This window comes from Geotrypetes seraphini, chromosome 4, assembly GCF_902459505.1.
Source record: "Geotrypetes seraphini chromosome 4, aGeoSer1.1, whole genome shotgun sequence".
Lineage (NCBI taxonomy): Eukaryota > Metazoa > Chordata > Amphibia > Gymnophiona > Dermophiidae > Geotrypetes > Geotrypetes seraphini.
Genome location: NC_047087.1, coordinates 123,814,477 through 124,102,834, shown reverse-complemented (window position 1 = coordinate 124,102,834; position 288,358 = coordinate 123,814,477). Strand labels below are relative to the sequence as shown.

The following is a 288,358-nucleotide window of genomic DNA, read 5'->3' as shown; positions in this document are numbered from 1 at the left end:
ACTGTAATGTTTAAGTTGATTGCTGCTGATCCTTTATGGAGTTGGTTACATGTGGATATGAGCCTGGGAAATATTACACTGGCACTTTTTAATGTATATGCACCTAATTCGAATCAATTGGAATTTTTTAAATCTCTACAACAATTGATACTACAACTGGCTGCCTCTAATTTAGTTGTGGCAGGGGATTTTAACGCTGTTATGGATCCTTTATTGGATAAAAAACCTAGTAGGCTTATGAAGTCATTAGGATTAGATAATCTGGTATAGAATTGTGATTTGAAAGATATATGGCGAATACTTCATTTTGATGATCAGGAATTTTCTTTTTGTTCCCATGTTCACAAATATTTTTCAAGAATAGATTATATATTTATTTCAAATCAATTTGTTCAACAGGTAACACAAGCCTCCAGAAATCCAATTATTTTGTCTGATCATGGGGGGGGGGGGGGTGTGGATTGAATTTAAAATAGTTGATCAAGATAATAGTAGATGTGTATGGATATTTGATAATACACTGCTTGCGGAACTGACTTTTATTGATGAAGTTCAGTCAAAAATAAATGATTATTTCCAATTTAACAATATAGAAGATATCTCCATGGAAACTTTATGGGATGCTTTCAAGGCAACCATAAGAGGTCAAATTATTTCATTTTCAGCATATATTAAGAAACAAGTTAAAAGACAATTTTCCAGTTTGGAACAAGACATTAAGTTATTAGAATCTAAATTGGTTGATAAATGGGAATACTCTACATTACAGGCTCTCTTAAAAATTAAAGGTAAATATAATGAGATTTCTTCCAAATTGATAAGAAAAGACTTATTTTCTCAACAAACTTTGTATTATAGAAATTCAAATAAGGCGGGAAGATTATTGACAAATTATCTAAAAGCAAAAAAACCCAAAAATAATAGCAGTAAATGATGATAAAGGTAATACCTATTCTCAAATTGGACCGATTTTATAACAATTTTTAAATTTTTATAAAGTCCTGTATTCTTCTGAGCCTTATTTAGATAAAGAAAAGGATGGTTTAGAATTTTTAAAATTAATTAAGGGACCAAAAATTCCTGAGCATATAAAAAAGTTTAGAAAAGCCAATATCACTAAAAGAGTTGCAATCCCTTAGAGTTGGATCCGCTCCAGGTGGAGATGGTTTCACAATAGAGTTTTATAAATAATTTCAAAATACCCTATTACCATATTTGTTAAATTTATATCAGGTTCAACTAACTAAAGGTTGCATTATAGGTACTATGGCAGAATCATTAACTATAGTTTCACCAAAGCCAAATAAAGATCCCACATTGGTTTCAAACTACAGACCTATTTCTTTAATCAATGTAGATGGAAAACTTTTAGCTAAGACTTTGGCTTTGCACTTGGCTAAGGCTCTCCCCTATATTATTGGTATGCACCAGACAAGGTTTGTTGCTCAGAGACATTCTTCTAATAACACCAGGTTGGCTTTACATATGTTAAATTTATCAAAAGCCATGAATGATCCGGCCTTTTCTGTGTCCTTGGATGCAGAAAAGGCCTTTGATCGAGTTAAGTGGACCTTCATGTATCAAGCATTGGAATGGTTTGGTATAGGTTCAGGATTTATACAAATGATTCAAACATTGTATAGCTCCCCTGTTGCTAGATTGTATATTAATAATAATTTCTCAGAGCATTTTAGTCTGCAGAGGGGGGTTAGACAAGATTGTCCCTTATCTCCTTTGCTTTTTGATATTGTATTAGAACCCTTGTTGTTAGCTATTCAGCAAGCGAAGGAGATACAGGGCATTCCTTATTCAGATTGGGACTATAAGGTTTCTGCTTATGCAGACGATATACTGCTTCATTTGAGAAATCCGGAAATAACCATTCCAAGCATACTAGAATTGATAGAAAAATTTGGAAAATTTTCAGGGTACAAGATAAATTGGAGTAAATCAGAAGTTCTTCCACTTAATGTGCATTGTACAAAAGGTTTGTTTGATTCATTCCCCTTTCTATGGCAGGAGGATGGAATAAAATATTTAGGTATTTGGATAAAAAATACGCTGGAAGACACAATGAAAGTGAATGAAATTTTTTTATTATAGAAAGTAACAGAAATGTGTGAGCAATGGAATCCTTTACATCTTTCCTGGTGGGGGAGAGTCCAAACTATCAAAATGATGATTTTGCCTGTGGTTTATTATCAAATGGTTATGTTGCCGTTTTTTTTTTTCAAGAGTCCTTAAATAGTGTTCTTACAAAATTTGTTTGGCTGGGTAAAATTCCTAGAGTTGCTTTAGTATCTCTACAAAAGCCGATTGCAGAGGAAGGGATAAATTTTCCCAATTTTTATAGGTATCATCAATCCTATATTATGCACCAGGGTATCTATTGGGTCTTCCCAGAGCTTATTGAGAATATCCCAGATTGGTTATGGTTGGAATAGCGCCTCATGTTTCCTCTGCAATTATGCCATGTTCTCAGTATCAAAATGCCTAGGTTGTATAAAGAAAACAGAATATTAGTGGATACATGGAAAAACATTCGCAAAATCGGCGCCTCGGAAACCGAGCGCGCTTCAATTTGCGCATGCTCAAGGCCTGAGAGTTCACGTCGAACATGAACTCTCAAGGCCCAGCACAGGAAGCAGATCTTCAGGCACCGGCACCACGCACAGGACATGCTGGTGCCGGTGCCGCTGTGGAGGCTACAGCAAAGTAAGAAGAGGGTTCGAGTGGGTTGGGGGGACCTCAGGTCGCGGCGGGGGGGTGCCCGATGGCAGCGGGGGGGTGCGGATCGTGGGGGGGAGGGTGCAGGTTCACGGGGAGGCTTCGGGGGGAGCAATGCCGGTTCTCGGGGGGGAGGGGGGGGAGCAGCGCTGCTGGCCTCGGGGGGTGGGGGGTGGGAACCTATCAAAGCGAGTTTCCATTATTTCCTATGGGGAAACTCGCTTTGTTAAACGAGCATTTTGGATTACAAGCATGCTCCTGGAACGGATTATGCTCGTAATCCAAGGTACCACTGTATATGGCTAAACTCCAAGATTCAAATTGGCGGATTAAAGTCATCTGGAAGTATTGGATGATTGCAGGAATACGTGTATTAGAAGATGTTATTTCTAATGGTAAGCTGCTTGATTTTTCACAGTTGCAACATAAATATGACCTCAAATGACAAAGTTTTAGATGGATGCAACTGAAGCAGGCCATTCAGGTGGGGCTCCCTGAGTGGAAAAATCTTAATAATCAATATAGTTTGGAGTTCTTATGCTTTCAGGTGGACTTCCTGGGACACCAGGCCGCCCAGTGGTATAAATTGATAGCTGGATTTATTAAGAAGAAACCAAAGACTAGTCTGAGGGACATTTGGAGCATTGAGATTAAGCATCAAATTACTGTGTCTCAAAGGCCACGAATTTAGACTTGGAGGATGAGATGTACAGTGTCTGCATCTATGAGACAAACTTGTTTTTCTTTTTTGTTGCATAGAGCATTATGGACCCCTGTTTGGTTCCAAAAGTTGGATAGCTCTAAGTCTAAAAGATGTTGGCATTGTCATCTTGAAGCAGGGACTTTAGACCATTTATTGTTCTATTGTCCATTTATTATGGCTTTTTGGGAATCAATTTGAGGCCAAATTAATTGTTTATTAGAAAACCCGGTGGCATTGACCTATGATACTATACTATTTGGTGTGTCAAATGAGAGCAAAGAGTCAGATATCTTTGAATAATAATAAGCTTTTACTTATAATGACAGGGGTTGCCATACAACATATTACTTGTAACTGGAAGAACTGGAGTAGACTGAATTATAATTTTTGGTGGAACTCATTGTGTCATATATATAAAATGGAAAGAGTAATAGCTACACAGCAGGGGTATTTAAGAAATTCAAGAAATTTAAGAAATTTAAGATGTGTGGGATCCGTTAACAAAATATTGTAATGAATAGATGACATTTTTTCCCTTAAATTTATAAGTTCAATATTCAGGGTGGGGGAGGGATAATTTTTAGTATATCATATAAAAATATTTGTTATGACAGGGTGGGAAGGGAGGGAGTTAAGATTATATGATTTGTATTATTGCTGAATATTAAGTGATATATTTAATGTTAAAATGTTTTAACTTATTGTCACACTTATTGTAAGTTTGAAAATGAATAAAGATTTTTTTAAAATGACAAATAACAATCACCACTTTTCAAATTGACAAATATAAATAAAACAAAAGGTGGAAAATAAGATAATACCATTTTATTGGACGTGTACATTTTTCAATTAGCTTTCAGATGCCAAAACCACCAGGCGGAAGAGCAAATGGCTAAAAATGTAAAAAAAGGAAACAAAATTTTTTTCTGATATATTAGTGAAAAGAGGAAGATGAAGAATGGAATTGCAAAACTAACAGATGTTAAGAACCGATATGTGGAGAGAGTGATGAGGAAAAAGCAAACAGCTAAACAAATGCTTCTGTTCTGTGTTTACAGAAGAAAATCCTGAGATTGGACTGAGATTGTCTGACAAAGTTACACAGGAAAATGAAGTAGATTCTGCACTGTTCATAGAGGAAAGTGTTTATGAACAACTTGAAAAATTGAAGGTGGAGAAAGCGATGGGACCGGAAGGGATCCCAGGATACTGAGGGAACTCAGAGAGGTTCTGGCGGGTCCTATTAAAGACTTGTTCAACAAATCTCTGGAGATGGGAGTGGTTCCTGGGGATTGGAGAAGAGCGGATGTGGTCCCTATTCACAAAAGTGGTCGCAGAGATGAAGTGGGAAACTACAGGTCAGTAAGCCTCACTTCGGTTGTTGGAAAAATAATGGAAGTGTTACTGAAAGAAAGGATAGTGAACTTCCTAGAATCTAATGGGTTACAGGATCCAAGACGACATGGTTTTACTAAAGGTAAATTATACCAAACAAACATGATTTAATCTTTTGATTCGGTGACCAGAGAATTGGATCAAGGACATTTGCTAGATTTAATTTACTTAGATTTCAGCAAAGCCTTTAACACGGTTCCTCATAGGAGGCTCTTGAACAAACTTGACGGGCTGAAGTTAGGACCCAAAATGGTAAACTGGATTAGAAACTGGATGATGAACAGATGCCAGAGAGTGGTGATTAATTAAATTTGCATGGCAGAAGGAAATGTGAGTAGTGGAATCCCTCAGGGTTCGGTGCTGAGTGACTTTGCTGAAGTGACATTGCTGAAGTGTTAGAAGGAAAGATTTGCCTTTTTGCTGATGATACCAAGATTTGTAACAGGGTAGACACCAAGGAGGGACTAGAAAACATGAAAAAGGATCTGCAAAAGTTAGAGAAATGGTCTAATATCTGGCAACTAAAATTCAATGCAAAGAAATGCAGAGTAATGCATTTGGGGATTAGTAATCAGAAGGAGCTGTATGTGCTGGGAGGTGAGAGGCAGATATGCACGGATGAGGAGAGGGACCTTGGGGCGATAGTGTCCAAAGATCTAAAGGCAAAGAAACAGTGTGACAAGACGGTGGCTGTTACCAGAAGGATGCTAGGCTGTATAAAGAGAGGCGTAACCAGTAGAAGAAATAAGGTGTTGATGCCTCTGTACAGGTCGTTGGTGAGGCCCCACTTGGAGTATTGTGTTCAGTTTTGGAGACCAAATCTGGCAAAGGACATAAGAAGACTTGAAGTGGTCCAGAGAAGGGCAATGAAAATGGTAGGAGGTTTGCACCAAAGACATATGAGAGTCTGGAAGCCTTGAATATGTATACCCTAAATGAAAAGAGGAGAGGGGAGATAAGATTCAGCCATTCAAATACTTGAAAGGTATTAACATCGAACAAAATCTTTTCCAGAGAAAGGAAAATGGTAAAACCAGAGGACGTAATTTGTTTGATAAGGGGTGGTAGACTCAAGAGTAATGTAAGGAAATTCTTCTTTATGGAGAGGGTGGTTGATGCCTGAGGTAGGTGGTGGAGAGGAAAATGGTGACAGAGTTCAAAAAAGCATGGGATGAATACAGAAGATCTCAAATCTGAAAATAATGGTATATATTGAAAAACTAAGGCTAGTACTGGGCAGACTTGCATAGTCTGTGTCCTTATGCCATTTGGTTGAGGATTGGCTGGGGAAGGCTTTGACAGCTTGGATGGGCTGGAATGAGTTTTGACGGAGACTTCAGTAGATGGCTAAGCACAGTACCAGGCAGATCTTTGGGTTTTGGCCCAGAAATAGCTAAGAAGAAGGAAATTTTTAAATTAAATTAGTAATTGAAGGAGAGGGTAAGGTTGGGCAGACTGGATGAACCATTTGCGATTTTATCTGCTGACATCTACTATGTTACTATGTTCAGGTCGGTATGGTACACTGCAGTTATGGTACCCTGTCCCGACCTGAGGAAGGAGATTTTGGTCTCCGAATGTTAGTTAAAAATATATTAAAATTAGTCTAATAAAGATTACCTTATTTCCATTTTCTATTTATAAATGTTTATCAATACAACTACAATAATATTTTATCCTAAAGAATTTTTTAAAAACATTTTTTCTAACTGTTGTCTCTGGTTTCTGCTTTCCTTATTTTCTCTTCACTCTCTTCCTTCCATATGGCATCTACCCTCTTTCTTTATCCCTTCCATAAACTGTCTACCCTCTTCCCCTTCCATTCAACCTGTGCTTCCTCTCTCCTTTTTACATGATTAATTCCAGCTTCACCCCTCTGTCCATTTTTATCTCTCCTTCATTTGTCTCACCCCTCCTCCCAAACTCTAGCATGTCTCTCCTCTCTTTTCCTTCCTTACCCCCACCCTACCTTATGATCTGGCATTTCTGTCTCCATCCCTTCCATCTCTCCCTCATTTCTTCCTTCCCCCAATGGTTTGACATCTCTCTCCTCTCTTTTCTTTCCCTCTGGTCTGGTATTTCAATCTTTCCTTCCATCTCTCTCTCTCTCCCACCCCATTCTATGGCCTGTCATGTCTGTCTCTTTACCTCCCCTTCCCCCCATGGTTTCATCTGTCTCCTTCTTTTCCATATCTCCTCCCACTTCCATGCACTAGCATCTCTCTCCTTACCCTTCTCTTCTTTTTTCTTCCCTTCCCCCACTCTTGGTCTGGCATCCCTGTCTCTTTCCATCTCTCCCTCCCTTCTTCCTTCATGCTCTGGCATCTCTCGCCTCTGCTTCCCTTCCCTTCCTCCTCCATGGTCTGGCATCTCTTTCTCCTCACTCTTCCCTTTTCTTTTCTGTTCCAGCCCACGACCCATGATCTGGCATCTCTGTTTCTTTCCCTTCCATCTCTCTTCTCTGCTTCCCTTCCCCAAGGTCTTGGCATCTCTCCTATCCCTTCCCTGGTGGTCCCCAATCAGGGCCTTCAGCCCCTCACACTCCATCCTAAGATGCATTGGGAGGGGAAGCTCCATCATTTGCAGCAGGCAGCCTTGTAGGCAGGAGGGATTGCACTTCCTTCCTGCCATTTTCTCATCCGAAGGTACAAAGGGTCCGGGGATGTGGGAGGGGGGCCCAGTAATGCTGGGGGAATGTGTGTGTGTGTGGAGGGGGGCAGAGATGTCAGGAGATGTCGAGGGATGTCCAAGATGTCAGGGGGATGTAGGGGATGTTGAAGGAAGTCCGGGGATGTCAGAGGGATGTCAGGGGGAGGGGTGGAGGGCTTCATGGCTCTGCTGATCCTGGCAGGGAGAATCCCCATCAACTGAGCCACCAGGAATCTACAAAACTGGCTCAGCTGATGGGAATTCCTCTGCTGCAATCAGACAAGGTAGTTGGTGGGTACATCTACAAAACTTGCTTTTGTGCATTTTTCACATGGATGTTTTTATTTTTGAAAATGGGCATAAAAGGTAGACGTCCTAAAGACCAAAATTTATACCTAGCTCATTTTCAAAAATAAAAGGTAGACATTTGGCAGGTTTGAAAATGGACATTTTTCCTATTAGGTTTGTGGACATCTTGCACAAATGTCCAACCTCAGGCACACTATCGAATATGTCCCTGCCATGTGTATATCATTCCCTGTCCTAGTACCAGCACATCTTTTAAATTAAAGTGTGGGTATACTTTAACTTTGAACACTACCCCTGCTACTTTCCTCCACAAACCCCCCTCCCCCTGATGGCCAACAATATCATCTTCCACAAACCCAACCCTACTTTCCTCCACAAACCCCTCTTCCCTGATGAGTAGCTGGCATTAGGTTTTTTGTCCTCCCCACCTGATCCAATCATTGATGGTGCTACTATCCATCTCCCTCCCCCCAATGTCCAAGGTTTCAGTATTCACAAATACCTCTCCCCCCAGATGACTAATTCTACCATCTTCCACAAACCCAACCATCCCTCGATGAAAGCTGCTACTTTCCTCCACAGAGCCCTCTTCCCGATGACCAGTGCTACCATTTTCTCCCCGCCCAGTTGGCATTAGGCTTACTGTTCTGGTGATCAATGAAGACATCAATGCTCTGTGTCGTGCCAGAGTGGAGCCTTGAGCTTCTGCACATGCTCAAGGCTTGCTGGCTCCTGCCCTTTCTGAGAATCCCAGAGAGGGCAGGAGCCGGCAGGCCTTGAGTATGTGCAGAAGTTCAAGGCTCCGCTTCAGCACGGCATTGAACATTGATGTCAGCTTCTTTGATCACAGGAATAGTAAGCCTAATGATAGCTGAGCGGGAGGAGGACGGTATCACTGGTCATTGGGGAAGAGGGGCTTGTGGAGGAAAATAGCACCTTTCATCAAGCGAGGCTTGGGTTTGTGCAAGATGGTAGTATTAGTCATCGGGGGCAGGGGGTTTTGGAGGACATACTCCAGACATTGGGAGAGGGGGACAGCAGTGCCACTGATGATCAGATGGGGTGGAGAGAACATAAGCGACAGTCAAAGGTTGGGAACTCAAATATAAACTGAGACCCCCATTTTTGGGCCCAAAAATCTCAATTTATATTTGAGTATATACAGTATACGAGGGTTCTTCATAAAGTTTCTGCACTTTCATATTTTCATGGGCTTAACCAAAAACATTCTTTTCTGATGCATTAAGAAGTTAGTAGGACGCTAGGAAAAATATATCGCAAAACAGGGTGATTATGTGGAAAAATGTTTAGAAAAATAAAAGTGTGGAAGATCCCTCATATATAATGTAAAGTACCTGCTTAAGACTGATCCTGGCAAGAAGGGATTATAAGTATTCTGTGATATCTAAGTCTGCATTTTTGCATTACCAAAGCAAGACTGTTCAGAGAGAGAAATTGAAAAACAGGTTGGTTTAGTGAATTTCTTTCAGGTTTAATCTCAATGCATCCATAGACTCGCAAGTTGCACCCATAGAGAAATGAGCACTACCAACATATAAAGAGAATGGAATATAACCAGGTCTACCTCAGTCTGTCCCTTTGATGTCATGCTTGTTGGCAGCCTTAAAGTTTCCTAATGGCTTAAAGTAGGTTGGCAGCCCTGTAGGCATAAAAGGACACACTTAGTGCCCATAGCAACCAACCTCAATGCAGATTCGACCTTCAACCAGACAAGCTTTTGTTTAAAGAGCACCTGCTTAGAGTAATAAACCTGTTTGTTTAATGGATCAGAAAAAACATCCAGTGAACAAATGGAGAATGATTTGCTTAGCAGCTAAGCTTTTCTGCACACTTCATGCCAGTGCTATAAAGAATGAAAACAAAGATATGGTGAAATAAAAAGGCTTTTTGAAAATATTCCACAATCTGATCACTCAGCAGCAATGTATTAATGAGCAGTGCAGTCAAATCATTATATAAAAAAGCCTCATAGCTAAGGGCGTAATGTGGCAATATTACCCAGGAAGCTTCTTCCTGGGAGATTGGGCATCAAAATGGCAGATGACGTTTGATGTGAGCAAGTGCAAAGGGATGCATGTGGGAAAGAGGAAGGAACCTAAACAACAGCTATGTGATGCAGGGTTCCACGTTAGAAGTCATCGCCCAGGAAAAGGATCTAGGAATCATCATTAAGAATATGTTGAAATTCACTGCTTAGTGTGTGATGGTGGCTTAGAAAGCAAATAGAATGTTAGGAATTAACAAGAAAGGAATGGAAAACAGAGATGAAAATATTAAAATTTATTCAATTTTCTATCCTGTTCTCCCAGGGAAGCTCAGAATGGTTTACATGAATTTATTCAGGGACTCAAGCATTTTTCCCTGACTGTCCCAGCAGGCTCGCTTAGTAACTTATGCTAAGCAATTAAATGAAATTTGTAATAAAATTTTTTTAAAATAAAACTTGATCTATCTAATGTATCTGGGGTAATGGGGGGGGGGGGGATTAGCTGACTTGCCAAGGGTCACAAGGAGCAGTGTGGGTTTGAGACCACAACCTCAGGGTGCTGAGGCTGTAGCTTTATCCACTGCCCACGCTCTCCCCACCTCTGCCCTTATATTGCTCTATGGCAGGGGTAGGCAATTCCGGTCCTCGAGAGCCGGAGCCAGGTCAGGTTTTCAGGATATCCACCATGAATATGAATGAGATGGATTTGCATGCATTGCCTCCTTGAGATGCAAATCTATCTCATGCATATTTATTGTGGATATCCTGAAAACCTGACCTGGCTCTGGCTCTTGAGGACTGGAATTGCCTACCCCTGCTCCATGGTGTGGCCGCACCTTGAATACTGTGTGCAATTCTAGTCGCCATATCTAAAAAAAGATATAGCGAAATTAGAAAAGGTATAAAGAAGGGCAACGAAAGTGATAAAAAGGATGCGACGACTTCTCTATGAGGAAAGGCTAAAGCGGCTAGGGCTTTTCAGCTTGGAGAAGAGATGGCTCAGGGGTGATATGATAGAGGTCTATAAAATACTGAGTGGAGTGGAAAGGGTAGATCTGAATCACTTGTTTACTTTTTCCAAAAATATTAGAACTAAGGGGCATGTGATTTAAAAGAAACCAGAGAAAATATGTCTTCACACAATGTGTAATTAAACTCTAGAATTCGTTGCCGGAGAATGTGGTGAAATCTGTTAGCTTGGTGGGGTTTAAAAAAAAGTTTGGATAATTTCCTAAATGAGAAATCCATAGGCCATTATTGAGATGACTTGAGGAAATCCACTGCAGAGGAGGTAGTAAGAGAGAATGACAACAGATATGGGTACTTTGCAAGTTGGCAGAGTAGGACATAAACGCAGCTTCAAAAAAAGTGGGTTTTCAGCCTGGACTTGAAAACTACCAGAGACAGGGCATGATGCACTGAGTCAGGCATACAGCGCAACAAGGTAGAAGGGATGGAGTCAGGAGTTGGCAATAACGGATAATGGTACCATCAAGAGAGACTCACCTGATAAATGGAGTTACCAGAGTGGAGTAAAAGGAGTGTCAAGAGAGGAGAGATACCAAGGAGCTGCAGAATGAAAACACTTATAGCTACAGTATACAAGTTTGAACTTTATGTGGAAACAAACAGAGCTAGAGAAGCGACTTGAGGAGAGGGATAACGTGAGCATAATGACACTGTAGAATGTGAAGCATACAGCAGAATTCTGAACAGATTGAAGGGAAGAGACTCGTGAGAAGATGCAGTAATCCTGGTATGAGGTGGTGAGAGCATGGATGAGGGTCTTGGCAGTGTGCTCAGAAAGGAAAGACCAGATTTTAGCAATGTTGTAGAGAAAGAAACAAGTTTTGTTGGTCTGTGGATATGTGAAAAGAAGAAAAGAAATGAATCAAAGATAACTCTGAGGTTGTGAGCTGATGAGAAAGGGAGGATGAGAGTGTTATCCACCAAAATGGAGAACGGAGGAAGGGGGAGAGGCAGGTTTAGGAGAAAAGATAAGGAGTTCAATCTTGGAAATATTTAATTTTAGATGACAGCCAGATATAGTGATGTCAGACAAGCAGGCTGATACTCAGGTCTGGATTTCTAGAGAAATTTCAGGCTTAGAGAGGTAGATTTGCGAGTTGTCAGCATCGAGGTGGTACTGGAAGCCATGGAAAGAGATTAGGGCACCAAGGAAAGAAGTGTAGATGGAGAAAAGAAGAGGTCCTAGGGTAGAGTGCTGAGGTACATGGTGAAGGAGGATCCTCCAGAGCTTAAGCTAAAAGTGCAACAGGAAAGATAGGAAGTAGAGAATGACACGGTGACAAAATTCATCACCGTTCCCGTCCCCGTGGATAACCGCAGGAAATAATCACATGTCATTTTCTAGTGTCTTTCAACCTCAGTCCTTCTACACCAGCATTCTTCAAAGCAAAGCTTGTGGGTCAGTGGTTGTGGCCATTCATACTCTGATTCTTCCCACTCTCTTTAAAGAATGACATAAAGATGGTTTCCCGCGGTTAGCCGCGGGGAGGAGAACGGTGATGAATTTTGTCACCGTGTCATTCTCTAATAGGAAGCAAACCATGAGATAACAGAGCTCTGAAACCCAAACGAGGATAGAGTATCTATGAGTGAGCTACAGTGTCAAAGGCCACAGATAGATCTAGGAGGTTGAGGACAGAGTAGAGGTCTTTGGACTTGGCTAGGAGGAGGTCATTGGAGACTCAAAAAAAGGCAGTCTCCATAGAATGAAAAGGGAGAAAGCCTGACTGAAGTGGGACGAGGATAGTCAAGATGAAAGAAAGTCAAAACAACAGTGGTGAACCGCACATTCAAGTACTTTGGATAAGAAGGGGAAGAGGGAGATGAGATGATAATTGGAGGGGCAAGTAGGGTCTAGTGAGGGTTTTTTAAGATGCGGTGAAACTACAGCATGTTTGAAGGTGTCAGGCACAGTCACAGTGGAGAATGATAGGTTGAGGATATGGCAGATGGAGGGGATGACAATAGGAGAGATGGTGATCAGTAGACGGTGGGGATGGGATCAGAGGAACAGGTAGTGAGTTTGGAGAAAGAGAGAAAATGTGCAGTTTCATCTTCAATTGGAGAGAAGGAAGAAAAGGAGGGGACAACGGACAGAGAGTCAGCAGGGCAGATGGAAGGAGGGAGAGGCAGAGGCAATTTGATTGAGAACTCAAGGCTAATCATATGTCTTGTCATGCAAGTATTTAGTCATAGTTTGGGGAGAAAGGGAAAGAGGAGTCGGAAGTGAGGGCACTTTGAGTAGAGAGGTGAGAATGGCAAAGAGACGGCTAGGATTGAATCCATGAGAATCAGATAAGCGTGCAAAGTCGTCTTTTTTTGCAAGCGAAAGGATGGATTGGAAAGAAGTCAGCATGAATCTGAAGTTCATGACATCAGCATGAGAGCATGAAATCATGAGAGAGTTAATTCTGCAGTTAATCACCCCTGGAAGTTTTTTTTTTTTCATGTTCTGAATAGCTTAACTTTTACGCTCTCAGACCCTGCCTCTACAGCATCATTGCATGCTGACAATCTTGCTTTATACTTACATTCTAAGATTTCTGCACTGCATGTGACTTTCTTCTCTCAGGGAGCTCTAACTCTGTTCAAGTTAGATTGTAAGCTCTTCTGAGCAGGGACCGTCTATTAAATGGCAAAATGTACAGTGCTGCATATGCCTTTTTTATGGAGCTATATAAGTGATAAATAGTAGTAGTAGTAATAGTTTTCTCTCCTTCCATCTTAAGCCCTACAGTGAGTCAGAGAGATTCACTCTCCCACTCTTGGTTACCTTTTTAACCAGATGACTATGTCTGAAGTCAAGAAAGTACCTGGGATGTCTTAGGGAGAGGAGGAGATAGTGGCTGCTGCGGATGGCTGGATGGGCCATTTGACCTTTATCTGCTGTCATGTTTCTTTGGCTGTTTTCTCTTTCTTTCTAAGCTTGTAATGTCCACCAAGACTACTAAATGCCCCTTGACCCCATTCCATCACTCATATTGGCTCAGCATCCCCATATTCATGATCTTCTCCCACTGGTATTTATAGTTTTTAATAATAACTTGTTATCTAGGAACGACCTTGGGTCTGGAAACAGATGGGACCACCAAAGTGACATGAAGAGAGGGGTCATGCGAGGGTAGCAACGTTGGTGGAAAATAAGTCATGCTGCAGAAGTTTGAACAGATTGAAGGGGAGAGAGTTGGTGTAGTGGGAGACCTGTGAGAAGCAAGTTGCAATAATGTAAGCATGAGGTCATGGAGAATATCAATAAGGGCTCTGGTAGTGTGTTCAGAAAGGAAGTGACATGTTTTGATGATTTTATAAAGAGAGAAATGGCAGGTTTTAGCAGTCTGTTGGATATGTGCAGAGAAAGAGAGACAGGAGTCAGCAATGATTTCAGGATTATTTTTTTGTGATAACTGAGGTTGTACTGATTGTGTTTTTATTAGTATTGCTTAGGTGTTTTTAGTATCAATTGTATTTTATTGTATTGTAAATCATGTGATGTTATGCGATTATTAGTGATTATGTCAATTAAAATAAATCAAGCAAAATTAAAACAGTCACCTACAGAGTTGAACCCCTCCCTAATGTTCGCCACTACAGGTTGGCAGTATATGATGCTTTTAGTCCTGTGAGATTTATTTTGGACCCATGGCAGCAGGAGATGATGTCAGACTGAACACATTTCCTGCTACCAACTGCTAGGGAAGTGCATGGTGGGTAGGGGGATTAGAGCAGCTGCTAAGCCACAGGTGGTGCTTCGGTGTGGAATGCGGACTGCCCTGGTGCTCCTTACTGTGTGATAAATGGAACCAGCTGCTCTGTTCACGATTCTCTCCCCAGTCTTGGTTCGGGGCGTGATGATCTTAAAGTCACATACCTCAGGTGCAAACATTAGGTCCTGGCATGCCTAGGTTTGGATATCTCAGTTTGCATGGTCCGTGACTTGGTTCTCATGCGTTCAACCCCAGTGATTAGCACTGTTTTTTTTTTACCCAAGAAAGTTTATTCTTGAGTCAGAAATGCAATAAAATTAATTTATGGCACTGTGCCAGTGTAAAAGTCTGGTGCTGTACCAGTGTACTGTGACAATTGACAGTAATTTCACTCTATCAATTCCAAAATACATACAGAAATGCAACTACATTAAGTATGTTCAGCTGGATCTTCAGAATGCCAGCAAAGTAATGTAATTTCAACTGGCTGAGCTCATCATTGATCCTTATTCTGCAGTAAATAGCTTTTTTTTTCAGTTTCAAACAAAGCACTTTTTCTTCTTTTTTAAAAAATATTTTTTTCAAGAGAATCAGTAATAACTCTTATTTTCTACTATATATCATAATGATATAATGTTTGTTACTTAGCTTTGCAACGGCACCTCATCCGACGAGATATCCCTTTCACTCACTTTCATCATGGTTGAGGTGAGTCAAGAAAATGACACGCATCTAGCGTTGTTCTGTCCATCCGTTAGTTGCAACGCTAGTCAAGAGTATACCGGTGTAATGCCAGACCTAGGGTTTCTGGGTTCAAGGGTTCACCCTGAAATAGATCTGAATCCAGCACCCAGAAATCCCAGCTCCAGGACCACATTGGCATACCACCACAGACTAGTACTAATCTTAGAACAGAACTGTGAATTCACTTCACTTGAAACTCAGGCGTTAAATGTCCAACATTAGAAAAATCAGAATTAAGCACTTCAGAATATAATGCCTCTCCTTATTTTGAGGAGAAAGAGCTAATTCTTTCATTTAAATGTTATTTACACGATGTGCTAATTTTTGTGCATAGTTTTACTTCTGTTTTAGTTCACGTTTTGTGGACTAAAAACCTTATTAAATCATGAGTAAAGTCTAGCTCGCAAACAGGTGTCCTAAGCTTAGCATATCTTATTACACTGACCTTTCAGAAATCCTGTCTAGCTATATAATACTGAATAAAAAAATGACTTAGAAACATAGACTTGTTACAAGTAGTACCAGATACACTTCTCCCTCCGTATTCGTGGTTTCAGCATTCGTGGTTTCTATTATTCATGGTTTTTTAGCTTGCTGGCTCCTCCCCCCAAATTACATCAGCTTGCATAGAAAAATTGCTGATTCCAAGCGTTTACAGAGAAAATCGCTGATTCGCAGCACTTTCTTCACTGTGTTTTGCCTCTCCTTCAGGAACATGCCAGATCTCCCACCATGGGGTCCTTTTATGAAGCCGCGCTAGCGAGGTTAGCGCGTCGGACATTTCATCACGCACTATCCCCCGCGGCCAGCTAAAAAACTAATGCCTGCTCAATGCAGGCGTTAGCGGCTAGCGCAGCAGGCGGTTTAATGTGCGGTATTATGCGCGTTAATCCCCTACCGCAGCTTGATAAAAGGACCTCCATGTTATTCACGGTTTCACCATATTCACGATGGTTTTTAATAGAAAACAGCAATTAACGTATAAAAAAGTTATTCACATTTTTTTTAGTATTTGCGGTTCTGTTAATCCCCTATCACAGCGAATATGGAGGGAGAAGTGTAGTAGATGGGCTGTTCTTCCATGATAGGACCTGAAAATGTGTTTCTGCTGTATGCTTTCCTCCACATTGGGTCGGGCAGGAGGGAATCCACACATGCACGGATGTCCTGCCTGACAAGAACAGGCAGCAGGGGGTGGAACTGTGGCATAATTGGGGGCAGGACTAGGGTGGGATTGGGGGGCGGGACTGGGACATGATGGGGCGGGGTGGAACTGGGTGGGTGTGGGGGGTGGGTCTAGGGGGGGGTCCAGATTTTCCAAACAGAAAATCTGATAACCCTACCCAAGACTCCTTCAACTTTGAGCAGGCATGGAAAAGGGAATGGGATTTGATATACTGCCTTTTGTGGTTACAATCAAAGCAGTTTACATATTATATACAAGTACTTATTTTGTATTAGGGCAATGGAGGGTTAAGTGTCTTGCCCAGAGTCACAAGGAGCAGCTGAACCCAGTTCCTCAGGTCAATGCACTAACCTATTCTTCCACTCCTTGGAGCTCAGAACAATTTCTGTGGTTGCACCCTGTTAATGCTGGCTCTGACTGTGATTTACAAGAAACTACCAAATGGTGATGGCTCTATTGCAAGCAACATTTTACTGTGATTACACAGCCTGGAGAGTATCACAATCTTTTGCTTCTCTTAATTTTATCTTTCATTGACATTAGGGTCCTTTTACTAAGCTGTGTTAGGTGTTAACATGAGCTTAATGCAGCAAAAAATGTATGGGGTATGTATGCAATAGTTTTTGAATGTGTGTGTGGCAACCATGCAGTAAATATTCAAAAAAACAAATTGAGGTGGCATGTCAGGCATGGAAAGTGGTTATTTCTGTGCTAACCAGTTAGTGGATCTACATAATAATAATAATAACAACTTTATTCTTGTATACCGCCCAACCATGAGTTCCGGGTGGTTAACAATCAAGAAGGACTGTACAATCAGTGAAACTTACAAGTTAAGACAATAATCATGATACAAACTTATCAAACAAATAGGTTTTCAATAACTTTCTAAAGGCATGATATGATTGAGTTTGAGGAATCAAAGAACCAACCAGGAATTAATTTTCCCTAACTGATAAGCAAAAGTCTTATCTAAAAATCTTTTATAACGAGAAGCTTTTACAGATGGAAACATAAACATATAGATATTGTGAGTATTTTTATCCGACTTGTATAATTTAAATTGGGAGGATAGGTATCCTGGAGTTAGGCCAAAAAGAGCTTCCGGAGGTTGTGATAGGCCAGAGCACACTACAGGGTTTCAAGGAAGGTTTAGATAGGTTCCTAAAGGATGAGGGGATTGAGGGTTAAAGATAGATGTAGAGATAGGTTACAGAAATGGTCAGGAACCACTTCACAGGTCACAGACCTGATGGGCCGCCGCGGGAGCGGACCGCTGGGCGTGATGGACCTATGGTCTGACCCAGTGGTGGCAACTTCTTATGTTCTTATGTTCTAAATGCAGCCAAATTTAAAGAAAATTCGCACTTCAAAAGGCAACTAATGTAGTTGCCGATAAAAGGGACTGACATGGTCATATTTTTTTAACCCAAAAATCAAGAGCACTGCAGTGTTCTGTATTACTCGAATATGATTTAGAATTTTCTTATAAGATGCCAAGTAGATGATATTACAATAGTCAAGAGCAGATAGAATTAGGGACTGAATTATTAATCTAAAAGAAACAAGATCAAAATATTTTTTAATAGTTCGAAGTTTCCAGAGGGTCATAAAGCATTTTTTTATCATAAGATCAGTATGATCTTCTAACGTTAAATAGCGATCTAAAGCCACTCCTAAGATATTAATTGAGGTGCCAATATCAAAATTCTGATCCTTAATTTGAAGTTTTTTTTCATCTGCAATGCTCTCGTTTGGACTTGCAAGAAAAAATTTAGGGCTCCTTTTACAAAGGTACACTATCGTTTTTAGAGCACGCACCGGATTAGCACACGCTATAGTGCACGCTATCTGAAAAACTACCACCTGCTCAAGAGGAGGCAGTAGCGGCTAGCGCGCATGGTAATTTAGAGCACATTATTCTGTGCGTTAAGGCCCTAACGCAGCTTTGTAAAAGTAGCCCTTAGTTTTTTCTGAATTAAGCTTAAGTTTAAATCTGAACATCCAATGTTCTATCTGCACTAGAACAGCAATCTGGTCTTTTATGTCCTCTGAAAAAGCTGACATTGGCAAGAGTATGGTAATATCGTCTGCAGAAATAAAAAATGTTTCCTTACTACCTAGAAAATAGGTAATGTTAAGTGCTCCTATGGAAATTTTTATAAATGGCCCCATGCTAAAGACAGCATTAGTGCACAGCCATTAATAAAATAAATTAAAAAAAAGACTTTTGTGGCTGCAGTAAAAATAGAAACATGACGGCAGATAAAGGCCAAATGGCCCATCTAGGCTGCCCATCCACAAAAGCCATTATCTCTTTCTCTCTCAGAGATCCCATGTGCCTATCCTAGGCCCTCTTGAATTCAGACACATTCTCTGTTTCCACCACCTCTTCCGGGAGACTGTTTCACGCATCTACCACCCTTTCCATAAAAAAGTATTTCCTCAGATTACTCCAGAGCCTATCACCTCTTAACTTCATCCTATGTCCTCTCATTGCAGAGTTTCTCGACTCATGCACATTTATATTACATAGGTATTTAAATGTCTCTATCATATCTCCCCTCTCCTGGGCCGGTTGGGTCCATGTGCCTAAGGCCCCGCCCACAGGAGGGACCTAAGACAATGGGGCCGATTCCGGTTGGCCCATGCGCCTCAAGCCCCACCTGTGGGCGGGATTTGAGCCGCCTGGGCCAATCGGACCCTAAGGCCAGTCATTCCGGAGATGGCTGGCCTGTTGGATAGACGGGTTTGGCACCCGTCCGTCCGACCAACTATTTTTAAGTTACGAGGAAGAGGGGTGGGGGTGTCATGGGTCGGTGGAGGGGGCGATTGGGGGTTTGGGGGGGTGGTCGTGGGGGGGTTGCGTCGAGGGCAGGAGGGCCTGGGATCCCTCCTGCCCATATTTTAGTGGGGGGAGGGGGATTGGAGATCACCGGACTAGGAGGGCTTGGGCTCCCTCCTGGCCCCATCGGACTTGGCGGGGGGGGTTGGGAATCGTGGGGCAAGAGGGCTTGGGTTCCAACTTGCCCCAAATGTAGTCGGGGTTTCAGGGTGCCGCCAGGGCAAGAGGACTTGGGCTCCCTCTTGCCCCGAACGTAGTCAGGGGTTCGGGGTGCCGCGGGCCAGGAGGGCTTGGGCTACCTCCTGCCCGGATCGTTGTAGGCGGGATTCTGTAACTGGTGTTGTTTTTGACAGACACCGGTTACAGAATCCAGCTTTTAGGTGAAGGACTGGCTCCTCCTTCGCCTAAAAGCCCTTGTTTTGGGCGTTTGGGACTTAGGCTTTTTGTAGGTTGATTATATGGTGTAAGTTTAGACGTAGTGGTGGTCTGGGCTTTTAAACAGCTGAATGTAGAGGCAGGCCATTATCAAAAAAATCCTCCTTTTGGACGTTTTTTTTGATAATGGACATTTTCCCTGCTTCTACTTTCAACGTTTAAGACCTTAGGCTAAAAGGGCACTTAGACGTTTTGTTTTTTTTATGCCCCTCCACGTATCTTATCAGAATAAGAATTTTCTTTTTCTTTTTTTTGCCTAAAAGAATTTATTGGGTCAAAAGAAGGGTTGGTAGCCATGCCTAATGTTGTATGACTTGCCATCCAGCTTTAGGTAGGGCTATCTAATGCCGCCGCCACTCAAATATAAGTTTACTTATTACTACTGAGAATTATTTCCTTTCCTGATCTCCCATATTGTGGACTAAATAAGAATGAAACTCTTTTTTCCTATTTTTTATTTTGTTACCTGGATTTGTTTGATTTGTATCAAGTGGTGAATGTATTACATGCATGTAAAATTAAAATTCAATAAATAAATAATATACATATATTTAAAAAAGGTCCTTCACCAGCCCAGCGTGTCAGTGTCAGCTTTTGGAGCATCAGGTTGTAAGTGCAATGTCGGTTTGGGGCAGGGAGAAGAGGATAGGAGTACCTAAGATGGAGGCCTCCTCTGTACTTTTCTTTTGTTGCAGTCCACACCCCTCTGAAGCAACTTCCTGTTTCCGCTTGGGTGGATCACAGCAAAGGAATGGTGCAGAGGAGGCTGCAGGCAGCAAGAGGAAGGAGATGGTGGCACATGGATGGCAGGAAGGGAAAGAGATGGGGCATGGATGGAGGGAAGGGGAAGAGAAGGAAGAGATAGGACACATGGATGGAGGGAAATGGAAGAGGGGGAAGAGATAGGATACATGGATGGAGGGAAAGGGAAGAGATGGTGCACATGGATGGAGGAAAGGGGAGATGGATGCAGAAAAATTGAAAAAAATGAATATGAAAATCAGTGCCAAATATGTATGTAGTGCAAAAAGTGAAGGAGAGGAAAGAAACAGCAAATGCATAAGGAGGCCTTGGAAACAGAGTTAAGAGCACAGATGGAACAAGATGATCAGAAAAATAAAATCACCAGATAATAAAGGTAGGAAAACGGTTTTTATTTTTAATTTAGGATTTGAAATGTGTCATCTTTGAAAATTTACATCTGTTGTTTTTATATTTTGGAATGTTCAGGAATAAATGCATTTCTTTCTATTTCTCTTGTGATGTACTGTTTGCAGAGTCTGGCATATTAGGGCTTTGTTTGTGTACAATAGTACTTTTACCCCTTCTACAAAACCGCGCTAATGATTTTTAGAGCAGAGAGACGCACTGAATGGCCTGCACTGCTCCCAATACTCATTGAATTCCTATGAGCGTTGGGAGCAGCGCGGGCCATTCAGCGTGGCTCCCTGCGCTAAAAAACACTAGCATGGTTTGTAGAAGAGGGGGTTAGTTTGTAGGTTTGTATTTAAAAAGGTTTTTTTTTTCTGTTTTCTGCATGTGACTGGGCCAGTTATTTTGGTAAGGATGACAAATGACACTCACATACTTCAAATTTCTAACCTTGGTCTATATTCGAGACAACCTTTTTTCCTCCTTTTTTGGTTTATATTCGACTCAGTTTATATTTGAGTATATATGGTTTTTTGATCCCACAAGTGAAAAATAGTCTTAACATCAATTTTTCACCAAGAAGAAGGGTTACATTTGAAAGCTAATCTAAAAATGCTCTACTTTCATTTATTTTAATTTCTACATATTAATTTTTTGCCCTAAACTCAGAAGCATATTATAAATAGTTTCTTTTGCATTATATTTCACTAAAATTCACTGTGGTTCTGTTTTCCTTAGGCATTATGCCAATATATTTTGCTTTTCAGCAATAAACCTGAATAAGATATTGGGTGAATTTGGCTAACCTTGAAGATTCTATTGGAATCAAAGAATATTACAGTTATAAGGAACCTGGGGATAGTGTGGCACCAGAAGGCTTTAAAGAAAGCAAATTTATCACTTAAATAGAACAGTGAAAAAATCTTAAGACACAAAACTGTAAACTGGTTAGTCTGACATCAATTTTTTTTTCTTTCTGTTTTGGGCCCTCTTTTATCAAGCCGTGTTAAGGTTTTTTTATTGACGGCCATTGCGGTAAAAGCTCAGACGCTCAAAGAATTCCTATGAGCGTTGGAGCTTTTACCACAGTGGCCGGCGATAAAAAAAACTCTAAAGCAGCTTGATAAAAGGGGGCCTTGGTCATGCTGCAGACCGATTCATATCCCCAGTGGATATAGGTATTAGGTAGGTAGGACAGGAGAAAGTCATAGGTATCCAGAAACATGCCTAGGGCTTAGGACCTGCCAAGTCTCCCAGCCACTTGAGAATGGGATATGGAAGACCTGGTTGGCAGAACTTTTAAACTAGGTCTGTATCCCTAGCACCAGTCATGCAATAGGCCCTTTTTTCCCTCTTGAAGGTCCAATCTCTAGGGCCAACTTACCATTAGGTAGGCTAGGCAGTCACCTATAACAGCTTCAAAGGAGAAGAAAGGATGACAAAGAGCAGCTAAAACAGTAGTGTAACCCCTGTAGGGTTAAAAACATTTTTCTGAGGCTAAGAGGGCTCTGGTCTCATGAAGAGATTAATTGCTGCAGAATTCTGAGAAATTTATTGCACAGACATTCATGTGCCTGCCGGTTGCCCTGGTAACCAGGGTAAACATTCTGGTGGCTGCTGTTACCTGGGTGTGTCAGTTAAGAGCTAGCTTAAGATAAGATAGGAATCTGCTGAGGGAACTGACACTGGTGGAGAAATGTTATTGGCAAGAAACAACAATGAAGGTGACCAATTGGTGCTCAATCTCCTTTATTTTGCGATAAGACTTGACACGATTGTGTTTTGACCCAAATGGGCCTGCCTCAGGAGTCTTGTTATCTAATTGAGACAGAAATGATCTGAAGATTCACATTCCCACATTGCTCATTGAGTTAAGAGATTTCATAAAACCAAGAAAAACATCTCATAATAAAACCCTAAGCGGCGCATGCGCACTCTTATCGGCATGCTTCCATGATCCGTAGGTCTGTGGACGGCAAGAGTGCACATGTGCACTTACTATGGCCCCATGCGCAGCAGAGAAATTTTAAAACACGACACTCCCTGCTCTCCAGCAATGGCATTTTCTGCACGGCGGTTTCCCCAGATTTAAAAAGAGACTACGGCGGTGGAGATAATAGGAGAAGTGGAAGAAGTCAGCTGTTTGCAACAGCCCCACACTCGCGGTCTCGCTAGCTCCCTTGCTGGGGTTTTTCGCGGTGGCGGCTCCTCTTGCGTCCGGCCCTGTGTCCGGGGCTTCTCCGGGGGCTGGCTCCCATGGAGATGTTGTTTTTCTGTTTGGGGCTGCAGCGGCGGCTTCTCTCGGGAGCCACACCAGCATCGGAGACCTCTCTGATGTCACAATGGCAGAGACAAGGCTTCCGACAGAGGGGTAGCATTTTCGTGGGAGCCGGCCTTCGGAGAGGCTTGGGACGCGGGGACGGATGTGGGAGGGGCTGCCGCCGCGATGGGCTTTGGTGGGGGAGCCAGCCAGACCACGAGTGTGGGGCCGTTGTAAGCGCGGATTGGTCGAGGAGCCGCCGCTGCCCAAGGCTTTGAAATTGCTCTCCCACCTTATTCACTTCGGGATGATGATGTCACTCCCTCCCTGGCTCTGCTTATGCCCAGGTTCAAAAGCAGGAGAGGCGGTCAGCTTGCACTCCCTCTCTCTCTCGCTCCTAAATCGTGGATGGGCTCAAGAGTTACATTACACAGCTTTCATCGCCCTGAGCACCCCCAAATTTTTTTTTTCCTTTCTGCTTCCTAGATCGAGACTGTGCAATACGTTTTTCTAAAGAGTCCATATTGTCTCTCCAATTAAATGTTAACATTTCACATCTAGCACTAGTTAATCTAACGGGCTTAATCACTAGTTCATGACTACCCTTTTTGTCCTTCAAACATATCCCTTCTGGGTGTATTCTGGAGGTCTACTTCTACCTGCTCTGGGCTTCTTTGGCTTTTCTAGAAATGTTATTGCCTTCAGAACACAAAGATCCAGAATTCAGACTGAGGAGTCAAGGATTCCAGTAGTACCTGCAACTAGAAGCAAGCTGGTCAACGCACAGGAGATAATGTTTTTATTTGTGTGCACACAGCTTTTGGGGCATTTAATGTTCCTTTTTACTAGTCTAGGATTGTTAATACCTACATATGATTTTAAACATTGAACAATTTTAAATAGGTTGTTTTAAATAATTTTGAATTTAAAAATTTTCAGTTGTTTTAATTGTATTTATTCTAGTTCTGTAAGCTGGATCTAGTTAGGGTTATTTAAGACAAAAATATATGAAATTTATAAAAACAAATTCTTGTTGTATTGTCATTTATTTTTGATATATGATATTGTAAGATGTTGTCATCCTATTCTTACTTGTCCAGCAACTGTAGCTTGCTGTGTTTTCTATTCCCTTTCCCTATTTATTTGTACGCCTATCCCCCCCTTCAATTCCTCCCTAGACAATGGCAGAGTTCTTCTACAATAAGATTCAGAAAATTCACCTTGAACTCTCAACTGAGCTGCTTCCCCTCCCCTCCCTCCATCTGCCCCTTCTACTAACCTCCCCTCAACACCTGCCACTCTCTCCTCTTTCTCTGAGATCACTGAGGAGAAAACCACACATCTTTTCTCATCCTCCAAATCCACTACCTGCTCTTCCGATCCGATTCCCACTCACTTACTCTATGCTATCTCACCCTCTGTCATCTCTCCTATCTATCACATTCTCAACCTATTGCTCTCCATTGCAACTGTCTCTGATGCCTTTAAACATGCCGTTGTCACACCCTCCTCAATAAACCCTCACTGGTCTCCCACATATCCCTCCATCTATCACCCCATCTCCCTTTTCCCCTTCTTTCCAAGTTACTTGAACATGCTGTTCACCGCCGTTACCTGGCTTTCCTCTCATCCCATGCTATTCTGGATCTGCTTCAGTCAGGCTTTCGCCCGCTCTATTCCATGGAAACTGCTCTTACTAAAGTTGCCAATGACCTGTTCTTGGCCAGATCCAAAGGCCTCTACTCTATCCTCATTCTTCTCAATCTGTCTGCCACCTTTGATACTGTTGATCATCACCTACTCCTTGATATGCTGTCCTTGTTGGGATTCCAGGGTTCTGCCTTCTCCTGGTTTTCTTTCTATCTCTCCCATCGCACCTTCAGTGTATGCAATGGTGGTTCCTCCTCCACAGCCTTCCTGCTATCTATTGGTGTACCTCAAAGCTCTGTCCTGGGATCGCTCCTTTTCTCAATCTACACTTGCTCACTTGGAGCGCTGATCTCCTCCCACAGCTTCCAGTATCACCTCTATGCTGATGACTCACAGATCTACCTCTTTGTGCCAAATATCTCTACTGAAACCCAGACCAGAGTCTCAGCCTATCTGTCCGACATTGCCACCTGGATAACTCGCCGCCATCTAAAATTGAATATGGCTAAAATAGAGCTCCTCATCTTCCCGCCTAAACCCACCTCTCCGCTTCCCTCGTTCTCAGTCTCTGTAGACAATACTCATCTATCCTGTTTTGTCTGCTTGCAATCTTGGGGTCATCTTTGACTCCTCTCTCTCTTTAACCGCCCAGATACGACATATTGCTAAAACTTGCTGTTTCTTCCTCTATAATATTACCAAAATCCGACTCTTCCTCTCTGAGTACACTGCCAAAACACGTATCCACGCCCTCATCACCACGCACTTAGATTACTGCAATTTGCTACTCTCAGGCTTTCCACTTAGCCATCTCGCTCCCCTCCAAGCTGTCCAGAATTCAGCTGCACAATTCAAATTCCAGGAGAGCCGCTATATTCATGTTACCCCTCTCCTAAAGTCACTTCATTGGCTTCCCATCCATTTCAGACTACAATTCAAACTCCTTTTACTGACCTCCAAGTGCCCTCACTCAGCTGCCCCTCACTATCTCTCTTCACTTATCTCCCCCTATAATATCCCCGTGAGCTCTGCTCAGCTGGTAAGTCCCTCCTATCTGTGCCTTTCTGTTCATCTGCCAACTTTCTGCCTTGCTGCGCCATATGCTTGGAACCAGAGGTGCCCGAATCCCTACGGCGGGCTCTGCTTCTGGCAGTGTTCAAGGTCCAGTTAAAAGCCCACTTCTTTGAGAGTGCTTTCAACTCCTAACTCCTTTCACCTTGGGTTCTGCATCCCCAAACTTATATTTCGTATCTATCTATCCAAGTTAGATTGTAAGCTCATTCAAGCAGGGACCTTCTATAAATGTCAAAATATAGATCGCTGTATACTCCTTTCAGTGCTATATAAGTGATAAGTAGTAGTAGTTTTTTAATTTTTAATTTTATTTAGTAGTAGTAGTAAGTACCCATATTCCTCGAAGTGAAGTACCGTCCGAGATACTGGCCTGTTTAGCGACTACAGAACTGTGGGTGGAGTAAGGTGGGGCTTCTGCTCTGAAAGGTGTGGTTACAGTAGGTTCAGATAGCTCCACTAATTCCATGAACCAGGTACTTTGTACCTGCATGGAGAGTGGCAATTTTTCAAATAGTTTACTTATTAAGGATGTAGGCAGGAAAAATCCTCAATTCAGGTCATATTTGGTTTAAGTAATCACTCAGTTCATTTGTGGATGTTAAATCAGTTGCCTCTATGTCATTCATTTTTATTGAAGTCAATAGGGCAAGGAGTTTTCCTAGATGAAGGTGGAATCAGTGGCGTAGTAAGGGGGCAATCCGCCCCGGGTGCCATGCTGGTGGGGGTGCTGGCACCCCCTCCTCCTCTCTGCCGCGTCTTTTCCCCCTCCTCCCCTCACCACGCACATGTCCCCCTTCCTTCCCCGACCATGAGCAACAACTTCAATGTGCTCCTCGGGATTGCATCATCTCTCCCGCCAATGTCACTTCCGGGCTGTGCGTAGGAAGTGATGTCAGAGGGAGAGCTGATGGGTCGCAAGGAGCACATTGAAGTTCTTGTTACTCCCGGCGGTGACAACTAGAGGTGGAAGGGACAGGGGATGCACACGTGACAGGGGAGATTGGAGAAAAGCATGGGCGTCTCTCATGCTCACTAAGCCATTGGGTGGACTATCATCCTTATTCAATGATACTTGCTGTCATCTGTAACGGAAGCAGTATCACTACATCAAGAGTGACATGAAAACCCCCAACACCAGCAGCACCAGCATGAAGACTCCAAGGCACTGGGAGAAAGGTAAACATAGAAACATAAAGTGACAGCAGATAAAGAATATATGACCTACCCAGTGAATCCAGACCATCGATCTTCTGTGCTTCTCCCATGCTTTCTTGAATCATACAGGCTTCCCCTCTCCAACTCCATTGAGAGGCTGTTCCTCTCATCTACCATCCTTTCTCTAAAAATTATTTCCTTAGACTACTATCCCCTTTCACTTTTATCCTTTAACCTCTTGTTCCCTTTCATCTGAAATAAGCCAGTGGCCTTTGCATCTGTACCACAGAGGTATTAAAGCTGTCTCTTTCCTCTCTCATCTTTCTTTCAAAGGATATACGGAACATTGTGATCTTTAAATCTGTCCCCATACATTTTATGACAAAGGTATTGATCATTGAAGGGGGATAGACTCAAAAGTAATCTTTACGGAAAGGGTGGTAGATGTGTGGAATGACCTCCTGGAGGAGGTGGTGGAGATGAAGAAAGCATGGGACAGGCATGCAAGATCTCTTATGAGGAGGAGGAGGAGATAGCAGATTATATGGATTGGCAGACTGGATGGACCATATGGTCTTTATTTGCTGTCATTTTCTATGTTTCTATTTTAGCAGACACCCTTTGAACTGACGCCATCCATCTTTTTGAAGGTGTGGTCTCCAGAACTGTGCACAGTATTCTAAATGAGGTATCACTAGAAATTTATTCAAAGGCATTATTGCCTCTTTTTTCTTGCTAGTCATTCTTCTCCTTAATCACCCAAGGATCCTTTTGGATTTTACTGTAACCTTTTCTACATATTTGGCTATCTTAGTATCATCAATAGCAATTACACTGGCTAGATTACCCTCCCCCCCAAAAAAAAAGAGTCCCAGGATCCAAATTGGTTGGAAGGCTCTAGAATATTGGAAGAGGACCACAATAGAAAAAATATAAGTTGAATAGTCATAATACACCTAAAAAGGCCAACAAATTATCAAGAACAGCTGGAAGACTCCGATAAAAATGATGAAGGACAAGTTAGCAGGATTATTGGCATAAAGATCCTAAAGAGGACCAACACAGAATATAAATAGCCTGTTTGGGCACCAAAAAACCTGGGCACAGAGCAAAGCAACAGATAGAAACATAGAATATGACGGCAGAAAAGGGCCTTCGGCCCAACAAGTCTGCCCACTCAAATAACCCTTCTCCCTTAGTTCTTCTTTGAAGTGAACCCACATGTTGATCCCATTTGTTCTTAAAGTCAGTCACGTTATTGGCCTCAACTACCTGAAGTGGAAGATTATTCCAACGGTCAACCACCCTTTCGGTGAAGAAGTACTTCCTAGTGTCTGGGGAATATTTTTATGGGAAACTGAGCCCATTTGAGAAGCAAGAAGGAACATAAGAATTGCCGCTGCTGGGTCAGACCAGTGGTCCATCGCGCCCAACAGTCAGTTCAAGCGGTGGCCCCTAGGTCAAAGACCAGTGCCCTAACCAAGACCAGCCTCACCTGTGTACATTCCGGTTCAGCAGAAACTTATCTAGCTTTGTCTTAAATCCCTGGAGGGTGTTTTCCCCTATAACAGACTCCGGAAGAGCATTCCAGTTCTCCACCACTCTCTGGGTGAGGAACTTCCTTACGTTTGTACAGAATCTATCCCCTTTTAACTTTAGAGAGAGAATCTGTTTGTCCCCATACACAAGTTTGCCTGGGAAAACATGATAGCAAAAGTCTACTTTCAGTTACACTGCAAAAAAAAAATATATAAATAAGTAAAATAAAATGAAAGGATTCAGTGCTTCTTTTTTAAAAGTAAGATTGGAATGCAACCCAAAGGTTCATCTGTGCTGTTTTCATGTCACTAAGGAACTAAGTAATATTGACCAAATCTAAACACAGCTTCTGAGACAATAGGATTAAAAAATGTGAAATCAATAAATAAAGAGATAGTGGCATAATGACAGAGTGGCCTAGTGGTTAGAGCTGCTGGTTCCCAGAGGTTGACAGTTTTATCCCAGTGCTGCTCCTTGTGAATCTGGGCAAGTCACTTAGGGCCCCTTTTATAACGCCATGGTAGTGATGCTGCCTTGGTAAATGCACCAAAGCCCTTAGCAATTGAAAGGAATTCAGTGGATTTATTGCAGCAGTATCACTACCTTGGCTTTGTAAAAGCGGCCCTTAACCCTCCATTGCTCTAGGTACTACAGTTAGCTTGTGAGCCTGCCAGAAGAGATAGGGAAAATACTTAAGAGTACTTGATTACTACTCAATGTGTTGCTAAACTACTTTGGGCAAATCTCTTCATGAAAAGGCAGTTAATAAATCAAATAAAAAGCAGTGGGAGAGTGATATGAAGCCCCTCCCAAATCAAAGAAAGGCCGTAACATGACACAACACTATCTAGAAAAAGCCAAGGCACTGAGAGAGAGGCATTGGCTTTAAGACTCAAAGGCAATGAGGACAAAACGTTTGAGCATTAGTGGATAGGTAAGGGGAAAGTTATTCCACAAGATTTGACTGTTAGGGGTTTAGTAGAGAGGACAGAATTATAGCTGGCATCTATATTCAAGGTCTCTTGAGATAAGTGGCGTGCAGTCAGGGCCATCAGGGGGTTCACCCCACCCCCTAAAGGCCCCAAGGGTACTGCTCTGAATTTGATTGGTTGAGCAGGCATCAGGCAGATGCTGCTCAGCCATTGAAATTCAGATCAGTACTGTCGGGGCCTTCAGCGGGGTTTGGAAAATCCCCAGCCCAAGAGCCCTGCTTTTTTTTGTTTGTTTACTTTTTGTTTGATGCAGTTTGACTGGTTGAGCAGGCTGCCTACTCAACAAATCAAACTGTATCAAGCAAAAAGAAAACCCCAACCAAACAACAACGCAGGGCTGTAGTGCTGGGGATTCACTGAATCCCCTGTAAGCCCTCCCCGCACACCACTGCTTGAAATAACTACATGCACAAACCCCCACATTCTATATATGGTACCCAAATTTGAGTCCATTGCCAAGATGCACACACAACTCAATTGCTTAATGAGCAATCAATTATCATGAATTGTGTACTAACAACCAATTATTGACATTTATGTGCAAAAATTAGGTATTGTGTGTGCATCTATATTGCTTGGCTCCCAACTCCCAGAGCATGTCACCCAAAAGGGAACATGGCCATGGAAGGGGCATGTGTGTGTCATGAGTATTCTGAAAAATTGTGCAAATTGTTACGGCATACTGGCTCAGCATGCTCATCTTGGGCCCCAGCATTTATATCTGGTTTCAGCAGGTGGTAGTCTGGTGCCCAAAGTTAGGGCATAGGAAACGATGCTAAGCATAATTCTATAAAAGACGCTTGTCATTTATAGAATTGCACTGATCTTTTCTTGCCCATTTTTGAGCATGATTTATAGAATGCCCACCCCCCAATGTGTTCACCTAGGAGGAAATGTTATCTGGAGAGAACTTGATAATTATTGGCTGGGAAGTATGGGAACTACAGGAGTCATTTTCCTTTCTGTACTGTGAAGGGAAGAAGACCACAAGGCACAGCAAAAAGGGTAAAACAGCATAGAAACATAGAATATGATGGCAAATAAAGGTCAAATGGCCCATCCAGTCTGCCCATCCACAGCATCCACTATCTCCTCCTCTCCCTAAGACATCCCATGTGCCTGTCCCACACTTTCTTGAATTTGCCTCCACCATCTCTATCGGGAGCCTATTCCACGCATCTACTATTCTTTCTGTAAAAAAGTATTTTCTTAGGTTACTCCTGAGCAGGGGTCCCCAAAGTCCCTCCTTGAGGGCCGAATCCAGTCAGGTTTTCAGGATTTCCCCAATGAATATTCATTGAAAGTAGTGCATGCACATAGATCTCATGCATATTCATTGGGGAAATCCTGAAAACCCGACTGGATTCGGCCCTCAAGGAGGGACTTTGGTGACCCCTGCTCCTGAGCCTATTACCTTTTAACTTCATCCTATGCCATCTCATAACAGAGCTTCCTTTCAAATAAAAGAGACTTGCCTCAAGTGCATTTATGCCATGTAGGTATTTAAACATATCTATCATATCTTCCCTCTCTCGCTTTGCCTCCAAAGTATACATACTGAGATCTTTAAGTCTGTCCCCATACACCCTATGACAAACACCGCCAACCATTTTAGTAGTCTTCCTCTGGACTGACTCCATTCTGTTTATATCTTTTTGATGGTACGGTATCCAGGAATTGTATACAATATTCTAAATAATGTCTCACCAGAGTCTTATATAAGGGCATCAAGACCTTCTTCTTCCTAATGGCCATACCTCTCCTTCCTTCTAGCTTTTGCCGACAACTTTTTAATCTGTTTGACCACCTTAAGATAATCACATACTATCACTCGCAGGTCCCGCTCCTCTTTCATGCACAAAAGTTCTTCACCCCCTAAAATGAACTGTTTCCCTTGGGTGTATGCAGCCCAAATGCATGACCTTGCATTTCTTTTTTGTTTCCAATTATCTTTATTAACAATTGCAAAGGGAACATACAACCAGGATCAGAGTAAGCATAAAAAAAGATCAGCCAGAAAAACAGCACGTGAAACCTAGAACAGGAAAAAGTGCACCGTACAAGAACCCAATGGGAGTATGCCCATCACAATTGACATTTTGAAATAGCAAATTTCCCCAAACAAACCCACCCTTACCTCAAGCATGCGGCTTCAAATCCCAATAAACAAACAACAAACACTCCACAAGCGTATCTCCAGACAGCCTACCACCCAAATACGCACACCCACACACACACACCAATGCAGCCACCCTGTGGAAAAGCAAAAATAAAAAGAGCAAAAGAGAGAGCCATAGCCCCACCAAGAAGAAATATCAGGGTAGGGACTCTGTATCCACTGGCTCCAAGCCGGAACAAACATTTAACACCCGTTTCCACAAGGCTTGATAGCAGCGGAGGACCAGAGTCCCAGACCTAGGGATGCGTTGAAGCTCATACCGCCCCCCACCTCAGCAAAACGCGCTAGCCACTGCGGAAAAGAGGCCACTGAGTCAGCCACCCGACCTTGCATTTCTTAGTATTACATCTTAGTTGCCAAATTTCAGCACCAGCAACAGGGGAATGAAGATGTAAGGTACTAAGAAAGATTTAAAGCAGGAATACTGACTTCAGCATGTACAAAGCTACTGATTGCAGAGAATGTTAATCAATGGCATGGTTGGTTGGATCAAAATAGTGGATCACTTGAGTCATGTGTCAGATAGCTCAAAAAGGGTGCACCAGAAGCTTTATTCCAGGAACATCAACGTGAAGCAGCAACAGTGTAGTAAGGGTGCTGTCTTGGCGAGGGCACTGGCAGTTCTCCTCTTCCCCGTGATGTGAGGGTTTTTCATTGCCCCTCCCCCCATATACCTCTTCAAATCTATGCTTTGTCCATCTTTCTGATGCCACTTCCTGTTCAAGGGACCAGGAAGTGAAGTCAGAGGAAAAGTTCAGCCAGCACCAATAGTTGGTAGGACATGCTGCCAGTGAAGATTTGAAGAGGTACAAGAGGGAATGCAATGCAGTGAGGTGAGGCAATGCTAAGGGATGCACAGTGCAGCTATGCTGGGTACCTCCGTCCCATGCATAAATGTCCCATGCACTGTGAAGCAGGCAGACAGGCAGCATACCTCTTCAAGTAAAAGCCAATATATTTGATTATTTAGCTACAACCATCGTCTTTAATATTATGCCCTTGACATGTTTTTCAAGCCTTTCATTTACTTTTTGTGCTGTAGTAACATGCTGTAGTAACATTTAAAGCTCACTAATATTTTGCCAATGCATAGATAAATTCTGTATGCATATTTCAGTATTGAAAATACATTTTATAAAGTTTTAGGTACTGCTTAGTGTTATATCTTGAAAATATGTAACTAAAATGAGTCATTTTGCTATATTAGCACACCAGAAATTCTTAAAGAAATTTAGGTTTGTTTTTTTTGTTTAAGAACGAACCCTTTAGTTAGGGTCAATGGAAGGCTGTCCCCCCCAAACGGAGAATTTGATAGTTAAACATAATTACTGCATTATTATAATCATCCCGACAGTGCCCTTCAATAATGAACAAAACACTGCAGTGGAATCAGGAGAGTAGAAGGACAGTAGCATTTAAAGTGGCATGAACAGCCCTAGACACTAACACTAAAGACAGAAAACATTGTATTTTTCCTTTCTTTTTGGGGACAAAAGGAAACAAGAATGACAAAACAGCTGATCATGTCAGACAGAGCTGGAGTGGTACTAGCAACACAGCTGTAGGGAGCGGTAAGGACAAGGAGGCTTATGTCTCTTTTTCTGTTTCAAAACCACTTACAAAATGGCTTAAATCTCTAGTAGTAAGATATTCAAGAAGCAAATCCACCCAGTATCCAAAAACACAGTGCTTCTCAATCGAAAAGATAATAAATAAATATATTATTTGAACTTGTTTCTATGTCATTAATAATGCAATCCTCCACTAATTCTTCTTATCGAGGTAATTATTGTATGTTCAGAAAATCCATATAAATAACTCAATTGGCTTTCATAACTCTGTTGGCATTTAGTAGGAGTAAGACCTCAGTGGCTACACTTGAACACAGTATTTCATTCCAGTTCAAGTTGCCCGTAGCTAGCCTCCTCATTGGTCAGTCCTCCACTGCATCCAAAATATAATTTCTTATCAAATATTTTTTAATTTTAACTCTTGTATATATCAATAGTGAAGTAGTTCACTTTGCTTTTATATTTAAACGCTGTTCTAGGGCTCCGACATGAATTCACGTTTCGCACAAGCAGCTGTTTCAAGGAGCATATCCATTAAAAGAGACCCGCCAGGAAGCATGATTGTTTCTCTCTTGCTCAACTTCCAGCTCTCAAGTTTATTTAAAAAAATTTTATACCGCTTATTCAAATTTCTAAGCGGTGTACAACAATAATAAAAAGAAATATATTTAAAAGGAACAAAACAATTGGAATTAAAAAAATATACAAACCATGTTGGGTTAGTAGACACATACAAAAACATATATACTAACTGCACACAATTGGGAAAGAAGGATGGAACTACAATATTTGAGAAAAGGCAGACTTAGGGAAGAAACAATAGGTAAGGGTAGAGGCTGTAGTTGATTTAGTCCTGAAAAGGACAGTTTTATCCAAAAGCATCTTCAAATAGGAATGTTTTTAGTTTTTCTTTAAATTGCCAAGTATGGCTCTCATCCATCACCTGAATGTGGGTCAGCAGGGAGTGGTGAATGTAATGTTTTGACCAGTTCCGATGTTGCTGCTGAAATTTACACTATTGCTATCTGCTCTGGTTATAACTGCAGCTGATTATATAGGATGGAGTTCACCAACCTACTAAAATTTGTCCTGGAGAGCATTTGGTAATTGGGGCCAACAGATGCAACAACCTCTTAAAACCCACATTCTCAACCTTTTGTAGGAGTTGGTCCTCTAGAGCAGTGTTCTTCAGCCACCAGTCCATGGACCAGTGCCGGTCCACAGAAATTTCCTGCCGGTCTACATGGCCAGCACCTGCATCAGGCCCAAAACAGTATTCTTCAACCGCCGGTCCACGGTGCGATCGATGCGGCATTATCTTCAAGCCATCTCCCTCTTCCTAACTGATTCAGTGCACAAAGCCACGGGCAGCGACTCCTACAGGCATCCTGCGCCTGAACCGGAAGCCTTTTCTCTGATGTTGCAACGTCAGATGAGGCAAGGGACGTGCAAGGTGCAATTAGAACTATTATGGGGGCAGGGTCTGGCCCACAACTTAGCCCAGCGTTCTTCAACCGCCGGTCCACAGACCGATGCCGGTCCACAGAATAATTCTTTTCTTTCTGCTGGTCCATGTATGTAAAAAAATTGAAAAACACTGCTCTAGAGCAGGGGTGTCAAAGTCCCTCGAAGGCCGCAATCCAGTTGGGTTTTCAGGATTTCCTCAATGAATTTGCATGAGATCTATTAGCATACAATGAAAGCAGTGCACACAAATAGATCTCATGCATATTCATTGGTTTACCATTATTAAATGGCTATGGGATTTGTAAATCTTACTCAATTGCTCTCATACATTAAAACATTATTTTATAAACCATAGAGAGCACCTTAACAATTGCTACATATTTAATCATTTAAAATTTATTTCTCAAGTATAATTTCACCCACAACTAACACAAATTTATATAAACCTCACTAGCACCATTAATTAATCACATAAATATTTCTAATAAATATATCTAATAAATAAATGTGAACCCTTCCCCTCCAATAAAAGTCCATGTCAAACTTTCATCATTGTCCATATACTGAATTTCAATGTCTTCAAATACTTTACAAGCTTTTCTTTATCCTCGGTTTATTTGTCCATTAGATTGTTACTCCATACTCCATACAACAATGTTCTTCATGATTGAACCACTGTGCCCAACACCAGACTGTGTTTCGCCCATCGGCGGCGTCAGGGGCTGAATAGTTCCCAGCTTCAATTAGATTCTGTATTCTATAATATAAATTTCACTATCCTAATACAAACAAACCTGTTCTCATTCCCATTTATCATACATAAACAGCATAATCTCAATTAAAAGTTCATACCTTCTCATTCATTATACAATGTATGTAAGCCTCACACCGTTGGGAGCATTCCAAACCATGATCTCTCTCCACCCAATGCAAAACTGGAACTGAAAGCTTCATGGGATATCTTAGGCCCAGTTCACTTATAACCGTTGTAACCAGCTGTCAATCATTATAGTGAATGCCATTCTACTTCTTTATTTAAACCATAAGGTTCTACAGTACCCCAAGAATATATCAATCTTTGTTCTTTCTTTAATAAAATGTCTGAAACATTCCCTCCACGTTCTAACTGAACAGTGATCAATACTATAAACCTTAAATCATTCACTTTATGTGTTTGCATTACCCAATGATTCACTAATGGGAGATCCATTTTCTCCAGCCGTAAATTACTTACATGCTGGTCCATACGTTGTTTAATTTTTCTCCTTGTTTGCCCGAGATACATAGTCCACATGGGCATAGTCCACAAGAGCATTGTTGTATGGAGTAACAATCTAATGGACAAATAAACCGAGGATAAAGAAAAGCTTGTAAAGTATTTGAAGACATTGAAATTCAGTGACCCTGGGCAAGTTACTTAATCCTCCACTGCCCCAGGGACTGTGAGCCCCCCAGCACAGATAGGGAAATTCTTGAGTACCTGATTGTAAACAGCTTAATACACCTTGTTCAAGTGGTATATCAAATCCCAATCCAATAGAGGGAACCAGTCAATTGGTCTTCCAGAGTTGCACTAGAAACTTTGTATTCTCATCTTAAATCTCTCTTTAGCTTATTTGGTAGACTACAGAAGATCATAATTGTCAATTGTCCTCTTTTCTTCTGCACCGGTGCTGTTGCTGGCCTTAAATTTCTTAACTAGTCTCCCTTCATTGTTTCCATTCCTACCCCTCCCAAACTAGATTGAGAGCTCCGTAGAGCAGGGACCATCTCCTATATCTGTCTGTACACACAGCATTACATAAGCCCAGTAGTGGATGACAAGTGGCTGTCTGTCTTTTCCCCCTGGTTTCCTTCCCTTTTTTTTGGAACAAAGTGTAATTTTTTAAAAAATTCATTTGTCTGTGTTCCTAAAGATAAAGGGCTTTCTGACTCAGACAGCCATTATTGCTGTCAATTATATCTACTAAGCAGACTCAAAGCAGGTTAGGAGCCTTCAGCTACTGCCAGTCCAAGCAAGCTAGGTAAAAAAAAAAGCTTGAAATAGTTAAATCACTTTTTCTTTTCCAATAAATCCATCTGAAGGCAGGATCCACAAAGGTCAACAAAAGGGGAATAAATACCGTTCTGGGAGTGATTTAATTTTACCGGGTGATGCTTGGGACAATAGCAGGCTATTTGTGTGCAGTAGCTCCAGTAAAAGGGAGAGGGACTGTGCCTGGTGCCTGATCAGAAGAGCAAATCGGTAGGCACAACTGTTCCTCCTCCTATCAAACCCCCTGCAATAACCTCCCCCTCCCCAACAAACAAACCTCTTTTCCCCTGCCCATGATCAGCTGAACTGGCAAGGGAGAAACGCCCTAATCAGTTGAGCTTGCACAAAGCTATGATCAGTTGAGTTGGTGACTCAGCTGATCGCAGCTCTTCTCCCCATTGGCTCAGCTAATTGTGACTCCCGCGCAAGGGGAATGTTCCCTTTTGTGCGTCACAAGGAGAGCTTATTTAGAAGTATGAAAGTTATTGTGGGGGGCGGGGGGAAGACAGAAAGCTGGTTTACTTATGGTGTCCAATACCCTTGAACTATATATGCTAATCCCTCTTCAGGAAAAAAAAATTCCTAGTTCTCCAAAGTAGCCCAGGGAACCTGCCAAAGCTGTAACAGAGTCCAACTTAAATTGTGGACAGCCATAGTCAATTGGGGGAGGGGGAAGAAAACAGGCCCTCTGTTCCACCCCCCACCCCCTTCGATAGTCTCCTTGACCTGGATCCTATCTTATCCAGACACCCTCCTTCCACTTACTTCTGGCCTAGTATGTAATTCAATTCCTCAGCAGCATCACCACCACCAACACAGAGGATAAAATTAATTTTAAGGACTCTCTAGGCAGCACTCTTCTATCTCCTTTTAGAGGGCTTCCTGTTGCTATGGAAACTCTGCAAGGGCAAAGCATAGAGATCCAGATTATGGCTTTACAGCAGAGGCACTGATATTCTAGCATATATCACAATTTGTCACTGAAGGAACTTGCTTCATTACATAGTGGCCTCTCCTGGTCCTAGGTTCTGTGTGGGAAGTTAAAAGAAGTGAGCACACATTTACTTCCTATAGTCATTGACAGCATGCTGCTGCCATCATCACAACCAAAACAAGATTCGCTGATTGCTTTGAAAAACTACATAGACAGACTTCCTACTCCCCTTCAGCCCTTCCATCTCTGAGGGACACCAAAGAACAACCACCAGACAAATTCAGGTTAAAACAATAAGGCCTTATGGAACTCTTAGTGATCTGCTAACTGGCAGAAGTTATAATAATATTTGGACTTAATACAGACATTAAACTGATTTCTTAAACCCAGAATATTTCTAATTATTATTATTTTTTTATTTGATAAGACAGATCAAAAGGACTTCCTTAAATCTGCTTCGAGTGAGATAGCAGCGTAAACTTCATACACTCAAATTTAATGAAGAGAGAGCATCAATTAGACAACACTGTCACAAATAAAACTACCTCACATTTTTCAAAGCAATCACATCTTCAGGAGAGGTGATACAGCCAGTTAGGAGAAGAAAAAGCCAGAAATGGAGAATGCCAGGCAAGTAGAGTGATTAAGGGTTCTCTAATGTGTTTGCCTAGAGTCCCATATAGTGTTAAAACAATCTGGTAGTAGGTTGTACAGATTCTCCATCTAGCCCAAAAGACAAAGAAGGGACCATCTTCAACTCATGGTTCATATTCTATGTCTGATTTCCACCTATAAAGTTTATATCTTCCTCCAAAGCCATACTATGAAATATGTTGATGGAAGGATAATAAATGAATATTTTTGAGAGGATAATATCAGTTCAGTACACAAAGGAGATGGTATACTGTTAACCAACACCAGTCAATCCACTCAAATAAATTAGTCTTCAGACCCTCAGAAATACCACCATCCACTCCATTGTAGTTTCAATAGTGGTTGGATTTACACATTAGATCCTCACCGGGTCACTTATAATCTATTGTGAAGATAGAACTTTACTCTGACTATTTTGCCAACAATCTTCTTATAAAGCTAATACTTAGCTGAGGTGGTGCATTCAAAGGGATCTATCACCAACATGTTTCACCCTATACTGGGTTTCATCAGGGCTACGATCCCTCTAAGTTTGAATTGGTTACCCACAACACGACCACTTAAAATTCATGAGTGATCGTGTTGTGGGTAACCAATTCAAACTTAGAGGGATCGTAGCCCTGATGAAACCCAGTATAGGGTGAAACATGTTGGTGATAGATCCCTTTGAATGCACCACCTCAGCTAAGTATTAGCTTTATAAGAAGATTGTTGGCAAAATAGTCAGAGTAAAGTTCTATCTTCACAATAGATTATAAGTGACCCGGTGAGGATCTAATGTGTAAATCCAACCACTATTGAAACTACAATGGAGTGAGGGTCTGAAGACTAATTTATTTGAGTGGATTGACTGGTGTTGGTTAACAGTATACCATCTCCTTTGTGTATTGAACTGATTTCCATCTATGTCAGAAGCCAAGATTCTGACATCAGATGGAAATTGCAACCCCAGTCCTATATTTTTCAAAGGTCTAGTCCACATTATGAGAGGTTATATCTTAATCATATTTAATCTTTTTAATAATAATAATAATTTCTTAAAGTTCCTGTAAACCAAGCCGAGCTCTATCTTTATGGAGAGGATGCGGTATATAAACTTAAGGTTTAGTTTAGTTTAGTCTTTGAGACAGTCATGCGTAGTGTAAATCATTCATTTGCAAGACATCTATAACCAGTCTCATTTTAAAAAAAACCCCTCTTCAATCAAAGAAAAAGGAAAAGCAGGGAACCCTTCCTTTCCCTCATAAGAAAGTAATACATGGCCAGCTCTTCAGTGTACAGCCTCACACAGCAAGCCAAATTTTGGAAATAAGTGCTTAATTCCTCAAAGGATCAATGTTATCCTGACTGAGGAAAAGAATTTTGGCTTCAAAAGTTAGTCCACAATTAAATCATTTATTAAATGTTTGCAATTAGTTAGCAATGTTCAAAGTATGTGCAAAGTCTCAAAGAAGGCCTGGTGGTTAATTGGATCTGGATTTGATGATGTCTTTTGATTGACTGGGATCAAGCACACTACAAAGTTGTTCTAATGTACTTGCAACATGGGCATCAGCACTTAAAGTCTGACCTGCCTATTACTGCAGTGTTGCAGGAGAGTCTCTAGTATATGACTAGTCACTAGGCCTAGTACAAAAATATTAAGTGCTCTTGGTGAATCTTCAGGTTTATCCCCTTAACTACTTGCATTCTGTAATTCGCTGATTGTCCAGTTTTATTCTGTAACTCGCTTTATTCTGCAATTCGCCTATTGTCCAGCTCTATTCTAAAATTTGCAGATTGTCCAGCTTTATTCCTTGGGTTGCATACAAGAGATCTATACTACATATTTAAGATTCATATTTTCCTTTTATCTATTTCTTATATAATAAGTTGTATCCTCACTTCTTGCATTGTCCAGCCTTCTTCAATGTGAACTGCCTAGAAGTCTTTCGACTGTGGCGGTATAGAAGAATAAAGTTATTATTATTATTAACCAACTTTCAGGGTCTTAGGATACTCCTGAGATCGATACTAGTTTTACAGCTCAACTAACACTAGAACAATATGTAAAAACTCATAATTGAACATCGTAAACCCTCTTATTCTCTTCCCATCCACAACTTCTATTTCCTTCAATTTGCATCCTTTCAGCAGCTTCCGAAGCTCCAACTTGTTTTTACTAATCATGTCCTCCGATACAAAGCCTCATGTGCATGTAGATATCTAGGAATTGCTATTTAAAATAAGTTAACCAGTTAACTCATTCTGACTGGGCCCCGAGGGAATATTCAGCAAAATTTACTCAGATAACTGCAACTGAATATTAACCCCCGACCATTAATGAGGGTAATTTTTCCATCTCTAAATATCATAGAATACTTCATTAAAGTGCTGCGTGCATCTGGTAGCGCTATAGAAATAATTAATAGTAGTAGTAGGTACCATATTATTTAGTGGAATTGATTTCATTATTAGTAGGAAGTACCAGGTCATATTGGACGGAAGCAATTCTATCTTCAATTTCCCTCTCCAAAGACAATGAGATAATTTGTTCAGTGGAAGCCATCCTTCTTTTATCAGGCTCCTTTAGGCCCTCTCTTACTAAGCCGTGGTAAAGGTTTCTACCGTGGCTCAAAGCACTAAATGCTCCATTGCTCAAAGAATTCCTATAACCGTTGCAGAATTTAGTGCCCCAGGCCACAGTAGAAGCCCTACCACAGCTTATTAAAAGGGTCTTAATTTGGAATGATCTCAATATACTGTTTTTAGAAAACTTTTAAAGACATTCTTGTTTAAAATTTTTATTTTGAAGTTTATCATCTTCAATTGTTGATGCTCTATTTGAATATTTGTCATTACATTATGTTTAACTGGGTTTGTTCCCAGTAACAGAAATATATTGTTATCCGCCATGAACTTGTATGGGCTTTGGCAGAATATAAGTCAGAATGTAATGTTGAAGCTGGCCATTGTGTGGGCAGTCCAGCTAAGGGACAAATATCGGCACTTATTTGGTTAAGTACAGGCTGCCTGCATGTACCCAGCTGAGGTCTGACATTTAGACTAATTTCAGCAGTGGCAATGTGTTTTTAAAAAAAGAGTTGAATGTTATTGGTTGAATATTAGCCCCCTAGTTTTGGAAATTTCTGCTGGGTAATGGAACTGCTCCCATTTACAGCCAAATACACCTATTATTCGGTTCATAGTCTTAAGCGCACACCGACAATTCAGCGCAAGACTTCAGCGTGCCGCAGGAAAACCTTCTTTTAAAGGGCTCCGACAGGGGGGGGGGTGTTGGTGGGGAACCCCCCCCCACACTTTACTTAATAGGGATTGCGCTGGCGTTGGGGGGGGGTTGTAACCCCACATTATACTGGAAACTTAACTTTTTCCCTATTTTTTAGGGAAAAAGTTGTTTACAGTATAATGTGTGTGTGTGGGGGGGTTACACCCACCACACCCCCCAACACGGCAGCACGATCCCTATTAAGTAGAGTGGGGGTTCCCCCATCCCCATCGGAGCCCTTTAAAAGAAGGTTTTCCTGCGGCGCGCTGAAGTCTTGCACTGAATTGTCAGCACGCTTTTGTCCTGTCACCTATTATTCAAGCACATGTTCCACTAGGAGTGGTCACAAGCAATTTTTCTTGTTGGTTTATACATTTTGAAGATAAGCAGTAGTATTAGTCCAAGGTCTTTAAATGCTTAATACCACCATAATGGAATTAAGCCAGTGGTCCCGGCAATTTCAATGCTTTCCACAAATCCAAATATAGCTGTAGCTGACAGTGGCCATCGTCTTATGGCCTATGATAAGAGTGTTGGAGAAGAGCCACTAAAAGATGTACGGCTCTTTCCTTCATAGCTGTGATGTAGCAAGTGGGGAGCCAGTAAAAGGTGTAGGGCTCTTCCCTTCTTAGCTGTAGCAATTGCTCTCAGTAGCTCGTGAAGCCTTTTCCCTCCTTTTAGAAACATTTTATAAGATACAAAGAAATTAAAGGTGATACACTCAGTATGTAATACTAGAGGTTAGTTGTGGTTGATGGTGTTTTTGTATTAACCACATTGATATTGCTCCAAAGCAGCCCTGTGGTGTGAAACATAGCCATAATCGGGTGTTTTTATGACTTTCTACAATAAAGGTTTTTAATTGACCTCCATTGTACCTGCTTCAATATCCACTCGATGGGAGTCCCAGTCACTCAGATCAGGCTATCTGCAATAAATATGCACAAGATTGACTTGCATGTACTGCTTCCTTTGCATGCAAATTTCTAATGCATATTTAGTGTGAATATCCAGAAAACCTGACTGGCTGGGGCTCTCCCAGAACAGGTTTGGGAATCACTGACCTCAGTGAATGTATTACAACTTACCGTATTTTCGCGGATATAACGCGCGCGTTATACGTGATTTTACGTACCGCGCATACCCCTCGCGCGTTATATGCCTGAGCGCGGTATACAAAAGTTTTTAAACATAGTTCCCACCCCGCCCGACGCCCGATTCACCCCCCCAGCAGGACCGCTCGCACCCCCACCCCGAACGACCGCTCGCACGCGCTCCCACCCGCACCCGCATCCACGATCGGAGCAAGAGGGAGCCCAAGCCCTCTTGCCCGGCCGACTCCCCGACGTCCGATACATCCCCCCCCGGCAGGACCACTCGCACCCTCACCCCGAAGGACCGCCGACTCCCCAACAATATCGGGCCAGGAGGGAGCCCAAACCCTCCTGGCCACGGCGACCCCCTAACCCCACCCCGCACTACATTACGGGCAGGAGGGATCCCAGGCCCTCCTGCCCTCGACGCAAACCCCCTCCCCCCAACGACCGCCCCCCCCAAGAACCTCCGCCCGTCCCTCAGCCGACCCGCGACCCCCCTGGCCGACCCCCACGACACCCCCACCCGCCTTCCCCGTACTTTGTGTAGTTGGGCCAGAAGGGAGCCCAAACCCTCCTGGCCACGGCGACCCCCTAACCCCACCCCGCACTACATTACGGGCAGGAGGGATCCCAGGCCCTCCTGCCCTCGACGCAAACCCCCCTCCCTCCAACGACCGCCCCCCCCCCAAGAACCTCCGACCGACCCGCGACCCCCCTGGCCGACCCCCCCACCCCCCTTCCCCGTACCTTTGGAAGTTGGCCGGACAGACGGGAGCCAAACCCGCCTGTCCGGCAGGCAGCCAACGAAGGAATGAGGCCGGATTGGCCCATCCGTCTTAAAGCTCCGCCTACTGGTGGGGCCTAAGGCGCGTGGGCCAATCAGAATAGGCCCTGGAGCCTTAGGTCCCACCTGGGGGCGCGGCCTGAGGCACATGGGCCAAACCCGACCATGTGTCTCAGGCCGCGCCTCCAGGTGGGACCTAAGGCTCCAGGGCCTATTCTGATTGGCCCACGCGCCTTAGGCCCCACCAGTAGGCGGAGCTTTAGGACGGATGGGCCAATCCGGCCTCATTCCTTCGTTGGCTGCCTGCCGGACAGGCGGGTTTGGCTCCCGTCTGTCCGGCCAACTTCCAAAGGTACGGGGGAGGGGGGGGGGGGGGTTGCCAGGGGGGGTCGCGGGTCGGTCGGAGGTTCTTGGGGGGGGCGGTCGTTGGAGGGAGGGGGGTTTGCGTCGAGGGCAGGAGGGCCTGGGATCCCTCCTGCCCGTAATGTAGTGCGGGGTGGGGTTAGGGGGTCGCCGTGGCCAGGAGGGTTTGGGCTCCCTTCTGGCCCAACTACACAAAGTACGGGGAAGGCGGGTGGGGGTGTCGTGGGGGTCGGCCAGGGGGGTCGCGGGTCGGCTGGGGGACGGGCGGAGGTTCTTGGGGGGGGGCGGTCGTTGGGGGGAGGGGGTTTGCGTCGAGGGCAGGAGGGCCTGGGCTCCCTCCTGCCCGTAATGTAGTGCGGGGTGGGGTTAGGGGGTCGCCGTGGCCAGGAGGATTTGGGCTCCCTCCTGGCCCAATATTGTCGGGGAGTCGGCGGTCCTTCGGGGGGGGGGTGCGAGTGGTCCTGCCGAGGGGGGAGAAGAATCGGACGTCGAGGGGGGGCATCAGGCTTTCAGGATGGGGACAGGACTTCAAGGGGGGACAGGCAGATCTTCAAGGGGGACAGGCAGACCTTCAAGGGGGACAGGACTTCAAGGGGGGACAGGCAGACCTTCAAGGGGGGACAGGCAGACCTTCAAGGGGGGACAGGACTTCAAGGGGGACAGGCACGGAGAGGCGGGGCAGTGCACCGAAAGTCAGGGCGGGTGAACGGTGAGTCGGGGCAACCAGAGGAGAGTCGGGGCAGTGCACCGAAAGTCAGGGTGAGTCGGGGCAACCAGATGAGAGTCGGGGAGGGCAAAAGGAGAGTCGGGGTGGCCAGAGGAGAGTCGGGGAGAGCGAAAGGAGAGTCGGGGTGGCCAGAGGAGAGTCGGGCAGCATGCGCGTTATATGCCTGAGCGCGGTATAGAAAAGTTTTTGTACATATCATCGTGATTTCTGCGCGCTATACCCCTGTGCGCGTTTTACAATGGTGCGCGTTATATCCGCGAAAATACGGTAGTTTGTTAGATTGATGCACGCCCAGTGGCATAGTAAGAGGGAGCAGACTGCCCCGGCTGCTGTCTTAGTTGGGGCACCAGCACCTCTCCACCACCCTCCTTTCCCCTTTTAAATCTTTGCCAGCATGAGCAACTTCTCTGCCCTTCTGCTTACAGCGACCTGACTCCCCTCTGAAATCACTTCTGGGTCACAAGGCCAGGAAGTGACATCAGAGGGAAAGCCAACACTGGTGAAGATTTAAAGAGGTATGGGGGAAGGGACAGCAGTGTATGTGACTTCCTACCCTCACTACACCACTGTACACACCATTCTGACATTTTACCATATTTGAAAACCAAAAGTTTTCCCCCTTGTCTAATAGCTTTTGAGCACTGCTTCTGCAACATTCCAAGTCAGCCCAAGGACTAGAAGCCAGACTGAGAAATTGAACATGGATCATCTTTATGGCAGCATGCATCCAGTTCACGAGGCTTGAAGAGTGTTTTGTTAATCATATAGCAATTCACTAATGAGCTTATTTTTGACATTTGGTATCAGAATTTCCTCCATTTATGTCATTTCCTAATCCAATGCTTCTCAAACTAGTCTTAGGGGCACACCCAGCCAGTCAGGTTTTCTATATATCCACAACAAATATGCATGAAATAGATTTTCATACTTAAGGCAACAGTGCTTGCAAATCTGTCATACTACTACTATTTATCATTTCTACAGTGCTGTACATTTAACATCCAATAGACAGTCCCTGCTCTGAAGAGCTTACTACCTACTTTGGGCAGACAGGACATCTCAGGATCAGGAAGTTTCTGACAGAAGGAATAATACAATGGGTATAGGCATCTGACAGTGATTGAAGCTGCTTTCAACTTTTAACGCCCAAAAAAGTGGGCTTTTAGCTTAGATTTGAATACTGCTAGAGATGGAGCATGCTTAGTAATTGTGGATATCCTAAAATCCTGACGAGGCACACATACTCAAAGAACTGGGTTGAGAAGCACTGCCCTAACCCATCCAAATCCTTAGTACCATGCACATTCAAAGATTTTTATGCCAAACTATGTAAACCAGGGCTGCCCAAGTCCGGTCCTCGAGATCTACTGGCAGGCCAGGTTTTCAGGATATCCACAATGAATACGCATGATAGAGAGTTGCATATCAAGAAGGCAGTGCAGGCAAATCTTTCTCATGCATATTCATTGTGGATATCCTGAAAACCTGGCCTGCCAGTAGATCTCAAGGACCAGACTTGGGCAGCCCTGATGTACACAATCTTCAGTGACTAAAAGGTGAGACTCTACTCCAGTGGTCTCAAACTCGTGACCTGCCAGGTACTATTTTGAGGCCCTCGGTATGTGCCTCAAAATAGTCAAAAACTATCTAAACTTCACTTTCTGCATGTTGCACTTCTTTCAGCTGTGTATAGCTGAAATTATCAGAAGCCATTAAGGAAAGATTTATAAACTATAACAAGTTTTACCTCATGCAAAGTTGTCATTTCTTTAATAAGACATTAACTATTTTTTTTCTGTGGCCATCCAAATACCTACATATCCAAATTGTGGCCCTGCAAAGGGTTTGAGTTTGAGACCGCTGCTCTAATTCTGTGCCTATTCTGACCTGGAAAAGGCTTGTGTTCATACCAACCCATTATGAAATCGTGTTTCTCTACCAAATATTAAATTTCTGATGCAAGGAAATCCAAGCTGATAGAACCTCCAGCCCTATCTCTGGTACTAACTAGAACACTATTGAGCACCATATTCCTGCAGTTACTAATTATTTTCATTTTGGCTCAGCAAGGTTTATGCCCTATAAGATTTCAATATAATATTCAGACTTTGGCTCAGAGGTTAAAGTCCATTGAAAAATACTTTTTGCCTAGACTAAAACTAGCTTCAATAAAATCAGGTTTTTAAAAAAACCAGGTATATGGCCTTTAAGGAAAAACGTTTTTTTTCCAGTTTGCCTCTGTTTAACCGCAGACGCATATTGCATAAATGTTATGGATTAGGAATTTGTGGACTGGCAGAGAAACCTTGGTTCACTAAATGTGAATTTTATATAAAGTTTTATTGTGTTTGTTTTCATGCCTAGTATTATCATGTATTTTATGCTAAGTTTTGTCTTTTTATGATCATTTTGCTATTGTGGTCCATTTTAGAACAAGAGTATTCTAGATAAAGAGGAATATAATACCTATTTCATAAATAAAAGTTAAAATTCATATTAGGTAATTTAGTATCGGTCTGCATCATTCCCTCCTTTGAAATTCAAAGAGTCCTATTAAATGTGTATGTTTTTGCCAAAGGATCTTGCACAATAGTTAAAACAAGGAAATGTAGGAAGGAAAAAAAGGTTATAAATAAAACCAAGGTGGTTTGGAAAATTGCAAAATTTGCCCATTATATTGCACTTAGTTTCCCAGAGAACCTTGGCATTGTTTATATCAAATAACCTATGACAACATATTTAAGGATTAAAATGCAAAACTGATGCTTTTATGGAGCCAGAACCTTTGGCCTTCATAAGAATGCCTCTGCAAGATATCTATACTGGTAAACAACTAGATAGGACCTTCATAGATGTCACCTGCAAAGAATTCATGCTCAATGCCTTTATTAACATCCTGAAAAATCAGAAGCAACAGCCAAGTCTGAACAATGCTACCCTAATTTGCCCTCTTATGAAACTAAGTCTTTTTCAAGTGACCCAACCGTACCACATTGCCAGAATTGTGCAAACAGCAATCTTATGACTAGCCTTAAGGGGGGGGGGGAATCAAATGAGGAACAGTCCCATGTTCCCTCAAATAGATCAATCTTCTTTCTGCCTATGTGAGAGAGAGCCCACTTTACTTGGGGTAGTTAGAAACAGTTGAGAGAGTTAGGATGAAAATGCACACCAGGAGTTATGCTTCTTAGGGAAAGGAGGAGAAAGTAGATGCTGTGGATGGGCCATTTGGCCTTTTTTTATATTTCTGTTTCTATCAAGAAACCATGGTGCAAGTATGTGGGATCTCTTAGAGAGAAGAGGAGATAGTGGATGCTATGGATGGGCCATTATCTGCCATCATATTTCTGTTTCTTACTCCTTTCCTACTCATAGCATGCAGAGTTTAACCATACAGCCTCCAGTCTGCCATAAGTGTGCACATTGTTTCACAAGTATTTAGAGATCAGTGAAACCAAGTGATCCCTGGTATGTCAACCCTATGGATTCTGTGCTGTTAGTTCAGTTGAACCTCCCTAGAACAAATCACAAGGGCCTATGCCAAACCTATGACTCTTCAAAACACGCATTCTAGAACACAACTAGAAACATCCTAAGATATTTACTTTAACCAGAAAGCTAGAGTAGGATCCTTAGAATTAGGAGGCAATCTCCATGGACTTAAGATTTTGAAGCCTAATGTGATGCAAACATTTAATAGGTCAAACACTGATATTTTCCTATCAAAGCTACACAAAACATCTCAAACCTGTCCTGGGGGACCCCCAGCCAGCCAGGTTATCAGGAGATCCTTAATGAATATGTATGCAAATCTGTTATGAATATTCATTGTGGATATCCTGAAAACCTGACTGGCTGGGGGTCCTAGTAGCCATATTGGTTATCAGCCTACAAAGATTCAAAAGAAATTTCATGAGGTAAAGCTGTTTACCACATCTTTGATGATAAAAATGTATGTCGAGTCCAGTTCTGTCTAGAATCGATATAACTAGAAATCTACACTATTACACAAACCATCTTCCATTGATGCATCTTTCTAGGCTGGTATTGTGTATAGTTGAAGGCCTTTTGGGACATTCTACATAAGTACTGTACTCGTATGTATTTTCCTGAGTAGATAAATTTTCCCAAACAGTTAATACTGCCAGCAGCAATGACCAATTAAAAGCTGTGGTAATACACAGGTTCAGAGCTAATTTCTTCGTGTGGTGTTCAGATTTAGTTATGAATACTCAAACACATTATAGCTTTTGTCAGAAGGTACCATGCAGCCCCGCCCATCTATAACGAGAACATCTTATAAGAAAAACAGAATAAGGCATAGCAAGCCATACATTTCTGTAACATTTATTTCAATTTTTTTTTTTTTATTTAGGCCAGAGCCAATATAAAGGCATTTGTTTTTACAATACTTTATCACAAAGGTCCTGTACTGCACTCAGTCTGAGTGCACAGCACAAGCTATAGAACTTCAACTTACATACAGCATGCTGGCTATTTCTTTTTCATCCTTCAACTAGTCAGATTACAGTTTTATGAACATTTTGGTTTGAGGCATGCAGGTGCAAATAAAGATTCATGTTGCCAGCAACTGGTCGCCCTACTACTGTGCTTAGAGTTGCACAAATTCAGTCTTTATGCATACTGATTTACTGAGGTACGTGAACAGGTCATCTTCAAAGAGGTTCATCCCCTTCTCAGGGACTCCAGTCTAGTGCAGCCTCCACCCCACAGAACAGTCTTTGCTGGTGGTTTGACATCTTGCCCATTATTATTAGACAAAATATATGGCTAACACTTCAAGCATAGTTACTACATGCCAGTTCAGAGAATTTTAGGCAAGAACTAGATATGAGCATAAAGTCAAGAAACCTGGTGACTCCCATTTGATTCACTCTTCCTTTTGCAACTTCAAGCAAGTGGCTCAATAGGGCTATGCCCCAGATACCCTGTTGTACATCTCATACAGAGATAGAACACTTAATGCTGCATAAAGATTAAATAAAAAAGGCCATCGTTTTATATTTGTATAAACTGAAAACTTGGCCGGCAAACTCAGAACATGCAGTGTATCAACCCAACATTTTAATTCAATTGTTAGGAGACATTCATCACAAGCTAAAATTTTTATAGGATGGCATGCTCCAGCAACACTTGCTGTGGGGAGTACAGAAGTAGCAGGTTACTCTAGTAACCTCAACGACAAACATATCAGGAACAAATTCCCACCTTCACCCTAAAACAGGGCTTTTCAATAGTGACCTCAACATGTAATTGGGGTTTCAGGATATCCATGGTGAATACACATGAGAACTTCACAAGTTTAGAAGGCCCAATACATGCAAATTTCTCAAGCTCAACCACTGGAGGCTTTTGGCCATTAGGAGACACTAATATTCTGTACTTTTTGTCAGTTGTGTTGACTACCTGGAGATGCTTATGACTTGTGTATTTATTTCTTCACTTCACCGATGTTAACATTTTTTGTATGCATCATTACAGGCCTGTTTTGAAACATGATGTTTTACACAAAGGTTTACAGATTTTGTGTTTTGCCATTAATTGGAACAAAAATTTTAGAATCCATAAAATAAAGATTTACAAATTTGATATTCTGAAAACCAAACAGGCTATGGGAGTCACCAGGCTAAGTCAGGAGAACCATGTCCTAAAGCATTGTACTGCAGAGCAGAAAGCCCTGACAGGAAACACCATAGTCCATTCTATTTTTATTCTATATACAACTGTCAGCAGCAATACAGGGAATTCTCTACCCTACACAGCATGCACACATCACCACCTCCTCAGGAGGAGTGCACATCATTCTATTGCACTTTTATGAAGGGGGAAACAACAAAAAAAAAAAGTTAAAGTAGCAATGCCTCTTACTTGGTGCAAATTATATTTTGTATGTAGAGCCATTGCTTTCTCTAAACATGGTGAATAATCTAAAACTCAGATCCACTATAATTACCCAAACTAAGAAAAATATGCCTCCTCCCACCAACTGGATGCCTCTTCCCACAATAAAAATCCAACACCCTACTTGCTCCAAGATTTTAACGGCTGCCTATGCACAACCCTGCCAGAATGCTTTTTGAAATCTTGATAACAGCTAAATTCAGTATATATATATATATATATATATATATATATATATAAATAACACGCTAAACCTTGGAAAACAAATTGTTCTCTATGGAATGCATGCTTTATTACATAAATTTATGGGCTACTTACAAGTACCAAACTCCCTTCCTCCCCTCAAAGAAAAATCTTCTAAATGAAAGGTCCTAAAATCTCTGCTACTCCCCAAAGATTTGGTTACATGCAGTAAACAGGGGTGCGATAAGAGGCAAACTGGTTGCAGTGCATTACTGAACTATCTCAAACAGAATGAACTGTCAGCGTAGCAAGGGTCAGTGCTTCTATCAGCCCAACGCAATCCTGAGCACAAAGGGCTTAGAGTTACTTTACCCAAGACCACTTCCCTCACTCCTTTTTTAAAAAAAGGAAATCAAGGGGCAGTTTAGAGGCAACAAAATTATGGTACTATGTCTGAAGGAGTAAAAGTTGCCCATGTTTTGCAATGCCTTCGTTGAACTTTACTTGCCAAAATTACTTGCACCTATAAACAAGCACAAGCAATTCAGGGTTGAAAATGCTTTACTATTCCCCTTACCCACCCGTATATCTGATTTTTGGCCATTCATCACCCAGTGTGTCACTAAACCTCTCCTACCCCCTTCCCTTTATGTATTAGCAGGAGTCAGGCAGTAAAATAAACTAGAATAAAAAAAAAAAAATAATAATAAAAAGACTATTCATACAGTCAGGCCAAACTGAAATGTGTTGTCGGTAAAACAACTATTAAAACAACATTCATCCCAATTAATGAAGCAACACAGCTGTGGGTGTTTTATAAACATAAATACACAACCAAAACAAAAAAGCATACAGTTATAATCCAACTTTATTTGTAAAAATCCAGATATAAAATGTATCTTTCAGTTTCTTTCCTTTTACAAAACAAAAAGGCACATAAAAATGTTACTCCCATAGACTGAAGTGCTGGACACACTGTCCATGTTCCAGCAGACCTCCCCATGCTGCTTTTGCTCTTTCGTTCCAGGCCAGGATTTTGAGCTCATAGGCTAAAGTACACAGAGGGGAAATAGGAGGGAGGAGTGTTGTGTGAAATGTTGAGACGTACAGCAGCCTTCAATAATAAGTTTCCCTTTCCACCCAACCTGCAAAGGAAGGAGACATTTAAGATTAAACATGACACGCATACACATTCCAAAGGCCTTATATATTTTCACTAAAGTATGACAAGCTTGGAGACATTTTCTTTGGAAACTTTGGGGTTTCATATTTAATTATTGGGAATTGGAAAAGTAAATGTAGCCATGCTATGTACAAAACTGAACTTTATAGCAGTGGTGACCACACATATTTAACACTACTGAATATATAGATATAATAATGCTGAATATATATTAAATACTGGTGCTTAAATTAATCTGCTAACAACAGTCTCTGAAAGTTGACCATTGAACATTTGTCTTTAAAAAAAAAAAAATGGCAGGGAAAGCCGGTTTAACAGATTGTGGTTGTAGCATTCTGCACATAGCATATGCAGACTTGTTTACTTAAATATGAAAACCAAGAATGACAGGATTTAAGAGGAAAAGGCTAGCACCAAAGCATATGTTCAGTTACTTCTTTCAGAGCTTTAAAAGGAATATGGCATCAATTTTCATTCTTTGGAAGCATCTGCATGAAATATCTAAAGCTATCAGTTTTAGAAAGGACTCCCATTCCCCTGCAACATCTTGGTCCATGTCTATTATATAAAAATGTATGAATTAGTAGGGTTGGGAGGGAGGGTTTAAATATTATGATTTAAGTTAAATTGATAGAGAATCAAGTGATATTGTATAAGCTTAAATGTTATTTTATGATACACTTGTTGTAAGATGTAAAATGAATAAAGAATTAAAAAAAAAAGTATCTTAAACCAGAAAGCACAGTTACTTACCGTAACAGGTGTTATCCAGGGACAGCAGGCATATATTCTCACATGTGGGTGACGTCATCTACGGAGCCCCGATGCGGAAGCATTTTCAAGCAAACTTGATTGAAGATTTAAGTTTGCTCTGCTGCTCCACGCATGCGTGCCTTCCTGCTCCACTAGGGGGTGCATCCCCTCGTGGTCTCCAGTTCACTTAATTAGCAAAGAAGCCAACCTCGGGGAGTTGGGCGGGTTGTGAGAATATATGCCTGCTGTCCCTGGATAACACCTGTTACGGTAAGTAACTGTGCTTTATCCCAGGACAAGCAGGCATGATATTCTCACATGTGGGTGACCTCCAAGCTGACTGAAAAGGGATGGAGGGAAGTTGGCAATTTAAGCAAATAGATTTCGTAAAACCGATTGGCCGAACCGGCCATCGCTCCTGGACAGAGAGTCCAGACAGTAGTGGGAGGTGAAGGTATGAACCGAAGACCACGTGGCAGCCTTGCAGATTTCCTCAATAGGTGTGGACCTGAGGAACGCTACGGAGGCTGTTACTCGATCATGCAGCGTGAGACCAGCCTGAGCGTAGCAGAAAGAGATGCAGTCGGCCAACCAGTTGGACAAGGTGCGCTTGGAGACTGGGTGACCTAACCGGTTTGAGTCGAAGGACAAAAACAATTGTGGGACTTTCCGGTGTGACTGAGTACGTTGGAAGTAAAAGGCCAACGCTCTCTTACAGTCAAGAGTATGGAGCGCCACCTCTCCGGGGTGAGAGTGGGGCTTGGGAAAAAACACAGGTAAGACAATGGACTGATTGAGGTGAAAACCAGATACTACTTTAGGCAAGAACTTTGGATGGGTGCGGAGTACCACCTTGTCGTGATGGAATACCGTGAAGGGTGGGTCCGCTACCAGAGCCTGTAACTCACTAACCCGCCGAGCAGAAGTGAGCGCAAGCAGGAAAATTACCTTCCAAGTGAGGAATTTTGGATGGCATTTGTCTAGGGGCTCAAATGGAGGTTTCATTAGTTGAGCCAGAACCACGTTGAGGTCCCAAACCACCGGAGGGGGTTTGAGAGGAGGGTGGACATTCAGAAGACCCTTCATGAAGCGAGAGACTAAGGGATGGAGCGAGAGGGCTTTCCCTTCCAGGGGCTGATGAAAGGCCGCAATCGCACTGAGGTGTACTCGAATGGAGTTGGTCTTTAGGCCGGAATGAGATAATTGAAGTAAATAGTCAAGGACCAGAGGGATGGGGACCGACACCGGGTCCTGGCTGTGGAAGGAGCACCAGGTTGAGAATCTGGTCCACTTTTGGGAGTAGCAGGTTCTCGTCGAGGTCTTTCTAGAGGCCTCCAATATCTCCTTGACTGATTGAGACACGGGGAGAGAAGTCAGGGGAGAGAAACCAAGCATTCAGATGAAGAGATTGAAGATTGGGATGTAACAGTGAACCCTGACCCTGTGATAGTAGAGAGGGAAACAGAGGCAGAGGCAGTGAATCTCTGACACTGAGTTGAAGTAGAAGGGAAAACCAAGGCTGGCGTGGCCAGCGAGGAGCAATCAGGATCAGGGTGGTTTGTACTGTTTTCAGGTGGACAAGCGTCCGCAGTATCAGAGGAAACAGCGGGAACGCGTATAGGAACCTTCCCTCCCAGTCGAGTAGGAAGGCGTCGGCCTCGAGCCGGTCCGGGGAGTACATCCGGGAGCAGAAGAGAGGCAGCTTGTGGTTGTAGGGGGATGCGAATAGATCTATTTGAGGCGTCCCCCACCTTTCGAACACCTGTCGTAGGATCTGAGAGTGCAGTGACCACTTGTGTGGCTGGAGGAGGCGGCTAAGTCTGTCCGCCAGACAGTTTTGTTCTCCTTGTATGTACACCGCTCGAAGGAAGGTGTTGTTGGAGATTGCCCATTTCCAGAGGCACAGGGCTTCCTGGCAAAGGGACCAAGACCCTGTTCCCCCTTGTTTATTTACGTAGTACATTGCTACCTGGTTGTCGGTTCAGATGAGAACCACTCGGTCGTGGAGCAGATGTTGAAAAGCTACAGCTGCGAGATAGATGGCCCGAAGCTCTAGCACGTTGATGTGGCAGCGACGGTCTTCTGCTGACCACATCCCTTGAGTGCGTAGGCCGTCCAGATGGGCTCCCCAAGCGTACTCCGACGAGTCCGTGGTGAATATCTTGCTGTGGGGTGGGGTGAGGAAGAGCAAACCTTTGGAAAGATTTGAAAAGTCGGCCCACCAGCGGAGCGATCGTTGCAAAGAAGGCGTCACTGTCACGGGACGGTCGATCGGGTCCCGGTCTTGACGCCATTGAGAGGCCAGGGTCCATTGAGGAATTCTCAGATGGAGGCGGGCGAAGGGTGTGACGTGGACGGTGGAGGCCATGTGGCCCAGAAGAGTCATCATCTGCCGAGCTGATACCGAGGTCAGCAGGGAAAACCTTCGACTCAGGCTTACTAACACCTCTAGAAGCGGAGGGGGGAGGAAGGAAAGGAGGTGAACAGTGTCCAGCGTGGCCCCGATGAACTGTAGGGACTGGGAGGGGCGTAGTTGGGATTTTGGGAAGTTTATCTCGAACCCCAGACTTTGTAGGTAGGTAATAGTCTGTTGGGTCGCTGAGATAACCGCTTCCCTGGACGGGGCTTTGATCAGCCAGTCGTCCAGGTAGGGGAATACCTGGAGGCCCTGGGAGCGTAAAGTTGCTGCGACCACCACGAGGCACTTAGTGAAGACCCGAGGTGACGATGCTAGGCCGAAGGGAAGGACACGGTATTGTAGGTGCCAGTCCCCTACCTGAAAACGCAAGAACTTGCGGTGAGCGGGGTGCACTGGGACATGTGTGTAAGCCTCCTTCAGATCGAGGGAGCAGAGCCAGTCGCCCTCGTCGATCAGGGGGTAGAGGGTCGGTAGGGAGAGCATCCAAAATTTTTCTCGTATCAGAAATTTGTTGAGGCGTCTCAAGTCTAGTATTGGGCGTAAGCCTCCCGTTTTTTTCGGTACCAGGAAGTAACCGGAGTAGAAGCCCTTCCCCCGTTGGTCGGGGGAACCTCCTCCACTGCTCTCAGGCGAAGCAGGTCTCGAGCTTTGGAGAGGAGTAGGGGTAGCTGCGTCCGGTTGGGAGGGCAATTCCTTGGGGGGTTTTCCGGAGGAATGGTCCGAAAGTTGAGAGAGTATCCTGATGAGATCACGCCAAGGACCCATGCGTCCGACGTGACTTGTTCCCAGCGAGGGTAAAAGGCTTTGAGGCGACCCCCGATGGGAAGGAGGCCTGGGACTATGGCGGAGGGGGCCCGCCCCCTTCCGCGTATCCCGTCAAAAGGACGGGGATGGTTTGGTAGTCGCAGGCGGTTGGGACTTGGGCATGGCCCGGTGGTGGGCTTGCGGACGCCTGGGTGGAGGCCGCGAGAAGGCAGGAGTGGATTTTTGTGGGTAGCGGCGCGGAGGGGCCCTATACGGCCTGGACGCGGGCGGTTTGGGCTTTTGTCGGACGAGGGAGGAAAACGAGCGTTCGTGTTCGGAGAGGCGTTTTGTAGCCGCCTCGATAGTGTCATCGAACAGTTCTTTTCCCACGCAGGGGAGGTTAGTCAACCGGTCCTGTAAGTTGGGGTCCATGTCGACCAGGCGTAGCCAAGCTAGTCGGCGCATGGCGATAGCAAAAGCTGCCTTTCTGGAGGAGAGTTCGAAGCCATCGTAGGCCGCGTGGAATAGATGGAGGCGTAGGTTGGAGAGGGATTCCAAAAGTAGGCTAAAGGCTCCTTGGCGGGAGGACGGTAGGTCAGTCTCAAAGGCTCTCAGTAGTCCAATGAGGTGTTTGAGGTAGGATGTGAAGGTGAAAGTGTAGCTTTGCACCCTAGAGGCCATCATCGCATTTTGATATAGTCTCCTGCCGAACTTGTCTAGGGTTCGGCCTTCTCGGCCTGGGGGGACCACCGCTGAGACCCGGGAGGGGTGAGCCTTTTTTAAGGAGGATTCTACTAACAGCGACTGGTGGGAGAGCTGCGGTTGTTCAAATCCCGGAAAGGGTACTGTACAGTACTTGGCCTCCATTTTGGAGGGCACGGCTGTGACCATATAGGGGGTCTCCAGGTTCCTGAAGAGAGCCTGTTGGAGTATCGGGTTAGGCGGTAAGCGAAGGGACTCTCTGGGTAGTGATGGCATATCCAGTTCCGCTAGGTACTCTTTAGAGTATCTGGAGTCGGACTGGAGGTCTAAATTCAAAGCGTGGCCCATGTCCTGGACAAAGCGTGAGAAGGATGGTCGGGATGTTCCCGAGGCCCCGTGGGGGGGTCGGTGAACGAGACCTCCGTCGGGTGGAGAAGGAAGGGGAGGCTTCCCTCGAGTAGCGAGGTTCCTGCTCCGATCCAAGCTCCGAGACCGGGGAAGTACTGTGAAAGTGTTCCGGGGTCGTGGATCTCCGACGTCTCGAGGAGCCCCTCGGAGACGATGCCGGGGTTCGGGGTACCGATCGATGTCGAATCGGTGACCTCGACCCGGACTCCCTTGGTGAAAGCCCGAAACCTCGGATCGGAGCCCCGGTCCGAGGGGGAGTTCGGAGGATGTGTGGGTTGGAGAGTGATAACTCTGCCACCTTCAGCGGTCCCGTACGAGGTGTAGGTGAACGGCCTCGTAGAGTGGGGGAACCCCGGGCCTTCTTAGAGGTTCGAGGTTTCTGTTGGTTTAGCCCGACGTTTTGCCCTGTGGCGATCTGTGGAGGGAGAGCGCCTCGGGTGCCTTGGCGAGGAGTCCGAGGAGGATGAGATGCGGCGAAGTTTGCGCACTTTTCCCCGAGGTGGCTCGACGCGAGGCTCAGGCTGGTCTGGCACATGCGGGGTCGAGGTCGAGGCAGAGGCCGGTTGTAGATGGGCCATTGCAGCGGACAGCTCCGACGAGATCATTGCTCGGAGTAAGTCCTGGAAGACGGGCACGGACAGCATCGAAGGCATGTCCCCTGCCTCGGTGCACTCCACCGGGGGCGACCTCGTATCAGAGTATTCCCGTGTGGTGGAGGCACGGCCCGAAGGCTTGGAGGGCTTCGTCGGGGCTGTAAGCATGGGACTTCCGCCATGCGTCGCCGGTTTCTTCGCTGGTACAGAACCTGAAGAGGGGACTTACCCGGAGCCGAGGCTTTCTGTTGTCCCGAGGACTTCGGGGTCGAGTCTCGAGGCGATGCCGAGGTGTTCGGGGCCAAGGTCAAGGCCGGGGCCGAGGCCGGGGCCAACCTCGAGGCCGAGGTAGAAGGTTGGTCTGGGGCGAAAAGATCCGCCATGCGGGCTTTCCTTCGGCAGAGGGCCCGGTTCTGGAAAGTAGCACACTGGGGACAGGAGTCGGTTGGATGAGCGGCCCCCAGGCAGAGGATGCACCGACGATGCGAGTCTGTGATGGAAAGAAGCCGCTCGCACCGGGTGCACTTTTTAAAGCCGGTCAAAGGCCGGGACATAGAATCGAAAGTGGCCGCGGCTCGAGTAGCCACGCGGCCACGGGGACCCTGAAGCCTCCGGGTCGGTCAAACGAAGCAGGAATCAAGTTGAAGAAGAAAAAATTTTGCGCACAGCGACTTAAACGATGAAAAACAAGAAAAATTGCGGTGCTAGAAGGCAGTTGGGGCAGAGCCTGAAAAAACACGACTTCTAGGCTCAGCGGAAAATTTTGAACTGGAGACCACGAGGGGATGCACCCCCTAGTGGAGCAGGAAGGCACGCATGCGTGGAGCAGCAGAGCAAACTTAAATCTTCAATCAAGTTTGCTTGAAAATGCTTCCGCATCGGGGCTCCGTAGATGACGTCACCCACATGTGAGAATATCATGCCTGCTTGTCCTGGGATAATAAGATATCTTCCATTCCACTTGTAGGATTTAACCAAATTGAAGGTCTAACCTCTAAATTCCAGTTGCAAGTCAGATTGTCTGGCCATCATCAAGAGGCCACATACACAACTTAAGAGCAACTGACCGAGGGTTCCTCCTAGCCATCTCTATAGTACAGCCCATCCTCTCAGCAGGACTTAACAGTAAATTCCTCAAGGGAAATCACCTCTCCTTGAGATGCAAAGATTAGCTACTTCAAAGATTTCTTTAGTAGGGGGGTGGGAATAGGTAGTGGGAAAAAAGCTCAGCTTACCACCAGGACTACGTCTGATAATCAACTTTCGGATTTCATCATACACGAAAATTAGTAGGGAGTATGGAAAGGCACAGAACCACCAAGACGGCCTGTAGAAGGGGGAAAGAAAACTGCGTTAGATGCACACATGAAACAGCAGATGCATAATTATCTAGGAGCTGAATTATGAAGAGGTACAGCTAGACTGACATGACTTAACAATACTCAATTACATTACTTTGCATGTTCTCATGCAAGCAACAATAGGCAGCATTCATGTGCTGCAGTGCAAGTGCTCTCCTTCAAAGGTAAGATGTAACTCTTTAAATGGTTAAAGATGTAAAGGATAACTAACCTAAGGGCAGCCCAGTCTGTTCCAACAAATGGAGACACCTAGTATTTGTCACAGGCTGACTTGGGCAGGCCCCCAACTCCTTAAAGCAGGGGTAGGGAACTCCGGTCCTCGAGAGCCGTATTCCAGTCGGGTTTTCAGGATTTCCCCAATGAATATGCATGAGATCTATTTGCATGCACTGCTTTCAATGCATATTCATCGGGGAAATCCTGAAAACCCACCTGGAATACAGCTCTCGAGGACCGGAGTTCCCTACCCCTGCCTTAAAGTAATGCAGAAAATATTCTAAAGGTAACTGGGATATTAAACAGTTAAAAATTACTTGCTGTTTAACAAACAGCTAAATGATTAAATATCTTTTGTACAAAGACATGAAAGGGAGATAATTTGGCAAAGACATGGTTTTTAAACTGAGCTGAGACAGTTAAATGTTTCACATTAACCGCCTAGAAGTCGCAAGATTGTTGGCGGTATATAAGAATAAAGTTATTATTATTATTATCAGCTGTCCAATTATTCAAGAGTATCCCAGAATGCCCAAGAAGATGACAATATCTGCCTGAAGATGGTATGGGAATTAAGTGCTGTATTCAAAACAAATGCTGTTTGTATTTTAGCATATGTTAGAAAAACAACTTCTCTGATTTGGGGGAAGGGGGACAGGAGTAATGGCAAGTTTCCTCCAATAAAAGAGGTGAATACATATCCCAATCCTGTATGTTTGTCCAGTACTTACTTAAGAGGGTACATCCTAAGAGCCACATCCATTCCAGGACAGTATGAGAGAAAGGCGGCAAGGGCAGTCTCTTCAAAGAGGCCAAAGATCAAGATCTTGTTCCTACATGGAAAAGATGAATTTCATTCATGAATAGCAGTGACCCAGCACAGCACTGTCTCAGTCACTATATTGTGCAATACCGTTTAAATCATCTTTAAAAAGAAACACCAAACTCCCATCAATCCTGGGCTCAAATAATGGAACAAATGTCGGAGTCTGGCTTCAATGCACACAGTTATGCAAGTTTGTGATGCTCAGCTCAGATGATGGGAAAAGTAATCATTTTTTACTTAGTAATTTCCTCTTTATATTTTCAGCTCATTTGAAATCAGAGCTAGAATCCAGCAGTACACATTCATCTGCTCCTATTTTATATCTATCTTCTCTCAACTCAGGCCATTGGAGCTGACTTTCACCCAGGATCCATACAGTCATGGACCTTCAATCCAAGCACTAAGTCCTGATTCTCTAAACGTGGGTCTCGATTACAGGCAGCGGTAGGCATCCTATCACCACTTGGCAGATATTCGGCACATATGTATTTTGAAAAAATTCTCCCAAGGAAGGACACCTATACAATAGGCATTTGTTGCGGGTCTGGGGAGACACGTAGGGATACTTTAAGCTCAACAAAGCAGGGTGTGGTTTTGCCTAGAAGTGGCCTTGGGTGAATTTAAGCATCCTTTGCATCTTCCTAGAGCTGCAACAGATGCCTGCAAAATGCTGACCTAAATTTCAAACGGAAAAGTAGACACAGCTAGCTGAGCTGATCACAGCATGGGAATCCCTGATCAGCTGAGCTGCCAGGACTCTCCAAAACCGTGGCTTTGGGGAGTCCTGCTGGCTTAGCTGATCAGAGGAGGAATACCCCTGCTGTAATCAGCTGAGCCGGCTGTAGCATAGGACCCGCGGGATTCCTACCCCTGCCCCTCCCTCCTGCTGGCAAGCCCGTCTCTTCAAAATGGTGGATATTCCCCTTCCCGATGCATCCTGGGATGCACCTGGGCGGGGCCTAAGGCCCTGATTGGCCCAGATACCTAAGAGCCCTCCCATAGGATAGGCCTTAGGGACCTGGGCCAATCAGGGCCTTAGGCCTCCTTCCTGGTGAATCCAGGGGTGCACCGGGAAGGGGAAGGCCTGACATTTTGAAGAGGGGCCTGCCAGCAGGAGGGACTGGGCACCCCTCTTACTGGTCTTCTTCTAAAGGTATAAAGGTATGGGGAGAGTCAGGTGGGGTGTTGGGGGATCGAGGGGGTCCGGTGGCAGGAGGAAGTGGACATCTCTCCTGCTGTATGTGTGTGTATGCACATCAGGTAGGAGAGGTAGGCATACCTCCTGCCAATCTTGGGGGTGGGTGGTCCTTTGCTGCAGCTGGCTCAGCTGATCATGGCAGGGGTATTTCCCCCTGCATCTTCGGGGAGTCCTGCTGGCTCAGCTGATGGCAAGGGATCCCTCGGCAAAGATAGGTGGCGGAAGAGCCTATCTTTGCGATCAGGCAGGCATGATTCTCTAACCAGAGCTGATTGACATTGGCGCCGTTAGAAGAATTGGGGGTGGGGAGGGGAAGGCAGGGCAGGTAAGGTGTCTGTTCTTTAAGACAGACACGATGATACATAGGATGTTAGTGCTGCCGCTTCTTAGGCAAATCGCTGAGATCAGCGCCCTATACAGAATCAAGCCTCAAGTGTTCTCATTAGAATTCAGTCTCCTTCCCCCTACTGCAGCTGTCTAAGTTGTAGTGACTTGGGCAACAGGAAACTGAGTTAGGAATCTAAACACAGACCCTTGTGCATGAAGTACACACACTGGTGCCACTGAAGTAGTTTTGAGTGTGTAAACACTCAAACTTAAAAATGTTGTTCCATGACGTGGTAGAGGTGGTGGTAAAGTAGGGCAGTTTCTTTCAAACACAGGTAGATTCTGCAAGCTTGTTTGATTATGCAGGAAATACTAACTTCATTCCTTGCTGGAAGACAGAGTTTCTTCTGGTCTTGCAAATAATCAAGTCAGCCCATTGTACCACCACGATACTGACAAAGAAGGACGTATGGCAAGTGAATTCCACTATTTTTCTCTGTTCATAGGTCTAAAGAACAGGAAGGAAGGCACTGAAGATCATTTATAATTTTAACATCTTTTACAAGCTAATCAATATGGAGGACAATATCTTAACAGTTTAGGCAGATTATCTATGCACCAGATAATCATATGTGACAATCATGAGTTCTGTATGCCAACATGTTAATGAGTCTACAACCGGATAACTATACTTTAATTTACAGTTTATTAAGCTGAATTTATTAGTCAAGTTCTTTCCTGTGTTTAAATGATGGAACCAAGTTATAGTCAGACCATACAACAACACAGATAAACTTGTCAATGTAATAATCCTAATCTATTTCAGTTTAGTTACAAATCACAAAAACAACTTCCAACTAGCTACTCGGCCAATGTGGTGACATGTTGCTTTATTTACTGAAAACCAATTTGCTCACTGAATGCTGGATATTTATGCAGCTTGGACATTTTCCCTTTGTATACTGGGCACATGTAGGTATTTGTGCAAATTTTTAGTAAAAAATACAAATACACAAGGGTAAGCTATTTCTTCTACCACAGCTGTTGCAGACTTCAGGTATATGGAAATAATGCTCCTGCTTTTATATACAGAACTTAATGTGTTCTCCCTTTTTCATAATATATTAGTTGTACACACGCACACACACAGAGCTTGAGTTTCTTACCCATTGCTGTCCATAGCTATCCTCCACATCATTTGTCCATCGATCATCCCATTTGACTCTTATCCCCAGTAGAGTCCAAGGGAGGAATCCATTCTCCGCTAGAATCACGAAGTAGGTGAAGAAGCCACCAAGTGCTTGAATCATACCTGCACAACAAAAAGGAGAAATTAGGTTTTTACCTGCTAATTTTCTTTCTGCTAGCCTCTAGACTGGTACAGTTCTTTACTGATGGGTTATCTCTCACTATGACCAGCAGGTGGAGACCAACACCCAAACTATTGGTTATAATATATTAGCTGAGGCTCCCCCTCCTAACTCCGTCTGCCGAACAGCCAAGCAGAAGCAGGAAAAATATTAACACGTAACAGTAATAACACTCCAAACAGGAGTATAAAATAACACTGTTGGAAAATGTATAGAACTAGAATCCTGCAGTGAAAATGTCCCCACAGCTCACCAGCTGAGCCATAGCTGCTGTTCTTGTATCTCCCCGAGTGGAATGAGCCTTGAAAAATTCCAGGAAAAGGCTTTTTTTCTGAAGAAGATATGCGGAAGCAATAGTCTCCTTAATCCACCGAGCAATGGTAGCCTTAGAAGCGTCATCCCTCTTACGAGGACCCATTAAGAGGACAAAAAGATGATCAGATTTCTTGAACTCTTGAGTCCGCTGCACATAAAAGTGAAGGACCCGACAGACATCCAATTTACACAACTGTTTCTGCTCTGAAGATTCCTCCTGAGAACCCAACACCGGGAGGACCACTGACTGATTGACATGAAAATGAGAGACCACTTTTGGCAGAAAGGAAGGAACAGGCCACAAGACAACCCGCTCCTTAGAAAAAAACTCCAGATAGAATGTTTAGCATTATAAAGAGAACTTGAGTTTATCAAAACTAACTATATCTGAATTTTGAAAGACAGAGATCTTTTCCCCATCTGTGATCAACTATTAAAAGGAAGGGTGGGGGGGTTGGTGGAGGGGGTTTGATTGCAATTTTGTATTGTCTTGGGAATGCTGTCGTTTCATTTGTTCCATTTATTGTACTTCTGTTTATGCAATGATGGTATCCCTTTTTGCTGTATACTTAATAAAAATTTTCGAAAAAACAAAAACAAAACACAAAAAAAACTCCAGGAAGGGAAACCTACAAGAGAAAGCCTGCAGCTCAGAAATACATCTAGCAGATGTAATGGCTACCAAAAAGACCGTCTTAAGAGTAAGGTCCTTCAACGAGCAAGCACCCAAATGCTCAAAAGGTGGGTGTACCAGCACGGACAAGACCAGATTAAAATCCAAAGAAGGAACAGAATGTCGCACAGGAGGCTTTAGCAATTTGGCCGCCAGCAAAAAACAAATGACATTAGGAATGGCAGTTTGACGCCGACCTCTTAACTAGGCTGACAAGGCCACAAGCTGAACTCTAAGGGAAGATCAAGCCGACCCCTGTCTAGGCCATCCTGCATGAACTCCAAGATGTTAGGCAAGGAAGCGTGAAAAGAGACCACCCCACACGATGCCTCAAATATATGCCATAAGCCCGAGAGGTGGAAAATCTCTGGGACCTCAAGAGAGTTGAGATCGCTTTATCTGAATAGCCTTTCAAGAGCCAAGCTGTAAGACAAAAGGTACCCAAATTGAACATTGGAATTGGGCCCCGAGTCAGAAGGACGGTCAAGGGAGGCAGAGGTAGAGGATCCACCACAAGATGCCTCACCAGTTCCGCATATCACAGACGCCTGGGCCAATCCGGGGTCATCAGGATCACAAGGCCTGGATGTCAAACAATGCGAAGAACTCTGCCCACTTATGGCCACGGAGAGAACACATACAAGAGACCCTCTGTTGGCCATGGTTGAACCAAAGCATCCAGCCCCTTGGCTTGACTGTCTCTGAAAAGACAAAAGAAGCGGGGTGTTTTGGCGTTGACACTCGGGGCCATCAGGTCCATGAGGGACTGCCCCCAAGTCTGCACTATTAACTTAAGACACCACTTTCCGGGATCTAGCAAGTGACGACTTAGGAAGTCCGCCTGAACATTCTCCATTCCTGCTATGTGAGAGGCCGAGATGTCCTGAAGATGACTCTGCCCAGACCATAAGCAGAGCTGCCTCCAGAGCTGAGCTTCTTGTGCCCTCCTGACGATTGACATAGGCCACTGCCATGGCATTGTCCAAAAGAACGTGGACTGACTTGCCCGTCAAGAAGGATTGGAAGGCTAACGGCGCCAAATGGTTGGCTCTGGTCTCCAGAACATTGATCAACCAGGACGCCTCCTCCGTGGACCAGGTGCCCTGAGCTGAGTGACCTAGACACTGAGCTCACCAACCAAGGAGACTGGCATCTGTGAGAAGCACTATCCACTTTGACTGATCCTGACTCACCCCTTGGACTAGAGAGGTCTGGAACCACCAACGAATATGGCAGCGAGCCAAACCCCTCAGAAGAACAGCATGAACCAGAATGTGCCTCTGCGGTGACCACCTCCGAAGCAGAGAGTACTGAAGAGGACTTATGTGGGCCTGAGCCTATCTCACCACGTCTAGAGAAGCCACCATCGACTCCAAGACTTGGAGGAAATCCTGCGCCCGAGGACACCAGGACGCCATAAGGAGGTGAATCTGAGCCTGAAATTTGCTTACCTGGGTCACTGGGAGGAAGATCTTCCCCAAGGAGATGTCGAACTGAACCCCAAGGTACTCCAGGGGCTGAGAGGGGGCCAACTGACTCTTGGAAAGGTTGATAAACCATCCCAGTGACTGCAGGAACTCCACCACTTGAGTCGTGACCCGGGCTCTCTCCTGGAACGACTTTGCTTGAATCAACCAGTCGTCCAGATAAGGGTGAACCAGAATGCCCTCTTTGCACAAAGCTGCCACCACGACCACCATAACTTTGGTGAACGTCTTTGGAACCGTGGCCAGACCAAAAGGAATAGCACCACACTAAGAGTGGCGACCCAAGATCGCAAAGCGAAGGAAGCGCTGATGGGAGGCCCGAATACTTCCCCGGCTGAACAGCCAGAATAACAGACCACAGTGTCTCCATGCGAAAAGATAGAACTCTGAGAGCCTTGCTGACTCCTTTCAAGTCTAAGATGGGCTGAAAGGTCTATTTGCATGCACTGCTTTCAATGCAGGCATTGGGAAGCAAGAGGAGCAAAGGGGAACAGAATTGTAATTCAATGGGGCCAACCCATAGAGGACATCAAGGGTGTGTCCCCCCCCAACCCCCAAGACCTCCGGGGTGGAAGCAAAATCTCCGGTTGCAGTAATAAATCCAAACATGTAAAATAAGGGAAAAATACCTTGGCAACCCCATTGAACTCCCTGCCACAGCAGGGGACCCAGCAAACAACCTGCCGCCTGTGTCACCATACAGGGGCAAGGTCACTTGAGGCTAAACAAAAATGGAGGTGCTTCCCACCAAAAATGGAGCTGAACCGACAAAGAAAAAAGAAGCTCCATAGACCTGCAGTGGCTAAGAGGCCTAAACCGCCCTAGCCACTAAAGCAGGCAAGCCAGCATCAGCTGTAAAGGAAGTCCCCAGCTGCTTCGCGGTAAGGGAATCCTTTCTGCTTGACTGTTGGTGGCTGGGGGAAGCCCAGGCTTCCCCTGCAGACAGCTGCTGGCCACGAGGCACTTGCGAAGGGAATCCCTGGCTGCCGGCACCCAATGCCAATGAAGATTCCCCTTCGCAGCAGCCTTCCTCGCTCGAACAGGCTGGCCGCAAGTGCCTCGCGGCTGGATTAAAATGAACACTTTTTCCATTGCAAAAGTGTTCATTGCTCCAGACACGACCTAGCTAGAGAAAAAAGTGCCAGTTAGCAGAAAGACAGTAAAATACAGTAAATTTAAAGGGAAAGAGCCCTTTAGACCGGCACAACCTCAGGATTTTTTTTTTTGGTTCAGAACAGACTCCACAGCTCTCAAAGCCTGACCAGGATTGGTGGCCAGGCTGCCAGATAAGGCACCACTACAAAAATGTGGGGAGGTGGAGGAGGGGGACGACGACTCAGAACGACACCAAATAGGTTTAACACCCCCAAGGTTGGATGGATCCCCAAACAGAACACGTCCAAGCTCCGTACGGCACTAAAAGGGGAACCAGGAATCCTAAACAAATCCCAACAGCCCTAACAAGGGGAGCCAAAATAGTCTTACTGCTCTGCTGGAGACTGAGAAAAGACAGGGTTAGGAGGGGAAGCCTCAACTAATATAATCAAAAGTTTTTGTCTCAGTCTCCACCTGCTGATCATAGTGAGATATAACTCATCCATAAAGAACTGTACCGGTCTTGAAAACGCTACAGAAGCTGATGACACAAGGGGAGGGGCGTAGAGGATGAGAGGAAGAAAAATTGGCAGCAAGGGGGAAGAGGGATGAGAGGAAATAAAGATGCTGGTACAGATGGAGGAGTGTGAGACATGCATGATGAGGGGAGAGGATGAAATTGCACATAATGGAGGGGAGGAAGGGGGAGATGGTGCATGGAGGGGGATAGAGTTTTGACACAGGACAAAAAGGGAGAAAGGTGTTGGACATAGGGGTGGATGAGAGGGAGGGATAAGATACACAGGAGGTAGAGGGGATAAGTTGGATCCAGGAGTAGAATGGAGTGATGGCGAGATGCCTGGAAATAGGAGGGAAGAGTGGAAGCAATGAACAGCATTGCATTTGATTTCAGCGCTATATAAGTGATAAGTAGTCATAGTAGAAATGCTGGACCATGGTGGAGAGTGCAACAGGAAATAGCTAGAGGGATGTCAGACTATTAGTGTGGAGAGGGAAGGAAGAGAGATGCTGGGCCATGGCGGAGAGTACAGCAGGGAATAGGTAGAAGGATGTCAGGCTAATGAGGGTGGGGAGGAAAGGAAGAGAGATGCTGGGCTATAAGGGTGAAGAAAGGAAGAGGGATGTCAGGCTATGAGGGTGGGGAGGGAAGGAAGAGAGATGCTGGGGTATAAGGGTGGTGGAAGGAAGATACTGAGAATGGTAGAACCCTGAGAGGGAGGAGAGGGTGGCAAGGAAATGGATGAGAGAATAGATTATAAAAGAGGGTAGAAATATGGTCATGGATGTATATTGAAGATGAAAGGGTATGGAGGGTTAAGGAAGGAATGAGCTGTGGAATGGGAGACAAAATGGAAATTTAATAGGTAGCTGAAAAATGAAAAAGAGGAGAAGGATAAGAGGCAGAAAAGAGCTAAAAAGGAATGATCATAAGAACATAAGAATAGCCTTACTGGGTTAGACCAATGGTCCATCAAGCCCAGTAGCCTGTTCTCATGGTGGCCAATCCAGGTCACTAGTACCTGGCCAAAACCAAAAAAGTAGCAACATTCCATGCTACCGATCCAGGGCAAGCAGTGGCTTCCCTCATGTCTTTCTCAATAAGAGACCATGGACTTTCCTCCAGGAAACTGTCCAAACCTTTCTTAAAACCAGCTACACTATCTGCTCTTACCACAACCTCTGGCAATGCGTTCAAGAGTTAACTATTCTCTGAGTGGGAAAAAATATTTCCTCCTATTGGTTAAAACTATTTCCCTGTAACTTCATAGAGTGTGTCCCCTAGTCTTTGTAATTTTTAACGGAGTGAAAAATTGATCCACTTTGTTAATATGTCTGAGGCTGGTGTAGTGTGTGAATAGCCATGAGAGAGTAGAAAGGACAAATGGATAGCAGCCACCTGAAGGAGAATTAGCAGACATAAAAGCAGAAAAAAAACGGGAACAAACATGATGGAAAATAAAAACATCCAGACAACAGAAGAAAACCATTTTATTTTAAATGTTTTAAATGGAATATGAATAATTAGCAAAAATATTGTTTAAGTTTTGACAAATAAACTTGCAGAATTTTTTTGGCACAGAATTGCTCCAGGAGTAAACCTTCACATGAATAAAAGACAGAGGCCAATATAATAAGCAGTGCCGATACGCAGGCTGTGCTCATATTTTTTGTGCGAAAAATCTTATGAAAGGTACGGCCTTTTGAATGTAACATGTGCAATTGTGTGCTCTTGTTCTCAAACTGTTATTTTAAATTTGCTCACATACCATTCCCATAATAAACCTATCATAGGCGTTTACAATCTTTATGAAACACACAGCATTAGCCACTTCCCCTCAGTGAAGACAAAAACCCCAAAGACTTTTTTCTAAATTATGCTAGCAGAGCAATCTACCGACATACTAGCAATGCTATTCCACTTCACACCAGGTGGATGCTGAATGCTAGATATTGAATATTAAAATGTTATGTTACCATTCAAATTATTTATTGGAATTTATTAACTGCCTTTATGAAGAAATTCACCTAAACTGTATCTGCTGTACACTGCCTTAACATAAAGCTTACAGTTTTGTTAACAGCATAACACTAAAATGATCAAATAAGCATAAAATAAAGTCAATGCGATAAACTCGGAAACAGCAAATTGAAACTTAATAGGACTACCATGAAACAGTAGCAGAAAAACACATTTAACAGCACTGCAGAAAAAGCATTTACTTACCATAACAGGTGTTATCCAGAGACAGCAGGCAGATATTCTCACATGTAGGTGACATCGTCCACTGAGCACGGTAGGGATAGTGAAAAGTGCACTGGCACTTTAAGAAATCCAAAGCTTTCAGACTACCTGCTACTGTGCGAGTTCTTTCCTGCCCGACGAGGGCTCATGGTACCTCAGTTCTGTAAACGAGCTTAAGAAACCAACTAGGGGAGGTGGGAGGGATGCAAGAGTATCTGCCTGCTGTCTCCGGATAATACCTGTTTACGGTAAGTTACTGTGCTTTATCCTAGGACAAGCAGGCAGCATATTCTCACATGTGGGACTCCTAGCTAAATATAATGGGATGGAGAGAGTTGGTCATTAGAAGAAAATAAATTCTGTAAAACTGCTTGGCCAAAATGATCATCTCTTCTGGAAAAGGATTCTAGACAGTAGTAGGATGCAATATATGAATTGAGGACCAAGTGGCTGTATTACAAATTTTGTCAATGAGAGTGGAACGTAAGAAGCCACTGAGGATGCCATCGCACAAACCTTATGTGCTGTAACACGTCCCTCAAGGTGCAACCTAGCCTGAGTATAGTAGAAGGAAATACAGGCCACCAACCAAGTAGAAATAGTTCTCTTGGTAACAGGACATCAGAGTCTGTTGGGATCCAAGGAGATGAACAGTTGAAGTGTAGACTATTAAACAAGATGAAATTGATGGGTTTAGGCGAGAAGCTAACTGCATGGGTCAGAGGGTGGTGGTCAACGGCACCCTCTCTGACACATCGGAGGTGACTAGCAGAGTACCGCAGGGCTCAGTCCTGGGACCATCCCTTTTCAACATATTCATAAGAGACTTGACCCGAGGGCTTCAGGGTAAAGTAACACTGTTCACCGACGACGCCAAACTATGTAATATAGTAAGTGAAAGCAATCTCAAGGATAGTATGACACAGGATCTGATCACGTTGGAAAACTGGTCCTCGACATGGCAGCTGGGCTTCAACGCTAAGAAATGTAAGGTCATGCATCTCGGCAGCGGAAATCCATGCAGAACTTACACCTTGAATGGAGAAACACTAGCTAGGACTTCAGAAGAACGGGACTTGGGAGTAATCGTCAGTGCAGACATGAAGGCTGCCAAACAAGTAGAGCAGGCCTCATCCCATCCAAATGTTGGGATGTATCAATAGAAGCTTCATCAGCCGCAAACCTGAAGTCATAATGCCGCTTTACAGAACCATGGTGAGACCTCACCATGCAATTTTGGAGACCACATTACCGTAAAGATGTGCTTCGAGCTGAATCGGTCCAGCGAATGGCCACTAGAATGGTCTCTGGACTCAAGAGTCTCTCATACGAAGAAAGACTAGGCAAATTACAGCTCTACACTCTTGAGGAGCGCAGAGAAAGGGGGGACATGATTGAGACATTTAAGTACATCACAGGTCGTGTCGAGGCGGAAAGCGATATATTCTTTCTCAAGGGACCCTTGATCACAAGGGGGCACCCGCTCAAAATCAGAGGAGGGAAATTTAATGGTAACACCAGGAAGTATTTCTTCACAGAAAGGGTAGTAGATCACTGGAACAAACTTCCGGTGCAGGTGGTCAAGGCCACCAGCGTGCTCGACTTTAAGAATAAATGGGACATCTACGTGGGATCCCTACGGGGGTCGAGTTAAGGAACTGGGTTATTAGCACTCAGACTTGATGGGATGGGTCAGAAGAGTGGGCAGACTTGATGGGCTGTAGCCCTTTTCTGCCGTCATCTTTCTATGTTTCTATGTGACTTAGTTCTTTGAAGATAGTACACCAGAGCAGGCTTACAGTCCAATGTATGAAGAGCTGCTTCTCCCGGATGAGAACGAGGCTTTGGAAAGAAGACTGGAAGTACAATGGATTGAGATGAAATTCCATGACAACTTTTGGAAGGAATTTAGGATAAGTGCAAAGAACCATCTTGTCATGGTGAAATACTGAATAAGGTGGATCAGAAACCAATGCTTTAAGTTCACTGACTCGACGAGCAGAAGTAACAGCGATTAAAAATACAACTTTCCAAATAAGAAACTTTAGATGAGCAGATGCTAGCAGTTCAAAGGGAAGTTTCATTAACTTTGTAAGAAAGAACTACATTAAGATCCCAGACAACTGGAGGTGGTTTCAGCGGAGGTTTGGATTAAGTCATTTCATAAACCTAGAAACCAAAGGATGAGAGGCCATAGGTCTATCGTTAATTGGAGCATAGAAAGCATTGAGGTGTACTCTGACACAAGTAGTTTTGAGACCAGATGCAGAAAGATGGAGATGGTAATCCAAAACTGAAGTGGAGCAGATGAAGGATCATGACGATGATGACGCCGCCACCACCATGATGTAAAATGTGTCCACTTCTGCTGATAACATTGCTGTGTAGAGGGCTTTCTGGATACAGCAATAGCAATATGAACTGAATCAGACAGACGAAGATCAGAGGAAGAAGTTACACCAAAAGGTACCAAGCTGTCAAGTGTAGATATTGAAGATTGGGATGTAATATGGATCTGTGACTGAGTGAGCAGAGATGGAAAGATCTGTACTGGAATCAGATTCTTGACAGTCAGCTGAAGTAGAAAGGAGAACCAAGGTTGCCTGGGTCACTGAGGAGCTATCAGAATCATGGTGTCTGCTTCTTTCTTGAGTTTGACCAATATCTTCAGATTAAGAGTAAGAGGAATTGGAGGAAATGCATAAAGAAATGTTTGACCAATTCAGGAGAAATGCATCCACCTTGAAACGTTGCAGAGAATATTGTCTGGAGCAAAATTGAGGTAATTTGTGATTGAGGGGAGACACAAAAAGATCTGAGGAGTTCCCCATAACTGAAAAATGTGATGGAGTATTTTGGAGTTCAGAGACTATTCATGAGGCCGAAGAATTCTGCCAAGTTTATCTGCTAAAGCATTCTGATCACCTTGGACATATACTACCTTTAGGAATATATTGCGAGGAATTGCCCAATTTCAGATACACTGGGCCTCTTGACAAAGGAGAAGAGAGCCAATACCACCCTGTTTGTTGATGTCATACATTGCAACTTGGTTGTCTGTTAGGACTAATACAAGTGAAAAGAGCTTTTCAAATGGCTTTTAATTCCAGCAAGTTGATGTGTAATTTCTCTTGTGAATTCCAAAAACTTTGCGTCTTGAGACCGCCAAGGTGAGTTCTCCATGCATACATGTACACATCTGTTGAGAGAACTTTTTGATGTGGAGTGAACTGGAACAGAAGACCCTTGGAAAGATTGACTGGATTCATCCACCACTGAAGTGACTTCTGAAGTGATAGGGTGACTGATCTTTTTGGTCAAAGGGTCGTGGGCTTGAGACCATCGAGATGCTAGAGACCACTGCAGCACCCTGAGATGTAGGCGAGCAAATGGAGTAACATGTACTGTGGATGCCATGTGGCCTACGAGTTGCATCATTTGGCTAGCTGGCAGCGTTTGCAAAGTGGATACTTGATTACAAAGAAGAATTATATTGTCTTCTCTGTTGTGGAAGATAAGCTCTCAGCTGATGCGTGTCCAAAATTGCTCCTATAAACTGGAGACGCTGCGAAGGTTGTAGCTGAGACTTTGGAAAATTGTCTTTGAACCCTAGCTGTTGAAGAAATTCTATGGTGTTTTTTGTTGCCAAGCAAACTGCCTGAGGAGACAAGGCTTTGATTAACCAATCGTCCAGATATGGAAATACTTGGAGACCATAGGAACGAAGTGCTGCTGCAACCACTACCAGACATTTTGTGAAAACTTTTGGAGATTATGCTAGGCCAAAAGGAAGAACTTTTTATTGATAATGTTGATGAGCCATTCATTTTGATCTAAAAGGGGGTATAATATGAGAGAACATGCAAAATTTTTCTGCGATGAGATATTTGTTGAGTTTTCGGAGATCGAGAATTGGATATATACCTCCCATCTTCTTTGGAATTAGAAAATATCTGGAATAAAACCCCCAATTTTTTTGAGTAGGAGAAACTTCCTCTATGGCATTTAACCGAAGTGTCTATTTTCCTGAAGAAGGAACATCTGCTGAGATGTGAGAGAGGAGTCTCTTGGAGGGTAATTTGATGGAATGCAAACAAAATTATTGCTGACCTACAAGTGTGTTCATTCTGCTGCTCCTCAATATCTCTCCTCGCTTCTCTCTCTTTATACACCTCCCAAAGAACTCCATTCCTCAGTCACTCTTAACGTTACCCTTCTCCTTCACTGCCAATTCCAGACTTCGTTCCTTTCATCTAGCTGCCCCCCTATGCCTGGAATAAATTGCCCGAGTTTTTCCATCAAGCCCGTCCCTTCCCTTGTTTAAAAGCAGACTGAAAACCCACCTTTTTGATATAGCTTTCAATCATTACCCTTACTCTTCTGCCCTCCAACCCAGCCAGCTGATTAACTGTTCCCCTTAACTGTATCCATGACATCTTGTTTTTCTGTCTTGCTTGTTTAGATTGTAAGCTCTGTCGAGCAGGGACTGTTTTCTTACTCTTTGTGACTCTGGAAGCGCAATAGCGTCTGGTAGAGCTATAGAAATAATAGTAGTAGTAATAAAATGGAGTGCCCTTCCTTTATGACTTTTAAAACCCAGGTATCAGTGGTAATGAGAGTCCAACGTTTTTTTTAAAAAGCTAGAAGATGACCTCTGATGTGAAGAGGATGTGGCTTTAAAGGTGTTAATTTGGCTATGCTCTCTAGAAGCAGGTCAAAAAGACTGAGACGGCCTCTGAGACGTAGATGGTTGCGATGAGGAAGAAGTAGTAATATAACATCTTTTATAAGAGGAAGTCTACTTCTGAACAGGTTTGTTAGATTGAATTCTCTTGGTTTTATTGAGAGTGTTCCAATTCTGTTTGTGTTGAGTCAATTTCTGTGTAGCAGACTCCACCTTCTCACCAAAAAGCTCTTCCCCAAGGCATGGAATATTAGCATATTGGTCCTGAAGATTAAGATCCATACCAAAAATCCATAACCATGCCAAACGCTTCATAGCTATGGCCATAGACGAAGCTCTTGATATTAATTAAAAGGCAAATGAGGTATGAGCAATATATTTTCTCATTTGAGATAAAGCATGGGCAATATGTTTAGTCAGATAACTGAGCTGGTGGAATATACTGCTCAAAGTCGGTTATTTTCTTTACTAATTGTTTAAGATAAAGACATAAAAAATTATAATTCAAACTCTTATTGGCTAACATCAAGTTTTGATAGAAACGTCCTGGAGTGGCTGTGGCGTGAACTCTTCTACTAGATGTTTTCTTTAGAGTGGACTCTACCAACAACGACTGATGTTGAAGTTGTCTATCAAATCCTGGACAAGGAATAATTCTATACAGAGAATTCAACTTCCTGGGAGCCATGGTTACTGTCAGTGAGATATCCCAATTCTTTAGAAGAGACTCTTTCAATAGAGAATGAAGAGGCAATTTCAAAAGCTGTTTAGGAGATTCATCATAATCTAAAGCCTCTAACAATTCAGCTCTAGGCTCCATAGCTGCTTCTAATTTTACAGGAAGCTCTTTTCCCAACTGTCTGATGTACTTGGTAAAAGAGAGACTTTTCTGGAGGAGATCTTTTCCTAGGTGGTAGGGGAGATGCTTCAGAAGCTATTCCATAAGATTCAGGAGCTGATAAATCTCCCCACCCCAACTCTGAACCACTGATCTGATATTAAGTCCGAGTCCTGATCTAAATTCATGGATTCTTTATGTCGTTGGTACAGAGCTCTTATATTGATGAAAAAATGCCATCTCAATGAATGCTTTGAAGAAGTGTACTTTGAAAAAGAACATCAACGTTTAGATGAAGAATGCCGATGTCTCAACAAAGAATGCCAATGTCTTGATGAATTGTCCTTATGGTCCGAAGACAATCTTCAATGCATCGATGCAGAATCTCAATGAGATGAACGTCAATGCCTCGAAGCAGAATTTCAATGTTTAGATGTATGTCAATGCTTCAATGATGCTCAATGTTCCAAAGACGACGATTGCTGATGCTTATATTGAGTGTCGATGTCATTGAGAAACAGACCGACTCTCTGTAGATGAACATAAGACAATGACTGAGAATGTTGATGCGAAGCAGAGCGACGTTTAGAAGCAACCTCCGAAGTGGTACCCTGTGCCCCATGAGAACTACATTCAGGCTGGGTTGGTATCGATGAGGTCGGTGCCAACACTGGCATGGAGATTAGTTTAAATATACTATTAAATTCTGCAGAAGAAGTCATCGACCTGGGCTCAAACATCATGTACTGATACCTGAGACTGAGCGAGCATCAATAGTACTGCAGGTCGTCTGGGGGTGGGAGACCTCAAAGAGGATGCATGCCCCATAAGAGATAACTCAGATACAGAAGAACATCAATGTGGAGGCTTGGCCTGCAACACTGGCTTGGAAGTAGATGGCTTCAACAGGTTTCACAGATTCCTATGTCAACGCCGAAGCCAATGCAGAAACCAATGGTACTGATGAGAAAGATTTATCAGGCATACTGGGACTGAACAATTTCTCCTGTTGAATCTTCTGAGCTTTAAGTGTACGCTTTTGAAGAATGGAACAATGAATGCAGGAATCTATGAGGTGTACAGGTCCCAAACACTGGATATACCAGCTATGCGGGTCAGTAATAGAAATATATCGCTGACACCAACAGCACTTCTTAAAGCCAGTCAGTGGTTTCGACATGGACGGGAACACCTGATTGGCAAAAATCAAACTAAATTTTAAAAGACAATAGAAAAACCATTAAATGTAATTGTCGATCCCTGCCCTCAAGAGGAAAAAGGGGGAAAAAATGAAAAGAAAAGAAAAATATATAATTGTATTTTTCATTCTATAAGATGCACTCCCTCCACCCCCTCAAAAAAAAAAAAAAGGATAGCAATGTCTGTGCGTCTTATGGAGCGAATATACCTCCCCCCCCGGGGGGTACTTTAAAAAAAATAAAAAATTAAATTCCGGTTGTCCAGCGCTGTATCGGCAGGAGCTTTTCGCGCTCCTGTCCCTCCCTTGCTGGATGGCTGCTTCCTCATCTCTTGCAGCCAGCGGAGCACAAGGCAGGAGCAAACTTTTCGCGCTCCTGCCTGGCAGCCATTTAGTGAGCGGCACGGGGCCAGGCAGGAGCGCAAAAAGCGCACTCCTGCCTTGTGTGCCGCTGGCTGCAAGAGATGAGGAGGCATCCATCCAGCGAAGGAGGGGCCCGCCTGCCTACCTACCAGGGGGCTGCCTGCCTGCCTACCACTAGACCTGCCCTGTGCCCTGTCCCGGCCTTCCACTAGACCACCAGAGGAGTGACAGGGTACAGAGCATGGCAGGGAGGGGGGGACATGGTGCAGAGCTTGGTAGGGCATGGAGGGAAGGGAGCTGGGTGCAGAGCCTGGAAGGGAAGGGGACGACAATGTGCAAAGCGTGGCAGGGAGGGCAGGGGGCAGAGCCTGGTAGGGCAGGAGACTGGGTACAGCACTGGTAGGGCAGGGGGCTGGGTGCAGAGCCTGGCAGGGAGTGAAGGGGGCTAGGTGCAGAGCCTGGTATATTTTATTAAATAATACACACTTTGGTTCAGAATGGGTTTTTTCCCTTGTTTTCCCTCCTCTAAACCTAGGTGCATCTTATGTTCAGGTGTGCCTCATAGTGCAAAAAAAATACAGTATTTTATTTTTTTTGTCACAAAGTTAAAATAAAAATGGACTGAAGAATAAATGAAGAAAAAATACACACAAGGAAGGCACACAGAAAATACACGCAGCTCACAGAAGCACAACTTCTTCGCTCCGCGGAAAATGAAGAACGAGATACCATGAGTACTTGGGTGGGAAGGCACTCCCGCATGCACGGTAGTGGACTGTCTGAAAGCTCTGGATTTCTTCAAGTATTTGATTGAACGCTTATCCTAAGATACTAAGCGTTGTACAATAATAATTAAAAAACTTTTACAAACATACAAAAAATCAGACAATTTTTACGTACTTAGTTATTAAAACCACAGTTCACTTTTCACTGTCCATAATGGGCTCAGTGGATGATGTCACCCACGTGAGAATATGCTGTCTGCTTGTCCTAGGATAAACATATATTTGATAAATGTCAGTACAAAACTATAAGACAGAATGAAAGAACATTCAAATGATAGGTATAATATTCACCTATTTCTCTCAGATGATGTAGATAATAAGTCAGACTCTCTTCCAACCCCCAATACAAAAATATATAGCAACCGAGTCTGCTCCTCAACCTCTTACACTAAAAAAAAATAGCAGACCAAGTGGATCTTTCCCCATTCTCAAATATATTCAGCCCACCAGCTTCTCCCCATTGAACTTGGTGGATACTTAATATATTATCCACCAAGTTCAATGGGGAGGAGAAGCTGGTGGGCTAAACATTAATGCCGCTATTGTCAATACTTAAACCCCCCTCCTTTTACAAAACCGTAGTGCGGTTTTTAGCGCTGGCCGTTGCAGGAACAGCTCCAACACTCATAATTCTATAAACGTCGGAGTTGTTATTGCCACAGCCGGTGTTAAAAACCACGCTATGGTTTTGTAAAAGGTGGTGTGTGTGTGTGTTTAAATGCACAATGCTGCATATATCTGGCAACATTACAGAAATTAGTAGTAGTGCTTAATATTCATTTAACCTCAGCGATGATAGCTTCCTCGTCAGTAAAAAAAAAAATCCTCTCTTTTTCATAGTGAATACACCAATGTTTTGAGAAAACAGATGCAGAAAGTCATGTACATGCCATCACTGGTTGCTTGTACACATTTTTCTTAAATGCCACAAAGTAGCTTCCATGGCATTAGTTTACTGCCACCATTTTTTAAAAACTGTGCCTTACTATGTACTGCTGTTGTACATTCTTAAACCCACAGCTTTTTACATCAGCCCCTGTGGATAGGGCAGGATGAGATATACTACTTACCAATCTGCCCATATGCCATGCTGATCAGCCTTTCATTCACCAATTTATCTGTCTTGGGGTTTCTAGGTTGCCTTTTCATAATATCACTTTCAGCTTGCTCATAAGCCAGCGAAATAGCAGGAACCTTGGTAATTCAAGAAAATATTTATTAGGCTTCTTGCAAAAAATAAAATAAAATAAAAAAAATCAGTCTATGCGCCTCATGCCTGTGTCAATATTTTACACAATTGATATTTTGGTAGTGTAGAACTTTCAGTGATCTCAGACCAAAAAAGGAAATGCATGGATACAAAAGATATCCATGACAACTTAATTTACACTGCCTTTGTGTGACCTACACTTTTGAAATATTGGCTTCTTGACGATTAAAAGCTTATTGAGAAGCTTGAACAGCTTGAAGCGCAGGCTTGTGCTTACCATATCAGTGCCCAAGTCAATGCACAGAATAGTGACTGTTCCCAAGGGTAGAGGAATGTTGGCAATGATGAAGATCAGGAAAGGTGTAATCTCAGGGATGTTACTGGTCAAAGTGTAAGCAATGGACTTTTTCAGGTTATCAAAAATTAGGCGACCTGAGTAAAAAAACAAAACAAAACAAAAACATCAGAAGCTGTAGTCAAAGTTCTAAACATTCAGATTAAAATAAATCAATAAGCAGCAAAGGTTCCTTTCAGATCAGGGAAGAGGAAGAGTAGGGAGATAGACAACCTTTGTGGCCTACAGACCACACAGTCATGAGTTGAAGAGAGTCACCACCCTGATCATATTGGATTTTTTTTTTGTGGGGGGCATGTAGAAGTTTAATAAGGCTATGTGCAGTCTTCCCTTTCAAGTTGTTCTGAAATAGTTCCACACATAGCAACTCGGGTATAGTCACAGCTGCTTGTGTCCCTCTCAAAGCTATGAATGCAGATTGGGATCCAGTAATCTTATTTAGAATGTCTCAAACCTGTTACCCTACAAGACACTGTTGTCCTGGAATTCCCATTGTCAGTCATGGTCCTCCTATAGAGCAATCCATTTTCTGCAAACAATGCAGTAGTGCCAATGCAACACCAAAGCCTCATGAGAACATAATAGCCTTACTGAGTCAGACCAATGGTCCATTTAGCCCAGTAGCCTGTCTTCACAGTGGCCAATCCAGGTCACTCGTACCTGGCAAAAAAACATATAGTTAAGTCAACTATTTATTCAAGGGTTTTTGCAGTGGGGGGTCCTCAGTTATAGAACACCCTTCCAGAAAAAGTTTGTCAAATCTCTTTACATGCTCAGCCCACCAGAAATAGGCTCTGGCTACCAGACCACCATACCCACAACATGAAAGCTCTGCTAAGAAGAGACTCTATCCCCCTGCCTGAACCCCCTTCCACAGGAACAGTATGCCTATTGGTGATGGCCGAAACCACTGCACCCACTGCCAGTGACCAAAAGGAACAAGCAGAACATGGACCGTGCCAGCCAAAAAGGGTCATCCAGGGTCTTCCACCAAGCGTGCACAATATCCCAGAGATACTGATGAATGGGAAAGAACGGGAAGCTGTCTGAATCCCTACAAGAGGATCCACCACCCGAGGAGCCTCTCTGGAATCATCCTCAAAACACAACACCAAGGATACCTGATGAGCTCCTGCAGCTCTTCCCAGTGAAAAATGTGCACCACTGAAGTACCCTCCTCAGCTCAGATACCAGTGAAAAATGTGCACCACTGAAGTATCCTCCTCAGCTCAGATACCCAGCGACCCGCATCATCGGCCTCCACCGAGGGTCCTACATGTCCCCACAGAGACCCAGGTCTTCATCAGATAAATCATCATCTAGGAAAGCCATGTTTTCCAATGACAGAAGCTGGTGCTTAAGTGGGGGTGGCAAAGGAAGGGCTGGCAATGAAGAAGAGGACTCCCCGGACAAAGCCAAGACCACAGGGGGTTCAAGGGGCTACCAGCCATGTGCAGGCAGCACGCCTTGTACATAGCCAGCACAAAATCCAGGGACCCCTCTCCCCCTGAGGAATGGAATCCCACTCAACTGCAGTGGAAGAGACCTGCTGGACCTGTTCCTACCTTTCTAATCTAGGTGGGTGCTCAACTGAAGACTCAGCTAAAATGACAGAGTTTCCTACCAAAGAGGAAAGGCCCACAGAAAAAGGCTTTCCCCAAATTAAAATTACTTAAGAGGCCTGAAAAGAACCAGTCGTGAAAAGGGAATCCTCAATACATGCAGCAGTCAGGGAATCCCGGGCCTTCCTGCCGGCAGCAGCTGTGACAGCTGGGGAAGCCCTAGAGCTGTGGACAGTTGGGGAATCCTGGGCATAACACTCTAGCGACTTCTTCTTCGTGGTCACCAGGGAATAACTCCTCCTGGCACCAGACCTGCCAACCCCGACGAGGATTCCCCCTTTGTGCGGCCATGAGCAAAAAAACAAAAAACAAAACAAAAAACCACCACACACCGGTTGCATTGAGACCTCGGCAGGAGCACTTCTTCAGCCTGGAAATGCTTGAGGTAGGCTCAATACAGCCGCCGGTAGTTAGAAGGGAGAAAAATTAATGAATGAAATTTCCCTTCAGACCGGCACTAGCAAAATTCAGTGGCTCTACCTTAGGTTTTTTTTTTTCCAATTAAACTTTAATATTTAAAGCAGATCTCGCTGGCTCTCCAAGCTGTAGTTTTTGCCCCCTGGCAAGGCATACAGCTGAGGCACTGCTAAATAAAAATTGGGGAGGTGAGGGAATGGAGGGAGGGACTGTGCTGCCCGAGTGTGACATCCCCGAGATTTAACGGGACCCCATGGGCCCCAAGCTCGGTCCGGACAACAAAAGACCAGAAAAAGCCCCTGCCTATCTTCTCCAAATGTTCCTAAGGAAAGGCATAGAAAAATAGAACATGACTGCACAGGCTTTACCACCCCACCTACTGGAGACCAAGAACAGACCGATTCTAGGAGGGACTACACAGTCCACTTGTACTGTTAGAATTCAGTGTGTTCTCAGTCTTCACCTGCTGGCAGAGGAGCATAAGCCCATCAGTCTGTGCCGGTCTGGAGGGACAATAAAGAAAAAGGCTCTCCACCTGCTGGCAGAGGAGCATAAACCCATCAGTCTGGAGGGACAATAAAGAAAAAGGCTTTTAAAGATATTATAAAAATAAAGATCTTTTCAATTTATGATTCAATTCAAACCAGAACTTTCAGTGTTATAAACTCTACAATCTGGAATCTGTTACTCCTTGAAATTCAATTTCAACCTATCACCTAATTTGACCCATTCTTAAAAACTCTCTTATTTAGATATGCTTCTCATGCTTAACTTATAAAGCAATAAATTTCCTTTGTGAATTTTGTATGATGGGCATGGACTCAGCTACAGTACGAGACTGGCTTTTTAGCATATCATCACTAGCACTTGTAATGCTTACTATCACCTGTCCTATACTGAATGGAGTTCCCATTTTACTCTATCCCTAATTTTCTATTTAATCAATCTTCTACCTCTCTGCCTACATTTAAGGCCATTTTAAATTTTTATATAAACTGCCCTGAAGGTTTTTGCTTTAGGGTGGTATTTCAAACTTTTAATAAACTTGAAATTCAAGTCGGTTCTCCTAGCTTTTATGAGTACTTTAGAATAGTTGTGCTAAAAAAACATATGAGGTGATGAGGCTGAATATAGTAGGTACAGTACAGGATAAAAATATCTACTCACAAAATAAGAGAGTACGGGATGGACAGAACTGCTTCCTATTCAGGAAACTGCATAGATTCATGAGGAAGGTTAAAGTCAAATCAGCTAAGAGTGTGGCATTGCAGCAGGCCTGGAAAATGGGCTTACTATCAATTTCTGTGCAGCTTTACTACCAAGTGAGAGATAAGTTATGACATTTATGACTCACACCTCAAGATCCATTTGGCAAGAAACAAATGTGCTCAATGACATATTGAAACCCTCACCTTCTTCTACACCAGTTACAATGGAGGCAAAATTGTCATCTAGCAGGATCATATCAGCTGCCTGTTTGGAGACATCTGAGCCAGCAATGCCCATGGCAATACCAATATCTGCCTTTTTCAACGCAGGGGAGTCATTCACACCATCACCAGTCACAGCTACAATGGCACCCTACAAGAAAAGCATCTATGAGATTTAAGAGTCCAATATCAGCAAATAATAATAAACTTTTATTAATACTGACGGGGGTTGCCATTCAACGTATTACTGGAAATTGGAAGGATTATACTAAACTTAATTATACCTTTTGGTGGAATTCAGTTTGTCATATTTATAAAATGGAGAGGGTGCTTGCTATACAGCAAGGAAATTATCATAACTTTAAAAAAGATTTGGGGGCCATTGATTACATATTCTAGTGATCAGACACCTTAAACACCTTGTTATTATATAAGATATAGGTGGGGTATGATTGGGAAATATGATATTTGATAATTGATTTATTGTTATTGGGTGGGGTGGGGTGGGAAGGGATTCTTTTATACTTTAATGATTATAAGTAAGATTGTCAAGTGATTTCTAAAAATTATTTTGATTGATTATTATACACTTGTTGTAAGAGATGAAAACGAATAAAGATTTACAAACAAAAAAGAAAAGCATCAGTTGGTCATAAGGACAGATGGTCTAGATCAGGGGTGCCCAACACGTCGATCGCGATCGACCGGTAGCTTAGGAAGGCAACGTGAGTCGATCGCAGAGCCCATCCCGATCTACCGGGCCTATCAGCCTTCCTCTCCCCGACGTCAAAGACGCCGACCATCCACTTTAGGCTGTTTTTGTCATTTCAGGGGGGGGGGGGGAGGGGAGCGTGGCAGCGGCAGCAGCAGCCTGAAAAAGAAATCATCCTGGCTGGGGTCGGTGTCATGCTCCGGAGCTTCTACAGCCTTCCTATCTCCCTCTCCCTTCTACCTGCTTCCGGCCACACCCCCTGCTTCGCAGCTCTCTTCGGCAACTCAGCAGCAGCAATCGACACAAGCTTCTGATGTCGGGGCCTACCCTCTGCGAGTCCCGCTTGTTTCAACTTCCTTTTTCCACAAAGGCGGGACTCGTAGAGGGAAGGCCTCGATGTCGGCAGCTTGTCTTGATCACCGCTGCTGACGAGTTGCTTAAGAGAGCTGCGGAGCAGGGGGGTGTTGCCAGGTGCAGATAGAAGGGAGAGGGCCAGATGCAGGACTCGTGGGTGAGGGAGGAGAAGAGAGAGAGAAAAAAAGAGAGAGGGGAGGGAAACAAAAGGAAATATTTCATACTGGGCTGGGCCAGAGTGGAGGGAGGGTGGAAAGATTCTGGCTACAGGGTGCAGTAACAAAGGAAAAGGGGGGAAAGCTGAAAATGGAGATAGTGACACAAAGAAGAGAAAGGGTAAGCAGGACCTATTGAATAAGGATAGAGATACAGAGGGGACATGAAGAGGAGGTGAAATAGAGACATAGAAGTAATGCTGAAAAAGTGTGTGTGGGGGGGGAAGATAAAGACATTGGAAGGGCAAATGGTGAACATGGGGTAAAGACAAGGACAGAGACAAATGAAGATTCTGAAAAAGTGGTGAGATAGGGATATAGGTGAGATGGACACAAAAAAGGGTGATGCTGGAAAATAGCTGGAATGGTAATTCTGACAGACACAGAAGGGAAATGCTGGATCAAGGAGAGATGGGGCTCAGGCTGGATGGAATGAAGAGAAATGCCTTGTTGGCCCGGAACTTCCTCTCCTACGTCAGAATTGACGTCAGGGAGCGGAATGTGGGTCAGCGCGATGCTTCTGTAGGGAAAGCTTGGGACGGCGGTGGCAGCAAACCGAGTGGATTGGGGGAGGGCATGGAGAAAGAAAGAAAGGGGGCAGACAGGGAGATAGAAAGAAGGGGGAACAGGGAGACAGAAAGAAAAAGTTGGGGGAGAGAATGAAGTCTGGAGGAGAGGAAACATACAGGAGGCTGAAAGAAAGGAAGAAAGATTGGATGCACAGTCAGAAGAAGAAAGTGCAACCAGAGACTCATGAAATCACCAAACAGCAAAGGTAGAAAAATGATTTTATTTTCAATTTAGTGATCAAAATGTGTCGGTTTTGAGAATTTATATCTGCTGTCTAAATTTTGCACTATGGCTCCCTTTTACTAAACCGCAATAGCGTTTTTTAGCGCAGGGAGCCTATAAGCATTGAGAGCAGCGCGAGGCATTCAGCGTAACTCCCTGTGCTAAAACCTACTATTGTGGTTTAGTATTTGTCTATTTTTGTACTTTGTTACTGAGGTGACTTTGCATAGAGTCATCTGCCGTGACCTCTTTGAAAAAACCCGGAATATGAATAATTAACATTTTCTCTGCCTTTCAGTGTGCTTTGTGTTTTTTTTAAATTTTATTGTTGGTAGATCATTTTGACTTAGTCATTATAAAAGTAGCTCGCAAGCCCATAAAGTGTGGGCACCCCTGGTCTAGATATACAGTTGTTCTTCAGCATATCATCTATGATTTGTTCATAAGAATCAAGAATGCTGCCTTCATTTTTATTGCAATGTTTCAACTTTTAGGGATCTTGAAATGTTTCCTAGTACTAACCACTCAGAATTCTTGCAACATATGTGTTGCTTTAGAAAGAACGGGTGAGGATATGAGAACTTACGCACTTATGTTTGTTATAAAATACAGCTGTAACTGGTATCAAAGTTCCTAAAATGTAAGTTATCACATTTATGCCAATTTAAATGTGTGAGAACCAAGTGTGTCGGGGTTGTTGATATGTCAGTCTGATTATGTTATTTGGTGTTGTCATTTTTATCTTCTTAAAATAATTGAAATGTTATTTATGTCTATTTATGAATGTGTTGATGTACTTCGCCTTGTATAAGGCAGATTATAAATAAATCAAATCAAACAGTATTCCTTAAATTACATACTAAGTGGGAGCACTGTCTAGGTCTCATTCTTGCTCTGTTCATGTGTATGCCCCTTTCAAATACAGACTATATAAAGTTAAGCAGATATCCACAGACAGCACAAGTGGAATAGCAGGCTGAGAACCAAGGAAGCCTGGTTCAAATCCCATTGTGGCTCCTTGTGATCTTTAGGGGGGAAAGTCACTACCTAAGGCATAGGCTTAGAACTGTAAGCCCTGAGTACAGGAAAATACCTTCTGTATCTGAATGTAACTTGCTTTGGCTTAAACTACAACTAAAAGAGGCACAAACTAAATCCAAAATCCCTTTCCTTCCCTTATCATTTTGAAGCTGGCTCACAGTCAAGAAAGTTGCTGGGTATCCTCTCACAAGGACAGGAGCTGCTTTGTTACAGTTTCAACTTGCCAAACATTTGATTTTTAGATATCATAGATTGTGTTAGTTGCATATATTTCTAACCCCCTCCAAAAATACACTTGTTTTCAGATAAGGAGTTCAAGCATATATAGGCAGTTTCTTAAGGTTTTGCATAAAATCCAAAAATAAATGTCCGATAGATGTTGGCGAGCTTGAGAGAGAAAAGCCATATATGGTATGGAGGACATATTCAAGGGTTCAGCCCTTCTAGGTCATTCTTCGATTCCCTGTGATAAAAACAATGGGCTTTGACTGCTTAATATGAAACCACTTAATCTACTTGGAAAATACCACAAGTTAGTAACCCATATTGTTACCACTGCTAAACTTGTGAGTTGTTTCCATGCTGGATGCTAAAAAAATGACCCTCTCATCAGCAGGTGTTGGCTACTTTGTTTCGTTGTATGTCTAAATTGACTGTCCTGAGATGTAACCAAGGTCCTCTGCAAAAATTTGGGACCCATTTGCACAATGGACGGAGAACCGATTAGGGACTTTGAATATGTAAGTTTTGGTTGGTGTTCCAATCTGTATTTTGCAGTCTTTGGGGGTGGAGTGGAGTGTAATAAAGCATTGGGAGTTTTATCATTAGCATTGTACCAAAGAGAAATATGAGTTTTGCCATGTATGTATGCTACACTTGTTGGTTTCCGATCGGCTGTATTTAAATCATAAAAGTTAATTACAATTCCAAAGAAACTCCTGTTTTTTCTATCCTATCTGCCCCCTCCCTATACCTGTCTCTGACAGCCTTCCACAATGATCAGCTTCTGCTGGGGAGATGTCCTGGCAAAGACAATCTCTGTGTGGTGCTTCAGGATATCATCTATTTGTTCAGAGGTCATGTCCTTCAAATCAGTACCATGAATTACACAGGCTTTTGCATCCCTGAATGGAGGAGGAACACATTGCATTATAAATCAAGTTAACCTTTATTTGGAGAGCATATATTCCTCTTCTCCTCTATGCTTAAAAATTAAATACACAAAAGAATTGCTACAATTTATGCACAAACACAATTTTACAAGGATTTGATTATATGGAATCTTTGACCTGGTGAATATCAGAAACATGAAAAATTAGAGAAGTGCCATCATTCTTTGCACCCCAGGAATTATGCAGCGACGTGCACGTATACTTTCACACAAAGTATAAAAGCAGGGCCTGACATAAGGAAGCTGGTCCAAGCTTCATGTATGGTTAAGCACAGCAGGAGCAGGCAAATGTGACCAGTTGTCAAGAACTGCCATACAACCTGCCACGTGCACCCACTGATGTCAACAAAGGATTACCACAATAATACTGCAGAGGGGATGTAGAGCAGAGAAAAAAAGGAAGCTAGAGCACTTGCTTGGGGCTGGCATATGAGCATGCCCCCCCACCGAGGGAAGGTTGCTAAATCCAACTGATATGCTGTGGAGATTCATGGAACCAAAAAATATATTTCATAGACTGGATGCCAGGAGAGGAAGGGATGATATGCAAATATATATATATATATATAGCACCTGAATTGTACCTATGCACAGAACAAACCAGAATATGTGCAAATATTGGTGTTGTAAAATGTTATGCATAAAATAGCATACACAAAGATGTGTGCACATGTGACTACTAGTGCCAGTTTGTAAGTAAAACAATGCCACTAGCACAGACCTGTGCATGTAAACATCCAGTGCGTACTCTCATGTTAGTGAATGTTTTTGCAGAGGTTCAATTTATATATTGAGTTACTCATGTTGGGGAAGCCTGCTTTTGCATAGGATATCTGCTGAACTGTGCGCTAAAGCCCAGCACATTTCAAACCAGATCGGAACTAACTTGACTGGCTTAAATAGAGCTGTCACTATCCTCTGACAGAAGACTGGCATGGCTGAACACTTGCTTGGAATGCAGTTTTGTTTTTTTACTTAAAAATTAAGGGGACTGCAGAAACCTGAATTTTTGGCTAGGATAACCTGCATGCCTTGAGATGGCATGCAATATTTACATTTTCTAGTGCAATCTTGAAAGGAAGGAAGAATTTTCAGGCTAAATTATACCTGGGATTGACTTGATTGACAGGAATGTTTAGGCGAGCAGCAATGTCCTCTACTGTTTCATTGCCTTCTGAGATGATGCCTACTCCCTTTGCAATGGCTTTAGCTGTGATTGGGTGGTCCCCTGTGACCATGATGACCTATAAAAGGTGACAGATGGGGAAATAAGGAAGAAAATGCTACAGCACCAGCTTGCTTAACAGGCGGTAATGCTTCTAGAAGTGGACAGAGGGGTCATCAGAAACTCACTTTTATTCCAGCACTTCGACACTTGCCAACAGCATCTGGCACAGCTGCACGGGGAGGATCAATCATGGAGATCAAGCCCACAAAGCAGAGGTTATCAGTAGTAAAGTTCACATCATCTGTGTCAAACTGGAATCCTTCTGGGAAATCATCATCTGGCATTGTCAGATGACAGAAACCTGAGGAGAGAGAGTTATTTTAGTGGCTGCAGTCAAAGCTGTTAACTTCAAGAAGGGAAGATTAGGTACTTACCTTGATAATCTTCTTTCCAATAAATAGGCACATCATTCCTGAACTCTTGGGTAGTCAATCCCTTCCTGTGAGATTCTGTGTAGAACGCCTCATTAGCATTTTCTTCGCTCCACCTTCCATCACGCCAGGCTGTCCTGTAACTCCTCAGTTCATATCAAAGCAGAGGAGTGTGTGGTGGAGTGGTTAGAGCTACAGCCCCAATATTCTGTTCCTTGGGACCCTGGGCAAGTCACTTAATTCCCCCATTAGATAGAATGTGAGCCCACCGGAACTGATCGGAAAAAATGCTTGAGTACCTGAATAATTTGTAATCCATATAGAATTGTAGGATATGTGGAATATAAATAATTAAATAAAAATAAATAAAGCAGATGGTCAGCCCTATCTAATGCAAATATGGCAAGAATCTGATGTATCCTAATCTGAGGAGTCTAGTCCACTTAATTTTAAGCTAAATCAATGTTTTTAGGCAGAGGCTTTTATTTTCAAATCAGGAAATCCAAAATGGCCACTGCAGCAGTTGATTTTAGCACCAAAAATGGCCTGTGGGAGCTACGCTATGGGTCAAAAACTAGGGATTTTAGGGGCAGGGAACCTTATCTCTAGACCAAGCACCCAAAAAATATAACTTTTAAAGAACCCCACCCCCACATGATTTTCTCCCTTAGGCTGGCTAGCCTTGTACTCACACTGGGCCATGTTGGTGCTGGGAGCTGCCTGGGCTGAAACTGCAGCCATAGAAATAGGAGAACTTCTGCTTCAAAAAAGTCTGGAAACTGGACCGCTTGCTTCTTCTAAATGCCTCTCTGATCCACCAACCAGCTGGAGACTTCAAACCCCCCCCACCCCCAACAGGGCTTGTGTGCACAGCAGGGGGAAGGGAAACGCATTGGCTCTGATCTTGGTTTAAAAAAATACTCCAAAATTCCACCATGGAGCCACCCAGCCTGTGCTCAAGCCCTCTGTGGACAGAACCTGGGGTGAGCCTTACTTCTAAGGGACCAGTCCCTGTTAATGCAGGCTAGCCAAGCATATGAACCACAAAGTAGTCTGCCCCTTGGCTACAGGCTTCTAATCTCAAAGTCTGAGCTCTCCCACAACCAGAGATGTTCCAAAGATCGGACCCTCTACAGCACCAAAAAAGCCTCATGATTGGATAAAAAATTGAATCAAAGGAAAAATAAACGAACAGGACAGACAGACTTCTATCATCTCACGTGTAGAGAGAAACTGAAGAGTTACAGGACAGCTCAGAGTGATGGGAGGTGGAGCAAGAAAATGCTAATGAGGCTCTACACAGAATCTCGTGAGAAGGGATTGACTATCCAAGAGTTCAGGAATGATGTGCCTATTGCAGAAGAAGCATTGTTATTTAGTGCGATGATGTGACATTTTATTCTATAAAAAAAGGTAGGTAAGCAAGCTCATGAAGATGAGGACTCACAGATAACACCTGGTAAGGGAAGCCCGCACTGTTGCTATTCTCTATAGCAGTGTTTTTCAACCGCTGTTCCGCGGCACACTAGTGTGCCGCGAGATGTTGTCTGGTGTGCCGCAGGGCCGCCATCAGGGCAGTACTACCAGTCCTGCATTCAGGGGCCCGGAGCTGAGAGGGGGCCCGAGGCAGGGGCACCAGTAGCTCGCCAAGGCAAAGTGAGTCGATTACCCAGGACTCACTTTGTCTTGGCGATCTAATCTATCGAGCCGATAAGTCTTCTTCTCCCCGACGTCAATTCTGCAGTCGGAGAGGAAGTTCGGGCCAGCCAATCGCTGCCTGGCTGGGCGGAACTTCCTCTCCGATTGCAGAATTGACGTCAGGGAGAGCATGCGTCGGCGTCGGCTTTGGGGCCTGTTATCCATTGGTGGGTCCTGTTCCCCGATGGCAGCGGCAGTGGCTTGGAGAACGGCAGGGAGAAAGAAAGAAAGGGGGCAGGCAGGGAAACAGAAGGAAAGAAGAGAAACAGAAAAAAAGAAAGAAAGGTCAGGGAGAGAGGAAGAAAAAGTTGGGGGAGGGAATGAGGTGTGGAGGAGAGAAAGCATACAGGCTGATAGAAGGGAAGAAAGATTGGATGCACAGTCAGAAGAAGAAAGTGCAACCAGAAATCACCAGGCAAGGTAGGAAAAATGATTTTATTTTAAATTTAGCAAAGTGGAGGCAGTATTACCACAGTTTTCAAAGGAATTTGCCCAAATAACTTAATAGTTAACTGGGTAAATTTCCAGAGATGAAAACTTCCCTTCACTTACTATGCACAGTTCTGAATTTATATCTGCTGTCTATATTTTACAATATGGTCATCTTTTACTAAACCGCAATAGTGGTTTTTAGCGCAGGGAGCCTATGAGCGTCAAGAGCAGCGCTGGGCATTCAGCGCAGCTCCCTGCGCTAAAAACTGCTATTGTGGTTTAATAAAAAGGATGGAGGGTATATTTGTCTATTTTTGTATGCTATAAAAACCAAATACAGAGAGAGACTGAGAACTGTTGACGAAGAGCTACGTGTGTGTCTTTCTTCGATTCCAGCCAGAATATCAGCTTTGTGTTCAGCCAAACAGGCCCAGGTTTCGCACTGAATAAAGTATTTTATAATTTTTCACTATTCTGTTTACTTAATATTTCATAATAAAGTAATTATAAAATATTTTCTTTGTGTTTATTTGATTCCTATTCAAGAGAATTACTTTATATATAGTCAATATAGGCACAGAGTTAAATTTTTTAACATTTTCTAATGGTGGTGTGCCTCGTGATTTTTTTCATGAAACAAGTGTGCCTTTGCCCAAAAAAGGTTGAAAAACACTGCTCTAATGTGCCCTAACCCCACTTTAGAAAAAGTTTCCTTGAGGTTAAAAAGGAGTCATTAAACAGATACCAGTAAAGAATTGAGGAAATGCTATCTTTATAGTAAAGGAAATCCTCTCTCTCTGTGTTTCCCAATTTTGTGGCTGTGACCCTGTGACTGCAGCCAAACTGAAACCCCATGGAGGTGCAGAATAATGATGTACCTATGGAAAGCCCATGACCCTAAAAAGAGGTATTGTGACCTCATTTGGAGGTCCCAACCATATTTGGGAAGCTCTGATCTAACTTCTCTTATAAGAACACATTTTTCCTCATTTTCAAAATAATTGGCCTAGTAGTCATCAATAAGCACATTGCCAATTTCAGAAGTTCTACTAGTGATTTACTGTTAGAATCTAGGATTCCCCTTTTCATTTGGAACTTTTCCAGGCATCTAGCACCAATGTGTTCATAATGCCTCAAGATTTCTTCCCTCAATTGTCATTTCCTCCAAATCCATACTGTCTCCTTTTATGTATCTTGCCTACTGCCATTTGAAATTCATTCTCAAGTCTAGGCCCCTTGGCTAATTTGATTCTCTGATGTTTAATATGGAACAACACAGATATTTTGATAAAGAGTATTAATGACTCCGTTTCTCCAGACTACGTGTAGTCTCTCCTGGAGTGGGTTCTTCCATTAGAAAAATATTATTTTGCTGGAGGAAGTGATGTCACTAGCGGATAGCTGCTCTGGTGAGAAATTCTGGAGCTGCACAATTTTTACGCTATAATTCCTTCTACTGGTACTTTTTTTTTTGACTCAGAAGCTCTTTGGTTGGAGGAGGATCAAGATGGTGGCAGCTTGGAGTCGATGCTGGTAACAGAAATCGGGAGCATTTCTTCTATTGATAAAACTTCTAAAGCTGCTGCATTCTAAATGGAAGGGCAGTGTCCGTCCCAAACCCGCTACGGTGAGGACATCTACCCCCACGTAAAGATCAATTCTCGATTTTACAGCTGCCTCCCTTAATTCCCAATTCTATCAGTTTATAGCAGCAGAGATTGAAGCTGTATCAATTAAACTCTGAAGACATAGCTCATAAGCTGCAGCAGGTTCAACAAATGTATTTTGAATTTGGTAATAAATCTAGCAGGCTGCTGGCCAGGAGGCTCAAGCAACAGCAGAAGGAAATGGCTATTTTGCAGATTAAAGGGGATGATGGGGTTTATTTGTTTAAGTAGGCTGATATTCAGCAAGAATTTGTGCAGTTTTATAAGACTCTCTATTAGTGAGGATAAAGAAATTAGGTTACCTGCTAATTTCCTTTTTAGTCCCTCCAGACTGGCACAGAACAGATGGGTTTACGCTCCACCGCCAACAGGTGGAGATTGAGACATTGACTTTTGGCTACAGTACAAGTGGGCTGTGCAGTCCCATCTACAATCAATCTGACAAATAGCCTTGCAAAACCTAACTAGGCTGAATAATAACATACCACGCCATTTTGACCCAAACATTCACAAAATGAGGTCAATGCCGGGTCATTAATGATTATGATATTGCAATTTAGTACGGCAGTGAATGTTGGGGCAAAACATCCGGGGCAAAGTGAAATGTGTGGGGGTGAAATGTACTTGAGTCAAAATGTGGGGGGCAAAACTTCCGGATGCTCCCGTTAAGGGACCTTCCAGTGTGTCCCATTGCTCTGTTATCCTGGAAGAGAAGCACGTGCGACTTGGTATTGCATGACAGTGAAAGTTGAGCAGCCAAGACCTACAGGGACTCTAGATCAACTCCCACAAAGAAAATGTAATAGCTTCAGGGTACAGAAGCATCCATCTGCAGACCAGACATGATGTCTTGAGAGGTATGCTCTCTGCCTGGTGCCAAAATTCAAGATGTTACGGAGAAGTTGCCGAGACTCATCAAGCCTGATGACTATTAGCCGATGCTACTCATCCACGTTGACACTAACAATACTGCCAAGAACCACTGTGAACGTAAAAAAAGTGACTTTGTGGCTCAGGGAGAGAAAGTGAAGCAGACAGGAGTGCAAGTGGTATTCTTGTCCATCCTCCCTGTCAAAGGTAAAAGCCAGGGCAGAGAAGCTATGTAGATGGTGTCGTTGAGAGCATTTTGGCTACCTGGACCACGGGATGATTTTCCAAGGGCTGCTGAGTAGGGATGGTGTGCATCTATCAAAGAAGGGAAGAAGGCTGGCTAATCCAGTGTTCTTCAACCCTTGTACACCTATGGACCGGCAGAAAAGCACAGTTACTTACCGTAACAGGTGTTATCCAGGGACAGCAGGCAGATATTCTTGACTGATGGGTGACGGCACCGACGGAGCCCCGATACGGACAATTTTAGAGTGATTGCACTCTAAGAACTTTTAGAAAGTTCTAGCTCGGCCGCACCGCGCACGCGCGAGTGCCTTCCCGCCCGACAGAGGCGCGCGGTCCCTCAGTTAGTATAAGCCAGCTAAGAAGCCAACCCGGGGAGGTGGGTGGGACGCAAGAATATCTGCCTGCTGTCCCTGGATAACACCTGTTACGGTAAGTAACTGTGCTTTATCCCAGGACAAGCAGGCAGCATATTCTTGACTGATGGGTGACCTCCAAGCTAACAAAAAGAGGGATGGAGGGAAGGTTGGCCATTAGGAAAACAAATTTTGCAAAACAGATTGGCCGAAGTGTCCATCCCGTCTGGAGAAAGCATCCAGACAATAATGAGATGTGAAAGTGTGAACTGAGGACCAAGTAGCAGCCTTGCAGATTTCCTCAATAGGAGTGGAACGGAGGAAAGCTACAGAAGCTGCCATTGCTCTGACTCTATGGGCCGTGACAGAACCTTCCAGTGTCAGTCCGGTCTGAGCATAACAGAATGAAATGCACGCTGCCAGCCAATTAGACAACGTACGTTTAGAAACGGGACGTCCCAATTTATTTGGATCAAAGGACAGAAAAAGTTGGGGAACTGATCTGTGGGGTTTCGTACGCTCTAGATAGTAAGCTAGAGCCCTTTTACAATCCAAAGTATGCAGAGCTTGTTCCCCAGAATGAGAATGAGGTTTTGGAAAAAAAACAGGTAGAACAATGGATTGGTTGAGATGGAACTCAGAAACAACCTTAGGGAGAAACTTTGGATGTGTACGCAAAACCACCTTGTCATGGTGAAAAACCGTAAAAGGTGGATCTGCGACCAGTGCATGAAGCTCACTGACCCTCCTGGCAGAGGTAAGAGCAATAAGGAAAAGTACTTTCCAAGTGAGAAACTTGAAAGGAGAGGTAGCCAAAGGTTCAAAAGGAGGCTTCATTAAGGCGGAAAGAACCACATTGAGATCCCAGATAACAGGAGGGGCTTTAAGAGGTGGTTTCACATTGAAAAGCCCCCGCATGAACCTGGATACCAGGGGATGAGCTGAGAGAAGTTTTCCATGGACTGGCTCATGAAAAGCTGCAATGGCACTGAGGTGGACTCTGATGGAAGAGGACTTAAGGCCAGAGTCAGACAAAGAAAGCAAATAATCCAACAATGTCTCCACTGCCAGAGAAGTTGGATCAAGATGATGAAGAAGACACCAGGAGGAAAATCTCGTCCACTTCTGATGGTAACATTGCAGAGTGGTTGGTTTCCTGGAGGCATTCAGAATGGAACGAACTGGCTGAGATAAAAGAGTATCATGAGATGTCAGCCCGAGAGATACCAAGCTGTCAGGTGCAGAGACTGGAGGTTGGGATGAAGAAGGGTTTCCTGCTGTTGCGTAAGCAGAGAAGGAAACAGAGGAAGAAGAAAAGGTTCCCTGGAACTGAGTTGAAGTAGAAGGGAGAACCAATGTTGCCTGGGCCACCTCGGAGCAATCAGAATCATGGTGGCTCGTTCCCTCTTGAGCTTGAATAAGGTTCTCAACATTAGAGGCAGCGGAGGGAAGGCATACAGGAACAGATTCAACCAGTCTAGGAGAAAAGCATCTGCTGCCAGACGGTGAGGAGAGTAAAGTCTGGAGCAGAAGAGGGGCAGCTGGTGATTGTGAGGAGCTGCAAAGAGGTCTATCTGAGGAGTGCCCCATTGAGTGAAGATAGACTGCAGAGTTACAGGATCGAGTGTCCACTCGTGAGGTTGGAGAATTCTGCTGAGTTTGTCCGCTAAAGAATTCTGTGCTCCTTGAATGTAGATAGCTTTCAGGAAGAGGTGGTGATCTATGGCCCAATTCCAGATCTTTTGGGCTTCTTGGCATAAAAGGCGAGAGCCTGTCCCACCCTGTTTGTTGATGTAGTACATCGCAACCTGATTGTCTGTGCACAACAGAAGGACCTGAGGAAAGAGAAGATGTTGGAAGGCCTTGAGGGCATAAAACATCGCTCTGAGTTCCAGGAAATTGATTTGATGTTTCTTTTCCTGGGCTGTCCAAAGACCTTGAGTCTGGAACTCGTTCAAGTGCGCTCCCCATGCATACAGAGAGGCGTCGGTGGTGATGACTAGTTGGTGAGGAGGCTGATGGAACAGAAGACCTCTGGATAGATTTGAGGATACCAACCACCATTGAAGAGACTGCCGAAGAGATGATGTCACAGATATGTGTCGTGAGCAAGGATCCGTCGCTTGGGACCACTGAGTAGCAAGGGTCCATTGAGGAGTGCGCAGGTGAAGACGTGCGAGGGGTGTGACATGAACTGTAGATGCCATGTGCCCCAAGAGTACCATCATTTTCCTGGCTGAGATGGAAGGCAGTGAAAGCACCTGCTGACATAGAGACTGAAGGGTCTGAAGACGATTGGATGGTAGGAAAGCTCTCATGAGGAGTGTATCCAGGATCGCTCCAATGAATTGAAGTCTTTGAGTAGGGATGAGATGAGATTTGGGTAGATTGATCTCGAACCCCAGAATTCGTAGAAACTGGATGGTTTGGTTGGTGGCCAGGAGAACTGCTTGAGCGGATGTGGCTTTGATCAACCAGTCGTCCAGGTAAGGAAATACATGAAGGTGGTGAGAGCGTAAAAATGCCGCTACCACAATGAGACACTTGGTGAATACCCTTGGAGATGAAGCTAGACCGAAGGGCAGCACCTTGTATTGGTAATGACAATGATTGATCATGAATCGGAGATATGGTCTTGAGGTTACATTGATCGGTATGTGAGTGTAAGCCTCTTTGAGATCGAGGGAGCATAGCCAGTCGTTTTGATTTAGAAGAGGATAAAGGATGGCTAAAGAAAGCATTTTGAATTTTTCTTTTACCAGATGTTTGTTGAGATCGCGAAGATCTAAAATTGGTCTGAGATCTCCTGTTTTTTTGGGGACTAGAAAATAACGGGAGTAGAATCCCTGCCCTCTTTGATCTAGAGGAACTTCTTCTATAGCGTTCAGAAGGAGTAGGGATTGGACTTCCTGAATAAGGAGGGTAAATTGAGTACTGTGTAAAGCAGACTCTTTTGGCAGGCTTTGAGGTGGAAGAGTCTGAAAGTTGAGAGAGTAGCCGTGGCGGATGATGTTGAGGACCCATTGGTCCGAAGTGATTACTTCCCACCGGCTGAGGAACAGAGAAAGTCGACCTCCTATAGGCTGAGGCAGGAGAGCAGGAATAGGGATACTGGCTATACTGTGGAGAATGAAGTCAAAAGGGCTGTGACTTCTGCTGAGGAGGTTGTTTCACAGATTGTTGCTGCTGCTGCTGTCTGGGAGGCTGACGTTGTTGTTGCCTCTGACGCCTGGGTTGCTGAGCAGTGGCAGGTAATGGACGAGCTGTGAAGCGGCGTTGATAGGCCGACTGCTGTCTATATGGTTTTGGCGGAGGAGGCTTCTTTTTATTTTTAAGCAGGGTATCCCAGCGCGTCTCATAAGCAGAGAGCTTTTGTGTGGTTGAGTCCATGGAATCCCCAAAGAGCTCATCCCCTAGGCACGGGGCGTTGGCTAACCGATCTTGATGGTTAACATCAAGCTCGGATACCCGAAGCCAGGCCAAACGGCGCATAGCCACCGACATTGCTGTCGCTCTGGATGTAAGTTCAAAGGTGTCATATATGGATCTAACCATAAACTTACGTAGTTGGAAAAGAGACGACAAGCAGGTATGAAAAGGTTGATGCTTTCGTGAAGGAAGATACTTTTCGAAAGAAGCCATGGTGGTAAGGAGATGCTTTAAATAAAAAGAGAAATGAAAAGCATAATTACTAGCCCTATTTGCTAACATAGCATTTTGGTAGAGCCTCTTACCAAATTTATCCATGGCCCTTCCTTCTCTGCCAGGAGGGACAGATGCATATACACTGGCTCCTGAAGTCTTTTTAAGGGTGGATTCGACAAATAAGGATTCGTGTGGAAGTTGAGGTTTGTCGAATCCAGGAATGGGAATTACTTTATATAGAGAATCCAGTTTACGTGGGGCCCCTGGGACAGTTAAAGGAGTCTCTAAATTCTTATAGAAAGTTTCCCTCAAGATGTCATGAAGGGGAAGTTTCAAAAATTCCTTTGGAGGCTGGTCAAAATCAAGGGCATCCAAAAAAGCTTTAGACTTTTTGGATTCAGCCTCCAAAGGAATGGACAAGGATTCACACGTCTCTTTCAAAAAACAGGAGAAAGAGGAAGTGATCTGTTTGGAGGATGGGTCAGGGACAGCCGACTCCTCCTCCTCTGAGGAACATTCGCCTTCAGAAAGAAAGGGTTCCTCTGAGTCTCCCCACAGATCAGGGTCTCTGACATGGGAAGAATGGTCCCGAGACTCAGGTGTCGACGTTTGTAAGTGTCGGGTCTTGCGCACCGACTTACCCGACCTCATCGATACCGAGTCAGGAGATGTTATCGGGCGCACCGGTGCCGAAGTCTGTACCGATTGATGGTGAGCTCTCGGCTCCGGTGCAAGGACTGGCATCGATACCGATGAGGTTAGGTGATGCGGCACCGAAACAGTGGAAGCAGGTAACACGGGTTCCATAATCGGTATCGATACGGGTTGTTCCACAACCGGTACCGATAGCTCGGTGCGGGCCGGCACCGGAAGGTTCGGTGTCATGATAGCAGGAAGGAGCCGTTCTAATTGTTCCTTAAGCTGCGCCTGAAGGATGGCCGTAATGCGGTCATCAAGGGATGGCACCGGTACCGCTTTTTTCTTCTGCAGTACCTGCGGTGCCGCTCGACGCCCCGGAGATGAGGAGCCCGATGTCGAGGGACTCACCTCTATAGGGGCGGAGCGCTTCCGCTGGCGTCTTACAGGCGGCAGGATTGGACTCACTGCACTCGAGGCCGGAAGACGTTCCAGCGGGGAAGGCTTCTTAGCCGGCTTACCTGACTGCTGAGACGCCGGTGTGGAATCACGCGGCGTCGAAGACGAGGGTGCCGATTGAATCAGTGCCGAAGCCGGAGTCGAAGGAACGGGGTCGGACATCTCGGCACCGAATAGTAATCGCTGCTGTATTTGGCGATTCTTTAATGTCCGTTTTTTTAGAGTAGCACAGCGGGTGCAAGTAGAGGCCTGATGCTCAGGACCCAAACACTGTAAGCACCAGTTGTGTGGGTCCGTGAGAGATATAGGCCTAGCACACCGCTGGCACTTTTTAAAACCCGGTTGAGGGGGCATGAACGGAAAAACGGCTTCCGCCAAATCGAAGGCCGAGGCTTCGATGGTGGCAGAAGGCCCCGCCGGGGAAAATCAAATTAAGAAAAAGAAAAGAAATTTTTTTTTTTTTTTTTACAAAAAAGAAAAAAGAAACCAAATAAGGCCAATTAGCCAAAAGTTTACGCGAGCGGGAAGGCAATAGGAAAAAAGTTTCAACAGCCGTTGAAAAAAACGCGTCTTCTTAGCTCCGCGGAAACTAAGAAACTGAGGGACCGCGCGCCTCTGTCGGGCGGGAAGGCACTCGCGCGTGCGCGGTGCGGCCGAGCTAGAACTTTCTAAAAGTTCTTAGAGTGCAATCACTCTAAAATTGTCCGTACCGGGGCTCCGTCGGTGCCGTCACCCATCAGTCAAGAATATGCTGCCTGCTTGTCCTGGGATAATAAAAGAATTATTTTGAGGACCGGCAGTTGAAGAGCACTGGGCTAAGTTGTGGGCCAGACCCCGCCCATCTCTGCCCCAGACCATGTCCACATAATAGTACTAATTGTAACACTATTTTTTCCATTCATTTTTCATATATACACACAATATAATATTAACAACACATAATGGTTAACCACAAAATTAAACTACCCAAAGCACACCGTATGCTTCTCACCATTCATTCTTACCAGAACAAATTACCCCTATGCAAATACGGGACCACAAACTAAAATTACTAATATATTCAAACGAAACCCTAAGATTCAAAACTCTGCATTCAGTACAACCCCAGAGAAAAAGAAACAAATACATTTCTTTCTGAACAATGCAAAATATAGACAGCAGATGAAAATTCTCAAAATTGACACAATTAAATCACTAAATTGAAAATAAAATCATTCCCCCTACCTTTGTCTCCCTTCCTCCATGTGCCATTGCTTCATCAAGGCAGTTGGTTGAGTCTGGGTGTCCTGCCCTCTCTTGTTTACAAACAACGCCTTGAGAAAGCCAGCTCTCTTGTCTTCCTCCCCCCTCTGCAAGAAACATACCAGTGCTCCCACCTGACCGTTTTATACTGCCTGCGGCCGGCTCTCTCTTCCTCACTGCCAATCTGCAGCTAGAACGTGCCTCGGGCCCGAGGAGATCAGTGCACAAAGCCACATGCGGCGGCTCCTCGTGCATCATCCGGAAGCTTTTCCTCTGATGTTGCGATGTCAGAGAGAAGGCTGCCGGTTCAGGCGCAGGATGCACGTAGGAGCCGCCGCCCGCAGCTTTGTGCACTGATCTCCTCAGGCCCGAGGCATGTTCCGGCAGGAAATGTCTGCAGACCGGCACCGGTCTGCAGACAGGCGGTTGAAGAACACTGGGCTAATCTACTGAAGAGGGCTTTACACTAGAAATGATGGGGCAAGGTGATCAAAGCCCCCAGGTGAGTCTAAGCCCTCAGGTAAGTAAATCACTGAATACATCTTCACGGATGGGAAAAGGGGGCAATGTCTGGAAAGCAGTATATACTAATGCTCGAAGTATGGGAAACAAGATTCTGGATCTAGAAGCTGTGATGGAAGAAGATGAGTGGCGATCACAGAGACATGGTTCATGGAGACCCATGACTGGTATGTAGTTATACCGGACTATAAGAGGGATGTTTAATTTGGTTTTGCAACTCAGGTTAGTGGGCTTTTCTGCTGTGCCATACCTTATTGCTGATGTGTGTACTTATTTGACAATTATCTAATAAAAACTAGACTATTTTGCTTTCTGCAGGCTATTCAGGATTCCAAGCTGCTCAAGTGAGCTCAAGTTCATATCTGGCTGAATTTACCTGAACGTAAAATCTCTTTGCCAACTGTCTTGGTAATGCCACCTGTCTAAATTCAGCTCTTAACTGTGCTGATATACCAACACCACATTCATACAGAAAAGTTCAGTTTTTCTACAGCAAATTCAACTTCTCTTGCTCTTTACACCAACAGTAATCATCCTAAATATACATACCCAACACTCTTTCCCCCAGGCCTCCCAACTCAAGGTAAGCATTCTGAAAAGCATCTTTCAGCTCCTCATCCAGAGGCTGTTCCTTGCCCTGCAGCAAGATAGTGGAGCACCGATCAAGAATTCTCTCAGGAGCACCCTTCATAACTAGCAGGTACCGGGACTCAGATGGGTTGGCATTCTTATGGACCGACAGCTAGAAAACAAGGACATGGGGTTGATGTTCTTTAATAGGAAACAAAAACCCTACACTTGCTACCCCATCAGCAAATAAAATTTTAGAACCACCCAAAAGAAACTATTTAGATCAATACTGTATTTCATCTCCTCCTCCCAAAGAACAGAATCACATGTTTACCTGATATTTGTTGGTGGAGTTAAATGGGATTTCTGCCACTTTAGTATTTTTCTCTCTCAAATCTTTGACAGAGCCACAGCAAAGCTCAATACATTTCAGCAAAGCAGACTCTGATGCATCACCAGCAACATCTCTCTGTAATGAAAGAAAAAAGTCACTAAACCAACTTCATTTGTAATAAAATGCAAAATCCAAAATTTATTCTAAGAAAAGCCTCTAAAATAAGGAAAAGCAAGGTTGATCAGATATACTATGTGTAGATAAGGGATCATTAAGCCCGAGGAATCTAGAGTCTGGCAGATTTAATATTACAAAAAAACCCAAGAAAAAAAAGCTGGGTCATACTGATTCAGTTGCATATCCCAAGGGAGCTGTATAGCATAGGAGGTGAAGTTCTGTGCATGAAAGTAACATCTGGGTGTGACCATAAGATCAAGGTAATCAAACAGGTAGATACTATAAGCCAATAGCAAAAGTCAGAAGAATGCATTGATGCATAGGCAGGAATAGCAAACAGGAAGGAAGAACAATGCTTCTGTTTTAAGTGTCTAATGAGTCCCATGTGGAGTACTGTGGGCAATTCTTGAGAACTTCCCCTCCCCCCAAAAATATGGAAGAGTTTATCCAGAGGGTGACTAATATGTTTACTGTTCAAAGCATATAGGACCAAAGATCTACATACAAAGACTTAGGAAGAGACAGAATGAGGTATAAGACACAAATGCACAGGAGGTGCAACATTCATTGAAAAAGGAAGCTCTGGATTATGGGTTAACTGTGAAAGGCAGCAGACTCAGAAGTAATCTAAGTCAGTGTTTCCTAAAACGTGGTACGCCAGACATGCACCATAAGCAACATTTTGTCAACTCTCCTTTCCCTTTTTGTGGGTCACAGTCAAGGTGTAGTGACAAAGGGAGGTACCAGACATCATCACACCGGGAAAGCGTGAGAGTATCTGCTGGCAGCCTGAAACAGTAGGCGAGTGAAAGTCAGGGAGCTTGTGGGATGCAGAAGTCTAAATGACTGACTGTGCTGCCAAGGTATCAGAGGATTGGATGTGCTGTGGTAGGGGTAGGGGTGGGGGTGGGGAAACGGCACTGCCAGTATTGGGCCTTCCTCTTTGCTGGTCCTGCCTATTTTCTGCTTCTGCGAAGACAAGGCCCAGCAGAGAGGAAAGGCCTGATGCCAGGTAAAGGTTGCTGCCATCGAAAGGGGAAGAAGTTTGGAGGCAGCCTGTCTGCAAGCTACTGCTACCAGCAACGTGCACACAGTTTTTAAAGGGCCAGGGAGGGAGGTGAAGGGGAGAAGGCTTCACCATTAGGTGAAGCCAGAAGCTGGGGATTTTGGAACCCTTTAAATCACTGGTGCCTTGAGCCAGTGCCTTACCTGATTCAATGTTTAAGCTGGTGCTGAAGATTCATAAAGTTTAAAAGAAAAATCTTATTTTCTAAGTTAGCAGCTACATCTTGTTCCCATTTTGTTGCTACGAGTCACTTGATCTGATCTGATCAGCAACAGCCAATTCAGACAGCAAACAAAGAAGAAGTGAGGTGTTCAGGGAGATACTCACTTTAAGGATTGGTACACTGTCTTGGCCTGCCTGGAACACAGCACGGTTGCAGAGACCAGCAACTCTAGCCAATGCAGTCCATGTGGCAGAACTCTTATCAAAGGATGCACCTGAATAAAATCAACAGAAATAAAACTTATGATTTAAAAATATAAATTTAAGGAAACTGTTAGAATTTGACAATTGTACTTAGAACATAAGAATAGCCTTACTGGGTCAGACTGATAGTCCATCTAGCCTAGTATCCTGCTTCTAGGAGTGGCCAATCCAGGTCACAAATACCTGTAAGAATCCCAGGCAACCAGATACAGAGAGATTCCAAGGGAAGAACTGGCAGTCAAAAAATGGATTCTTCACCTCAGTGTCTTCTAAAGAAGTCTACACAGGAAGCTACATCAGAAGAGGAAAGGCCCCCTATTACACACAAGACTGCCTGTTTGAATCACTGATGAAGTGGATTCATAGCCCAAATAAGGGAGACCGCAGGAAGGTAGAAAGAAGAGAGAACAGCTGGGAGCTCAAAGGCAGCAATCCCAACACTGGTCTAAGTGGGAGACGATGCTAAGAGGGAATAAAGGACAAGATGTGTGAAAGTGTAGAGAGAAAGAGCAGATGCTGGCAACACACAGAGGACCCTGGGGGAAGAAGGAGGGACAGAGGAAGGTAAAGGAAGAGATTCAGCTGGCAACGTAAAAACTGGTACAGTGTGCTCAAACAAGGGTCTTCAGATTTATAAATAAATGTATTTCACATGTAGACATACGAGTGGTTATTTTATGGCACCAGATTTCTCCTAACACAAAACTGGAGTAAAGTTCTGAGCATACATCATAGCCCCCTCAATTCAAAGCTCAGAATCCATTTTTGGGCCAGGGGAACAGTGAAATTGTTTCTTAATTGCTATGGGGAACACCTGTTAGAGAAAGAATTGCTTACATGTAACAAGTAGGACTGAATCAAGTACATAAGCGGGAGAATAAACTACCTGAAAATTTTTTTTCCTTCCTACTGTAAATGACTTAAGAGTAGAGTTGAGTCTTTCTCCAGTGACATATTGACATAATCCCTTTAGCTTTCCTCACTGCTAATTCAACTGCAATAGTTATGTAAAGTATATATTATTGTAAAGTATATATATTATAGGTTGGTTGCAGATTATATTTAAAACTTCTAGCTTCTCAAGAGGCTAGCTGCAGACACAATCCACTACATATGTATAAAGTTATTCTTTGTAGTGAACCATAGTTCTAAATTTACAGAAGCTCCAAAGATCACAGCAGCATCAGCTCTAGGTCTGTCTCCTGATGCAGCAGAGAAAAAAAAAATTAAAAAAAGCCTCTCTTGAGATGCACTCTACAAACTTGGTATAAGAGATGTGTCTTTATAAAGAGATGAACTGAACAGGAATTGTCTCTTGAATGTTTTGGGGGTTGGGGAGGGCCTGCAATTTCTCTTTTGTTGAATCCTGCCCTGCTCCTCCGTGGGCTCCCTCGCCCTGGGGCGGCATGTACCTGCTTGCTATTACTGATGCTTTTCTTGTTCCTCCTGTACTGTTCTTGTTATTTTGATGATGCACTTGCTTGTTTGGGCTGTTTGCCATTCTCAATAAAAATATGTTTTAAAAAAAATAATAAATAAATGCACAGCATACTGGCCAAACTCCAATTAGGACCTCCTAACAGCCAATTGTTCCTTTTCTCCGCTTTATCTACTTCAGTTTTTGTAGCTATGTTATGTTCCTTTTAGTAGATTGCTTTGTACAGTGCTCTAATGCTGTATCAAAAGGTCTGGCAAATTATATATCCTAAACACAAACTTTCATTTTGTATCCTTCTGCTCAAGCATTTTCATTTAGAAAATGAAACTGCAAGCTGTGCAGTAGCAAGTATTATTGCATGGCTCTATTGCACTACCAAAATGAAAAACTCTGGCATACGCAACTTGGGGGAAAACTAAGTGTGGCATGTCAGAGCTGTGTCTGCCTCCCTGCCCTTACCACTCTGGTTCTCTGTGGTGTCTGCTTCATGGATCTGGTTGTCAAACCACATGTGGGCAACTGTCATTCGGTTCTGGGTCAGGGTTCCAGTTTTATCAGAACAGATCGTGGATGTGGATCCTAGAGTCTCCACTGCTTCCAAGTTCTTCACCAAACAGTTCTTGCGGGCCATACGTTTAGCAGTTAGTGTCAGACATACCTAAAGGGAAAAAGCACACTTTTTAAAATACAGCAGTCACTTCCACTCACCTGGAGTTATCTAAGGTATTACACTAAATATGCAATAATTGACTTTTCTTGTGGAAGCCTTCCATGAACTCATTTTGCTAGTGAAGTTCAACCCTGAAAATTAAGGGGGCCTTTTATTAAGCTGCAATAAAGAGATTAGTTTGTTATCTGCTAATATATTTTCTAGTGGATAAGCTTGTCATTCTAGACCAGGGGTATCAAAGCCCCTCCTCGAGGGCCACAATCCAGTCGGGTTTACAAGATTTCCCCAATGAATATGCATGAGATCTATTAGCATACAATGAAAACAGTGCATGCAAATAGATCTCATGCATATTCATTGGGGAAATCCTGAAAACCCAACTAGATTGCAGCCCTCAAGGAGGGGCTTTGACACCCCTGTTCTAGACAGACAGGTAATATTACTGTGCTTGTGAGCCGTACAGAAGGAATCCACTCCAGCTTTTGAATCCCTCCTTCACTAGAGGGCTCTGCTGCCCCGTTCAGTTTGTACCAAAGCAGGTGATAGTCCCAGACAGAAAGATGTGAAAGAGTAGTATGGGAAAACTTCCCAAACTACAACTCCGTTCTGCTCTGAAATCATAACATGTTAAAACATTTCCAATAAACAATCAAAACAAACATGTAGCATAAATATAACCCCAATGTGTTATAGCAATAGCTTAGTCTTAAGAACTGACTGAGATCCAAACATCAGCTTGGATTCAACTTTCTGAAACAGATAGATAGTAGGTAGGCGCAGGAGATAGATAATTGACAGGGCAGGGCTCCAGAATGACAGATAATTGACAAGGCAGGGCTCCAGAATGACACCTACTAGAAAAGGTAAGAACCTAATATTTTTCTAGTGCAATAGGTGTGTCTTTCTGGATGGACGAGACATAGAAAAGCAATCCCAGAAATCTAGGGCGGGACCCCTGCACCGGTTCTTAAGACTGAGAACCCAAAGACGGAGTCTTCCCTTGTCACTACGTCCATTCTGTAAAGCCTGAAAAATGTATGTAGAGTGGACCAAGTCACTGCCCTACAAGCTGCCTCAAAGAGACCATCCAAGCTTCTGACCATGAAGAAGTCACACCTAGTGGAATGCACCTTTATGGAAACTGGTGACTGTTTCCACAAGAAACATATGCTGATGAAATGTCCCTACAGATCCATCTGGAGATTGTTCCCTTGGAGGCCAGTGCGCCACGTCTAGCCTGACTAGTGAGCAGAAAAAGATGGTCAGATAGTCTTGTGGATTGGAACCTGTGAACCAGAACTTTCTGATTGACCTGAAAAACAGAATAATCTTCGGTCAAAAGGATGAACAATGCACCAAGAAACTCTGGCCTCTGAATTGTGGAAAGGCTCTCGGCAAGAAAGAGCCAGTAACTCCCGAGACTTTTTGCTGAGATAATGTCACAAGGAAGATCGTCTTGAACATCAGATCCATCAAGGATGCTTCCATCAGCGGCTCTTATGGAGCTTATCAGAGGCCTTGCAAAACCATATTAAGGTTCCATGTAGAGCAGTGTTCTTCAACCTTTTTACACCCGTGGACCGGCAGAAAAAAAATAATTATTTTGTGGACCGGCAAACTACTAGGACTAAAATTTAAAAACCCCGTTTCTGCCCCATCTCCGCGAGCTCAGTCCCCACAAATCATCTGATCCCATCCACACAAGCCTCAGTTATGATTTTATATTGAATGTATTTTATTAAAGTATAAAAAGAAACAATATTCTGTACAACTGTCATTTTATAAATACAAATAATTCAGAGCAAGGATCAACAAAACCCCTGTTGGTGGCTTGGAAGCGCATGGCAACAGTCGGGTGAACGGTGAGCTCTGTCCCGATAGATCATTTTAAAGATTATTTAAGTTACAAAAGTTAACTTTTCTTGTTGGATACGGGAGAATTAATTATAAATATGGCGTCTGGAAAGAATAACAAAGCTGATTCAGCTTTTGTGATGCCGGCAAGTGCAAAAAGAGCCAAACCCGAGCCTCCGACACCTTCGAAAAAACAGGCTGAGATGGAAGTTGTTGAAACAGCTGAAATATTGAAGGAACTGAAAGCAATTAAAGAAATTGTGCTAGGAAACTCCAAGGATATTAAAGAGGTTAAGAAGGAAGTAAATATTCTTAACAGGAAAATGGAGCTGGTGGAGAATAAGATTGTTAATCTTAATGATAGAATGCTGGCAGTTGAAACAGATTTATTCAAATTCAAGCCGGTGCAAAAGAAAATGGATATACTTATGCAAATGCTGGAGGATTGTAGTAATAGGGAGAGAAGGAGTAATTTAAGATTACTTGGGATCCCGGAAGGGGCAGAAGAAAATAATATTACTTCCTTTCTGGAGAATCTCCTCCCTAAAATCCTCCCTCTCAACTTTAAATATCCTATTGAAATCGAAAGAGCTCACAGAATACCAGTCAGGAGGACTGATACTCAAAGGGGACCTCGTCCAATAATATTCAAGCTCTTAAGACATCAGCAAGTATTGGATATTATTCGGCTGGCTAAAGAAAATAAGAACTTAAAGTTTCAGGACTCTCGCATACACTTTGTTCCAGATTTTGCTCCTGCCACTGCAGCAAAGAGGAAAAAATTTCTTGATATGAGACCACAGCTCAGAAGTCTTGGAGCAAAATATGGGCTGATTTATCCAGTGATGATGAAAGTGACTTTCAAGAATAAAACAATGAATTTCAAGGAACCAGAAGAGTTGCAGGACTTTTTGCAGAAACAAGAGGAAATTATGATTACATAGAGACATGGACTTTATTATCTATTTTTTAGATGCTCTGTGTTGCATTTCAATTTCTTTAAAAGATGCAATTCAAGGTATTATATATTTGGTGCTTTTAATACAGTCATTAATACAGTTAGTACAGTTTACTGGCTTTAGAATTGAAAGGGTTTCATATTTGGCATCTTATCCTTTTATGGAGTTATGGAATCACTTACAGGCTGTTTATTTTTGATGCTAATGTAGTTTTGATGAGTAACCTCATATGGTATTACTTATATAGTAATATGCTTATTGGAATGGAAAAGGAAGAGGAAGAAAGAAAAAAACAGGAAAGGAGGAAAAAAAATGATTTTTGTTATGAATCACTTTATTCTTAATATTGATTGGGGTTCTACATAAAAGTTTTGTTTGGTTTTTATTAAAGAAAATTCTTTTAAGGGGGTCGGTTTAGATATTAGGGATTTGAGGAAAGGGTTTAATTGTTAAAATATTTTTTGTGTAACTTATGATTATAGATTTTTTTTTTAATGTTCTATGGGGGGAATTCTCTTTACCTGATTATCTATGTTTTCAAGCTTACACATTTATTAAAGGGTGGGGGGGGGTGGGAATAGGGTGGAGGGCTGGGAAGGGGAGGGGGAGTGGGATGATTAATGTTTCTTTAAGACATGAAGTTGGGAAAAATGCAGAAATTGAAATGTTTATTGAAAATGGGATAAATGTAAAATTTGAATTTTTCTTTTATAATCTTATTTTCGGGTGGGGGGGTAAGGGATGGGGGGATTGAATGAAGAAAATATATTTACTTAATGTGCTGAGGTCTGATCATCTTTATTATTATAGAAGTATTTGCCAAAATTTAATTATAAAATAGATGGATATAAAAATTTATTATATTAATGTCAATGGTTTAAATCATCCTATTAAGAGAAAGAAAGTACTAACGTTTCTTAAAAAACAAAATGCGGACATATATTTTATTCAAGAGTCGCACCTTTCTGAGCATGAATCTAAAAAGTTATTTGGGGGTTGGATTTCTAAATGCTTCTTTGCACCTGCAATAGGGAAAAAAGCTGGGGCTGCTGTCCTGATAAATAGGAAATGCACTGCTGATTTCAAATTAATAAACCATGAACCTTTAGGAAGATGGGTGCATATCAATATGGTTCTGGGAAATACAACCCTGGATTTATTAAATTTATATGCTCCTAATTCGAATCAAATGGAGTTTTTCAAACAAGTTCAACAATTACTGTTACCACTGGCTACTTCTAATTTAATAGTAGCAGGGGATTTCAATGCTGTAATGGATCCAATTTTGGATAAGAGACCAAGTAGAATTATGAAATCGTTAGGTTTAGATAATTTGGTTCAATCTTGTAATTTAGTTGATATATGGCGTATTCTTCATTTTAATGATCAGGAATTCTCTTTTTGTTCTCAGGTCCACAAATCTTTCTCAAATATTCGTGTCTAATAATATAGCTCAGCGAGTGATGAATGCAGTTATTGATCCCATTGTAATTTCAGATCATGCTGGTGTGTGGATTGACTTTCAGAATAATGATGTAGAACATTTCAATCCAATTTGGAGATTTGATAATGCTTTACTTGTGGATTCGAACTTTCTGGAAGATTTTAAATTAAAGATGAATGAATTTTTTCAAATAAATAATTCGGACAATATTAATGCTGAGATTTTGTGGGACGCATTTAAAGCAACAATAAGAGGAAATATTATTTCATATTCAGTATTTATCAAAAAACAACTTAAAAAACAATATGTTGATTTGGAAAAACAAATTAAAGTATTAGAGAATAAATTAATTGAGAAATGGGAACATAATACATTACAAAATTTATTAAAAGTAAAAGCGAAATATAATGAGATTTCTTCTCAATTTGTGAGGAAAGATATCTTCTATAAGCAAGTTCAGTATTATGGTAATTCAAACAAAGCTGGAAGATTATTAGCTAATTTTCTCAAAGCAAAAAAAAGGAAATCTAAGATTATTGCAATTAAAGACACACAAGGCAACACACACACTAACACCAAAGATATTTTAATACAATTTCTTGATTTTTATAAAGATTTATATTCTTCTGAATCTTATGAAAATAAAGAACAAGAGGGATTAAATTTCTTAAACTCATTTATTGGACCAAATGTTCCAGATCATATAAAACAAAGTTTAGAAGATCCTATATCTTTAAAAGAAATAGAATCAGCATTGAAGTCTCTTAGAGTTGGATCTGCTCCGGGTGGTGATGGTTATACTGTTGAATTCTATAAAACATTTCAAAATATCATCTTACCATATTTATTAAATTTGTATCAATACCAAATAAATAATGGGAATATATCAGGTACTATGGCTGATTCGATAATTATTGTCTTACCAAAACCAAACAGGGATCCTACCTTGGTTTCAAATTACAGGCCTATATCTTTATTAAATGTAGATGGTAAGTTGCTTGCTAAAGTATTAGCAATAAGATTGGCAAAAGCTCTTCTTTTTATTATTGATGTACACCAAACAGGATTTATTGCTAAAAGACACTCATCAAACAATACTAGATTAGCATTTCACTCTTTAAATTTAGTGAAAAATTTGAATGATCCAGCTTTTATGCTATCTTTAGATGCAGAAAAAGCATTTGATAGAGTGGAATGGAGTTATATGTATCAAGCTCTGGAATGGTTTGGAATAGGCCCCGGTTTTATTAAAATGGTTCAGACTTTGTATAGCTCTCCTGGTGCAAGATTATATATTAATAACAATTTATCAGATAGATTTAACTTGCGTAGGGGAGTTAGAAAAAGATGTCCTTTGTCCCCCTTACTTTTTGATATTGTTTTAGAACCCTTATTAATTGCAATTAATCAAACTAAGGAGATAAAGGGAATCTCATTTTCTTACTGGGAATTTAAACTTTCTGCATATGCAGATGATATATTATTATATTTAAGAGAACCGGGGAATACTGTTCCAAGTTTACTTAATCTTCTAGAGAAATTTGGGAAATTTTCTGGATATAAAATTAATTGGAGTAAATCGGAAATTCTTCCAATTAATGTTCACTGTACCAAAGGATTATTTGATTCATATTCATTTATTTGGAAAGAAGAAGGATTAAAATATTTAGGAATTATTATCAAAAATACAATTGAAGATACAGTCAAAGAAAACGAAAAACTTTTATTAAAAAAAATAACAGAAATGTGTGAGCAATGGAATCCTTTACATCTTTCTTGGTGGGGAAGAGTCCAAACAATTAAAATGATGATGTTGCCTGTGGTTTGTTATCAAATGAGTATGATACCAATATTTTTTCAGGGGTCATTCTATAAAAAGTTAAATAATATTCTTACAAAGTTTGTTTGGTTTGGGAAAAGACCCAGAATTGCTTTAGTATCTTTACAAAGACCAATTGTGGAGGGAGGGGTAAATTTTCCAAATTTTTATAGGTACCATCAAGCCTATATTCTAAGACAGGGTATGTATTGGATCCTCCCAGATCTCATGGAGAATGTACCAAATTGGCTATATCTAGAATGGCGGCTCCTGTTCCCACTACATCCAGAACATCTAATTAGTATAAACATGCCAAGAAGATATAAGGATAACAGAATTCTATTTGATACTTGGAAGACATTAAGATATATTAGTAATCTATCACCAGAACCAATTGCTAAATCATTAAATCAATCAATTTGGGTAAACTCCAGAATCAAGATTGGCGGATACAAAATCATCTGGAAACAATGGATAATTGCAGGTATACGAACATTGAATGATATTATTTCAGAAGGAACAATGCTTAGTTTTTCACAATTGCAACATAAATTTGGATTAAATAAAACACAATATTTTAAGTGGTTGCAATTGAAGCAAGCTATTCAGGCAGGGTTCCCTGATTGGAAAGCACTTAATACTCAATATAGTATGCAGGTTCTATGTTTCCAGGCGGATTTCTTGGGTCACCAAGCCGCAAAATGGTATAAATTGTTAAATGGATTTTTAAATAAAAAAAAGAAAACTGGACTTAGGGATATTTGGAGTATTGAGATTGGTCAGACAATATCTGAGTCTCAATGGCCACGATTTTGGTCCTGGAGATTAAGATCTACAAAGTCAGCATCTATGAGTCAAACTTGGATGTTTTTGTTACATAGAGTTTTATGGACCCCTACGTGCTTACAAAAGATAGATAGTACTAGATCTAATAGATGCTGGCATTGCAGAATAGAAGTTGGAACATTAGACCACTTAATTTTTTTTTGTCCCTGTGTAAATGCATTTTGGAAACTAATTTGGCCCCAAATTAATGAATTACTAGAAAATCATGTAGGACTCTCATATGATACTATACTATTTGGTACAGCAATGAGAACTCAGAGTCCGATTACAGCAAACAATAACAAACTATTATTAATATTGACAGGGGTCGCCATGCAACAAATAACTCAAAATTGGAAGGATTATACCAAATTAAACTATACATTTTGGTGGAATTCAGTATGTCATATATACAAAATGGAAAAAACAATAGCATTACAACAGGGAAATATTCATAATTTTAAGAAAATTTGGGAACCATTGACTCGTTATTCCAATGATCAGATTTCATAGCACATAGCACAGGGATGAAGTGTGAGATAATAAAATTTGCGGACGATACAAAAATATTTAGTGGAGCTGGAACTAAAGAGGAATGCGAAGAATTCCAAAGGGACTTGAACAAACTGGGGGAATGGGCGGCGAGATGGCAGATGAAGTTCAACGTTGAGAAATGTAAAGTATTGCATGTGGGAAGCAGAAACCCAATGGGAGGGATGTTATTGAAAGAGTACCCAAGAAAGGGACTTGGGGGTAATGGTGGACATGACAATGAAGCCGACGGCACAGTGCGCAGCGGCCGCTAAGAAAGCAAATAGAATGCTAGGTATAATCAAGAAGGGTATTACAACCAGGACAAAAGAAGTTATCCTGCCGTTGTATCGGGCGATGGTCCGCCCGCATCTGGAATACTGCGTCCAATATTGGTCGCCGTACCTTAAGAAGGATATGGCGTTACTCGAGAGGGTTCAGAGGAGAGCGACACGTCTGATAAAAGGGATGGAAAACCTTTCATACGCTGAGAGATTGGAGAAACTGGGTCTCTTTTCCCTGGAGAAGAGGAGACTTAGAGGGGATATGATAGAGACTTATAAGATCATGAAGGGCATAGAGAGAGTAGAGAGGGACAGATTCTTCAAACTTTCTAAAAATAAAAGAACAAGAGGGCACTCGGAAAAGTTGAAAGGGGACAGATTCAAAACGAATGCTAGGAAGTTCTTCTTTACCCAACGAGTGGTGGACTACTGGAATGCGCTTCCAGAGGGCGTAATAGGGCAGAGTACAGTACTGGGGTTTAAGAAAGGATTGGACAATTTCCTGCTGGAAAAGGGGATAGAAGGGTATAAATAGAGGATTACAGCACAGGTCCTGGACCTGTTGTGCCGCCGCGTGAGCGGACTTCTGGGCATGATGGACCTCAGGTCTGACCCAGGAGAGGCATTGCTTATGTTCTTATTAGTAATGATTATATTAGAATGGGGAGGGGAGGGGAATGTATATTATATGGATTTAAGAAATGAAAAAAGGGGAGGGTTATATTTTATGTGATAAGATGAATTATTTGTAATCACAATTTTTCATGTATTAATTGAAGCTTTATGTACAATTAAATTATTGTAAGAATGAAAAATTTATAAATAAAATATTTAAAAAAAACAAAAAACAAAACCCCTGTCTCCCCTCCCCTTCACATATATCCCCTCTACTATCAAGAAAACTGAACAAGCCAAATTATTACAGAATGCTACACAGAAATATCATGCTAACAGAATACTGCAGTCACACATGACAGGAATAGTTTTAGGGGAGTGCAACTAGGGCAACTGCCCCCTGGTCAGAGAGCGCCCTAAGCCAGCTGGAAGCTAAAGAAGCACTTCCTGGGTTTTGCAGTCCCCAGTTATGTCTAACACCAGCTCTAGCAGGATATATATTTCAAATCTGATATATTCTAATCACAAAATAGAAATAAAATTATTTTTTTCTACCTTTTGTCGTCTCTGGTTTCTGCTTTCAATCTTCTTTTCACTCTCTTCCTTCCAGCGTCTGCCCTCTCTGTCTCTTCAATCCAGCATCTGCCCCTTCCATCCACTGTCTGTCCTCTCCCCCTTCCATATGGTATCTGTCTTCTTTCTATGCCCCTCACCCCTTTCCATCCAGTTTGTACCCCTCTCTCCTTTTTACATGATTCATTCCAGCTTCATTGCTCTCTTCATTTTTATCTCTCCTACACCAGATCTATCATCATTGTCCCTCTCTGCTTATTTTTCTGCTGACCCCTTCCTATCATCAATCTCTCTACTTTCTCATGCCTGTGTCTCCCCTTCCCCTCCTCTAATCACTCTGCCAGCTGTTTCCTTCCTTTTTTCATTCTCCCTTCCCTCCTCCTCCTGTCCAGCAGTAACTCTTCCCTTCCTCCCCTCCCAGCAGCATCTCTCCTTCTCCCTCTCCAGTAGCAGCTGTCCCTTTTTTCCCTTGCCCAGCAGCTTCCCAGACTCCTTTCCCTCCTCCCCTCCCAGCAGCATCTCTCCTTCCCCTTCCCTCCAGGTCCAGTAGCAGCTGTCCCTTTTTTCCCTTGCCCAGCAGCTTCCCAGATTCATTTCCCTCCTCCCCTCCCAGCAGAATCACTCCTTCTCCCTCTCCAGTAGCAGCTGTCCCTTTTTTTCCTTACCCAGCAGCTTCCCAGATTCCTTTCCCTCCTCCCCTCCCAGAAGCATCTCTCTTTCTCCCTCTCCAGTAGCAGCTGTCCCTTTTTTTCCCTTGCCCAGCAGCTTCCCAGATTCCTTTCCCTCCTCCCCTCCCAGCAGCATCTCTCCTTCTCCCTTGCCCAGCAGCTTCTGATAGTGGCTTTCTCCCCTCCCAGCAGCTCTTCTTACTTCCCAGCGCAGCGATTCAGGAAGGCAGCCTCAGGTCCTTTGTTGGGTCGCGCCGCCTCTGAGGAAAGAGGAAGTTACATCATCAGAGGCAGCCGCGACTCAGCAAAAGCCCCGAGGCTGCCTTCGTGAATCGCTGCGCTGGGAAGTAAAGGAGAGCTGCAGAGAGGGGAGAAAGCCACTGTCGGAGGCTCCCCAAGATCTCTCCGGCCCAGCGCAGACTAGAGAGTTGCACGGGGACAGAAATTCCACCCGTCCCCACCAAAGTCCCACCCGTCCCCACCCGTCCCCGTGAGGAATCTCCTCCATCCCCGCCCGTCCCTATAAACTTCAGAACTCACTTTGAACTGAGGGACACTACTGTCAGCCCCTTGTCAAGGCCAGCCTCGAGGAAATCTAACACCACGGAGATTGGAGCAGAGAATGGATCCTCCTGTTACTTGATGCACCAGTGCTGGGAAGTTTTATCATGCCTTAGCACAGGGGTCCCCAAAGTCCCTCCTTGAGGGCCGAATCCAGTCGGGTTTTCAGGATTTCTCCAATGAATATGCATGAGATCTATGTACATGCAAGGAGGAACTTTGGGGACCCCTGCCTTAGCATAAGCAGAGACTGCTTTAGACTTTTGGGATCTGAGCAGAGTAGCAATGACTTATCTATGAGTATCCCTTATGAACCAACGCCACATGCTCAAGAGCGATGTTGTAAGAGCAAAGCGATCCAGAACGTCTATAACCGATTGGTCCCCGAGAAAGAAGGTCCGGCTATATTTTATTTATTTAAGGTATTTATATACTGCCTATCAAAGTTATCTAGCAGCTTACAATCAAGTACTCAAGCATTTTCCCTATCTGTCCTGGTGGGTTCACAATCTATCTAATGTACCTGGGACAATGGAGGATTGAATACTTGTAACATAGAAACATGATGGCAGATAAAAGCCAAATGGACCATCTAGTCTGCCTATCCACAGTAACCATTATCTCTTTCTCTCTGAGAGATCCCACGTGCCTATCCCAGGCCCTCTTGAATTCAGACACAGTCTCTGTCTCCACCACCTCTTCCATGCATCTACCACCCTTTCTGTAAAATAATATTTCCTTAGATTACTCCGGAGTCTATCACCTCTTAACTTCATCCTATGCCCTCTCATTGTAGGTCTTGCGCCTGTCTGAAGACATACTAGGACTACCATGATCTACATGTCCAAACTGGAGCCATTAGAATGATTGCTCCTGGATGGCTTGTAATCCTATGGAGAATCCGGACTATCATGGGCCACGGAGAAATATTACAAGTGCGTGGGCTCGGATCTTCGACTGAAGAATCTGTCCACCTTCTTGTTTCTTGCTTTTGCCATCAGATCAAATATTGGGCGACCCCCAGCAACAAAAAATGGCTTGGAAGGCTGCTGCTGATATCGTCCACTCGTCTGGATCCAAAGTGTATGCCAAGGAAAATAGCTTGAAAATTGTCCATTCCCAATGCATACTGAGACAGCCTGAACATGAAGCTCTGCCCACCTGAACAGTAAGCAAGATTCAGCTGTGCACTTTTGGTGCTTCCTTGACGATTGACATATGCTACTGCTTTAGCATTGTCCAAGAAGACTCGAACTGCTTGTCCCTCCAGATTCTTCTGCAGTCTCTGCAACATCAATTGAATAACTCTAAGTTCTAATCTGTTGATCGACCACTTCCTTTGGGAGGCCCCTGGAATGAGTATCCATTGCAGTAAGCTCCCCAGCTGAACAGGCTGGCATCCTTGTCACTATTACTCAGTTGGATAGTCAGAGGGGCATGCCCCTTCATTGTACCTGCAGGCAAAGCCACTAGTCCATACTGACCCGGGCTTCCAGTGTCCATGGCAGGGTTCTGGAGAGGAAGCATGTGAACTTTCAACCAGGGAATTATGTCTATCACAGCTGCCATGGAACCTAGCGCTTAGAAGTAGTGCCACGCGAATGAAGGTAGCCAGCAAATTCTGGTAGACAGACACGACCTTCTGCTGTGTTGAAAAAGACTCCCCAGGTATTTCAGAAATTGTGACAGAATCATTATCCAACCCATGGCATAGTCTTCAGGACCCAGACCACAGGATCCATTGCTTGATATCCTTCTGGGAACAATGAAGCTCTGATCAGCCAGTCATCCAGGTATGGATGTACCTGCAAGCCCATCTTGCACATGTGGGCAGCTACCATTACCATTACACCTTGATGAACGTGTGAGGTGCTATCACCAGCCCAAAGGGAAGGGCCGAGAACTGGCAATAGTTTTCCCAGGATATGAAATCTCAGGAACTTTGTGGTCTGTAAATAAGGGAATGTGCAGATAGGCCTCTATCAAATCTAGAGAGGCCAGAAACGCCCCCAGAACTACCACCACTATGACTGATCAAAATGTCTTCATATAAAAGCACGGAACATTCAGTGCTGTATTGATGTGCGTAAGATCCAGAATGGGTCTCCAATTGTTTGAGCCTTTTTTGGGCACAATGAAGTATATGGGAGTATCTTCCCAAGCTTGAATCTTCAGGTGGCACAGACTATGACCTGAATATCATAACAGCCTCTGAACTGTAGCAGCAACATTGCTTGCTTTCTCTGGTCATCCCACAGGGGGAGTTTATAAACCAGTCTGTCAAACGCTGGGCAAATTCAAGCTAACCACTCTGATCTCCAGTACCCAATGATCTAACAAGATATGTGCCCAGGCTTTCGCATAGTCTGAGAGCCGTATCCCTATCTTCAGGGAAACCGCTCCAGGCCTAGTGTCATTGTGCTTTCTTGAATGTTGAAGCGGGATGAGAACTGGAGGCTTGCCTCCGCCTGGGACCTGAGCTTCTCTGTCTGGATCCCTGGAAGGATCTCTGAGATGTGGCTCCTCCTCAGTGCTATTGAAAGCACCTGGAGCCACCAAAAAGCCTCTAGAGCAGGTGTGTCAAAGTCCCTCCTCGAGAGCCGTAATCCAGCCGGGTTTTCAGGATTTCCTCAATGAATATGCATGAGATCTATTTGCATACACTGCTTTCATTGTATGCTAATAGATCTCCTGGGTGACGGGATAATCGCGTGCCAGACGCCAGGGCACCGACAATCCAGCACCGACAATTTGGCGGAAGACAGAAGCGCGGGGGGGGGGAAATAAATTTTAAAGAGTTCCAACTGGGGGTTTGGGGAGGCAACCCCCCCCACTTTATTGGTTAGTGTTCATGTTGCCGTTGCGGGGGGGGGGGGGGTGTAGGGGGTGAAACTTCCCACATTATAGAGAAAACAGAACTTTTCCCGAAAAAACATCAGAAAAAGTTCCGTTATCGCTATAATGGAGGTTTCCAACCCCCCAAACCCCTATCCAACAGCAGTGCAAACACTAACCAATAAAGTGGGGGGGGGGGTTGCCACCCCAAACCCCCCGTCGGAGCTCTTTAAAAATTACTTTTTCCCCTGCGCGCTTCTGTCTTGCGCCGAATTGTCAGCGCTGGATTGTCAGCACACTGACGTCTTGCGCTCCCCTGTCTATGAACCGATCTCCTGCATATTCATTGGGGAAACCCCCCCAAAAAGGGCACCAAAATGCTAACAAAAAGAAAACAAAAAACAAACAAGCTCACCTGATTTTTGAGGTGGGGGAACCTAAGGGAAGAGGCAGAAACCTACAAACAAGTTTTACAGCCCCCTCCCCCCCCACTATACACACACCCAGATTTTCCTTATAGGCTGTTAACAGCCTTACTCATTGTGACCTGTGCTGGGAATGTCCTGCAGCCTGTCTCAACTCAAAAGATAGCTGGAAGTGGGAGAAGTAATCACTGTCTCAAATGGACTGCTCCTTCAGTGCTGAATCTTCGGGGTACCAGTCTGACAGCTTCGAAACCCCACAGACACAAAAGGGGGAGGCAAAATACAGCCACCACTCTGCAGGACCCAGCTGAGCTCCCTACTAATGGTCTAAGTTCAAGCTCTGCGATGCAGTAAGCTAGCTATGGTACAAGGGGAATGGACTATAGAGCTACATGGGAACAGGGACGACGGGGATCACGCGGGTTCCCCCTTTGGGTCACAGGGATCACGTGGGGACGCCCCAGAAAGTCGCGGGGTTCCTGCGGGGTTGGATGGCACTCGAGTCGTGAGGCTAGTCTCCTTCTCCTTACCAGCCCTGCCGCAGCACACAGCCGAACGGAAGTCTTCCCGATGTCAGCGCTGACGTCGGAGGGGGGGCTTAAGCAAAGCCTTCCCTTTCTCCGTCAGCGCTGACATCGGGAAGACTTCCGGTCGGCTGAGTGCGGCAGGGCAGGTAGGGAGAAGGCAATGGTGTACCAAAAAAGGGGGGAGGGGCGGTCTTCCCCGGTTGCAGCCATGGGGGGGGGGGAGTGTGCACAGCCGGTCAGGTCCCCTTACCTTTGTGGTGCTTCCCCCAACCGACCGACAACAGGTCCAGCCGACAAACCTCCCTGCCCTGTAGCCGCGAATCTAAATTACCTTCTTACAGCAGCTTCAATACTCCAGCTGCTGTAAGAAGGTAATTTAGATTCGCGGCTACAGGGCAGGGAGGTTTGCCCGACTGGGCCTGTTCTGTTGTTGGTCGGGTGGGGAAGCGCCACAAAGGTAAAGGGCAGGAAGGGAGAAAGGGAGGAAAAGTGGAGTGGAGAAGAAAAGACACTTAAGAGAAATGGGTAAAACTGAGGGGGGAGAAGGCCGCTGAAAGCACTGGGGAAAACAAAGGGCTGGAAAAGGGCGCTGAAAGGACATGGGGAAGACGGGAGGGGGAGTGAAGGATGCTGAAGACAAAGGGGTGGAGAAGGACGCTGAAAGGACAAGGGGAAGACAAAGGGCTGGAAAAGGACGCTGAAAGGACAAGGGGAAGACAGAGGGGGGGAGAAGGACGCTGAAAGGACAAGGGGAAGACAGAGGGGGGGAGAAGGACGCTGAAAGGACAAGGGGAAGACAGAGGGGGGGAGAAGGACGCTGAAAGGACAAGGGGAAGACAGAGGGGGGGAGAAGGACGCTGAAAGGACATGGGGAAGACAGAGGGGGGAGAAGGATGCTGAAAGGACATGGGGAAGACAGAGGGGGGAGAAGGACGCTGAAAGGACATGGGGAAGACAGAGGGGGGAGAAGGACGCTGAAAGGACATGGGGAAGACAGAGGGGGAGAAGGATGCTGACAGGACATGGGGAAGATGGGGGGAGAAGGACACTGAAAGGAAATGGGGAAGAGAGAGTGGGGAGAAGACGCTGGCAGGGAAGAAGACAGAGATGCCAGACTATGGGGAGAGCAGAGGGAAGAAGATGGGTGCCAGACCAATTTGGGAGGGGGGAGAAAGAGAGAAGCACAGTAACAGAGCAAATGGAAGACACAGAGAGAAGAGAGACAGTGGATGGAAGGAATTTTGAATGAGAACATGAGGAAAGCAGAAACCAGGCAACAAAGGTAGGAAAAAAAATTCTTTTTTTTTTTTTTGCTTCAGGATACAGTAGTATATTAGTTGTGTTTATAAAAATTTATAAACATTAGAGGCTCTGGTAGAAACCCATTTACAAAGTATGTATTCTTCCCAATTAATATTTCCAAATTAATAAAGTCTTTTTGCTTATTATTATATGGGTTTCTAATTCAGTAGCATAATTAAATGAAATAACTATTTCTGTAGTTTATAGGGACGGGCGGGGACGTAGGAGATTCCTCGCGGGGACGGGTGGGACTTTGGCGGGGACGGGTGGGATTTCTGTCCCCCGCAACTCTCTAGAATGGAGCTAGAGCTCCAAAAGGCTTCTGAAGGCTGACCAACAGGTAGCACAGAGGGATTGATCTGTCAGCTGCAGACCTCAATCTGCTTCTCTTCTATGCAGACAGAGCACTAAATCAGTCAGAAAACTGTGAAAAAGGTTAAAAAAATAAAGAAATAAATCAACAGAGCAGATCAGAAAGATTCCTTCCAGCTTGATTGCTGAAGGAAAAGCTGAAGGGGGCATTAGGATGGATTCAAAAGCTGGAGTGGATTCTTTCTGCACGGCTCACAAGCACTGGCTCAGAGACACATATTGCGCTAAACCATGCCTTACTTGGGTCTTTTCCATATGCTATGGCCATTTTTACCATGATTATGAATACCGTAGTCATGCAATGTTGACATTAGAGCACTGCTATTTTTTTTTTTTTTAACTATTGTGGAAGCACTCGCCAAAACCTATTTTATAGGTGTAAGGATTCCTGCATTATCTGTGTGCTAACAAGTTAACATGTGGTAATGTAGAAGGCGTTAACGGGTTATAGAGCAGAAATGCCCGCTTTCCACCTCTGACACAGGCCCCTACCCCCCTAAAAACCCAAAGATTTATTTAGCTCTTGGTTGTGTATGCACTATTTTCAAGTGTAGCATATCACAGGCCCCCACCCCCCTAAAAACCCAAAGATTTATTTAGCTCTTGGTTGTGAATGCACTATTTTCAAGTGTAGCATATCCCACAGCACTCCATTTTCTGCTGCCATTAGACACAAGTTTGCATCTTATGCAGTTTGGGAAAAGGGACCTTAAATTAAAATTTACAGTGTAATTTATTGAAGGACATTCTCTCTTCAGCAGTCAAATTTATCTTTAGAGCCAAGGTTCACTTTAGTCTAAAAACTAAAGCACAATGAACACTATGTGACCATAGAAGAAAAATGAGACCATACCACTTGTCTGAAGGATTTTCCCTACAGCACCCAAAATAAGCTACAAGATGTGCAAGAGCTTTACAGTAAGTGATAGGACCCACATTTCTGCCTTGACAGTACAGACTCTCATAGAAATTATACCAGTGCTTCCAGAAAATGCTTATTGTGAAAGACCAGCTCCAGCATGTTTCAAGTTATATGTATATGTTATACAATGTATCACACAAATACAAAGGAAAAAAAATCACAACCCCACATGCGGGATGTGGAATCAAAAAAGAGTGGGGAAGGGACACAAAATCATACTACAGTGAGGACAATCAATTTATTAAAACATCATATTTTGCTGTTTTGTTTTTTTTATATACACCCTTGAAGAAGGCTAATACAGCCGAAACACGGACCGTGTTGGTGTCAGTTCATTTTTTTAAAAAAAGGATCATTTTATGCCTGCCTCTTTTTATACACATAATATATGTATTATGTTAATACAGTGGTACCTCGGTTTGCGAGTGCACCGGCATGTCCTGTGCATTGGTGCCGGTGCCCGAAGATTGGCCTCCTCTTCTGTGCTGGGCCTTGAGCATCTGCGCATGCTCAAAGCCTGCGAGTTCACGTTCTCTCCGAGAATCTCAAAGAGAGCGTGAACTCGCAGGCTTTGAGCATGCGCAGATGCTCAAGGCCCAGCACAGAAGAGGAGGCCGATCTTCGGGCACCGGCACCAACGCACAGGACATGCCGGTGCCAAGGCCAGATGAAAGTAAGAAGCGGGTTCGGGTGGGTCTGGGGGACTTCAGGTCGTGGCAGGGGGGTGCCGGTCACGGGGGGAGGGGCCTTCGGGGGGAGCAATGCCGGTTCTCATGGGGGGGATAGAGCAGCGCCGCTGGCCTCGGGGGGTGGGAACGTATCAAAGCGAGTTTCCATTATTTCCTATGGGGAAACTTGCTTTGATATACGAGTATTTTGGTTTACGAGCATGCTTCTGGAATGAATTATGCTCGTAAACCAAGGTACCACTGTATATGATTGTTTTAATAAATTGATTGTCCTCACTGTAGTTTGATTTTGTGTCCCTTCCCCTCTCTTTTTTGGTTCCATACATAGTTATACATACAGACCAATTGCAAGCAATCCCTCCCATCCCAATGGAAGGCACCACCAGCTCATTTGTAATTTACAGTACAATAAGTGCTTATACTCTGCTGCAAACCAAAATAGCTCAGCACAGAAGAAAGCCAGCTAAATATAGCAAATGACATATCACCAATACATTAAAAAAAAATTTAAGTATGCTTTCACCAACTTTCTAAACCTTAAGCAACAAACTTCATACCCAATACTGAAAGGAAGGGGGTTCCACTTTGTTGCTTGATAGGGAACTATAGTGATAAAATTTGAGATTTTATACTGACAAATCAAAGAGCCAAAAAATCCTTTTGAGCACAAGGAATTTTTAAAATGAAGACAGTGCTACAAATTGAATCAAACACCCTACACACTGAACCCTATAAAATCCTCAAAAATGAAAGTACACATTTTAAACAGGAAGCCAACACAGGTTGAACAAGAGGAAAAACCCTATCAAATCTACATACTGCAAAAATCATCTTAGCTACCACATTCTATAGGATTTGCAGCATTTTCAAAGTAACTCAAAAATACAGTAGATTGAAGTAGTCTAATTGTGATAGTATGGATGCTTGAAGAACAAGTCAAAAGCGCTCTTACAAAAATGTATATGATAAAAGTCAGTGTAGTCTTAAGAAATATATTCCATAATAAATATGAAATCTGCAAGGTTATCTATTAATATGGTTCTAAAAGCCCCCAAATGCTCAAAACTTCCCAATACAAATTTTTATTTTCAGTTAAAAAGTTAAAGTCCTGCAGCAGAGATTGAGCGCTAGACATAGCATTTGGCAGAGACTTCTGAGGCAGGCCATCTGTCCGAAACATGTACATGTCGAGTAATTGAATTTTTAGAATGAATAAAGGATTTTTTTAGTACCAATTTTGGCTTAGGATTATGTATATATTAATTGTGATCTGCTATGATCCATGCAGAATATAAACCAATCATACAAACCACAATGCCTTTTTCCCCCCTTACCGTAACTGTGGCAAGAAGCCCCTCTGGCACATTAGCCACAATGATCCCGATGAGGAAGATAACAGCCTCTAGCCAGGTGTACTCAAGTATCAGAGAAAGGACAAAGAAAGAGACGCCTAAGAAGACTGCCACACCCGTGATAATATGGATGAAATGCTCAATCTCAATGGCAATTGGTGTTCTGCCACCTTCCAGCCCAGAAGCCAAGGTAGCAATACGACCCATAACAGTGCGATCTCCAGTGTTAATGACAATACCACGTGCAGTGCCTGCAAAGAACAGGAAGCAGATTCATATTAGCAATTGCTACATGGCTCACATTCATTGCAACTACTAAAGATCAGTGCATGTGATGCCCATACTGCTGCAGTATTAATGAAAACCTATTATTTATTCATTCAGATTTATTAGCTGCCTTTATAAAGAGATTTACCCAAGGTAGTGTACAGCAAATACAGTTTGACAGAAAACTTGCAATTCTATTAAGAGCGTAACAATAGTAAAATAACTAAGAATAAATTCAATCAATGAGGTAAACTTGGAAATAGCAAATTGAAACCTATTAATAGGAACATCATGATATAATTATCAGTAATATACATATTTAGCAGGTGTAGAACAATCATGTAACCAGAGACCGACCAAATTTCAGTTTCGGCACTGAAAATATCCTAAAGGGAAAATATAATGAACAATGTTAAAACATATCATATAAAACAAAGTGAAATGATCGGGGGCGGGAATTATGCTTTTTCGTTAATGATATGAAATATAGGGAAAATTTGATAATATAGTATGTGTCTTTATTGCTTGATAATGCACTTGTTATATGTTTTTAAAAAATGAATAAAGATTTATTAAAAAAATAAATAAATAAAACAAAGTGGAATAACCAACCCACCTAACATGCATCCAGAACTAACATTTATGTAGTTTGTATACTCAATTGCATTTGAAATGACAACATGGCATTGTACTCATAATACGTGACTTGACAAGAGAAAATCAAGTTCTGGACAGACATTCATAGGGCAAACGAGTCTTAAAGCAGTCCTTTAAATCTAGGGTGAGACAGATAAGCCTTCAATTAACACTGTGGATCTAAAAGTAGTGTTTGTTTTGCACTATGTCCACTCTATAAACCTTTGTAAAGCAGCTTTAAAAACCTCCTCAGGCAGGATCACCCAGGCCTCTGCCCAAGAAGCTACACTTATCATGGAATGCGATCTCAAAGATATTGGCTGCTGTTTAACATAGCCAATGTATGTTAACGAAACCACTATATGGATCCATCTGGAAATAGATGCCTTAAATGCTGGCCTGCCCGGCCTGGGCGTATTAATTAGAATAAAGATGATAAGATAGCCTGAAGTCATTAGTCACTTCTAGATCAGTGGTTCCCAACCCTGTCCTGGAGGAACACCAGGCCAATTGGGTTTTCAGGCTAGCCCTAATGAATATGCATGAAGCAAATTTGCATGCCTATCACTTCCATCATATGCAAATCTCTCTCATGCATATTCATTAGGGCTAGCCTGAAAACCCGATTGGCCTGGTGTTCCTCCAGGACAGGGTTGGGAATCACTGTTCTAGATAACAGAGAACTCTCCACACATCTAGCAACTCTCCACACATCTAGCAACTTCAACAGTCTTGTTTCTTCAAACCTGTGGACTGGAACATGAAAAGCTGAAAACTACCTTTGGCAAAACAGGAAGGCACCATGCACAGGGACACTCCAGCTTCTGTAACCTTGAGGAACAGGTCTCTGCATGAAAAGTGCTAGTAACTCCAAAAGACTCATCTCACTGAGGTGACCGCCACCAAAAAGACTTAACTGTAGGATCCAGCAATGATGCCTCCTGCAAAGGCTCATATGGAGTCCCTGTTAAACCATGTTAAAGCTTCCGACTGGAAAGGTGGTCATCCAGGAGGGTGCTACTGTAGTGCCCCCTTCAAGAACCTGGCTACATCTGGATGAGAAGCCGAGAAACCTTTTCCACTTGGGCTCTAAAGCAGTGATTCCCAACCCTGTCCTGGAGGAACACCAGGCCAATCGGGTTTTCAGGCTAGCCCTAATGAATATGTATGAGAGAGATTTGCATATGATGGAAGTGATAAGAATGCAAATTTGCTTCATGCATATTCATTAGGGCTAGCCTGAAAACCCAATTGGCCTGGTGTTCCTCCAGGACAGGGTTGGGAACCACTGCTCTAAAGTAGAGAGTTGCGCGGGGACAGAAATCCCACCCGTCCCCACCCGTCCCCGCCAAAATCCCACCCATCCCCACCCGTCCCCGTGAGGAATCCCTCCGTCCCCACCCGTCCCCGTGAGGAATCCCTCCGTCCCCACCCGTCCCCGCGAGGAATCCCCTCCGTCCCCACCCGTCCCCGCGAGGAATCCCCTCCGTCCCCACCCGTCCCCGCGAGGAATCCCCTCCGTCACCATCCTTCCCTATAAACTTCAGAAATAGTTATTTTATTTAATTATGCTACTGAATTAAAGGCTCTGGTAGAGACCCATTTACAAATAAGCAAAGAGACTATTAATTTGGAAATATTAATTGGGAAGAATACATACTTTGTAAATGGGTTTCTACCAGAACCTCTAATGTAAATATAAAATATAAATACTCAGCTGATGAGAACCCACAAACTGTCAGCTGAGGACTTCCTTTGCAGTTGGCCTGGGGTCCCTTTTGCCAAGCTTGGCAGGCAGCAGTAGCGTCCCTGAGTCACAGATGCTGGCACCTCAGTGGCTCATGGATGCTGCCAGCGACTGCTGCGCTTGGTGGAGGGGAGTTCTGACCATCTCTAGAGGAGGTCCTCTGCTGGCGGTGCTTGGGGATCCCCACCAGTCACAGCAAGGGCCAACAAGTACTTCAACACTGTAGAAATAAAACCAGAAATGCATTTCCTTTTCTTTTGAACACAAAACAAAGATATCTGCCATATACATTTCCCAAGGCAGATGACTCTATGCAATGTCACCTCGGTAACAAAATACAAAAATAGACAAATACACCCCCTCCCTTTTTACTAAACCACAATAGTAGGTTTTAGCACAGGGAGTTACGCTGAATGCCTCGCGCTGCTCTCAATGCTCATAGGCTCCCTGCGCTAAAAAACAATATTGCGGTTTAGTAAAAGGGAGCCATAGTGCAAAATATAGACAGCAGATATAAATTCTCAAAACAGACACATTTTGATCACTAAATTGAAAATAAAATCATTTTTCCTACCTTTGCTGTTTGGTGATTTCATGAGTCTCTGGTTGCACTTTCTTCTTCTGACTGTGCATCCAATCTTTCTTCCTTTCTTTCAGCCTCCTGTATGTTTCCTCTCCTCCAGACCTCATTCTCTCCCCCAACTTTTTCTTTCTGTCTCCCTGTTCCCCCTTCTTTCTGTCTCTCTGTCTGCCCCCTTTCTTTCTTTCTCCGTGCCCTCCCCCAAGCCACTCGGTTTGCTGCCACCGCCATCGGGGAATAGTCCCCAAGCCACCGCTGTCCCAAGCTTTCCCTGCAGAAGCGTCGCGCTGACCAGCATTCCGCTCCCTGACGTCAATTCTGACGTAGGAGAGGAAGTTCCGGGCCAACAAGGCATTTCTCCTCATTCCATCCAGCCTGAGCCCCATCTCTCCTTGATCCAGCATTTCCCTTCTGTGTCTGTCAGAATTACCATTCCACCTATTTTCCAGCATCACCCTTCTTTGTGTCCATCTCACCTATATCCCTATCTCACCACTTTTTCAGAATCTTCATTTGTCTCTGTCCTTGTCTTTACCCCATATTCACCATTTGCCCTTTCAATGTCTTTATCTCCCCCCCCCCCCCACACACACTTTTTCAGCATTACTTCTATGTCTCTATTTCACCTCCTCTTCATGTCCCCTCTGTATCTCTATCCTTATTCAGAAGGTCCTGCTTACCCTTTCTCTTCTTTGTGTCACTATCTCCATTTTCAGCTTTCCCCCTTTTTCCTTTGTTAATGCACCCTGTAGCCAGAATCTTTCCACCCTCTCTCCACTCCGGCCCAGCCCAGTATGAAAGATTTCCTTTTGTTTCCCTCCCCTCTCTCTTTCTCTCAATCTTCTCCTCCCTCACCCACGAGTCCTGCATCTGGCCCTCTCCCTTCTACCTGCACCTGGCAACACCCCCCTGCTCCGCGGCTCTCTTAAGCAACTCGTCAGCAGCGGTGATCAAGACAAGCTGCCGACATCGAGGCCTTCCCTCTACGAGTCCCACCTTTGTGGAAAAAGGAAGTTGAAACAAGCGGGACTCGCAGAGGGTAGGCCCCGACGCCAGAAGCTTGTGTCGATCGTTGCTGCTAAGTTGCCGAAGAGAGCCGCAGGTAGAAGGGAGAGGGAGATAGGAAGGCTGTAGAAGCTCCGGAGCATGACACCGAACCCGGCCAGGATGATTTCTTTTTCAGGCTGCTGCTGCCGCTGCCATCCCCCACCCGAAATGACAAAAAACAGCCTAATGCCCGCGTCGGGAAATAGCCATGCTGAGCAGTGAGCTCAGCACGTACACAGATGAAAGCCTTGCTTGCTGATTGGTCCGGCGGCACGGTGGGGCGGGGCCGCCGGACCAATCAGCAAGCAAGGCTTTCATCTGTGTACGTGCTGAGCTCACTGCTCAACATGGCTATTTCCCGACGCGACGCCAGACTTGCATCGCCAGAATTTAGGTAGGTTGTTTTCATCCCCGTGGGAGTCCCGTGGGCAAGGGGGCGTCCCCGTGGGAGTCCCGTGGGTCAGGGGGGCATCCCCGTGGGAGTCCCGTGGGCCAGGGGGCGTCCCCGTGGGAGTCCCGTGGGCCAGGGGGGGAACCCGCGGGATCCCCGCGGGACCCGCGGGATCCCCGCGATCCCCGTTCCCGTGCAGACCTCTACTCTAAAGCATGACAGGCTTGCCAATTGTACTTTGAGGTATCCAAATGCTCAACCATTTGAGTCTAGCTTTCAGAAATACTAGGACTACTACCGTATTTTCGCGGATATAACGCGCGCGTTATACGTGATTTTACGTACCGCGCATACCCCTCGCGCGTTATATGCCTGAGCGCGGTATAGAAAAGTTTTTAAACATAGTTCCCACCCCGCCCGACGCCCGATTCACCCCCCCAGCAGGACCGCTCGCACCCCCACCCCGAACGACCGCTCGCACGCGCTCCCACCCGCACCCGCATCCACGATCGGAGCAAGAGGGAGCCCAAGCCCTCTTGCCCGGCCGACTCCCCGACGTCCGATACATCCCCCCCCCCCCGGCAGGACCACTCGCACCCCCACCCCGAAGGACCGCCGACTTCCCGACAATATCGGGCCAGGAGGGAGCCCAAACCCTCCTGGCCACGGCGACCCCCTACCCCCACCCCGCACTACATTACGGGCAGGAGGGATCCCAGGCCCTCCTGCCCTCGACGCAAACCCCCTCCCCCCAACGCCCGCCCCCCCCCAAGAACCTCCGCCCGTCCCCCAGCCGACCCGCGACCCCCCTGGCCGACCCCCACGACACCCCCACCCGCCTTCCCCGTACCTTTGTGTAGTTGGGCCAGAAGGGAGCCCAAACCCTCCTGGCCACGACGACCCCCTAACCCCACCCCGCACTACATTACGGGCAGGAGGGATCCCAGGCCCTCCTGCCCTCGACGCAAACCCCCCTCCCTCCAACGACCGCCCGCCCCCAAGAACCTCCGACCGCCCCCCCAGCCGACCCGCGACCCCCTGGCCGACCCCCACGACCCCCCCACCCCCCTTCCCCGTACCTTTGGAAGTTGGCCGGACAGACGGGAGCCAAACCCGCCTGTCCGGCAGGCAGCCAACGAAGAAATGAGGCCGGATTGGCCCATCCGTCCTAAAGCTCCGCCTACTGGTGGGGCCTAAGGCGCGTGGGCCAATCAGAATAGGCCCTGGAGCCTTAGGTCCCACCTGGGGGCGCGGCCTGAGACACATGGTCGGGTTTGGCCCATGTGCCTCAGGCCGCGCCCCCAGGTGGGACCTAAGGCTCCAGGGCCTATTCTGATTGGCCCACGCGCCTTAGGCCCCACCAGTAGGCGGAGCTTTAGGACGGATGGGCCAATCCGGCCTCATTTCTTCGTTGGCTGCCTGCCGGACAGGCGGGTTTGGCTCCCGTCTGTCCGGCCAACTTCCAAAGGTACGCGGAAGGGGGGTGGGGGGGGTCGTGGGGGTCGGCCAGGGGGGTCGCGGGTCGGCTGGGGGACGGGCGGAGGTTCTTGGGGGGGGGCGGTCGTTGGGGGGAGGGGGTTTGCGTCGAGGGCAGGAGGGCCTGGGATCCCTCCTGCCCGTAATGTAGTGCGGGGTGGGGTTAGGGGGTCGCCGTGGCCAGGAGGGTTTGGGCTCCCTCCTGGCCCGATATTGTTGGGGAGTCGGCGGTCCTTCGGGGTGAGGGTGCGAGTGGTCCTGCCGGGGGGGGGGATGTATCGGACGTCGGGGGGGGGGCATCAGGCTTTCAGAATGGGGACAGACCTTCAAGGGGGACAGGACTTCAAGGGGGGACAGTGCACGGAAAGTCAGGGGGGGGTGAACGGAGAGTCGGGACAGCGCACGGAAAGTCAGGGCAGTGCACGGAAGTCAGGGGGGTGAACGGAGAGTCGGGACAGCGCACGGAAAGTCAGGGCGGGCGAAAGGAGCGTCGGGCATCATGCGCGTTATATGCCTGAGCGCGGTATAGAAAAGTTTTGGTACATATCATCGTGATTTCTGCGCGCTATACCCCTGTGCGCGTTTTACACAGGTGCGCGTTATATCCGCGAAAATACGGTAAATTGGAGTACTTGAGGGCTTCACGTTGTCTTTAGCATCCCAGCGCTGAAACATCTTCCAGGCTTTAGCATAGGCTGTGATCATCACTGACTTTATAGCTCTCAGGAGAGTGGCGATAACCACCTCAGAATAACCTTTGCGCTCTCAAAGAGCCATGTCATGAGACCAAATTATTCTGGGATTCTCTATGGTAACTGGACCCTATGATAGTAGATACGAATGACCCAGCAATTTGAGGCTCATGTCCTTCTGACTGTGCACTAGATCCGGGTACCACAGACGACATGGCCAATCCGGGGCCACCAGGATCACCAACTTCAGTTGATTCTTTATTCTGTAAAAGCCTCGGACTATCATAGGCCACAGGGGAAACACATGCAATAATCCTTTTTCTAGCCATTGTTAACTAGGGCGTCCAAACCAGCACCTCTGGGCTTGAATCTTCATCTGAACAAAATCTACTTTCTTGTTTATTGCTGAAGCCATCAAATCGACTGTTGACCCCCAATGAAGCTGAAGGCCTACCAAAACAGTGGCCAGTTCCCAAGATCCAGATAGTTGGCTTGCACATTCTCCACTCCCGCTATATGTGCTGCTGATAACGCCTGCAAGTGGACCTCTGCCCAACAGAACGATGGCCTCACCTTGATGGAGCACTTCTGGTGCCTCCCTGCTAGTTGACATAAGCCACTGCTGTGGGATTGTCTTGAGAACCCTGACCGCTTTGCCTTCCAAGGATTTCTCCAGCATGTAACGTCAGATGGCTGGCTCACTGCTTCAGTTGATTTATACTCCATTTTCTCTGAGAAGGGGTCCGCTGTTTCTGAACTGGGTGACCAATGTAATGAATGCCAGCTGAAGAGGCTGGCATCTATCATCAGGATCACATATGAAGCTATATGGGGTGGTATACCCCTCGACAGCTACTCTGGCTAGAACCACCAATGCAGGATGCGCCCTGCTTTCACCTTCCAGACATGTAGCATAAGAATAGCCTTACTGGGTGACCAATGTTCCATCAAGCCCAGTAGCCCATTCTCACGGTGGCCAATCCAGGTCACTAGCACCTGGCCAAACCCCAAGGAGTAGCAATATTCCATGCCACAAAGTGAATCTGTCTGCGGGAACAATAGGGTGTCCTAGAGTGGGCACATATGAGCCTTTGCCCAAGGCACAACCTCTATGGTTGCTGCCATCAACCCCTAACACCTAGAGAAAATGTCAAGCCAATGGGGGTTGGCATCGTCAGATCTGAAATTTGCCTTGTTATCTTCTGTTTGCATGGCTCGGGAAGAAAGACAGTTGAAACAGGACTTCCAAATACTTCAGGGATTGGGCAGTGACTTTTCCAGAAACTCACCATCCAACTCAAGGCCTGCAACAGCTGGACCACTTGTGCCACTGCCTTTTCTCCCTCCAATGGGGATCTGCTCAGCCAGTCATCAAGTATGGATGCACCTGTATCCCCCACCATGTGGAAAAGCACAGTTACTTACCGTAACAGGTGTTATCCAGGGACAGCAGGCAGATATTCTTAACGTATGGGTGACGTCACCGACGGAGCCCCGGTACGGACACTTAACTAGAAAGTTCTAGTTGGCCGCACCGCGCATGCCCGGGTGCCTTCCCGCTCGACGGAGGAGAGCGTGGTCCCCAGTTAAGATAAGCCAGCTAAGAAGCCAACCTGGGGAGGTGGGTGGGTCGTAAGAATATCTGCCTGCTGTCCCTGGATAACACCTGTTACAGTAAGTAACTGTGCTTTATCCCAGGACAAGCAGGCAGCATATTCTTAACATATGGGTGACCTCCAAGCTAACAGAGAGGGAGGAGGGATGGTTGGCCATTATGAAAATTAATTTTGTAACACAGATTGGCCGAAGCGCCCATCCCGTCTGGAGAAGGCATCCAGACAGTAGTGAGTAGTGAATGTGTGAACTGAGGACCAAGTGGCAGCTTTGCAGATCTCCTCGATGGGCATGGAGCGGAGGAAAGCCACAGAAGCAGCCATAGCTCTGACCCTGTGGGCCGTGACAGCACCTTCAAGTGAGAGACCGGCCCGAGTATAACAGAACGCAATGCAGGCAGCAAGCCAGTTGGAAAGCGTTCGTTTAGAGACAGGACGACCTAAACGGTTAGGGTCGAAGGACAGAAAGAGCTGAGGTGATGTGCGGTGAGCTCTGGTACGGTCAAGGTAGTATGCCAGGGCACGCTTACAGTCCAGCGTGTGTAACGCCTGTTCCCCAGGTTGAGAGTGGGGTTTAGGGGAAAAGACAGGCAATACAATGGACTGGTTGAGGTGGAAGTCCGAGACCACCTTGGGAAGAAATTTAGGATGGGTACGCAGAACCACCTTGTCATGGTGAAAAACCGTGAAAGGTGGGTCAGCAACCAGTGCATGCAGCTCACTAACCCTCCTGGCAGAGGTGATGGCAATGAGGAAAAGCACCTTCCATGTCAGAAATTTGAGTGAAGTTGTGGCAAGAGGCTCAAATGGAGGTTTCATGAGGGCTGAGAGAACCACATTCAGGTCCCAGACGACTGGAGGAGGCTTCAGAGGTGGTTTGACATTGAAGAGGCCTCTCATGAACCGGGAAACCAGGGGATGAGCCGTGAGAGGTTTTCCGAGGATAGGCTCATGAAACACAGTGATGGCACTGAGGTGGACTCTGATTGAGGTAGACTTGAGGCCAGCGTCGGAGAGAGAAAGCAAATAGTCCAGTACAGTTTCCACCGCCAATGAGGTGGGATCGTGATGATGAAGGAGACACCAAGAGGAGAACCACTTCTTCTCACTTCTCCACTTCAGAGGAGGGTCCACTTCTGATGGTAACATTGGAGGGTGGCCGGTTTCCTGGAGGCATCCAAAATACGACGGACAGGCTGAGACAGATTCTCTGGAGAGGTCAGCCCGAGAGAAACCAAGCTGTCAGGTAGAGCGAGGACAGATTGGGATGTAGTAGAGACTGATGCTGCTGTGTAAGTAGAGTAGGAAATACAGGAAGAGGAATGGGCTCCCTGGAGCTGAGTTGGAGCAGGAGGGAGAACCAGTGTTGGCGAGGCCACCGAGGAGCGATAAGAATCATGGTGGCTCTGTCCCTGCGGAGTTTGGATAATGTCCGCAACATCAGAGGTAGTGGAGGAAAGGCATAGAGGAACCGATCCGTCCAGTCGAGCAGGAATGCATCCGGGGCCAGACGGTGAGGAGAGAAGAGTCTGGAACAGAACTAGAGCAGCTGATGGTTGTGAGGAGCTGCAAAGAGGTCCACCTGCGGAGTGCCCCAGCGAGCAAAGATGGAGCGGAGCGTGGGAGGATCCAGAGTCCACTCCTGAGGTTGAAGGATGCGGCTGAGATTGTCGGCCAGGGAGTTCTGTTCGCCCTGGATATAGACAGCCTTGAGGAAGAGACTGTGGGCTGTGGACCAGGTCCAGATGCGGATGGCCTCCTGACAGAGGAGGGGAGATCCGGTGCCGCCTTGCTTGTTTATGTAGTACATGGCGACCTGGTTGTCTGTGCACAGGAGAAGGACCTGAGGGTAGAGAAGGTGCTGGAAGGCTTTGAGAGCATAGAACATGGCTCTGAGTTCCAGGAAATTGATGCGATGTTGACGCTCCTGAGGGGTCCAGAGACCCTGGGTGCAAAGATCTCCTAGGTGAGCTCCCCACGCATAAGGGGAGGCATCTGTGGTTATGATCATGGAGTGAGGGGGTAGATGAAATAGTAGACCCCTGGAAAGATTGGAGGAGTTCAACCACCAGTGAAGAGATTGCTGAAGAGACGATGTCACAGAGATGGGATGAGAAAGAGGATCCATGGTCTGTGACCATTGGTTGGCCAGCGTCCATTGAGGTGTCCTGAGGTGGAGTCGCGCCAGGGGAAGCACATGGACCGTCGATGCCATGTGGCCCAGGAGGACCATCATTTGCCGAGCTGGAATGGAGCGATGAAGGAGCACCTGATGGCAGAGGTGGAGCAGGGTCCGTTGGCGGTCTGAGGGGAGAAACGCTCTCATCAGAATGGTGTCGAGGACGGCTCCAATAAACTGAAGTCGCTGTGTGGGAAGCAGATGCGACTTGGGGTAGTTGATCTCGAACCCCAGAAGGTGGAGGAAGGAGATGGTGTGCTGAGTGGCTTGTAGCACAAGAGGAGACGTAGGTGCTTTCACTAACCAATCGTCCAAGTAGGGGAACACCTGAAGGTCGTGAGACCTGAGGAAGGCCGCCACCACAATAAGGCATTTGGTGAACACTCTGGGTGATGAGGCGAGGCCAAAGGGTAGCACTTTGTACTGATAGTGATGGTGCTGTATCTGAAACCGTACATAGCGACGTAAAGTCGGATGGATTGGGATGTGAGTGTAGGCCTCCTTGAGATCTAGGGAGCATAGCCAGTCGTGGTGAGAGAGAAGAGGATAAATCGTGGCCAGGGAGAGCATTCTGAACTTCTCTTTGACCAGACACTTGTTGAGGTCCCTGAGATCGAGGTTGGGACGAAGGTCTCCTGTTTTTTTGGGAACCAGGAAGTAGCGGGAGTAGAATCCCTGACCCCTTTGGTCCGGAGGTACCTCTTCGATGGCATTGAGGAGAAGGAGGGATTGGACCTCCCTCAGGAGGAGGGGGGTTTGGGAGGAGTGAGAAGCAGACTCTACGGGAGGATGGTCTGGTGGAAGAGTCTGGAAGTTGAGAGAGTAGCCGTGGCGAATGATGTTGAGGACCCATTGGTCTGATGTGATGACCTCCCAACGGCTGAGGAAGAGTTGAAAGCGTCCTCCGATCGGCTGAGGAAGAGGCGATGAAGGTGGGAGACTGGCTATGCTCTGGAGAAAGGAGTCAAAAGGGTTGAGACGGTTTTGATGAAGGAAGAGGCTTGGCAGGTTGAGTCTGTGGGCGAGCCTGAGGCTGATGCTGGTGGCGAGGACGGCGAGATTGTTGTGGAGGCGGGTTAAGAGGTCTGGCCGAGAACCTGCATTGGTAAGAAGACTGTTGCCTGTAGGGGCGAGCAGGTGGAGTCTTCTTTTTAGGTTTGATCAGAGTGTCCCACCTGGTCTCGTGTGCTGAGAGCTTCTGGGTGGTCGAGTCCAGGGATTCTCCAAAGAGTTCATCACCCAGACAAGGTGCGTTAGCCAGGCGGTCCTGGTGGTTAATGTCTAGGTCAGAAACTCTCAGCCATGCCAAACGGCGCATAGCCACCGCCATGGCAGATGCACGGGAGGTCAGCTCAAACGAGTCGTAGATGGAGCGAACCATGAATTTCCTGAGTTGGAGGAGGCTGGAAATTTGTTGCTGGAAGAGAGGGACCTTACGTTCAGGAAGATACTTCTGTAAGGAGGAGAGCTGTTGCACCAGATGCTTCATATAGAAGGAGAAGTGGAAGGTGTAGTTGTTGGCTCTATTGGCTAGCATGGCATTTTGGAAACGGCGCTTACCAAATTTATCCATAGTTTTTCCCTCTCTGCCAGGAGGGGTGGAGGCATATACACTGGAACCCTGAGACTTTTTCAAAGTAGATTCCACCAGGAGGGATTCGTGGGGCAATTGAGGTTTGTCAAACCCTGGGATTGGAATAACCCGGTACAAGCTATCCAATTTGCGAGGGGCCCCGGGAACAGTGAGGGGAGTCTCCCAGTTTTTATAGAAAGTTTCCCGTAAGATGTCGTGGACGGGCAACTTTAGAAATTCCTTGGGAGGTTGTTCAAAGTCTAGGGCATCGAGGAAAGCCTGAGACTTTTTAGAGTCGGACTATAAGGGGATGGAAAGAGCTGCTGCCATCTCCCTAAGGAATTTAGAAAAAGAGGATTGTTCTGGTTTTGAGGCGGTATCGGTCATGGAGGGTTCTTCGTCGGTTGACGAAGCGTCCTCTTCGGTACCGTGCGGGGAGTCTTCCCACAAGTCTGGGTCTCTAACGTCAGGGTGTGCACGTTTGGACATCGGTGTGGAAGGCTCGGCATGGCAGGTCTTTGAGAGAGATTTGCCTGAGCGTACTGAGGCGGTACCGGGAGAGGAAGACCGATGTCGTTCCTGGGACTGGGAAGGGTCGGCAGCAGTACGGGTATGCACTGTAGGTGTTTCAGCCAAGAGCACCGGCATGGAGGTATTAATCGGTACCGAGGGGGGTCGACACCGATGGGACAGTGCGAGGCTCGGACCGGTCCCGTACCGGAAGGTGCGGTGCCAGCAACGCCGGCAACAGTTGTTGGAGTTGTTGCTGGAGCTGCTCCTGTAATTGGTTTTGGAGTATGGCCGCGATGCGGTCATCCAGGGGGGGCACCGGTACTGCTTTTTTCTTCTTCGGTACCATAGGTGCCGCTCTACGCTCCGGCGATGAGGAGGCCGATGATGAGGCACTCACTGATATCGGAGTGGAGCGTTTGCGGGGTCGGTGCGGTGCCGGGAGGGCCTGTGTCGCAACCGTGACAGGAGGGCGCTCAAGGGAAGTGGAAGGCTTCTTAGCCGGCTTACCTGGGCCCAACGACCCCGAAAAAGGGTCAGGTGGCGTCGACGTCGTGGGTGCCGACTTTTGTGGTGCCGTCGACGTCGCAGCAGGTTCCATGGCAGATCCGGTACCGAATAAAAGATTTTGCTGGATCTGCCTGTTTTTTAATGTGCGCTTTTTAAGCGTAGCACAGCGAGTGCAAGTGTCAGCCCGATGCTCTGGACCCAGGCACTGCAGGCACCAATTGTGCGGGTCGGTGAGAGAGATCGGGCGTGCACACCGCTGGCACTTCTTAAAGCCCGGTTGAGGGGGCATGAAGGGAAACACGGCCTCCGCAAAATCGAATCTGGAGGCCTGTATGGTGGCAACAGGCCCCGCCGGGGCCGGCCTGAAAAAATAAAGAAAACTGGACGAGTTTTTTTTTTTTTGTAAGTAAAAATAGGGAATCCGAAAGGAAAAATTAGAAGAAAAACGAAAAATTATGCGAGCGGGAAGGCAGAAACTAGCTTTTCAACGGCTGTTGAAAGCACATGCGTCTTCTTCGCTCCGCGGAAACGAAGAAACTGGGGACCAAGCTCTCCTCCGTCGAGCGGGAAGGCACCCGCGCATGCGCGGTGCGGCCAACTAGAACTTTCTAGTTAAAAGTGTCCGTACCGGGGCTCCGTCGGTGACGTCACCCATACGTTAAGAATATGCTGCCTGCTTGTCCTGGGATAATGCATTGCTACCAGAACTATCACCTTGGTGAAGGTGTGCAGCGCTGTTGCCAGACTGAAGGGAAGTGTGGAGACCTGGAAATGTCTCCCCAGCACATGGAATCTTAAATACATTCTGTGATCCCATATGAAAATAGGCCTCTATCAAATCTAGGCTAGGCATTCCCCTGATGCTACTACCGCATTGACTGATCAAAAGGTCTCCATGCAGAATTGAGGAAATTTTAGTGCTACATTGACTGATTCAGATCCAGTATTTGGTCTCCAGTCAGACTTTCATGGGCACAATAAAGTAACTGCCCAAGCCCAAATCTTTGGAAAGTACAGGCTTTATGGCTCAAATATCTAAGAGCCTTTTTATTGTTTCTCGTACTTTGACCGCTTTCTCTGGCCATCTGGCTGTAAAGGCTATAAATAGATCCAGGGGTCGGTGACAAAACTCGAGCTTATATACCTCTTAACCCTTTCAGGACCATAAGGATCGTAGGCCAATTTTTGTGGTTTTGACGACATTTTTATGGTAAAAAGGGCTTGCAGATGCCAAAAAATTGATTTTTTTTGTGAAATATCATTTTTATTTAAAAAAATCACACTTCTGGCTTATGGACAGTGTGGCAAGTGAATCTTCTCGTCAATCTAGCAACGACGCTAATGAATGAATGTCGGAACCAGTTTGTTTACATAAAGGCAGTATCATATGGAATCCGTACATATCAAATTTAGAACTGTAGACTATCCCAATCAAAATTTATAGGATTTTAAAGTTATGGGACAAATATGTCCCTTGGTCCTGAAAGGGTTAAATGATGTTCAGCACACAGCGGTCTGAGCAGATCTGTGTCCAGGCCTCCGAATAGATCAATAACTGTCCTATCTGCAGTGGTACAGCCTATGTTTTTTGTGTTTGTAAATCTTTATTCATTTTCATCTCTTACAACAAGTATATAATAATCAATCAAAATAATTTTTACAAATCACTTGACAGCCTATGGACCTGGCATCATTGATATTTCTTGGAGGCAAATTGTAGCAAGACCCAGAGAACTGAGGTCATCTGGTGCTTCCAAACCTCTGCACATCTGCACTCTGTCAAGATCACCGATATGATCTGTGGGCAGAGGAGCCTCCTGAGTACTGTCAAAATTGCTAAGAGCCTTGAAAATTAGCATGAACAGAGCCTCTAGGGGCTCATTGTCTGCCTTGCAAAGCTTTATGATAATGATCTGCCTCACTGGCCATAAGATTGTCCAAACCCTTATCAAAATGCATCTGTCCTTTAAAAGGAAACCTGCTCAAAGTGCCTTTAAAAGTTGATTCTCATGCCCATTGCCTAATCCATAGCATTCTGCAAGTTGAGAAAGCATAAGCAGAAACTTTGCTCATGCCTGGTATGTCATATAGAGCAGTGTTCTTCAACCACCGGTCCATGGACCGGTGACGGTCCACAGAAATTTTTTGCCGGTCTACAGGACCAGCACGTGCATCAGGCCCAAAACAGTGTTCTTCAACCGCCGGTCCACGGTGTGATCGATGCGGCATTATCTTCGAGCCAGTTCCCTCTTCCTCACTGATTCAGTGCACAAAGTCACAGGCAGTGGCTCCTACGCGCATCCTGCGCCTGAACTGGAAGCCTTCTCTTTGATGTTGCAATGTCAGAGGGAAGGCTTCCAGATGAGGCACGGGACGCACAAGGAGCCGGACTGAGCCGGACTGAAGATAATACTGGGGCGGCATAAAATTGCCAAGCAGAAGCAGGCCAGAAGGTAAGGCATAGCATGGAGGGAGGGAGACAGTAAAGGTAGGGGGGAATTATTTTATTTTTTAATTTAGTGATTGAATTATGTTAATTTTGAGAATTTACATCTGCTGTCAGTGTGCTTTATATAGTTTAATTTTGTGGTTAACCATTATGTGTTGTTAATAAGATTATATTGTGTATCTATGAAAAATGAATGGAAAAAATAGTGTTACAATTAGTACTATTATGGGGGCGGGGTCTGGCCCAAGACTTAGCCCAGTGTTCTTCAACCACCGGTCCACAGAATTATTCTTTTATTTCTGCCGGTCCATAGGTGTAAAAAGGTTGAAAAACACTGATATAGAGCATCTGATACATGATTAAACCCAGCTATTACCAGCTGGAGATAAGCATCTGCTGTGGGAGTCCGATGTAATCTGGTATGGCAAGTGCATGCCACGAATGAGGCCGCCGCTGCCTTAATACCCAAAGCCAGGGCCTATTGCCTTTTAAGGGTAACATCTATCTTGTGCATCCTTTAAAATTACTCTTTTCACTAGATAGGGAAAATACGCTTCTTAACTTGACCTACCAACGAATCCACTTATGCTGAACGAACAGCTGCTGAAATTCAGGAGCCACGGATTACAGGTTTGATATAGTCCTAGCAACCCGTAAGAGCCCATGGGGTCTCCTGATGCTCTGTGACTAGCATAGTAATGTCAGTATGCGACAGAAAAAATGCAGTTGAGTCTTAGAGCTGCTCATAACAGAGCACTATGCCATTGAGGTCCAAAGGGATTCAAAGTTTAATTCTCACAGTCAGTAATAATCTCAAGCAAGGCCGTCTTGCCTGAAAAAGTGACATACCATCATTTCCTCCCCCTGGTCAAGGGCTACCACTGCCTCTTGACCACCCGAGATCCCGAATCTCTTAAGAACAAAGATTCACTCTGTGGCAGTAAAGGCATGAACTGACCCCCCCCCCCTCGTCTCCCCAGTCCTAGACTGGTCTTCTGGTTCTTGATCTGTAACCTTTGCAACCTTGCATCCTTCTAGCTTTTGCCGTCACCTTTTCAACCTGTTTGGCCACCTTAAGATCATCACATACAATCATACCCAAATCCCACTCTTCTGTAATGCACATAAGTTCTTCACCCCCTAAACTGTACAGTTCTCTCAGATTTTTGCAGCCTAAATTTCTTAGCATTTAATTTTAGCTGCCAAATTTCAGACCATTCTTCAAGCTTCACCAGGTCTTTCTTCATGTTATTGACACCATGCAGTGTGTCTTCTCTATTGCAGATTTTCGTATCATCCGCAAAGGGAGGCAAATCTTACCCGACAACCCTTTAGCAATAGTTTACAAAAATGTTAAAAATAACAGGTCCAAGAACAGAACCTTAAGGCACACCACTGGTAACATCCCTTTCCTCAGAGGAATCTCCATTAATCATTACCCTCTGTTGCCTTCCACTCAACCGGTTCTTGACCCAGCCCGTCACTTTGGGACCCATCCTGAGGGCACTCAGTTTATTTATTAGATGTCTGTGAGGAACACTGTCAAAGGCTTTGTTAAAATCTAAATACACCACATCTAGCGTACATCCTCTATCCAATTCTCTGGTCACCCAGTCAAAGAAATTGATCAGATTTGGCTGACAAAACCTACCTCTAGTGAATCCATGTTGCCTCCGGTCCTGTAATCCACAGGATTACAGAAACTTCATCATTCTCCGTTTTAAAAGTGTTTCCATTAATTTGCTTACCACAGAAGTCAGACTTACCGGCCTATAATTTGCTACTTCTTCCTTACTTCCATTACACTCTGTTTTAAGCCAAATTGAGGGATTTTGAGGCAAGTAAAGGCTTTATTTAAAATCGGGAAATTCAAGATGGCTGCTATGGCCAACATTTTGGCAGAAAAAAAAAAGCGGCCGAGGAGAGCTTTCCCAAAGTTTAAAATATTTTGGAAAGGTGTTTTTTGGAGGTGGGGAACCCTATAGCAAGCCCCAGAATCCACCAGAACATTGATTTTGACACCCTGACCCCAATTTTCCCATAAACTATATAGTAGCCTGCACTCACTGAGCTGTGGTGATGCTTTTTGTCTGCTTTGCTCACACTGCAGCTGGAATCTGGAGAAGACTACTGCATATCAAAGCAGCATATGAAAGGGTTCACAAAACTGCAATCTTCAGGCTACCAGTCAGATTGAAGTCTGACTCATACCCCCACGGATCCACACGCAGCGACAAGGGGAGGGGAAAGTAACTCATATCAGGACTTGTATGCCTTGTGTACCAGATATATGGATTTGGTCTTGTTTCAGTTTCAGCCAAAATGCTGGTGCATTTTTGGCTGAAACCAACACTTATACCATGTAGCTCACAACCCTCACTCCTCCCCTTCCTAGACTACCACACAGGCCCGAGTGGTGATATAAGGGGGGTAGGAGTGATCTGCCATTGCTCCTAACCATGTTGGCTCTAATCTCAAAATGACTGCCAAACCTCAAGCAACACTCTTGTAAGACAGCGGTAGGAGGTCACAGTAGCCATTCTGTCAGCTTTGCTAGCATGAGGAGTGACTGGGAATGCTCCTGCTCCCTGTAGACCACCAAAGATATGATAAGCCTGGGAAGGGGATTGGGGAGGGGATAACATGCCTCAGGCCTACATGTAGTTTCAGGAAGGGGCTTGGGTTTATGTATCAGCAGATCCAGCAGGAGTGGGGGGCTCCTTCTATTCAGAGTATGGGCAGGGGCTGTTTCTATTCAGGGGCTGGGCTAGTTTCATTTTCAGTCAAAACTGAAAAACTGGTTTCGGTCACACACTACATGTAACAGAAATATGATAATTCTCTCTTTTTTTTTTTTTAATAATTCTTTATTCGTTTTCAAATTAAACAACAAGTGCACAAAAGAATATATTACAACAAATTATTCCAGAATAGCACTTTGCTATCTGCCATATAAACATCTAGTAAAATCAATAACCCCCCTACAATAAAAATATACACATATTATATATCATATTATAATATATAATATTATAATATGATAATTCTCAGTACAATACAAATGATACTACGGTATAATAGCATTGAAGATTCAAATTGATATAATACCAATGAAACACTGAAAAAGCACATATCGGAACATATGAACAGGTACTATGCTAATGCTTTTCCAACAATACTATGTAGTCGAGGGGCCAAGTGCAGATATACATCAAAAGTCAATTAAGATATACATACCGTATTTTCACACATAACGCGCGCGTTATACACGATTTTACAAACCGAGTATAACCATGCGCGTTATATGCGTGAGTGTGTTGTACAAATTTTTTTTTACATAGTTCCCCCCCCGACGTCCGATTCATCACCCCGAAGGACCGCTCGCACCCCCCCAGCCTCCCCCCCTCGCATGGAGAAGCTGCCTACTGTTGTTTCCCGATGCCAGTGAGCCCTGCTGCTTCCTCTGCCTTCCTCGCCCCTTCTCTGAGCCCTGCGCTGCTTCCTCTGCTGGCGGTCCCGCCCTTTCTCTGATGTCAGACAAGGGGCGGTACCGCGGCAGAGGAAGCAGCGCAGGGCTCAGAGAAGGGGCGAGACCGCTGGCAGAGGAAGCAGCAGGGCTCACTGGCATCGGGAAACAACGGTAGGCAGCTTCTCCATGCGGGGGGGGGAGGCTGGGGGGGTATGAGCGGTCTTTCGGGGTGATGAATCGGACGTCTGGGGGGGGAACTATGTAAAAAAAAAATTTTTACAATGCGCATGCTTACAGAGCTGGGAGCAGGACAGGGCTGGAAAGGAGAGTCGGGACCAGAGGAGACTCGGGGCAGGGCGGCGAAAGGAGAGTCGGGACCAGAGGAGACTCGGGGCAGGGCGGCGAAAGGAGACTCGGGGCAGGGCGGCGAAAGGAGAGTCGGGACCAGAGGAGACTCGGGGCAGGGCGGCGAAAGGAGAGTCGGGACCAGAGGAGACTCGGGGCAGGGCGGCGAAAGGAGAGTCGGGACCAGAGGAGACTCGGGGCAGGGCGGCGAGAGGAGAGTCGGGGCGGCAAGCAGCATGCGCGGTATACGCGTGTGCGTGCTATATAAAAATTTGTTTACATATATTTAGGTTTCCCGCGCACTATACCCGTGTGTGCGTTTTACACGGGTGCGTGGTATATGCGTGAAAACAGGGTAGATAATTAAACTGAAAGCATGAAGATAGTTAGAATAGCAGCAGCACCACCTTCAAAAGAAATGTGATAAACTAATTAATTCTGATAGATGCAACCTGAGCCAAATTACTCACCTTCCACACAGTTGGTAGAGAAGAAGGCAATGTTCCTAGTCTCCAATGGGTTTTCATTAGTAAAATCTGGTGAACGGGTCTGAGGCTCTGATTCACCAGTAAGAGAAGAGTTATCCACCTATGGATTAAAAGAATGGTTGGAGAAGAGAGGCAAAAATATGAAATGGGTAAGATACCATCTTGTATTTTCTTCTCACCCCACAGCCAAAACATATAGTTCACTCATTATCCATTAGTCAAACTTTAAGTGCAAAATTTTGTTCACAGAATTAAAAAAAAAATAAAAAAATGCAACATCCCATGAAAAAAAGGTCTCTACAAAATAGCCCAGAGATGGATGCATTCAGGAAGTGCATGTACCTTGCAACCATGAGCAGATATGATCCTGAGATCTGCCGGTATTCTGTCTCCTCCTTTTACTTCCACCAGATCACCAACCACAACTGCTTCTGCATTGATACTCAACTTCTCCCCATTCCGGATCACAAGGGCTTGCTGGGAAGGAGGCATTCACACAAAGTTAGACCAATACATTTTGGGAAGTTCCTACTTAGTAGTTTTAATATATTCTGGCCTACTGTGAATTTCTAATGAACGAAAAAGACTAAGGACCGGATGCACAAAACTCTCCGACTGTCTAATGATCATCCTAAACCAGTTTAACTGGTTTAGCAACGGACCTAATTTGCTGACCCAATGTACAAAATGGCCTACCATGTGCTTTTCCATGCGTTTATTCATTCTTCAACTACCATGCAAATGACCTCATTAGTATTTAAATGAGGTTATTAGTATTAAAAAGAGACCTCTGAACAATGCTCTTACATCGCTAAGGCATCTAGTGACGGCAACTAATTACCAACAGATCTGCCTTTTTTTTTTAATTTATGGCCACAGATATGCATGTATTACACATACAATATCTGTACCCCAAAGATTGTGCCCCCTCCCTTGGCAGGAGGGATGCCCACTCCCTTTTGCATGTTTTAGTGCAGAGTTTCTCAACATCGGGTACACGAGCCGCTTGTTGGGGGTACGTAGCACTGCGCGGGTCTCCCACTCCCTTCCTCCTTAATGGCCACTGCTGCTGGGGATCCCATGCCCTCCCTTCCTACCCAGCATACACCCCTCCTCCGAAGCTGACCCGGAAGTCTTCCTTCAGATGTCAGAGCCGACACTGGAGGGAAGCCTTCCAGGTCAGCAAGGGATCCCAGTTCCTCCTTCCTGCCCACAGCCGCACAAACACACTGACAGCAGCACTTGCATATGCTGCACATGGCTGACCTGGAAGCCTTCTTTACAACATCAGAGCTGACATCAGAGGGAAGGCTTGTAAGATTAGCTGCCTGCATCCCTGTGTGGATGAAGGCAGGAAGTAGCAGCCCAGCTAGACGGTCCTGGAGCAAGCAAGTAAGGGAGAGGGGACATTATCGTGGGACAAAGGGAGAAAGTAGGGGAGGGAAGGAGTGCATTGGGACATGGGAGGTGCACAAATTTGGGACAAAGACTGAAAGGCAGGGGGGGCATGAACTCTGGACACAGAAGGGAGGAAGGGGGCACTAACTTGGGACATAGGAGCGAGGGAACAGAAAGGTAAAGGGAGAATTGTTGGGCATGAGTGTGCAAGAGGTAAAACGATGGGGAAAGGAAGAAAGGGGAAAATTGTTGGGTATAGAGAGAAATGGGCATGAGGCTAGTGTGCAGTGGTGAAAAATGCTGCACATAACCTGGGGGATGAGATAAGGAGAAATGTTCCAGAGAAGAGCGACTAAGATGGTTAAGGGGCTGGAGGAGCTGCCGTACAGCGAAAGATTAGAGAAACTGGGCCTCTTCTCTCTCGAACAGAGGAGATTGAGAGGGGACATGATCGAAACATTCAAGGTACTGAAGGGGATAGACTTAGTAGATAAGTACAAGTTGTTCACCCTCTCCAAGGTAGGGAGAACAAGAGGGCACTCTCTAAAGTTGAAAGGGGATAGATTCCATACAAACGTAAGGAAGTTCTTCTTCACCCAGAGAGTGGTAGAAAGCTGGAACGCCCTTCCAGAGGCTGTTATAGGGAAAAACACCCTCCAAGGATTCAAGACAAAGTTAGACAAGTTTCTGTTGAACAAGAACGTGCGCTGGTAGGGCTAGTATCAGTTAGGGTGCTGGTCTTAGACCAGAGGGCCGCCGCGTGAGCGGACTGCTGGGCATGATGGACCACTGGTCTGACTCAGCAGTGGCAATTCTTATGTTCTTATGTTAGATGTGTCAGTAGAGGGGGTGGGAGAGTTACACCCTAGATCTCTCTCGCTCTCCCCTTCCCCACTCCCTTTGCAGCAAGAAAGGGAATGAGAGAAGACAGATGGACAGTGAGAGAGAGAAGGAGACATGTTGCCAAAAGGGGTACAGGAGAGAGGAAGAAAAGTTAGACTCATGAAGAAACACAGAGAGATATTGGTTGGGGAAGGGAATGAGGTCCAGAGGAGAGGAAGTGTGCAGGAGGCAGAAAGAAAGAAATATTGGATGCACAGTCAGAAGGAAGTGCAACCAAAGACTCATGAAATCACCAGACAACAAAGGTAGGAAAAATGATTTTATTTTCAATTTAGTGATCAAAATGTATCAGTTTTGAGAATTTATATCTTCTGTCTATATTTTGCACTATTTGTCTACTTTACTATAGTTGTTACTGAGGTGACATTGCATATTTTAAAGCCATCTGCCTTGTCCTTTTTGAAAAAATAAAAAATGAATATAAATGATTTAACATTTTCTCTGCATACAGTGTGCTTTGTGTTTCTTTAATTTTGTGGTTACCATTATGTATTAATAAGATTATATTGTGTGTATATGAAAATGAATGAAATAAATTGCATTATAATTAATACTATTATTATAGGGGTGGGGTTGGGGCGGAGCTTGATATTTGTTAAAACTTGGATTGAAGAAGTTGAGAAACTGTTTTACAGTGCATCCGTCCCCACCACACCCTCCCAAACATGAAGTCCTCCCTTCTGACACTCCCATCATCCCATCAAAGTCCCTAAAAGAAGGCCCTGGTGGTCGGGGGGTGGAAATTAGGTCAAACTCTCCAGCTCAAGGACACTCCTCAACCCCATACCTTGTAGGCATTGTCATTGAAATCTGGCAGGAGGTATTCCTCTGCAAACTGGTGGGCATTCCCCTTCCTGGTGCATCCCATGGGAGGGGCCTTATGTATCCAGGCTAATCAGAACTTTAGGCCCCTCTAAGTGAATCCCAGGATAAACAAAATGCCCACAAAGAATTAACGCTCAAAGGATAAGACTTGAGTTTAATTTGGAATACGAAATGTTACCTGAAAATCTTCCACTGAATGGAGATGGTTAATATATTTGCTAAGAATATTTTTAAACATCTGCCATCCCTTTACAATGAAGGGCAGTATATTAAATAAGGCTAACCTAACCTTTACTTCCAGCTCACCTGAGGTACCATGTTTTTGAAAGATTCCATGATCTTTGAACTCTTTGCTTCTTGGTAATAAGAGAAACAACCAGTGATGATGACAACAGCAGCCAGCACAACTCCAAGATACAACTGCAGAAAACAGAAAAAAATTCTATGATTTTCAAGGTGTTAACCAGACAAACCAGCAAGAGCTAATGTGCTAAAGAGGACAGTCTCTGCTATCCTAACTAGCAAGGATGTTTAAATCCAATAGTTCAAGATACCAGAAATGACAGTAGCAAGTCCTTCTGCCTCTCTCACCTGCCCCTTATTGTCTAAGAGAAAAATGCACTGCTTCAGCACATCCCATTTAACATTTAAAAACAAACTACCAACAGGAATTACCACTCCAGTAATGTGCAGCTTACAGGCTATAAAATATTGTCTAGGCAAAAAAGTTACTTCACTTTAGGGATATCAATACACCTCTGAAGAAATCCAAAACCAAGAACAAGTACCATGATCAGATTTTAAAGACTGCTTCAGAGCATTCCCCCCCAAACACACAACACACTTACATTATCATTGAGGGGTTCTTCTTCAGTTGCAGCTTGAATACCATAAGCCAAAAAACAGAGGATAGCTCCAATCCACAGAAGCATTGAGAAACCCCCAAACAGCTGCCTGCAGAATTTTATCCATTCAGGAGTGGTAGGAGGAGGGGTGAGGGCATTTGGACCATCCCGAGCCAAGATCTCTGCTGCACGAGTAGTTGTCAGACCCTAAAAGGGCAGGGAAGACAGAGGGGAGGGGGTGGAAGGAAAGAAACAGTTCATTCAAAAGCACAAAATCTGTTTTTCCGGATTAGATGCAAGTAGCTGTTTAGTCCCAAGTCAATTGATACACAAAACACATCCTCTTGATACTAAATAATACTAGGTTTGTGATCTCATTTGATTGCTTGAAAATACTGCAGTTTTGAAAGATCTGTCAAACACCATACGGAAGCAAAGTCAGCTTACAAACACATAATTCTATACAGAAAACAACAAGATCTAGACAAAATTGTTATCAGATGATCTTGAGGCAATCAGACAGGTACATAGCAAAAGCTAGAAGAATACTTGGGCTCAAAGGGAGAAGGCAAACCATGAGGAAATATTTGATGTTTCTGTACAATTCTGAATACTGTGTCAATCTGCACCTTCAAAGGATATAAACCAGGAGTTCCCAATCCTCAGGACACACCATACCAGTTAGATTTTCAGGACACCCAAAATGAAATGTGTGAGAAATGTACATACAACACCTCTGCTGTATGCAAATTTCTCATTCATATTCATTGTGGTATACTAAAAACTTGACAGACTTGGTATGTCCCAAGCAATGAGTTGAGAACCACTGATGTAAACTGATCAAGTCTAAAAATCTTCTAAAATGGTCAATATCTTTGTCAAAGCATAAGAGGGCAAAGCTCTAAAACATGAACAATTTGGAAGACCAGATTGAGAGTTAAAAGCCTCCTTCATAAGAAAGAAACCTCTAGAGCAAAGCGTCATAGGATGAGGACTGAGGGGGAAGGCGGGACAGATTCAGGAGTAATCTATTCTAAGGAAATATTTCTTTACAGAAAGGGTAGTGTATGCTTGAAACATCCAAGTATCACTAGGGAGAGAGCAGGACTGAAATCTTAAAATTCAAGCAGGAAAGGACAAGCACTGAATTTGAGGGAGAGAGGAATGCAGAGCTGGGAAATTGATGTGGATGGGCTAAATGGATAGGGTGACAGGAAAAAAAAATCATATGGTCTATGTAAAATGGATTTTTTTTTTCTCTCAATTGATGCTGCTTCCAAATTCACAACCACCTATGATAAAAATTACAATTTGATAACTGACTGCTGTATTATAGCACTCCTGGTTTAATAGTGTTCCACTTCAGAATATTTTTAAACCACAGTACCAATCTTCATTTGAAACTAGGAAAATTGTTTTCTCATGAAAAAGAAAAGTTTCATAAATAAGCTAATCTGCATATTTAATTACACCCACACCTTCTTGAATAGAAGCAAATGTGTTCAATTTGTTGACAGCAAGGATGCTGCAGGTTAGGTGAATTAGAAGCAACACAGCTAAAGAGAAAACGGTTGCCCATCATTTACCTTCACGTTTGTCTGATCTTATTGTACAAAGACTTTCCACAGGCAAAATACGGAGGAAAGAGTCAACAGGTGCCCAAAAAGGGATTGGCCTGTCAGCTACAGACCGAAGTCTGTGAATGCTCAAGCAGGCATAGCTTTAAAACAGTAAAATGGGGAGAGCAGAACACACATACAACTGCATCCATGCATTGCAGAAGGAGAAAACTGTAGAGGGCGCTAAACTGATCAGTGAAATACTTTCAGAGGTGGAGTGAAAAATCCGGAGTGGATTCCTTCTGCAACCAAGTGACTAAAGGGATATAACCCTACTGTCTCGAATTGCTCACCTATTGAACTGTTACATGCATTTTCATCATGGATATCCTGAAAACTAGACTAGCTGGATCTTTCCCAGGATGAGTTTGAGAATCACTGCACCTCACAAACAGATTACCATATTCTAAAATGGCTTTACCTAATCTGGGAAAATTGTGGCAATGCTAATTTTCAATCATTGCTTTTATAGAGATGACAGAACTCTTGGAAACAATGAGCAAAAATTCCTTCAAGTGTTAGAGATGAGGTTTAATGTAGGCACACGAGTTTATTCATTCATCCAATCTAAACACATGTGTACTATGGAATAAATTGAGTCATATGAAACTTTGAAAACAATTCTAAAAAAGCAAAAAATACACAATACGCTCTGTGGCAACTTAACATGGTAGCCTAATGTACATACCTGATTCAGGTCAGTCCCAAACTTTCGATGGAGCTCATCGAGGGAAAGTTTGTGATCTTCCTATAAGATAGGAATGAAGAAAGTTAGAAATACATAAATTTGTTACATGCAAAGAATGGCATTTGTGTTTTTAAAAAGATCTCTTTCTAATTATTCTCCATCTGTTTAACTTACAGATGATAAAAGTCTTTTGAGTATGGATGTAGAAGAAAACATCTCAAACTACAGATGTTAAATCTTCTGCATTAGATAAACTAGCTGGTCAGAGAATTTTAAAGTAAAAGTTGGCTATTTTGCCTTGCTTCTGTAGTTCTTGCCACGGTTTGGTATTTATGAGCTCTCCCAGTTTGCCATATCCTTTCCTGACTTTAGATCACATGCACGCTGTTGGGGCTTTGTGACTTTGGGAGCAGCTGAAAAAGGTCCACCAGTTCATCCAGACATTTACAGGAGGGAAATAGTACATTAAGATAAATGGAATTTGTTTTAACAGGTGCAGGGAAGAGATGTTAATTCACCACACTGCTGCTTTTTTTAGCCTATGAAAGTAGCTTGGTTTATACTTCAATATGTCAAGCTAAAACAGATTAGTCCCAGTAATTAATGTAACTCACAAACAGATTTCTTGTACCTGAATACTAATAATGCAATAAGCTGCCTTGAGCATTACATAGAATGGATTTGAAAATCCAACAATTCTAATAATTACAGAAAATATGAAAATTTGCCTTTAAATAGTTTGTTGCTAGAACATCTTGTAACATGGAAGCCTTCTCCATCTGCAACCATGAACACTTCCCCCCCCCTCCATCTCCTCCAACCCATCAGGTCAATGATTTAGCAAGCACACAATCTTGGTGTCAACAGGGACTGCTGATCCAAATCATTCGAAATACTTGGCTGAACACTAATGGGGAAATCCTCTCACAGTTGCTCATTCAGAGCTGGTGATCCTGAAAGACTTATGTAAACACTAAATGGATCAGTCTTCCAAAAATGAGCTAAAAATGGGTTTTGACACCAATATATATGGCTAGGCTTGACCAGAACGTTCAGCCACAAATCAGTTGGTGCATTAATGAAAAAAGATGATTTTAAAATCTGGTGCCAGTTTCATAAGTGTCTCCCTTTGACCTTATTTTGTTCTGCCGTATTTCAGGTAGGATGATGACCAGAACTGTGCACATTTAAGGTATGGTTAGACTACAGGATGCAAAGGCAACAGCAGTTTTTGCATTCCTCGTCACAATTCTTACTATATTTACTTTGACTGCTGTTGCACTCCAAACAGACAAATGACTATATATTAACCATAATGATTTCAACATTCTTTTCCTGTGTGGTAACTCCTCACATGAAACTCAGCATTGTTTCCATATAGTTAAAAGTTTTTCTCCTTGTACACTTTGTACTTGCCTACATTAAAAGTAGAGGAAGAGTAGATGGTCAAACTGGACAGGCCATATGGTCTGTCATCACTTTCTAGGTTTCCATAGTATGTTAAATTTTGGTATTATTACTGCTTCTATCATTAATGATTTACGTTAACACTGGTCTCAATACAGATCCTCAAAGTACTCCCATTAATCACTCCTCTTCGGTAAAAACCAGTGTTCCCGCTAAGCTGCGCTGGCGTGCGCTGGCGCACAAAATATTACATCGCAGCGCACAAGTTTCTCGTCACAGCACACGGCAGATGGCAGGGCGGCGAGAGGAGAATCGGGCGAGTTGGCTCATAACTTGCTGGCGCCCGATATTTTTAGCTCACAGCGAAAAAAGTTTGCTCACAACACCCGCCCGCTTAGAGGGAGCACTGGTAAAAACCCAGACCATTTAGTCCAGGGGTGTTCAACCTCAGTTCTCACTAGGTCAGGTTGTCAGGATTTCCCAAATGAATATGCAAGAGATCTATTAGCATACAATGGAAGCAGTGCATGCAAATAGATCTCATGCAAATTCTTTGGGGAAATCCTGAAAACCCGACTGGATTGCAGCCTCGAGGATTGATGGGACAACCCTGATTTTTAGCCCTATTCTCTTTCCTATCTTTAACTCAGTGGTTCCCAACCCTGTCTTGGAGGAACCCCCAGGCCAGTTGGGTTTTTCAGGATAGAAACAGAGTATGACGGCAGAAAAGGGCCGGTGGCCCAACAAGTCTGCCCACTCAAGAACCCTCCCTCCCTCGAGAATCCATCTTTCAAGCATTCCTCTGGAGCGATCCCACCTGTCTGTCCCATCGTCCCTTGAAGTCGAGCGTGGTACTGGCCTCGATTATCTGACGTGGAAGACTATTCCATCAATCAATTACCCTTTCGGTGAAGAAGTATTTTCTGGTGTCCCCATGAAATCTGAGTTTTAGCGGATGCCCTCTTGTCGTCGTGGGACCCGTAAGAAAAAAGATTTCTTCCTCCACTTCAATGCGGCCCGTGATAGCCCTCCACCTCAATGCGGCCCGTGATAGCCCTAATGAATATGCATGGAGCAGATTTGCATGCCTGGTACCTCCATTATATGCAGATCTCTCTCATGCATATTCATTAGGGCTATCCTGAAAACCCGACTGGCCGGGGGGTCTTCCAGGCCAGAGTTGAGAACCACTGCTTTAACTAGTTGCCAACAATAAGATATTGCCTGCTATTCCATGTTTTTGTTTCCTTAGGGACTTTATGAAGTATCTTTTGAAACCCTCTTGACTAGTTTATCCTATCTACACCTTCAAATAAATCTAATAGATTGAGATTTGGCTTCTCTTTGCTAAATACATGACAGCTCTTTCACATTAAGCCATGCTTATTTATATGCTTGTTAGCTTCCACCATCTTGTTCAGTAATGTCAAATTCAATGGGTTCTACATTTTTGCTGCTGTTCTCCCCCCCCCCCCCCCCATTTTTTTAAAGTCATTTCAAATCTGGTAGTAGAACATAATTGCCATACTGGGTCAGACCAAAAGGTCTGGTGAGGCCATAACTACCTAGCAGGATCTCAAAAGACTACTACAGTAATTTGATCAGCAGCCTACTATGCAAAGGAAATGCAGCTTATAAGGTCCCTATATCTATATGTCTGTTCATGCCCCTCCCCATTAAATTGAACTGTGTCCCCTAACCACACCAAATGTTTCAAAGCCAAGCAGATCTTGTGTTATTTTTTTTAATCTACCTATACCTTTAGATACCTATGTTCCAAAGTGTTATTCTGCCTCCAACGCTTAAATCAAATTTGATTTTACTACGATCATTACCAGCTCCATCATTATTACTCCTTGAACAAGACTCTTTACTTACTCTTGCTGGTTCCAAGACTAGCTGCTCCACGAGTCAGTCATTTATGGCATTTAGAAAGTTTACATCTTTAGCATGCTGTGATGACAGAGAATTGATAAGGGTCATTTATTTCTACCATTGCTTCCAGTTTTAGTAGCCTGCTCGAACTCTGCCAGCATGTCGCATTGTTTCAACATACTGCTCAGGAAAGCAGTGATGTACACCCACTTCAGTACTTCCCTCCTCACATGTGAAAGATCTTAACCTGCAATGGACCCTTGTGGTGTTCTTAGGCTTTATTTTTTTATGTACTTGGTGTCTGTATCATTCTCTCACTGGTTATCCTTCTAGAAGATCTTCCAGAAACTTGTGCCTTTTTTCATTTAGTGCTATAAATTCTAACTTTTCAATCTTTTTATATGAAAATGCCATAAGTATAAATATCTCAGTGTATCAATAATGAGTTCTGATTCACCAGGTCACCTAAACAGCAGATTCAGATACGGTAATCTAGAATCCTTCATATTTACATGTTATTTATTAAAATCCATCTGAATTCCTTGAGCTGTTTCCACATCAAAATATTCTAGTCTCCCAGCCTAAATGATATCCTTTGAAAATACCTTCCTCCGACAATACAATCCTAGAATAACCTCTATAATCCCATATAATTTCTTCTTGGCAAGACTGTGAGTAATGGTGAAGAGTCAATTGGAACTAAAGCAAGGGTGGGCAACTTTTATACAGGACCATATAATTAGAATGTAAATGAACTAGTTCACCTCAGCAATTCAGCTGAGTAGTTGGTGTTTCCCTCTAAATTAAACTAAACTAAATCTTGGGTTTATATACCGCGCCATCTCCACATTTGTGGAGCTCGGCACGGTTTACAGGAATTATAATGAGAAAGGAACTCCAAGGAAGGGTTGGGTGAAGATCGGAGAAGGAAGAGTGTTAGCGGGCTAGGATGTCGGAAGAGGAGGGAGAGTTAGGTTTTTGAGAAAAGCCAGGTTTTCAGATGTTTACGGAAGGGTTGGAGAGCACTCAGGTTCTGAAGAGGGGAGGCGAGGCTGTTCCAGAGCTCGATGAATCTGAAGAGGAGGGAAGTCCCCAGTTTTTCAGGGTGGGAAATGTCTTTTAGTGAGGGGAAGGATAATTTCGATTTTTGGGTAGGTCTGATGGTATTAAGATTTGAGGAATTCCAAGAAAGTGGAATTAATGGAGGAAGGATGCCGTGGAGGATCTTGAAAGTTAGGCAGATGCATTTGAAGTGAACTCTGGAAATTATTGGGAGCCAATGAAGCTTGGAAAGGAGCGGTGAGACGTGATCGAATTTACTTTTTGCAAAGATGAGCTTGGCCGCGGCATTTTGAATCCGTTGAAGTTTGTGAAGGTTTTTCTTCGTTAGGCATATGAAGATAGAATTGCAGTAGTCCAGTCTGGAGAGGATGATGGATTGGACGAGAACAGCAAAATATTTTTGATGAGAACAGGATCTTACTTTCCTCAGCATGTGTAGGCTGAAGTAGCATTTTTTTACCAGGGAGTTGAGGTGGTCATTGAAGGATAGTGTAGAGTCAATGATGACGCCCAGGACCTTGCTGGAGAATTCGAGCTGCAGAGTGGAGCCAGAGGACAGTGGGATTGAGGTGGGTAGCTGAGCTAATTTTGGGCCGAGCCAAATTAGTTTTGTCTTGGATTCATTCAGTTTCATTTGGACGGTGTTGGCCCAAGATTGGAGATTCGAGATACAAGAGGATATGTTCTCTGAGAGATTGGTGAGGTTCGAGTCGGTCTCGAGAAGGACAAGGATGTCATCAGCGTAGGTGTAAATTGTTTCAAGGGGGGATAAATGGAGGAGTTTTAGAGAGGTCATATAAATGTTGAAAAGAATAGGAGATAAAGGTGAGCCTTGCGGGACTCCACAGATTGGTATCCAGGGGGGGATGAGGTGCCATTCCTATTGACAGTGTAGGATCGGGAACAGAGGAATTTAGAGAACCATTCAAGGACTGTAGAGGTGATACCGATCTCGGAGAGTTGGTAGATCAGAATATCATGGTGAACAACGTCCAAAGCGGCGGAGAGATCGAATTGCAGGAGGACAGCGAACTTGTTACGGGAGTGAAGTTGTTGAACCTTGGAGATTAGGGAGGTCAATAGGGATTCGGTGCTGAAATTGGGGCGAAAGCCATATTGGTAAGGTAGGAGAATGGAAAATTTCTCAAGATAGGATGAGAGTTGGGTCGATATGATGGTCTCAAGCATCTTGGTTAAGAGAGGAATATTTGCTATTGGGCGATAGCTGGATGGAGGAGAAGGGTCGAGGTCGGGTTTTTTCAATAGAGGGGTTAAGGCGATATGACCCATTTCTGGGGAGAAAAGGCCCGAATGCAGGGCGGAGTTTAGGAGTATGGTAATGGAAGAGATGGCCTGAGTGGGTATTTCCTCGTAGAGGTAGGAGGGGAAAGGGTCTAAAGAACAATTGCAAGATTTCAGTTTGAGACAGAGTTTAAGGATGATGGATTCGGGTACGTGCTCAAAGGCTGCCCAGAATCTGTCGGCTGGGATAGTGCTAGAGGCCGTTGGAGTAGGGTAGGGGTCAGTGAGCACTAGGGCGTTGTAGGAGATTGCGGGTGGGAAGGAGCAGCGTAGGGTAGTGATCTTTTTATTGAAGAATTTTGCTAGAGCTTCGGATGAGGGAGAGGAGGGGAGAGAGGTGGAGTCTTTTTTGGAGGTTAGAGAGCGCCAGATTTTGAAAAGTGTACTGCTCTGGTTGTTGGATCTGGATATATTCTCGCCGTAGAAGTTCTTCCTAGCTTTTTTCAGTGCTGAATTGTAGAGCTTAATGTTGGCTCTTCAGGACTGTCTGTTTATGGGGGAGTTAGATTTTTTCCATATGCGCTCTAGGGCTCGACATTTCTGCTTTAGTTCTCTGTGAGGTACCAGGGGGCTTTGCGAGGGTAGGAGATGGATTTGGTGGAAAGGGGGGCGAGGGAGTGGAAGGTGAACTCGGAGAGGGAGGTCCAGTTATGCCAGTTGGATTCGGGGTCTGCGGGCTTGGGAGCGGAGGAGAGTTGTTTGAGAAATTTTGTCCAGAACAGGTCGCTTGAAATTTTTTTGCGAAAGGTGATGGAATTAGAGGAGGGGGAGTGGCCCCAAGATGCGACATGAAGATGGGTAGGCAGAAGGACCCGAGGAAGTGGTCAGACCAGGGGACCTGTTCCCAGCGGGTATCGTCGGCTGCGGTTTTGTAGGCGGTAAGGTCCAGGAAACTAATGAGGTCTAGAGTGTGTCCCTTTTCATGGGTTGGGGAAGGTGAAGGGGGGAAAAACCAAGAGAGATGAGGAAGTTCTTCAGTTCAATCGTATCCTTGTTGGTGTTGTCGTCAAGGTGGAGATTGATGTCCCCAATGATCAAGAGTCTTTGAAATTTGAGGAAGGCGTTTGAAATGGTGTCGAGAATGAGATCAGAGGATTTGTTCCAAGGGGTAGGTGGGCAATAGAGAAGTAGGATACCCAGAGGGTGAGGTTGGAGTTCGTCATTGACCGAAGCTAGCATGTATTCTAGAGAGGTGTGGCTGCTCTTTTCGATGAGCTGGACATCGAAGAATGATTTGTAAATTAGTGCCAGGCCGCCGCCTTTTCGGTTAGTTCTGGGAGAGAAGAGACCTTGGTAGCCGTGGGAGCAGAGTTCATTTTGTGTAAATATGTCGTCTTTTGTGATCCAAGATTCCCTGACGCATAGGAATCCCGGGTCAGAGTCTTCGAGTAGGTCCTTCAGGATTTGGATCTTATTGCAAGCGGATCTGGTGTTGCAATAGAGTGTTGGGACTGGGGTGAGTGAGTCTGAAGCAAGGTTGGGGAGATTAGCGGAGGGAACAGGCTTTAGGGAGGCGTGGTTGACTCTTCAAGGGTTTTTTTTGAAGGGATGGTTTCTGGTGCGCAGCAACGTGGGGATTTTGAGACCAGGGCAGATGTTAACATCGCTTGAGGGGTCGGGAAGGAGGTTTCAAGCAGGGGGAGGTGTATGGAGAAGAGCAGGAGAAGGAGCCATGAAGGCGGCTTCATGATGAGGATACAATAATTATTATTATTATTTTTTTTTTTTTTGGGGGGGGAGAGCTTTATCGGGGAAGAGCTAGATAGTTTGTATCAGAAGAGGAAGAAGGTTGGCATGGAGTCCAAGCTTAGAGGAGGATGCACTATGATATCTAGACTGGATAAGCGACAGGATAGTGAACTGGGTAGTCTGCGAGGTTAAGAACTGGATGATCAGCAGTAGGTGGGGTAAGAGTCAGAACAGTTGGAAAATCCAGACTTAGGTAGCAGGGTAATAACATGTGGGAATAATAAGTGGCATTTAGAAACAATAAATGAGGTAAGAATCAGAACAACTGGGGATCTGGGAAACATCCTGTAAGATGTTTAAGTGGGGTAAGGGTGGGGGATTTGAACCAGGCAAGGTATGACAGAGTGGCCCTTTCTGAAAAAGATGTGGGACGGAGGAAGGAGGGACTAAGTGGAGGTGGCTTCCTCCTTCCTCTGCCTGAAAAATCGCTGGGGAGACTTTCAGCAGCCCACAGCGGGCTGAGGCGATCTCCTCCGGTGTGAATGTAATCAGCAATGTGCTCTCCTGTGTCGGGAGGGGGGCGGAGTAGGGCTCCCACACTCCTCTCCTCGGTGCAGAGGGGGTCCGATGTGAAGGCAGGCTCCTCCGGTGTGAATGCAGTCAGCAATGTGCTCTCCTGTGTCGGGAGGGGGTGGAGCAGGGCTCCCACGCTCCTCTCCTCGGTGCAGAGGGGGCCCGATGTGAAGGCAGGCTCCTCCAGTGTGAATGCAGTCAGCAATGTGCTCTCCTGTGTCGGGAGGGGGGCGGAGCAGGGCTCCCATGTTCCTCTCCTCGGTGCAGAGGGGGCCCGATGTGAAGGCAGGCTCCTCCGGTGTGAATGCAGTCAGCAATGTGCTCTCCTGTGTCGGGAAGGGGGCGGAGCAGGGCTCCCACGCTCCTCTCCTCGGTGCAGAGGGGGGGCCCGATGTGAAGGCAGGCTCCTCCGGTGTGAATGGAGTCAGCTTCAATCGTGTAGGGGGAGGGGAGATAGCACAGTTACTTACCGTAACAGGTGTTATCCAGGGACAGCAGGCAGATATTCTCAACATGTGGGTGACGTCATCTACAGAGCCCCCTAGCGGATGTTCTCGCAAGCAGACTTGCTTGAAGATCTTCAAGCTTGCGAGTGTACCGCGAGTGCCCCTCCCGCCCAACCTAGGCATGCGTCTCCTCAGCGTGGCCTCAGTTCAGATAGCTAGCAAAGAAGCCACCCCGGGGAGGTGGGTGGGTTGCGAGAATATCTGCCTGCTGTCCCTGGATAACATCTGTTACGGTAAGTAACTGTGCTTTATACCAGGACAAGCAGGCAGCATATTCTCAACATGTGGGAGACCTCCAAGCTAACCAGAAAAGGATGGTGGGAGAATTGGCATTTCAGGAGAACAGATTTTGCAAAACTGACTGGCCAAAATGGCCATCACGCTTGGAGAAAGCATCCAGACAGTAGTGAGAGGTGAACATATGAACCAAGGACCAAGTGGCAGCTTTACAGATTTGCTCAATCTGAGTCGAGCGGAGGAAAGCAACGGACGCCGCCATCACTCTGATCTTGTGGTCAGTGACTCAACCTGGAAGGGAAAGACCAGCCTGAGCATAACAGAAAGAGATACAAGCGGCCAACCAGTTAGAAATGGTCCGCTTAGAAATAGATCGCCACCAAGCAATTAGGATCGAAAGAGATGAACAGCTGGGGAGCAGTGCACTTCAAGTAGAAGGCCAGCGCACGCTTACAGTCAAGGGAATGCAGAGCCACTTCTCCAAGATGAGAATGGGGCTTTGGAAAAAATACAGGAAGAACAATGGATTGGTTGATGTGAAAATCCAAAAAAACCTTAGGCAAGAACTTAGGATGGGTACAGAGAACCACCTTATCATGATGGAAGACAGTGAAAGGTGAGTCCGCCACCAAGGCCTGAAGCTCACTGACCCGAAGGGCAGAAGTGAGGGCAATAAGAAACACAACCTTCCAAGTGAGCAACTTCAAGTGAGCCTGCGCCAGCGGCTCAAAATAAAGCTTCATCAATTGAGCAAGGACCACGTTGAGATCCCAAACCAAAGGAGGAGGTTTAAGGGGCAGACGAAAGTGAAAAAGGCCCTTCATGAGGTTTTCCATCAATTGGCTGATGAAAAGCAGCAATGGCACTAAGGTGGACTTGAATCGATGAGGACTTGAGTCTAGCCCCAGATAAGTGCAACAGATAATCCAGGACAGAAGACAAGGAGGCAGACTGTGGGTCCTGGCGCAGCTGAGCACACCAAGAAGAAAAATGGGTCCACTTCTGATGGTAACATTGGCGAGTGGACTCCTTCCGAGAGGCCTCCAGGACATCCAGCACAGACTGGGAGAACTGGAACGAGGGCATTAAGTCTCAAGGAACCAAGCTGTTAAGTGCAGAGACTGCAGGTTGGATGAAGTAGAGATCCCTGACTCTGCGTAAGCAGAGAAGGAAAAACAGGCAGCAGAAGAGGCTCCCTGGAACTGAGCCGCAAACAGAAGGGAGAACCAGGGCTGTTGGGGCCACCGAGGAGCTATCAGAATCATGGTGGCATGCGTGGACTTGAGCATGACAAGAGTCTTCAGAATCAGAGGGAACGGAGGAAACGCATACAGAAACAGGTTCGTTCAATCCAGAAGGAAGGCATCCACCTCAATCCTGTGAGGGGCATAGACCCTGGAGCAGAAGCGGGGCAACTTGTGATTGAGGGAGGGGACGTAAACAGATCGACATCTGGAGTCCCCCAACAAGCAAACACCTGATGCAGGGTCGAAGAATGGAGAGACCATTCGTGAGGCTGCAGCAGATGACTCAACCTGTCCGTCAGGCAATTCTGCTGGCCCTGAATGTAGACTGCTCGAAGAAAACTGTTACGGCGGATAGCCCAATCCCAGAGCCGCATCGCCTCCTGGCACAGGGACAAGGACCCCGTACCCCCTTATTTGTTGATATAATACATGGTGACCTGGTTGTCCGTGCAAACTAGCACCACACGGTTTTGAAGCAGATGACAAAAAGTTTTCAGAGCGTGGAAAACCACCCGAAGCTCTAGCAGATTGATGTGATAAAGTGCGAAGACCGTCCAAATGTGTCCCCCTGACGAGTTCGTCGCGAGGATCTTCTGTGGAGGAGGAGCATGAAACAGAAAACCTCTGGAAAGATTGGAAGAGAGCATCCACCAGTTGAGAGACTGCTTCAACAAAGGAGTCACGACAATGAGTCGAGAGACAGGATCCCGGTCCTGGTTCCATTGGGATGCCAGGGTCCACTGCGGAATGCAGAGGTGAAGTCTGGCAAAAGGAGTCACGTGAACTGTGGAGGCCATGTGGCCGAGCAGGACCATCATGAGCTGAGCCGGGACCGAGGATAGTTTATGGCCACCCGCTGACACAAACAAACAAGGGCCTCCTGACGAGGCCGAGGCAAGAAAGAGCGGAGGCAAACCGTGTTCAGAACCGCTCCGATAAACTCGAGGGACCGGGACGGACAGAGGTGGGGCTTGGGAAAGTTCACCTTGAATCCTAGACTCTGAAGGAGCGAAATAGTCTGATTCTAACACACAGAACCTCCAAGCGAGAGGACGCTTTGATCAACTAGTCGTCGAGGTAGGGAAACACCTGCAGCCCTCGGAGACACAGGGCTGCGGCCACCACTACCAGGCATTTCGTGAAAACCCTCAGTGAGGCTGCCAGGCCGAAGGGAAGAACACGATATTGGAGATGGAGATCCCCCACCCGGAATCTCAGATACCGGCGAAAGGCAGGATGAATCGGAATGTGCGTATAAGCCTCCTTGAGGTCCAACGAGCACAGCCAATCCCCCTCATCCATCAGGGGATACAGCGTAGGAAGGGTGAGCATTTTGAACTTTTCCTTGACCAGAAATTTGTTCAGAGCCCTGAGGTCCAGAATCGGACGCAGATCTCCTGTCTTCTTGGGAACCAGAAAATACCGGGAATAAAACCCCATGTTCCACTGATTTGGAGGAACCTCCTCGACTGCCCGGAGGCTGAGCTTCCTGCAGAAGAGGTAGTTGAGACCTGGCTGAAGGAAACTCTCTTGTTGGAAGGTCCGGGGGCACATGACTGAAGTGAAGAGAGTTACCCCTCCTGGACAATGGAAAGCACCCAACTGTCGGTGTTAAGACTTTCTCACTGGGGATAGAAATGATGGAGACGACCCACGATGGGAAGGGGGGAAAACTCCAGAAGAAAGGGAACCGGCAGGCTCAGACAAGAATTGTCAAAAAGACGGCCCAGGCTTCGACGAAGCTGGCGGCTGGGTCTTAGTAGGACGCTGCTGCTGTTGCTGCTGTGGTCGCTTCGAAGGTGGCCGAGAGAACGCAGGAGTAGATTTCTGCGGGTACTGCCGAGGAGGAATTTTGTACGGCCGAGCCGGAGGAGTCTTCGGCTTAAGCCTCACCAGAGAGGCGAAAGACTGTTCATGCTCCGAGAGGTGCTTGGTGGCAGCCTCAATGGAATTAAAGAGTTCATGCCCCACACAAGGGAGATTGACCAGACGATCCTGGAGGTTGGTGGTTCATATCCACAATCCTGAGCCAGGTGAGATGACGCATGGCAATCGCAAAAGCCGTGACTCTCGAGGACAACTCAAAGGCATCATAAGCCGCCTGAAACAAATAGAGGTGGAGCTGGGAGAGCGTTTCTTCGAGAAGACAGAACTCCTGGCGCCGAGAAGCCGGCACGTCCGCCTGGAATGAGTAGAGGGCGTCCACACAGTACCTAAGATAAGACGTGAAGGTAAAATTATAGTTAAGGACACGGTTCGCCATCATTGAATTTTAGCAAAGACGGTGACCAAATTTGTCCATTGTACGCCCTTCCCGGCCCAGAGGAGCCACAGCGTATACCTTGGAGGGATTGGACCTTTTCAGAAAAGACTCCACCACCAAGGATTGGTGGGAAAGCTGAGCACTCTCAAACCCCTTGACCGGGACCGTCCGGTAACGGGACTCCATTTTGGAGGGAATGGCAGGAACAGCATAAGGCATCTCCAGGTTTCGGAGAACTGATGCAGCGGCAAATGCAGCACCTCGCGGGGCGAATGGGGGACACCCATCTCTGCCAAGTATTCCTGGGTATAGCGGGACTCAGACTGGAGATCCAGTTGCAGGGCCATATCAGAAATAAAACAAGTAAAGGAGGAGTTTCGAGAAGAAGACTCGTCCTCTGGAGGCGACCCAGAGCGAGATCTGGGAGCAGCAGAGAAAGAGGGGGAAACCACCCTCGAATAATAAGCAGGAGCCTCGGAGTCTCGAGAACGAGGAGGCTCGACTGAACTGCCTCAGGGGTGATGAAGAATGGCCCCATGGAAGGCGAATCGGGGAGGACCCTGGTGTCCAAGGCACCAGCTTGTGAAGCCTCGGCGAGGATAGGGTAAACGAAAACTCCCCTGCAGGCCTCGAGGAAAGCACCCGAGAGGTAGCCATCCGCCTACCGGGGAAAGCGGAGAGGACGGGGTCAAGCGAGGACCAGCCTCCCACTCAGAGGCCACCACAGGCTCCGCAGTCGGAGACCTGCCCTGGAGGGGCGGGGAAGACCACAGCTTCTTAGAAGGGGCGAGCCTCGTTGAGGCAGAGGGCGAAGATCGGGCCCCCCTTCCTGGACCCCCGAAAGGCCACACGCCCTAAATCCAGGGAGGAAGAATCACTCGAGGGCAGCCTGCGAGTCTTGCGAGTACGGCCTCGAGGCACGATGGAAGAACGCCCAGGCTGGTCAGACCGAGGCTGGGTTGAGGCCGAGACCAGTTGGCTCAAGGTCGGGACCAGTTGGCTCACAACCGAAGAAATCTGCGTAATAAGGATAGCCTTAAGCATGTCCTCGAACATAGGCACCGAGACCAGAGGATGTTGGGTTGGAGGTGCAGCAGTGCGCTCCTTCGGGGAAGAGTATTCCCTACGTGAAGAGGCACGCTTAGAATGAGGTCTCGAAGAGGCCGAGGAGGCAGCACTCACATGAGACTCCGAGGTAGGCTTCTTTGCCGGCACACCTGAGGAAGAAAGAGGAGACTTACCCAAGGCCAGTGTAGCAGAAGGGGTCAAGGCCGGAGCCTTCGAGGCCGAGGCCAAGCTCGAGGCCTGTCCTGCAGGTTCCATGGGGCCAAACAGTTGTAGAATCTTGGCCACCCTCCGAAGAGCCCGCGGTTGTAAGGTTGCACAACACGGGCAAGACTCGGTACGGTGATCCGCACCCAGGCACTCCACACACCAACAATGGGGGTCGGTGATGGAGATCACCCGGTTGCACTTGGTGCACATTTTTAACCCGGTACGAGGCCGGGACATAAGGAAAAATACAGCCAGGGCCCCGTGAGGCCAGGCGGCCTAACCAAGACCGGTAACCGGGTCAAAAAGACACGAAGGAAGAAAAAAAGGATGCGAGCACAGCGACTTGCCAAAAATAAAAAAAGCAAGCTGCGGTGCAAAGAGGCACACGAATACGCGCGAAGCAAAGGAGCATGGCTTCTGGCTCTGTGGAAAACTTAGAACTGAGGCCACACTGAGGAGACGCATGCCCTAGGTCGGGCGGGAGGGGCACTCGCGCATGCGCGGTACACTCGCAAGCTTGAAGATCTTCAAGCAAGTCTGCTTGCGAGAACATCCGCTAGGGGACTCTGTAGAAGACGTCACCCACATGTTGAGAATATGCTGCCTGCTTGTCCTGGGATAAAAGTTTACCTGCAAAGAGGATAAACCTGGTACAAAAAACAAAACAAAACAAAACTCATGAAATTATGAAAAAAAAAAGGAACAAAAAGGTTTCCTTCCATAAAACAGATCTAAAGTTGTGCAAAAAAGGGAACATGTATTTTTTTTTAAACCTTAAAGTCACAGCTGAAAACTGGAACTCTCCTGTAAGCTCCTCCCTAGGTTTTTCACCTTATTACCATAGGCCAAAGATACCATCTCTTCTTTCAAAGACCCACTGACTAACTGATGACCAGCATTGTCAGTCTTAGATAAGCCAGGACCACATGTAAAAGGTAGACAGTCCAGATTTTTGGGTGTGGTGGGGAGAAGAGAAAAAATGATGTTAAAAAAAAAAAAGTCCATCTTCTTCACTTATTTGCAACCTCCCAAGGCTCCATTCTCTCATGATTTCCAATATTCTTCTCTCATCTTGCAACACTAAGAGTTATGGGGCTATGGTCTTATGAAGACAAGATAAGATTCCGCTCACAGCTTCAATAAAACCAAGAAGATCTGCAGGTCTCCTAAAATTAAAAGAACTACACTTCTCCCTCCGAATATTCATTGGGGAAATCCTGAAAACCCAACTGGATTGTGGCCCTTGAGGACCGACATTTGATACTCCTGATATAAACAGTATAAATTTCTTCACTGAGCAAATAAATGACCATGTTACCTTTTCCTTAACACTACTACCTGTTTGTCAGATTCAAGGTTATAATTCTGTCCTTTGTTCTATTATGCACTGCACAACAGATCTTTAGTTTGCCACTTGGACCTGGTAATCCTTTTAAATCCCATCTAAGATCTTCTGGTCTACCCAGAACAGTGGTCTCAAACTCAAACCCTTTCCAGAGCCACATTTTGGATTTGTAGGTACTTGGAGGGCCTTGGAAAAAATAGTTAATATCTTATTAAAGAAATGACAATTTTGCATGAGGTAAAACTTTATAGTTTATAAATCTTTCCTTTTGGCTAAGTCTTAATAATAATATTGTCATTTATAGCTAAAGAGACATATGATCAAAAAACTGCTTTATTTTACTTTTGTGATGATAAAACATACCGAGGGACTCAAAATAGTACCTGGTGGGCCGCAAGTTTGAGACCACTGACCCAGAGCAACCTCATCCACACCCCACCCCTTCAGACTTAGCTTTGAAATAAGTCCTAGAACATTACTTCAACTGCTGAGAAATGTTCTTTAGCTTTGGCCTACTGAATAAGAATATAATAGCCTTACTGGGTCAGACCAATGGTCCAACAAGCCCAGTAGCCTGTTCTCACAGTGGTCAATCCAGGTCCCAAGGCCAAAACCCAAGGAGCAGCAACATTCCATGCTACAGATCCAGGGTAAACAGTGGCTTCCCCCATGTCTCTCTCAATAAGACTATGGACTCTTCCTCCAGAAAATTGTTCAAACCTTTCTTAAAACAAGCTACGCTATCCACTCTTACCACAACCTCTGGCAATGCGTTCCAGAGCTTAACTATTCTCCGAGTGAAAAAAATATTTCCTCCTATTGGTTTTACAAGTATTTCTCTGTAATTTTATTGAGTGTCCCCTAGTCTTTGTAAATTTTGATGGGAGTGAAAAATTGAACCACTTGTACCCGTTCTACTCCATTCAGGATTTTTGTAGACTTCAATTATATCTCCCCTCAGCCATCTCTTTTCCAAGCTAAAGAGCCTTAACCTTTTTAGTCTTGCCTCGTACGTGAGGAGTTCCATCCCCTTTATCATACTGGTAGCTCTTTGAACCTTTTCTAGTGCTGATATATCTTTCTTGAGATAAGGAGACCAGAATTGAATGCAATACTCTAGGTGAGGCCACACCATGGAGCGATACAGGGGCATTATAACATTCTTAGTTTTGTTAACCATCCCTTTTTAAATAATTCCTAGCATTCTGTTTGCTGGTCTTAAGGCAAGAGTCCTGGTGGCAACTGATTTTAATTTACTGCCGTTCGCTGCATATACCATAGTCGTTTACAGAAAAACAAACAAAGCACATCAAATATAAAAACAAAGAAAAAAGAAGAAACTGCATCAGAGCGAGCAAGAGAGAAAGGAAAAACCTTTAAAGGGTAGAGAAGCCTTTTTCGCAAACAGTTGAGAGTGCAGGCATAAGTAGAGTTGAAAGGAGACAAGATGAGTTCCAGCACTACTATTCTAACTGAGTACAGTGAAACAGATCTTTATTCCAGATGTAAAGTAGTATATGAATACAAATTCAAGTTACTTAATGTGAAAAGAACAAGAAAAAAATCTGGTTGGCCTGCTCTGGCCTATGGATCATAGTTTGACTACCCCTAAACTTGATTAAGGCTGTTAAGCAACAGCATTTAGTATCTCTTTCTAGCAATGCTCATGTGTTAATAGTCAAATGTTCTTACCAGTGTAACTTCCTTCTTAAGTTCATCCATATCCTTGTCTTTCTTCCCCTTCTTCTTACCGCCATTTTCTGAAGTGGCAGCCGGCTCATATTTATCACGCCCGGTCTATTGGAAAAATAAAGGAAGGTTATGTTTTCTGAAACCATCGCTCAATGCCGACAAACCAATATCATTTAGGAAGCATGCATATGCAATTACAAGATTCAAAGTCCTAGCATAAAGATAAGCAACAAAAGATTTAACGTTGTAATGTTTTCCTTATGTATATGCATACATTTTGAGAAGAACTGGGATTTGGAGTGCGCACAGTTCCATACTTTAGACATTCTAAAGAGGACTAGCCAATACTGTAATATTTATAAGAGGTGTAGCATGGCATAACAATCAAACCTCATTTGGTGGTACAACTGGAGCCAGAATACAGGAAATAGAAGTCAAGAAAGGCCCTACTCTGTTACATTTCATACAAGTGCTAAATTCTTAACAATTCTTGCTCCTGTTTATTTTATGGTTGTTAAATCTGAAGAACCACTCTAATTAAAACAGAGCTCTGAATAACATTATCAAAAATATACGAGAACAAATCTAATATCAAAAGGACATAAGCTTTTACCACTAGACCTAACAGCTGCCTCCAATAGTCTCATTTTAAATTGCTTGAATTATTGAGCAAGTTTGTTCAAAAGGTCTATGGTTCCAATTTTACTTTTCTAAATCTGGCACAGTCTGTTCATTGCAATCAGGAAAAATCCAACAAATTGATTTGAGGAGAGGTGTCCCACAAGGATCACTTCTTTCTCCCTTGTTTTTAAACCTGTATCAAGATTCCTCTGGCCAGATTGTTGGACAGCTGGGACTTCAAATTCCATCTGTTTGCACATTATATCCAATTGATTGTTTATGAAGGACCATCAAAAGCTCAAGGCAGGTCAGATTTGAATAAGAAATTAGATTGGTTAGCAAAATGGCTCAACGATCTTTTTATGTTGATAATGTGCTGCATTATGGCTGTCTAGGAGAAATCATTTTCTGCTTATTCCTCCTATGTTGGGAGGCAAGTTCACTCCTTTCAAAAATGAGATTGTAACGTAAGCTGTTTATCAAGTTTCAAATTTAAGTTTCAAGTTTATTTAAAATTTCATATCCTGCTTATCAACTATCTAAGCAGCATACAAAAGGTAAAATTGCAAATAAATATAGGGTAGCAAGTACAGACTCACAGATGTTGTCATCTACTATGTTACTATATTAAGAGGAGGAAAGACAAAAAGGGTAAATACAATAGGGAGGGAATGATTTCTTCATGTGCGGTGAAAATTATTGAGTGTTTATATGTCAAATGCGTCTTTAAATAAAAAAGTTTTTAGGCTTGATTTAAATCTATCTAAAGAGAATTCCTCATGAAGGAATGATAGCAGTGAGTTTCGTAATGAAGGGGCAGTTATGGAGAAGATTGTCTATGATACCACAAGCAAATCAATTTGTTGTAGTGAAGGTATGGCTACGAGATTTTAGTTACTTGATTGCAGTGATCTAGGTGAATTACAGGGAATGATTAATCTATCGATGAATCCTGGGGAGAAAAAAGATTCTTGATTTAAAAGGTTAGAAGTAATATTTTGTAGGTTACTCTGTGGGAAAGTGGTAACCAATGAGCTTTTATCAAGAGTAGTGTCACATGATCAAATTTTTTTGGCCTTAGATAAGAGTTTAAACAGCAGTACTTTGTATGATTTGGAGTCTTCCGAGTTCTTTTGGGGTTATTACCTTATATAACGTGTTACAATATTCTAATCGAGAAATGACTAGTGAGTGTATTAAAATGTTTACGGACAAAGTTTCCAGAAGAGCCTGTAGAGGTATGAGTGACGCTAATGGAAGATTAGATTAGATTAGAAGATTTACAATAGAACTAATCATGCGTATTATGACTCCACTTTGAAGTTTGATGAATTTAGGGCCCTTTTACAAAGCCACAGTAGTGATGCTACCATGGTAAATGCACCAAAGCCCATTCAGTTCCTATAGGTTTCAGTGCATTTACTGTGGCTTTGTAAAAGGGGCTCTTAATGTGGTAGTGAAATCATTTTCAGCTTAGGCTAAATCAATGAAGGAAAATCTGGTAAAACTGGTTCATGCCCTTGTCATCAGCAGATTAGACTACAGACTACTGTTAATTCATAAGTGTGTGTTCCAAAAGTTGGGTTGAAAAGGCTTCAGCTGGTTCTTATTTACAAGAAAGAAAATAATCATGTAATGCCATTACTGAAAGAACTAGAAAGCACAGTTACTTACCGTAACAGGTGTTATCCAGGGACAGAAGGCAGATATTCTTGACTGATGGGTGACAGCATCGACGGAGCCCCGGTATGGACAAATTTAGAGTGATTGCACTCTAAGAACTTGGAAAGTTCTAGTAGGCCGCACCGCGCACGCGCGAGTGCCTTCCCGCCCGACAGAGGCGCGCAGTCCCCAGTTAGGATAAGCCAGCTAAGAAGCCAACCAGGGGAGGTGGGTGGGACGCAAGAATATCTGCCTGCTGTCCCTGGATAACACCTGTTACGGTAAGTAACTGTGCTTTATCCCAGGACAAGCAGGCAGCATATTCTTGACTGATGGGTGACCTCCAAGCTAACAAAAAGAGGGATGGAGGGAAGGTTGGCCATTAGGAAAACAAATTTTGTAAAACAGATTGGCCGAAGTATCCATCCCGTCTGGAGAATGCATCCGGACAATAATGAGATGTAAAAGTATGAACTGAGGACCAAGTAGCAGCCTTGCAGATTTCCTCAATAGGAGTGGAACGGAGGAAAGCTACAGATGCTGCCATAGCTCGAACTCTATGGGCCGTGACAGAACCTTCCAGTGTCAGTCCGGTCTGAGCATAACAGAATGAAATGCACGCTGCCAGCCAATTAGACAACGTACGTTTAGAAACAGGACGTCTCAATTTATTCGGATCAAAGGACAGAAAGAGTTGGGGAGCTGATCTGTGGGGCTTAGTACGCTCTAAATAGTAAGCTAGAGCCCTCTTACAGTCCAAAGTATGTAGAGCCTGTTTTCCAGAATGAGAGTGAGGTTTCAGAAAGAAGACAGGCAGAACAATGGATTGGTTGAGATGGAATTCAGAGACAACCTTAGGGAGAAACTTTGGATGTGTACGCAGAACCACCTTGTCATGATGGAAGACTGTAAAAGGTGGATCCGCAACTAGTGCATGTAGCTCACTGACCCTCCTGGCAGAGGTAAGAGCAATAAGGAAAAGTACCTTCCAAGTGAGAAACTTGAAAGAAGCGGTAGCCAAAGGTTCAAATGGAGGCTTCATTAAGGCGGAAAGAACTACATTGAGATCCCAGATAACAGGAGGGGCTTTAAGAGGTGGTTTCACATTAAAAAGACCCCGCATGAACCTGGACACCAAGGGATGAGCTGAGAGGAGTTTTCCATAAACTGGCTCATGAAAAGCAGCAATAGCACTGAGGTGGACTCTGATTGAAGTAGACTTGAGGCCAGAGTCAGACAAAGAAATAAGATAATCCAACAAGGTCTCCACTGCAAGGGAAGTGGGATCATGATGATGAAGAAGACACCAGGAAGAAAAACGTGTCCACTTCTGATGGTAACATTGCAGAGTGGCCGGTTTCCTGGAGGCATCCAGAATGGAACGAACGGGCTGAGATAAAAGAGTATCATGAGAAGTCAGCCCGAGAGAAACCAAGCTGTCAGGTGCAGAGACTGAAGGTTGGGATGCAGAAGGGTCTCCTGATGTTGCGTAAGCAGCGAAGGAAACAGTGGAAGAAGAAAAGGCTCCCTGGAACTGAGTTGAAGTAGAAGGGAGAACCAATGTTGCCTGGGCCACCGTGGAGCAATCAGAATCATGGTGGCTCGTTCCCTCTTGAGCTTGAACAAGGTTCTTAACATGAGAGGTAGAGGAGGGAAAGCGTACAGGAACAGATTGGACCAATCGAGGAGAAATGCATCCGCTGCCAGACGGTGAGGAGAGTAGAGTCTGGAGCAGAATAGGGGCAGCTGGTGATTGTGAGGAGCTGCAAAGAGGTCTATCTGAGGAGTGCCCCACTGAGCGAAGATGGACTGCAGAGTTAAAGGATCGAGTGTCCACTCGTGAGGCTGGAAAATTCTGCTGAGCTTGTCCGCCAAGGAATTCTGTTCTCCCTGAATGTAGATAGCTTTCAGGAATAGATGGTGATCTGTGGCCCAAGCCCAAATCTTCTGGGCTTCTTGGCACAAGAGGCGAGAGCCTGTCCCACCCTGCTTGTTGATGTAGTACATCGCAACTTGATTGTCTGTGCACAGCAGGAGGACTTGAGGAAAGAGAAGATGTTGGAAGGCCTTGAGGGCATAAAACATTGCTCTGAGTTCCAGGAAATTGATGTGATGCTTCATTTCCTGAGCTGTCCAAAGTCCTTGAGTTTGGAACTCGTTCAAATGAGCCCCCCAGGCATAAGGGGAGGCGTCGGTGGTGATGACAAGTTGATGAGGAGGTAGATGAAACAGAAGACCTCTGGAGAGATTTGAGGATATCAACCACCATTGTAGAGACTGACGAAGAGATGATGTAACATATGTGACGTGAGCAAGGATCCATCGCTTGGAACCACTGGGTAGCTAGGGTCCATTGAGGAGTGCGCAGGTGAAGACGTGCAAGTGGTGTGACATGAACTGTGGAGGCCATGTGACCCAAGAGTATCATCATTTGCTTGGCAGAGATGGAACGTTGTGGAAGCACCTACTGACAGAGATTGAAGCGTTTGAAGACGGTTGGATGGTAGGAACGCTCTCATGAGGACTGTGTCCAAGACTGCTCCAATGAATTGAAGTCTCTGCGTGGGGATGAGATGAGATTTGGGTAGATTGATCTCGAACCCCAGCAAACGTAGAAATAGGATGGTCTGGTTGGTGGCCTGAAGTACTGTTTGAGATGAATTGGCCTTTATCAACCAATCGTCCAGGTAAGGAAACACCTGAAGGTGGTGGGAACGCAGAAAAGCAGCCACCACAATCAGACATTTGGTGAACACTCTTGGAGAGGAGGCAAGACCGAAGGGTAGTACCTTGTACTGGTAATGACAACGATTGATCATGAAGCGTAGGTACTGTCTGGAGGCCAGATTGATCGGTATGTGAATGTATGCTTCTTTGAGATCGAGGGAACATAGCCAGTCGCCTTGATTGAGAAGAGGGTAAAGAGTGGCTAAAGAGAGCACTCTGAATTTCTCTTTGACAAGCATTTGTTGAGATCGCGAAGATCTAGGATGGGTCTGAGATCTCCTGTTTTTTTGGGGACTAGGAAATAACGGGAGTAGAATCCCTGCCCCTTTTGATCTAGAGGAACTTCCTCTATAGCGTTCAGGAGGAGGGATTGAACCTCCTGAAGAAGGAGTGAAACCTGAGGAGTGTTCGAAGCAGACTCTCTTGGCAGACTTTGGGCAGGAAGTGTCTGAAAGTTGAGAGAGTAGCCGTGGCGGATGATGTTGAGGACCCACTGATCCGAGGTGATGGTTTCCCAACGGCTTATGAAAAGAGTAAGGCGTCCTTCTATGGGCTGCGGAAGGTGGGCAGCAGGATGGAGACTGGCTATGTCCTGGAGAACCAAGTCAAAAGGGTTGAGTGGATTTTTGTGAAGGGGGAGGCTTCACTTGTTGTTGCTGCTGTGCTGGTCTAGCAGCTTGTCTCTGTTGTTGCCTCTGACGCCTGGGTTGTTGCGGGGCCTGTGGTAAAGGACGAGCCACAAATCTACGCTGGTAGGCCGACTGCTGGCGAAAAGGCCTGGTAGGTGGGGTCTTCTTTTTTGTTTTGAGAAGAGTATCCCACCTGGTCTCATGAGCTGAGAGCTTTTGTGTAGTGGAGTCCATGTATTCTCCAAACAGCTCATCCCCCAGGCAAGGTGCATTAGCCAGTCGATCCTGATGATTGACATCAAGTTCAGAAACTCTGAGCCAGGCCAGGCGACGCATGGCCACCGACATAGCCGTGACCCGAGAGGTGAGCTCAAAGGTGTCATAGATCGATCTGACCATGAACTTACGGAATTGTAAGAGCGATGAGGAAGTTTGGCGAAAAGCAGATCTTTTACGGTCAGGGAGGTATTTTTCAAAAGATGACAAATTCTGAATGAGATGCTTAAGGTAGAACGAAAAATGAAAAGCATAGTTCCCAGATCTATTAGCTAGCATCGCAATCTGATACAACCGCTTGCCAAACTTATCCATGGCCTTACCTTCTCTGCCAGGAGGGACAGAGGCGTACACACTAGCCCCCGTGGATTTCTTTAAAGTAGATTCCACTAGTAAAGACTCATGGGGCAGTTGCGGTTTGTCAAAGCCAGGAATAGGTATGACCTTATACAAGGAGTCCAGTTTGTGAGGAGCTCCTGGAATGGTCAAAGGTGTCTCTAGATTTTTATAGAAAGTCTCTCGCAAAATATCATGGAGAGGCAATTTCAAGAATTCCCTTGGAGGCTGGTCAAAGTCCAGTGCATCGAGAAATGCCTTGGATTTTTTGGATTCAGCCTCCAAGGGAATAGAGAGAGAGTCGCACATTTCTTTGAGAAAAGAGGTAAAAGAAGATGCATCAGGCTTAGAGGACGGATCTAATACAGAAGGGTCCTCATCCCCTGACGAACATTCTCCCTCAGAGAGAAGCGGCTCCTCTGAATCACCCCACAGATCAGGGTCCCTCACCTGAAAACTACGGTCCCGAGACTCCGGTGTGGAGGGTTCTAGGTGTCGAGTTTTGTGAGTCGACTTACCAGACCTCTGTGAAACGGTACCGGGAGATGTCATCGGGCGTGCCGGTGCCGAAGTGTGCACCGCCTGGTGTAAAGACCTCGGTTCCGGCGCTAAAACTGGCATGGATACCGAGGAAGCTGTTTGTACCAGTACCAACAAAGTGGATGCCGATAAAAGAGGCAGTTCCACTGCCGGTACCGGTAGCTCAGACCGGACCGGGACTGGAAGGCTCGGTGTCAGAAGAGCAGGCAGGAGCTGCTGCAATTGCTCTTTAAGCTGAACTTGCAGGACGGCGGCAATTCGCTCGTCCAGCTAAGGCACCGGTACCGCTTTTTTCTTCTGCGGTATCTTTGGTGCCGCTCTACACTCCGAAGAGGAACCCGAGGTCGAAGGGCTAACCTCAATCGGAGCGGAGCGCTTCCGTGGGCGCCTCGAGGTCGGCAGGATTGGGCTCGCTGCCACTGAGACCGGAGGGCACTCCAGCGGGGAAGGCTTCTTAGCCGGCTTACCTGAGGAATGCGACGCCGGCACGATGTCGATGAAGTAGGTGCCGACTGCATCGGGGCCGAAGTCGGAGTCGGTGCCGCCGAATCCGACATCTCGGTACCAAACAATAACCGCTGTTGAATTTGGCGGTTTTTAAGAGTTCTCTTTTTCAGAGTGGCACAGCGGGTGCAGGTGGACGCCTGATGGTCAGGACCGAGGCACTGTAGGCACCAGTTGTGCGGGTCGGTGAGAGAAATGGGCCTCGCGCACCGCTGGCACTTCTTAAAACCGGGTTGGGGGGGCATGAACGTAAAAACGGCTTCTGCCAAATCGAAGGCAGAGGCCTCGATGGTGGCAGCAGGCCCCGCCGGGGCAAACCCGAAAAAATGAGAAAAAAAGAAAAGAAAATTCTTCTCTCTTTTTTTTTTTTTTTTAAAGAAAATAAGTAAAGAAGGGAAAAAATACCGAAAAAGTTTACGCGAGCGGGAAGGCGTTAGAGAAAAAATTTTCAACAGCCGTTGAAAGTGCGTCTTCTTAGCTCCGCGGAAACTAAGAAACTGGGGACCGCGTGCCTCTGTCGGGCGGGAAGGCACTCACGTGTGCGCGGTGCGGCCTACTAGAACTTTCCAAGTTCTTAGAGTGCAATCACTCTAAAATTGTCCGTACCGGGGCTCCGTCGGTGCCGTCACCCATCAGTCAAGAATATCTGCCTGCTTGTCCTGGGATAATGGATGTTTGTTAGATTTTAATTCAAATTTTTGTGCGTGATCTTTAAGTGCTTCATTTTCAGTTACCACAATACTTCAATAATAAATTTACTGTGCAAGAACAGAATTGTGTGTTGCATTCATCTCAGCGCTGTTAAACTCCTTCTCTGCAAACTGTGAAACTGATATCCACCAGAAATAGAGCCTCTCTTATGCTGGTCTTTCACTACAGAATATCTTACCTTCAACTATGTCAGAAATGTGCTTACTTAGGATTTTGTAAAGTTCTGAAGACATGGTTGTTTTACTTTTTCTGATATTTGATTGATGTGCTTTTCTTTTATTTTGTGATTTAAGCTTTTTTTTTTTTTTAAAGAGTTTATATTGTATTATATTATGATTTTTAATGGTAAACTGTTTTTAAACTTATACTTAGTACAAAAAAAAAAAAAAGTTATCAAACCACCCCTAACAGTTTTATGTTTTATTAGAACTTGTTATACCGCTTTTTCATACGACTGGTCCAAGCGGTTTACAGATATCTAATTAATATAAAGGAAAGCCATCTTAAAATAGGAAAGACCTAAACCAGGCAAAAAAACATACATATAGAGCAACATTCACACACATAATTAATACCGTAATACATCATGTACTAATGTCAAATCACAGGAGAGCTAACTGAAGGTCCTTTAGAAAATATGAATAAGCTCAGATTCAATCAAATCTCAACCAAAACTTTCAAGGAAGGAAAAAAAAAAAGTCAAACAATTTTAAAAAAGTTTTACATTTTTCTTCTAGCCTTAGATCATGGGGTAGACAGTTCCACAAATTTGGTGCCATAAAATAAAAAGCTTTATTTCTCATAAATTCCCACCTTACCCTATTTACTGTAGATGAGAGTACTAATCTTTTGTCCTTAATATATCTTAAAGTTCTTATTGGTGCCTAAGGAACTGTCAAAGAATGCAAATAATTGGGATGCTGAGAATAAAATGCTTGATGTATAAGAATTAGTGCTTTGAAACGAGTTCTGTATAAACTGGCAATAAATGGAATTGTAAACAGAGTGGTGTTACCCTATCGAACTTCTTTTTAAAGCCCAATACTTTTTTTTTTTAATTCTTTATTTATAATTTTAATAATTACAAGTCAATAAAAGAAAACATGCAGTGTAAATTGAAATTAAATCAAAATTCCAAACAGCTAAAGAATATCAAAATATACATCGCATTATTAGTCCACAATTTTGGAGACGAAGCTAATGAAAAAGACTGAAAAAAATCAAGGCAATTAGTATAAGGCAAAAAAGATAGGCGTTTTGAGTGCTCTTGAACCAATATTTTGAGCTTAACAAGAGAACAAGGAAGCTCATGAAGACTCTATCAGAAATAAATTTAGATAATTGCTGTGAATCATAAAATACATATCTATTCCCCCCATATGTCAAAACGCATTTACAGGGATATCTTAGGACAAAGGTCGCCCCTAGCTGAACAGCCTGTGGTCTCAATAATAAGAATTGTTTTCTTCTTTTCTGGGTCGAGCGAGATACATCAGGGTACATCCTAATTATATTTGTCATGAATGAAACATCTCTATGCTTAAAAAACATTTTAAGCAGGCAATCCCTGTCTGAATCAATTGCAAACTGTACTATTAATGTAGCAGGGACCTGATTCTCCGTATCCGACCTCTCTAGAACAGTGGTTCCCAACCCTGTCCTGGAGGACCACCAGGCCAATCGGGTTTTCAGGCTAGTCCTAATGAATATGCATGAGAGAGATTTGCATATAATGGAAGTGATAGGCATGCAAATCTGCTCCATGCATATTCATTAGGGTTAGCCTGAAAACCCGATTGGCCTGGTGGTCCTCCAGGACAGGGTTGGGAACCACTGCTCTAGAAAATGTGTTAAATCCAAACTATCAACAGATAAATTCTGTTGATTTGGATTTTGAGATTTAACTCTCGTTGGCAGGTAATATATTTTTGTGAGAGGTGGGTACGAAGTTTCTAGTACCTTCAAAATTTCTGACAAATATTTTTTAAACATAACTAGGGCAGTTATTGTTTGTACTTTTGGAAAATTAATGATCCGAAGATTACATCTTCTAACAGAATTTTCCAGCATTTCTTGTTTAAAGTGCAAACTAGCACTGTCCTTAATCCAAGTCAGGGCTTGTACTTCCAAAGTTTTTACTTTAGGCTCAATGTCACTCATTTTATTTTCCAGACTTGTAACTTTATCTTTAAGTTCCAAATTTTCTGATATAACAGTAGTGCAGCTCAAAGATAATTGTTGAATTTGACTCCCAAGTAAAGTTTGCATATTGGATATGGCCTCCCATATGGATTCCATCGTAATTACCTTGGGCCTTTGCAAGGGAACAATCTCAGTTCCAGGAATCCCTGCAATGCCCATCGAGCCAGATACCACTTCATTTATCAAAAGATTTTCTTGGGCTACTGAAATACCTGTAGCCGCCAGGGAACTTGAACAGTCTCCTTGGGCTTGCTGTGATCTTAAAAACACCTCCTCCCCCCTTCCAGGGATAGTCCTCCCAAACGGAGAGGACAGCAAGAGGGCATCTCGAGCCGGTGAGTCGGCAATCGACTCCTCCGTCGCAGTGGGACAGCTAGGCGGTCTTCGCTCGTCCGGAGACAGAATAACAGCCTCAAAGGAGAGATCCCACACCTCAGCCTATGCAGTCTCTCCAGCCGTGGCACCCTCCGGTTGTGGCGTTCGTGAGCCGCGCTCTACAAAGACGTCCATCGGACCCAATGGTGCCGCTGACTCAACGGGGAACACCCGAAGTTTAGACTTTCTTTTCACCATACCTCTCAGGAAATCCACACCATGAGCACGACAGCTTCTCCGCCGCTACTCCCAATCCGCTATCTTAGGTAAGCTCCGCCCAGATGCGCTAGCCAGCCCAATACTTTTTAATAGCAACATTTTGAATGGTTTGTAATCTTAAAATTTATTTTTGATAATCCCAGGTATACAATATTGCAGTAATCTAATTTCAAGATTACTAACGAATGACGAGTGTGTAGATGTTTTTCCTGAAAATGTCCCCTTATTGCTCGCAAAGCTCTCAACGAGTAGAATCCTCTTTTTACAACATCTGAGACTTGGCTCTCAAAAGTTAACTGATAATCAACTAAAATTACAATACATTTGAAGCTCTCAACCAATGGGATTTTCATTCCAAAAATTTCGATGTCTATTTTTGATTGTAGATAATGATGTGTAATCCAGTAAGAGACATTTCTCAATATTGAGAACAGTCTACTCAGTAGTCCTCCCTCCAGATCAAAAAGGCAAAGCTACCCATGTTTTTAAAGCATGTTTGAATTTTATGTATGAAGAATCCTCTCCAAGAAAGTAAGAGTAACTTCCAAAAATCTCATCTCATGCCTTTTATGTGAATCTTGGATAGACAAAGGGAACCAGCAAAGACTCGAACTAAAGCAATCAATTAGGCCCAAGAGAGGGAACCCTATTTAAAATGCCCATGTGTCAATAGTAAGATTTTGAACTTACTACAGTATTCTAAATTGCAATCTCTAACTGAAGTCACTAGTCCATTACACAGAGCAATGTAATAGTCTACCATACATAACATTGGTGCATGCATAAGGAGTTGTAAATGCCTTTTCTTCACAAGAACTCCTCTATTGTAGGATAAAGATGGAAAAATTATGTCTAACCTGATAAATTTTCTTTCATAGCAGATGAATCCAGAGACAAGTGGGTTACGACCATCTACCAGCAGGCAGAGATAGAGAACACTAAACTGAGCTCTGTCATATACAGGATGGCAAGCTCCTTGGTAACTATCTATAACTAAGTCACAGAAATTTTTTTTTAATTAATGCGTCAAACACCACCAAAAATAATAATAGTGCAGTGAAGGGCTCAAACCAACCTGTGCTCAATGAGTTTGAGCTAAGGATGCACCAGGACCATCATTGTACTTCTTAGGTCCCAACCGCCAAATATAATCAAGAAATAAACAATGATGTACTGTACTTAGCTTTAGCGCAATAACGGCTGCCACAATGTAACAGAGTGACACAATCTAAACTAAAATAAAAATAAACAAAAATTAACAAAGCTCCGTGGTAAGCCAGTATTTCTTGTAACAGCAGGACAAACATGAAGAACAAATTGGCTAAGAGTGCCCCTTCTCACTACTCTGCTATACAAAGCCGAGCACAAGCCTAAATCAAAGGAGTCTGAAGGACCAACCCGTACAGATTAAAGGAGAAACTCAAGAAAACAAAAAGGGCATGACTCTGGATTAATCTGCTGTGACTAAAGGGGAAAAATATTGGGTAGGAAACTAAAAATATTTCCTTCCTCATCAGCAGATGAATCCAGAAATGAGTGGGATATAGCAAAACAGTCCTCAGTAAGGCAGGACAGTGAATAGAACGTAGAAAGATGGACCAAAGTGGAACCACCATCTCCAAGAAATACAAGGACTGCCCAATCCAAGAGGGAGCCATCTGCCCCACTGAAGGAATGACTGGCCATCAAAGAACAAGACCTGTTCCACTCAATGCAAAGAACTAGGGCAAGACTGCCAGTCTGACAAACCAAACCTGAGCCACCAGAGCACCCAGAGGAGACAAGGAAGCGCACTCCGAGACACAAAGGACTAGTAGCGTCCAAAGCCAAGATGAACATCGGGGAAGAAGGGTGCCCCCCCCCAGGGAGGGAGCTGTACTAAAGATATGCACTTGACAGCCAAGGAAGGCATCTTGTTTGGTAGCCAGCAAAGAATGTGCACCTGAGAGGTGGGGCTGTCCCCAACAGCCAGAGACTTGATGCTTATAATGGAGTTGTGCGTGGCAACTTGAAAATACAGATCTATGCTCTATGATGGGAGTTGTGTCAACCAGGCAGGTCGAGCCACGGTCAATGTCCAGAGATGAAGCCATACTGAATGAGCAGGAGCTGCGCCAACATACAGAGAGGGGACCATGCTGAACAGCTAAGCAGAGCAACATTCCATACTTAGAGAAGGATTCATATTGAACATCCAGGGGGCGTCACAACATTCAGAGGTGGATCCATACTGAACAGCTAGGTGAAACTGCTCTCTACATTAGAGCTGTCGCTACACTGAACAACCAAGTGAAGCAGCACTATACCTCTAGAGACGGAGCCATGCTAGGTAGAGCTGTGATCTACATCCAGAGATGGGGTTAAGTACTAATCTTTTGTCCTGAATATATCTTAAAGTTCTTATTGGTGCACCTGGTGACTACCAGATGGAGCTACGGCCAACATCCTGAGATGGAGCCTTGCGGTACAGCCAAGCAAAGCAGAGCGCCAAGTGACACATCCAAGAAAAGTTGAGCTCTACATCTGAGCCCCAGATGAAAGTTCACTCTGTATCAAATAATGGAGTTACCTGAAAGAACTGATGACAAAGTTACACTCCACCCTTACAAAGGCAGCCTAGTCTGAGAGAAAGACAGTGGAGCACTCTACAGGCCAAAATGGGGTGCTGCTCAATCCTCAAATGAAAGTGCACTTCATAGCTAGGTGGTGATCAGCATCCTCCCCAACCCATGATGGAGCCACTCTTGCCATCCAGAGATGGAATGGCCTACAACCCCCACAAGAGGATGCTGCGCTCAATATCCTCTGCTTCAGGAGGGCTTCAGCACCTAAACGCAGCCAATCCTCTCAAGGGACCAATGGAGAAAGACTGGGGTACAGGCAACTTAAGTATGAGCCACAGAGTAACACCATACACCCCAGAGGAAGAACAGGGCCGGACCTTCAACCATACGCAAGCAGCAGAGGCAAAAGGAACTTAGGCACTGAACTCGAGTCTGAACACACATTTACAACCTGGTTAAAGAAAAATGCTTCAGAAACAGTCAGTTCATTCTGTTTCTGAAGAGAGGATTCAGAAAACAAGGTTCACCCCCCACCAGAGCTGGGATTTTCAGAGAAGTCAGCTGATGCCCTGAATTCAATCACAGTAAAGACTGAGAAAGCTGTAAAATGAGGAAGCTGGCGCAAAAGCAAGACGAACACATAAGAACACTGCCATGGGCCATGGCATGAGGAAGCTAAAGATGGCTATACAAAAGGCTGGACTTGCAAACTGGCTCTGACAGTAACTCATATCTAAAATTCAAACAGAAGATACCCACAAAATAGCAGAAATCGTACAATAGATTCTTGCATGAAATACAGCAGAGGTCATAGGAGCCAGTGTTCTCTCTAAGCAATGTGTGGATGTGCGCATACGAATCAGAAAGTGCGCTCACATGCCTAGCAACTGTGCCAGCAAAAATTAGAGTTCACAATGATTGAGGGTGCTGAAACCATCATATTTATCCAAACATGGACAAGTGAAGACATTTGCTCAATACTGGAGGTGCCCAGAGCAGCCACAGAGCTAGCTCCTGTGGCAGAAGTCTCAGGCCAAGATAATTAGTAAACCACAGCACAGATAGGAGATCATATGCTATGAAGCATAAGACTACATAAGAAACAACATTAAGTTGATACAAGAACATACAAACAATCAATAATTAGATCCAGCCTATTCAAACACAGTTCATCAAATTAGCAAGTAACTGACCTCAAGGCATGTAACCAAATGCTATTGCAGTAGTAGAAATTTTTTCTGACACGCAAATTGTTCCATTTTATTTATTTAATTTCAATTATACATATCTATAGATATACAACAAAAGAATAACATTGGTGAAACATTTTACAAGAAATATTACAAATAAAAATAAATTACCGTATTTCCCCATATATAGGCTGCAGCTTATACATGGGTTTTACAAACCTGTGTATTGAGTGCAGCTTGCTTAAATGGAGCGGCTTATCTAAAGACAAAAACTAATTCAAAGAAAATACACCAAAAACAAAACAAAAAATAATCCTGAAAAATCAAGCATAAACCACTGTTTATCTGTAGTTTTCTCTGACTTATCTGCTATCTAGTCTCCCTCTCAGATCATAGAAACATAGAAATAGACGGCAGATAAGGGTCACGGCCCATCTAATCTGCCCACCTATCTGATCTATCCTGCCCACCTATCTGATCTATCCTGATCTCGCCTTTCTTTTGCATTCAGGCCAGTGTCTCTCCTCTTTTCTTCTCCCCAATCAACCCTTTATATCCAGTATCTCTCTCCTTACCTCTTTGCATCCAGTTTCCCCCTTCTCACCCTCAATGAATCTACTTTCAAAATCATCCCCCGTACCTTTTTAAAAAAAAAATAATTTATTTTTATTGATGCAACAGAATGCTATGTACAAAGGAAAAACACAGTACAGTACAGCAAATGTGGAAGATACAAAAACACTCCAAGACAACCGAGGGTAGAAAGAGGACCCATCAAGAAATAGCATACACACAGGAAAACAGTGCAAGACACCATATGAAGCCCACCGATGAAAACAAAAACTGTGGATACAGATGTTCTGGAGATAATTTATTAAACACTGACATATAAATCCAACCGGATTTTTATCACAGTATTTTTTATCTTTGTAGATGACACCAAACCATTGCAGACGACACCAAACTATTTAATGGGGCTAGGACTAAAGAGGACTGCGAAGATTTACAAAGGGACCTGAACAAACTAGAGGAGTGGGCGACGAGATGGCAGATGAAGTTCAACATAGAGAAATGTAAAGTCTTGCACGTAGGAAACAGAAACCCGAGGTACAGCTACACGATAGGAGGGCTGTTATTGCGTGAGAGTATGCAAGAAAGGGACTTGGGGGGTAATAGTGGACAAGACAATGAAGCCGTCGGCACATTGCGCAGCGGCCGCTAAGAAAACAAATAGAATGCTAGGTATAATCAAGAAGGGTATTACAACCAGAATGAAAGAAGTTATCCTGCCGCTGTATCGGGCGATGGTGCGCCCGCATCTGGAGTACTGCGTCCAATATTGGTCGTCGTACCTAAAGAAGGATATGGCGATACTCGAGAGGGTTCAGAAAAGAGCAACACGTTTGATAAAAGGTATGGAAAGCCTTTCATACACTGGAGAAACTGGGGCTCTTTTCCCTGGAGAAGCAGAGACTCAGAGGGGATATGATAGAGACTTACAAGATCATGAAGGGCATAGAGAAAGTGGAGAGGGACAGATTCTTCAAACTTTCGAAAACTATAAGAACTAGAGGGCATTCGGAAAAATTAAAAGGGGACATTCAGAACCAATGCTAGGAAGTTCTTCTTCACCCAACGGGTGGTGGATACCTGGAATGCGTTTCCAGAAGGCGTGATAGGACAGGGTACGGTACTGGAGTTCAAGAAGGGATTGGACAATTTTCTGAAGGAAAAGGGGATAGAAGGGTATAGATAAGAGGGTTACATACAGGTTCTGGACTTGATGGGCCGCCGGGTGAGCGGACTGCTGGGCATGATGGACCTCTGGTCTGACCCAGCAGAGGCACTGCTTATGTTCTTATATGTCAGTGTTTAATAAATTATCTCCAGAACATCTGTATCCATAGTTTTTGTTTTCATCAGTGGATTGTTTTCACTGTGGATCATTGGGTCTCTCCATTTTCCTTTGTTGTACCATACGAAGCCTAGACATGACTTCTGTATCACCTGATTTTAAATGATTCCCATAACAAACACCCAAACACCCCCCATTCACCCAAACAGCCACACAGTCCACCACCGTTCAGCCACACAGTCCACCACCGTTCAGCCACCCAGTCCACCACCGTTCAGCCACACAGTCCGCCAACATCCACACAGTCTACCAACATCCACACAGTCTACCAACAGCTCAAAGTCACACCAAGGTTACCACAACAGACAACCCCCACACATTGGTACAGAGACATTACCCCCCCCCCAGCTTGCTGCCCACCGCATGGAAATGAGGAAAAAAATGTGAAGGCAAGCAGTTGGCAAGGTTTCAAGGCCGTATCCCCTCCCCCAGCAATTCAAAGAGTTAGTCATTGCTGCCAAAGAAACAAGTATCTCTGATGTTCAGGGGTCCGAGGTTTCCCTCTCTCCATACCTAGGTAATTCACAGGTTGCTACTCTCTTAAATCCCCTTTTAAATACTTCCCTCACTGGACGGCTGCCTTCTCCAATTTCGCTGTGCAGGGCAGGAGCGATGTTTTTTTTAATCTCAAGCCTGGCCCCTGCGCTGCTTCCTGAATGGCTGCCGTCAGTTCTCACGACGGCAGCCATTCAGGAAGCAGCGCGGGGCCAGGCTTGAGATCGAAAACATCACTCCTGCTCTGCACAGCAAGATTGGAGGAGGTAGCCAGCAGTCAGCTAGCAAGGGAGATATTTAAAAGGGGGATGATTTCAAAAAAGTTCAGTTACTACCGGTACAGTAACAACGCAGCTTATCTAAAAGGTTGGTCTATCTAACAGGTTTAAAACGTACATCTGCATTTCTTGCGGCCTATACAATGGGGCTGTCCATACATGGGGAAATACGGTAATTCTAAAGCACATTTCAAGGAGAAATTTGCAAGGATAAACTAAAAGTAAAATAAATCCAGGTTACATCCTAACTACAAACATTGAGATCCATTTTCTGTTTTAATTATCCCTTTATTTTTCATGTTCCAAAAGAAATGTCTCCAAATGGGGATGATCAAAAAATATATCTACAGGGAAAATACAGGAAAAAAACTGCTCCAATATACAAAACCCTGGATTTCAGAACCAAGAACTGTTTCCTACAAATTGCTTATTTTCCATCACAGATCATACAGAAAGCAAATCTGCTTTTAAAACTCTGACCAAAATCATCACCATCACTCCCCAATTTCCCAATTAAAACACCCCGTTCTTAGGGGACTTAATTATTAAAAGGATCCAGATTTACAGCCAGACAGCATAATTAGATGCAAAAACGCAAAGAGGCATCACAGAATGTCCCTTCAGGAAGCTCTGGAAAGGAGTAGCAAATCTTGGACTCAATAAATATGTCCAGGCATCTCCTTGGAGGAGGGGACCTTAAAAGATGAACGAGATAAACCCCAAGAACCCAAGGGCAGAAATGAGAATAAGCTTGAAGAAAACTCAGGGAAGGGGGAGCAATGTCAGCTTTAGGAAAAAGCAGCACAGGAAGTTATGCAGACACTGAAATTACCTGGCTGAGAAAACACAAGGAGAGCTCTCACCTGCAGAGCTTGAAATGCAGGCTTCAAAATGGCCACAGGTGCCACTGACAGCTACAAGACTGGGTGAGAACCCAACAGACCTGCTTCCAAAACCAAATCTGAAGGCTCTGATCCTGAGGGACATCCCAAACTGCAGCACTTTATAATCCCAGTCAAGACAGAAAGGAAAAGAAATTTAGGTGTATTCACCACTGTAAAGGGCTGACAGACCAGAAGCAGTTTGAAGTGGCTCAGAACCAATTCACTCCCTTCAAACTGACTGCAAGCATTTTAGAAAATGCACCAAAATGCCCTTTTTGTGAGGAGAGAGAATGGGGCAGTGGCATGGAGAGAGAATGAGTGGGGGGTGGCACCTGGTACCACCAGGTATATCCCCCTAAAGAAGACATTGCTTAGCCTAAACCAGGGGTAGGCAATTCCGGTCCTCGAGAGCCGGAGCCAGGTCAGGTTTTCAGGATATCCACAATAAATATGCACGAGATAGATTTGCATCTCAAGGAGGCAGTGCAAGCAAATCCATCTCATACATATTCATTGTGGATATCCTGAAAACCTGACCTGGCTCCTGCTCTCGAGGACCGGAATTGCCTACCCCTGGCCTAAACACTCTCCCAGCTTCACTGAATTGAGAAATTCAGAACAGGAGCAAAGCAGCAAGACGACCAAGAACTTGTGAGACCATCCATCTGCCTGTTGGAGATAGAGAATACTGGCTTACCAAGGAGCTTACCATCTATATATGGCAGCACTCAGTTTAATGTTCTCTCTCTCTTCCTGCTGATGGATGATCATAACTCGCTTGACTCTGGATTATCTGCTGCTAAGGAATAGTAAAATACAGAAAAAAAAATATTTGGTCAAATACTAATATAATTCAGAGTCTAGATATACACCCAGTCTCGTTAACTGAAGCAACAGTAACCCAAAATGAACCACTGCAAAATTCACTTCCAGCAGAATTCTGTGCAAAATGTTTTTTTTAATTTTGTAGACTATTTGTGTAGAATTCCCCTATCCTAAGACCTGAAATTCCTTCCTGCCTTTCACTTTTTCTCAGGTTTTCAAGCCTCCTCAGATCCCTCTCTCACTCCAACTACAGTTCTGTTTCCTTCTAAATCCCACCCCTCTCACTTTACTCCAGGCAGAATTCTGCACAACTACGCAAAGCAGAATTTCCACAGAATTCCCCTTTTCTGCCCAGAATCAATTACATCCATCCCTAAAGTGTTGTTTCTACAGGTCACAGCAGCGATTCCCACATGCTACCTGCCATTAACCTGGAAGCCGCTCCCTTGCCACGAAGAAACTTCCAGTTTAGTGGCAGGCAGCATGTGGGAATTGCTGCTAGGACCCACTGAAACAAAACATCAGCAGGCAGATCTGAAACTGGAGGAGAATCGGGTAAAATCAAAGTATGGTTAAACTTTAAAACTTATGTGGCTGAAATCATTACTTCCTCCTCTCACTTGCAAATTTCCTGGCCTCTTAGGTTAGCTCATAAGTACGTTCTCTTTAAGTTTGAATAACCCAAAGGTTTAGTATTATTCAGTAGCTCATCTTGGATGCCTGGTGCCTAGTGACAACCTATCATGTGCCTAGGGGGTAACCAAAAAGGGGCATCAAAACTCATGGGGAAGGAAGGAGGAGGAGGCCTTTTGCTAGGGTAGTATTAGAAACTGCAGATTGGATTTGTCATTGCCCAGTAGTGGACTAACCTCTCCCACAAAGAGCCTGGGCAGCACAGCACAGAAAAATCCATGCAAACTGAACCAACAGCTGGAAGAGCTAAAACCCACCAGGAATGGCTGCAATCAGGAGGGAGCCTGCTATTGTTGTTGCTTCAAGGGCTTTAATTCACTGCCTTGGAAGCTGCTGCATTTGCCAAAAGTAGCACTTTTGTGTTATCCAATATGCTCTTTCTCAGGAACTAGAGAAAGTGATTTATGATCAGATTACAATCAGCCATGTATGTGTATATTTCATGAAAACTTGGGAGGTAGGTAGTTCAATATTTTCAATAGGTTTCTAGTTCATTGGGAGGTGGATGCAAGTTCAAACTCCCATAGCAAATATACTGAAGCTGTAGAATTATGGTACTACTTCAGTTCCATAGTCACTGCTAGGATGAAAGTGAAGAATGAGGTATTATGTTTTCAATGTTTATCTCCACCCTTCTCCCCCACCATGGTTGAGTTATGATAGTCTTCTAAAAGCTGTCAAACTTATCACTACTCAGTCACAAAGGACTATGGCTTTAATTTTTGGATACAATTTGAAAGATCATGTTTCAGACTGGAAAAATAAATTGTCCAGACATCAAAGGTAGAGAAAAAGCATTTTATTTTGAATGGTTTTAAATGGCATATGGATAATCAGCAAATTTTTTTTTAAATTTTGACAAAATAAACTTGCAGAATTTGCAAATTTTTTTTGTGCGGAACTCCGGTAGGAGTATCACTTACACTTTGAATCTGCTCCCTAGCCCCCATAGTTTGGCATCTCTCCCTCTACTGGTTAATCTTTTCCTCCCTTCCCACCCCCTTTCGTGTCTTGATCACTCTCTCTCTCTATCATCCCCCCCCATTTGCAGTTCCAGCATCCATGTCCCCTCACCCCACACCCTCTTGCTCCTACCCTGAATCCCTTCTCTTTTCACCATGGTCAGGCATCTCTTCCTCCCTTCTCAACTCCCTTTCTGGTCTGGGTCACTTTCTCCCCCTCCCTCTCTTCCCCCACGACACAGGTCTGTCATCTTGCTGACCAAAACCCCTATAAGACAAGACACTTGTCCTACCTGCAGGCCTCCCAAAGCAGCAGTAGTGGTAGCTGGCTGGTTGAGGCAGTCAGTCCTGCCAGGACCTTCCCTCTACTGCATTGTCTGTCTACATAAGTAATGCAGCAGAGGGACTCCCTGGCAGGGAGAGCCATCAATGTTGCTGCTGCTTTGGGAGGCCCACAGCTAGGACAGATGTCTTATCACACGGTGGTGGTGGGTTTGGCTGGAGAGATGCCAGACCCACAAAGGGGAGGGGGGTGGAACAGGACAGAAGGTCTGTGCAGAATTCTGCACGGAGGGGAATTCTGCACAAATTCAGCACTGCATAGTTATGCAGAATTCCACATGGAGTAAAGGTTAGAAAATATGCTTTTGCCTATGGACTTCTTCCACCTTGGTACAATATGGGAAACTCCTGGATTTACATAAGTTATAATCAAAATGGCATGTTTCAAAAAGCAAACCACCACCGAAAGGGTTATTTTTCAAACCACAGTAACCACCATTGTAAGACCTTTTTCCAGTATCAAAGGGAAACTCTTTAATAAAGATTGTGCTTGATAAAATGTTCTGGAAACAAATTCCATGTTAAGTCATATTCTTGATTTTTTTTTTTAAATACTACAGTATTTCAAACATAACACAGGCAATTACTCTGCCTTTCATCTACCACCTACACATGAAATAAGATGCTGAAAAAATCTATACCCTAACCAACTTGAAAGGGGAAGGAGAATAATGGAAGATTAGGTCTTACTTTTGCTACTAATCTTTTTTGTAAACAAGAATATCAGTTTTGACCAATGGGTATTTACCCTCTTTTACTGCAAAGTCTGCAGAGAGCCTAATTTATATTTCTTCTGAGTCTCCTCCTCTCACTCTGGGCTGTGTTGGATTTATTTCCTCAGTCTGTTATCAAAGCAGTGAATCAGCCCTAGAGTGGGTACAGAAAGAGGGGATGCGGGGCTTCTCCCCAGAAATACAAATCTGTTTTCATTAATGCTGTTTTTGTTGAGCAAAACATTTTGCAATGTATATCGAGGTGAAATGAAGCTGTGTGCAATCATCAGCAATTCAAAAGATACTCAATTTGCAAATTGTTTTACACTTCTATAATAAAATTTCTTTTCCTCCTTGCCCATAAAGGACAGTGGAAGTAATCAAGATGTCTGACCCTCCAGACAAGTCTGAGAAAGAAAGCAGGCTAACAAACTGACAGGGCCGGCGTCATGACTGATACTCCTGTTTACCAAGAAAGTTTAGTAAAGGTAAGAACCTAATCTCTCATTCGTGCAACAGGAATATCAGTCTTGTCCCTCCTTAGGCATCGAGGACTAGTGCTGCCTGATTTGAATCGATTCACCGATTCACTTCGGGTGAATCGATTCGAATCGATTTAAAAAAAAAATTGGCCTTCCGATTTGGTGACTGACCCTCCCCCCTCCCCCCTAAAGCAGGAGCGGCAGCGCTGCCTCTTGCTGGTCGGCTGCTGCCGCTTCTGCTTTAGAGGGCGAGGGTCAGTCGGGAAGTGCTGCGGTGTCCAGCTTCCCCCCTGGCCTCCTGCTCTTTCATTTTTAACTAATTCCAGTAGCGAAGCAGCCTGCAGAGAGGATTGCCAGTACTAGCGATCCTTGCAGGCTGCCATTGGCCTCTGGCGCTGTTTCCTCTACCACAGGGTTTTGCCGCTCATTACCTCCAACTAGTGCGTGTGATTAGGCTCCTCCTAGGGAGGAGCCCGAGGCACCTCAGCCAATCAGTGCCTTAGGCCCATCTCCGTGCATCAGATGATGCGCCGGGGCACGGCCTAAGGCCGCTATTGCGTAGTGGTTGCCCGGAAAGTAGGAGCAGGAGGGCTTTACTCCTGCTCCCAAAGATCATTGTAGGAGCAGGAGGGTCCGGGCACCCCTCCTGCTCCCAAAGATGGGTGGATTGTCAAAGGAGCAGGAGGGACTGGGCCCCCCTCCTGCTCCCAACTATTCTCAAGGTACTAGGGAAGTGGGGAGGCCGGGCTTGACCGCCTGGCCTGACCAGAGGTGGGAGGCCTATGAGCAGGAGAGACTGAGCACCCCTCCTGCTCCCAACTTTAACGTAGTCATATGTGGGTGGGCCATGCCGTGTCGGGCCGTGTGGGGAGTTAGTTGGTGGCAAGAGGGAGTTGTCATCCCTCCTGCCATATTAGTGCGGGCGGGGAGGGCAGCGTCGGGTGGTGGCAGGAGGGAGAGGGCATCCCTCCTGCTATATGTGGATTGCTGGTGGAGCCCTTGCGTTTTCCGGGGGGGAGGAGGCCTCGTTCTTGTCGGGCCGGTGCCCGATCTCTCTTGTCTGCTCCCGGACTCTCCTGCTCTCTGCTGCCATTCCCCGCAGTGCAGGCCCACTTTAAAATCATGGGCTTGCACTGCAGGGAACAGCGGAAGAGAGTAGGAGAGTCCGAGAGCAGGCAAGAGAGATTTGGGCAGAGCAGGGCAGGCAGGAGAGATCAGGGCCGGGGAGGGGGGGGGGGTCAGGCAGATCTCTTTTGCCTGCTCCCGGACTCTCCTGGCTCTCTGCCACCGTTCCCCGCAGTGCAGGCCCGCTTTAAAACCACGGGCTTGCACTGCAGGGAATGGCAGCAGAGAGCAGGAGAGTCGGGGGCAGGCAAGAGAGATCTGGGCTAGGCTGAGCCCTGATAGCAGTGACAAGAGGCTGCTTCTCCTGTCACTACTGTCAGGGTGTGCGCATGAGCAGGGATCGCTATGGCCATGGGTAGGGGGGCGTGTTAACAATCGTTCCCATTTGCATGCAGGCCTTTACTGAATTGGTCAGCCATCATTCACACGGTTTGGAGGTTTAGTGAATCTAGCCCTAAGAGAAGAGAGAGGGAAGAAAAGAGAAGACTGACAGCTGGAGGGGGCTAAGAGAAAAGAAGGTTCATGGGGGAGAGGAAATCAACGTATTGAGTTGGGTGACCAGGTCCAGTGTTCTTCCCAGGGCCGTTTAGCCGGGCACTTCGCCTGGCTAATTTAGCTGACCGCCCAGTGAATCCTACTGCTGCCGCCGATGCTCCTTCCCAGGCTGATTCGCTGCCGAAAATTTTGTTTGACGCCTGCCTTTTTTTTTTTGACCAGCATGCTTTTACTTGCTTTGGGCCTTCCTCTTTGCCGGGTCCTGCCTACTTTCTGTTTCCACGAAGGCAGAACCCGGCAGCGAGGAAGGCCCGAAGCAAGTAAAAGCAGCAAGTTGTAAGCTTCCCTCCTGGGCTCTAATGTGTGCGTGCAGGCTTCCATTCTCTTCTCTCCGAAACCGAAGTTGTGTCCCGTGGGGGGGAAGAGAAGAGAAGGGAAGCCGGCACGCACACGTTAGAGCCCCGGAGGGAAGCTTACAACTTTCTGCTTTTTCTTGCCTCAGGCCTTCCTTGCTGCCGGATCCTGCCTTTGCAGAAACAGAAAGTAGGCAGGACCCAGCAACGAGGAAGGCCTGAAGCAAGTAAAAGCAGCAAGTTGTAAGCTTCCCTCCGTCGCTGACCTATGGAAGATAGGTCAGTGATGGAGGGAAGCTTACAACTTGTCTAGCAACTCTGCTGACGAGTGTGTGAGCTGGGAGGGATGGGAAGAGAAATGCTGCTGCTGCACCGAATGGGGGAGGGGAGGGGGGAAGAGAAATGTTCTGTTGCTGCACCCATTTTGGGGGAGGGGAGGGGGAAGGGAAGAGAAATGTTCTGCTGCTGCACCCATTTTGGGGGAGGGGGAAGGGAAGAGAAATGTTGCTGCTGCTACACCCAATTTTTTTTGGGGGGGATCAGAGAAAAGCTGCTGCACCCAATTGGGGAGGAGAAGGGGAAGAGAACTGCTGCTGCAGCACCCAATTGTGGAGAGAGAGGGGAGAAGGAAGACCAGGGAGGGAAAGGAGGGGCAAGAGATGCCAAGACCATGGGAGGGAGGGAAAGGAAAGGAGCTACCAGACCATGGAGGGAGGAAGAGATGTCAGCGTATATGGGGGGAGGGGGAGGGAGATGCCAGACCATGGGGTGGAGTGGGAAGGAAGGAAAGGAGAAGAAAGATGCCAGAGCATAGGGGAGGGGGTGAAGCTGAAATGAATCATGTACAAAGGAGAGAAAGGGCACAGGATATACATAGTAGATGATGACGGCAGATAAAGACCCGAATAGTCCATCCAGTCTGCCCAACCTGATTCAATTTAAATTTTTTTTTTTTTTTTTTTAATTTAAATTTTTTTTACAATACAGTTTTTTTAAATTTAAATTTTTTTACAATACAGTTTATTGTAGAGACATAGAAAGAGGGAAGATGCCATATGGAACAGAGAGAAGGTGGACACTGGATAGAAAAGGCAGAGAGGGTGTACAGTAGATGGAAGGGGTAGAGAGAGAGAGGGCAGAGGCTGGGTGGAAGGGGCAAAGAGAGGACAGATGTTGCATGGAAGGGAGCGAGGACAAACGCTGAATAGAAAGAAGAGAGCGAAGAGAAGATGATTGAAGCAGAGATGATTGAAGCAGAAACGACAAAAGGTAGAAAAAAATTTTTTTTGTTGCTTTACGTAGAGTTAAGTAGTATTGTAACTGTATTGATTAAAGTTTATAAATAGGAAATGAAAATAAGGCATTTTTGGGGGGACTAAACCCCTTTCCTCAGGTCAGGACAGGATACCATAACAGCGGGGGTGCCCAAATGGTCGATCGTGATCGACCAGTAGATCGCAAAGGCAATGTGAGTTGATTGCGTTACCTTTGCAATCTTTTTCTTCCTGCCTCCCCGAGCCAGGCCAGGCACGTACAAGCGCCAGACTCACAAGAGTTCACCTCGGACGTCGATTCTAATGTCAGAGAGAAAGTTCTGGGCCAGCCAATCACTGCCTGGCTGGCCTGGAACTTCCTCTCCGACGTTTGAATTGACGTCAGATGTGAAGTATTTTGAGTGCAGCACATGTACGTGCCTGGCCTAGCTCGGGGAAGCAGCAGGGAGAAAATCGGCATGGTGGCTTAAGGGGTAGGGAAAGAATCGGGGAAGTGGAGAAATCGGCGCGATGGCTTGGGGGACAGGGGGAGAGAGAAAGAAAGACAGGCAGGGGGAAAGAGAGAGAAAGAAAGGCAGAAGTAAAGAGGGGAGCAGGGGGGAAGAGAAAGAAAGAAAAGGGGAGAGGCAGAAATAAATAAATATTGGATTTATAGTCAGTAGAAGGAAGTGCAACCAGAGACTCATGAAATCACCAGACAAAAGGTAGGAAAAATGATTTTATTTTCAATTTAGTGATCAAAATGTGTCCGTTTTGAGAATTTATATCTGCTGTCTATATTTTGCACTATGGCCCCCTTTTATTAAACCGCCACAGCGGTTTTTAGCACAGGGAGCCTACGAGCATCGAGAGAAGCGCAGGACATTCAGCGCATCTCCCTGCACTAAAAACCGCTATGGCGGTTTAGTAAAATGGAGGGGGTATATTTGTCTATTTTTGTATAGTTGTTCCTGAGGTGACATTGCATAAAGTCATCTGCCTTGACCTCTTTGAAAACCCACGTAATATAAATGATAATTAACATTTTCTCTGCGTACAGTGTGCTTTGTGTTTTTTAAAATTTTATTGTCGGTAGATCATTTTGACTTGGTCATTTTAAAAGTAGCTCGCAAGCCCAAAAAGTGTGGGCACTCCTACTGTAAAGCCATTTCTTGTATGACTGGATGAGCTATATTTATCTTTTTTTTTTAGTTGTTTATATTCATACAGAAATAAATGGCTAGATTGAACCGAATGACTTCATTAACACCTTTCCCTTTTTTAAACCTCTATACCATTTGAAAGAGGGCAAATATCTAATTATTCCCTTCTAGAATTGGATACTTCTTAAATTTAGTAAAAATATTCTGGCACAAGTGTCAAACCTTAAAAAAGAGAAGTCATATTGAGCATTGGAAAATAATACTAATTAACTAATAAAAATAGTACACATTTAGGACTCCTTTTACTAAGTTGCGATAGTGGTTTTAGCATGCGCTTAGCACGCGTGCTAGACACTAACGCCAGCACTGAGCTGGCGATAGTTTTCCTGCGTAGCGCGGGGATTTGCGTGCGCTAAAAATGCTAGTGCACCTTAGTAAAAGAGGTGGTTAACTTTCCCAACCACCAAATTTCACCATCCCGCCCCACCCAGCCACTTTTTCATGCCACCCGGCTGGAAAAAATTTCTGGGGAGAACACTGAGGTCTAAGGAGTATTTTGCTCGATGTGCGAATGTATTGGCCCATTGTTTCAGGTTGAGGTCTCTGTTAACCAGGACAAGAAAGATTTACTCTGTGGGTGATTGGTGTCATGATTATTTTTAGGGTTTTAGAATTTCATAATTTTCTCTCCCAATATTTTACCATAAACCTTTGTAAATCTAAATTACCAAAACTAAGGAGGCTGTAATGTGACCAACCAGACCTCTCCTTCTTTTAAAGTTGTAGCTGTGACCACAGCCATTCTATGCAGCATCCTTGGAAACCTAATGCAGTGTGATAAACAGGAGCACACTACAGAGGGTTCAAAGAAGCTTTGGATAGGTACTTGGAAGACAAAGGGATTGAGGGGTACAGATAAGAGTAGAGGTAGATTATAGGGATGGGATTAGAGGTAAATTACAAAATTAATCAGGGACCACTGTTCAGGCACTAGGCCTGATGGGCCGCCGCGGGAGCGGACCGCTGAGCAAGATGGACCTCTGGTCTGACTAGCGGGGGCAACTTCTTATGTTCTTAGTTTATCACTCTGTTCTTTGGCTTGCATTCTCCTTAAGTCTTATAAAAATTTTATAGAGCCAAATACTCAAAGCCTCCTCTCTCATTTATTCTCCCCTTCTGACCTTAACCATCACTCTGTTATTGTTACTGCCTCTGCTGGAAGGCTATACCAAGCACCCATCCCCTTTTTGCTAAATATTCTCATGTTCCTTTTTTAAAAGATAAAAGCTAATTGTGCTCACCTGTAATATGCATTCTGTAAGTCAGCAAATCAAATACACTAGTTATATCCCTGCTACTCAGCACCAAATGTTGTCCAAGTTTTCCGATGTCTTAGGAACTTACATATCAGTTACTATATCTGCAACATATACTATAACCTAGTTCCATATAAACTATGAAATCAATTCCTGAAAAAGGAGCCTTATATGGAACTGGTGAAAATAAACCAATGTTCATGGACTTCAAAAATACTTATAACAGCAAAGCAACTTCACCTTGTTTGGAAGAGAGTTCATTTGTAAGATTTTCTTTCAAATTGGAGGGCAACAATCATAACAGAATAACTATTTTAGCATATTCCCTTAACAAAACCCTAAATCACGAGTCAGGCTGCCTAGAATGAGTCAATAGAATGAGTCAATATGCAGGCAGTAGTAAGATGTGAACAAGTGAGCTAATGCCACAGCCTTGCAAATCTTTAATATAGGTTATATACATAGCTCTGCTGCCAATCAATCACATAAGATTCTTTTTGTTGCTGAAATTCTAGGCTTGTTGGACAGGTAGTTTGGTCTTATTCAATCCCGTCTACAGCAGACTAAAGGAGATGTCACCTATGCATGCAGGATTTTGTTCATTTATATATAGGAATGTGGTCTTAAAAGAATATTGCTAGACCAATACACTAGGATGAAACTCTTGCAACCTTAGGCAGGATTTCCACAACATACATATCATCCTTTTGTGATGACAGCTTACGGTACACTGGATTCTGAAAATCCTGCAAACAAAGCAATTTACTGCTGCAAGAGTAAATGCAAGACAATGAAGTGGAAAAATGCATCCATCTTCCTTCATGGAAAAGAATGAATTTAAATATATTGTGAACTAGTGTTCAAACTGTTGTGAATGTCTTGAAGTTTTCAAGAAATTTCTGAACCCCCACTATTACCACCATTTATCAGTGTTAAGTGGCAATGTCACCCATACACAATGGGTGGGTTATTCACTTGATTTCAAAGAAATATGTTGAAAGGAAGGCTTGAAGGGAACATGCACAAGTCTCGAAAGATGTGGGGAAACCACTAGCTATATTTAAAGGAACCAATTTCAGTGCAAAAAGGTTTACATCCAGAGGTTTAAAAAGCAATATCTCTAGGAGAGATGAGCAACTGCCACATTAATGTGATAAAATAGCTTTGCTTCAATATGCACTAGAAATATAAACTTGTGAGAGTTTCTAGTTTATTATTTATATCCCACCTTTATACAAGGCAGATCACAAGTTTATATACAGTACATAATTGATCCCTCTTTCTGCTTCTCAACTACCCGAAATAACTGCTGCCACCAGCCCCAAGTTCCCAACCAGAAATATTCAAGTTCTGTCCATAGGATGTTCACAATGAATAGCATATTTGCAGTTTTGCATTCCTATGACTGATGCAACCGGAATTTGAATGTATTTGTTTTGTATAAGCTGTAAGGGAAAATCCTAGCTCTATATTCTAGGATGGGCAAAAAAATTTATTTTGACAAGTTTAGTGTGAATTTATTTGCCATTCAATCTCATATTGAAAAACTTTATACAACATAAGTACCAGGTTTCTCATTGAGAAAGTGAAGATTATTTTTTTCTTAACGTTTCAAAGTTATTTTAGATGTTTTAAAAACAAGTAAATTCTGATTTAAGAATATTTTATATTTACTTCCCTTGTATCATTTCTATCAAATATATAGGACTGGACTAATTTTTGGTTCAGCTGTGAAATTTATTTAGTGTTTGTGTGTCCCAAATGAATAGTGGCCGTCAGGTATCATCACAGCAGAAGAATGTTTAAGAGCCAATGCAGTAGAAGAAATGTAACGACAAAATTATAGCTGCCCTTAGAGCATATTTTGACTCCTAATTCTTTTATTTCATAACAATTTGTTAGTTAAGATTAATATATGAAAGCATGACATGTGGCCAAATTATTTCATAAGTAGTTGTGTGTGTTTAGGTTCTAAGAAAGCAGCAACAGTATTAATGAGGGAGAGTACATTAATTCTCACCGCCAATTTTCATCCACCTAAGGAAGAAGGAAAAGTCTCTTATCAAGAAAAACAGATTTGACAGGTTTTTTTTTGTTTGTTTTTTAAAGAAGTTATCCATTCAAGACTTTCCTCCAAGACTCTTATAGAACCACCCTCCATCTGCCACCCACTAGGGCCACACTTGCATTTATTACAAAGCCAACAAAACAACTGAAATAAGGAGATACAATGATATACAACAAGTTTGAAGATCAGTTTTACAGCCGATTCACTTTTCCTTCTCACTGAAGCAGTTACTGAAACCTCTGTCACAGTGATAAGATCATCTGTTAAGCTAAGCCTGGCCAATCACGCAAGTTACCTAGAAATGATTACAGTCAAACCTTGGCTAGTGAGTAACACGGTTTGCAAGACGAGCAAAACATTTTATTAATTTTAACTCGCTAAACGAGTCGTCTTGCAATACAAGCACTCGACGCGCGCCATGTCATCACAATACGCACAACATATGTGCATCGCATCGCTGAATGCAGCAATTAAGCATAATACAAGCATGCAAAGCTTATGCACACAATTCACCCGCAGTACAATATACCCTAGCCCAATACATCCCAGCCTTGCCTTCACTGCTGCACAGTCCCTGAACCCCCTACTCATTCTGCCAGTGCCCAATTCCATCCCATTTGGCTCAAAGTCTACTTAGTCCTACCCAATTCCCTGAGTTCCCACCTAATCTCAATACACTACGGGAGTGTAGTGACTGTTCTAAACGAGCGAGATCTTGCAATACAAGTACGTACAGTATATTTTATATTAACGTTTTGGGGTTGTGGAACAAATCGTCTGAGTTTCCATTATTTCCTATGGGGAAATTCGCTTTATATACGAGTGCTTTGGATTACAAGCATGCTTCTAGAATGAATTATGCTCGCAAACCAAGGTACCACTGTATAACAAAAATCTGTTCAGATGAGCTGGTTTATTTTCTTTAATGTAATGTTCACATATGCTGACCTACAAGTGTGTTCAATCTGCTGCCCCTCAATATCTCTCCTCGCTTCTCTCTCCTTATACACCTCCCAGAGAACTCCGTTCCTCAGTTAAGTCACTATTAGCGTTACCCTTCTCCTCCACTGCCAGTTCCAGACTTCATTCCTATTATCTAGCTGCCCCCTATGCCTGGAATAAATTACCTGAGTTTGTCCGTCAAGCCCCTTCCTTTCCCTTGTTTAAAAGCAGACTGAAAAACCACCTATTTGATATAGCTTTCAATCCTTAACTATTCCTCAGCCCTCCAACACAGCCTGCTGATTAACCGTTCCCCTTAACTGTATCCATGACATCCTGCTTGTTTGTCTTGCCTGTTTAGATTGTAAGCTTTTTCGAGCAGGGACTGTTTTCTTATTCTTTGTGACTCTGTGCAGCGCTGCGTGCATCTGGTAGCCCTATAGAAATAATTATTACTACTACTATTTATTTTTTCTATAGCACTGAAAGGCGTACAATTCTAACACACAATAGACAGTCCCTGCTCAGAAGAGCTTACGATCTAATTTAGAAAGGACATTTCAGACAGGACATTTCAGGGTTGGGGAGATTATAGTGGATAAGGTATCTGACAACAGTGAGTGGGAGTTAAGAGTTGAAAGCAGTTTCAAAAATTGGGCCTTTAGCTTGGATTTGAACACTGCCAGGGATGGAGCACGACATGTTGATTCAGGCAGCCTGTTCAGGCATACGGCGCTGCAAGAAAGAAGGGATGGAGTCTGGAGTTGGCAGTGGAAGAGAAGGGTACAGATAAGAGGGGCTTGCCTGAGGAGCAGAGATTATGGAGGGGAGCATAGGGGGAGATAAGTGAAGAGAGATATTGGGCGGGCTTCAGAGCGAATGCACTGGTAAGTCAGCAAGAGGAGTTTAAACTGTATTCGGAAATGGATGGGGAGCCAATGAAGTGACTTGAGGAGAGAGGTAATGTGAGAATAGTGGCCCTCACGGAATATGCATCACGCAACAGCATTTTGAATGGATTGAAGAGGCGAGAGAGGGGCACGCAGGAGGCCCAAGAGAAGTATGTTGCAGTAGTCTAAGCACAAGATGATGAGAACATGGGCAAGGGTTTTGGTAGTTTGTTCAGACAGAAGAGGATGGATGGATTTTGGTAATATTATAGAGCAGGAAGTGACAGGATTTGGCAGTCTGTTGATCTGAGCTGAGAAAGAGAGAGAGGAGTCAAAGATTACTCCAAGGTTGCGAGCCGACGAGACAGGGAGGAGGATAGTGTTATCCACAGAAATATAGAATGGTGAGAGGGGGAGGCAGATTTAGGTGGAAAGATAAGGAGTTCAGTTTTAGCCATGGGGCGAGACATCCAAATGGCAATGTCAGACAGGCAGGCTGAAATTCGGGCCTGAACTCCCGCAGAAACATTCAGTGTAGAGGGGTAGATCTGGGAGTTGTCCGCATAGAGGTGATATTGAAAACTATAAGAGGAGATCAGCATACCAAGAGAGCAGGTATATAGGGAAAAGAGGAGAAGGCCCAGGACAGAGCTTTGGGGTATGCCAATAGACAGTGGGGTGGCAGCAGAGGAGGATCCACCGTAACATATGCTGAAGATACGACAAGAGAGATAGGAAGAAAACCCCAGAATCCCAGCAAGGACAATGTGTCAAGAAGGCAGCAAACAGATCGAGAAGAATGAGGATAGAGTCCATTGGATTTGGCCAGGAACAGGTCATTAGAGACTTTAGCAAGGGCAGTTTCTGTTGAATGAAGAGGACGAAAGCCTGACTGAAGTGGGTCAAGAATATTATGAGAAGAAAGGAAGTATAGGCAACGGCGGTGAACAGGAAGGGGAAGAGGGATAGGAAGGGGAGGAGGGAGATAGGGCGGTAGTTGGAGGGGAATGTAGGGTCTAGCGAGTAGTATATTTAAAGGTCAAATCTATGAGTTTCACATGTCTGTTCTACTATATATAAATAACAGATCATTTTTCTAGGCAAAGATCACAAAAAGGAAGGAAGTGATCTAAATACCATATGTATGGCTCTCTTTTGTCTGTCTGCAGGGAAAACTCTTCAGGGGTCTTTTACCAGTACTTGGACAATCTGGCTTTTTGATCGTCCAAGTACTGATTTAGGCCACTTTTTAGATGTTTCTTTGTTTCGATTATGAGCCCTTAAGTGTTCTTTTTGGAAAAAGATCACTTCAGGAGTCCCACAAAGGTCTATCTGCACTTTTGTTTAATATTTCTATTGTACCACTCTGTAAAATCTTGAGTTATCTGGAAGTACGTTATTAAGTACATGAGAATAATATTCAATTTTATTTTCAGATTTGAGTCAATTCCTAATACATTCACAAAGTAACATAGTAGATAATGGCAGATAAAAACCCAAATGGTCCATCTAGTCTGCCCAACCTGATTCAATCTAAAAATTTGTTGTTGCTTTTTTTTTTCTCTCCTTCTTAGCTATTTCTGGGCAAGAATCCAAAGCTCTGCTCGGTACTATTCTTAGGTTCCAACTACTGGAGTCGCTGTCAAAGCTCACTCCAGTTCATTTACACCCTCCCAGCCACTGAAGCCCTCCCCAGCCCATCCTCCACCAAACGCATATACAGACACAGACCGTGTAAGTCTGCCCAGTCCTGGCCTTAATTCTTCAATACTTACGATTATTTTCTGATTCTAGATCCCTCTGTGTTCATCCCACGCTTTTTTGAACTCAGTCATCGTTTTCCTCTCTACCACCTCTCTTGGGAGCGCATTACAGGCATCCATTACCCTCTCCATAAAGAAGAATTTCCTTACATTGCTCTCGAGTCTCCCATCCCTCAACCTCAAATTACGTCCTCTGGTTTTACCATTTTCCTTTCTCTAGAAAAGATTTTGTTCTACATTAATACCTTTCAAGTATTTGAATGTCTGAATCATATCCCCCCGTCCCTCCTTTCCTCTAAGGTATACATATTCAGGACTTCCAGTCTCTCCTCATACATCTTTTGTCGCAAACCTATCATTTTCTGTTAAATCCTCTGGACCGCTACAAGCCTTTTTGTGTCCTTCACCAGATACGGTCTCCAAAACTGAACACAACACTACAAGTGGGGCCTTAACAATGACCTGTAAAGGGGCATCAACATCTTCATTCTACTGGTTACACCTCTCTTTATACAGCCCAGCATCCTTCTGGCAGCAACCACGGCCTTGTTGCACTGGTTTTTTTCACCTTTAGATCTTGGGACACTATCACCCCAAGGTCCCTCTCCCCATCCATGCATATCAGCCTCTCCCCTCCCAACATATACGGCTCCTTCTGATTATTAATCCCCAAATGCATTACTCTGCATTTCTTTGCAATAAATTTTAGTTGCAAGATTTTAGACCATTCCTCTAACTTTTGTAGATCCTTTTTCATGTTTTCCACTTCCTCCTCGGTGTCTACTCTGTTACAAATCTTGGTATCATCCGCAAAAAGGCAAACTTTTCCTTCTAACCCTTCAACAATGTCACTCACAATCATATTGAACAGGATCTACCCCAGCACCGAACCCTGAGGGACTCCCATACTCTCCTTTCCTTCCTCCGAGTGACTTCCATTAACCACCACTCTCTGGCGTCTTGTCCGTCAACCAGTTTCTAATCCAGTTCTCCACTTTGGGTCCTAACTTCAGCCCTTCAAGTTTGTTCAAGAGCCTCCTATGAGGAACCGTTTCAAAGGCTTTGCTGAAATTAAGTAAATTGCATCTAGCATATGTCGTCGATACGGCTCTCTGGTCACCCAATCAAAAAATTCAATCAGGTTTGTTTGAAAATATTTACCTTTAGTAAAGCTATGTTGCCTCGGGTCCTGTAACCCATTAGATTCTAGGAAGTTCACTATACTTTCTTTCAGCAACACTTCAATTATTTTTCCAACAACTGAAGTGAGGTTTACCAGCCTGTAGTTTCCCATTTCATCCCTGTGACCACTTTTATGAATAGGGACCACATCCGCTCTTCTCCAGTCCACAGGAACCACTCACGTCTCCAGAGACTGTTGAACAAGTCTTTAATAGGGCCCGCAAGAACCTCTCTGAACTCCCTCAGTATCCTGGGATGGATCCCGTCGCTTTGTCCACCTTCAGTTTTTCAAGTTGTTCATAAATACTTTCCTCTGTGAATGGCGCAGAATATACTCCATTTTCTTGTGTAACTTTGCCAGACAATCTCAGTCCTTCTCCAGGATTTTCTTTCGTGAACACACAGCAGAAGTATTTGTTTAGTATGTTTGTTTTTCTTCACTCTCCACATATTGGTTCCTAGCATCTTTGAGTTTAGAAATTCCATTTTTCATCTTCCTCCTTTCACTGATATCTGAAAAAAATTGTCTCCTTTTTTACATTTTTAGCCATTTGCTCTTCCGCCTGCGCTTTCGCCAGGCATACGTATCTCCCTCTTGGATTCTTTCAGTTTCACCTGGTAGTCCTTTCTGTACTCTTCTTCTTGGGTTTTTTTTTTTAATATTTCAGGAACGCCAACTCTTTTGCCTTTATTTTCTCCACCAGTAGTTTAGAGAACCATGTCGGTTTCCTTTTTCTCCTGTTTTTATTTATTTTCTTCAGATAAAGTTCCGAAGCCATTTTTATAGCTTAGACCACTGTTTTTCCATTTCTCTTATGTCTTCCCATCCTAACAGCTCTTTCTTCAAGTACTCTCCCATTTTATTAAAGTGTGTACATTTGAAATCTAGGACTTTTAGTATCGGGTGGCTGCCCTCCTCTTTAGCCGTGATATCAAACCAAACCATTTGATGATCGCTACTTCCCAGGTGAGCACCCACTCGTACATACTCTCTCCATTTGTGAGGACCAGATCCAATATCGCTTTTTCCCTCGTGGGTTCCGTCACTATTTGTCTGAGCAGAGCCTCTTGAAAGCATCCACAATCCCCCTACTTTCTTTCCGATTCCGCAGACGGAACTTTCCAGTCCGCATTCGGCAGGTTGGAATCTCTCAACAGCAGCACCTCCTCTTTCTTTCCAAACTTTTGGATATTCACAATCAGATCTTTATCAATTTGCTGCGCTTGAGTTGGAGGTCTGTAGATTACACCCACATAGATAGAAGTTCATGCTTGACTGTGTATGAATCCATTTAAATCTTGGTTATCAGCTAATAAACTCAAACTGAGCCCATTAAAATGTTATCTCACTCTCCGGTAGATGAATTTTTCATTTCTGGATTTCTTTTTATTTGGAGATCTTACGATTCCGATTGTGAAAGAAAGTATTTTGGAGTACTTCTTGATATTTCTTTATCAATGAAGCCATATGTAAAAACAATAAAGCACAGTTACTTACCGTAACAGGTGTTATCCAGGGACAGCAGGCAGATATTCTTGACTGATGGGTGACGGCACCGACGGAGCCCCGGTACGGACAATTTTAGAGTGATCTCACTCTAAGAACTTTTAGAAAGTTCTAGCTCGGCCGCACCGCGCACGCGCGAGTGCCTTCCCGCCCGACAGAGGCGCGCGGTCCCTCAGTTAGTATAAGCCAGCTAAGAAGCCAACCCGGGGAGGTGGGTGGGACGCAAGAATATCTGCCTGCTGTCCCTGGATAACACCTGTTACGGTAAGTAACTGTGCTTTATCCCAGGACAAGCAGGCAGCTATTCTTGACTGATGGGTGACCTCCAAGCTAACAAAAAGAGGGATGGAGGGAAGGTTGGCCATTAGGAAAACAAATTTTGCAAAACAGATTGGCCGAAGTGACCATCCCTTCTGGAGAATGTATCCAGACAATAATGAGATGTAAAAGTGTGAACTGAGGACCAAGTAGCAGCCTTGCAGATTTCCTCAATAGGAGTGGAACGGAGGAAAGCTACAGATGCTGCCATTGCTCTGACTTTATGGGCTGTGACAGAACCTTCCAGTGTCAGTCCGGTCTGAGCATAACAGAATGAAATGCACGCTGCAAGCCAATTAGACAACGTACGTTTAGAAACAGGACGTCCCAATTTATTCGGATCAAAGGACAGAAAGAGTTGGGGAACTGATCTGTGGGGTTTCGTACGCTCCAGATAGTAAGCAAGAGCCCTTTTACAATCCAAAGTATGCAGAGCTTGTTCCCCAGAATGAGAATGAGGTTTTGGAAAGAAAACAGGTAAAACAATAGATTGGTTGAGATGAAATTCAGAAACAACCTTGGGGAGAAACTTTGGATGTGTACGCAGAACCACCTTGTCATGGTGAAAAACCGTAAAAGGTGGATCTGCAACCAGTGCATGAAGCTCACTGACCCTCCTGGCAGAGGTAATGGCAATAAGAAAAAGTACCTTCCAAGTGAGAAATTTGAAAGGAGAGGTAGCTAAAGGTTCAAATGGAGGTTTCATTAAAGCGGAAAGAACCACATTGAGATCCCAGATAACCGGAGGGGCTTTAAGAGGTGGTTTCACATTGAAAAGCCCACGCATGAACCTGGATACCAGGGGATGAGCTGAAAGAAGTTTTCCATGGACTGGCTCATGAAAAGCTGCAATGGCACTGAGGTGGACCCTGATGGAAGAGGACTTCAGGCCAGAATCAGACAAAGAAAGAAGATAATCCAACAACGTCTCCACCGCTAGGGAAGTGGGATCAAGGTGATGAAGAAGACACCAGGAAGAAAACCTCGTCCACTTTTGATGGTAACATTGTAGAGTGGCTGGTTTCCTGGAGGCATCCAGAATGGAACGAACGGGCTGAGACAAAAGAGTATCAGTCGAGTTCAGCCCGAGAGATACCAAGCCATCAGGTGTAGAGACTGGAGGTTGGGATGCAGAAGGGTTCCCTGCTGTTGCGTAAGCAGAGAAGGAAACAGAGGAAGAAGAAAAGGTTCCCTGGAACTGAGTTGAAGTAGAAGGGAGAACCAATGTTGCCTGGGCCACCTCGGAGCAATCAGAATCATGGTGGCTCGTTCCCTCTTGAGCTTGAACAAGGTTCTCAACATGAGAGGTAGAGGAGGGAAGGCGTACAGGAACAGATTCGACCAGTCGAGGAGAAAAGCATCTGCTGTGAGACGGTGTGGAGAGTAAAGTCTTGAGCAGAAACGGGGCAGCTGGTGATTGTGAGGAGCTGCAAAGAGGTCTATCTGAGGAGTGCCCCATTGAGTGAAGATAGACTGTAGAGTTACAGGGTCGAGTGTCCACTCGTGAGGCTGGAGAATTCTGCTGAGTTTGTCCGCTAATGAATTCTGTTTCCCCTGAATGTAAATAGCTTTCAGGAAGAGATGATGGTCTATGGCCCAATTCCAGATCTTTTGGGCTTCCTGGCATAAAAGGCGAGAGCCTGTCCCACCCTGTTTGTTGATGTAGTACATCGCAACCTGATTGTCTGTGCACAACAGAAGGACCTGAGGAAAGAGAAGGTGTTGAAAGGCCTTGAGGGCGTAAAACATCGCTCTGAGTTCCAGGAAATTGATTTGATGCTTCTTTTCCTGGGCTGACCAAAGACCCTGAGTCTGGAACTCGTTCAAGTGAGCTCCCCATGCGTACAGAGAGGCGTCGGTGGTGATGACTAGTTGATGAGGAGGCTGATGGAACAGAAGACCTCTGGATAGATTTGAGGATACCAACCACCATTGCAGAGACTGACGAAGAGATGATGTCACAGATATGTGTCGTGAGCAAGAGTCCGACGCTTGGGACCACTGGGTCGCAAGGGTCCATTGAGGAGTGCGCAGGTGAAGACGGGCATGAGGTGTGACATGAACTGTGGATGCCATGTGTCCCAAGAGCACCATCATTTGTCTTGCTGAGATGGACGGCAGAGGAAGTACCTGGTGACATAGAGACTGAAGGGTCTGAAGCCGATTGGATGGCAGGAAAGCTCTCATGAGGAGTGTGTCTAGGATCGCTCCAATGAATTGAAGTCTCTGAGTGGGAATGATATGAGATTTGGGTAGATTGATCTCGAATCCCAGAAGTTGCAGAAACTGGATGGTTTGGTTGGTGGCCAGAAGGACCGCTTGGGCAGAAGTGTCTTTGATCAACCAATCGTCCAGGTAAGGAAATACCTGCAGGTGGTGAGAGCGCAGAAAAGCCGCCACCACAATGAGACATTTGGTGAATACCCTTGGAGATGAGGCGAGACCGAAGGGCAGCACCTTGTACTGGTAATGACAATGATTGATCATGAATCGGAGATATGGTCTTGAGGTTACATTGATCGGTATGTGAGTGTAAGCCTCTTTGAGATCGAGGGAGCATAGCCAGTCGTTTTGATTTAGAAGGGGATAAAGTATGGCTAAAGAAAGCATCTTGAATTTTTCTTTTACTAGATGAATGTTGAGATCGCGAAGGTCCAGGATGGGTCTGAGATCTCCTGTCTTTTTGGGAACTAGAAAGTAACGGGAGTAGAATCCCTGCCCCTTTTGATCTAGAGGAACTTCCTCTATAGCGTTCAGAAGGAGGAGGGATTGGACCTCCTGAATAAGGAGGGCTGATTGAGGACTGTTCAAAGCAGACTCTTTTGGCAGGCTTTGAGGTGGGAGAGTCTGAAAGTTGAGAGAGTAGCCGTGGCGGATGATGTTGAGGACCCATTGGTCCGAAGTGATTACTTCCCACCGGCTGAAGAACAGAGAAAGTCGACCTCCTATTGGTTGAGGCAGGAGAACAGGAACAGGGATACTGGCTATACTGCGGAGAATGAAGTCAAAAGGGCTGTGACTTCTGCTGAGGAGGTTGTTTCGCAGGTTGCTGCTGTTGCTGCTGTCGGGGAGGCTGACGTTGCTGTTGCCTCTGACGTCGAGGTTGTTGAGCAGTGGTAGGCAATGGACGGGCTGTGAAACGGCATTGATAAGCCGATTGCTGCCTGTATGGTCTTGGTGGAGGAGGCTTCTTTTTATTCTTGAGCAGGGTATCCCAGCGCGTCTCATGAGCCGAGAGCTTTTGGGTGGTAGAGTCCATGGAATCCCCAAAGAGCTCATCCCCTAGGCATGGGGCGTTGGCTAACCGATCTTGATGGTTAACATCAAGCTCGGATACCCGAAGCCAGGCCAAACGGCGCATAGCCACCGACATAGCTGTCGCTCTGGATGTAAGTTCAAAGGTGTCATATATGGACCTAACCATAAACTTACGAAGTTGGAATAGAGACGACAAGCAGGAGTGAAAAGATGGATGTTTTCTTGAAGGAAGATACTTCTCGAAGGAAGCCATGGTGGTAAGGAGATGCTTTAAATAAAAAGAAAAATGAAAAGCATAATTACTAGCTCTATTTGCTAACATAGCGTTTTGGTAGAGCCTCTTACCGAATTTATCCATGGCCCTTCCTTCTCTGCCAGGAGGGACAGATGCATATACACTGGCTCCTGAAGTCTTTTTAAGGGTGGATTCGACAAATAAGGATTCGTGTGGAAGTTGAGGCTTGTCGAACCCAGGAATGGGAATTACCTTGTATAGAGAATCCAGTTTACGTGGGGCCCCTGGAACAGTTAAAGGAGTCTCTAAATTTTTATAGAAAGTTTCCCTCAAGATGTCATGAAGGGGAAGCTTCAAAAATTCCTTTGGAGGCTGATCAAAATCAAGGGCATCCAAAAAAGCTTTAGACTTTTTGGATTCAGCCTCCAAAGGAATGGACAAAGACTCACACATCTCTTTCAAGAAATTGGAGAAAGAGGAAGTGGTCTGTTTGGAGGATGGGTCAGGGAGAGCCGAATCCTCCTCCTCTGAGGAACATTCTCCTTCAGAAAGAAAGGGTTCCTCTGAGTCCCCCCACAGATCAGGGTCTCTGACATGGGAAGAATGGTCCCGAGACTCAGGTGTCGATGTTTGCATGTGTCGGGTTTTGCGTACCGACTTACCCGACCTCATCGATACCGAGTCAGGCGATGTTATCGGTCGCACCGGTGCCGAAGTCTGTACCGATTGATGGTGAGCTGTCGGCTCCGGTGCAAGGACTGGCATCGATACCGATGAAGTTAGGTGAAGCGGTACCGAGACAGTAGAAGCAGGTAAGACAGGTTCGACAACCGGTACCGACACGGGTTGATGTACAACCGGTACCGATGGTTCGGTGCGGACTGGCACCGGAAGGTTCGGTGTCATTATAGCAGGAAGGAGTCGTTCTAATTGCTCCTTAAGCTGCACATGAAGGATGGCCGTAATGCGGTCATCGAGGGATGGCACCGGTACCGCTTTTTTCTTCTGCGGTACCTGCGGTGCCGCTCTACGCCCCGGAGATGAGGAGCCCGATGTCGAGGGACTCACCTCAATAGGGGCGGAGCGCTTCCGCTGGCGTCTAACCGGCGGCAGGACTGGGCTCACTGCACTCGAGGCCGGAAGACGTTCCAGCGGGGAAGGCTTCTTAGCCGGCTTACCTGACTGTTGGGATGCCGGTGTGGAATCACGCGGCGTCGAAGACGAGGGTGCCGACTGAAGCGGTGCCGAAGCCGGAGTCGAAGGAACGGGGTCGGACATCTCGGCACCGAATAACAAACGCTGTTGAATTAAGCGATTTTTTAAAGTTCTTTTCTTTAAAGTAGCACAGCGGGTGCAAGAAGAGGCCTGATGCTCAGGACCCAAACACTGCAAGCACCAGTTGTGTGGGTCCGTGAGAGATATAGGCCTAGCACACCGCTGGCACTTTTTAAAACCCGGTTGAGGGGGCATGAAAGGGAAAACGGCTTCCGCCAAATCGAAGGCCGAGGCTTCGATGGTGGCAGAAGGCCCCGCCGGGGAAAAACCGAAATTGAAGAAAAAAATGTAAGATTGTTTTTTTTTTTTTTTTTTTCAAAATAAAAGAAAGGTGAAAGAAATCAAACGTTTACGCGAGCGGGAAGGCAAGTTAAGGAAAAAATTTCAACAGCCGTTGAAAACGCGTCTTCTTAGCTCCGCGGAAACTAAGAAACTGAGGGACCGCGCGCCTCTGTCGGGCGGGAAGGCACTCGCGCGTGCGCGGTGCGGCCGAGCTAGAACTTTCTAAAAGTTCTTAGAGTGAGATCACTCTAAAATTGTCCGTACCGGGGCTCCGTCGGTGCCGTCACCCATCAGTCAAGAATAGCTGCCTGCTTGTCCTGGGATAATCAAGAGCATTTTCTTGAAGTTGAAGAGGATGCGTCCTTTAAAGGAATTACTAAGTAATATGAATTTTCGAATTGTAGTACAAGCATATGTTTATCCATTATTTGATTATTATAATTCACTATTAGTTGGTTTGCCTAAGAAAGAGCTAAGAGCAGTGCAGGTTGCACAAAATGCAGAGCAAGACTTATTTTCAGGATGTCCTCATTATGGATACAATTCACCGATTCTTAGACTGCACTGGTTACCCATTCATTGGCATATTCAGTTCAAGATTTTGACATTAATTTCCAAGATTTTATATGATCAACAACATTTGTCTTGCTGTTACCTTGGAGGTTCTTGTACCAGGACATCCTTTGCATTAAGGTAATCAGATTTTACTTGTCCCAGATTTTAAGCAAATAAGACTTGATATGTATAGTGTGCCATTTTTCATGGTGATGGGACCCGAATTATGGAATGCACTTCCAAAGAGTATTATTAGAGTTATCTGAATCCTTGAATGAATTTAGAAAATTGCTGAAAACACATTTGTTCTCAGATATTTTAATTAGGTAAATTGTTTTTGATCTGAGTGTATTACCGATGCCGTATGTTATGTCTGATGAAATTTGTGTATGAAGCTGTATATTTTATGTGCTTATTTTTGTAAACCGCTGAAAATAGTAGATCAGCAGTATATAAAAAATTTTTTAATTAAAACTTGGTTGGCCCATGCAGACCTAATTTTTTATTATTTGTTGTTGCATACAGACATCAGGCTTTGTATTGAACACTATCCAATCTGAACTTTCTTCTCTTTCCTCGCCCTCTCCTCTCCCCACTTCATTAATCTGGCATCCCTGCCTCCCTACTTCATACCCACCCAATGGTCTTACAAATGATCATTTACTTCTGGGCAGCAATTAATACCAAAAGTAAAAGGCCAATCACAGGAGTCTTTCCTCTGAGTGTTCCTCCCATGTAGCAACAAGATGTTGCTTCAGAGGAAAGGCCCCTGGTGTTGGCCAAAGAGCTGAATTACTGCCAGAAAGATAATTTGTAAGGCTATCAAGTAGGTGGGATTAAAGTAGGCATGCAGGGAGGGGGGAGGGAAGGCAAGAGGAGAGGGAGAAGGATGGGAAAGGAAGAGATGGAAAGGTAGATTTGAGATGGAGGCCGAAAAATGGGTGGGAAAGGATGGGTGGGAAAGGCTATCAAGTAGGTGGGATTAAATTAGGCATGCGGTGGAGGGAAGGCGAGAGGAGAGGGAGAAGGATGGGAAAGGAAGAGATGGAAAGGTAGATCTGAGATGGAGGCCGAAAAATGGAAGAAAGCTGAATATGAAAAATCAGTGCCAAAGATTAATATAGTGCAAAAAGCGAAGGAGAGGAAAAATAGCAAATGCATAAGGAAGTCTTTGAAGCAGGAATTAAGAGCACAGATAAGAGGGAGCAATATGGATCAGAAAAATAAAGTCAACTTTATTTTCAATTTAGTGATTGAAATGTCAAATTTTGAAAATTTATCTTTATATTTTGGACTGTTCAGGAAGAAATACTTCCTAAAGTATTTCTCATGTTGTACTATGTGCAGGATCTGGTATCTTTGGGTTTTGTTTGTAGTTCTATATTTGAAAAGGGCTTTTTGTTTTCTGCATGTGTGACTGAGGGTGGCAGGTCAATGACGCACCAATTGCACACCGCTTAGGCCAAGTGTCCTGGTGGAGGTGAAGTCTTGGTGTCAGCTCCAAGTAGGAAGATATTTGTTGGCTATCCTTCAGCTCTTTTGGACTCAAAATGCCCCAAGTCAGATGCACAGAGCAACACAGGGAAGAGCAACTGTAGGAAGGGGGGAGGGGAGGAGTCCTGGAATCTGCGCTCAGTTTTGTCAGTGCCAATTTTTCAGCGTCATTTATAGAAAAAGTTCTAAATGACCTTTGGGCATTACTTTCAAATACAAAGACATTATGCATTTTTACAGAACCTTTCTGGCAGGAGTGGTGCTGGTGATTATGATGGCAATGATCATTGTATTTAGTCATAAAAATCTCAGGAGTGGGGGGTGGGGGAGAAAAGGAGTTGCTAAATGCATGAAAGTTCATTTAAGTCACACAAGACCCCAGCCCTGTTGGAGATGCATGAGCACAGAGAAGCATCCAAGAAAAGTACAACAGTACAAGTGAAAATGTTCTTAAAAAGAACATATAGGAGTGGCTACATATAGCCATGAGTGTTCCAAAATGGCCGCTATTGCACAGATTCTGGCCTCAGAACCACTGCTATCAACTATCAACAGAGGATACATCTGTTGAAATAAGTGGAAGAATCTCTGGTATTAGAGAATGAAGATCAAGGCACTGGACTCCAGGCCTGGTTCAATTAAGCTGGAAGAGAGGAGAAAACTACAGGGGTAAAAAGTATGATAAAGCTCATACAAATAAAGGCCCGGGTATTGTATTCCATACATATTTTCAAGTTTCCTAAAATAGTACCAGTAATCAAAATTTCTCAGTCTTGTTAAGATATGAATAAGCAAAGCTGTCTGCTGAAATAACCATAATGCTGTCTTCATTAAGTCAAAGTCACCTTCAAAAACGCTCTACTAGCAGCACAACCTTAAAAGCAGATGACCACTGAACTTAGTTCCAACCCAAACCTCAAATCATTCACCATCCATCACTTGCCAACCCGCTGCTCCAACTGCACAAGCTGAATTTCTAGATGCAGTCTGGATACTCAAAACTAAATGTATGTTTAAACACAAAGTGAATGTGCTATGCTGAGGCTCTGAAAACTGAAAGCTCAAGAAGGAAGCAGAAAGGTTTGTATTTAGCAACAAGATGCAGTAATTGTGCAAATATAACACTGACACATTATGTGGTTTTCTATCTCAAGATACATCATTAAAACATTTACCCAATATTAAACATTAGATAGCTGTCCCAGAGACTAGTTTCAACAGAAGTCCGATTCATGAGTCATAAGCTGACTGACTGTAAGCAACAGAGTGCAAACAAACAAAAAACAAATAAATCTTTTACATCAAATTTACAAATGCAACTCCGCTCTGCTGTACAGCTAGTTCAAAGTGTAGTGCATCAAGAAAAACAAAAAGTGTGGAAAAAAATCCTTCTTATAGCCATCGCCACCATTTCACCTCGTGTTGAGACAGAGGTGATGCCCATAGCTTTCGCAATGGTGGCGGATCCTATCGCCGAAAAGCAGCAACATTGCAGGCAAGCTACAACAGTAAAAACCAGTCTAAGCACTTTCTATTATAGCTAGAAGCCGTCATGTGTCACATTGAACTTTGAGGCCAAGCAGCAGAGGCCCATTCTAACAGGAAGCAGAAAAATCCCACCCCTCCCCACCCCATTAGTTGAAATGGTTTATAAGAACAGAACCATAGACAAAATGTACTATGTAAGGTGAGAATAAGAGGGACTATGCCATATCCTGTCCCAGTAACAGAAGCCCCAAGGGAACCACAACACTAGCAATTTGAGACATGTGTGAATCTACTATCTTCTCACATCCAGTTCTCGTCCCCCCCCCTTCCCACTCACCTCTTCCTCAAGGCTACTTTCCTGCTCCTGAATGCTCATTCCTATGTTCTGAGCCTGCTCCAACTGTCAGTTTCCAGCTTATTGGAATTTTAAGGCTCAATTTTTAAATCTCAGAATTCTGCAGCAGGCTGTCACCAATTCTTAAAGAGGCAGACATTCAAGTTTCAAATTTTATTTTAAATTTGATAAAACGCTTTATATAAACAAATTTCTAAGCGATTTACAATATAAAATATACATTGAAAGCAGCTTACCATCTTGCCAGCACTTTATAAAGCTGGGAAACCACCACCATGTGAATTACAGTCAGAAGGCAAGCATTCAACCATCATTAGCAGCCCTGGGCTAGAAGGAGGACATTCCCTATTTATCTGTTATTTGGCAAACCATTTTTTTTTTTTTTTTTAGGAAAATTCCTCACTGTTTGCAGATAATGTTTTCCTATTCCAAAAGAGGGGTGATGCGCTCTGCACCGATGCATCTTAAAATACTAGTGTAAATTATTTTAAGCAGCATTAAGATGAAAAGCTTGATTTCATACACAAGAGAAACCACATGAACATATCTGACCTTAAAAAAAAGGTAAAGCTAGTCCTCTGATCTCAAGTACCAAGTCACAAATGACATATGTGGGCCTGCCATAATAGTCATACTGGGTCAAACCAAATGGTTCAACTAGCCCAGTATCCTGTTTCCACAGTGGCCAATCTAGTTTACAAGCTATTACTAGCAGAGTGCTTGCAATTGCCTTCCATTAAGATTACAGCTACCCTGAACTAAGTACCTTTTGAAAAATCCAGATAAACACCAGATCATTCAGGTGTTGATGCAAGAACTTATAGAGCATATGAAGTGTGTTAATGCTTTAGGTTTTGTATAAAGGCATCTTACTGTACAGAACTGTACACAAATTTCTGTTAAGTTTCTCAACAACACTGGAGGTAACTTTTATACAATAAGTAACACACAAACGCCTATTAAATAAATCAAAACTCCATCAAGGTAGTGGAGTTTGTTCACATGCATAACCATCTATGATGAGCAAGCAGAAAATCCAAGTTTTATTAAAATTAGTTATCCCGCTTATCAGATTTCTAAGTGGTTTAGAGTAATAAAATTATAAAAATGGGGGATATACAAACATTAGTCATTAACAAGACAATATAAATGGACATTATGGACTAACTTCGATTACAAGAGGTAAGAGAGAAAGAAATACAATTTTAAATAGAATAGGAAGACGTAGAAGGTTAACACATGTAGGAAGGGGGGATTACATCTGTGGTAGAAGATAGGATTTGGCTGTCATGAGCTATAAGTCAAATGCATCTTTGAACAAAAAGGTCTTTAAGTCTGATTTGAATCTTTCAAGGTTGGTTTATTCCCGAAGGGATTAGGCACGGAATTCCATAATTGAGGGGCTGTGATGGAGAATATTGATGAGCGTGTGGTATCGTGTATTACCTGTTACAGTGATGGTATAACCAGTAGATGTTGATTTTGAGATCGGAGTGCTCTGATAGGTGTATAGGTATGATGTAATCTATTTATGAATTCCGGTTTATTGGAGATTTTGGATTTGAACATCAGTAATAGGATTTTGTAGGCAATTCTTTACGAAATTGGTAGTCTGCGGTTCAAAAACCATAAGAAAAAAATATGGGTATCATAAAAATATCCTTCACCCAATCTAATCTCCAAATGCATTTTAAAGCCAAACCTATGTGACTTCTAGAATGCCAAGAACTCTCTACTGAAGTCATATTTTCCAAGCCACGGGGCCTACACAAGAAAACACACTTTTCCTTGGCAGAGAAACTAGAAATATTTTTCACTGGAGGCACAAAAGTACCATGTGATGTGAATGAAGAAATCTCCTTGAAGCATACCTTACAATATATTCAGCCAGATATTAAAGCAGCCTGGTGAACACACTAACTACTGTATTTATCTAGAATAATGCCAGCAACAGGACCAGCAGCCTCTACTGGTTTTCTGCTACTCTGGAAAGATTCAAATTCAAAATTCTGAACTCTGCACAACTATCAAGCTTGCAAAACTATGCCTAGTTCAATTTTTCCTAAAATAATCAGCAAGTTTGCTATACAGCTGTAAAGACAGTAAAGGTTCACTGGTTTGTATACATATATTTAAAAAAGTTCACTTTACAAAGCTTCTCAAAACATGAAATCCTGTGTAGCCAAAGAGTGACATCACTTCTCTACAGACAACTCTGCTATTCATGTACTTGTTTTGAAATATAAAGATGAAAGGGAAAAAAATTGGCCCTACCAATAAGTTTCCTTTTGATGCTGCCTGTCATACGCTATACTACAAAAGACATGACATTCAGGTTTTCTTCTTGTTTAAAGAGTTGTATATGGGTTGCATGAATACTTAGTCTTTTGTATCATGATTTATACTCATCAAAATCCATGAATCGCCTCTGAAATTAGGACATCATACCCACCAAACAATTAATGCTACCTAATTAGTGACAAATTTCAAGTGGTCCACATCTTAAGATCAGACAGACTGCACTTTATTTATTTATTTATATCCCGCCTTTCTCGACAGGTTACAACATGGCACATACATAATAATCACAAAAATTTCAACACACACAGTAATGAAAGTAAACAGCATAAAATCTCAAAGAATAGGCAACCACTTAGCCTATAAGTCACATAGTGTATAGCCCTGGCATTGAGGCAACTAAACAAAAAATATAGGGGGAAGGAGGAAGCAACGTCAGCTCAGATGATGGCATTTAAAGAGCTGAAGCTCAATAACAGAAAACCCCGAATGACTCTTGCTTAATTGTCCCTATCTGAGGGGTGGGGGGGGGGAGGAGACTGGCACTTCCAGATTTGCGGAGATAGCTTGTCTTCTTAGACACCTGGTGGATTGGATCAAGAACACACAATTTTTTTTACTCTTGAGCAGCAACTGATGGCTCCTACTCATCACTTTATTATCTTCACACTAAGTGTCCTCATCAGATTTTTCCTACCAGGCGTCATCCATGCGACAATGTTGGCAACGACTGTATAAACATATGCATCTGTCTTTTACCCCCATGATTCTGCTGCCCTTGTGGGGTAACCGAGACCTGGATCCTGATGCTTCTAAACTTTATCTGCAGCGCTGGAGTGCTCGGGGACTTTGCTATGTCAGAGATGTGGTGTCTGTGGAGGGAGTGCCTCGTTCATTCCAGGACAGACAGGAGGAGGGTTACTTGGAGGCTAGAGACTGGTTCTTCTACCACCAGGTGTCTCATCTTCAATCTTTGGATGCTGCTACTTTGAATGACGACATGGTGGACGTGGTGTGTGAGACCTTGATTCTATCCCACTTGACTCGGATTAGTTTATCCTGTCATCAAGTCAGATTGGGCAGCTTTAATACCCCTTGGGACTATGAGGTGGTGGTGGAACCAGGATCTTTCTCCTTCCGAACAAATTACGGGAGATGGCGTTCGTCTCCTTATGAAACATCTTCCTCAGCTGACTCGTTCCATTGTACTGTAGGAGCAGCAGTTTAAGTTTCTTCTACAGCTACATGTGTCTCCTTTCCGGGCATATTCTCTGGGTATGCCTCATGCTCGGTGTTCTAACTGCCAGTCCACCCCTGCTGGATTGCTTCACATGTTTTGGTCTTGAGACCGCATTCAGACATTCTGGTCTTTTGTTGTGCTATACTTACAAACTATAATGGGTAAGCGGATTCCTTTGAGGGTGGACGTTCTGGTCTTTTCTCAGGTTGTGACTCTGGGTTTGTCTAGAGGGGGAAATCTGTTACTGCAGAAAGCCTCCTTACTGGCACGGAAATGTATCCTATTGTTGTGACGTCAGGCCGAGGCGCCCACTATTACCATGTGGAGAAATGAACTGTTTACTTTGTTAAAATTTGACTATCTGGATGTTCGACGGGGTGGTCCTGGTCCCTAGAGGAAGTTCCGCAGAATCTAGGCTCCTGTTTGGGAGGGACTGTCCCATAAAGCTAGAAGTTCGCTTTTCAACTTTTGACACTGGAGTGCTGGGGGGGGGGGAGTGGGGTGTCTGGTGAAGGGTTTGGATCTTTTAGGTCTTCGTGAAGGATTAACACGGAAGACCTTTCTGGTTCTGCTGTTGTCTAGTTTGCTGTTGTGATGTATGTTTAACGAACAAAAATTAATAAAAATTATGAACAAAAAAAAAAGAGCGCAAGCTCTGCTTGGGATTAATTTAAATTTCCAGCATACCCCTCTCATCCTGTATATTGTAGGGAACGATTTGGCTCACTATATTCACAAGCACTGCCTCACAATGGATGGCTGAATCTGACAAGTCTGCTTCCTTAGCGCGTGATATAATGGATAGTAAGCAACAGTGTGCCACTGAACACAACGGACCCAAGATGGCAGCCGTAGTGAATATGGAGGGAGAAGAACCAGCCTCTATTTTGGAAGTGGACATGGTGCTTATACTCTATGAGAGAGGCGTTATGATACGGATCTCAAAGTGGAATTCCAGACAGTGTCGAGAAATGAAATCTGTGCTGGTAGACCAAAAAAAAAAAAAGATTGTTGATATCAGGGCCAAACAGGAGGAAATGGAAGGTAGATTGGCTACCTGCGAAGATCATGCGGAGAGTCTGCATTTTTTTTACAAATCGCATGGTACTGACTAAGACTCTGTGGGATAGAGTTGAAAATATTGAAACATTAAAATTCATTGAGTCCCAGAAGATTCCTTGTATAAGAACCGTTTCCATGGTAAAAAATAGCCTGATTTCTGCTCTCCTTTTCTGTGCAATCAGAAGATCCTCTTGGAGATATCAAAATTGAAAGATTCCATCACTTGGAGTCCCTAGGATTAATCAACCTCAAGACATAAATTGCATGTTTTCCTGACACTATTATCAAGGAGATAGTCTTAACAGTAGCCAGAACTCAATTTCCCCTTCACTGGAAAATGCTTAAATTGGAGCTCTATCAGGACCTTGCTGCATTAACACTACAACACAGGAGGGAGTTCAAAGGAGAGACCTCATTTACAATCTGCAGAGTACAGATATAAATGGGACTATCTATTTAGTCTCAGCTTCACCATCAATGGCTGTACAAAAAGGGTCACTACTCATGACTTGGAAAATTATGCAACAGATGAGAGTTAAGGATTTGCCAGAGGGACGTCATCGCTGAACTACCCCAACAGAGATCTCCTGAGTGGCAAGAGGACCTACCAACCTAAACCAGCAAGAAATATGCAAATCTTGGACCCAGTTAAGGGGGCAGGCTAGGTGGACAGGAAGCTCCGGCTTCAGTAACTATTTTCTTCACTTGGGGCTGCTGGGGTTCCCAAATACTACAGAGGAACAATATGGATGATTTTTTTGTAATCTGTTCCAGCTTGGAACTGAATACATCTTTTTGTGCTCCAAGAGACAACGAACTTGTATTTTTCCTGTCCTTTTTGACAATCGATGCAAAATTGTATTTTATTCTAATTACTCTGTTTAGATTGATTTATAGTTTATTACTAGGATTGTATTGAGGGAAGGCTGATATGTTAACAGGATGGCTACTATGCTGATAATCTGAATAGGCATCAGTATAAATTATATGCAGCATGACTATATTGAGTACTGTGATATACTATGCCGATAACCCACACTTAGGTGTGGATTCCTTATCATATATCCTGTTTATTTTATTGGGGTGACTGCTTAGATCTGGGTGCTGTCCATTGTTCCTGGAGCTGATGGATACTACCTCTGACTAGGTACTTTTCCAATGACTAAGGTGGTGGGAGGTCATTGGGAGAGGAGGGTTGTAGAGGTGGGAGGGGGTAGGGTACTGAGGGTTGAGGGGGTGGGGATTAGGGGTGAGAGAGATCAAGGGCTTTCTAAACTATGAGACCTGTTAGAAAATTTGATTGTACCATATGAGGGGAGATGGATATGAGCATAGTTTGTGGGTTTAGACTTTGAGAATGGGAAAACCAAAGTTACTACTTGGCTCTATGAATGTTAAAGGGCTTAATTTACTAAATAATAATAATAATAATAATAATAACTTTATTTTTCTATACCGCCACAGTCGGACGACTTCTAGGCGGTTTACATAGTAAGAAGGCTGGACATTCAGCGAATATTAAAGGTTTTAAAACAATACAAAACAAAACAATAGATCCACATACAATACGATACTATACAATACCGTGAGTCTGAATAACAATACTATACATTAAGTCTAAATACAATACTATACATTAAGTCTAAATACAATATCGTACAAAGAGTCTATATGCAGTACAATAGTTTAGAGGCGAAAGTTACGTATTAGTTGATTGGAGATCTAAGGGTAATGAGTGTCTGAGGGATTTAGAACAACCAAGAGTTGGAGTTCTGGGTTCGAGGAGATCAAGGTATGAGGGGTTTGTAGAGAGAGAGAAAATGCGTTTAATGGGGAGAGGAGACCTGGTGGCGTTGGGGGCCGTTTTAGTCAATGTATTTTGCGAAGAGGGCAGTTTTGATTGTTTTGCGGAATGCATTATAAGTTACATTGGGTTCGATTATGTGGTTTTTCAGCCAGATTTGCTGTCTGTTCGCTTGGAACTTAAAGGTTCTATCCAGGAAGGCTTTGTATCTGCAGCCTGTAATCTTTGGGTATGCAAAGATGTTTTTGTTCCTGGTCGTTCTTGTGGGGTTATGTAGGGTGAAGTGTGTTTGTAGATATGAAGGTGCTATTCCCCAGGCTTGTTTAAAACAGGTGCAAGCAAATTTGAATATAATTCGCGCTTCTATTGGAAGCCAATGCAGTTTTTTATAGTAGGGGCTGATGTGGTCGTTTTTTCTTAGTCCGAAAATTAGGCGGACGGCGGTGTTTTGTATGAGTCTTAGTTTTTTGATTGTTTTTTGTGGGATGCCCAGATATATGATGTTGCAATAATCAAGAAGGGATAGGGTCAGTGCTTGTACCAGCAACCTGAATGATGTAGGGTCAAAGTATTTTTTTATGGTTCTTAGTTTCCATAACGTGTAAAAGCATTTTTTGACTAGTGAGTTTGTGTGGTCAGTCATAGTTAGATGAGTGTCTAGCGTGATACCTAGTATTTTTATGTTTTTGGAAATTGGGTATTCGTGGTTGTTTATTTTTATCGATGTATTCGTAATTTTGTCATTAGGACTAGCCAGAAAGACTTTTGTTTTCTCTGCGTTTAGTTTTAGTTTGAAGTTGTTGGTCCATTTATTGATTTCGGTCATTGTGTATGAGAGGTTATCTACAATTTCTTTTGTGATGTCGTTTAAGGGTATAAGGATGGATATGTCGTCGGCGTAAATGTAGTGTATTAAATTTAATTTTTGTAGTAGGTGGCCTAAGGAGGCGATATAGATATTGAAAAGTGTGGGCGATAGGGGGGAACCTTGGGGCACGCCTGATGGGTTTTTCCATGGTTTGGAGTAGTTTCCATTGCCAATTACTCTGTAGGATCTGTTTGTTAGGAATTCTTGGAACCATTTCTTTGCCTTTCCTGATATTCCCATTGCTTCAAGGCACAGTAGCATGATTTCATGGTCTACCAAATCAAACGCACTGCTGAGATCTAATTGTAGGATCAGTGCGCTTTTGCCTTTACTGAAGAGATCATAGAGGTGGTTCAGTAAGGAGGCTAGGACAGTTTCAGTGTTGTATCCTTTCCTGAATCCTGATTGGTGTTCGCTAAGGAGGTTAAATTTGTCCAGGTAGTTGACTAATTGAAGGTTGACCAGTCCTTCCTGTATCTTTGTGAAGAGGGGAATGCTTGCTATGGGTCTGAAATTGGTTGTCAATGCTGCGGAGGCTTTCTGGTCTTTGGGGATTGGGGTGATTAGTATGTGACCCATTTTTTTGTTTAATGTTCCGCTTGTAAGGGTGGATGTTAGCCATGCAAAAAGTTCCTTTTTAAATTCTAGGGGGGCAACTGTCATGATTTTAGGGGGACATGCATCAAGAAGGCAGTTAGATTTGGTGTACTTGTTAAATAAATTCAGGAATTGCTGCCAGTTTGGATGTTCAAGGTGGTCCCATATCATGTCTACCTTGGTGTCTTGGTCGTGGGGTTCTAGGAATTGAGGAGCATTTGTTGTGGGCGTGGGTAGTGTTGCTCTTAGCTCTGTGATTTTATTTTGAAAGAAGTTGGCTAGGGTTTGTGCCGATGGAGTGGGCTCAGTGTCCTTTTTCAGTATTTGTGTTGTGTCGGTTATGGTTTTTACTAGTTTGAATAATTCTTTGCTGTTTATTTTTGAAGTACCAATTTTTTTCGCATAATGCTTAGTGCGTTTTTCTTTGATCATATTTTTGTATATTTTCATTTTTTGTTTCCATTTTGTCTTGTCTGACTCATTGTTTGTTTTTTGCCAGATTCTTTCCAATTTTCTTAGTTCCTGTTTGGTGGTTAGTAGTTCCCCGTCATACCATTCATTTGGTGGTCTATTTTTCTTTTTGTAGGTTTTATATGGTGCAATTTTGTTTAGGAGTTCTTTGCTGTAAGTTTCCCATTTTGTGGGGAAGTCCTGATTTTCATTGATTGGGGGTTGTAACTCATAGTGGGTCCAGAATTCGGTTGGGTTAATGATGCCACGGCTGGTTACTGTGTTCATATTGGCGTTTTTGTGTTTTTGTTGAGTGTTTTGTTTTAGCCAATGTAGATTGAACTTGCCAATGTAGTGGTCTGACCAAATACATTTTTCCCAGGGCTCTGAGTGATATTGTATTTTGGGGGCTATTTCTTTGTGGGAGAAGGTGATTAGGTCTAGTTTGTGTCCTTTTTCGTGGGTTATTTCTGCGTCAGGGTTTGGAAAGTCCAGTGACATTAGGAGGTTGGCGATTTCAGTTATTTCTGGTTTTGTCGTTTGTTCTAGGTGAGTGTTTATGTCTCCCAGAAGCAAGTTGTATGAACCATTTAGGTTAGATAGGGTAAGGAATTCGGCGAATTCCTCTTTTGCGCTTGACCATTTTTTGGGTGGGATATAGAATAGGGTTGTGATTAGTGATTCTTCTAACTGCGCATTAGTGATTTTACACGTTAGTATTTCAAGGTTATCAGAAGATTTGGAATCGGTTTTGATGTAATCGAAGTGGTCTTTTAGGATGATCGCTAGTCCTCCTCCTTTTTTCCAGTTTCTTGATAGAGGGATAATTTTGTATCCCTGAGGTAGGATTTCTTTCATGATGGTGTCGGTGTCAGAGATCATCCATGTTTCCGTCAGAAACAGGAGGTCAGGTTTTGTTTGAAGTATCCAATCATTTATTCACTAAATCATTTATTCACTAAACACTCTTTGCTCTTCAAAAGAAATAAAGCACTTATTGCTGGGAAAATTTGTACAAGAAACATATTTGGAAAAAGTGCAGAGAAACTGCTTAGACATTGAGAGTTCCCACAAGCTTACTTTAGGAGAAAGTGGCATAGTGGTTACAGCAGATAATGAGGACAAAACTATATTAAATGGATTTTTCTGCTAGACCTCAAACACCCAAGGTACTACTTAATATTTCTATTTGTACCCTTACTGGGGTGGTGTTTTCATCATTGGTCTTAGCAAGTAGCATGTGCAAAAAAATTTTTATATAAATTAATTTTCTCTTCCGGCTCTGCATAAATTATAAAGTGCATAAGAGTGCTATAAAGGAAAGGCACTTATCTTTATGCCCGACGGCTGCCCAACCATTTCACTCCTAGTTTTGTCAGGGGCTATGCCTCCTTTAATACAGACACCATCATTTTTAGTTAAGAAAGCCCTTACTTTGAGCCAAAAACACCGCTATTTTTAGCACTGCACTCAGCCGATGGATATGCTACTTTAAATGACATGGAAGAGGTAAAGGATCCCACTCTGTGGGAAGGCCTGAAGGCTGTAGTGAAGGGAATTCTTATAAAGTGGGGATCTAGAAAGAAAAGGGAGAAATTTGAAAAGAAGCAATTGTTGCCTATCTTATCAATCATGCAAAGGCAATTAGGACAAATTGATCAGATGCGCTCAGATCTACATAAGCTCCAATTGGTCCAGGTAGAGTTTAACCTGGGAAAACTTCACCAGCAAGTTTGAGTTTGAAGATAAGGCTGATAGATTACTTGCTCGTAGATTAAACAAAAACATACTATTAACCATATTACTAAACTCAGAGGAGCAAAAGGGGAGCTATTATTTAAGTTAGTTCTTATATACAAAAGATTTATGGATTCTATACACAATTGTATACTGACAATATAGTAACATAGTAGATGACGGCAGAAAAAGACCCGAATGATCCATCCAGTCTGCCCAACAAATTTTTTTTAATTTTTTCTTCTTAGCTATTTCTGGGCAGGAATCCAAAGCTCTACCCGGAACTGTGCTTGGGTTCCAACTGCCAAAATCTCCGTCAAAACTTACTCTAGCCCATCTACACTCTCCCAGCCATTGAAGCCCTCTTCAGCCCATCCTCCCCCAAACAGCCATATACAGACACAGACCGTGCAAGTCTGCCCAGTACTGGCCTTAGTTCAATATTTAATATTATTTTCTGATTCTAGATCCTCTGTGTTTATCCCATGCTTCTTTGAACTCAGTCACCGTTTTCCTCTCCACCACTTCTCTCGGGAGTGCATTCCAGGTATCCACCACCCTCTCCGTAAAGTAGAATTTTCTAACATTGCTCTTGAATCTACCACCCCTCAAACTCAAATTATGTCCTCTGGTTTTACCATTTTCCTGTCTCTGGAAAAGATTTTGTTCTACGTTGATACCATTCAAGTATTTGAACGTCTGAATCATATTTCCCCTGTCCCTCCTTTCCTCTAGGGCAGGGGTGCCCACACTTTTTTGACTCGCGAGCTACTTTTAAAATGACCAAGTCAAAATGATCTACCAACAATAAAATTTAAAAAAAACACAACGCACACTGTACGCATAGAATTGTTAATTATCATTCCTATTCCGGGATTTTTTCAAAGAGGTCAAAGCAGATGACTCTATGCACTGTCACCTCAGTAACAACCATACAAAAATAGACAAATACCCACCCCCTCCCTTTTTCTAAACCACAATAGCATTTTTTAGCGCAGGGAGCTGCGCTGAATGCCCAGCGCTGCTCTCGACGCTCATAGGCTCCCTGCACTAAAAAACACTATTGCGGTTTAGTAAAAGGGGACCATATTGTAAAATATAGACACATTTTGATCACTAAATTTAAAATAAAATCATTTTTCCTACCTTGTCTGGTGATTTCATGAGTCTCTGGTTGCACTTTCTTCTTCTGACTGTGCATCCAATCTTTCAGCCTGTATGCTTCCTCTCCTCCACACCTCATTCCTTCCCCCAACTTTTTCTTCCTCTCTCCCTGACCTTTCTTTCTTTCTCTCTTCATGCCACCTTTCTTTTTTTCTGTTTCTCTTCTTTCCTTCTGTCTCCCTACCTGCCCCCTTTCTTTCTCTCTCCCTGCCCTTCCCCAAGCCACTGCCACTGCCGCTGCCATTGGGGAACAGGACCCAAACGCCAAAAATGGATAACAGGCCCCGACGCCGGCCCATGCTCTCTCTGCTTCAGGCCGATCAATCTTCCTCTCCCCGACGTCAATTCTGCCGTCGGAGAGGAAGTTCCGCCAGCCAGGCAGCGATTGGCTGGCCCGAACTTCCTCTCCGACAGCAGAATTGACGTCGGGGAGAGGAAGATTGATCGGCCCGATAGATCGCCAAGGCAAAGTGAGTCCTGGATGATCGACTCACTTTGCCTTGGCGAGCTACCAGTCGATCGCGATCGACCTATTGGGCACCCCTGCTCTAGGGTATACATATTCAGGGCTATGTATACCCTAGAGGAAAGGAGGGACAGAGGAAATATGATTCAGACGTTCAAATACTTGAATGGTATCAACGTAGAACAAAATCTTTTCCAGAGAAAGGAAAATGGTAAAACCAAAGGACATAATTTGAGGTTGAGGGGTGGTAGATTTAAAATGGGGAGGTTTCAGGTTTTAAAGCGAACCTTGACAAGACTGAGGCTTTAAATGTGTCCATACAGTAAACAAGTAAAATCTAATCAGTCTCAATTTTCCGTTTTAAATGTGTGACATTCCATTTGAAATACCTGGGTATAAAAATTTCTAATGATCTAGCCAAATCATATCACCTTAATTACACCTCTTTAATTTTAAAAATACAAGAAAATTTGAAGGACTGGAAAATAGTCACACCGTCTCTCCTGGGTAGATTGGCCATCATTAAGATGAATATCTTGCCAAGATTATTATATTTGTATGAAGCTCTACCTCTGAAAATACCTAAATCTATTATATGAGGGGCGTTCAATAATTTATCTACACAAGTATGAAAAAAAAGTAGCAAGCTTGTTGAAATAAGTCTGTGTATATTGTAACATGTCAAGATTACTCATGCATAGTTGCGGCTCAGTGCGAGCCTAACATTCCAAGAGATGGAATGTCAGGAGAGTCCTCGTGCAAATCAAGTTAAACTGCTAGATTTGGAGCACCATTTAATGATAAAATTTCTCACAAAAGAAGGGAAAAAGCCAAAGGAGGATCCATGAACACATGGCTGCAGTTTATACATTCATACAATTTTCTATACCGTTCTCCCAAGGAAGTTCAGAATAGTTTACTTGAACTTATTCAGGTACATTATGGAGAGTCTGTCTCATCATCCTACAAAGTAAAATTTTGTAGCAAGCAGTTTAAGTGAGGTAGAAAGTCTATTGAAGAAGACCCTCACAGCCTGCGATAGCAACTTCCAAAGAGCTGTGCAAGAAAGTGAAGGATTTAATTTTGTCAGAAAGATGAATTAAGGTTTCCCAAATAGCTGAAGAAATGGACATCTCAGCAGGTACAGTTTGGAAAATAATTCTTGAAAAGATGGATATATCCAAGGTTAATGCAAGATGGGCTCCAAAAATGCCAATGCATGACAGACAGCCACAAGGTTCTAGTGCTGTTAGGAGAACTTGGAAATGTTCTGTGAAGACCGAGTGAATTTTTTTCATCATTTGGTGACTGGAGATGAGACTTGGGTCTATCACAGAGATCCCAAGTCCAAAATGGAGTCAAAGCAAGGGAAGCACAAGTCATTCCCCACCCAAAAATGTTAAAGACAGAAAATTCTGCAGGCAAAGTCATGGCAACTGTCTTCTGGGATGATGGACTTTTGCTTCTGGAGTTCATGCCACACAAGACAACCATAACCGTGGAGTGGTATGCCAACACAATGATCACTTTGCAGGAGTCAATCAAGGAGAAAATACTAGGTAAACTCACAGCAGGCATGCTGCTGCTTCATGACAATGTGCTGGTTCACATGTCACGACAATCACAGGCTGCCATCTGAGAATATGGATTTCAGCAGCTGAACCATCCACCCTACAGTCCTGACCTGGCTCCCTTGGATTATTATCTGTTCCAAGTTTTGAAGAAATCTCTCTGTGGTCAGTGGTTTCCAAGTGATGAAGGCATCAAGAAAGCTGTGATGTCCTGATTTGAAGGTCAAACAGAAGAATTATTTTCAAAAGTGTTAAAGTCATTGCAGAAAAAGTGGATAAAGTGTATGGAGCTATCAGGAGACTATATTGAAAAATGAAACAAAATTTTTTTTATAACTCTTCTTTCCTACTGAGGTAGATAAATTATTGAATGCCACTTGTAAAAAAGCTTATTTTTCATTCCCCAAGTCAGATTTCTTCACGGACCTTAGTAACACCATTCTCCGCTCACCAAAGCTCATAGCGGTAGAGCTTTATGTGTCATCTAGTCACTGGTCCAAATTTTATCTCAATCTTATTACAATATTAAATTTATTTTAACTTTTCTTTCATCAACAAATTCATAAACATTTCTAAAGGGTTTCGCTTATCTCAAATGATTTTCAACATGGTCTGGGAGAGCTAATCCAACATGTTTTGCCCATGGCATTTTCCAAGAATCCTCCCCAAGACTGCACAAAGACAAAAAGAATTTAGTATAATCAGCTGGCAATAGTCTGTCTTGGGGAGGATCCTTGGAAAATGCCATAGGAATAACATGTTGGATTAGCCCTACCAGACCATGTTGAAAATCATTTAAGATAAGTGAAACCCTTTAGAAACCCTTACTTCTGACCACTGGACCAAAAACCCACCATACTTCAATGATGCACAAACCTACGAAATTATTTTATCTTTATGTTAGGCTATGTCCATACAGAAATTGATGTAATTTAAACCATCATATGTCTTTTCAGAAAATGCTGCAAATTTAAAACACCCTATGTCCAGTTTGGTCCACTAAGTCTGTAATTCCAAATCTGTATGTTATGACTATACTGTAAAAGCTGAAATTTCTACCTCTATGTCCACCAACTTTGTATTTCCCACCAAAGTTAGTCCTGCTTATACTGTGAATGCACTCTTGTAACCCCGTCCTGGGCTCCTTTGGGAGGACGGGCTTAATAAATAAATAGCTATGCAGATTAGCCAGGTATGGGATTTGAGGCCTGCTGGAAGTCAAAAACCTTATGTACAGATAAGATTTGGCTTTCTCTGCAAATTCACACTTGGTCACCCAACTTTGGAAACCCATTCAGAACAAACTGAGTAGTATTCCCGAGATACCTTTTGCTGTACATAATTTTTAACGGTGGAGGTCCTTTCTTAGAACTTAAAGGAAATAGTTAGATCCCCAAACTTGAACCACTAAAGGCACTTTTATTCCACCAGTTACATTTCATGGGCAGGTATTCACTATACAGGAGTTCACTATATTGATGGGGTTTTTTGATCATGCTATTCTTAAATCATTCGCTAGTATGCAAGAGGAATTCTAGCTACTTTCCAATGAGTTCTATTTTTATTTACAATGAAGGCATAGTCTCTCACATGTTAGGTTTAGACTGATATATTCTGAATTAGAAGAACTATGGTTAAAAGCCTGGGAGTTCCAGAGGTTGATATCTCCATTATATAAAGTACCGGTAGTTAATGGTTCCACTTTAGGAAACTCCATATATGTTGCAGTGGGAAGCTGATCTGCACCTGACACTCAATGAGACACAATGGAAGGACATTATTCCATCACTAACTAGGTATAACATTCTCAATCTTGCAGAGATGAAAATTTAAAGTCTTGTTTAGATGGTATTGGGGTCCAGTACTCCTGGCTAAATATAAAAAGGGTGGCCCTGAGCACTATTGGAGTAGCTATACAGAGCAGGGAACTTATCTCCATATGTGGTGGTCATGTAACCATATCCAACAGTTTTGGGACATGATAGCAGAAAACCAATTGATGATGGATGGAGTTTTCACATCCTTTCCAGGGCTTTGTTTGATCTTTGGGCTTCTCTATTTCTGTTCATCAAAAGGTCATGACAAATTGCTTCATGGCAGAAAGAGGAGTGATTGCAAAGTACTGGAAATCAGCAGAGACCCACCCCCCCCACACACACACACTGACCTTCTATTCTAGCATAAGTGCTTCCGATATGCTATTCTGATTTTAAAAAAAATTTAACTGCTATTAGAAATCATATGGAAGACAAGTTATAAATTCGGTTTATTAAACCATTTCAGCACAATTCATTAAATCTCTACTTATTGTAAACCACTGAATTAAAGTGAAGTTGTTGGCTTGGCAACAACTAATCAATGCAAGATTTCTACTCAAAATGTTCTAAGACACCTCTGAGGAATGTGTGTATGTCTATATACAGTATATTATTCCTGGCGAATTCTGCACAAAGATTTTAAAATTATGTGCATGGTATTTCAAAGTTCTGCAAAGTTTATTTTTAGTGTTTTATGTAGAATTTCCCCTGGCCTGAAATTCCTTCCTGCTTTTTCATTTCTTAGGCACCAGCCTCATTTCCCTTTCACTCCAACTGCAGTTCTGTCTCCCTCTAAATCCCATCCTTCTCACTCACACCCTAAATCCCCTCCCTGGCCCTCATGATCTGGCATCTCTCTCTCTCGTTCCACTGGTTAAGAATCTCTTCCTACCTTCCCATCCCTTTCTGGTGTAGGTAACTCTCTCCCCCTTCCTCCTTGTGGATTCATCATCTGTGTCCCCTCCCACCACCAGCACCTCTCACTCACACCCCAAATCCATTCCCTGCTCCCCAGGTCTGGCATCTCTCACTCACTCTCTCCACTGGTTAAGCAACTTTTCCTCCCTTCCCATCCCCCTTTTTGGTCTGGATAACCCCTCTCCCCCCTCACACAACTATCAGGTCTAGCATCCATGTTTTTTCCTCTTCTCCTGCACCCCACCTATGGGTCCAACCTCTGTCACCTCTCACTTCGCACACAACCCCCTTGCACAGGTCTGGCCTCTTACTCTCTTAAACTAAGCCTCCTACCCCATCTGGATCCAACATCTTATTTGCAGGCCCTTCCAAAGCAGCAACCAGCCTCACCAGGGCCTTGCCTCTCCCATGTCTGTTTGAGATGTCACGTCCTATAGACGGATGATAGGAAAGGCCTTGGCAGGGCCAGCCAGCAACCACTGTTGCTTTGGGTAGGCCCATGGGTAGGGGATATGCCAGATCCATACTGGATTGGTTGGTTAGAGAGAGTCAGACCTGCATAGGGGAGGGGTTGTCAGGTTCAGAGCAGGAAAGAAAGCAGAAGACCTCTGCTCAGCAGAAGTGTGGGAGACTATCCAAGCCACAAAAGATCTGCTCAGAATTTTGCCAAGAGTAGAAAGTCAGACATCTTCCTCTTGAAATGGTACTTTTGCCACTTTGCAGTGGTGGCACTCAACCGTGCAGAAAGGTAGCAATAAGATCATTCCTACCCTCTAACTCTCAAAATTATATGTTAAGCAGTCAGCATATGCACTATTGCAACATTGCATCAAATTAAGCTACAAAAGGCAGGCAACACAATAGAAAAAAACCACTTGTGTACATTTAACTGCCATACAAAATAGACTTGCCCCATTTTCAAAATGAAACTCACAACCCTGTAAATTCTGTTTTTAAAAAAAAGGCAGCTGCGTCAATTGGGAATTAACATTTAAACTCTTTGTCCAGAAACCAACTGCATAAAATATGGTTTTTCATCAAGTGAAGTCATTTGTTTTATTTAATTCAGCCACAGAATAAGATATGTAATACACATAAATGGTTGTGTACAACTGGTTAAATCCCATCATGCGGAATTTTATAGCTGTCAAAAGAGTTAAATCACACTAGCTCCAACTCCTATGCCCTGCATCTGAAGGGGCCCGTATTCAAACCAGATAAAAACAAAAACATCTTTCAGGCTAAATCCAGAGTGCCTGCTCAGAGCACCACAAGAATCATAAGAGAAAGTAAAAGAAAACCATGCAGATTCCTTGAAGAGTTGCTTTATTATGTACCTTACATGGGCTTCGTTTACTAATATCCCCCCTCCCCATAAACTAAGACTAGGAGTCTGGCCTTTTGTAATACAGGGCCCCCTTGCCTATTGTAAGGTTTCTGTAACATCATTTGCTTTCCTATGCACGCACCACTTAGAAGCTGAGTGGTAGCAAAATATTTAAAATATATATTTAGATTTAACTCACACCTTTTCATTTATAGTTCAAGGCAAGTTACATTCAGGTATTTATTTTCCCTATCCCCAGACAGCTTACAATGGAACATGAGATGACTTTGCCCAAGGTCACAAGGGGCATCAGCAGAATGCAGCATACTTGCCCACGCAGACAATATGGAATACAAACTAGAAGTCTGAGAAACATTTAAAAAATGACCCCTATAGTAATTTAATTTTAAAAAAGCTAACGTAAAGAAGTGTCCAGCACTAAAAACATGATTGCTGTGTATTGCCAGTTAGGAGATTATTAACTCCATATTTCCTACACAGGCATTTTTGTGAAGAGGTGCGGAAAAGAGAAATTTCATACAATGTTTTGGGGCACACCAGCATTTCAAGGACTCAAGTCAACGTTTTTTGAAAGCACTGGAGTAGTTGCAACTGCAGCATAATGGGATCCCAGACCTGAATGGAAAAATACAGTATGCATACTATAGAAGCCCTGGGGAAGTAACATTTTTCTTATATGAATACTTATCACCTACTTTTGGTTATAGCACTGAACTACTGAAATGCTGCACCAAATTCCCATCTTACTAAAAAACCCTTCTTAGCGGGAATGACTGAAAATCATATTCCAATAAACAGGGCTTAACCACTTTCCCTCTTCTCCCCGTAGCCAGCTTGCTATTTGTGCCAAGTTTCACTCTTAAATGTAACAATACCATTTAAATTTAAAAATAAAGTCTTGATTGTTCGTCTTAACACTCAGTAACATTACCCCCCCCCCCAACACACACACACTTCCTTATATAATGCGAAATGCCTTTTTACCATGAGAAATCATCCACATTTGCCAAGTTGATTTTGAATTTTTGTTTTGTGTCTTGCCTTACCTAAACACTTAGGTTTCGGCATAGAGCGGAAACCTAAACGTGTTTCATATGAAGATGATACTGTACAACAACTTAATGCTTAGTTTGTCATTTTCACAGTAAAGTGCCATATCCAAGCCTTACAAAATGAACCTTAAGGGTTAAAGTTTTCCCACCAATAAAAATCCTTCAAATCTCCTTCTGCAATGGCTGAACACTGCATTTCATCTGCAGTCGCTCAATGCTCATTAGATCTGTCAGCAAGGGTTCCCCCCCCCCACCCTTTCAAAGTCAAAAAAAGCCCACCTGTACACCAAGAATCAATAACATACATGATACAACACAGAAAACAGTGGGGAAGAAAATGCTGAAGTAAAAATCTCGTCTTGCCTCCGCCAGACATTTTAATTCCAATAGGATTTAAAAGTAAAGGGTCGAGACAAGAATAAAGAGGCACTTTCAGCTTTTTCCTAATTGCATTTCTAACTTAAGACTAGGAATCAAAGATTTCCCGCACCAAAGGTAAAGAAGGAAAAAAAAGAGAGAGGTTTGTTTCTGCTTTAAGGGCAAAACAGCTTCACTCACAAAACCATTCAACAAGACAAGATGCCGGAACTCTCAAGCTACTGGAAGAGGAGGGCCCTACATTACAATGGATGAACTCTAAAGGACAGAAATAAGAGTCATATTTCATACAAAAAAATTATTCCTTTCGGGGAAGAAACAGGTCCCTAATTCAAACTAAAGAGCGACCACGGCGTGCGCCAAGACGAACGTTCTCTCCAATGCATTCTGGAAAGATTCCAATATCCTCTTTAACCTTTAAAGCTATTCTTTCCCCACTAGCATAAACGGGAAAATAATTTGCGTCAGTAACATTATCACCCCTCAGCAATGCCTTAAGGCTCGTAACTCCATTCAAGTCAACGAGAGCAAGCATCAAGCCACACACATTTTTTTTTCCACGCGATTCTCTGCATCTCCCCCATCCCTGCACCCATTATACGGGCGCGAGGAGCCGGCCGGCACAGTGGCAATGCGGAACAAACCATCCACACCCGGGAGAGGGAGGGGAGGGGAGAAGGGTGTAAAGGGGAGTAGGGCGTTAGGTCAAACAAGTGAGATCACGGATGGCATCTTAAACCCCTCTATGCGCTTGAGCCAGTCCGAAAGCGCTCGGGCACTCTTCCTGCCACCCTTACAAGCTGGCGCGGAACGGGCGAGCGCCGGACACTTACCCCGTAGCCCATGGCGGCTCTGGTCTGCTCACAATAAACCTTCTCCGGGGGAATCAGCGAGGAAAACAAATTAAAAAAATTAAGATTACTTTTTAGCCACCCCCTCCTCCTCTACAACTTGCAAGGTTTTTCCCCCCTCCAACTTGCCACGCGTTTCCCCGGCCTGCTCCGACCTCTCCCGGCTGTTGCTACCGCCACTGAAAAACGCGGCGCTTACAAAGACTTCTAAAATACTCGCTCAGCTCCAAACCCATCCCTCTCTGATGTCAGATGGTGCCCTACGTAACGTTTCCGTAAGCTACGGCACTTCTTTTTGGGAGGGGGGCGCTGGCGAGAGGCCTTCCTTACCTGAACAGCGAGGATTCGGGACGTGGAGAGGTTACAGTAATGGATGGGTAGAAATGGGTTTCTGCTCCGTTTTTCCCCGGACGGGGGAGAAGGAGGTAACGGTAACCTTTTAAAAAAAAAAAAATCGCACTTTATGGGGTTTAATTTTTATATGTGCGGTGTTAAAACTGGATCAAGCCAATTACCACTAGTTCGGCCTTTGGAGGGCGCCAATTTCCTCTCTTAAGCTCCCCACCAACGTTACATTCATACTTTTTTTTTTCTCTCAGCATTCAATGTATCCCATCTTCAGTGATGCTCAAAACAGTCCCCTAGCCCTCTTTAGCCGGTCAAGCGTTCGGACTATTGATAATGAATATGCGTGAAATATTTACATACGTGAAAGGCAATGTATGTACATCTTTCCTGCATAATTAAGAGATCTTGACAATGTGGAGTGGCGGCCTAGGCATTTCTACAGCAGGGGTGATTATGCAGTATGAATGATACCTCAGCAAATGGATCTTTCAACGTCTGCTGCATAATCTTTAAATAAAATCGAAGCAATCGCTGTTACAGACGCTGTGGTTCTCTCTAAAGCGCTTTGCATAGTTCAGACAGCAGGTGTCTGAAACACATAAGGCTTCTGTAGTTGAAATATTTGACCTCTAAATTTACCAATTAAGCAGCCCTAGGTTTCATGCTGAGAATTTCCTCCCTGCTAGTTGCTTCTTTGTTTACAAAAGAGCCCAGGACATTGAAATCCTTTACAACTTCTATTCCCTTCAAGCTCAAAATCTTCATTTTCTGTGTTATGTCCAGTTCTAATTCCATGTTATGACTTTTGGCATTTACTTTTCTCAGCATGTCTTTGCTGTTGGTAATGAGCATTGTATCATCTGCATAGCGCAGGTTGGTTTATATTTTGGTTACCAACTTTGACACTGACACATTCTTCTTCCAAATTTGCTTTTCTGAAGATGGTTTCACTGTACACAGGTAAGGTAACAAGATGCATCCTTGCCTGACACCACGTTTTATTGGAAACCAATCAATCAGTGTTGCCATAATCAGCTCTCACTGCAGCTTCTTGATTTTCATATAGAGTCTTTATCAGCTGAGTTATGTATTTGGGTATTCCCATTTGCAATAGAGTTCTCCATAGTTTATTGTGATCCACACTATCAAAAGCTTTGCTGTAGTCGATGAAGCAAAGGTATAGGGGTTTTTGGTATTATCCCAGGACAAGCAGGCAGCCTAGTCTCATATATGGGTGATGTCATCGACGGAGCCCGGATACGGAAGCCTCGCAAGCAGACTTGCTTGTAGAAACTAGAAGTTTCGAGTCGACCGCACCGCGCATGCACGAGTGCCTTCCTGCCCAGCACAGGGCACCTCTCCTCTGTTCTAAGTTTTCTACGGAGCCGAGAAGTCCGTCTTTGACTCTCTGCGTTTAACTTCGTTACTTCATGCCTTCTCTGAACCGCAGTTTGCATTTTTTTTCTTCACGAATCGCTGTTCTTTATTTCTTTTATTTCTAGATTTAAAAAAAAATTTTTCAATCTTCCGTCCGACTGTCAGGGCAGGCCGCTCAGACGCAGCCCAAGGGCTTTGATTTTGCGGTGGCCGTTTTTCCTTCTATGTCCCGGCCTGTAACGGGCTTCAAGAAGTGTGGTCAGTGCCAGTGTGTGATTTCCCTTACGGACCCACACTGTCGGTGCCTCAAGTGCCTTGGGCTGAAACATCAACCGAAGTCATGCGAGTGCTGTGCTACTCTTCAACCTTAAGCCCTTAAACGTTATTGTCTTTTGGTGGAGAAGCTTTTCGGGATGGATTCTTCCTCCGATCTCTCGACTTCAAAGGCGTCCTCGGCCTCACCTTTGACCGAGACTCCTCCTGCTTCTACTGCTTCCACCTCTAGCCTCATCAGACCTTCGTCGTTTGCAGCGGCTCTCTCTTCAACGCCATCTGCTGTATCTTCCCCTGTTACCTCAGGTCAGATAGCTCAGCAGAAAGTTCCAGCGGTGGTGCTCAAAGTGCCTAAGACTTCTAAGTCGAAGCATATTTACACTGCCTCGGTGGAACCTCCAGGCAAAGCAGGTGATCCAGTTTCAGACGCGGATCCATCTTTGCCGGCTTCTTTCCAGACCATGCTGGAGAAGCAATTTATTCAGTTCCTTACCAACATGGGACCAAAGCTTCTTCCTCTTCTCCAGCCTGGACATTCTGCGGACTCCCACGAGGTTGAGTCGCTTCCTTTGCCTCAGTCTGAGCTTGCACACTTTGCAGGGAGGAGAGTCTCTGCGAGTGTTTGGTCTGACATTTAAGCACGTGACACAAGGAGCAGAATCTTTGCAAGTGCCTCGGCAGGAATCCTCACACTCTATACAAAGAGCAGAGTCTTTGGGAGTGCATCCATCAAGCCTCTGGAGCTTCGATCTACAGCCTCAAGTCCTATCCATTCTTTGGTAGCATGGCTGCTTCTGTCTCCGAGGCGAAGTCTCCTCTATCTTCGAGATCTGCTTCCAAGCACCGTTCTCACCAACGATCGATACCTTCATCGAGGCATACTTCCAGGCATAGTTCTTCTAAAGAACGTCCCTCTTCCACTAAGCCTCGATCTACTACTTCGACTAGACTGCCGACTCCTCGATCGTGGTCTCCACTTCCAAACCTTGAGGATGCAGCGGTTTCGATTGCTTTGTCCAAGTCTCCATATTCTTTTGATGCCTTTTTTTCCTGCCAAAGCTTCATCTTCGACCCAGGCTGCTTCGACATCCTCGAGTCCTGCTCGAGTTAAAGCATTGGCAGATCAGCTATCTTCCTCATCTTTTCTTCGCCAGATGGCTGTGGACTTGGATCTTCAATTAGATGCTGGTTCCAAATATTCTAAGGAATACCTCGAAGTCATGCATCTACCTCAACCTCCGGCAGAGTCACTTAAGCTTCCTATTCACAAGCTTTTGTCTCAGACTTTTGCCAGATGCCTGGAGACTCCTTATACCATTCCAGCTGTTCCAGGCAAATTGGACTCTAGGTATAAAACTGTGCATCGCAAAGGGTTTGACAACTCACAATTATCTCATCAATCCCTGCTTGTGGAGTCATTCTTAAAGAGGTCCCATCCTTCCAAGGTTTATGCCACCGTTCCTCCTGGAAGGGAAGGGAAAACTATGGACAAATTCAGACATCACATCTATCAAAATTTTATGATGTCCTCTAGAGTCCTCAATTATAACTTTCATTTTATTACTTATTTTGAATTCCTTATAACTCTTTTACCTAAATTTCTGAGTTATTTGGATACTCAAAAACACTGAATTTCAAGAAGTCATTGCTTCCTTAACACAACTCAGACTACATCTACTTCAGTCTTCTTATGATGCCTTCAAGTTGTCTGCCCGGGCAGCTGCTTGCTCTGTAGCCATGCGTCGCCTTGCCTGGCTTCGTACCATTGACATGGACCCTGATCTTCAGGACCACTTGGCCAATATTCCTTGTGCAGGCAATGACCTCTTTGATGAATCTATCGAGGCAGCCACCAAAAAATTGTCTGACCATGAAAAATCCTTTGCTTCTATTGTCAGACCCAAGCCAAAGCCAGCTCCTACCAAAACTACACGTCCTCCTATCTATCAGAGGCGTTTCGCTCCACGGGCGGCTCCTTACAATCGCCCTCCTCCTAAGAAGCAGCAGCCTCAGAAGCAACAAAAATCTCAACCTTCTGCTGCACCTAAGGCTACACAGCCTTTTTGACTGTCTCAAACAGAGCATAACCTTCATCGTTCTGCCTCTGACTTCTCTTCCCCCTATAAGAGGTCGTCTCCATCATTTTTACCACCGATGGATGATAATTACATCCAACCTCTGGTTACTAACCATCATCAGAGAAGGATACTCTCTTCATTTCACTCAAGTTCCACCAGAGCTTTCTCCAAGAGAGTATCCTTCCAATCCTTCCCAGACCGCCCTTCTTCAGGAAGCTCAAACTCTGCTTCGTCTCCATGCCGTCGAACCAGTTCCTTTGGAACAGCAGAACAGGGGGTTTTACTCCCTTTACTTCCTTGTTCCGAAGAAGACGAGCGATCTGCGGCCCATTCTGGATCTCAGGGCTCTCAACAAATTTTTGGTCAAAGAAAAATTTTGAATGTTGTCCCTGGCATCCCTTTATCCCCTTCTCGAGCAGAACGACTGGTTATGCTCTCTGGATCTCAAGGAGGCCTACACTCATATTCCCATTCATCCGGCCTCCCGTCAATATCTCATCTCCCAGAGTGTTCACCAACTGCCTGGTAGTGGTAGCAGCAGCTCTAAGGAACCATGGTCTTCAGGTATTTCCCTACCTCGACGACTGGCTCATCAAAGATTCAACATCTCAAGGGGTTATTGTAGCGACCCAACGGACTACCTGGTTCCTACAAAGTTTGGGATTCAAAATCAACTTTCCCAAATACCAACTTCAGCCCTCACAGAATCTACAATTCATCGGAGCTGTTCTGGATACTATCCAACTCAGAGCATTCCTTCCACAACAATGTCTGGAAGCTCTTCTTCAACTCTGTCATACAGTGTCTTCCCGCTCATCCATCTCAGCGAGACACATGATGGTACTTCTGGGTCACATGGCCTCCACAGTACAGGTGACTCCTTTTGCCAGACTTCACCTCAGAATTCCTCAGTGGATCCTGGCATCTTAATGGATGCAGGTTTGCGACCCACTTTCGACACATAACAGTCACTCCTTCATTGACACAGTCTCTCCATTGGTGGATGCTCTCTTCCAATCTCTCCAGAGGCTTGCTTTTTCAAACGCCCCCCCATCAGAAGGTCCTCACGACAGATTCTTCGACCTACACTTGGGGTGCTCACCTCGATGGTCTCCGTACACAAGGCCACTGGACCAGTACGGATCGTCAGTGTCGTATCAATCTGTTGGAACTCGGAGCGATCCTCAAGGTTCTCAACGCTTTTCAACATCTTCACGACCAGGTAGTCCTCATTCGGACAGACAACCAAGTCGCCATGTATTATGTCAACAAACAGGGAGGGATGGGATCTGTCTCCCTTTGTCAAGAAGCTCTGAAGGTTTGGGACTGGGCAATCCGCCACAACACCTTCCTCAAAGCTGTCTACATCCAAGGGGCAAAGAATTGTTTGGCGGACAACTTGAGTCATCTTTTGCAACCTCACGAATGGACACTCCATTCCTCGCCTCTTCATCACATTTTTTCACAGTGGGGAACACCTCAGATAGACCTCGTTGCAGCTCCCCACAACTACAAATTGCCTCAGTTCTGCTCCAGGATATACTCTCCTCATCGCCTCGAGGCAGATGCTTTTATCCTGAAATGGACGAATCTCTTCCTCTATGCATTCCCTCTCATTCTCAAGACTCTTGTCAAGTTAAAGAACGATCGTGCCACCATGATTCTGATTGCTCCTCAGTGGCCGAGACAACCTTGGTACTCCCTTCTACTTCAACTCAGCAGTAGGGAGCCATACCTTCTACCAGATTTTCCATCTCTGCTTACACAGAATCAGGGATCTCTGCTTCATCCCAACCTGCAGTCTCTACACCTGACAGCTTGGTACCTCTCAATATGACTCCTCTGCAGTTTTCTCAACCTGTCAGGGACATTTTAGAGGCTTCTAGGAAACCTACCACTAGACAATGCTATCACCAAAAATGGACTAGATTTTCTACGTGGTGTTTTTCTCATGATAAGGAGCCCCAACATTCCTCCTTATCTTTTGTTTTGGATTATCTTTTGAACTTATCAACTTCTGGCCTCAAGTCTACATCAATCCATCTTAGTACAATTGCAGCTTTCCATCAGCTTATCGAAGGGAAACCCCTCTCTGCTCATCCAGTGGTTTCCAGATTCATGAAAGTACTTTTCAATGTCAAACCTCCTCTCAAACCGCCTCCTGTGGTTTGGAACCTCAATGTTATCCTTGCTCAACTGATGAAGCCTCCATTTGAACCAATTGACAAGGCTCATCTGAAGTATTTCACTTGGAAAGTGGTGTTTCTCATTGCCCTCACTTCTACTCGACGAGTCAGTGAGCTGCAAGCTTTAGTTGCTGATCCACCTTTCATGGTGTTTCATCATGACAAGGTGGTCCTCCGTACTCATCCAAAATTCCTTCCTAAAGTGGTATCGGAATTTCATCTCAATCAATCTATTGTTCTTCCAGTATTCTTTCCGAAGCCTCATTTTCATCCTGGAGAAGTAGCTCTTCATACTCTGGACTGTAAACATGCTTTGGCCTTCTATTTGGAATGCACCAAACCACACAGAACTGCTCCTCAACTTTTTGTCTTCTTTAATCCAAACAATTTGGGACATCCTATCTCTATGCGTACCGTCTCCAACTGGATGGCTGCTTGTATCTCATTCTGCCATGCCCAGGCTGGATTGCCCCTCCACAGTAGAGTCACAGCCCATAAAGTGAGAGCAATGGCAGCTTCCGTAGCTTTCCTCAGATCTACTCCCATTGAGGAAATTTGCAAAGCTGCTACTTGGTCCTCGGTTCATACTTTCATGTCTCACTGTTGTCTGGATACTTTCTCCAGACGGGATGGACAGTTTGGCCAAATAGTATTACAAAATTTATTCTCCTAAATTGCCAACGCTCCCACCATCCCATTCTGGTTAGCTTGGAGGTCACCCATATGTGAAAATAGGCTGCCTGCTTGTCCTGGGATAAAGCACAGTTACTTACCGTAACAGGTGTTATCCAGAGACAGCAGGCACCTATTCTCACAACCCACCCACCTCCCCTGGTTGGCTTCTCTGCTAGCTATCTGAACTGAGGAGAAGCAACCTGTGCTGGGCAGGAAGACACTCGCGCATGGACGGTGCAGTCGACTCAAAACTTTTAGTTTCTACAAGCAAGTCTGCTTGCGAGGCTTTCGCATCCGGGCTCTGTCGATGACGTCACCCATATGTGAGAATAGCTGCCTGATGTCCCTGGACAACACCTGTTACGGTAAGTAACTGTGCTTTCTTTGCTCTTCACCAATATCCATCTAACAACTAGCAGGGAGGAAATACTTCTCAGAATAGCACTTGGTCGCTCTTCAATGAAAGCTCTTGACAAAGTATTCAAAGGCAAGGAGGTAACACTCGAAACGAAGATCAGACTTGTCCATGCACTCATTTTCTCAGTGGTTAGTTACAGATGCAAAAGCTGAACACTACGGAAACAAGATTGACTCATTTGAGCTTTGGTGCTGGAGAAGGATTTTAGGCGTGCTGTAGACCGCCAGAAGAACTAACAATTCTAGAAGAGATCAAACCAGCTATGTCACTTGAAGCCCAAATGATGAAGTTACAACTGTCTTATTTTGGTCATACCATCAGAAGAGAGATCACTGGAGGAGGACATCGTGTTTGGGAAGATTGAAGGAATTGGGCAAAGAGGGCGACCTGTAATCAGATGACTTGACATGTTGAAAACAACCATGGGGATGACGCTGAAGAATCTTTCCAGACTAGCACAAAACTGCAATTTCTTTTTAGATCCGCAATTCATCAAGTTGCTAGGACTCGAGCATGAGTTGATGGCACCTAACAACAGGTCTCGATGCATATGCAGAGGAGAATGTAGAAGCTGGAGGGAAATGGGGAGGTGGTAGATGAATCTAATATAACTTCCTTGAGGCCCAGCGTACTGTATCTAGGTTTCCTCCACCTATGTACTGTCACTGTAAAAGGGCTGTCTCCTCAGTCCTGGAGCATTTTTTTTTTTTTAAGCAAGTCTAAAGGAACCAGAATCCTGTCAGATTATTATTGGAACCCTGCATAGTTCAAGCATTTAGAACACCATGAATCAGTGACTGTTTCAATCACACAGCCACATTGGCTTAGATGCTCTGGGAGTCATGAACAAAGGGGGCAAATAGGGGCTCCATAGGTGAAATAATGGATTGGTAATTTGGGGAAAAAGCAGGTACTCATGGATGGGAGAGTGGGGACTTTTAAGACCTAGGATGTAGTTTATGAGCATTGGACACCTCACCACTGTTTAGAGCCTCAACCTGCAAACCCAAGATGACTCCAAATTGTATTTAAGTGTACTCAAACAGATGTTAACAAGGTTATTTGAGATTCCCTCCCACCTCTCAGAGAACAGTGCAATAACAATGCTACCCTTAATAAATATAATAACATAACATGAGAATAGCCTTACTGGGTCAGACTAACGGTCCGTCAAGCCCAGTAGCCCTTTCCCACGGTGGCCAATCCAGGTCACCAATACCTGGCCAAAATCCAAAGAGTAGCAATATTCCATGCTACCGATCCAGGGCAAGCAATGGCATGCCCCATGTCTTTCTCAATAACAATGGACTTTTCCTCCAGAAAATTGTCCAAACCCTTCTTTTTATATATATACATATATATATTTTATTGATAAAGCAGCCAATAGCAAACAAGAAAACATGAATCATGTTCAAGAAGTTCAACAATGCAAACAGTCCAGGAAGGGTAACAACAAATATAACAATAAAGGATCAGTGCTAAAATACCAGCACAGAAAATACCAGCAAATGCAAGGTCCGCAAGAGGAAAGAATACCTCAGCAATCTGTTAACCAACTTGAAGTATAATCACCAATGTTACGGGCTAGAGCTGGAACACTGAGAAATTACCCTCCTAGAAAACTAGCAAGGGATGCAATAACCTTCACCTGACCTAGCCCAACTCCTTTATACCTATTTCCTCTCCAGGATGGATTACTGCAACTCCCTATTTAATGGAGTAGCCAAAAAAGATCTCAAACGCTTCCAGCAGGTACAAAATGCAGCAATTGCCTCCTACATAGCCTCAACTACCACGATCCCATCTCCTCAGCCCTTCGCGCTGAACACTGGCTTCCAATTAATCAACGCTGTGCATTCAAGGCCCTGGTACTAGCGCATAAAAGAATTTACACCACCACCCCTACCTACATAAAATCCAAGTTAACCCTATATGCCCCCACCCGCCCCCTCCGCTCTGAAATGGAGAAGTGCCTATGCACCCCCCCCCCAAGAAGGTCGCTCCTGTCAGAAATCCCCCACAAACACTCCTACAGCCACTTCATCCCCCAACTCTGGAAATCAGACTACAGAACTCATTGATTACCTTCCGGAAAACGGTAAAGACCCTCCTCTTCAACTAAAATGCAACCACCTTCTACGCCTCACCTCCTTAAACCTCTCTCTCCATTGCTGTACAGTCCATTCTTAGCCAGTACTTAAATTACTGTATAGTCCTTGTATTTAAGCTACTGTATAGTCTTTGTACTGTCCAAATGTACTTCACTGTGAATGTTTGCTTGTAGACTGTTCTGAGCTACTGGGAGGACGGGATAAAAATCTAAATAAATAAAATGGTGAACCCCTTTACCCACACATATCCACAACCATTCTAACAGACAACATGCATCAAGACATACCATACTATCCACACCATGTAGGCCCCTGACATACCCCAAGCACACACCAATCATACTGGCTTGAGAGTAGGCAAACAGCATTTAGCTCCTGAGATCCAGCAAAGCAGAGTCACAGCTGGGCAGCGGAGACAGCCGCCTCAGCTGCTAGTTTAAAATCTTGCCATGAAAAACAGTCACAACATCAGAGAGGCTTCAGACGCAGGCATGGATCTCGCAAGGAGCCGCCACCCGTGGCTTTGAACGAACAAGCCAGCCAGACACGCTGCTGTTGCAGTGGCGTACCAAGGGGGGGGGGGGGGCGGTCCACTGTTCTCTTCCCTGCAGGGCCGAACTACTCTGGCGGCCCGACATCAATTCTGACATCGAGAGGACGTTCTGGCTAGCCAATTGCTGCCTGGCTGCCCGGAACGTCCTTTCTGACGTTAGAATTGACATCGGGCAGCGAGAGTTGGTCGACCCCGTGCAGAAGAGACGCAGGGAAATGGCCTGTTCCCGATAGCAGCAACAGCAGCAGTCTATTCCGCGGCGGCTGTGGCATGGGGGAGGGCAAGAAGGAAGGAAGAAAGAAAGAAAGAAGGTGGGGTGGGGACAGGGAGCCAGAAAAAAAAGCAAAAAATGGGGCAAGGAGGAAGGAAGAAAGAAGGAGGGGGGACAGGGAACCAGAAACAAAGCAAAAAATGGGGCACGGAATCAGAGAAAGACAGACAGAGAAAGAAAGAAAAAGTTGGGGGAGGGAATGAGGTCTGGAGGAGAGGAAGCATACAGGAGGCTGAAAGAAGGAAAGAAGTATTGGATGCACAGTCAGAAGAATAAAGTGCAACCAGAGACTGATGAAATTACCAAACAAAGGTAGGAAAATGATTTTATTTTCAATTTAGTGATTGAAATGTGCCAGTTTTGAGAAAGAAAAGATATTGAACTTTAAATGTGAGTGCTGCAGAAAAAAATAGAGTACTCAGAGGGCTGCAGAAAAAATAGTTAATGTCTTATTAAAGAAATGACAATTTTGCATGAGGTAAAACTCTTTATAGTTTATATATCTTTCCTTTTAACTGTTAAAGGAAAGTTTTATAAACTATAAAGAGTTTTACCTCAAGCAAAATTGTCATTTCTTTAATAAGGCATTAACTATTTTTTCTGCGGCCCTCCAAGTACCTACAAATCCAAAATGTGGCCCCGCAAAGGGTTTGAGTTTGCGACCACTGCACTAGAGGGTGCTGAATTATGTGGTTATATCTCAAAAGCAACAACCTCCTTCATCTTCTGTAGCCACTGTGGAAAGGAAGCAGGGGTCGGCTCCACCAATGCTGTAACAAGAGCTTTTTCACCAACAGAGTTCAGTGTATAGAAACTTCCGATGTGGAAGAGCAAATCCCCCTTGAAGTAGCTTCCTCTGATCCCTTAAAAGCAACAAGCCATAATCTCAGGGCACCTGCTACCCAAGCTATCCATCGAGGAAGGGGAGAACCTGAAGCCAGACTGCCACATGAGGGCATTCCAAAAACATGTGTACCAAAGTACCCATGGCCTTCTGGCAGTGAGAGCAAGTTGCATCATCCCAGAGACCCATAGCCTTGCCCCGAGCTCTAGAAATATAAGCACGGTGCAAGATTTTGAATTGCGTTTCACTAAGGTCTGTAGAACCAACTAAAAGAGAAATATTAACAAAAGGGCCCAGAAATTGGGCTCTGGTGTAGTCAACTGCCAGATCCCTGGACCATAGACCAGCCACACTCTAAATATAGACCAGTAGGAGCAAGTTTAAGGACTCTGTATCACGTGGCTAATGTGTTCATCTGGGAGAGTTATCTAGTCTAGTCTAGTCTTCGGTTTATGTACCGGATATCTTATAACAGAGCTCGACTTGGTTCACAAATAATTAAAGACCAGAATACATAAAAATGAGAACATGAAAGAGAGAATGTTAAAGTGCTATCAATTCGTTAGTTCAGTAGGTAAGCCATTTAGATATTGTGTAAACAGCAGAGTTTTTAGAGCTTTTTTGAAATTGTTGTAGCTGACCTATTAGTCTAACAGAGTCAGGAAGTCTGTTCCAAGTTTCTACCAATTTGAAAGCAATTGTGTGTCTAATCGGCCAAAGGACCACTGCTCCCCCCCACTGACGTACTAGGGAAGAATAATAATGTATCTGTAAGTAGGCCCAAAACTGTGTAGCAGGGAGCTCTCATCAGGACTCTAACTGAGAAAAAGTGGGAAAAACCTCCATACCTCCTTCAGAGAGGTGCTGCAGACTGACACAGCCCCAGGACTCCCACACCAGAACCCTGAGATGCCCATCCCCGGAGGGAAATCAGCATTCCTCACCAAGGGTGGGAAAGGAGATGCCCGAGGCGAGTGTTGCTGTCTCCTCTGCCGCCACGTCAGGCGCAAAGGAGTCAACAGTTGGAACAGAGAACCAGCCCCCGGTACAACCCACAGTGCTACATGCAACAAAGATAAGAAGGAATGGGGAGCGCACCACGCAGTCATCCACCCAGATGGAGAGAATTTATAGCAATCCATGATACCCTCATGTACAAACCGCATCAGTGAGGCCACATTGTACAATCGAATATCCGGTAGATTCAATCCACATAGCTGTTTGTCCAATGTCAAAGTGGTGAAACTGATGCAAGTTGCTTTGTTACGCCAGAGAAAGGAGAGAAGAATAGATTTAAAGGCCCATTCATCTTTAACGGAAATCCATAGAGGAACAGTCTGCAGCGGATATAGGAGTTTAGGCAGTAAGACCATCTTAAACAAAGCTATCTTGGCCCAGAGAGAAAGTGGCAAGTCTTCCATTTTACACAAAGAGAACGTATAGCCTCAACATGATGAAGAACATTGTATTGATACATAAGTTTAGGTTGGACACTCAAGTAGACCCCCAAATAGCGCATCGGTTTCCCGCCTGGAGGAATAGGTAAATCGTCATGCCAGCGCTCATGCCTCTAGGAAGCCAATGGTAACAGTTCAGATTTGGCACAGTTAACTTGGAGGCCTGATATGTTCCCAAAGTCTTCTACAATAGTAAGAGCCATCGGTAAATGTAAGTGGGACTGTTCCAATTAGAGAAGGATGTCATCAGCGAATAAGTTAAGGCAGCTCTCCTGGGCTCCTATCTTGATACCCATAATAATAGGGTCCGAGTGTATCCTAATCGCCAGTGGTTTGATAGCAAGAAGAAAGGGAATGGTGTAGTTAGATGACCATTGTTAAGGAACCGAGCCTGAGGGGAAAAATATAGACTGCGCACCCACTCCAAAAAAGTGCCCTCCATGTCATAGCCCCATGACCCAAAAAAGATAGGACCAGGATATGTTATTGAATACCTTCTCGCATGTCCAGACCCACGATAGCTACTTTATTGTCACCTCCCCTCCTAGAGTAGATAGCCCTCAGCACTCTGGTTAGATTCATAGAGGCGTATCTTCCGAGCATAAAGCCCACCTGGTCTTCATGGATGAGGAGGTGCTAAAAGGCATTGAAGCGATTTGCGAGAAGCACTGCCAGCAACTTCGCGTCTTGGTTAAGGAGAGATATGGGCCTGACAGAGCCCACCCGAGATGGATCCTTGCCCGGTTTGGGCAGTAAAACAACATGGGCCATATTGTACCGGTCCAATCCCTTATGAGAGTGCAAGTATTGTAAGCCTCACTCAGAGAGGGCGAGATAATATCCGAAAGTATATTATGATATAATAGCCATCGGGTCCAGGAGATTTGGTAAGTTTGAGCCCCTTAATACTAGTCCCCACCTCCAGGCCTGTAATGGGGGCATTCAAAACCTGAATCTGGTACCGAGTAAGACATCCTGAAAGAACGAATCCTGATCCTTTTCAGCATAGGGCTTGTGGGCATACAGGTTCCGATAATAATGCACGAATTGCTGGTGGATATGGGCTTCTGTCATATGTGTATGCCCATGCGGATCTGTGATGTGTGTAATCACCTGGCACTTACAATATGGACGGATTTGGACAGCAAGTTACCTGCCCTCCCCCCCAACTGTGAAGCCAATAGCGACGGAAGTAAAAAGTCCCATTCTGCCCGTTCTGTAAGAATAGGGTCAACCTGTTGTCGGAGCTCACGCAGTCTAATTCGGCCCTCGGTCATCAAACTGCGCTGGTGGCGCCTCTGTAACTGATGCATCTCCCTAGACAATTCCTGTAGCTCCGCCTCCTGTTTATTTTTCTTATCCGAGACATACGCTATGATAAAACCCCGTATAACCACTTTTGATGCCTCCCAAAAGAGGCCCAGGTCAAGGTCAAGTGCAGAATTATTGCTATAGAAATCCAGCCATTGGTCCCTCAATACTTATGAAAAGCAAGATCCTTGTACAAGTAACAAGGGAAGCGCCAAGTGCGTTCAATAGGGTCAGCTGTTATTTGGAGAGATAGCACCACTGGAGAGTGATCCGACAGCAGGACCTCCAAAATGTCTGCAACATCCACCACCGGCAGTAAGGAAGGGGACAGCGGGAGATAATCTAGTCACATGTAGAGGTTGTGGGTTAGGGAAGAAGGTATACGTACGTTCTGTGGGGTGCAACAACCTCCAGATATCCAAATGCCCGAGTTGTTGAATCAAGGAATTTATCCCTTTACCACTATGATCTTGGGGAAATCGCTTTGAAGAGGCGCAATCCAAAGTAGGAGCTGCTGTAATATTGAAGTCCCCACCTAGGACTATTTGGTAGCCCTGGTGCTGTGCCAGTCTTGCCAGCAGTCCTGAAAAAAAATGACTACGTAACTAAATGAAGGAAAGAATCTCAGAATGGTCACTCCAAGGATCATAGTAATATTATCTATATAGAAATTGTGGCATGGGTTATTTTTCATGGATCCAAAACCTTCATATATTAAAAAGACTTTGTGAAATTCAATAAATTATTACTACTCAAAAAAAATTTTATAGATAAATTTTATCGTTTTTTTCTTTTTTGTGCAAAAAAATGTTCTTTTTAATGCTAATTTTTATGCTTAATGCACCACCTCACATAATTTATAATCTTGATCAGTATTAATAGTCATGCATAATTGTACTGCTATTAATTGTTTGTTAGCAATACAAAATTCTATGCTATATACCAATATTGCAGATACATAGCTGAATCTCAATATAAGAAAAAGATCAACATCATATTATGAAGTATAAAACGCAAACAGCATTGACATTTGTAATAGAGAGTTGCGCGGGGACAGAAATCCCACCCGTCTCCACCAAAATCCCACCCGTCCCCGTGAGGAATCCCACCCGTCCCCGCGAGGAATCCCTCCGACCCACCCATCCCCACCCTTCCCTATAAACTTCAGAAATAGTTATTTTATTTAATTATGCTACTGAATTAAAGGCTCTGGTAGAGACCCGTTTACAAATAAGCAAACAGACTTTATTAATTTGGAAATATAAATTGGGAAGAATACATACTTTGTAAATGGGTTTCTACCAGAACCTCTAATGTAAATATAAAATACTAGCTTTATAGCCCGTTACATTAACGGGTGCTAGAATATATGTGTGTGTCTGTCTTCATTTCTTTCTCTCTCTGTCTCCTTAGCTGCTTTTTCCTGTCCATTCTCCCTTCTTTTTACCTCTCCTGTGTCCACCACCACTCCTTCACTGCTCCCCTTATCCAGCAGCAGCCCTTCTCCCTTTGTTTTACCTCCCCCCTGTCCATCAGCACCTCTTCCTGTTCCCCCTGTCCAGCAGTAGGCCTCCCTTCATTTCCCCCCCCACGTGTCCATCATCACCTCTTCCTGCTCCCCCCTGTCCAGCAGTAGGCCTCCCTTCATTTTCCCCCCCTGTCCATCAGCACCTCTTCCTTTCCCCCTGTCCAGCAATAAGCCTCCCTTCCTTTTTCCCCCCCGTCCATCATCACTTCTTCCTGCTCGCATTTCCCTCCCCCTCCAGGTCCCTGTGCAGCAGTAGCAGCATTTTCCCCCATCCCCTTCCCTACTCTTACCACGATGTGGCCTGCTCCTTTTGGCCCCTCCACCTTCCATTCCCGCGGTCTAGCCTGCTCCAAGGGCCCCCCCCCCTTCCCTTATTGTGTTCCCCGCAGGCAGGCCCAGCTTCTCCCTTCACGTTACCTTTTTTTCATTCTGTTGCCCTCCATCGCATGGCTGCCTGCCTGGTCCCATTGAGCGGCGAGCGGCTGAAGTCTTTTTTGTTGGCACTTCCCTGCCCTGTGTTTGTTTTGGTGTTTGTCTCTTTGGCTGCTGTATGTGGATTTATTTTTTTTTCTGTGTCTCTCTCTCCTTTTTTTTTTTTTCTTTCTTTCAATCTTTCTCTATTGCTCCTTGTCTTTAAGGGTTTTTTTTTTCCTGTGTGTGTGTCTCTCTGTTTGTATATGGAGGTGTCATATGTCACCTATTTTTTTTAATAACTGAAGTTTCACAGAGTAAGTTTTTTTTATTTTTAAGTATATTACCAGCATTTCTTCCCTCTCCCCACACTACTTTCCTGTGCAGCAGCAGCATTTACCCTACCCCCCCTTTCCCTTCCCGCGGTCTGGTTGGCTCCCTTAGTCCCTTTCCGCCCCCCCCCCCCCCTTCCCTTCCTGTGGTCCCGACAAACCTGCTACACCAGCAGCGTCTGCAGCACTATACACACGCTGCTTCGGGGCCTTCTACTGCTCTGATTTGCTCTGCTGCTGTGCCAGAGTAAATCAGGGCAGTAGAAGGCCCCGAAGCAGCGTGTGTACAGTGCTGCTGGAGTCGGGACCGCGGGAAAGTTTCTAGAGAGTAGCTGAACAGGTCACCGGCAGTCAATGAAGGGCTGCTGTCCTCGGGGGCAGAGCCGCGGTAGGAGCTTGAATTTACAGTTTGCGGGCGGGCGGCCGTCCTCGCGCTCCATCCACCGTGCGCGCGGGCTGCCTCTGCCCTCGGGTGCACTCGGCGATGCTTGTGGCAGCCGTTGTGAAGGGGCGGCATGGTGCGGTCTGTATTGTGAGGTGGAGAGCAGGGAAGGGCGTGCATGCGCACTTGTCTTGCCACATCCCGACAGAAAAGGGATCAGGGAATATGCAAGGCAAGTGCGCATGCGCGGCTAGCATTTTATTATTTAAGATAAATTCTCAGCTGATGAGAACCCACAAGCTGTCAGCTGAGGACTTCCTTTGCAGTTGGCCGGGGGTCCCTTTTGCCAAGCTTGGCAGGCAGCAGTAGCGTCCCTGAGTCACAGATGCTGGCACCTCAGTGGCTCATGGATGCTGCCAGCGACTGCTGCGCTTGGTGGAGGGGAGTTCTGGCCATCTCTAGAGGAGGTCCTCTGCTGGCGGTGCTTGGGGATCCCCACCAGTCACAGCAAGGGTCAGCAAGTACTTCAACACTAGAAATAAAACCAGAAATGCATTTCCTTTTCTTTTGAACACAAAACAAAGACATCTGCCATATACATTTCCCAAAGCTAACATATTTTAGTCAATAAATTCCATTTTTTACTTTTGTTGTCTGGAGACTTATTTTTCCATAAAGTTGGTCCAGTTTCTTTTTTCCGCTTTCCCATCTTCTGTAAATTCTTCTGTTGCTGTCCATTGGTTCCCCCTACCATGGTCCAGCATTTATCTCTTTCTCATCTTTCGTGTCTGCCCACCAGCCCCATGCCCAACATTTCTCCTTCTATCACCCATCTCCAGCACCATGCCACATCTCTCCCTCCATTCCCTTCACCACTGTCCAACATTCCTCCCTCTTGCATCCCTTTCAATCTGTCCCATTGTTCCCTTGCCACATTTCTCTCTGATCTTTTTCTTCCCTATCATATTCTGTACCTCCCTCCCTACGACCAAAAATTCTTTCTTCCATTTGCCGTGTGTACACAATCATCTCTCTTTCCCGCTCATTGACACACCCACACCCAATTCTCCCTTTCTATTCCCTCCCCCACCTCAGCATCTCTTTCCTTCCCTTCCTCGCTCCCCAGTTCATGACTTTGTGTCCAAAAATGCACTCCCTTCCACCACTTCATTCGAGTCCAGATAACAGCAGGGGTTGGAGGCAGCCTGCAGCACGCCATATGTAGCCGACCCAGAAGTCTTCCCCCGAAGTCAGAGCTGACATCGGAGGGAAGGCTTTGCATCAGTCTGGCGGCGGCTGAGGTGTCAGGTGGGAGGGGGTAGATACTGGATGTAGGAGGTGAGAGGAGACAAACTGTAGATAGAAAGGGGGAGGGATCAGACACACTGGATGAAAGGGGAAAGATAAGACAAACTGGAATGCCTGGGGAGAGAGAAAAAGACAGATGATGGATGTAAAGAAAAGAAGTGGGGAGGAAGACATTGAATGGAAAGGAGGAGAGGGGGAGGATACGGATGGAAGGGAGGAAAGAGAAAGATGGGGCAGACACTGAATAGAAGGGAGAGAAAGAGAAATGAAGCAGATGCTGGGCTGAAAGGGGGGGAAAGATGGGCAGATGCTGGATGGAAGGGGGAGAAAGAAGGGTGGATGATGGATGGGATGACGGAGGGAGCAGAAAGGAGGAAGAGAGGAGACAGATCAGATGCTGGGCAGAAGCAGGAGACAGAGGGGCAGATGCTGGATGGAAAGAGGGGGAGGGGCAGATGCTGGATGGAAAGGGACCTCAGGTCAGCATCAGAATGGCCGTGCAAGTCTACATGGGTCCAAATGGTGCAGCTCCCGCACTCAGGAAGCATCCGGCCTCTTGTTACTCACAGGGTCCGTGGATGCCTGTCGTCTCCCATCATCATCATCATGGCTGCCAGGACGAGGGAGAGATGGACGGGCAGGGAGGAAGCGAGTAGACAATCGGGGAGAACTACGTCTCCTACAGCACGGCTCATCCGCTGCAGATCCGGGAGAACAAAATGGCGGCCGGCAGTCAGTCAGACAGGAATCCCTGCAATGCGCAGGTGCAGACCTCCGCTCTCCTCGGACCCTATGGCAAGAGGAGAGAAGCGGTCCGATGGCGCGCACTCGCCGCACATGCCGAGACCTCGCTTGACCAACGAAGCGCGAGATGCGCCGTGTCACCGGACCAATCAGCAAGCAAGGCTTTCAGCTGTTTCCGCCGAGACGCCGGACTTGTGCTTAAGCTTCATCCTGCATCGCCAGAATTTAGGTAGGCCTGTTTTCATCCCCTTGGGAGTCCCGTGGGTTAGGGGGGCGTCCCCGTGGGAGTCCCGTGGCCAGGGGGGGAACCTGCGGGATCCCCGCGGGACCCGTTCCCGTGCAGACCTCTAATTTGTAAGCTAAAGTTGCTAAAGTAAAACACTTATCTTATGCTTCAGCCTTTGTTGGTGTGGCTGCATAAAGTATGCCACAATAGCCCCAATCAGTATCTGTCCAATGGGGACCCATTTCGTCGCTGGCAGGCGGCTTCCTCAAGGTTTACAAAACTCGGGCTACAGTTTTAGCATTAACATATCATGTGACAGGGACCTGTTTTGCCGCTGACAAACACATTCCTCAAGGTTTACAAAATCGGGCTACAGCTGAAAGCAAACAAAGCATATATATAAGATAATTTATCAAAAAAATGATCTTTATCACATTATTTGCAGTTAAATTTTAAGGCTGTACTTTTAGCATTAATATCTCATGCGCTATAACACAAAGTGCATTTTAAAAATGGCGCTTATAACTGCATGAACACTGGCACATGCGCAGTGAGGCAAAATGACAATCATATCTCATTGGTGTAAAATTTCTCTAACCAGTTTGGGAGCAATGCCTTTCTGCTAATGAAAAAACGGAGGACTCATCCAAAATAAAATCAAAATTAAACAAAAACAGACCAATCCAAAGCTGTATTTAATCCATATGGTTACATACTTCTCAAAAGGTAAATCCATCTCAGTTCCTTCTGTTTGAGTCTTCTTACCCTAGCACCTCCCCTTATAGACTTGGGTTCCTAAACAATGACCAAACAGAGATCATAAAAAGTATGGTGGAGTGAGTTACAGTGTACTATAACCTATGAACTGCGGTTTAGTTTCAAATTTGATTTATGCTCACACATTCTAGTCTTCAGATCTCTCATGGTCATACCCACATATAGTAATTTACAGGGGCAAACGATGAAGTAGATAACAAAGGTAAATTTGTAAAAAATTTCAAATCATATTGTTTATCAGAAGGATTGATTAAAAATTTGGTCTGTAGTGCAATCTGACAAATGCTACATGTATAACATTTAAAATGTCCTATCACTGTACTGCTTGTAGATGCTAACTTAGTTTTGATCATTGAAGGACATAAGATTTCTTTTAGGTTGGAATTTCGTGAAAAAGCTATTCTGAGGTTTTTATTTTCAAAAACTGGGTGAAGGTTGACTATTCCCCAGTTTCTCCTAATGTTTTGTGCTATAGGCTTGCTTTTCGAACAATATCGCAAGACACAGGTTTCCACATTATCCTCTAATTCAGGGGTGTCCAACCTGCAGTCCCATGAAGTATTTTGTGCGGCCCCGGTCGAGGGCGATGCAGTGTTTTCCTCTGCTGCCCCCTGGTGTTTACCGTCTTGCCGGCTCCCTCCTCTGTCTTGCTGCAGCGTTTGCGCAGCCCCAGAAACATTTTTTCAGCCAATGCGGCCCAGGGAAGCCAAAAGGTTGGACACCCCTGTCTAATTCATTAGATCTTCGTTCATCCAGGAGATGTTTCCTGTTAATGTATTTTGCAAGGCATCTTGCTTTCTCCATTACATGATTTGGATAACCTCTAGATGAAAATTTTCTTTGAAGTCTTTTAGATTGAACTTTAAACTCTTCAATATCCATGCAATTTCTTCTGATCCTTACCATTTGAGAAAATGGCAAACTCTCCTTAATTTTCCTCAGGTGGCAACTATCGTATTTTAAAAGTACTTTTTGTGTAGACCTTTGTGACAAAAGTGTTATCCACATGACAAATATCCACATCTAGAAAATGTATAGAGCTTGTAGATGATGTCATTGAAAATTTTAAATTGGTGTCACATGAGTTAAGCCAAATCAAAAACGATGTAAGTTCGTCTCCATTATCTCTCCATAATAGAAAAACATCATCTATGTATCCAGTGTTCTCCCCAGGGCCTTTTAGCCAGGCGCTCTGCCCGGCTAATTTAGATGACCGCCTGGCGAATACCTGCTGCTACCGCCGAAGCTTCTTCCCGGGCTGACTCGCTGCCGAAAATTGTGTTTGACTCCTGCCTTTTTTTTTTTGCCAGCATTCGAATTGAATCCACGCTCTGGGGCTCTAACGTGTGCATGCCAGCTTCCCTCCGAAACCAGAAGTTATGTCCCGTGGGGGGAGAGAAGAGAAGGGAAGCCGGCACGCAGACGTTAGAGCCCCGGAGTGAAGCTTACAACTTGCTGCTTTTACTTACTTCGTGCCTTCCTCGCTTCCGGGTCCTGCCTACTTTCTGTTTCCGGGAAGGCAGGACCTTGCAACGAGGAAGGCCCAAAGCAAGTAAAAGCAGCAATTTGTAAGCTTCCCTCTGTTGTTGACCTATGGAAGATAGGTCAGCGATGGAGGGAAGCTTGCGACTCCGCCGATGGGAGGGATGGGAAGAAAAGTGCTGCTGCTGCACCCAATTGGGGAGGGGGAAGAAAAGTGCTGCTTCTGCACCCAATTGGGGAGAGAGAGGGGAAAAGGAAGACCAGGGAAGGGAGAGGAGAGGAAAGAGATGCCAAGACCATGGGATTGTTATGTAGCAGTTTTTTCAAATTTACATCTACTGTCTTTATATTTTGCACAGTATTAGGGGACGTGTCACTGTTTCTGTGGTGTTGCATTAGTTTAACATTTGTCTATATATTTCTATTTTTAGTTTGTGATTATTCCATATTGGGCGAGGGTGTATCTGTGTTCTATGTGTATGAAAAGGACATAGCTTTCTGTTAGTATCAACTGTGCAGGATCAATTGACTGTGTAGGATCTGGCTTGTTTAGTTTTACAATGCATGTGTTGGTGTTCTAATGCTCACAGTGTTTTAAGATGCTGCCTTTTCCTAGGTGCACCCTTATTGTGTGATTCGTGGATTATTACTGAAAATATATTTTTTATATAGAGGAGGGGGTTGTTAAAAAATGATCAGCACTGGCTGTCATATATACTAGGTACGCCACTGGATTTAATGACCCTATTCTTACTGTTGACATAGATGTTGTCCCCCCCTCACACACACACTATAAAAAATTAAATTAAAGTTGTATTAACATCAAGCAGCTTTCAAATGACATAAGCAAATAAAAATAATATTTTTAATATATTGCTAATTATTACCTGCATCTTTACCTAGCTCTCACTTTGATCTTTATCTGCTACTTTTTTGTTAGTGCAATCACAAAGGGCTCCTTCACCTCTCTGTAAATTATGTGGAAGTGGGGATCGCATCTATTTCATATCCTCAGTGAGACCTCAGGAAGGAACATAGGGGCCCTTTTACAAAGCCGCGCTAGCAGTTTTATCGCATGCTCAAAAGGAAGCAATAGCGGCTACCGTATGCTGCAATTTAGCGAGCGCTATTCTGCGCGTTAAGACCCTAGCATGGCTTTGTAAAAGGAGCCCCTAGTGATCAAAACATTATTAGAGGTGCTGTAGAGCCATTTCTTTTATGACCGGATGAGCTATATTTATTTATTTTTTTAGTTCTTAAAATTCATGTAGAAATAAATGGCTAGATTGAACCTAATAACTTCATTAACGCATTTCCATTTTTTTAAATCTCTATACCATTTGAAAGAGGGCGCAAATCTAATTATTCACTTCTAGAATTGGATACTTCTTAAATTTAGTAAAAATATTCTGGCACAAGTGTCAAACCTTAAAAAAGGAAGTCATATTGAGCATTGGAAAATATTATCTGGATTTTCAGAAGGCGTTCGACAAAGTTCCACATGAACGCTTACTTCAGAAAATTGCATGCCATGGAATCGAGGGTGAAATACTCGCGTGGATTAAAAACTGGCTGGAGCATAGGAAACAGAGTGGGGTAAATGGACAATTCTCAGACTGGAAGAGCGTCGCCAGCGGGGTGCTGCAGGGCTCGGTGCTTGGACCTGTGCTCTTCAACATCTTTATAAACAATCTGGACATTGGTACAACGAGTGAGGTGATTAAATTTGCGGACGATACGAAGTTATACAGAGTAGTGAAGACACAGGGGGATTGCGAAGATCTGCAACGTGACAATCATGCTCGAGAAATGGGCATCAATATGGCAGATGAGGTTCAATGTGGATAAGTGCAAAGTTATGCATGTCTGGAACAAAAAGCTCATGCACGAATACAGGATGACCGGGGCGGTACTTGGAGAGATCTCCCAGGAAAGGGACTTGGGAGTTCTGATTGACAAATCCATGAAACCATCTACACAATGTGCTGTGGTGGCGAAAAGGGCGAACAGAATGCTAGGAATGATCAAGAAGAGGACCACGAACACACCAGAGAAGGTTATCATGCCACTGTAACAGGCCATGGTGCACCCTCACCTGGAGTACTGCGTCCAGCACTGGTCACCGTACATGAAGAAGGACACGGTACAACTCAAAAGGGTCAAGACAAGAGCGACTAAAATGGTTAAGGGGATGGAGGAGTTGCCGTATAGTGAGAGATTGGAGAAGCTGGGCCTCTTCTCCCTTGAAAAGGAGACTGCGAGGGGACATGATCGAAACATTCAAAATACTGAAGGGAATAGATTTAGTAGAGAAAGACAGACTGTTCACCCTCTCCAAGGTAGGGAGAACGAGAGGATACAAACGTAAGGAAATTCTTCTTCACCCAGAAAGTGATAGAAAACTGGAATGTTATAGGGGAAAACACCCTCCAGGGTTTCAAGACAAAGTTGGACAAGTTCATGCTAAACTGGTGAGACTAGACTCATTTGGAGCACTGGTCTTGACCTTGGGGGCCGCCGCATGAGTGGACTGCAGCGGCAATTCTTATGTTCTTAACTAATAAAAATAGTACACATTTTAATTTTCCCCACCACCAAATTTCCCCGTCCTGCCACACCCAGCTACTTTTTCATGCCACCCGGCTGGAAAAAATTTCTGTGGAGGACACTATGTATCTATGCCAACTATAGATTTTATCAATAAAAGGTGTATTGTCGATCCACTCAGTTTCAAAATTGATCATGTACAGATTAACAATTGATGGGGCGAAAGTAGCCCCCATTGCTACACTGGAAAGTTGCAAAAACAAATCTTTTGTCAAAAATAAAAGTTTTCTTTTAAAGTTTAAAGTCTAGTCAATTTTATAAGAAACTCAGGAGGAATAAAAAAAGGTCTAGGAGATGATTATAGTGCTTCTTTTACAATCTGTAGGGCTGCATCTTGAGGAATAACTGTAAAGTGACATGATGTTCAGTGTGACCATCATGAAAGAAAAATCCTCAACTAGAATTCTGAGCAAATGTTGCAGTGTCTGACATATGTTTTGCTTTGAATTACAATGTCCTTCAAGAAAAAATCTACAAACTTACTCAATGGTTCAAGAATTGAATTACAAGAGGAAATGATTGGACTACCAAGTTAGACTTTTGTGTATCTTAGACAAAAAAATAAAGTACAGGAACAGTGGGATTAGAGGTATACAAAATTCTTGCATCTTTTTTGATCAAAAAACCTTTCTGTGTCGCTTTTTTCACTAATTTCTTAATAACATTCTGTAATCTTTTAGTTAATACGTTTGTATACATTCTCATCAAGTTGTTTTAAGGCTTCAGTCATATAGTCATCTTTATTGAATATTTAAAACACTGTTCCCTCTAAGCTGAGCAGGTGTCCTCCAGCTGCATTGCTACCACTAGGGGGTGGAATATTTTCAGTCGCTAAGGACAGGTATGTTCCCTGGAGTCCTGCAGAACTTGCCTGTCCCTCACAATTGAAAAATGTGACAGTGAAACAGCACCCTCTATTGGTGAGACTGTGGGTGGAGGACTCTTATCAGCTTTTCTTATTACGATTTGTGCATCATTGGCTAAATCTTGCATAGCTGTCCTTTGTTCTTTGTTTAAATTATTGAAACCTTTCTGTTCCTCAATATGTGCAGCTTCAACCTCCTTCAATATTTTTTGTTTGAAGACCATCAATGTATTGTCCAAAGGACCAGGAGGATACCAATTGGAATGTGGTCTCATAATAGATCTATTGAACATAACATCACTATCTTGAAAAACAATTTAATCTGAAGTTTCCTAATAAACTTTTCTAGATCTATATTAAATTGGAAACTATTAAAATTTTTTTGAGGGGACAAAAGACAAACCACAGTTAAGTACTTGTTCTTCATATGTTATTAACAGTCTATGGGATAAATTAACTATTGGTGTTGTCCGTGGAAAATCAGAGGCGGGAAACTACTAGGTGACACCAGGAAATTATTTTTCACTGAAAGGGTGGTTGATCGTTGGAATAGTCTTCCACTGCAGGTGAGACCAGCAGCGTGCCTGATTTTAAGGCCAAATGGGATCGACACGTGGGTTCTATTCACTAGGCAAAGGTAGGGGAGGGTCATTAGGGTGGGCAGACTGGATGGGCCGTGGCCCTTATCTGCCGTCTATTTCTATGTTTTGTCGAGATCTTATCTGGGGCTGACCCCTCTGGTTCCATCTGTTTCCTCCTCTTCCTCTCCTTCCTCGATTGTTTCTTTTGGCTAAAAAATTACCAGAACTATTGGAAGAAGAGGATCTACTGGCAGAACTATTGTTTCTGGAGCCAAAAGACCCAATTATAGAAGTTATCTCCATCTTATGCATTAGACCACATATAGACTCTCTTATCCTTATAGTCTCTTTTGTTGGAATTTTCTTAATTTATTTCTTTTAAGTTGTTCTTTAAATTTATCAATATTCTCCTTAAACGTTTGTGCTAATCTTCAAAATCAGTTGGAACAGATTTTGTTTTCAAGGCAGATATTTCAGTTTCCTTTTGTATATTGAGGTCCTTAACAACTTGTGTGCTCTTTTCTATTATTAGGAGCATGATATCTAAGGAACATTTATTCAATATCATGTTCCATTGTTCAACAAAACATTTATCATCTTTAAAAATCTGTGGACTAATATTCACCCGCAGACCTCTGGGAATCCTCTGTGCTTTACAATATTCAACCAAAAATGAACTATTTAAATCTATCCTTGTAATGTTCTTGTATAAATTTAGTAGCTGAGACCATTTGTTATCAGTAACAATTGAAGCCTGCTGCTCAAACATTTGAGGGGACATTCAAAATGTCAAAAGCTCTTTGGTCTGTAAAACTAACGGCCTCTTTTACAAACTTAAGAACATAAGAAATGCCTTCACTGGATCAGACCGAGGTCCATCTTGTCCAGCGTTCCGCGCATGCGGTGGCCCTTTTAAGTACATCTTTTGGGAGACCCGGATTTCCCATATCCCTCGATATGGTTTTCAAAGCCACGCTAGCAGCTGTGCTGCGCTAACAGCCCCGAAGCCCATAGAGATTTAAAGGGCTTCGGGGCTGTTGCCGCACGGCTTTGTAAAAGAGACCGTAAAAGTAGTATTTTTCCAAGTACCCTTAGACATTTTTCAAAAAGTTGATCAATCAAAAAGTTAAAGAAATGAATAATGTATAGAATAACCACAATAAATATAGATCTACACAAGGTTAATCATACAAAACTTAGGTAACTAGACTAAAAGCCCACTTTTTCAAGGCTGCTTTAACTCCTAACTCCCACTCTCTTGTAAAGTACCCATGTCTGTTTTATCATTCCACTGTGAGAAATTCTCTAACCCAGTGGTCCCCCCAACCCTGTCCTGGAGGACCACTAGCCAGTCGTATTTTCGGGATAGCCCTAATGAATATGCATGTAATGAAGATGATAGTAATGCAGATCTGCCCCATGCATATTCATTATGCTCTAACCCCTGTTCTAAAAATTATTATTAAATGGACAGAACGTAACCAATAATACAAATCCCTCTCTGGATTAGAGAAATATGTATTATTATAAAGAACTATTAATTTGGGGAAAGTTAGATCGCTTGATTAAAATTTAGCTCATTAAATATCAAAGAACTAAGACTCAGAACATTTATAAGCAAACTGAGAATTTATTTAAGCATTAATCAAGCAGGTAAAGCTGCTACAGATGGGACCTTTTTAGCAAAGACAATAAGAATACACAGACAAAATTTTTCTAACTCTAAAGTTCAAAGTTACTCACAATGTGAAAAGTCCTTAAAATGGAGCAGAGGCCGCATGGCCTAGTAAAGCAACATGATGATCCAGGGAGGAGAAGAATTGTAGCTTGATCCGGGCTGGTTCCAGAAGGAGGAGTGAGCGTCTTCCCTCCTGAGAAATGATTTTGCTTCATATTTATAGGATTGAGACCTTTTCTAAAAATAGAATCCATTCTCTGTTCCTAGGTGGACGATGATTGAAGTACAGTGGCTTAACATGGTGTCCCAATACAGAGTATAGTTACTGTTCTTGCTAGATGAGGTGTGAATCTATGTATGAGTGGTTTAAAATGGAGGATCATCTGATCGAATGAGCTTCTATTGTTAGTCCAGAGATGAATTTGGTGTGAAGGGCTTCTGTTTGATCGACATCCTCTTTTAGTTCTGTTTAGCTCTGGTATCCACACTGGCCATGTCTTTTGTCTTATCTGACTAGGTATACTTAACACTTTCTGAAGGTGATGGCTCAGTCCTTTCTTTTGTAATAGGTTCATTTAATATAAAAATGAGCTTCTATTATTCCGTCTGGGGTAGTTCAGAGATGAATTTGGTCTTCTGGCCTATATCCTGTTATCCCCCCTGGCTAGGTACTTAACACTTTATAAAGCTCAGGAGGAGGATGCTTTTGGGTCCTCAGTATTGTAGGCAGGCCCATCTGTCCCTCCCTAGACATCAGCCATTGCTTTGGTACATCACCAAAGTACGGAATCTGGAGTGGATACAACTGAATAAAAGATTATGTTCTTACCTGGATAATCTTTCGGTTAATCTACTATGGATTCCTTATGGCCCGCCATCTGTCTATTCTGTATCACCTGCTTTCAGCCTCAGATATTTTTGTGTTTCAAGCCTGGAATTCTCCTGTCTGCTATAGACAGCTACATGCCTAGACACGCGGGATGAGTAAGTGTATTCTTCAGCCTCTGCCTCCCTTAATGTTAGTGCCAATTGCATACAGCAGGTTGTTTCTTTATGGTTGTGTTTCAGTGATGTTTTCTTCTAATTCTTGTTTTCTGAGTTACAGAATTGCTTGTTGCTTGAAGGGAGTTTCCCATTCCCCTCCTCTTTTGCCTTTTGTTCCAGTGGAGTTCAATTGCTTTGGGACTTAACTGAGGTGTGGACTGGGACTCCATCTCTATAGGGGAGATGCTCAAAGCTACAAGTATTCTCACTCTGCAAGTCCAGTTCAAGGGAAGGAATAAATCACCACAAGTACAGAATCTGGAATCCATAGTAGATTAACTGAAAGATTTTCCATATCAGTATTAGAAACATATAAAGAACGTATGGAAGATGACATTGGAAAAGGACAGGAAAAAATACACAAATGAAAGTGAGAGACTAAAATAACCTATATCCATAAGGGCAAAACTATAATTGACTTTTAAGGACTAGACACTATCAATATGAGTAATTCTGCATTTCTTCTTTTTCTATGTTTAGCAAGTACATGAGGAAAATTTTTTTGGGGGTGGTTTCTATTTCAGTCTTTGTACATTTGAGCATCTAGTTCCTATATGGAGAGTTGTAGCAGCCTTGTTTCAAGAGGAGGAATATTTGCAGGATTGCTTTTTCATAAATAGTGGAGTTAGTAGCAGTTTAGTGTTTTCTATATGCATTCTGAAGCTCTTGCAAGGTTTTTTTTTTCCTGAGATGATTAAAAAAAATACACAATTGATATTGTGACAGGGAAAAGCCCATAGACAGTAAAATACCTAAGCTGCAGGCTAAGCCAAGCATTGTTACTGCAGAAAAGCCCAGTAGCACTACCATACAGATTGAGCACAAAGCTTATTTGTCCTTATGGGAGAAGCCTGGGAAACAGCAGATAATGCCAAAGCCACAAACCCTAATAAGAAAAAAGCACTGATTGGGGGTGGGATGGAAATGGCTACACCTGATAACACAGTGGGAACACATTAGCAAAGGCAAGCAGACTGATCAAGGCTCAGCCAATCAGAGCCCTGTCTAAACCTGCAGGTGTAGGTAAAATAAGAGTCCTGAAGCCAGAGAAGAGGGACGTGATAGCACCAAGAGAGATAGCTAACAGCAAAGCAGGCTCCACTAGCAAGCAGAGGGAGATTCCTAGCTTAGCAAAGAAGCCTAAGAGCAAAAGCCCTTTGTCCACAGCAGGTCAAGCTACAAGCTGGAGGAGAGCTGATCCAGGAAAGCATGCTGCAAATCCTTCCAAACCTAGGTTACCAGAGAGGTCATACCAGGAGCCAATCCAAGCAGAAAGAGAAGTATAGACCTTGTTTTTATAACTGGGGAGAGTGTTAATGAACCAGATAGGGTTGTGTGTTTGAGTGGTGAGGAATCTAATTTAATGAGCTTGTCAGATACTGAAGAAATGCAGTGGGAACCATGAGTCTAATCTAAAGCTTGCTTATGTCAGTAGTAAGAATTCTACTTTAGAACTACAAAGCTAAGACATTTTCCAAACGTTTGTTTCAAGCCATAGAAACTACTGTGGGGGAAGGGAACTCCTTTCTCCTTAATTCAAGCGCAAGCTCAGCCGTACTAAGCCAGGAGTTAAAAGCAGGCTGTGAACCGTTTGTACAAACCTAAGGCTAAGGTGTGCTTAAAGATAAGAGAATGACACAGGGATAAAATTTTCCCTGTCACCGCAGGAACTCATTTTCCCATCCCTATTCCTGCAAGCTTCATCCTCATTTGCACAAGCCTCAAACACTTTAAAATCATAAGTGTTCGAGGCAGTTAAGGCAGAGCTCACAGGAATGGGACAGGGACAGCAACAAAACTCATGGGAAAGGAACCGGGAAATTTGAGTTCCTGGTGGGACGGGGACAAATTTGTCCCCTTGTCATTCTCCACTTAAAGACCACATAAGGAATCCAGAATTATTGGAGTTGCTTATAAAGAACCCAGGAAAGAACTCATATTTGTGAAGAAGTAATATGGACTGATTTGTAACAACTGAAAGTGATAACATCCATTGTTTGTTTTGCTCACATATCCCTGGAATTGGGAGTGAATAAAGAAGCTTTATTTTTGTACCCAAGGTTTTGTTTTTTATTTTCAAATTGTGCAATTATATTGACCACTCCAGAAACTGCTCGGCTGGGTACAGTGATGAGGACTGACGCTTGCTTACTGCTGAGCTCAACTCCCCGCTACAATCTAAAAACTGTGTATGACAAGCTGTAAAAGAACATCCCAGCTCTTTTGTTGGAAAATGTAGCATAGGTGAAACAGCACTGGAAATTCAGAACTAATAGTGAAGTTCTGTACCATCCTATATGACTGCAGACTTCACACCAATGTAGGAGCCAGTGAATATCAAAATTATAATGATTTTGGTTGAAGTGTTCCTTCTGTATGCAAAGCTCTTAGAGAGTACTGCAATATGCTGAATGTCACTGTGGTGAGGAAGGGGGAAGAATAAAGCAAACCAAAAATATCTAAAAGATGTCGCAAATGTAAGGCGGGGTGGAGAACCACCACCTCCTAGAACACCTTTTCTAAACTTTTACTCACTCTCTCTACTCCCTCAGGAGGCTCTTCCAAACCACCTCTCCATCATTCTTCCATTATGAAGGGTCCAGCCAAGGAGTTGATACAGATAAAAGTTTGCCTAAAAGTACCATATACCTGTGGACCAGACATGCTACCTGCCATCTCATAACCCCTTCTGTTACAAAAGTGAGAATTAAAATAAAAATATTATTCTTCCCCCAAACTGTAGATGGCCATCTCAGTGGTGGTCAACTAATATGGCAGTAGGGGTTTTTTTTCCCCGCTTTGGGGAAGGGGGTTAAAATCATTGTGGCAGCGTTTTACTTATCTCCTCAGTATCTTCACATCCCTTCTGCAGAAAACAATCCCTCTACTCTGTTAAGAGCTACAGCCTGTAGCAGGATAAACACATCCAGTACTCAGGTGAGTAGTCCTTTTGCAAATTTTGTTGTAGCTTTCCTCAAATCTTGCAAAATCTTCAAGTCCCTCCTTATGAGTATTGCAAACTCCTAACTCTAAGGTTAAAACAGCAAACAGCACTCTGGCCAGTGGAGCAGACAGATGAAAGACAAGCAGGAGGAGCAAAAGTCAGTCTATCTAGCATGAAGTGTGGGAGGGAGGGGAAGAGATTGGGAGTTGCTAAGAAAGGAGAGGGCTCAGATGCTCTAAAATCACTGTTAAAATCCTGTGGGTTGCTGTAGTGCCAGTAAATTGTCCGATTTGAAAATGACAAATCGATGTTCAAACAGCTTTGCATGCAAATGAAGTTTGTGGAGGCCCACGAAAATCCCATCCAGTCAGTCATTGGAGAAAATGAACGACACATGCGCAGAATAGTCCATGGAAAGAGGCATGAATGTGTGCACACGCATCAAGCACAGGCATGCCTTTTAGGAGCACATAAGTGCATGTCTTAAGGGGAGGGGCAAAATATGAAAACTTTTAAAAAATTGCTTTGGTGGGACAAGTGCTCCCCTCATGCAATCATCAACCTGCTTCAGCTGGACAAGCTCCCCTCGTGCTGTTAGCATCCCTCTAAATATGATAAAGCTCTACCTTGCATGCAATGGGCAACCTAAGCTTTGGCACACGGCTCAGACATGCCTTCAACACACACACCTGAGCTGCATTATTAACACTACCGGCACCTCAGCTGGTAATTTGAGTGTTAAAAGTCGGTGCTTCGTTTTGTGCATGAACAGGTGATGTCGGAGCATCGCTAGGAGTGCTAGTTTTAAAATTAATTACCTCATTTTACTACATTTACATAGAGTCAGAGGCTGCTAGGAAGCACAGAAAAGACTATGAAGAACCATTATGTTCATCAGTAGGTAAAATACTTATAAACGTGAAACATAGAAACATGATGGCAGATAAAGGCCAAATGGCCCATCTAGTCTTCCCATCCACAGTAACCACTATCTCTTTCTTTTTCCGAGAGATCCCAAGAGCCTATCCCAGGCCCTCTTGAATTCAGACACAGTCTCTGTCTCCATCACCTCTTCTGGGAGACTGTTTCACACATCTACCACCCTTTCTGTAAAAAAAAAGTATTTCCTTAGATTACTCCTGAGCCCATCATCTTGATGCTAAACCAGTAAGATCTGGTTTTGTGTCGATCGTTAGAGGGCCGAGAAGTTAAAAGTAGAAACCAAGGACCTAAACATAGTTGCAGGTTGAGAAGAGCATGGAACTAAGGCTTTGTTAGCAGCTAAAAGTGGGGATGGGTATTAGGGGACTCCTTGAACTAAGCTGCGCTAGCGGTTTTAGTGCATGCATTGAGCTGGCATTAGTTCTTGGCACGTAGCGTGGGGTTAGCAGGTGCAGCAATCGGAGCAGGATTAACCAATAGGCCAGGTAGGCATGTGCCTAGGGCCCAAAATGGTCAGGGAGGCCCGATGAAGGAGGGCATCAACATTGGTTTTCCAAACGGCGATGGCCCCCTCCAGCATCGATCGGCAACACAACCTCCCCCATTGACGGAAAGTAAGACAAGCAAGCAACGCGAATAAGAAAGGCAACGGGAACTGTAATTGTGCAAGCGGTGCTGCATGCCCAAAGCTTCCCTCTGACACAGCTTCCTGTTTCCGCCTGGGTGCATGGTGGGGTGGGGCGGGGCAGGGGGTCCAGTGTACTTGTGTGCCTAGGGGCCCTTGACGAATTAATCCTGCCCTGGCGGCAATGTAGCCTTAATAAAAGGAGCCCTAGGTGGACAGTGAACTAAACAACTGTGAGAAGAGAAGGGAAGATTAGAGAGCTGTAGGGTATGAAAGTATGTTAAGAAAAGAACAAATATGACAAGAAGCAGAAAAGGGCAGGGGTCTATTCAGGAGAGAAGCGCAAAACAGGAAGAGGTTAAGAAGTTTGAAATAGTCTCCCATTTCCCTTTAATTTTCCCTATAGCAACCTCTCTCGAACTATGTGCCCCAAAGAGATTCTGGGTGTGCCACAAGAGATTCCAGAATTTATTTTTTAAAAAAAATTCCCTTCATAAGTATGCACCAGAATAGATGACATGTACATAAGCATCTGTCAATCTTATGAGCGTCTGTGTGTGTAAGGATACAACCACCCAGACCGGCATCATTCTTTGGCATGATTAGTCCTTGAAAAGTAACAACAATTTTATTTTTTTATGCAGTAGTTATCCTAACTTGAACAACAAAGCAAGGCTTTTATTCTGTTTGGACCTTCTTATGTTTGTGAACTTGGATTATCAGTTCTGACAGAAATTAAATTAAAAAAAAAAGAAAACTGCAGATGTGGATGATGAAATGCATGTTTGCTTATCAACTATCGAGCTGTTGAGTTATTTTGCACTCAAAAACAAGTACATCCATTGCATTGATTAGCAATTCTATCTACAGTACTTTAGTTTCACCATTGTTACAATTGCAGTACCCATACATAGCTTAAAGAACTTTAAATAAATAACTCAAATTTATTTATTTTTTTATTTTGTAATTTTATAATTTCAATTATAATATGCTTCTAAAAACATTTGCTCTGTGTAGTATGCTGGAGCTAAAAAAAAGTTTGAGACACTGAACTAGAGGGTGAAAAAAATAACTTCAGACAGGAGAGTGTGAGTGACAAGAAAGGAACCAAGAAGTAGATTAAGGAAAATGAGGATTGGTACAGGTATGTGGTAGACTAGCCTGGTTTAGCCAGGCTTGCTAGGTGCAATTAACACACAACACCTTTCACAGAAACAAAACACTTTGTTTATTGTTTGCTTCACACAAAATAGAAATGAATTTTGCTTACCTCAGCCAAGCACATATAGGCACTCGAGAGTTCCTCTTTCTCCCTCGGGGTCCTCTCCAGAAGAAACCCAGCCTGGGTAGAAATATACCTCTCCTATTGAGTCCCTCCCCTATGACAACACTTAGCTCCATTGCCCAGTGCATGCTGGGGCCTGTAGTTCCACATTTGATCAGCATCTCCTGCTACCCAGAGGTATAATATTTGCATGGGGAGGGAAAACCCCTTAATCTATTATATATCCTCCTCAGCTCATCCTTAATAGGGTGAGTACCTGTTTTTACCAGGGGACGCTCCCCCAAGGGTAGAGGGCAAGACATCCTCAGGGCACTTAGGACCTTTTCCATTATTCTGAATCGCCAAGACCACCCCAGTGCCACAACCCCCTCATCACACCCTATGCCTCATGCATACACGTGTGAATAGGGCACAGTAAGCACTGCAGCCATTGGGCCCCGCCAGTCCAATGGCCTTGCAATTTGAATACAGGACCAGCCACACTCTTCCTGGAACTTCTCCTGGGTACCAGGCCTTCCCGAATTTGCTGTTTTGGTTGCAGACTCTTCCGACTTTTCTTTAGACATCCCTACCCGTATCATCGTGGCTCCTGCTGTGCCCATATTTTCTTTTTCCTGTAGTCCAGAGTATTCATTGGACTACTGGTCATCACTTTCTGGGTTCCATCTCCCCCTGGAGAGTCTTGGGTCAATGCCTGGTTACCTTCTATAACCAAATTAGAGTCCTTTCCCGATTTAGTTTTAGCCTTCTCTCGGTTCTTTTTCTCAGAATTCACAGGTTTCACTTTCCTCAAAGCAAGTCTAGCATGTTTTATTCTTTCCTCAGATTTGGGTTCCAACCCCCTCCTTGGACTCACTCCAGTTTCATTTGGTAGGGGGGGGGGAGACTTCACTACCCTGCATCCAGGGAGTTTTGTCAGATCCTACAAATGAAGACCCCTTCCCTTCTGTAGTTATTTTATTGGCATCTGGGCTCCTAGATGCAAGGTTGAATTGGACTATAAACCCTACTGGATAGCCACCTCTGGAGAACTCCACTTTGGTATTCTTTACCCTTACCCCATCCCCAGGCATGCATGCCTGTCTTATCTCCTTTCAGATTTCTGTAGAGGTTGCCAGGCCCCTCTCTTCGGGGTCATCATGGGTACTCACTCTTCCCAGTTAGTCTCTCTCAGCCCATAATGGCATCTAGAAGCCACTTCCCTGGACTTTGGGCCGATTCTTCTTCCATGCAATGGGTCCGTCTCCTTAGCTGCTCCTGAGCGGCTTGCAGCTCTGCATTTAATTTTTCCATTTGTTTCTGGCACTCCTGCCTCACAGCAGTCTTAGTAAGATGAGCTTTGGTCCCTTCTAACTTCTCAGACAAACATTCACTTTTCTTAGCCAAGCACATTTTTGCTGGATTCTCTAAGCCATCACTCCTCCTCCTGGAAGTGCATCTCTTGTAAGCTTTCTTTGGAGCTTGTCATTCAGCTCTTCCAGACCCCTTGCCTTGACTTCCAGTGCTTCACAGTTCTGCACTGCCTCATTTAACTGCTTTTGCCATTCAGCTCTTCCAGGCCCCTTGCCTTGGCTTCCAGTGCTTCACTGCTTCATTTAACTGCTTCTGCTGTCTGGTATACTGCCAGCCTGGTACTGCTGCTGCCAACTCCTACTGCAGCTGCTCCACTTTGGCATTTGCAGCCTCTGCTTTGGCCTGATATAACAGTCCAGAGGGATGACTAAAGCAGACATGTTCCTTTAACTTTTGGGACAATGCCTCATTCCTTGCTCTGAGGTTGCCAATGTCCTCATTCAGTTCTTTCACTACTTTATTCTTATATACTTCCATCTCAAGCAGCTGTGTCTGAGCAGCTTTGCAGGCTTTGAGCCTCTTCCATACTTCCCTTTTGCCTAGACAACTGTTCCTGGACTTCCACCAGTTGCCTCTTGAGGTTTTTCTTTTCCTCCCTTTGTTTAGCTACATATTTCACAGCAAATAGCTGATCTTCTAACAGGTCTTTAATTTGGTACTTAGCTTGGTTTAGCTCAGTAGTTAGATCTGGAGGTAGGCTTTGGACCCCTTCCAGGTAGTTTTCCTGGAGCTCCATCTCCCTTTCTGGCTGAGACATCATGGAAGTTATCCCATCCCATTCCAACCTGCAGTGGGCTCCAAATCACAGGGTTTGACTGGACTTCTCTTGGGCTGTCCACGAGTCAGAGTTTGGACCGTCACCTGGTCTTTCCCTTGGGAGCTTTTGGGCTTCCATTTCTCCACTCTCCTAGGTTTAAAACCTGCTTCTTTCTGCTGGCTGGTCCCTTGACTGCCTCTTGTTTTTCTGTTGGCTACAGGGCACTTAATCTCTTGTGCTCCTCTGACCCTGCCAGGGTCCTGTTGCAAGATCAGCTAAGTTTCTTGCCACTCTTGCTCCCAAACTCCCATCCTGGGGTTTCTAATTCTCAAGCAGCTGGATTTCTAAACTGTGACTGCACTCCAGGATTTCAAAGCGCTCTTCTCAGTAGCCACTTTCACAAGAAATTATTCTTCCCAAGCCACCTTTTTCAGCTTCTCTCGATCAGTGTGCTTAATTAGGAAAACCTTCCAGAATGTACAGTAATCCTTTCCCTGAAAGCCACAGTGCAGTTTAGTGCACTCCACTACACTTATGACAAGCACAGTTTACTTTTAAATTTCCCTCTCTCTCTTTTCTTTATTATTGGTTGGTATAGCTTGCATAACAGTTCCCCAACCACCAACTTTCCTGGCTACTCTAAATCAGGGTTTTGAAAGGGGGGGTGGTTCTTCTGCTCTACTCTGCCTTGGTTAAGGAAAGCTTTCAGCTGTTCTTCCCTTCTGCACAGCTTAATTAAAGCTGTCAGTCCTCTGTGTGTTTGTGGCTCAACCTGCACATTCCTTTTTTTTTTCTTTGCACAGCCTATATAATACTGCCTTTACCTAATAATCCACTCCAGTATTTCCAGCAAATCCTGTTCCCACAGTAACTTTATTGTCTCTCTCTGTAGAGCCCTGGTAGCTATCTCCATCTGTAATCAGTGAGGTAATTAAAGCAGCTCTCACTGCTTCAAGGCTGCTGGCTCACCAGGTGCCAACAGTGGCTTAATTAAACCTGTCTCACTTTGGAGCTGCATATACACAGGCACTCACTTCTCTTCACTTTTTTCCCTTCTACCTTGTGGTAATGCAGTACTTATATAAATCAAATAAAAGCCTGTCTGTTTGGCACTAATTGAATTTCTTCCGGTCCCTGAATAGGAGGGGAGCTGATCTCCTTGTCCCCTGTTCATACACACAAAAAAAAACTTTTTGTATTGAGATCCCCAACCTCTACAGACCCCTGGTCAGTTTCTCTGCAGCAGAAGCTAAGAAACACTATATGCAGTAGACTAGCTTGGTTTGGTGGGCTAGGCTAGCCAGCTTGCTAGGTGCAATTAACACTTCACAAACAAAACACTTTGTTTTATTGTTTGCCTCACACAAAATAGAATGAATTTTGCTTACCTCAGCCAAGCACATACAGTCTGAATTACCAAGGCTTGCTTCTGCCTATCTCTAGAAAAAACTTGAGAGTTCCTCTTTCGCCCTCAGGGTTCTCTCCAGAATAAACCCAGCCTGGGTAGAAATACCTCTCTCCTATTGAGTCCTGCCCCTGTGTCTCAACACTGAGCTCCATATCCCAGTGCATGCTGGGACCTGTAGTTCCACATTTGATTAGCATCTCCTGCTGCCCAGGGGTATAATATCTGTATGGGGGAGGTAGAAATATGATTAAATAGAATAGGAGGTGTGGAAAAATATACAGTAGCCTGTGCTCAAATTAACAATTGTTTATTAATTAAACTGACCAGAATTTAGAGCATAGCTTGTCTGCCTTTAAGACTTGTAAGTTCAGAGGCCTGTCTCTTTTATATAAGGAATTTGGCATATTGATCACAAAGGATCTAAAGCAGTGTTCTTCAACCGGTGCCAGTCCACAGAAATGGCACGTCATCAGGCCCAAAACAGTGTTCTTCAACCGCCGGTCCACTGCGATCGATGCGGCGTTATCTTCAAGCCAGTTCCCTCTTCCTCACTGATTCAGTGCACAAAGCCACGGGCAGTGGCTCCTACGCGCGTCCTGCACCTGAACTGGAAGCCTTCTCTCTGACATCGCAACATCAGAGGGAAGGCTTCCAGATGAGGCGCAGGACACGCAAGGAGCCTCTGCCTACAGCTTTGTGCACTTCATCAATGAGGAAGAGGGAGCGGGGGCGGCATAAAATGGCCAGGCAGGAGCAGGCCAGAAGATAAGGCATAGCATGGAGAGAGGGAGACAACAATGGTAGGGGGAATGATTTTATTTTTGAATTTAGTGATTGAATTATGTAAAGTTTGAGAATTTACATCTGCTTCCAGTATGCTTTGTATAGTTTAATTTTGTGGTTAACCATTATGTGTTGTTAATAAGATTATATTGTGTGTATGAGTATCTATGAAAAATGAATGGAAAAAATAGTGTTTCAATTAGTACTATTATGGAGCAAGGTCTGGGGTGAGATTGGGTAGAGATGGACGGGGTCTAGTCCACACCATAGCCCAGTGTTCTTCAACCGCCGGTCCGCAGACCGATGTCAATCCACAAAATAATTATTTTATTTCTGCCGGTCCATAGGTGTAAAAAAGTTGAAGAACTGATCTAAAGGATACATAAAAGGATTCATTGTTACAAGTGCACAGGTTAGGTTTACTAATGACTGCATATATAGGATGTCTCCTTCACCCCTTGACCATCTGATTACCCATTATTTATTGGAGTAATAAATTGGTTACTATCCAAAATATAAGCGACTTACGATGGTTTTCCTTTCCTGAAAATCTTGGTATATACATGTTCAAGACAGTGAGATAATGTACATCCAGCCAAGGGGTAATGCATAGTGACCTTACTAAGTTCCAGAATCCTAGCCTATACTAATACCGCATTCATAAGTATATTTCTAAGATAGACATTTTTCCAGTACCACAGGGGTAGGAAGAATCTTGAGAATGGGTGAAGAGTGTAATATTAGTTGAGTAATTTAAAAAGGAAATTGAAGACATGCTATAATAAGGTTTAAGATCTACTTGTTCCTAAGGTAGATATGCAAGGTGGTGGGGGAGAATACATAAAAAGGGAGATTATCAGAGAGATTTAGGAAAGACAAATAGAAAAAACAAGTACCTAGGGGCTCTAGAAAAGGGCTTAGGCAAAAGTTCAGCAAGAAAGGTGGGGAGTCTGACTGACTTTATCACAAAAAAAGGCTTTTTGACAACTGGAATGTCAGTTTTGCAAATGGACATTTCTTGTATATCAGGGGTAGGGAACTCCGGTCCTCGAGAGCCGAATTCCAGTCGGGTTGCAGGATTTCCCCAATGAATATGCAGTGCATGTAAGCAGTGCATGTAAATAGATCTTATGCATATTCATTAGGGAAATTCTGAAAACCCGACTGGAATAGGCTCTCGAGGACCGGAGTTCCCTACCCCTGTTGTATATCTTTGTATGTTGCGCAGGACAGGAAGAATATATTCAGAGTGATTTAACTAGACAGGAAAGACTCCTGCCTGGTTAAATCTTCAGCATGTCCCAGGTGCAGATATTCAGTGGTATTTGCCGCCTAGCACTGGAGCACACCTATCCGCCCACATAGGCCTGTAAAGAATTTCCAGTGCAATAGGTGTGTCATTCTAGACAAGTAGGTTTTCTGCCCATGGCCACGAGCCCTATGCAGAAGGAATCCACTCCGGATTTTTTCCATGTCCCTCCTACTTCACCGGGAGCTCTATTGCCACTTGCAGTTTTTCCCTTACGTATGCAAGCTGGAAGAAGTGTTTTCTTTTGCTGTCCCCCTTTCTTATTCAGTGTTTATCAATGGTTTTGGTTTCTTTAGTGCTTGGAACTTTTATGCATACATAGAGAAGAAGCAGACTGTAGTCTGAAACTGACAGCCTGATCCTTGGTTGTACCTGTTATCCAGCCTGTTTTAGTGTTTTTGAAGCCCAGGGCCTTCCCCACTTACGTTCCTCATCTACTGCTTTGCAGGAGTTTGAGCACAGGTTGTTGGACCTCTATAGGAGGCTCAACGGTGTCTCGTAGGGTGCTGGCTGCATTTTTTTAAATCTCTTCCTCAGGGCTGGATTTTCCTATAGGCTAACTAGGTTTCAGCCTAGGGCCTCAAGATCAAGAGGGGCCAATATTCAAATTGTTAGCAAAATTAAAATTACACTATTCTAAAAACAGTGAACACTAAAACACTGAACTGAAAATAAGGAGAAATTCTACGCTTCGGGATAGGAACCAGCTCTGGCCGCAACGGGGCGCCGACTCGGCTTCTCCCTTTCTTTTTCTCGCCCTGGGAGGAGGATCAGGGAGGGAAAGACATCAGTCTGGAAACAGCTGGGCACAGCCCAGCCCTGCGGGGAGAGAGGCAAAACGTGGATCCGTCAGGACAGGGTGGCCCAGACTGGCATCGGGGAGGGGGGGGGGGGTTCAGTGTAAGGGGGATGGGAGGCAGACAGGCTGGCATCAGAGGGGGGGTGGGGGGGTTTAATGGAAGGCAGGCAGGCAGGATGGCATGGGGTTTGTTCAATGGAAGGGGGATGGGAGACAGGCGGGCATCGGAGGGGGGGTGAGGTGAGGAAGGACACACTGGGGGCACTATGGACATAGGAAGGGGCAATGTTGTGTGTTATGTTTGATTAGTTATTGTTACAAGTACTATATATGGTGCTGAGAATAAATGTCCAAATAAGTGTTCTCGACTTTTTTTTATTTATTATCCGTGTCACATTTTTTATAAAGGTTGTACCAATAATAGCATGTTTCATTTAACATATTGATATATATCACAGTAATGATGTATTTTTATTATCTCTCATGTAATTTACAAACTTAAAAATGGGAGGTGAAAGGGCCTTATAAGTGGAATAGCCTAGGGCCTCTTTTCATCTAAATCCGGCCCTGTTCTTCCTGCTCCTCCCTCCCCCCCCCCCCCCTTTTCTGGTAGTGCATCCATCAGTGTGCGAGGGTGAAGGAGCATCAGACACCGTGGCTGACTAGCAGCCCAGAGATCATCGTGGAAGAAGCATATCCAGTATGAAGCAGTGATTCTTCTACATTCCAGCTACTTTAAGAGAGCTGAGGTAGGCTACAGCACGTTTAACAGTGAGTAAGCTGTAGCACAGGTGGAGTTTTGTATGTGATCCAGTGCCCGTGCAAATTACTATACATAGGACACACTGTTAGAGGCATTCGTGTCCGCATTGGAGAACACAATAGTAGAATTTCCACCCAGGTACTTGAAGCTCCATTGACTCAGCATTGGCTGAAAGAAAACCATCAAGTATCATCATTACGTTATTCTATTTTGGAAGCCTTCAGATTACCCTGGGGGGGGGGGGGCAATTTGAAAGCGAGGCTCTATGCTAAAGAACAGAACTGGATTTTTAAGCTAGATACGCTTCACCCAAAAGGTGTTAATAGCGAAATTGAGTGGCGAGCATTTTTATAATTTTATTGTCCTTTTGTGATTATTTTGGCTCATTTGTGACAGTTCTTTGAAAGCTATTACGTATTTGGTCCCCTGATAGGCAGATAGTCTCTTGCGCCATTACGTAATGACACATGGGACCTTTAAAAACTTCACGGCGTCAGTGTAGTAGCTGACACGATATGAGGAGGTTTTCAAATAAGTCGATATATGTTAGAAGCGTTTAGCTGTTTGGTAAGTGCTATTCGTAGCCTTAAACTTTTAATTTTTTCAAAAGTTAAGCTTTTAAGTCTGCTATAGTACAAATAAAGTATTCACTTTTTAATATTTTTCATTTCAGAGTTTTCCCGCGCCCACACGCTTTGAAATCTTTCAAACCCTTCATTGGTTCCCTGAGGCAGAAACGAAACGTGTCACGTCAAAACCTGCAAGCTAAAGATAAGTTTGCTGTTCAGACTAACAACATAACACTCATAAGTTTAAAAAAAAAAGTGTAGCCTTGAGCACCAATGCAAGTATTTACAACAGTGATAAGTTTTACAACTAGTTTTTGAAATATGCGATGATTGGGCAATGAGGTGGTAGTGTTGGGGTTTTCCCTGTTATCACCTCCATTTCTCTGAGCATAAAACTCATTAACAGTTGTACATAGTTGAAAGCATATGATTATGAACATCTGAGTGATTATTCTATAGTGCCTTCAGGCATCATTTTTAATCACTCCACTCTCGATTATTTGGAGAGGTTCTTTGCCCTATTTTTGCTTATTTTATTCTGACAAGCACTGTTATGGTGGTAAAAGAACTATTGAAATCCAGCAAAGCAACAAAAATGGCACCATGGTAGAAATTATGCCATAACACATAGATCACTAACTTCAGTGCTTACCTTACTGGGTAAATGGACCAAGCCAATCTAATAAATCCCTACAGTATATAAAACTACAAGTTATCAGGATCCTTATTACAGACCCACATTCATAACACACAAACCCTCACTAAAGATGGAATGAGTCCACGTTAGAAATTTTGAGATACTTGAATTATCCCAGGACAAGCAGGCAGCATATTCTCATTGATGGGTGACGTCACCAACGGAGCCCTGGTACGGACCACTTTAAGAACTTGGAAAGTTCTCGGCTGCCTGAACCGCTCATATGCAAGTGCCTTCCTTTCCCCCCTCCTCCCCCCATATAGGTGCGCGGTCCCTCTGTTTCTTAGTTTCCGCGGAGCTAAGAAGTCGCTTTCAACAGTATCATTGAATTTTTTCGCTGCCTTCCTGCTCACGCGGCTGTCTTTTGACTTTTTTTCTTCATAGTTTGTTTCTTTTATCTTTTATCTTCTCATTACCTTGGATCTTTGGGTCCTCACCATCGTTCGTCAGGGTTACACTTTTCATTTCCAGACTCTTCCTCCAGACAGTCCTCCAAAAGAGTCTGCTTTGGACCCTGCACAGTCCTCCCTTCTTCTGCAGGAGGTACAGTCCCTTCTTCTGCTAAATACCATCGAAGCAGTTCCTCTCGATCAACAGGGCAGAGGATTCTACTCCCGTTACTTCCTAGTGCCCAAGAAGACGGGGGGACTAAGACCCACCTTGGATTTTAGAGCTCTCATCAAATTTATGGTCAAATTAAAATTCAGGATGCTGTCTCTGGCTCTCCTGTATCCTCATCTCAATCAGAACAACTGGCTATGCTCCCTAGACCTCAAAGAAGCCTACACGCATGTTCCCATTCATCCAGCCTCTCGGAAGTACCTTTGATTTCAGATAAATCAATATCATTACCAGTACAGGTTCTTCCTTTCGGTCTGGCATCTTCTCCCAGAGTATTCATGAAATGCCTGATTGTGGGGGGCCGCCTCTCTCAGTTTGCACGGCCTTCAGGTCTTTCCTTACCTGGACTACTGGTTGATCAAGAATGTTTCCTCTCAGAGAGTGGCTCAGGCAACATCTCAAACCATCTCCTTTCTTCAGCTTCTGGGATTCAAAGTCAGCTTCCCCAAATCACATCTCATTCTGACTCAGCGTCTTCAATTTATTGGGGCAATCCTGGACACCACTCTTATGAGGGCGTTTCTTCCACCAGATTAACTTCAGACTCTCATTTGTCTCTGTCAGCAATTGCTTCCTCTTCAAACCATCTCTGCCAGGCTCATGATGGTTCTTCTAGGCCACATGGCCTCCACTGTCCATGTCACACCCCTGGCAAAACTTCATCTGCAAACTCCTCAGTGGACTCTAGCGTCCCAGTGGTCTCAAGTGATGAATCATCTCTCACAGCACATATCTGTACCATCATCTCTTCTGCAGTCTCTTCATTGGTGGATGACCTCTTCCAATCTTTCCAGAGGTCTTCTTTTTCACTTGCCTCCTCTTCAAATGATCATCACCACGGACGCGTCTCCTTATGCATGGGGAGTGCATATGGATAATCTACAGACTCAGGGTCTTTGGACTGCCGGAGAGAGGAAATTCCACATCAATTTCCTGGAACTCAGAGCAATGTTTTATGCCCTCAAGGCGTTTCAACATCTTCTCTATCCGCAAGTCCTCCTTCTTTGCACAGACAATCAAGTAGCAATGTACTACATCAACAAGCAAGGAGGCACGGGTTCTCTCCTGTTGTGTCAGGAGGCCAAAAAAATTTGGACTAGGGCAACAGCTCGCAATCTGTTCTTGAAGGCTGTCTACATCCAAGGAGAGAAGAATTCACCAGCAGATAACCTCAGCAGAATCCTTCAACCTCACAAATGGACTCTCGACCATGTAACTCTCTTGCTCAATGGGGCACTCCACATGTGGACTTATTTGCAGCTCCTCACAATCACCAGTTATGCTCCAGACTTTACTGTCCTCTCCGTCTGGCGGTGGATGTTTTTCTTGTGGATTGGACGGGTCGGTTTCTATATGCCTTCCCTCTACTTCTTCTTATGTTGAGAACTCTTTTCAAGCTCAAGAGGGAAGCAGCCACTATGATTCTCATTGCTCCACGGTGGTCCAGGCAACATTGGTTCTCCCTTCTTCAACTCAGTTCCAGGGAACCCATACTTCTTCCAGTGTTTCCTACTCTGCTTACTCAGAATCAGCAATCCCTTCTACATTTCAACCTGCAGTCTCTACACCTGACAGCTTGGTAGAGCTCTCGGGCTGAGCTCTACTCAAATGCTCCTCTCTCAGCCTGTTCGTCAAATTATTGATGCCTCTAGGAAACCATCCACTCAGCACTATTATCAACAAAAGTGGACGAGGTTTTTGTCATGGTGTTCTCTTCATCATCATCATCCAACTTCCTTAGCAGTGGAGTTGGTGTTGGACTATCTTCTTTCTTTGTCTGACTCTGGACTTAAATCTGCATCCATTCGAGTCCATCTCAGTGCTATTACTGCTTATCATGAACCAGTACAAGGCAAACCGCTCACGGCTCATCCTTTGGTCTCCAGATTCATGAAGGGGCTTTTCAATGTCAAACCTCCTCTTAAGCCTCCACCTGTCGTCTGGGATCTTAATGTGGTTCTTTCCAGTTTGATGAAACCACCATTTGTTCCAATGGCTACAGCTCATCTCAAATTTCTTACCTGGAAAGTAGCCTTTCTTATTGCTCTCACCTCTGCCAGGAGGGTCAGTGAGTTACAAGCACTGGTAGCGGATCCACCTTTCACAGTTTTTCATCATGATAAGATGGTTCTCTGTACTCATCCAAAGTTTCTTCCAAAAGTTGTCTCTGACTTTCACCTCAATCAGTCAATTCTACCAGTATTTTTTCCTAAGCCTCATTACCCCAGGACAAGCAGGCAGGTATTCTCACATATGGGTGATGTCATCGACGGAGCCCTGATGCGGACGCCTCGCAAGCAGACTTGCTTGAAGAAACTCAAAGTTTTGAGTGGCCCGCACCACGCTTGCGCGAGTGCCTTCCCGCCCAGTGCAGGGCACATCTTCTCAGTTTTATTTGACTCTGCATTTAACTTCGTTCCTTTGGGTCTTCTCTCAACTGCGGTTTATGTTTTTTTCCTCACGAATCGCTGTTTTTAGTTTATTTCTTTTATTTTAGTTTTTAAAAAAAAAATTTTTCTTCTTCCGTTCGTTTTCCGGACAGGCCTCTCGGCCGCAGCCCAAGGGCTTCGATTTTGCGGCAACTATTTTTCCTTCTATGTCCCGGCCTGCCACGGGCTTCAAGAGGTGTAGCAAGTGTCAGCGTGCGATCTCTCTTATGGACCCTCACGGATGCTGCCTCAAGTGCCTTGGGCTGAAACATTATCCTAGGTCGTGCCTGCCTTGCCAAACACTTCAGCCTCGTGCTTTTAAGTGTCGTTGTATTTTGGTGGACAAGCTCTTCGAGATGAAGTCTTCTACTGATCCCTCGACTTCGAAGGCGTCTTCGGCCTCGACTCCCGCCGAAGCTTCTTCTGCGCCTACTGCTTCCACGTCGAGCCTCATCAGACTTTCGTCGTTTGAAGCGGCTCTTGTTTCGACGTCATCTGCTGTGTCTTTCCCTGTTTCCTCAGGTCAGATAGCTCAGCAGTTGGTTCCGCCGGTGGTGATTAAAGTGTCTAAGACTTCCAGGTCGAAGCACACTCACACTTCCTCGAAGGAACCTCCAGCCAAAGCAGGTGGTCTGGTTTCAGACACGGATCCATCCTTGCCGGCTTCTTTCCAGACCATGTTAGAGAAGCAGTTTATTCAGTTCCTTACTAACATGGGACCCAAACTGCTTCCTCTTATCCAGCCTGGGCATTCAGCAGACTCCCGCGAGGTCGAGCCGCTTCCTTTGCCCCAGTCTGAACTTACACACTCTTTGCAGGGAGCAGAGTCTCTGCGAGTGTCTGGTCTGGCATCCAAGCATGTAAAGCAAGGAGCAGATTCTTTGTGAGTGCCTCGACGAGAATCCTCACACTCTATACAAGGAGCAGAGTCTTTGAGAGTGCATCGAGGTTCCTCCACCAAGCCTCTGGAGCTTCGATCTACAGCCTCTAGTCCTATTAATACATTGGCATCGGCTGCCCACGTCTCCGAGGCGAAATCTCCTCGATCTTCGAGACCTGGTTCCAGATACAGTTCTCACCGACATTCGAGGCCTTCATCGAGGCATCCTTCCAGACATAGTTGTTCTTCTTACGACAGACCATCTTCCTTGAAGCCTCGATCTACTCCAACCTCGACCAGACCACCGACTCCTCTCTCGAGGTCTCTGATGCTGGACCTCGAGGATGTCCCAGTCTCGATTTCCATATCCAAGTCACCAGGTTCCTTTGATGCCTTTTTCCCTGCCGAAGCTTCATCTTCGACACAGGCTTCCTCGACGTCCTCGAGTCCTTCTCGAGGCAAAGCATTGGCAGATCAGCTATCTTTCTCGTCTTTCCTGTGACAGATGGCTGTAGACTTGGATATTCAATTGGATACTGGCTCCAAATATTCTAAGGAGTATCTCAAAGTCATGCATCTTCCTCAACCTCCGGCAGAGTCTCTTAAGCTTCCACTTCATAAGCTTTTGAATCAGACTTTTGGTCGTTGCATGGAAACACCTTTTTCCATACCGGCTGTTCCAGGAAAATTGAACTCTAGATATAAGACTGTGCATCGCATAGGGTTTGACAACTCTCAGTTATCTCATCAATCCCTGCTCGTTGAGTACTCCTTGAAAATGTCCCATCCTTCCAAGATTTACGCCACCATCCCTCCTGGAAGGGAAGGGAAAACTATGGACAAATTCGGATGTTGCATCTACCAGAATGCTATGATGTCCTCTAAAGTCCTCAATTATAATTTTCAATTCATCACTTACTTTGAATTCCTTATTTCTCTTCTACCAAAATTTTTGAATTATTTGGATACCCAAATGCATTTTGAGTTTCAGGAAGTCATTGCTTCTTTCTCTCAATTACGTCTGCATCTCCTCCAATCATCTTATGATGCCTTCGAGTTATCTGCCTGAGCAGCTGCTTGCTCTGTAGCTATGCGTCGACTTGCCTGGCTTCGTACCATTGACATGGATTCTAACCTTCAAGACTGCTTGGCTAGCATTCCTTGTGAGGGCAACGACCTCTTTGATGAATCCATCGAGGCAGCCACCAAGAAATTATCTGACCATGAAAAATCATTTGCTTCTATAGTCAGACCTAAGCCAAAGCCAGCTCCTGCCAAGCCTGCACGCCCTGCTCTTATCTATCAAAGGCGTTTTGCTCCAAAGCCGGCTCCTTATACTCGCCCTCCTCTGAAAAAACAGCAACCTCAGAAGCAACAGAAACCCCAACCTTCTGCTGCACCTAAGGCTTCTCAGCCTTTTTGACTGTTTACAACAGAGCATAACCTCCACCGTTCTGTCTCTGTCTCTTTTTCCCCTTATAGGAGGTCGTCTCCATCATTTTTTCAACCGATGGACGATAATTACATCCAACCTCTGGGTGCTTACCATCATCAGGGAAGGATACTCTCTTCATTTCACACAGGTTCCACAAGAGCTTCCTCCAAGAGAGTATCCTTCCAATCCATCCCAGACCACCCTTCTTCAGGAAGCTCAAGCTCTGCTTTCTCTCCATGCCATCGAACCAGTTCCCTTGGAACAGCAGAACAGGGGGTTTTACTCCCGTTACTTCCTTGTTCCGAAGAAGACGGGCGATCTGCGACCCATTCTGAATCTCAGGGCTCTCAACAAATTTTTAGTCAAAGAAATGTTTCAAATGTTGTCCCTGGCATCTCTTTTATCCCCTTCTCGAGCAGAACGACTGGTTATGCTCTCTGGATCTCAAGGAGGCCTAGACTCATATCCCCATTCATCCGGCCTCCCGTCAATACCTCAGATTTCGGGTGGGGAATCTGCATTATCAATACAGAGTACTACCCTTCGGCCTGGTTCACCAACTGCCTGGTAGTAGTAGCGGCAGCTCTCTGGAACCATGGTCTTCAGGTATTTCCCTACCTCGACGACTGGCTCATCAAAGATTCCACATCTCAAGGGGTTATTGTAGTGACCCAACGGACTACCTGGTTCCTACAAAGTTTGGGATTCGAAATCAACTTTCCCAAATCTCACCTTCAGCCCTCACAGAATCTACAATTTATTGGAGCTTTCTGGACACTGTGCAACTCAGAGCATTCCTTCCACAACAATGTCTAGAAGCTCTTCTTCAACTTTGTCATACAGTGTCTTCCCGCTCTTCCATCTCAGCGAGACACATGATGGTACTTCTAGGTCAGATGGCCTCCACAGTACACATGACTCCTTTTGCCAGACTTCACCTCAGAATTCCTCAGTGGACCCTGGCATCTCAATGGACGCAAGTTTGCGATCCTCCTCGACACATTTCAGTCACTCCTTCCTTGAAGAAGTCTCTCCGTTGGTGGATGCTCTCTTCCAATCTTTCCAGAGGCTTGCTTTTTCAAACTCCCCCTCATCAGAAAGTCCTCACGACAGACTCTTCGACCTACGTTTGGGGCGCTCATCTCGATGGACTCCGTACTCAAGACCACTGGACCAGTATGGATCGTCAATGTCACATAAATCTGTTGGAACTCAGAGCGATTTTCAAGGCTCTCAATGCTTTTCAACATCTTCGCGACCAGGTAGTCCTCATTCAGACGGACAACCAAGTCACCATTTATTATGTCAACAAACAAGGAGGGACGGGATCTGCCTCCCTTTGTCAAGAAGTTCTGAAGGTTTGGGACTGGGCAGTCCGCCACAACACCTTCCTCAAAGCTGTCTACATTCAAGGGGCGAAGAATTGCTTGGCGGACAACTTGAGTCGTCTTCTGCAACCTCACAAATGGACTCTCCATTCCTCGCCTCTTCATCACATTTTTTCACAATAGGGAACCCCTCAGATAGACCTCTATGCAGCTCCCCACAACTTCAAACTGCCTCAGTTCTGCTCCAGGATATACTCTCCTCATCGCCTCGAGGCAGATGCTTTTCTTCTGGAATGGACGAATCTCTTCCTCTATGCATTCCCTCCATTCCCTCTCAGTCTCAAGACTCTGGTCAAGTTGAAGAACGATCATGCCACCATGATTCTAATTGCTCCTCGGTGGCCAAGACAACTTTGGTACTCCCTTCTACTTCAACTCAGGACCAGGGAGCCATACCTTCTACCAGTTTTTCCTTCTCTGCGTACACTTAGTCAAGGATCTCTGCTTCATCCCAACCTGCAGACTCTACACCTGACAGCATGGTACCTTTCAACGTAACTCCTCTTCAGTTTTCTCAATCTGTTAGAGATGTCTTAGAAGCTTCTAGGAAGCCTACCATTAGACATTGCTATCACCAAAAGTGGACTAGATTTTCTACGTGGTGTTTTTCTCATCATACTGAGCCTCAGCATTCCTCCTTATCTTCTTTTTTGGACTACCTGTTGCACTTATAATTCTGGCCTCAAGTCTACATCTATCCGAGTCCATCTTAGTGCAATTGCGGCTTTCCATCAGCCTATTGAAGGGAAACCCCTCTCTGCAAGGTGGATCTTCGTACTCATAAGAACATAAGAACATAAGAATTTGCTTCCGCTGGGTCAGACCAGAGGTCCATCGCGCCCAGCAGTCCGCACCCGCGGCGGCCCATCAGGTCCATGACCTGTCATGTTATCTTGATTTAGCCCTATAGCCCCCTTGTTTTCATCTATACTCTTTACATACTCTTATCTACCCTTATCTGTATCCCTCAATCCCCCTATCCTTCAGGAATCCATCCAATCCCTCTTTGAATCCCTGTAGCGTACTCTGCCCGACCACTTCCTCCGGGAGCGTGTTCCATGTGTCCACAACCCTCTGTGTAAAGAAGAACCTCCTGGCATTTGTTCTAAACTTCTCCCCTTTCAGTTTCTCTGAGTGCCCTCTTGTGCCTGTGGTTCCACGTAGTTTGAAGAATCTATCCTTGTCTACCTTCTCCATGCCCTTCATGATCTTGAAAGTTTCTATCATGTCCCCCCTAAGCCTCCTCTTTTCCAGGGAGAAGAGCCCCAGCTTGTCCAGTCTGTCAGCGTATGAACAGTCCTCCATACCATTTATCATTTTCGTAGCTCTTCTCTGGACCTTCTCAAGTATCGCCATGTCTTTCTTGAGGTACGGCGACCAATATTGGACGCAGTACTCTAGATGCGGGCACACCATTGCATGATATAGTGGCATGATGAATTCCTTTGTCCTGGTTGTAATTCCCTTCTTAATGATGCCCAGCATTCTGTTAGCTTTCTTCGAGGCCGCTGCACATTGCGCTGATGATTTCATGGTTGTATCCACTAGCACACCCAAGTCTTTTTCAAGATTACTCTCCCCCAGCAATGTTCCCCCCATTTTGTAGCTTTACCTCGGGTTCCTTTTCCCTATATGCATGACCTTACATTTTTCTATGTTAAAGCACATTTGCCATTTGTTTGCCCACTCTTCCAGTTTGCTTAGGTCCCTTTGCAGGTCTTCGCACTCCTTTGTGTTCCTAACTCTGCTGCAGAGTTTGGTGTCATCAGCAAATTTTATAACTTCACACCTCGTCCCCATTTCCAAGTCATTGATATATATATTGAACAGCAGTGGTCCCAGCACCGACCCCTGTGGAACACCGCTTGTGACCCTCTGCCAGTCGGAGTATTGGCCCTTCACTCCAACCCTTTGTTTTCTGTCGGCCAACCAGTGCCTGATCCATCTGTGTACATCCCCTCCCACCCCGTGGTTCGACAATTTCTTAAGTAGCCGTTCATGGGGGACCTTATCAAAGGCCTTTTGGAAGTCGAGATAAATGATATCTATGGATTCCCCTTTGTCCATCAGGCTGTTTATCCCTTCAAAGAAGTGCAGTAGGTTTGTTTGGCACGATCTTCCCTTGCAGAAGCCATGTTGGCTCGGTTTCAGCTGTCCATTTCTTTCTATGTGTTCACAGATGCTATCCTTTATTAATGCTTCCATCATCTTGCCCAGAATCGAAGTCAAGCTCACCTGTCTGTAGTTCCCCGGGTCACCCCTCGGTCCCTTTTTAAAGATAGGTGTGACATTCGCTAGCTTCCAGTCCTCCGGTACCTTCCCAGTGCTTAAGGATAGATTACAGATTTGTTGGAGTGTGTCCGCTATTTCCGTCCTCAGTTCCTTTAGTACCCTTGGGTGGATTCCGTCCAGACCCGGTGATTTGTCACTTTTCAATCTGTCTATCTGTCGGAGGACATCCTCATACCTTACCTCTAAGGTCTCCAGTTTTTCATCCTGATCCCCACTTATGGTCTCCTCGGGTTCCGGTACATTGGAGGTGTCCTCACTTGTGAAGACCGACGAGAAGAACCGGTTTAGCCTATCGGCTACCTCTTTTTCCTCTTTAATCACTCCCTTTCTGTCTCCATCGTCTAACGGACCCACCTCCTCCCTCGCTGGTTGCTTCTCTTTCACGTATCTGAAGAATGCTTTGAAGTTCCTTGCTTCCCCAGCAAGCTTCTCCGTATTGTCTCTTAGCTTTTCTAACCACTCGGTGACATTCCTTTTGGTGTTTTTTGTGTTCTTTCCGGTTTTCCTCAGTTTGGTCCTTTTTCCATTTTTGGAAGGACACCTTCTTGTCACCTATCGCCTTCTTTACTTCTTTTGTTGTCCATACCGGGTCTTGTTCGATTTTTTTTGCATCCCTTCCTAAACCTGGGGATGTACAGGTTTTATGCTTCTTGCACCGTGTCCCTGAGAAGGCACCATGCTTCCTCTATGGTCCCCATCTTTCTAGAGCTGTTGCTGAGTTTCTTTTTCACCATTTTCCTCATAGCATCATAGTTCCCTTTTCTGAAGTTGAGTGCTGTCGATGTGGTTCTCTTCACCCTTGAGGTTCCTACTTCTAATTTATACCGGATCATGTTGTGATCACTGTTGCCTAGTGGCCCTACTACTTCCACCTCCTTTGCAGGTCCCCCTATTCCGTTGAGGATTAGGTCTAGAGTGGCGTCCCCTCGCGTTGGTTCCTTGACTAGCTGTTCCATGAAGCAGTCCCTCACAGCCTCTAGGAATTCCTCTTCCCTTGCGCAGTTGGAGTGACCAATACTCCAGTCGATCCCCGGGTTGAAGTCTCCCATCACCATCACAATTCCGCTTTTGCATTCCCGTCTCAATTCTGCTTCCAGGTCATGGAGGTTTGCTTCTGGTTTTCCAGGTGGGCGATAGTACAGTCCCACTTTTATGTCAGCTCCATTTTTCCCTGTTAATTTGACCCATAGTGATTCCAATCCTTCAGCCTTTGCTGCCGTATCCATCCTGGCCGAGTGGATAGAGTCCATTACATATAGTGCTATTCCTCCACCCTTCTTGCAAGTCCTGTCTCTCCTGTAGAGTTTGTACCCTGGCAGTACCACGTCCCATTTGTTGTCCTCTGTCCACCATGTTTCTGTGATTCCAATTATGTCTAGATCCTCTCTTTTGGCCATGATCTCCAGTTCTCCCTTAGGCTCCTTGCATTGGCGTATAGGGAATTTAAGTCCCGGTTCTTTTTTACTCCTGTTACTTTTTCTTGTGTTTTTTTATTCTTGCTGTCCCCCTCACGGGCTGCCATCCCCTGAAATTTGCTTTGATTCTCCTCTCCTTGTGGTGCGTCTTTTTTGTCCTGTATTTCTTTTTTGTTCTAAATTCCTCCCTAAAGTGGTCTCGGAATTTCATCTCAACCAATCCATCGTACTTCCAGTGTTTTTTCCAAAGCCTCATTCTCATCCTGGAGAATCAGCTCTTCATACTCTGGACTATAAATGTGCTTTGGCCTTCTACTTGGAACGCACCAAACCACACAGAACTGCTCCTCAACTTTTTGTTTCCTTCGATCCAAATAAGTTGGGCCATCCTATTTCTAAGCGTACCATCTCCAACTGGATGGCAGCTTGTATCTCTTTCTGCTATGCCCAGGCTGGATTATCCCTTCACAGTAAAGTCACAGCCCATAAAGTCAGAGCAATGGCAGCTTCAGTAGCTTTCCTCAGATCTACACCTATTGAGGAAATTTGTAGAGCTACTACTTGGTCCTCAGTTCATACCTTCACTTCTCACTATTGTCTGGATACTTTCTCCAGACTGGATGGACAGTTTGGCCAAACAGTATTACAAAATTTATTCTCCTAAATTGCCAACGCTCCCACAATCCTATTCTGGTTAGCTTGGAGGTCACCCATATGTGAGAATACCTGTCTGCTTGTCCTGGGATAAAGCACAGTTACTTACCATAACAGGTGTTATCCAGGGACAGCAGGCAGCTATTCTCACAACCCACCCACCTCCCCTGGTTGGCTTCTCTTCTAGCTATCTGAACTGAGGAGACGCACCCTGCGCTGGGTGGGAAGGCACTCGCACATGCGCCGTGCGGGCCACTTGAAACTTCGAGTTTCTTCAAGCAAGTTTGCTTGCGAGGCATCCGCATCCGGGCTCCGTCAATGATGTCACCTATATGTGAGAATAGCTGCCTGCTGTCCCTGGATAACACCTGATGGTAAGTAACTGTGCTTTCTCTTCCTGGAGAACAGGCCTTACATACTTTGGACTGTAAACGAGCTTTGGCTTACTACCTTGATCGCACAAAGCCACACAGAACCTCTCCCCAACTCTTCATCTCTTTTGACCCAAACAAGTTGGGGCATCCTGTTTTCAAGAGAACGATTTCCAACTGGCTTGCCGCCTGCATCTCGTTCTGCTATGATCAGACCGGACTAGCACTGGAAAGCCATGTCACAGCCCATAAAGTTCGAGCTATGGCAGCTTCTGTTGCTTTCCTCAAATCTACTCCCATTGAGGAAATCTGTAAAGCTGCCACCTGGTCCTCAGTTCATACTTTCACTTCTCACTACTGTCTGGAGTCATTCTCCAGAAGGGATGGGCACTTCGGCCAATCTGTATTACAAAATTTATTTTGCTAAAGGCCAACTCTCCCACCATCCCATTCTGTTAGCTTGGAGGTCACCCATCAGTGAGAATATACTGCCTGCTTGTCCTGGGTTAAAGCACAGTTATTTACCGTAACAGGTGTTATCCAGGCAGATATTCTCACAACCCTCCCACCTCCCCGGGTTAGCTTCTTAGCTGGCTTATATTAACTGAGGGACCGCACGCCTACGTTGGGCAGGAAGGCACTTGCGCATGCGCGGTGCGGGCAGCCGAGAACTTTCCAAATTCTTAAAGTGGTCCGTATCGGGGCTTCGTTGGTGATGTCACCCATCAGTGAGAGTATCTGCCTGCTGTCCCCAGATAACACCTGTTACAGTAAGTAACTGTGCTTTATTTCATTTTATGTGGTGCAACACAATAGTGAAAAAAAAATGCTAGCCAGTAAAGGAGATGAAGGATGCTGCACTTTACTTGGAATTTAGAAAAAAAGAGAAGTAGCCTGCAAATTCCTAGCAGACCAACATGTTTTTAGGTCATAATGAAATCTCGCCTCCTACCACCACCAGCTTTATTTTTCCCTATAGAAGATTTTCTAAATTAGGTTACTTTTCAACATGCATAAGCTATTGAATTCCCAAAAGGTAGGTACTCGGAACTGAAATCCATATTTCAAGTATGACCCAGTACAGATTTTATAATAAAAATAGGTTAGCAGGGGAGGGTGGGAGCAAGGAATAAGTTTATATTCATCAGCTACACTCAGCATTGGATCCATTCCTGCCTTAGCTTTTCCAGTTCTTATATTGAAAGAGGAAAAGAAAGCAAGGGTACATTGGGATTACAACTTTCATTGTCCCCTCCCACCCCCTTTTTTTTTTTTTTTTTTTTAACAAAACTGCAATAGCAGTTTTTAGCGCAGGCTGGCATGCTGAATGCTCTGCATAGCTCCTGATGCTCATAGGAACTCTATGAGTGTTGGGAGCAGTGCAGAGCATTCAGGGTGCCGGCCTGCACTAAAAACCGCTATTGTGGTTTTATAAAAGGGGGGATATGTCTTTTTCTTGTACTTGTTAACTTCAATAAAGAGTATATTACAAACAAAAAGACCTTTATTAATCCATTTTCTCATGGCTCTGAAGATCAGGCTTATGGCAAATGGAAAATATAAAATCGACAGCATACATTTTAATTGAGAGTTAAGGATCAACTTTCCTAAGGCTGAAAACAGTTATTAAAGCAATGTGGACAGAACCAACAGACTTTTTGCAGTCTGAAGGTAGATACATTATAGACTAGAAGACCATGGAAAAATCAAGACCTGTTATTGTTTAAGACAACAGTACGAGACTGCAGTAATACTCATAATTATGGCATGTTGAAGAACTACACAGGAATAGAAACCTCACATTTCTGCATGGCTGGTTCCAGCCTGACTCAGGTTGATGCATTAAAGATTACACCACCTGGTTGCTGTAGCATCATTTGACCGTGAACAGACTTTTGCAGCACAGCGATCGCACTAATGACAGTGAGCTGTAATCAGAATTGAAGTCAGTAGTAGAGAATGACAAGGAGATGGGTATCCATGGTTAACCATGGGGCAAGGGCAAAGCCTTCGGGGATGGAGCAGGGGACAGGGACAAACTTTCTTCTCATGTCATTCTCTAAAAACTTGAGACTAATATCAATATGTAAAATAACTTAACATCTTAATTGGCAACTGAATTAAAAAAAAACAAACGATAGAAGCTGCTTCAAGATTTAAACTAACTACTATTAAATTACATCAATTGTGTCTTGTCTGCCTTTGATGTGGCAAAAAGAGCCTTGTCTGCTTCTCAGACTCCTACCAACAACAGCAGTGGTCTCAAACGCAAACCTTTTGAGAGCCACATTTTTGATTTGTAGGTACTTGGGAGGGCCTCAGAAAAAAATAGTTAATGTCTTATTAAAGAAATGACAATTTTGAATGAGGGTAAAACTCTTTATAATTTGTAAATCTTTCCTTTTGGCTAGGTCTTAATAATAATATTGTAATTTATAGCTAAAGAGACATATGATCAGGAAACTGTTTTATTTTACTTTTGTGATTATGATAAACATACCAAGGGCCTCAAAATAGTACCTGGTGGGCTGCAAGTTTGAGACCACTGATCTTCAGCGTCCTTCCATCATGTGCCCAGCTGCTCAAGCATCTTAGTGCAACAGTTTCATCCATTGCTGCTGGTATCAATGTGCATATCCAACATTTAATAGACACTTATTTTCCTGATCATCCACTACACCAGTGTTTTTCAATCTTTTTACACCTATGGACCGGCAGAAATAAAAGAATAATTCTGTGGTCCGGCATCGGTCCTTGGACCAGCGGTTGAAGAACACTGGGCTAAGTGGTGGGCCAGACCCCGCCCCCATAATAGTACTAATTGTAACACTATGTTTTCCATTCATTTTTCACAGATACACAATATAATCTTATTAACAACACATAATGGTTAACCACAAAATTAAACTATATAAAGCACACTGACAGCAGATGTAAATTCTCAAAATTGATATAATTCAATTACTAAATTAAAAAATAAAATCATTCCCTCCCTACCTTTGTTGTCTCCCTCCCTCCATGCTATGCCTTACCTTCTGGCCTGCTCCTGCCTGGCCATTTTATGCCACCCCCAGTATTATCTTCAGGCCAGCTCCTTGCGCGTCCCGTACCTCATCTGGAAGCCTTCCCTCTGACGTTGCAACGTCAGAGAGAAGGCTTCCAGTTCAGGCACAGGATGCACGTAGGAGCCACTGCCCGTGGCTTTGTGCACTGAATCAGTGAGGAAGAGGGAGCTGGCTCGAAGATAACACCGCATCGATCGCACCGTGTACCAGCGGTTGAAGAACACTGTTTTAGGCTTGATGCACATGCTGGCCTTGTTGACCGGCAGAAATTTTTGAGGTTCTCATCTACACCCATGTCTGAAAGACAATCCAATTACCTTTCCAAGTGATATAAAAACATAGGCAACTGAACTTTTGGAAAGGTTGTACTAAAACCAGATCGAAATGGAAATATATGTTTGTGGTTTATAAACTGTTGTATAGAATATTGTCCCTTTTTATACTTTGATAAAAAGATTTAAATATAAAATCATAAGTGTTCAAGCTTGTGCAAATGAGGACAGAGTCCATGGAGACGGTGGGGATGGGAACAAACTTTGTCCCCTTGTCATTCTGTAGCCATTAAAGAGGCCAGTGTTGATAAAGCAAAAGAAAGAGAACTCTTGCCTAGTGGAGTAACATTTTCAGCATATTAGAGGTGCTCATTAAATGAGCAAGAAAAACATGCTGAGAGCCTAAATGTACCCATTGTTTTGCTTTAAGTGTAACCTTTCATGCTTAATTTTGACTAGAAACCATTCTGAGATATTTTGATGTAATTATACTCATATGCTACTATACCAACATGAATGTTCAAAATGGTTTACAAAGATTTTACCTTTAAGAGCTGGTGGGATACTGCTTGATGACTTTCTGTACTTAATTTTTAGCCTATAATTTTTCTTGGTAACACTAAGCGAGCTCAGAGGGCTTACAGTTTAAGCTATTTAACAC

The 288,358-nt window shown here is 44.1% G+C and overlaps 1 protein-coding gene across 3 annotated transcripts; it reads right to left on the bottom strand.

Annotated features, from left to right (window-relative positions):
• Positions 1-51,590: 51,590 nt before the first annotated feature.
• ATP1A1 (ATPase Na+/K+ transporting subunit alpha 1) lies at positions 51,591-267,965 on the bottom strand. 3 transcript variants are annotated; one of them, XM_033940421.1, is made up of 23 exons: positions 267,936-267,965; positions 165,692-165,796; positions 149,219-149,278; positions 146,915-147,118; positions 146,373-146,486; positions 143,283-143,417; positions 142,923-143,040; positions 122,951-123,219; positions 104,201-104,399; positions 102,205-102,314; positions 100,635-100,769; positions 100,280-100,472; positions 87,715-87,890; positions 87,469-87,605; positions 86,164-86,314; positions 82,059-82,227; positions 78,530-78,684; positions 78,113-78,236; positions 62,637-62,782; positions 61,848-61,978; positions 59,851-59,952; positions 58,778-58,869; positions 51,591-51,885 (listed from the first exon to the last, which is right to left on the bottom strand). In XM_033940421.1, the coding sequence occupies exons 1-23, from the start codon at positions 267,948-267,950 to the stop codon at positions 51,857-51,859; spliced, it is 3,069 nt and encodes a 1,022-aa protein (XP_033796312.1). In that variant the 5' UTR covers positions 267,951-267,965; the 3' UTR covers positions 51,591-51,856. The 3 variants fall into 3 exon arrangements, with proteins under 3 accessions (XP_033796312.1, XP_033796313.1, XP_033796315.1); XM_033940422.1 differs by lacking the exon at positions 267,936-267,965 and adding an exon at positions 230,757-230,970; XM_033940424.1 differs by lacking the exon at positions 267,936-267,965 and adding an exon at positions 184,529-184,546.
• Positions 267,966-288,358: the final 20,393 nt, after the last annotated feature.

Bases quoted from the DNA above. Each gene is read 5' to 3' on its own strand.
- ATP1A1 (XM_033940421.1), bottom strand. The intron at 149,279-165,691 runs GTAAGAACATTT...CCTATCTTATAG, and splicing joins TTAAGAAGGAAGTTACACTG to GAAGATCACAAACTTTCCCT. The intron at 58,870-59,850 runs GTAAGTACTGGA...CCCCTTCTACAG, and splicing joins CTTAGGATGTACCCTCTTAA to GCCGTCTTGGTGGTTCTGTG.